The sequence below is a fragment of the Jaculus jaculus genome, chromosome X, assembly GCF_020740685.1.
Source record: "Jaculus jaculus isolate mJacJac1 chromosome X, mJacJac1.mat.Y.cur, whole genome shotgun sequence".
Taxonomy (NCBI): domain Eukaryota; kingdom Metazoa; phylum Chordata; class Mammalia; order Rodentia; family Dipodidae; genus Jaculus; species Jaculus jaculus.
The window spans coordinates 127,519,355-127,807,712 of record NC_059125.1 but is presented as its reverse complement, the minus strand read 5'-3'; the positions used below and the strand labels follow the sequence as shown (position 1 = coordinate 127,807,712).

Sequence of the window (288,358 nt, the reverse complement as noted above, 5' to 3'; positions counted from 1 at the left end):
CTCTCTCTCTTTCTCTCTCTCTCTCTCTCTCTCTCTCTCCCTCTCCCTCTTTCTCTGTCACTCTCAAATAAATAAATAAACAAAAATAAATAAATAAGATAAAATAAAAAATTACAAAATGCTACTCATGCTGATGCATGCTTTAGTGCCAGCACTTGGGAAGTTGAGGTACGAGGATTGCTGTGGGTTCTAGGCCAGTGTGAGAATAATTCCACGTCAGCCTGGGCTAAAGCAAGACCCTACCTGGAAAACAAAAGAAAATGCAAGTTACTTGCTGAGTTAAAGATTCAGAGTCAACAAGCTGCAGTAACAGGACATCAGAATACCATGCTGGAACAAAAAGGAGAACTAGCTCCCTCCCAGCTAGCCCTCATAGTGCTGAAATGCCCTATGGGAGCCAATTGAGGACTATGGTCACCAACAATATGAATAAGCATGGGGCCCTGCAAGCTACAAAATCAGCAAGCTGGACAAAATTTACACACTTATACAATAGTGGCACACAACCTCTGCAGGTAACCAACCATTCTCCCACTAGTGGAAGAGAACTCAGCTCTGTACTAGAAACCAAGTCATAATACCATGGTCAGAAAACTCATGAAGACCTCACTACTCTCTGGATAACAAAAATGGGCTTGCACACCAAAAAAAAAGTCTCTCAAGGTACACTGAATACGCACTTTAACCCAAAGCTGCTCTCACTCTTGGTTAAAGAATCTGGTTTTTTGTTGTTGTTGTTGTTGTTGTTGTTGTTTGTTTATTTGTTTTTTTACAGATGGCAGAGAAAATGAGGAACCAAGATCCACTGATAAGACAAGAAAGTAGCCAGCTGTCCAACTTGAGACATGCCACTTCTACCTCATCTGCCAGGGCCTGGGAGAAATTCCAGAGGAAGTGACAATATGAATAATGCTCTTACTGCTGGCCTGACAACCAGCCCCAGGGTGATGGTGACAGAAACAGTGATTAATCAAAACAAATTAAAGCAGAAATCCAGATGCTACAGAGAACTCAACACTAAATCAGACTGACAACAGGCCTCCCTAGCTATGTTTATTTTGCCATTGCAGTCAGTGTGGCAAGAAGGAGTTTGCTATATTTTTCCTAACTAAATTATACCACTTGAGATGCTACTCAGTACTCCAGTCACTTCTCCTTTTTTCTTTTTTTTTTTATCAATTAGTTTTGTCCTCAGCGAATACATTCAATTTGTTACCATTATTAGGCTCATCCATTACCTACCCTCTCCCCTTGGCCCCTCCTTGTTGAGGTATGTGGGTCATGCATTCTGGAGTTAGCCCACAGTTATGGGTAGGATAAATGTCTGCATATCATGACCCAACATGTGGCTCTGACATTCTTTATGGCCCCTCTTCCACAAAATTTCCCTGAGCCATGTTGGGTTCATTTGTGGTCTGCATCAATGATGAGGTGTTGGGGGCCTCTGGGTCTTTGCATCTCTAATTTGGTAGGAGTTGATTTTTCTCTATGTTGATCTCCTTCACCCTGGTGCTGGTACCCAGTTCACCAAGAAAACAACACCTTTGCTTGTTTCACCAATTGTTCTTAGTTTCAGCCTGGGCACTTTTGAGGTAGGATGGGGTGGCTCTCTCCTTAGGATCTACATCTATCAGAAAAAGAGAAGCAGATTCTCCAACGGAGAGGGAATTAGCACCAGACAAATGAGACAACCCTTGCTTTTTATAGAGAATTTAATAGTTGTAGGTCCTCTTGTAGCCCGTGATTGGTGGTTGCTTGATAGTTGAGAGCGTGCTTATGTTTGGATATGGTTCTGACGTGTTTCCCAGCTCCACCTATGGGTCCCATACCACTGAGGGGATCAGTTAGCCAAATCAAGAGCAGTTGGTTCCCCACCATGGCTGTGTGTCACTATTGCACTTGTGTGGGCATCACAATGGGTTGTTTGCTGCTAAGTAGATGAGACCATGAATTGCTTGGACAGATATTGGTCATTTTCTCCAGTTGGCCATTTAGCATCTTCTGGCACTAGACACACTGACTGTCTGGGGACTGACTCTCTTCCAGCTTCCAGCCATGCCATTCCATTTTATGTGTCAACCACATAAGGTGTCTTCAGCAGTAAGGTCTTACCACTAACCTTTGGTGGGTCATCAAGTACTCGGAAAGAAATATGTCATTCTTTTAGGAAACCTTATAGGTCTCTCTGATCAAAAGCTCATTGTGGATGATAGCCACATTCTGGTATTGGGAGTTACAGGTCAGTGCCAAGAAAAGGAAGAAAAAGATAACTAATATAAAAAAGAGAGAGAGAGAGAGGAAGAGTGAGAAAGAGAGGCTATAGAAGATTAAGGTCAGTCTTCATCATACCTTCTCCAGTATCTTGTGGGTCAGGTGTTCCCTCTAAGGGCCTGGTGAAGGTTTAGCTATTTGGTCTGCCTTTTAGGAAGTAGAATTTTATAGTACCATTGCCGTTTGTGTCCAGATTTGTGTTTCCCACCCCCACCCTTTCCCTCCCCTCCTTCCCCACTCATTCTATTGTCTAGTCCATAAAAAGCTTGCTGCTTATTTAATGCATCCTGGGTAGGTTCAGGTTAGTTGCTATAGAAGAGTGAGACTATGTGGCAATTTTTTTTTTCTGTGATTGGGTAACTTCACTGAGAATGATCTGTTCCAGGTTCAACCACTTATCTTCAAATTTCATTGTGTCATTTTTTCTTACTGCTGTATAGAATTCCATTGTGTAGATATACCACATCTTAGTTATCCATTCTAGTCATGGACATCTGGGGTGATTCCAGCTCTTAGCTATTACGAACTGAGCCACTACAAACATGGGCTGCTGAGAAGAATGTGTAGTCTGTGGATTTGGGATGGAAAATTCTGTAGATGTCTCTTACTTCTCTGTTGAGTTTCTGTTTGGATAATCTGTCTATTACTGATAATGGTGTATTAAAACCCCCAATTATGATGATGTTGGGGCTTATTTCTGTTTTATTGTCAAGTAGGTATTGTTTTATGAACTGTGGTGCCCTGTGTTTGGTGCATACAAATTTATGATTGTAATATCCTCTTGATGGATCATTCCCTTGATAAGAAGGAAGTGGCCTTCTTTGTCTTTTTTGATTGTTTTTTGGTTTGAAGTCTATTTTATCTGATATTAATATAGCTACACCTGCTTGTTTCTTATTCACGTTTGCTTGGAATATTGTTTTCCACCCTTTCACCCTGAGGAAGTGTCTGTCTTTAGTGGTGAGGTGGGTTTCTTGAAGCAACAGATTGAGTGGTCTAATTTTTTGATCCATCCTGTTAGTTTGTGTCTCTTGATGGGAGAATTAAGGCCATTGATATTTAGGGTAATGAGTGTGAGATTTTATTTGATCCCTGCCATATTGTGATGGTATATGTGGTTTGATGGACTTTGAAGTTTTTTGTGCCTATTCTGAGTTTGGTTATTGTGATCTACTTCTTGTAGGCATTTGAGGTTGATTATTTGTTTCTTCTCTGTGGAGAATTTTATGAAATACTCTCTGTAGGTTTGGTTTTGTGTTCATGCAATTGTAAAGCTGAGTTTTGTCATGGAAAGTTTTTCTTTCACCATCTATTATGAGGGATACTTTTGCTGGATAGAGTAGTTTGGATTGGAAGCCATAGGTTCTTAGACTTTGTAGTGTTTCATTCCAGGCCCTTCTGGCTTTCAGAGTTTCCATTGAGAAGTCTGGAGTAATTCTGATGAGGTTATCTTTAAAAGTGGTGTGCTGTTTTTCCCTAGCTGCTTTTAGGATTTTCTCTTTGGTGTCAATGTTTATAGTCTTAATGACAATATGTCTTGGAGAGTTTCTCCTTTGGTCCAGTCTGTTTGGAGTTCTGTTGGCTTCTTGTATCTTGATGGGCCTTTCTTTTAAGAGACTGGGGAATTTTTCTTCGATTGTTTTGTTAAATAAGTTCTCCATGCCTTTGGTCTGAATTTCTTCTCCTTCTGGTATTCCAATGATCCTAATATTAGATGTTTAACTGTATCCCACAATTCCCTCATGTTCTGTTCACAGGAACTTTTGAACTTACTAAAATTTTTGAACTCTCAAACTGTTTCTTCCTTCTTGTCTTTCAGATCAGAGTTTCTATCCTCCACATGACTGACTCTATTCTTGAGAGATTCTAGAGAGTTTTGGACTTATTCAATTAAGTTTGCACTTTCTACTACATTAATATGTATGATTTCCATCCCTCTGTCAAGCTCCCTTTTCATATCATTTTCTGATTTTCTTGATGCTTCTTGGAATTCATCCTTGAATTTCTTTATGCCTTCACTTAGTATCTCCAGCTGAATTTTGAGGTCCTCTTTTTTTGCACTCTCCCTCATATCTCTTAATTGTCTTTGAATGCCTTCCATTTTCTTATCCATTAGGTCTACTCTAATGATGGCAGCATCCACACGATTATTGGTCCTTTGTTGCTTTTCTGCAAGTTCTACCAGTAGCTTGGTCAGGGTTGCATTGCTCATAGCTTCATTTTGGTGTTCTGATTCTAATAACTCTTCTATGTTTTGATTAGAGATGTTCATTGTAGGACTGGGTGATCTTACTGGATTTTCTTGCATTTGATTTCTCATGTTATTTCTTTTGTGCTGCGGTCTGCCCATCACAGTGTATGGGCACATAGGTGGGTGAACCAGCTTGGGCTCAAGCACAATGGGAATCTGAAGCAGCCTGAGGCTGTTGGCAAGCAGCCTGGGCTTTGGCTGTCACTTGCCAAAGATGCATGAGTTCCTGCCTGGCCGGGGCACCAAAGTTGCCTGAGCTCTCACAGGGTAATGTGCCAAAGCTGCCTGCACTCGCGCTAAGAGGGACACAGAGGCAGCAAGCACTGAAGCAGCCCAAACTCTGGTGTGGCGGAACACTGGGACCCAAAGCAGTCTGCACTCCCCCACAACAGGACAGTGGCAGTCAGCTGGCGTGGGAGACAGGGAGGGGATGGCACCTGAGCTAGCATAAGTGACAGACACAGTCTGTGCTCGTGTGTGGAATTGTAAATTGGCCTGGGCTCGCACATGTGAATGTGCAGCAGCTGGAACAGTAAGTGGGAAAGTGAGTGAGGCAGACTAAACTTCCACAAGCAGATCAGAGCAGCATTGGGCACCATTTAAATTGATCAAGGGAGCCTGAGCTCCAATGGGCCAGCAGGTGTCACCTGGCCAAGGTCACTCTTGGGCAGTGGTAGCAGGGTGATTGCCCCTGTGCAGTGAGGTAAGTGGAAGTATGTTCTCCTGGGACCCTTTTCCTACAGTAATTGTGGGAGTTTCCTGTAGCTGGGACCATGGTACAGTGGCTGCTTGGGGGTAGGGGTGGGCTACCTGCCCATCCTTTAGGGAATCAGCGATTCCCTGTTTTTTTTCCCCTCTGTGCCCTCCCACTGGCAATCTATTGGAGATTTCTCTCCCCTAAAAGACCCAGTGAACCCTTAATGTCTTGCCTTTCTTTCCCTGGAATGTGTGGCAGTTAGGCAGTTGCCATCTTGGCAGGAAGTCCCTCAGTCACTTCTTTCCAGCACTATGATACCTTCTGAGTTGTCCCAAGGTCACTGCCATCTGAAACGAGAAGGTTTTCTACCCAAGGTGAGAGTAGCATTAATATAAGGATATGAATATTAAGAGAAGTGCTTACTGGGCAGTTTGATAAGCATAGTATATACATTTATCCAAACATCAGCAGATGTTACACCCCTAGGGGTCTAATGCAGAAGAGGTGGTGGAAAGAATGTAAGAGCCAAAGGAAGGGTAGGATTCCTTACAACGTGCTCCATCCAGACTTAAAATGGCCTGGACACCCATGACCTCACAGTGCCTGACATTACCTACACAAAACCATCATAAGAAGAGAGGGGATATGATGGAGAATGGAATTTCAAAGGGGAAGGTGAAGGGAGGGAGGGTATTACCATGGGATATTTTTTATAATCATGGAAGATGTTAATAAAAATTGAGAAAAAATTATACTGCTATGACATTGGGTACCTCCTATATATCTACATAGGTCCAGTGACACAAAATGAACAGTATAATAAAATACTAAATGGTCCACATTTAAAGTTCACTTATAAATTGGAAGCAATTATAAATTACAATCAAGCTATAGGGGGTCCATAAGTAAGAACTTAACATTGGATATAATTATTAAGGAGTAAATAGAAGTTGGGGTTGGTTGGGAGAAAGGATTTGGGAATTTGTAGAGAAGAAAAGAACCTTCTGTATGTGAGGTCTAGCATATACAGAGTCAAAGGTAGCTTTGAGTAGTCCATGTTTGGGAGCAATTAAAAGACTGGCTCCCTTTCAACATAATATAATGTTTATAGAGGTATTTGAAATACTGTTAGTGAAATAACTGATTATCTCTGACACAGGAGTGTATTTATATTTACATGCCATTTTCCATACATTTACATTGGTTAATCATGGAAAAGCTGAGTGGAAGAAAAGCTTTCCTAAGATTCCTCAGATTTGATTTTCTAATAAGAAAAGGCCTTAAGGTACAAGTAGTGAAGAAGAAAATCTCACTTCCATGGTACATGCTAAGATCAATCATCTCCACCAAGATATAAAACCAAGACTTGTCTGCTCCCAAAAGGAATATGGCTAACTTTTGTTATACCCAACATCCAAGAAAAATGCATTGCTGTTCAGGTAAAGAATATAGGCAAAATACTCTATGTTTGAAGGAGTGAAGGAAAGATTTTTGGGCCCAGGATCCTACACATATACGAAAAATAAATTTGTCACTATTGAGGGTAGGACTTGAAACTCCTGCCCAAGATCAAACACAAACGGAAAGCAGAGATTTGTTGTCACTGTGAAGACATCTAGGAATACAAGAATGCTCCATTGCTGAAGCCAGATGCACAGGGGCTGCCTCATATTGAAACTGGAACATGAAAGCAAAGAACATGCCATGTCCCTGTGAACAGCCTAGTATCAAGTAACAAGCAATATTTTAGGGCTAGAAGAGAAGCAAGAGCACAGAGACAGATACTCCTCTGTGGTCCAGGAATGGAAGGGCAGGCAAAAGCTGAGGAGTACAGAAAAACCCTCCAAAATTATAATTCTCACTTGAAGCATATGGTAGCAGCATCCCTGAAACTAGAAGAACTCAATACCTGTGGTGTACTGATTGTAATGATAGCACAAATCATGAAGCCTGTCCACATCCCAAGTGGACTGACTCAATTTTAAATTAAATGGCTTTATAGAAAACGAGGCAGAACCATTTCCAGGCACAGACACTATTTATCTTACTCTGTGCTATTCTTCTAAACACATTGTTTGGCATCAAATGAAAGAATTAAAAACCAAACGAAAAGTAAGGAAAAATAACCCCAAAATAATGCAATTAAGCAAACCTGATTCAGAGGGATGATGTAGCTGCAGGGATGAAGTAATAGAGACTTTATATAAGTAAAATTAGCATTATAAATGACATAGTGGGAAAGAGATGGAATTATATACATAAATATATATTGAGAATTTCAGTATAGCAATCAAAACATATGAAAGAGTGAAATGGATATAAACACATAGTAATGCACACAATCACAAAGTAAGGTAATGAAATTACACAGATGAAGATTTCCCTTGATAATCTCATTAGTAGATGGATACAGGCAAACAAGAGTCAAACTTGAGAATAGGTCATTGCAAATTATTCAACCTATTATGCAAAAATAGAGAAAAGTAAAAAATGAAGTATTAAAAATATATGAGGCATTTTGTAAATGACTACAATATAAACAATTCAATTCCCAGAAATAGAAAGCAGAAAATGGGTAGTAAATATTATTTGAAAACATAATGACTCAGAATTTTCCAAAAATATTATAGACTATAAACCACAAATGCAAAAAGCTCAGAGAAACATAATGTGGCTACATATACACACACTCAAAGATAAAATAGTATAAAACAAAAAAAATTGGTGATATGTAGTCAAAAGACATATAGATGAACAAAATTATAATGAGTATTATAATTGTTGATTTATCATAAGAAATTATGTGTGCTGGGAAAGCAGCTTAGTGATTAATGCACTTGCCTGTGAAGCCTAACAACCCCAATTTGATTCCCCAGGAAACATGTAAACCAGATGCACAAGGGAGGGTGCATGCATCTGGAGTTCATTTGCAGTGGCTAGAGGCCCTGACATGCCCATTCTCTTTCCCTCTATCTGCCTCTTCCAATCTCTGTCAAATAAAGAAATAAAATTTTTTAAAAATAATTATGCAGCCCAAAGATAATCTGTAACATCTTTAAAGTATTTGAAGAAAAACATATCAACCTAGAAATCTATGCCTTTTAGATATTTTTCAAAATTAGGGATAAGTTGAGGTTTTTCAAACAAAGGTTGAATGAATTTACACATAATTAACTTTAGTGAAACTATACTATAAGACATAACAAATAAGTTTTCCAGACAGAAAGAATTATATGATACAAAATGGAAAATTGAAAGAAATGAAGTATTAGAAATAGCAAAAATAAGGGTAAATGTGAAAGGCATTCTTGAATAGTTTTATCTTCATAAATGATACAAGAATTTTTTTAAACAAAAAGTGTATAGTATATGGTGAGTTACATAACATTTATAAATAAATGTAGTATAAAAATTGTGAAGAAAAATGAGAATATATTATAACCATTTTTACAGTAACCGTATATTTATTCTCTTGTTCAATATTTATAGACTAGGTGTCAATCTTAGTAGCTGATGATTGGAACACAGTGATCATGCAGACAAATATGGCCCCTCTCTCATGGAGCTTAGAATGTAGTGGGAAGTTAAATAGCAGATAAATAGCAATAGAAAAACCATTCTGAACATTAAAGAACAAAAGTTCCATGTCGGTCATATGAAATTGTATATTATTTGAAACCGACATGATTAAATATTTATACTGTAAATAAAACTGAGAGCAATGAGCAAAGTTTTGAAGAGGCATAAATGTCAATAAATGCAAAAAGAATTCCTCAATGTATTCCAAAGAAAATACAAAGAAAAAACTGGACACCATCTACCATTGTGATATGGACAGGTCTGGGACCAGCACAATTTTTTCTTTTCTACTCCTCTACCCAGCAAGTACTCATACCACCTTCTACTGTGATCATGACCTGTATGGGATGAGCATTTAAGTTCGACCTCTTGGAGTCCCTGTAGGAGCCTTGTCACCTCCATCCAGTATGTGCCCACTCCACCCCCTGCCATTGTGATATGTGCTGGATTGGGACTGGCATGAGTAACTTTCAAAACCCTTTAGGAAACCTCTTCCTTTCATTCCTCATGGGCACAACCAATGTGACATTCAGAGTAGGTCCAGTGTTCAAATTTCAGCATCCATAATCTCCTCAAGAATCCTCTTAACTCCACCACATGGCTCAGATGATCAGCCATTGGGGCTAGGACTTGCGCTGAGTTTCAGAACCCTGATCTCCTTTAACAATCTTTACAATCAGCATGTGGGGATGAACTGAAGATCTCCCATTTGGGTAGAGACCCAAGTGGAAGTTTGAGCACAACTTCATCTTAATTGAATCTACCTCACCTATCTAACCTATGAAGCAGTACCAAGAATAATTCCAAGCACCACAAATCAGAGTAAAGACATGTGAAAACAAACAATCATCAATCACCATTGTGAGTAGCTACATAACACAAGTGTCCCAGAAAGACCTGGCCAATACATTGTCTGCAGAAGATAAGACTAAACATCACATGAGAAACCAAGCCAATATGTCTTCCTCAAGAAATACCAGTCCCTTAGCAGAGGATTTTTAAAAGATATACCTAGAGGAAACTCCAGATAAAAAGGTCAAAAAAGATTACAAATATGTATTAAGAAGACACAGAGAAATGCACAAATGAAATTACAAGTAAATTGAAAGATGACACAAACAGCTAGCTGAAATACAGTCAACTGACAATAATTTTAAAATGTAACTCAATAAAAGGATAGAAATCCTGAATAAAAATATCAAATTAATTAATTTGTAAGTGAACAATAAAAGAAGTCAAAGAAAAAGTTCCATGGAATACCTCACCAATAGAATGAATTGATTTGAAAACAAAGAAGAATTTGATCAATTAGTCAAAACCAATGAGAAGTTGCCAAACCTTTGATGGAACAAGAGAGAAATGTGTGGTGCTTTGAAAAGATCAAACTTATGAATTATGGACATACAGGGAGAAGAACTTCAGACCAATGGCATAGAAAATATTTTAACAAAATTATAGAAGAAAATTTTCACAAATCTAGGGAAAGAGTGGTCCATACAGATAAAAGAAGCATACAGAACACCAAAAAGGGGGGACCAGAAAAGAATTCCCCATGCAATATTATATTCAAAGTACTAAATATGCAGAAAAAAAAGAAAGGGTACTAAAAGTTATAAGAGAGAAGAATCTCAACACACACAAAGTTATGAGATAACAGCCAACTATTCAATGGAAACACTAAGGGTCAAAAAGGATTGGAATGATATCATTCAAGTACTAAAAAGCCATGATTGCCAACCCAAACTACTGTTGGCAGCAAAATTCTTTCATAATAGATAGAAAAAAATTCATGATAAAAGCAAGATAAAAGTATTTATGAGTACTAACCCAGCCCTACAGAGGCTACTGAATGAAATATTAAACATTGAAAAGAAGAATAAACATATTCAAGAAGTGTGATAGCTTGAACCAGATGTCTCTCATAAACTCACTAGTTTTGAATGTTTGGTCCCAAGCTGGTGACAATTTAAGACCTGAAGCCTTGCTGGACATGTGTACTGGAAGCAGGTGAAGAGGTATTAAAGCCAGCTTCTCCTTGCAAGAGCTTGCCTCATTTTCTTGCTGCTGTTTCTAACCTATTGTGGCAAAAGTAATGCCCAGTCTCTGTGACATGTTTTCCCCTGCCATAATGAAGCTTCCCCTTGAGACTATAAGCCAAAATAAACCATTTCCTCTCATTAGCTACTTTTGGTTAGGTGTTGGGTTTGAGCAATGTGAAGGTAAATAGAACAAGAAGAAACAGAAGGAAAAGTAACCCAAGCTAGAATACTTTTTAAGACCAAAAACAAAAACAAAACAAAATAAAAACAAAAACCAAAAAACCCACCAAACTCTACAAAGTCGCCAACATTATAGCAATTAACACACAATCTTCAATAATAATTGAATATTAATGGTACCAACTCCTAAAATCAAAAGCTATAGATAAGGGTTCTTCCCATTTCCCTGGTCCCAATACCCTTTGCCAAAGGGTGTTTACATGTGGTGTGGAATGAGTAGGACAGATCCTTATTCCCCAGGTCCTCTCAGTTCCCTGCTCCTGGTAGGTCCCCCTGCAGCTGGCTTGGATCATCTTGGACCTGCAAGCTTGTTGGAGAAGCAGGTCCCTTGGTCCACCTTCATGATTGAAGTTCCCATGGATCTGCAATTCCCAGATACCAGGGGCCAGCGGGTGTACATGTCACTGAACAAGTAGGCCAGATCCCTGTTCCCTGGCTCCTGACAGTTCCCTGGTCCTGGTAGGTCTGGATGTTCCTGGCTTGGAGAGGCCTGGTCTGTGTGGGGGCTGTGGAAGCAGGCTTTTTGCTCTGGTATCCTGACCACTGGTTACTGACATCCCTATTCACCTGAGTCAGAGAATGCACAGGCCACTGTAAGAACTGGTCTCTTGCCTCTGGCTTTCTAACTTCCTGGATCCTGGTTTCCCAACCTGTAATTGCTGTGTGCTTAAGAGTATGTGCAAGTGGAGTGAATAGGCCAGAGCTCCCAGTGCCCCAAGTACTATTGAGGTACCTGCAATTTCCACAATCAGCACATCTGTGATTATAACCCCATTGTACACCAGTACACTAATCTGGTTCACATTTAAAACAAAACACCCTCTGAAGATCCTACAAGGACAAACACTTGCTTCTTCCTCAATAGAATAAAGTGTGTCTACAAGATGGGTAGACCACAATGCAAAAATGCCGACAAACTTCAGAAAACTGAGAGATTTCCACCAAAGATGCCTAATCCCACAATGGAAGCCTCCAATGAAATCAGAGAAATCAACAGAAATTCAATCCCAAAACAAAAACACAACAACTAATAAGACCTTGATCAAAAGAATCGGTGAGGGCCAGGCATGGTGGCACATGCCTTTAATCCCAGCCCTCGGGAGGCAGAGGTAGGAGGATCACTGGGAGTTCAAGGCCACCCTGAGAATACATAGTGAATTCCAGGTCAGCCTTGGCTAGAGTGAGACCCTACCTTGAAAAACAAAAACAAACAGCCCCCACAAAAAAAGAAGAATTGCTGAACTGGAAGCCAACCATCAAATAACAAGCAATGAGATCAATTAAAATGAACAGAATTATCTCTTGGAGTGTTCAGCTTTTAACAGTAGGCTTAACTTGGTTGAAGGAAATGTGAGAACCCTCAAAAGATGCGCCAGCCAGTGGGGAGTTGAACAAGGACTCGAGGAAAAGCTAACCTGGATGAAAGAAGGCAAACAGACACAAGAAGGAGACCATGCTAGATGTTTGTCAAGGCCTCGAGAGTTTATTCTTACATGTAGGTTTATATAGAGTTGTAGGGGGAAGGGGACGTGGTCAGGGCAAGGAGTTATGGGGGAAGGGGACATAGTTAGGGCAAAGATCACAGAGTTATTGGTTAAACCGCAATGCCTTTGTTTCTTCATCAGCTACCAGCAGGATGGGGGAGTGTTTATCCAGGTGTACAATCCCATTGTTTCTGGTAGTTGAATATCAGGTGAGGAAGTAGAAAGTTAACTTGCTATATGGCAGTCTTTGTTTCTGGTAGTTGAGTATTAGGTGAGTAAGTAAAAACTTAACTTGCTATATGGAAGTCTCTGTTAACATGGCTGAGGTTTGATTCATAGCTCCCAACATCTGCTTCCTTCTTTTATACAAAAAGAGGGGAAGGCCCGCTATGCAGTGGTGGGCATTAACCAGCTGGGGGAGTAGAGACCCGACTCCTCCCATGGGATGTCTTTTTCCCACAATCTTTGGCCCTTGGTACCTTTTGGGGAGGGGAGGCAGGGCCTATATGGCCAGAGAGCGAGGCTCGGCCTTAGTGATAACAGTTATGGTACCAACCTCCATGCAAGCCAGGTATACCTCTCAGAAGCGGTCAGATAAGGACCTTCCCCTGCAGTGCTTTGCCTCACACCCACGTTGATGCCCATACACTCACTTCATTGTGAGCAGACATGCATAGGTCTGGTTCCTCATGCAGCTCCCGTAGGAGGGGTAGCTATTTGGCCATGACAGGTAGACCGCAGTGATAGCAGAGGTGTAGAAGACAGTAGTATAGTAAATGACTACAGAAATTGTGCAGTATAGTAAATGAGTACAGAATGTAAGATCAAGGGAGAGTGACAACTGCAGGTGGTAGGTCTTCAGTGGCAACACCTTGATCCGCCAGCTCCAGTCTGTGATAATGGACCTGTAAAGGCCGCATCTTAATGGCTTCAGTCTGTTGACGTACAAAAGATATGATTTTATTTATAATAACAGGTCCGATTGTGAGTAAGAGGATTAAAATAAGTACAGGTCCTATTACCAATGGCACCCAGGAAAGGAAGGGGAAATTGGCCCAAAATTGAGAGGAGGAGGGATTATATCAGAAATGTAGCTCTCTACTGAGTTTTGGTAGGTTGTTTATGTTTTCCTCAATGATTCCAGATTCATTGACATAGAAACAGCACTCCTCTTGGAGAGCCATACATGTTCCTCCTTTTTCTGCTGTAAGGAGGTCGAGACCACGTCGACTTTGTAGGGCCACCTTGGCCAGGGCGGTGATCTGCCTCTGGAGGGATTCAAGACTATTAGTGGTGGAGTCAATCATCTGTTGTAGCTTTTCTGAAAACTCGCTGGCAGAATACAAGGAGTGCCCCAATGCTCCTCCTGCCACCCCTGCAGAGACAACTGATGTGGCCAGGCTTGCACCTACCACTAATGGAAGGAAGGCTGCTCTTTTAAGAGTGGTGTGGAATAGCCATGAAAATTCGATAGGGCTATACATGGTAAGCTGGGGGACCACAGCTACCAGAATACAGGGTCCTGGGGTGGTGCTATTAATGTGAATAAACAGGGTTTCATTGCACCAGTAATAAATCAGTGGGGGGGGATATAAGTTCTGTAGTTACAGAGGTGTTTTGTGTGCAAGTAAAGTCAGTAGGTAGTGATTTGTTAGAAAGGAAGCAGCACAACATGAAAATGTTTTTTTAGATAATGAGAGAGTAGTGGGACTGGGGAAACAGGAGGAGTGGCCTTATAGTGAGACTTGTTAAATGAAAGGTTGAAGGTACAAGAGGCACTTAGGGGAGTTGCAGCAAGGATTGAACGTGACAGGGAGGCACAAAGAAAGCAAGAAGAGGCATTTACCTGGGAGGTATTAAGTAGATTGACAGCATGTTGGAGATATATTGGCCAAGAGTCCCATTTTACCTTGTAATTATTTTGGAGGGTATAGTGGAGTTTTTGTTCATTTTCTAAAATTATTTGATTTGCTTGATCCTTGGGGTCTGCAGGGACTAATTGCCTGGAGATATATATATATATTTCCCGTAAGGTAGGAGGACCAGCCATCATTATAAAGTTTGCCTGTGATTCCCTTTTCCCAGCGCTCATGCCAAGGGTCAGAGATAACAAGGATGAACTCATTTCCTTGGAGGCAGAGAATACCATTTTTAGCAAAGACATTATGAGTTCTGCAGCTCCAATATCTACAACCTCCATAGGTGGATTCATAATCTAAACAACTGCCCTTATTGTCATAAGAAAAGCAGGCAAAAGGGCTATATGTAGTAGTAATTGTTTTGGGAGTGATTTTAAAGGTGAGGGTAGTCTGGCACCCTTTAAGAGGGCAGTGCCCTGAACCAATAAGGGTGGTAGAGTCCTGGTTGATGGGACCTTCCTTTACTTGAAATTCCCATTGAAAGACGGTAGCAGTAGTTAGGGGGACAATGGGCAAAGGAGCAGAGGAGCAGTAGATGTCGAGGGTCAGCTATTTTCATCTTGAATCTTGGGTATTGGAAACCTGGAAAAGAAAAGAGGGAGTTGCCTCAGGAACAGCGTGTTCTTGGGCATATATTACTGAGAACTTATAGGTTCGTTGACTTGTTGGACTAAACGTTCTGGTAGCCATCTTGCGGCATCATTTTGAGTATCGAACATACGGACTGACCCGCGGCCCCAAATGAGGACTGGGTCGGGGCCATTGCATGTTAGAGTCAAAGGGTCTTTCCACATAGCTTTGGCGAAAGTATTTTTTGTGTTTGTGTGCCAAAAGTGATCAGCTGCTGACTTTCCTTGAGCGTCAAGGCTTAAAAAGTTTAGGACAAACAGTGCATGATGGAGAATAGTTTTGGGGGAGCCTTTTGTGGGGTATAAATCCCCCATTGTTAACTTTTGGAGGGTATGTTTAATAGTTTGATGGGCTTGCTCAATAATTCCTTGACCCTGGGGATTGCATGGTATGCCTGTAATATGTTTAATTTGTAATTGATGACAGAAAGTTTGGAGTTTTTTTCCAGTATATCCAGGAGCATTATCAGTTTTAATAATTTGGGGCTTTCCCATGACACCAAGGCAATTGAGTACATGAGCAATGACATTTTTTGAAGCTTCTCCAGCATGGAGGCTGGCAAAAATGAACCCACTAAAGGTATCCACAGTAACATGGAGGTATTTAAGATTACCAAATGAGGGAACATGTGTTACATCCATTTGCCAGATCTCATTGGGAATTAAACCTCTAGGATTCACGCCTAAGTGGGGAATGGGTAGGAGGGTGACACAGTTTGTGCATTGTTTGACTATCTGGCAAGCTTTTTCCCTAGTGATTTTAAAAAGAAGATGTAAGGTTTGAGCGTTAAGGTGATGTACAGAGTGAGCTGATTTGGCCTGGGCCACAGGATCGAAAACAACAAGGAAGGCAAGCTGGATGGCTTTATCAGTCATGCCATTGCCTGTGGCTGGAGGGCCAAGGAGTCCAGAATGAGCATGGATATGGTCTATATAAAAGGGGTGTTGTCTAGAATGTATGCACTGCTGAATGGAGAAAAACAGAGGGGTAGCATTTGTAGTGGGTTTTATATATGGCACAGTTTCTAAAAGGGGGATGGATTGAGCAATATAAACACTATCAGTACACAGATTAAAGGAGGTATTTGGAAGTTGTTGAAAAACCTGTAAAACAGCAAAAAGCTCCACCAATTGAGCAGAGTAGAATGGGGATTGTATGGAAGTGGTTTGATTGTTTACAGTGAAGGCTGCCACTCCATTAGAAGAGCCATCAGTGAAAACTAGGGGTGCATGGGGAAGAGGTGGGGGGGGAGGTTAATGTAGGAAAAACAAATGACTGAATTCTTAGAAAGTGGAGAAGATTGTTAGCAGGATAGTGGTTATCAAGGAATCCCTGAAAAGAGGTGCAAGACATTGCCCAGTCGTCATCATTCTCTATTAACCATTGTATTTGGGTAGTGGAATAGGGTAGAACAATTTTATCAGGGTCCTTACCAAATATTTTTCTGCTTTGGTCACGCCCAATTTTTATTAACTCTGCCACCCATGAGGTGTAAGGGGTAAGGACTCTGGGTGGTGAAGCGAGTAAATGGACCCAGAAGAGGGGCCCCTCCTGCCAGAACACCCCAGTGGATGTAAAGTCAGTGGCACAAATGACCAGGAGAGGAGGCTTTTCATAAGAGATAAAAGTGACCCTTTGGCTCAGAATTTCAGCCTCCACTATCTTTAGGGATTCTAGGGCAAGGGCTGTTAATGAGCGGCCTGAAGCAGGATCTGGGTCTCCTTTTAGGACGTCAAACAAGGGCTTAAGCTCTTCAGTAGTTAGCTTAAGATAAGGCCTGAGCCAATTGATATCTCCTATGAGTTTTTGAAAATCATTTAAAGTTTTTAGATGATTAGTTCTAAGTTGAATCTTTTGTGAAAGAATTTTGTTATGAAAAAGTTCAAAGCCTAAGAATAAGTAAGGAAGTTTTAATTGAATTTTATCAGGAGCTATCTGAAGACCAGCTCCGGTAAGGGCCCCAGAAAGCTCTTGAGAGCAAATAAGGAGTTCAGTGGGATCAGGATCGGCCAAGAGGACGTCATCCATATAATGAATGATATACAAAGAAGGCCATTTATGTCTAAATGGATCTATAATTTGGGCCACAAATTTTTTGACACAGCGTAGGGCTGTTAGCCATCCCTTGGAGCAACACTTTCCATTGGAATCTCTGCATAGGGCCTCTAAAATTTACCACAGGTAAACTAAATGCAAAATGCTGACAATCTTCAGGGTGCAGGGGAATTGTAAAACAGCAATCCTTTAGGTCAATAATGATTTTACAATATCCTGCAGGAATTGCTACTGGAGTGGGGAGGCCAGGTTGTAGGGCCCCCATAGATACCATGGCCTTATTAATTTCTCTAAGTTCCTGGAGCAATCTCCATTTTCCTTGATAACAAAGATAGGAATATTCCAAGGAGAGGTGGTAGGTTCAATATGGCCTGCAGCAAGTTGTTCCTGCACTAACATCGTGGCTGCAGTTAATTTTCAGAGGCCAGAGGCCATTGACCAACCCAAACAGGTTCTGTTGTTTTTTATCTGCATGGGGTACAGGCATGTCAACAGCCATTAGGATAAATTTTCATAGCCTATTCCAGCACAATCAGGCTTTATAGTAACTGGTATTGGTTCTTTTGTTCCCTGTGAATGTTTGCTCAGTCAACTCCTGGAGAAATGGCGAGGCCCTGAATAGTTGAACTGGCACGTCCCAAGATAAAGCCAAAAGTGTTTTTTGGCAAGGGGCCAAAAACTCCTGTAGCCATAACCTGAGTCCCCAGCTCTGGTGTTAGTATTATTCTGGAGGCAGAACAGAGGTCCAGTCCTGCACTGCCAGCGGTTGCCCAGGAAAGGGCAGAGATGTTACATTTTGGGTAGACTGGGGGATGAACCTGACAGCCCCAGGGTTCCATACAGGAATCATCTTGGGGCCCTGGGGTAGTTTCCCTGTTTTGTGGTAAGGGGTTTCCCTGGATATCCGTTTTAGAATGGCACTCAGAGGCCCAATGTTTGCCACACTTACAACGTGGACAGAGGGAGGAAGGAAGTGGGTGTGTAGCCTTAAGGGCAGTACATTCTCTAGAAAATGACCTGGCGTTTTACAATTAAAGCAAGTTTTATTATTATCTCCCTGTGTGAAGCCCTTCAGGGTGGCCCCTATCGTTAACCCAATGCTGCGGGAGGCAGGGTCCACATCTGCACATATTTGGATAAAGTCAGAGATACTTTTACTATGGCGGGAGGGGCGGATAGCTGCCTGGCAGGCCGAATTGGCAATCTCAAATGCGAGAGATGTCTTATGAATTCATTATCTGTTTCTTCCCTTCCCATTAGCCATTCTGCAGCCTCAGTGAGGCACCGGATGAATTTGCTATATGGCTCATTAGGTCCTTGCCTTACTTTGGTTAAGGAACTCACAGCCGATCCTTTAGATGGAAGATTTTGCCAAGCCTTAAGGGTAGTATGTTGGATTTGTGAGAGCAAGCCAGGGGAGAATTTTGCCTGGTCCTGATTAGTATCATAAGGGGCATTGCCTAAAAGTTTATCTAGCATCCAAGACTTAGAAGAGGATCCAGTGGATGCATTGCAGCAGGCAGCATCCCTACACCTCTCAGTATAATCAGCCTGCCACAGGAGAAAGTCCCCTCAAGTCAGTACGGCCTTTGCAAGCGTTTTCCAATCATTTACTGAAAGCCAACCATCACTAAGGGCCTCTAGTAGGGTCACGGTAAAGGGAGCAGTAGGTCCATAAGAGGAAACAGCACTTTTTATTTTTTATTTTATTTTATTTTATTTTATTTTATTTTATTAATTTGATTTATTAGTTTTCTTTTCATCAAATACAGGTAGTTTGGTACCATTGTTTAGGCTCATCTATCATCTACCCCCTCCCATTAGACCCTCCTTGTTGATGTAAATGGGTCGTGCATTGTGGAGTTAGTCCCCAGTTATTGGTATGCTAAATGTCTCTGCAAATCATGACCCAACATGTGACTCCGACATTCTTTCCGCCCCCTCTCCCGCAAAATTTCCCTGAGCCATGTTAGGTTCATTTTTGGTCTGCTTCAGTGCTGAGGTGTTGGGGGCCTCTGAGGCTCTGGCTCTCTGATTTGGTAGGAGTTGATTTTTCTGTGTTGGTCTCCTTCCCCTTTGTGCTGGTATCCGGTTCACAGGAAAACATCACCCTTGCTTGTTTCACCAATTGTCCTTAGTTTCAGTTGGGCCCCTTTTGAGGTATGTTGGGGCAGCTCTCTCCATAGGATCTGCATCTATCTGAAAAAGAGAAGCAGATTCTCCAATGGAGAGTAAGTTAGCACCCAGAAAATTGAAATAACACTTACTTTTTTGATAGAAAGATTGATAGGTGTAGGCCCTCTTGTACCCCATGATTGATGATAGCTTGATATTGTAGAGTGGGCTTGTGTTTGGGTATGGTTCTGACTTGTTTCCCAGCTCCAGCTATGGGTCTAGTACCACTGAGTGGATCAGTTAGCCAAACCAAGAGTAGTTGGTTCCTCACCATGGCTGTGTGCCACTATTGCACTTGTGTGGGCATCACGTCAGGTTATTTGTTGCTAATTAGATTAGACAATGAGTTGCTTGGACAGATATTGGTCGTTTCCCCCAGTCGCCCATGTAGCGCCTTCTGGCACTAGACACGCTGACTGTCTGGGGACTAACTCTCTCCTGGCTTCCAGCCATGTCGTTCGATTTTGCGTATCAGCTGCATATGGAGTCTTCAGCAATAGGGTCTTACCACTGGCCTTTGGTGGGTCATCAAGTACTCTGACAGAAGTCTGTCATTGAAACAGCACTTTTTAATTCCTTGATATGTTTAAATTTTAAATGGTGATACTGTTGGGGCTTAATAACAATATTTTTGCCACTAGGCGGCTCACTGTCCTCTTCTGAACAGGAAGATTGTTCAGAGGGTTCCTCTTTTTCAGATTCTTTTTCCTCTGATCCATATTTAGCCCTGCTTGATTCAAGTGGTAGGTTGGCTAAGGAATCGGTTTTAGTTTTAGTTTTAGCTTGAGCACAAGTTATAGGAAATGCATGAAAGGCCTTAGAAGGTTTGATCTTATCAAATGGGGGTGGAAGCAGAGGAACAGATCTCTAGGTCTAAGTCATGGAGTTGTTTAAGTAAGGCAGCCTTTTCTTTTTGAGCTGCAAGGAGAGTTTTAAGTGATTGGGCTTCCTGGGAAAGTTGGTGAGTCACCTGTTGTGTGACTGTTTCTAAATCATAATCAAGGGTTACAGGGGCACAAAAGTGACGTGGCTTAGACTTGTAAAGATAAGGTGGGAGGGTCTGCTATGGGTGCTATAGGAGACGGCCAGTCAGGTTTATGATACCTGGCAGCTTCACCCTCTAGCCCTGATTCCTCTTCTGGGGAAAGAGGGGCATTAGGGGGAGGGGTAACTATAGATTTGGAGAGAATAGGATAAATAGATTTAGGGGTAGGTGGGTCAAGTGTGTCATCTTTGGCCATAGGAACAATGACAGAAGGGCACGGTGAAAGGGGACTATTTGTCCCGCCCAGTGCCTTTGCCTTGGGGCCGCCACCAGCACCTCGATGTCCACTTGGAGGGCGGGGCCATTCAGGGGAGGGAGCTGCAGCCCCTGAGGCTGCCACCGCACAGGGATCCTGATGGCTTGGATTTAGTTCATGAATGGGAGGGGTCTGGCTAGGTTTAAGGTTGTTTTTAAGAAAGAATTCTCCATCCCTAACAACTTTTAAAATGTCCGGTTGGCACCAGTGAATCTGTAGGACATCATTTATTAAATTCCAATAGGAGAAGATCTGAACCGGGACTTTCTCAGGGCCAAAAGTCTTATAGTAGTCTTTTATACAATCTTCCACTCTTCACCATCTTTTTTCATCAATGGTACCTTGCTGGGGAAACCATGGACATAAATCTTCTAAGAAGAGAAAAAAATTAACGAGATTTTTTTCTTAACTCTTGTCCCACGAGTCTTGAGAGAGTCCTTAAGTCCCCAGATAAAAAGTTCCTGCTTACTTAGGGTCTGTCCCATGATAGAAAAGGAAAGAGGAGAAATGGAAAGACCAAAGGTCAACATTCCCCGTCGGAGAACCGGCACTGGGGATTCCCCAGTGAGCTTGACATGAGCCTATCTGCAATTTTAAGAACTGGCAGCTGCTCTAAGAGCATTTACTGGCTGTTGCATACCCAGTTTTGTTGATAGGAAGAGAGGCTAGATAGGAGGTCTTTGCCAATGCCTGAACTGGCTGTTGGGATTTTCACAGGGAGCGAGGGGCCTTCAGCCAATGCCAGAGGGTAGCCCTGGCCAAGAGGCTTCAGTTGCCCTGTCGCTATGTTGCAATTCCACGTGATGGCGCCAACTGAAAATAAAAGGAGGAAAAGAAGTGCAAAAAGAAAACCCACAGTTCTTGTGCCGTGCAAATCTGACTAAATAGTCTAAAATGGTTTGCCTAGAAGTCTGCGTCACTTGTCTTACCTTAATGGGTCTGTATCACAGGTGGGTCTCTTCTGTGGTGACCATGGAGCAGATCTGTTTTACAGGTGTATTGCCTGTAGTGATCTTATGTGGATCTTCACTCACCCTGGTGGGGTGGCGATCCAATGGCGAGGACGCCATCCACTTGAGCAACGCCCAGGTCACACTTCGTACCTCGGGCCCCATGTTCATTGGGTGCCACTTGCCCTGGCCAGTGGGGAGTTGAACAAGGACTCGAGGAAAAGCTAACCTGGGTGAAAGAAGGCAAACAGACACAAGACGGAGACCATGCTAGGTGTTTGTCATGGCCTCTAGAGTTTATTCTTACATGTAGGTTTATATAGAGTTGTAGGGGGATGGGACATGGTCAGGACAAGGAGTTGTAGGGGGAAGGGGACATAGTTAGGGCAAAGATCACAGAGTTATTGGTTAAATCACAATGTTTCTTCATCAGCTACCGGCAGGATGGGGGAGTGTTTAGCCAGGTGTACGATTCCATTGTTTCTGGTAGTTGAATATTAGATGAGGAAGTAGAAAGTTAACTTGCTATATGGCAGTCTTTGTTTCTGGTAGTTGAGTATTAGGTGAGTAAGTAAAAACTTAACTTGCTATATGGCAGTCTCTGTTAACATGGCCGAGGTTTGGTTCATAGCTCCCAACAAAAAGAGATAGATGAATTGAAAGTGAGTCAAGAAATGGAAGATCTCAAAAATCTGCTGATTAAGTTTAGTGAAAACTTGATCAAATGTAAGAATGAATTCAAGGAAGCATCAAGAAAATCAGAACCTGAATTGAAATCATACCTCAAAAAGAGATAGACACAATGCAAAATAACACAACAGAAAACAAAAATCAAATGCAACTTATAAAAAATTACTTAGAAGCCCTCATTAACAGATTTACTCATGTGGAAGACAGAAACTCTGATCTGGATGACAAGACAGAACAAACTGATCAGGAGACCAAAAATTTCTCTAAGTTCAAAAAATCAAGTAAACATAATATGAGCAAACTATGAGGTACCTTAAAATGACCACACATCTGGATCATGGCTATACCAGAAGGAGAGAAAATCCAGCCCAGAGGCATAGAGAATGTATCCAACAAAATTATTGTAGAAAATTTTGTCAATCTCTCAAAAGAGAGGCTCATCCAGCTACAACAAGCCCACAGAATACCAAACAGACAGGACCAAAGAATACACTCTCCAAGACACACCATAGTTAAAACTCTTAACAATGAAAACAAAGACCCAATCATCTCTCCATACTCAAAAATAAATTCCAAATGGACTAAAAACCTCAATATAAGACCTGAAACTCTTCTCCTACGAGAAGAAAAAATAGGAGGCACTCTCAAGTATATAGCAGTGGGGAAAGACTTCCTGAAGAAAACCCCAGCAGCCTAGGAAATTAAACAAGCCCTCAATCAGTGGGATCTCATGAAGCTAAAAAGCTTTTGCACAGACAAAGACAACATAAGCAGAGTCAATAGATTTCCCACTGAATGGGAGAAAATCTTACCAGCTATACCACTGAAAGAAGCCTAATATCTAGAATCTACAAAGAATTCCAAAAAACTAAACAATAAATAAAAATCACTCCAAAAGTGGGGCAGAGAACTGAATAGGGAGTTCTCAGAGGAAGAATTAGAATTGGCTAACACACACTTAAGAAATTATCAACATCCCTAACCATTAGGGACTTGCAAATTAAAACAACTATGATATTTCATTTTACCCCAATAAGGATAGCAAACATTAAAAAATCAAATGAACAGAAATGTGGGCAAGGATGTGGAGAAATAGAAACCCTCATTCACTGTTGGTGGTAATGTAAGCTGATACATCCATTGTGGAAATCAATATAGAGACTCCTAAAAAGGATAAATATAGAGTTACCAATAGATCCAGTTGTTCCCTTACTGGGCTTTTACCCTAAGTTTAGATATATTTGCTTAACCATGTTTATAGCTGCTCAATTCATAATATCTAAGAACTTGAATTAACCCCAATGCCCATCATTGGGTGAATGGATAACCATGATGTGCTATATCTACACAATGGAATTCTACTTAGCAGTGAGAAAAAACTGACACAATGAAATTTGTAGAAAAATGGTTAAACTTAAAACAGATCATACTGAGTAAACTCATACAATCACAGAAAGACCATCATCATATGGTCTCACTAATCTGTGGTTCATAAACTGGATCATCCCAAGCTGCTGATATACTTGATAGGCCTCTCCAGGCATGAACAATAGGGAGGGTGGGCTTTGAGGGGAAGAAAGGGTGGGAGGACACAAAACTGAACCCAAATTGAACTGGTGCCATAGAAACCTATATCCTGAAAGATATACTGAAAGGTTGATTCCTCAATAGGACTTTAGGGGGAGCACCTGAACCAAAGGGTCCTGGAGAGTGTGAGATGAAGCGTAAATTTAAAGTTCCTTCATTTCTCTTCTTTTCATTCATTCTTTCTTTTATTTTTTTTTCCTTTACCTTGGCGTTGGTCTGTAAGTTCCTATACCAGGAAGTAGTTAACACCCACAGTTAGCTGTTGATCACAGAGACCTACAAGGTCTCCCAAAACAAGACAAAGTTCTATCAGAGCACTTAATTACCCAACAGAGGTTAATGGAGAACCCTACTGGTGAAGACACCATATGCTGTCAGCACAGAGCATGGAGAGACCTGGCTGGAATCTGGAAGAGAGCCAGTCTTCAGAGAGTTAGCCCATCTAGTGCTGGAAGGTGCTACATGAGCTGTTGGGGGAAAGTAGCCAACATCTTCCCCAGCAACTCGAGGTCTAAGCTATTCACAAGCAAGCAACCTGATGTGATGCTCACACAAGTGCAATAGTTGCACACTGCCATTGTGGGGAACCAACCACTCTTGGACTGGCTAACTGATCCACTCAGTGGAAAGGAAACCATATCTGAAACTAGGAAACAAGTCAGAATCATATCCAGATAATGATTTTGGTTTCCAATGTCAAGCTCCCACTAATCTTGGGTTATAACAGGGTCTATACCCATTAAATTCTCTCTAAATTAATAACCTGTGCTGACTTCAGTCTCCATTTGAGAATCTGCTTCTCTTTTTCAGATAGGAGCAGGACCTGAAGAGATAGATAAATCACCACCACACTTCACCCCAGCCCCACCTGAAACCTCAGAGGAATTGGGGAAATGAGCAAGAGTGCTGCTTTCTCAGTGAATCTGGTATCAGCATAAGGGTGAAGGAGATAGACACTGAGGACACTCAACACCTACCAAAGCAGAGATCCAGAGGCTTCTAAGAGCCCATCACTGAAGTAGACTTAAAATGCACCCAACATGGCTCAGGGAATTTTGTGGAAGAGGTAGCAGAAAGACTGTTAGAGCCACAAGTTGGGACATTATGCACGGAGACATTGCATTCACCCTTACAACTGACTGCTGCCCCCCACAATGCATCACCCACAATCCTCATGGGGATTACCTGTATCCCTAAAGAGGAGGACCCCATCATAAAAGAGGTAGGGGGTGAGGGAAAGGATAATACCAATATGTGTTGTTTATATACTAAATATGTCCATACCTAATACAAATAAAATTTTAAAAGATATAAAATAATAGCTGGAATGAGAAAACAGAATCTATTCTTGTCTTGTATTCATGAGAATCACCTCAATGTCAAGGACAAGCACTACCTTTGGGTAAAAGAATTGTTAAATATCAGGCAAATAGAACTAGGAAACAAGATGGTGTGGCTATTTTAACACCTGACAAAACAGATGTCAAAACAAATTGTTCCAAGTGTTCTGTCACAGTAAAGAGAACGGATACTTCAATCTGATCAAGGGAATAGTCTATCAAGAGGATAATAAAAGTCTAAGCATAGGTGCACTTAATTTTATGGAACAAAAATCTACTTAATATAAACTCAGAGATAATACAATAATAGAAGGAATCTTCAGTACCCCACTATCATAAATAGACAGATCATCTAGACAAAAAGGAAACAAAGAAATAAAGAAATTAAATGATACCATAGACTAAACTGACCTAACAAACAAGCAGATGATTCCACCCAAAGAGTAGAGAGTACACATTCCTCTCAGCAGCCTATGGAACTTTATCTAAAATTGCCAAAACATTAGGACACAAAACAAGTCTAAACAAATTTAGGAAAATTGAAATAACTTATTGCACTTTATTCAACTACAGTGCAATAACACTATAAATTAGCAGAAAGAGAAACTACATAAAATGCACAAATTCCTGGAGACTGAACAAAATGTTATTGAATAACCAAAGAGCCACTGAAGAAATCAAGAAGAAAACAATAACTTCTTACAACTGGCTGCAAATCTAATACAATCTATCAAAACTTAAGGAACATCATGAAGGTAGATCTAAGAGGGAAGTTTATGGCTGTAAATGCCTATATTACAAAAATAGAGAGATATCAAATAAATAACTTGATAATCCATCTACAGGAATTTAGAAATTGGTAAAACAGACACAAACCAAACTCAAAAGTACCAGAAGAAAATAATCAAGCTCAGGGAAGAAATCACTGAAAGAGAAAGAAAAAATAATAATCTATGCAACAAAAGTTTGTTCTTTTGAAAGATAAACAAAATTGACATTTCACCAAATTATCTAAAACAAAGAAAGAAAACCCTAATCAATAAGATTACAAATGATAACGGAACATTACAACAAATACAAATGAAACTGGAGAATAATATGGACATACTACAAAAACCTACATCAAGTTGGAAAACCAAAAAGAAATGGATGAATTTCTCAATGCACATGACCTACCAAAATTAATCTGAAATGGGGTGAATAATTTAAAAAATCTGTAACACATGATGAGATTAAAGTGGTAACTAAATAACTATGAATCAAAAAAGCAAGGTCCAGAAACATTTACTATAGAATTAGACCTTTATTGAAAAAGTGAAGTCACTGCTTCTCAAATTATTCCATTAAAGAGGGAATGATGCTGAACTCCTTCTACAAAGCCAGCACTATATTGATAGCAAAACCAGACACAACAAACAATGAATATTAGAGACCAACATCCATGATGAATATTGTATTGGTCAGGGTTCCCTAGAGCAACAGAACTGATAGGATATATTGTATTTAAAAGGGAGTTTATTGGATTAGTTTATGGCAGTCTAACAATAGCAGTTTGCAGGCCTGAGAGTCAAAAAACCCGGTAGCTTCTCAGTTAATGTGGATGTGTCAGCAGTCCCAATCCAGCATTGAGGGGATGAAGGCTTCCTGGAGAGCCACTGGTCTTCAGTACATGCTGGTTTTCAGTCTATACTGGTCTTGAGCCCACACTGGAAGGCAGCAAGCAGCTCAGGCAGCCAGGTGGGAGGAAGGGATTCTTTTCTCTCAGAAGCTACCTTTGATAAAGCCTCCCCTCTGAGAGGGGCTGCCCACTCTGGCAGAAGGGTTCACTCTGGGGGAAGGACTTCCTCCTTCAGTTAATCCTTCCTGGAAGCAACTTCAGAGACCCAGTAAAGAGGAACGCCTGTGGATTCCTAAACAGATCAAGTTGAAAAAACAAAATAACCATCAGAAATATAGATGTAAAATTCTCCAAAGAATACTTACAAATCAAAATTTAAAATATATTAAAAAGATTATCTATCTTGATCAAGAAGGCTTTATTTTTACAGATTAGGGATGGTACAATAAACATATATCAATAAATGCACTACACTATAGTAGGTATCTTCTCGATGTTAGGATAAAGAACCGAGCCCAAAGCAGCTGATATTAGAAAAGGATTTCTTTTAGCTTACAGTCTTGAAGGGAAGCTTCATGATAGCAGAAAAAAAAAGGCAAAGCAGAAGCTGGACGTCACCTCCTTGACAACATCGGATGGACAATAGCAGTGGGAGAGAAAGCCAACTAACACTGGCAAGCTAGGGGATAATAAACCTGAAGGTCCACCCCCAGCAATATTCTTCCTCCAGCAATGTACCACCTCCCATATTGCCACCAGCTAGGAACCAAGCATTCAGAACACATACCTTTGTGAGGAACACCTGATTCAAACCACCACTTTCCACCCCTGGCTCTCAAACTGATTACCATCCATGATGTAAAATACAATGCATTCAGTTAAACTCTAAAAGTCCCCACCATCTTCATAAATTCCAAAATTCCAAGGTTTCTTAACTATGAATATCCCCATGCCCCAAGGTTTCTTATCTATGAGCAATAAAAACAAAAACACAGAGTAAATATTCACACTGCAAAAGATGACGTTGGACATAGCAAAGAAAGATGGAAATGAGTGAAAGAACTAAAACAACCAAGGCAAACATCGCATCCTGTAAACATCAAGCCCAACATCTATAACCAGGGACAAACTTCCTGGGTTTCCCATTCCATCCCTCCAGCTGAGTTGTTCACAGTCCAGGGAAAGTTATATTCTGAACTGGAAGCTCCTATTAGCAGGTATCTCATAGTACTATATTTTTGAAAATGTTATCAGGTCTACACTGAAAACCATGGCTCATCATGCCATGTCTCCATCAGTCCTCCATGTACGGTATCCAAAAACCCTGCCTAGCTAATGTGTGAGGTGTGGTTCTTCTCCTGTCAGTAAGCTATCTTTTATCTTATTTATAGATTTTTTGGTTGTCCTTGGGTCTCAGTGCCTTCTGAAAAAAAAATTAAAACATGAGCCATAGAATTAAAAAGAGTTCTCAAAAGAAGAAACAAAAATGGCCAATAATTTTTTAAATATTCAACATATTTTGTCATCAGGGAAATGAAAATTCAAACTATTTTGAGATTCCATCTTACTACAGTTAGAATGGCTAGCATCAAAATATCAAAGGATGTTTCTCCACTTTCTAGTGTCTTCTGCAATTTCCCGCTTGAGTGTTTTAAAGTTCTCATTGTAGAGATTCTTTACTTCCTTGGTTAGGTTTATTCCAAGGTACTTTATTTTTTTTTATGCAATTGTGAACGGGAGTGATTCTCTGATTTAATCCTCTGTGTTTTTGTTGTTAGCATATATGAAGGCTACTGATTTCTGTGTATTTATTTTGTATCCTGCTACATTGCTGTAGGTTTTGATCAGCTCTAACAGTTTGCTAGTAGAGTCTTTAGGGTCCTTTATGTATAGAATCATGTCATCTGCAAATAATGATAACTTGATCTCTTCCTTTCCAATTTGTATCCCTTTTATGTGTGTCTCTTGCCTTATTGCTATGGCTAAGACTTCCAAAACTATATTAAATAAAAGTGGGGACAGTGGACACCCTTGTCTTGTTCCTGATTTTAGTGGAAAAGCTTCCAGTTTTTCCCCATTTAGTAATATGTTGGCTGTAGGCTTGTCATAAATAGCCTATATATCTGATAGAGGATTAATATCTAGGATATACAAAGAACTCAAAAAGTTAAATAATTAGGAATCAAACAAGCCAATCAAAAAATGGGCTATGGAGCTAAATAGAGAGTTCTCAAAGGAAGAAATACGAATGGCATATAAGCATCTAAAAAATGTTCTACGTCACTAGTCATCAGGGAAATGCAGATTAAAACTACATTGAAATTCCATCTCACTCCTGTCAGATTGGCCACCATCATGAAAACAAATGATCATAAATGTTGGCGGGGATGTGGAAAAAAAGAAACCCTTCTATACTGCTGGTGGGAATGCAATCTGGTCCAGCCACTGTGGAAAACAGTGTGGAGGTTCCTAAAACAGCTAGAGATTGATCTACCATATGACCCAGCTATAGCACTCCTAGGCATATATCCAAAGGACTCATCTCATTTCCTTAGAAGTACATGCTCAACCATGTTTATTGCTGCTCAATTTACAATAGCTGGGAAATGGAACCAGACTAGATGTCCCTCAACAGATGAGTGGATAATGAAGATGTGGCACATTTATACAATGGAGTTCTACTCAGCAGTCAAGAAAAATGAAGTAGTTATGAAATTTGCAGAAAAATGGATGGACCTGGAAAGTGTTATACTAAGTGAGGTAACCCAGACCCAGAAAGCCAAGCGCCACATGTTCTCTCTCATATGTGGATCCTAGCTACAGATGATTGGGCTTCTGCGTGAGAATGAAAATACTTAGTAGCAGAGGCCAGTAAGGTAAAAAGGAGACATAAAGGGTAGAAAAGGAAGGGAGGAAGATACTTAATAGGTTGATATTATATATATATGTAATTACAATGATTGTAATGGGGAGGTAATATGATGGAGAATGGAATTTCAAATGGGAAAGTATGGGGGTGGGTAGGGAGGGAATTACCATGGGATATATTTTATAATCATGGAAAATGTTAATAAAACTTTAAAAAATATATCAAAGGACAAGAAATGCTGGTGAGAGTGTGGGGAAAGAGGAGCCCTTATTCACTGTTGGTGGGATTGCAAACTGGTTACATCCACTATGGATGTAGTTTTCTCAAAAGGTACTAATAATCAATCTAACATATGACCCAACTATACCATTCATGGACATATACCATAAGGACTCCACACTTGACTTAAAATTTTCATTCATTATCTATTGCTGATATATTCACAATAGCTATGAAATGGAATCAGTCTAGATGTCTAGCAACTGCTGAATGGATAATGAGGGTGTGATACATATATGGAATTGAAATTTATTCACCTGTAAGGAAAAATTAAATTTTCAGGAAGAATAGTTGAATTTGGAAAATATTATACTAAGTCAGGGAGCCAAGGTACAGAAAGACAAGTGCCATGTGTTCTCTCGTATGTGCAAATTATAGCATTAAATTTTTATATTAAGATGGAGTAAAAGTTGGTACTAGAGACCAAGTAGACAGAAAGGGGCCATGATAGGGGAAGAAGGCTTCCAAGGAAGGAGTAGAAGATGTGTACTTGGAGGGATAGAATAATAGGCAAAAAGATCTAAGGGGCTATGTGTGTGTGGAGGGGGGATGAAGGAAAGCAGGGGCTTGGGAAGATTTAGCCAAAACTAACAACAACGTGAATAAGCTATATGGAAACTAACTTTATGTTACATAATTAAAAATAAGGTTTAAGACCTCACAGTGCCTAGCAATACCTAAACAAGACCCTCATAATAGGACAAAAAGATGATGACATCAAATTAAAAGGGAGACTAATGGAGAGATGGAGGACATATGACAGAGAGCAGAGTTATGAAGGGAATGGTGGGGGAGGGGAGGGAAATACCATAGTTTGTTGTAAGTATAGAAGTTGCCAATAATTTATATGTGTGTGTGTATGTATAAATTAAAAGAAAAATCATAATTTAAATATCCTAAAAATTCACCCTCAGTCAACAAACTGGAATTTTGATGAATATTTTTTTTGAATGCTGGCAAATTGTTTATACCATGTGATATGTAAGTACTGGTGGTCATTTTCTTTTTCATGTTATTTCTCAGTCTTGATTCTATTTGGTCATACAAAATAAATAAAGTTAATTTGTTCTTGTGTTCTTGTTCATTATGAAAAAAATGAACATATATCTGAAGTAAGGAGAAAGTTACGGTGAACCAAGACATATGATTAAGAATATTTAACTCCTGGGCACTTCTAGTTCATATAAAGACCTAATCAGGTATATGTAAGATAAGTGGAAGAAAGATCCAAAAAGGGTAATCCCATCCACCTTGATTTAGGAAGCAAAAGGGTCACCTAACCCCATGCATATGCCATCCAGATATCTTCTAACTATTCATAAAGTTTTCTTTAAAATGCACCAGACATAATCTACCAAAAAATTAATAAATAAAATTTAAGCTATTAGTTGGTACAGAAAATTTCCAGTGCCCAGGGTGGGAATTCTCTCAGTGAATTGTTGGTCATGGTGGTCCATGTGGCCCCCAAATCAATATAGGATATTGTCAATGCTCTTAGATCCTCACTAGAACTAGATTGTAAAGACCCTACATGTGTCACTTGATAGACACTGAGAAGTCATGTTTGTACTAAACTTGAAGTCTCATTCCCTTCTGACTAACTGCCATACACTGGAAATTGCTATACAGGTTACTATGGGAGAAAAATCATCAACAGTCTTAACCAACAGTGGATGCTGCAAATAATAAACTGGTCAACCAGGCAATATGAAGCCACAGGTGCAATAGTGGCATGACTATTACAGTGATAACAAAATACTCTACATTTGGATTTGATTCCCAATACACAGGAGGTAATTCATGCCTGGGTGTAAACCTATTCAAAAGCCCATAGCTTGGAAGGTACTAGACTCTAGAGGGTAAACAACTGCTGCTGTTGTTTGGCTAATGAGATATGTTATGCTCTTCAAATTGCCCTATAAATACTTATGTTTATGCTCTTTTTTATAGGACGAGTTTCTCTTTTTTTTTTAATTTTTATTTATTTATTTATTTGAGAGCGACAGACTCAGAGAGAAAGACAGATAGAGGGAGAGAGAGAGAATGGGCGCACCAGGGCTTCCAGCCACTGCAAACGAACTCCAGACGTGTGCGCCCCCTTGTGCATCTGGCTAACGTGGGACCTGGGGAACCGAGCCTCGAACCGGGGTCCTTAGGCTTCACAGGCCAGCGCTTAACCGCTAAGCCATCTCTTACTTTTGATCAAAGAAGCTTCATTTCACAGATGGCAGTGACTACTGAAGGGACTCAAAACTCATCAAAGTGCATAGAAGAAATAATTCAGTGCTCAGTATTAAGTGAGACATCACTATCACACCTGCCAAGGCTCAGGGATCATTGTGGAAGAGGTGACAGAATGTTAGCACCAGAGGATACTTTGCACTCTGGAACATTGTACTCTGGAAAAGTAATTGCCATTGCATTCATGACATCACTGTGGCTGTATTATGTATACAATATCATGTACATGTCATTATGGACAATGAAGAAAGACAAAAAAAGGAATAGAAGAGGTTGGAAGGAGGAAGGGGTTCAGTGGCAGAATTATGTTGGTAAGGAAAAAGAGAGTGATAAGAGAGTTACATCGTGTGTGTGTGTGTGTGTGTGTGTGTGTGTGTGTGTGTGTGTGTATTCTATAGTCAATAAAAGTTACAAAGACAAAGAACAGAAAAGATGAACAGAAAGCACCTAACAAGATACAAATGCAAATTGAGCCATGTCATTAATACCATTAAAAATTAACAATGCTCATCCCATTTTACCTATACTGACCTCATTCTCCATTGGAGAATCTCTATTTCTTTTTCCCAAAGGCAGTGAGAACTGAGGAGATAAACTACCCCTCACACATCAGCCAGGACCCAGGTGAAAGTAAATAGAATTTGGCAAGGTTATCAAGAGTGCTGCTTCCAATGCGAATCTGACAACATGTACCAGGGTGGTGGAGTCAGACACTGAGTATATTAAACACTCACCAAAGCAGAAATCAAGAATCTGCCGAGAGCTCAACACGAAGGTAGACTTAAGGCACACTCACCACGTCCCAGGGAATTTGCAGAAGAGGGGGCAGAAAGATTGTAAAAGCCTGTTGCAGTCAGGTTCGGGTCGCTGGTAGAAATCACCCAACCAAGAGCAGCTGCTGGGAAAAAGAGGTTTATTTTGGCTTACAGGTTCAAGGGGAAGCTCCACGATGGCAGGGGAAAACGATGGCATGAGCAGAGGGTGGACATCACCCTCTGGCCAACATAAGGTGGACAATAGCAACAGGAGAGTGTCCCAAACACTGGCAAGGGGAAACTGGCTATAACACCCATAAGCCCGCCCCCATCAATACACTGACTCCAAGAGGTGATAATTCCTAAATCTCCATCAGTTGGGAACCTAGTATTCAGAATGCCTAAGTTTATAGGGTACAGCTGAACCAATCCACCACAGAGCCATAGAGTGGAAGAGAATGTCAGGAGGTTTGCCCCCCACACACACACACACGCACACAATGACTGCTGCTCTTATAGCTCATAACCCATAACCCCACAGTGAATACCAGTAACCCCACTGAGGAGGGTGCTCAGCAGATAGGGACAGAGGGAAGGGAAATGATGGTACCAATACATGATGTATCCATACAAAGTCTCTACTTAATAAAAAAAAAAAAAAGCTGTAGCTGGAGGGGTTAGGGAGATGGCTCAGTGGTTAAAGGTGCTTGCTTGCAAAGGCAGAAGGTACAGGTTGAGTGCCCTAGCCACACACACAAAGGCCAATGGGCATTCATTTGCAGTGGCAAGAGATACACCCACATTTATTTATGTAATAACATAAAAAGGGTAGCAAGAAAATGAGCATCAGTACTGGTGATCATGTGAATTGATACTTGAGATAAAATTATGTAGAACTATACACTTATTCACACATACAGGTTCATGAAAAAATACTGAAATATGAATGAGATCTATGAATTACACCAATGTCAACTTCTTGGTTTTGATGTGAGCAATAAGTATGCTGCAAAATGCTAATATTTGGGATACATGGTGAAGCTCATGTAGGATCTTTCATTATCGTGGTTTTTGTTGTAACCTTTGATTTTGGCATTTTCTTTTTTGTTGCTGTAACTTACTGTGAGTCTGTACTGTTTGATGCCATCTATGTGACATTCTCACAAAAATAACACTACAGTGATGCAGAATTAATCCGTGGTTGTCAGGTGTGGGGGAAGGAAGAGGATGTGACTGTGAAAGGAGGACATAAGGGGACTTGGGGAGTGTGGTGGTTTGATTCAGGTGTCCCCCATAAACTTAGGTGTTCTGAATGCTAGGTTCCCAGCTGATGGAGATTTAGGAATTAACATCTCCTGGAAGGAGTGTATTGTTGGGGTAGGCTTATGGGTGTTATAGCCAGTTTCCCAATGCCAGTGTTTGGCACACTCTCCTGCTGTTATTGTCCACCTTATGTGGGCCAGGGGGTGATGTCCGCCCTCTGCTCATGCCATCATTTCCCCCTGCCATCGTGGAGCTTCCCCTTGAGCCTGTAAGCCAAAATAAATCTTTTAACCAGCAGCTGCTCTTGGTTGGGTGATTTCTACCAGCAATGCAAACCTGAATAAAACAGGAAGATAGGGAACTCTTCTGTCTCATGAAGATATACCTGTGTATAAATTCACAGAGTTTACTGTAGATTAATTTGCAAGTTAAAGTAGTAAGACTAGAGGCGTAATTCAATAGTAGAACATTTTTTCTGACATGCATAAGGCCAAGATTTGTCCCCCAACATCAAAAATAAAGAATAAGATTTAAAAATAAATGAATAGTCAAGGATGGAGAAATGACTCATCCATTGAAGGTAATTCTTTCAAAACCTGATGGCCTGGGTTTAAGTCCCCACATAAAGCCAGATGCACAAAGTGGGTCATACAACTCAAGTTTGTTTGCAGTGGCAAAACGCCCTGGCATATCTATGATCACTCTCTCTGCATATTTCATTGTCTTTCCCTTAAATAAATTAATAAAAATATATTTTTAACATAAACAAATAAATGGTCAGACTGAACATGAGGAAATTCATGCCTGGTATCAAAAATCCAGCCAAAATCCTATAGCTGGGGACATAGGCACTATGGGGTAAACATATGGGGTAAACTGTTATGTGCTAAACAGACATCATATCAAACTGTTTTCTGAAAATCTTTATTGATTTCTATAGATTAGTATAGATTAAAGCCTCCTTCACAGAAGTTTCTTATCACAATGGGCAGAGGTAAATGAGAAGAATCATAGCTGGGAAAACTGCAAAGAATAAGTGATTAGTATGTGCTCAGCCTCAAACAGGACATTTTTAATTTTTTTTTTATTTATTTGAAAGCAGAGAGAGAGAGGGAGGGAGAAGGGAGACAGAGAGCATGGGCATGCCAGGGCCTCTAGCCACTGCAAATGAACTCCAGACACATGTGCCCCTTGTGCATCTGGTTTACGTGAGTCCTGGGGAATTGAACCTGCGTCCTTTGGCTTCACAGGCAAACACATTATCCACTAAGCCATCTTTCCAGCCCAAGCAGGGCATTTTAACCAATCTTTCCAAGACTCAGGGAACAAGGTGAAAGAGCGAGTGGAAAAACATAAGATCAGGACAATGGGGAGAATATCTGTGAAATGCTATTGATACAACATGGCCATCATCTTCATGAATGCACAGCAGCTGTGGTTTTCCACAAAATACTGAGCTTGTCAGTACTTCACCATTGACTGGGGAAGGGTACATGAGACCCCAGACCTTCCTGAGTAGCTAATGGTTGCTAGGAGAGGGAGAATCAGGTTCATCAGTGGTGTAGCCACTGATAAGTTGCCCATGCTACAGCAAATAACTTTCCATTCATGATCATGCAAACAACCCTCATTTAACTCAGTGGATAAAATAGGCATGGAAGTAAAGTGGAGATGAATTGGGTATTAATGGAAGAGGGAGATATATAAGGGAGAATAATTAGGGTAAGTAAGATCAAAATACATCATATATATATGAAACATGACAAAATAAATACAAATTTGGAAATATTAACAACTTGAATTCAGTACTAAGAAATTATAATGGAGTGGTGGAACGTGTCTGTAGTAAGAGCTACTCAGGAGTTGAAACAGACTGCTTGAGTTCTGAAGTTTGAGTGCAGTCTGAACAGAAAGAAAAAAGGAAGAAATATTCCACCCATTTTAAAATAGTTAATCATACAAATATCCACAGAAAGGGTAGATTATATCAGATTAAATGTAAAAGGAAGGCCAACCTCTATTTTGGTTATAAAACACGCATTTATAAATATATATGTATATATATAAGTATATATACATATAAAGTAAACTGAAGAATAAGATAAAGTTTTTACACAAGAAAGGAGAAAAATACACTATCACAGTTGAGTGCCACAAATTTTCTCTCATTTAACAATTGAACAAGTAGACAATGAATACAAAAGAATATGGAAAACCTGTTTAGCATCATCACCAAACTTTACCCGACAGATTTTTGTAGAACACTACACCCTACACAAAATATGCATTGGTTTCCAGCATACTTGGTGCATTCAATGAATATAGCCTATTTCGCAAGGACTTTCTGAAAAGACGTCCAGTGACACAGGAAATATTTCCAAGAATTGGAAAATAGCATTACATGAAACTTAAGAAACTTCTGCATACCTAAGACAAAAATTACTAAAGTGAAGAGATAGGTAACTTACAAAATGGTAGAAAATCTTGGCCATCTGACAGAAACTTACTATCTAGAATCTACAAAGAATTCAAACTTTTAAGCCAGGTGTGGTGGCACACACCTGTAATTCCAGCATTCAGGAGGCAGAGGTAGGAGGATAGCCATGAGTTTGAGGCCATCCTGAGACTACAGAGTGAATTCCAGGTCAGCCTGGTTTAGAGAGAAACTTTACCTCGAAAAAAAAAAAATCAAAATTTTATACACCAACTCTCCAAATCATCCTATCAATAAATGATCAGATTAATTGAATGGTTCTTAAATGAAGTACAAATATTAAATATGTATTTGAAAAAAAAAGTTCAACATCTTTAGCTACTATGCATGGTAAAGCTGCTTTGAGATCTCTTCTTACCCAGTCAGAATGGTTACCTCAGAAAACAGCAATCATTATTAATTTAGACAAAATTTGATGTATGTGGCCCCTTTTTTAGCCAAAGACTAGTGGGAGCATGACATCAGAAAGCATAGTCTCCATAGGATTCTGACCTGGTTTCCACTTCCAGATATGGGTTCCTTTCCACTGAGCAGATTGCTTATCCAATCAGAAAGCTATTGGTTACCCACAAAGGCTGTGTGCCACTATTGTACTGGAATGTACATCCTGTCAGGGTGTTCACTTCTGAGTAGTTTGGACTCCTGGTTGCTGAGTCAGTTGTTGACCACTTTCTCCCAGTAGCTCATGTAGTGCTTTCCAGCACTAGATGGGTTGTCCGTGATCTCTCTGTCTTCCAGATTCTAGCCAGGTCTCTCCTTGTTCTGTGCCAGCAGCATATGGTGTCTTCAGCAATAGGGTCTTATCTATCACCTCAGGTGGGTAATCAAGTGCTTTGACAGAAGCATGTTTTGTTTTGGGGCCTCCCAGGTCTCTCTGATCAACAGGTCATTGTGGGTAGCAACCACTTTCTAGTACTGAGAGTTATAGACCAAAGCCAAAATAACTTTTAAGGTTAGGCTTCATCCCACCCTCTCCAGAGCCCTTCGTTTCAGGTTCTCCCCTAATACTACTGTTGAGGGTTCAATATTTTGGTCTGCCTTCCAGGAGAATTTGTTTTCTATTTTCAAAAGGTAGTGAGACCCAAGAAGATAAACCACCCCTTGCACTTCACCAAAGCCCCAGCTGAAACCACAGAGGCATTGAGGAGATGAACAAAAATGCAGCTTCCATGGGGAGCCTGAAAAACAGCACCAGGGCGGAGACAGACCCTGAGGATATTCAACACTGACCAAAGCAGAAAATCCAGGGGATCCTAAGAGCTCATTACTGAAGTAGACTTAAAACACACCCACAAAAGCTCAGGGAATTTTGCAGAAGAGGGGACAGAAAAATTGTAAGAGCCACAGGTTGCGACAACATTCCCAGAGGCATTGCCTCTCCCCAGTAACTGACTGCTGCTCACACAACATGCAACCCACCACCCCATGAGGAATACCTGCAACTCCACGGAGGAGAGACCCCATTGGAATGGTGGCAGGGAGGAGGAAAAGAATGATACCAACACATGATGTATCCATACTGAGTATGTCTGTAATAAATTTTTTAATGATAAATATTAGTAAAGATGTGGGCATTCACACATACTTGAACATGCACACATACAAAAAAAAGGCAGTACATGGCTTATGTCTGAGGTTGTCCTCTGATCCCTAGATGCCATACCGAGGCACATGTGCAAGTGAATACCCCCCCACACACACACAGACAGAGGAAGAGAGAGAGGGACAGGGAGAGAGAGAGAGATTTTAAAAAAATCTCAAATGGATCACAGTTCTAAATGTAAAATTCAAATTTATAAAATTTCTGGAGAAATTCATTGTGATCAGGGTTCAGCAAAGATTTCTTAGAAAGATGACAAAAAGCACAAACAACAGAAAATATGGTAAATTTAACTGTCATAATTCACATAATTCAAAATTTCTGCTATCCAAATGACAGTGTCTTGGCTAGGCAAACAAGCCATAGGCTGAGGGAAAAAATTACCAGAAAACATATCTAATAGAGGACTTCTATCCCAAATATGTAATAATATTTTCAACTCAATAATGATTGGGCAAAAACATTTTTAAAACTAAAATATTTTATACAGACACTTCAAGAAAAAAATGTCTCATATAATTTCAGTCTGGAGAAATTTGAGCTGAAACCACAAAAAAATAGCAATACATATATCCTGTAAAATAGCATCAAAACAAAACAAAAAACACCCTGGTAATACCTAACAAGGCTACAATATAGCAGGAACTTACACACATTGCTCTTAGGAAAGATTGTTGAACATCTTGGGGAAAAATTCAGTAGTTCCTTATACATTTATGCATTTAACTTAAGTTATTGACCCAGATGCTTCACTTCTAAGTATTTACTTAAATGAAACAAAAACCTGTATCTACAAACATCTATATGGAAATGCTTGCTGTATATTTACTTTAAAAGGGTGACAAAGCAGTTTAAACTGAAATTTTCATCAACTATTGAATGAAAGATTACATCGTGGCACCTTTATACAACCAATCAGTGAAAAACATTGAAAGAAGGAAATTCTTTTTTTAAAAAAAATTTATTGACAACTTCTATACTTACAGAAAATAAAGCATGATTATTTCCTCCTCCTTTTCCCCTTCACAACTCCACTCTCCATCATATCCCCTCCCTCTCTCTGTTAGTCTTGAAAGGAGCAAATCCTTGACACATGCCACAATACAGGTAAATTACAGGAGCATTATACTCTGTGAAAGAAGGCAGAGGCAAAAGCTTATGTGTTCTATATCCCAATTACTTAACTTTCCTGAAAAATGAGAGAAATTAGCTTGGTAGTTGTGTGTTAGTGGAGTGTATGGATGATGAATGGAAGGCACTGGATCATGTGAAAATTTTGGGCTGATGAAACTGTTCCATATAATCATGAATTGATAGTTAAATGACTTCATTTTTGTTGAAACTAGAGAAAAGACATGGAAGTAGAAAGGCAGACTATAATGACAGAGGGAGGGGAACAAGGGAAGAGAAAAGAGACGAAAAGGAGAGAAACGGAGTGACTATGTGCAAAGTGAATTATGTGCATGCATGAAAATACCATGAAACCTCTTATTTTGTTTAATAATATATGGTAAAAAAAAAAGACTAAAAAATCAAAACTTTATACCTTAAAAAGGAATAATTGTGGGCTGGAGAGATGGCTTAGTGGTTAAGCGCTTGCCTGTGAAGCCTAAGGACCCCGGTTCGAGGCTCGGTTCCCCAGGTCCCACGTTAGCCAGATGCACAAGGGGGCGCACGCGTCTGGAGTTCGTTTGCAGAGGCTCGAAGCCCTGGCCCGCCCATTCTCTCTCTCTCCCTCTATCTGTCTTTCTCTCTGTGTCTGTCGCTCTCAAATAAATAAATTTTAAAAAAATTAAAAAAGGATAAATTGCATTGAATATAATATCTCAATAGACTTTTGAAAAGAACAACAAAAAGGAAAAGTAAGAATGCATTTTTTACTCTTGTCAAAGAAAATGGTGGGCTAAAATGGGTATTATAGAAAGATGACAATTTTGTGGAATATAGGAAAAAGAAGAGCAGAAATTTGGTAGATCAGCTGAGAGATATTAAGTAATCCCAGTGATGGAAGTCATTGCAAGCCACTTAGAATATTTGAAAAGAGGAGTTCAATGATACAAACACAAAGAAATAACTATGAGATGAAAGTGCTAATTTTGTTGATCCTCATACATTATAGATATGGATCAAATCACCACACTTTATGTAATAAATGTATGCGATTATTATATATTAATTAAAAGCAAGATTCCAAAGTCTTTTCAAATAAAGTTTGAACTTTTTGTGCATGAATCCTAAGGGTAAATATAAATGAATAGAACTTTACTACCATGTGCCATATATGTATATAAATGGACTCTACATTAGTAAAAGAAATACAGTTTCCATAAGCTTGAGTGTTTACAGGCTGAAAGAGGTTGAAGAACAGAACAGAAACACACAAGAGATTTTAATCTTTATTTGGCTCCTCTCAGAGACTCCCCAAATTTTCTTCTGACATTTCCATTATGTTCAAACTTCTCTTTTGGAAGCTGACCGCTGTGCAACCAACACTCAAGTATTACAGAGAATTTGAAGAGGTTACTTTCTGACCAACATTTGCTCTTAAGAACCTGAGACATGTAGGCAGAAGCATGTGCTTCCAACAAAGACATAAGAGCTTGAAAGCCAACACTCAAATGAACTCTCCACAGTTGGTTCAATATGCTTCAAGGAATAGAGGATGTGCTAGCCAAGGGATAGGCTACTAGAAAATAACTTACATGAAGGTTTTAGTTTTCCTGTGTGAAAGCTGCTCTTCTATTCTGCACTTTGCTTTCAGATCAAACTGTAATTCCTCAAGTCTAGGCTAGATTGGTGTGAAGTTTGTAGCAGCAAACATGGGGGAAACTGTTTCTTCTATCAAATACTAAGTTTCAATAAGACAGTAAATTTTTCTTTCCTTAATGGCTAAGGAGAGTTTCTCACTTTCTTCCCACACTATTGTTTTTAGGCTATCTACAAGAAATTGATTCCATTACTGTTCACAAGGGAGGAAGCTCTATTCTTGACTTATTAACATTTTCCTAAATGACCAGCATGTATGTCATCCCTCAAACAAGCTCTGCTATAGAATTTTAGGTGACATTTTAGTAATAATTATGAGATGACACAGACACTAAATATCCATGAGCACAAACATCCTTTATCCCTCTGGAAGTATTACAAGCTATCCAAAGAACATTGAAACCCAAGATTTTGAGGGAAATAAACATATTTGCATTGCTTTTCTTCTCCAGGTCTTCTCACAACCTGTCCTAGGATTTTGCTATATACTTTGGGTCTTTGGGAAATGGACTCCAGGCCTGGAATAATAAGGGAATGTAGGGCTGGAGAGATGGCTTAGGAATTAAGGTATTTGACTATTAAGCCAAAGGACCCAGGTTTGATTCCCTAGGACCCACGTAAACCAAATACACAAGGTGGCACATGTATCTGGAGTTCATTTTACAGTGATTGAAGGCCCTGGCGTACCTATTCTGTGTGTGTGTGTGTGTGTGTGTGTGTGTGTGTGTGTGTGTATTTCTCTCTCTTCCTCCCTCTTTCTATCTTTCTCTCCCAAATAAATAAAATAAATTTTTTTAAAAGACAATGTAGTTCACTGGCAATGGTCCCTAGATAATGCTCTTACGTCACATAACAGGCATGCCCTCCTCTTGAAATGTGTAACAGATATTATTATAAATCAAATTCTTCAAAAATACCCCCATATGAGAGAATGAATCTTGATGATAGAATGCTGAACTTAAGAAGAGTACAATTTGATTGCAATTATTTCAGCCATACTTCTCAAGTACAAGCTGAAAGTCAAGGTTTTCAGTTCTGTCTGTACCTAGCTACTACAACTGACTTGACTGAATTTGTTTCATTGAGCAACTAGGTATAAACAGCTTTAAGTATGATTTAGTGGCAAGCCTTGGTTTTTGATTCATTGAACAAGTTTGAAACACTAACAATGAAAAGCTGAAAAAGTAAAATGTTCTGTGTCTATGACCCTATGAGTCTAATTAATCAAATATAATGTATACTCATTTGACTCAACTATTTAATGGAATTAGTCAAATTGTTTGATTTGGTCAGTTGGTCTTTCTGTTGTGTGTATTTCATTTTTTCACAATCTCTATGACCTCTTTAGAAGGTTTAAATGTCCTAAATAGAAGGTCTAAACTGCCAATCAGACACAACAAAAATATAAACACTTAGATTGGTGTGCTTTGAAAGGAAGATTGAGGTTGCATACAAATGGACTATATTAAAAAATTCTATCTGACTATGGACAAGGCCTAATAAGTTCAAACTCCCCTGTAGCCATTTATCCATGCAACTTGTCACTCACTCCTTCTTATAGATTTTAATAGGCTCAGAGAAAGAAGCTGTGGTGGAGAATATGCCCATTTTAGGTACCTGCAATAGCATCCACGTTGATATGGGGGGATAGCAAGATTAGAGAAGTTTATTTTTAATTTTTATGCCCCATTTCTCACTCAATTAATATTTTAACATAGGTTATAGTATGAACCCTCTCCCAATCCCCATTTCCCTGAGTGCCCTCATGAGTAGGATTACTGGTGTTCACTGTGGGATAACTAGGGTCTCTGCTTTTGGGGGAAACTGTGACTCAGGTTGTTTCTCCTGCCATGTGGCTCTTATAATCTTCTTGCTCCTTCTTTTGTAACAGTCTATGAGCTTTGGCAGGTGTATTATCTGTTAGTGTTGACTTTCCTATAGCATCAATATTTCAGTTATGATATGTTTTGGTTCACCACAGTGTTTGTTGCTATTTTCCTGTATGTGGATGTTGGGCTACTATTGCGAACAATGTTTGTGTAGCCACTTTCTCTGCAATTTTTTTCAGGACCCTCCTAAAGGCGGTAGAGGTGGCACATCTCATTGTGAGAATTTGGCTGTCTTCCCTTGTATTGATGGATCTTGGATCTTTTCAGTATTCTCTTCTATTTATAAAATAAAAAAGATTCTCTGACCAAGGGTGAGAACATGTTTGATTAAAGAGAATATTTCTAGAAGCTCAAGAGACATTTTGATGTGCCTACCCACTCAACTTGTACAGGGAATACTGGGCTTCTCTCTGGGCAATGTGACTTTTCCTGACAATGGGGTACTAACTTGGTTCCCAGTATCAGTTATAAGTTCTCTCCCACTGAGTTGACCTCATGGCCAATCAAAGTGTAGTTGGTTACCCACAAATGCTGTGTGGCACTATTGCACAAGGGTGTATTTCTTGTCTAGCTGGTAGATTGCATGGTTTGCAGGATCTACTGCTTATTCATGCACTTGGTGGCCATCATCTCACAGTAGCTCCCATAGTACTTTCTAGCATCATGAGAGTTTCCCAAGGAAGGACTGACTTCTCTCAGTTCCCACATTACCTCTTGGTGTTCTGAAATATCAGCCTGTGGGGTCTTCAGCTATAGGACCTTACCTTTAAGCTCTATCTGTTAATTAGGTGCTTGGCAAAGGCTTACATTTGGGGGGTGTGGTAGTTTGATTCAGGTGTCCCCCTTAAATGTAGGTGTTCTGAATGCTAGGTTCCCATGTGATGGAGATTTGGGAATTAGCACCTCTTGGAGTCAGTGTATATTGTTGGGGGCGGGCTTATGGGTGTTATAGCCAGTTTCCCCATACCAGTGTTTGGCACACTCTCCTGTTGCTGTTGTCCAGCTTATGTTGGCCATGGGGTGATGTCCAACCTCTGCTCATGCCATCATTTCCCCTGCCATCGTGGAGCTTCCCCTCGAGCCTGTAAGCCAAAATAAACACCCTTTCCCCACAAGCTGCTCTTGGGTGTGGGATTTCTACCAGCAATATGAACCTGACTGCAACAGTAAAGTGGTACTGAGGAGGGGGATTACTGCTAGACACCTGACTGTGTGGCTTTGGCCTTTTGGAGCTTATTTTCAAGAGGAATGTGGAAGGGTTTGAAACTTTGGCCTACAAGACACCTTGCAGCGTTGTAAGTACAGCTTGATTGACTATTCTGGCCAGAGCTACAAGACCTGAATGCACTAGGAACTATGGACTGTGAGGTTTGGCTTATGAGGGTGAGAAAGAGCTTTGCTTGGACTGGGTTGGCAGTTTGTGTGAGAAGCTTGCTCTTATGCCCATGTCCTGAGAAATGTGCAGGTTTGCTTTGCGTAGAAATACACTGGTGTGAGCGGAGGGATATGGCACAGAAAGAAAAATCTTTGAGTAAACTGTTGCCCATTCAGCTGCAATTGAGAGATTGAAATCTTTGAGATTGGACCAGCTGACCTGCACTAGGATAACAAGAAGAAGGTAGACTTTTTTGAAGGGGCCTGAGTGTTCAACGAGTGTCCTGTTCTTCAAAGTCTGATTTATTGCCCCCTGGATTAATAAATTGGCATCTACCTGGTATTATGAAGTATAAGAAATGCAGAAAAAGAGAGTCATTGGGTTTGCAACATGGTCTTGTGTTTTGGAAATGGCCATGAGCAGTATGAAGCAGGTTTGCTGGATGCCTACATGGAGATCCCATGGGGCCATGAGGATGAACCATGGGTTATAGTGGAGACCCAGTGAAGATAGTGGAACCATGAGATGGCTACTAAGGAGAGCTGCTGGCCTGAATGAAGTTTTTCAGGACTGTGAGTACCCTAGCTGAAGGGGCAGAAGGGCAGAATTGGAATACCAGACACTTGTTGCTGGCTAGAATTATGGAACTTGGAGATTTGTCACTGGCTAGAGTTGTTGGACTTGAAGCTACACAGTTTGATGTTTTCCCTGGTTGTTTTAAATCCTGTACTGGTTGAATATTTCTTTGCTATGCCCCATGCCATATTTTCCAGTGTGAATGTTTATTCTGTACCATTATGGATTTTTGAGGGCTTTTTTTGGTATGATTAATCAGTTAAAAGACCTTGGATTATGGGTATGTATGAACATCATTGGAATTGATAAAAACTATGGGGACTTTTAAAGATGGACGAATGCATTGCATTTTACATCATGGATGGCTATCAGTTTATGGGGGTCAGGAGCAGAATGTGGTGGTTTGATTCTGGTGTCCCCCATAAACTTAGGTGTTCTCAATGCTAGGCTCCCAGCTGATGGAGATCTGAGAATTAGTCCCTCCTGGAGGGAGTGTATTGTTGGGGGCAGGCTTATAGGTGTTATAGCCAGTTTCCCCTTGCCAGTGTTTGGCACATTCTCCTGCTGCTATTGCCCACCTTATGTTGGCTATGGGGTGATATCCACACTCTGCTCCTGCCATCGTTTTCCCTTGCCATCGTGGAGCTTCCCCTTGAGCCTGTAAGCCAAAATAAATCTCTTTTTCCCAGAAGTTGCTCTTGGTTGGGTGATTTCTACCAGCAATGTGAACCTGGCTGCAACAGGGAGTAGAGATCACACAGATCACCCAAGCCAACTGCTTGCTGTGAGGGTTAACCCATATCTGGCCCTGGGATCCACAAGGCAGAGCACATGACATAAGGCTTAAGTGTTCTCCAGAGGCATTGCAATATGGTCCATCCACCTCCCTAAATAGGAAGTTATATCTCATTTCTAGGAGGAAGATTAATAATAGTGCTGACTGCTTTAGCTTTGGCATTGTGTAGTTTCCCTCACCACCCTTCCTTTCCCTGAATCCCCTGCCCACCTTAATATTTTTACCGTGTACTGGTTTTCCTGGTAAACTCTTTTCTCCTCCCTTCCTGGTTGTTCTTTTTCCTGGTCTCATTGCACACACAGTCCTAATGCTTACTCCCTTCTAGACTCCTCTTCTGCTGGTCAGAATTAAGAGTCACATATGAGAGAAAATATGCAACATTTGCCAAAAGTTGCAACATTTGATTATATTTTCCAAGACCATTCATTTTCCTGTGAATTTCATTATTTCATTTTTCCTTACTGCTGAGTAGAATTCCATTATGTAAATGTGCCACCTCTTCATTATCAATTCATTAGCCAAGGGAATCCGGGTTGATTTCAATTCCTAGCTATTGTGATTAGAGTGATGATAAACATGGTTGAGCAATTATTTTTGAAGTAGAAGTGAACTCTAAGATAGAGACCGAGGAGTGGAATAGTTGAGTCAGATGGTAAGTCAATTTTAATCTTTTTCAGGAGTCGCTATCTGTGTTCCATCGTGGCTGTACAAGTTTGCATTCCTATAAGCAGTGAATGAGGTTTCCTCTTTACACACAGACTCATGAACATTTGTTGTCATGTGATTTTGTTGTTGGGTTTTTTGTTGTTGTTGTTGTTGTTTTGTTTTTTTGTTTTTTTTTTTTCAAGGTAGGGTCTCACTCTGGCCCAGGCTGACCTGGATTCACTATGTAGTCTCAGGGTGGCCTCGAACTCATGATGATCCTCCTACTGCCTCCCAAGTGCTGGGATTAAAGGTGTGCGCTACCACACCCGGCTGTCATTTGATTTTTTTAATGATTGCCATCTTGACTAGAATAAGCTGGAATCTTATTTTCTTATATTTGCATTTCCCTGATGGCTAGGGATGTTGAGAATATTTTAAAATGAGTATTGGCCATTTGAATTTTCTTCTTTGAGAATTCTCTGTTCAGTTCTCTGCCTCACTTTTTTAGTAGATTGTTTGATTTTTTTTATTGCTTAGTTTTTGTTTTGTTTTGTTTTTGTCTTTTTTTTTAGATTCTAGATATTAGGCCTCTGTCAAAGATATAGCTGGCAAAACTTTTCTCCCATTCTGTGGGTTGTCTATTGGCTCTGTTGTCTACACAACAGCTTTTTAGCTTCATGAAATCCTACTCATTGGGTGTTTACTTTACTGAGCTACTGAAATACTATTCAGGAAGTCTTTCCCCACTCTTATATCTTGGAGAGCTCTTCTGTTTTTCCCTATAGTTTTTAGAGTTTCAGGTCTTATATCAAGGTCCTTGATCTATTTGGAATTGATTTTTGTACATGGTGAAAGTAGTATGCCTAGTTTCATTTTTTTTACATGGGGATATTCAATTTATCCAGCACCATTTGTGGAAAATGGTGTCTTTTCTCCAGTGTGCATTGTGGGCTCCTCTGCCAAAAAACAGGTCGCTGATTTGAGGACTTCCCAGTAAGTGGCATAGAAGCCACGCAAAACCAGCCTAGGGAGGGAATTAAGAAAGAACACAGCAAAATACACTCTTCTTCTGAAAAGTGAAGGAGTGCAGGTTATTCTTATATACAGCAGAGAAGCAGGAGAGACCAAGATCCACCAGAAAGGAAGCAAATGGCCAGAATCCCACTGAGGTGCTTGCAGTCCACTGATTCCCATGATCCAGGCACCCACCTGGCACTGTCCCATCAGGCACGCCAAGCAGCAGCAGCAGCAAGACCAAACAAGATGATTTTCCAACCTCATCAGCCACCTTTCAAAATCAAGAAATCTGAAGGAAAGACTGCTGAGATCAACTAAGAAGCTACTGAAAGGGATACAAGGTGGCACTATGTAAGCCAGTCCAGGCTTTCTGCACTATCCCATCCCCCAGCCATCAGAACCATGAATGTCTAGCATTCAGTGCCCTGTGGCAGCACATTCAGCACAGCTGATCAGAACTCCAGCTCCACAGCATAACACGGAGGGATTGAGGTGGGCACTGAGCGTTGGTGAGATTGGAAACCTCCCCAAAAGGTAAGGATGCAGACTGACAAAAAAAAAAAAAAAAAAACAGGTACATAGGTCTACATTGGGAGTGCTAATTGTTCTTTCCATGTCAGGGAAGGTTATGGGTTATATATTCATGGTTGGCTTAACCATTTTCAAATATTGTTGCCTTTGGTGCTTTCAGATTCATAGGGTGTTTGTCTTTGCTTCTGCCATTATTGGAGGCAGGATATAATTCAAATCCAGGCTGACGTGGAACCCAATTCAGAACAGAAATCACTACCTCCCATCTGACTGACAAGATTAAGGGTGTAGAGCAACACACTTAGGGTTTTTGGTTTCATCTGTTGGACTATCTGTTTGTTTTAATCCCCACAATTGCATACTCTGTGCTGGATTTTATTGAATGTGTATATTGCTCAGTTGAAGTTTAGAATTTGCCAATAAATTGTTCCACCTAGTCCACTAGCATACTTGCTTAGCAAGCAAATTCAACAACTAGGATTACTGATGTGGTTGATTGGGGTACAAGAGCTACACCTGACACCTTAAACTCATATCCTGAAAGTATAAAAGGTGGATGGCCACACCTAAAAAAAACTGAAAATAAACAGAAAACCCAAGCATCAAATCCATCCAGAATGTAAAAGTCACAACATTATAAAACCAGAAACATGAAGAATCAAGACAATATGATCCCACCGAAAATTATGAATCCTTTAGAAATGACCACCAATGAGACTGTTTTAGATTAAATGCCTGACAAAGATTTGAAAAAGAAAAAAAGATAGTATCTATACTCAAAGAAATCAAAGAAGAAATGAAAGGAATCAAAGAAGAAAATAAAGGAATTAAGGACAAAAGCAAACTCCTGAAAGAGAAAACAGGAAACCAGGTCAATGAAATAAGGATGTCATTATAAGACATGAGTAAGGAAACAGAAATACTGAAAAAAAAAAAGATGAAATTGTAGCTCTGAAGAACAGTCAGTCAAATTAAAAAACTTTTTGGAAAGTCTCATTAGTAGAATGAAGAAGAGAACAGCATATCTAAACTACAAAGCAGGTGTCAGACCTAGTAGTCCAACGAAGAGAAAGACAAGCTTATAGGAAGGTAGGAATGGGAATTTCAAGATATCTGAGACACTATGAAAAGATCAAACATAAGATTCAGGGTATAGTAGAAGGAGAAGAATTTCAATCCAGAGGCTTAGTAGGCATTTTCAACAAAATCATAGAAGAAAAATTTCTCCAAATTGGGAAAGAAATGCCAATGCAGATATAAGAAGCTTTTAGAACACTAGATAAAACCTGGAAAGAACCTCTCCTCACCATGTTATAATTAAACTACTAAATACACAAACCAAAGAAAATATATTGAAAGCAGTTACAAAGATAAAGGAAGTCACCTACAAAGGCAAGCTCATCAGAATAACAGCAGATTACTCAACAAAAACTTGAAAGCCAGAAGGGCTTGGAATGATGGACTCCATGTTATGAAAGATAACAACTGTCAACTAAGACTGCTTTATCCTTAAAAGCTATCTATCCAAATTGATGGAGAAATAAGGACATTGCACAACAAAAACAGACTAAAGGCATTTATGGCAACTAATTAAGCTCTGCAGAAAATACTTGAGGAAATCCTTCATGCTGAAGAGAAAGAAAACACACACACAGGAGTAAATAGGATAAAATAAACCATATTCAAATAACACTTAAAAGAAGTGTGTAAAGGGAAAACAAGATGCATTATAAAATAAGAAGAATAGTGAGAATAACTACACACTTTTCAATAATCACTCTTTTTTTAATAAAGAATTCCTAAGCTTTTTTGATTTCTTTATTTATTTATTTGAGAGTGACAGAGAAAGAGGCAGAGAGAGAGAGAGAGAATGAGTGTGCCAGGGTTTCCAGCCACTGCAGATGAATTCCAGATGTGTGCACCCCCTTGTGCATCTGGCTAATGTGGGTCCTGGGGAAAATGGTATTTCAAACAAACAGGAATAGGAAAATCACAGGGGTTGCTATCCTAATTTCTGACAGGATAGACTTCAAGCCAACATCAGTGAGGAAAGATAAAGAAGGTAACTTTACACTGATTAAAAGGAGACTACAACAGGAGGACATTACAATCCTAAATCGAGCCTTGAACTGGGGTCCTTAGGCTTCACAGGCAAGCACTTAACCGCTAAGCCATCTCTCCAGCCCAATAATCACTCTTAATATCAATGGCCTCAATGCCCAAAGGAAAATACACCAGCTTGCAGATTGGATAAAAATGCAGGATCCTGCCATTGTTGCCCCCAGCAAACTCATCTCTCAATAAAAGATAGACACTGTCTTAGGGTGAAAGGATGGAAAATGGTATTTCAAACAAACAGGAATAGGAAAATCACAGGGGTTGCTATCCTAATTTCTGACAGGATAGACTTCAAACCAACATCAGTGAGGAAAGATAAAGAAGGTAACTTTACACTGATTAAAAGGAGACTACAACAGGAGGACATTACAATCCTAAATGTATATGCACCTAACATGTGGGCTCCCGAATTCATCAAACAAACACTATTAAACTTAAGTTCACAGATAACACCAAACACAACTGTGGTGGGTAACATCAGTACCCCACTCTAATCAATTGAAAAGTAATCCTGGCAAAAATAGACAGAGAGACATATGGATTAAGTGATGACATGGAAAAATGGACCTAACAGATATTTACAGAACATTCCATCCAAATGCTGCAGAATATACATTTCTCTCAGCAGCACAAAGAACATTCTCTAAAATAGACCAAATATTAAGACACAAAGCAAATCTTTAAAAAAAAAACTGGAAAATTGAAAAATTCTCTGTACTCAATCAATCTTTCCACAATGGGATTAAACTTCAAATCAGCAACAAGAAACATGAGTGCATACAGAAATTCATGGAGACTAAACAGTACATTATTGAATGATGAAGAAATCAAAAAGGAAATAAATAAATTCATAGAATCAAATGATGATGAGAATACAACATACCAATGCCTTTGGGACACAATGAAGGTACTCTTAAGAGGGAAATTTATAGCTCTAAGTGCCTATATTAAGAAATTAGAGAATTCACAAGTAACAAACTTAATGCTTCACCTTAAGGCCTTGGAAAAAGAAGAACAAGGCAAACCAAAAATCAGTACATGGGAAGAAACAACTAAGATTAGGGCAGGAATTAATGAAATAGAAACCAAATTATAAAAAAACAATCTAAAGAATCAATGAAACAAAGAGTTGGTTCTTTCAAAGTATAAACAAGACTGATAAACCCTTAGCAAATTTGACCAGAAGAAATAAAAAAGAGAAAAAAATTAATAAAATTAGTGAGGAAAAATGTACCATTACAACAGATACCAAACATCTTCAGGAAACCATAAGGGCATACTTTAAATATATATATTCGATTTTAGAGGCATATATATATATATATATATATATATATATATATATATAAAATTGAAAATCTGAAAGAAATGGATGAAATTCTTGATTCATATTACCTACAAAAATTAAATCAAGATGAAATAAACCATTTAAATAGACCTATAACAAATACGGAGATCCAAGCAGTTATAAAAAGTCACCCAACTAAAAAAAGTTCAGGCCCAGACCTTCATGGAAGAACTAACACCACAGCTTCTCAAACTTTTCCATAGAATAGAAAAGGAAGGACTTCTACAAAACTCCTTCTATGGAGCCAGCATCATCCTGATACCAAAACCAGACAAAGACAAAAAAAAAAAAAAATTACAGACCAATCTCTCTCATGAACATAGGTGCAAAAATTCTGAACAAAATATTGGCAAACAGAATACAACCATGTATCAGAAAGATTATTCACCCATATCAAGTTGACTTTATCCCAGGGATGCAGGGATGGTTCAATATATGCAAATTGATAAATGTAATACATCATATCAAAGATCTGAAGGACAAATATGACACAAATATCTCAATAGATGCAGAAAGGGCATCCGACAAAATCTAACATCCCTTCATGGTATAACAGTATTATAGAAACTGGGAATAGAAGGAACATATCTCAACATAATAAGAGCTATTTATGATAAACCTACAGCCAACATTATACTAAATGAGGAAAAACTTGAAGCTTTTCCACTAAATTCAGGAACAAGACAAGGGTGTCCACTGTCCCAAATTTTATTTAATATTTTACTGGAAGCCTTAGCTATAGCAATAAGGTAAGAGACTCTCATAAAAAGGGATGCAAATTGGAAAGGAAGAGGTGAAATTATCATGACTTGCAGATGATATAATTCTATAAAAAGAGGACCCAAAAGACTCTACCAGTGTTGCAGTCAGGTTCACATTGCTGGTAGAAATCAACCAACCAAGAGCAGATTGGGGGGGGGGGAAGAGGTTTATTTTGGTTTACAGGCTTGAGGGGAAGCTCCATGATGGCAGGGAAAAACAATGGCATTGGCAGAGGGTGAACATCACCCCCTGGCTCACATAAGGTGAACAACAAGAACAGGAGACTGTGCCAAACACTAGCAAGGGGGAGCTGGCTATAACACCCATAAGCCCACCCCCAACAATACACTGCCTCCAGGAGGTGTTAATTCCCAAATCTCTATCAGCTAGGAACCTAGCATTCAGAACAACTAAGTTTATGGGGGACACCTGAATCAAACTATCACATTCTGCCTCTAGCCCCCATAAACTGATAACTAACTATCCATGACAGTGCATTTAGTCCATCTTTAAAACTCCTCATAATTTTTATCAATCCCAATTATGTCCAAACATTCCCATAGACCAGATCTTTTAGCTGAGAAATAATACCAAAAAAAATCCCTCCCCAAATTCATAATAGCCCAGAATAAACATTCACACTGCAAAAGATGGCATTAGGCATAGTAAAGAATATTTAACCAATACAAGACTTAAAACAACCAGGGCAAACATCAAACTCTGTGGCTTCAAGTCCAGCAACTCTAGCCAGTGACAAATCTCCAAATCCAGTAATTCTAACCAGCAACAAGTTTCTGTAGTTCCAATTTCACCCCTTCAGCCTTGCTACTCATAGTCCTCAAAAACTTCATCAGGGCTGGCAGCCTTCCTTAGCAGCCATCTCGTGGTTATAGCATATCCACTGGGTCTCCACTGCAATCCATGGTTCATCTTCATGGCAACATGGGATCTCCATACAGGCATTCAGCAAACCTGCTTCACACTGCCCATGGCCATTTCCAAAACACAAGGCTGTGTTGCAAACTCAATAACCCTCTTTTTCCTGCATTTCTTATACTCCACAACATCAGGTAGGGTGCCAATTTGGTAATCTGGGGATGAATAAATCAGACTTTGAAGAACAGGACACTACTTGAGAACTGAGGCCCGTTAAAAGAGTCTACATTCTTCCTGTTGCCCCAGTGCACATCAGTTGGCCCAATCTCAAAGGTTGTAATCTCTTAATTGCAGCTGAACAAGCAGCACTTTACTCAAAGATTTCCTTTTTTCTGTGCCATATCCCTCTGCTCACACCAGTGTATTTCTATTCAAAGCAACCCTGCACAACTTCTCAGGATACAGGCATAACAACAAGCTGCTCATACAAACTGCTAGCCCAAACCAAGCAAATTTCTTTCTCACCCTCATAAGCCAAACCTCACAGTCCATAGTTCTTACTGCATTCAGGTCTTTCAACTCTGACCAGAATAGTCCATCAAGCTGTACTTACAGCACTGCAAGGTGTGTCTTAGGCCAAGGTTTCAAACCCTTCCACATTCCTGTTGAAAACCAGCTCCAAAAGGCCAAAGCTACACGGTCAGGTGTCTAGTAGCAATTCCATTCCTCAGTACCACTTAACTGTTGCAGTCAGGTTCATATTGCTGGTAAAAATCACCCAACCAAGAGTAGATTGTGGGGAAAGAGGTTTATTTTGGCTTACTGGCTTGAGGGTATTCTCCATGATGGCAGGGGAAAACAATGGCATGAGCAGAGGGTGGACGTCACCCCCTGGCCCACATAAGATGGACAACAGGAACAGAAAAGTGTGCCAAACACTACCAAGGGGGAGCTGGATATACCACCCATGAACTCGCCCCAACAATACACTGCCCCCCTGGAGGCATTAATTCCCAAATCTCCATCAACTGGGAACCTAGCATTCAGAACAACTAACTTTATCGGGGACACCTGAATCAAGCCACCACAACCAGCAAACTGTTAGCACTCATAAACACTTTTAGCAATGTTGCAGGATACAAAATAAACACACAAAACCCAGTAGCTTTCCTATATACTAATAACAAATATGCAGAGAATAAAATCAGGGAAACACTCCCATAAAAATTGCCTCAAAAGTAAAGTATCATGGAATAAACTTAACCAAGGAAATGAAGGACCTCTACAATGAGAACTTTAAAACACTCAAACGAGAAACTACAGAAGACACAAAGAAATGGAAAGACATTCAATGTTCTTGGATTTGAAGAATCAACATTGTGAAAATGTCAATCTTACAAAAAGCAATTTACACATTTAATGCAATCCCTATTAAAATTCCAATGGCATTTTTCAAGAAATATAAAAAAATCCTAACATTCATTTGGAAGTACAACAAAACTTGAATAGCCAAAAAAAAATTTGAGCAACAAATATAAGGCTGGTGGTATCACCTGATGACTTCTGTTTCCCACAAGCCTGCATTCAGTGCAGCTTTTTCCAGTTTTCAGTTGGCTAGTCTACAGGAATAAGGTTTTTCAGCTCAGCACCGGCTTGATTTCTTAGTGACCTTGCTGCCCAGGTATTTGAAGTCTTTAGCAATAGGGTCTTACTATCTGTTACTCATGGGAAAACCAGGGCCTTGGCAGTATCCTGTAATATTTTGGAGGTAACAGGGACCTCCCTGGCCAACTGACTGGCACTGAAAATTTTACAGTAGCTATCTATGGCTTCTGGATGTGCCATTATCCAAAAAAGTAGGCTTTTATATGTCTTATTAAGAATATCTTGAATTTTGATTGACCTTCCCCCACCCTTCTATTATTCAATCTCTTCCCCTGGCCTCACTTAGGCCATTCCACTCCCTGTAATCTGTTCTTCTATATACATATATGCAATATCATCCCCCAAAGTCCTTCCCTTTCCTCTCTCCCTTATAGCCTTTATCTAGCATACAGGTCTCTACTACCAATTTTTGGTTCCAACTCACACACAAGTCTAAATATTTGTTGCTAAGATCCACATAGAAGAGAGAACATGCAACGTGTGACTTTCTGGGCCTAGGTTACCACACTCAGTATAATAGTTTCCAGATCCATCCATTTCCCTGCAAATTTTCTCTTTCTTAACCACTGTACAGAACTACATTGTTTAAATGTACCATATCTTTATTATCCATTTACCTGTTGAAGGACATTTAGGCTAGTTCCATTTCCTAGCTATTGTATATAAACTTTGCAATAAGCATGGTTGTGCAAGTATCTCTAAGGTAGTGAGAAGAGTCATTAGGATATATGCGTAGGAGTGCTTTAGCTGAATCATATGGTAAATCTATTTTTAGCTGTCTCAAGAACCTCAACACTGATTTCTACAGTGGCTGTAGCGGACTACATTCCCATCAACAGTGTAGAAGGGTTCTACTTTTCTACATCCTTACCAACATTTATTGTCATTTGTTTTCATGGTGTTGGCCATTCTGACAAGAGTGAGATGGAATCTCAAATATTTTTAATTTGCATTTCTCTGATGGCTAATGATGTAGAACACTTTTTTAGATGTTTATATGTAATCTGTATTTCTTCTTTTGAGAACTTTCTATTTAATTACATAGTCCATTTTTTAATTGGGTTGTTTGATTTCACATTGTTTTGTTTTTGAGAGTTCTTCATATATTCTGAATATCAATCTTCTGTCAGATGTATAGCTGGCAAAGATTTTCTCCCATTCCATAGGTTGTCACTTTTCTCTATTCACAGTGTTTTGCTCTACAAAAGCTTTGTATTATCATGAGATCCCAATGGTTGATTAGTGTTTTTATTTCCTGAGCAACTGGGGTTATATTCAGAAAGTCATTACCTATGCCAATATGTTGAAGTGTTTTCCTCTACCAGTTTCATAGTTTCAGGTGTGACATTAAGGTCGCTGATCCATTTGGACTTGATTCTTGTGCATAGAGAAAGACAAGGATCTATTTTCATCCTTCTATCTATAGATATCCAATTTTCCCAGCACCACTTGTTAAAGAGGCTATCTTTTCTCCAAAAAATCAGATAGCTGCAGCTGCCTGGATTAACATCTGGGTTCTCCATTCTGTTCCATTAATCTACATGTCTGTCTTTGTGCCAGTACCATGCTGTTTTTGTTACTGTGGCTTTCTGATATAGTTTAAAATAGGATATAGTGATACCAATATCCTTATTTTTGTTTCTCAAAATTGTTTTGGCTATTTAAGGTTTTTTGTGCTTCCAAATGAATTTTAGGAATATTTGTTCTATTTTAGTGAAGAATGTCATTGGAATTTTAATGGCGATTGCATTAAATGTTTAGATTGCTTTTGGTAAGATTGACATTTTCACAATATTGATTCTTCCTATCCAAGAACATTTTCTACAGTCTTCTGCAATTCCTGTCTTGAGTGCTTTAACATTCTCATTGTATAGATCCTTCACTTCCTTGGTTAGGTTTATTCAAAGGTACTTTATTTATTTATTTATTTTTATTCAGTTGTGAATAGGAGAGATTCCTTGATTTCATCCTCTACATGTTTCTTGTTTCTATATAGGAAAGCTACTGATTTCTGTGTGTTTATTTTGTATCATGGTACATTGCTATATGTGTTTATCAGCTCTAACAGCTTGCTGGTAGAGTCTTTAGGTTTCTTCATATATAGAATCATATCACCTGCAAATAATGATAATTTGTTCTCTTTCTTTCCAATTTATATCCCTATTTTGAGTGTCTCTTGCCTTATTGCTATAGCTAGGACTTCCAGTACTATGTTAAATAAAATTGAGGACAGAAGACACCTGTCTTGCTCCTGAATTTAGTGGAAAAGCTTCAAGTTTTTCTCCATTTAGTATTATATTGGCTGTAGGCTTATCATAAATAGCTTTTACTATGTTGAGTTATGTTCCTTCTAGTCCCAGTTTCTGTAATACTTTTACCATGAAGGGATGTTGGATTTTGTTGAATATCTTTTCTGCATCTAGTGAGATGATCACTTGATTTTTGTCCTTCAGACCTTTTATATGTTGTATTACATTTACCAATTTGCATATGTTGAACCATCCCTGCATCCCTGGGATAAAGCCAACTTGATCTGGGTGAATAATCTTTCTGATATATTGTTGTATTCTGTTTGCCAATAATTTGTTCAGAATTTTTGTATCTATGTTCACTAGGGAGATTGGTCTGTAATTATCTTTTTTGTTCTATCTGTGTCTTTTTTGGCATCAGAGTAAAGCTGGCTTTGTAGAAGTTTGGTAGGATTAATTCCTTTTCTATTTTATGGAAAACTTTGAGAAGCATTGGTATTTATTCTGCTATGAAGGCCTGTAAAACTCACCAGTGAATCCATCTGGGCCTGGACTTTCTAATTGGGAGATTTTTTTTTATAACTGCTTGGATCTCTGTGCTTCTTATAGGTCTATTTAAATGGTTTAATCTCAACTTGATTTAATTTTGTAGCTCATATGAATCGAGGAAATCAACCATTTCTTTCAGACTTTCAAACATAAAAGCACATATATTCTTAAAGTATATCCTTATGATTTTCTGAATTTCTTTGGTGTCTGCTGTAATGGTGCCTTTTCATCTTTAATTTTTATCTCTTCTCTGTTTCTTTTAGTCAAATTTGCTAAGGGTTTATCAATCTTGTTTATCCTTTCAAAGGACCAACTCTTTGTTTCATTGATTCGTTGGATTGTTTTTTGTTTCTATTTTATTAATTTCTGTCCTAATCTTTAGTATTTCTTCCCATCTACTGATTTTTGGTTTGCCTTGTTCTTCTTTTTCCAAGGCTTTAAGGTGAAGCATTAAATTGTTTACTTGCAACCTCTTGAATTTCTTTTTTTGTTGTTGTTGTTGTTATTTTATTTATTTATTTGAGAGCAACAGAGAGAGAAAGAGGCAGATAGAGAGAGGAAGAGACAATGGGCACGCCAGGTCCTCCAGCCACTGCAAATGAATTCCAGACACGTGCACCCCCTTTGCATCTGGCTAACGTGGGTCCTGGGGAGTCAGGCCTCGAACTGGGGTCCTTAGGCTTCACAGGCAAGTGCTTACCTGCAAAGCCATCTCTCCAGCCCTCGAATTTCTTAATATAGTAACATAGAGGTATAAATTTCCCTCTTAGGACTGCTTTCATTGTGTCCCAAATGTTTTGGTATGTTGTATTCTCATCATCATTTGATTCTATGAAGTTATTGATTTCCTTCTTGATTTCTTCAATGACCCATTCACCATTCAATAGTGTACTGTTTAGTCTCCATGAATTTCTGTATTCTCTGTAGTTTTTCTTGTTGCTGATTTGCAGTTTAATCCCATTGTGGTCAGAAAGTGTACAATGGATTACTTTAATTTTCCTGTATTGGTTAACATTTGCTTTGTGTCCTAATATATGGTCTATTTTAGAGAATGTTCCATGTGCTGCTGAGAAACATGTATATTCTACATCGTTTGGATTGAATTCTCTGTAGATATCTTTTACGTCCATTTGTTCCATGATATCATTTAATCCAGATGTCTCTGGTATTTTTTTGTTTGTTTGTTTGTTTGTTTGTTTTCTGGGATTACCTCTCACTTGTTGAGAGTGAGGTATTGGTGTCACCCACTACAATTGTGTTTGGTGTTCTGTGAACTTTAGTTTAATAGTGTTTGTTTGATGAAATTAGGAGCCCCCATGTTAGGTGCATATAAATTTAGGATTATAATGTCCTCCTGTTGGAGTCTTCCTTTAATCAGTGTAATGTGACCTTCTTTATCTTTCCTCACTAACACTGGTTTGAAGTCTATCCTGTCAAATATTAGAATAGCAAATCCTGCTTGTTTCCTAGAGCCATTTGTTTGAAATACCGTTTTTCATTATTTCACCCTAAGACACTGTCTAACTTTTATTGAGAGATGAGTTTTCTGCGGGCAACAAATGGAAGGATCCTGCCTTTCCATCCAGTCTGCAAGCCCGTATCTTTTGATTTGGGCATTGAGACCATTAATATTAAGAGTTATTATTGAAAGGTGTGTGTTTATTCTCACCATTCTTCTTGTTTTGTAGTGCTTCCTTTTTCCCTTGTTTTAACAGTTATTTGAGTATGATTTATTTTTTTCCTGTTTTCTCATGTTTGTGCTTTGCTTGCTCCTCAGTGTGCAAGATTCCTTCACATATATTCTGTAGAGCTGATTTAGTTGTCATAAATTCCTTTAGCCTGTTTTTATTGTGGAATGTCATTATTTTGCCTTCAATTTAGATAGATAGCTTTGCAGCCTAAAGTATTCTTGGTTGACAGTTGTTATCTTTCAGAACTTGGAATACATCATTCCAAGCCCTTATGGCTTTTAAAGTTTGTGTTGAGTAATGTGCTGTGATCCTGATGGTCTTGTCTTTATAGGTGACTTGCTTTTTCTCTTTAACTGCTTTCAATATATTTTCTGTGGTTTGCATGTCTACTAGTTTAATTATAACATGACAATGAGAGGTTCTTTCCAGGTTTTGTCTGTTTGGTGTTCTAAAAGCTTTTTGTATATGCATTGGCATGTGTTTTTATTTTTGGAGAAATTTTTCTTTTATAATTTTGTTGAAAATGCCTACTAGTCCTCTGGATTGAAATTCTTTTCCATGAATTCTTATGTTTCTTCTTTTCATAGTGTCCCAGATATCTTGAAATTCCCACTCATGCCTTCCTAATATCTTGTCTTTCTCTTTGATGGGCTTTATTAGATCTGCCATATGATCTCCTTGTTTATATCTTCTTTTCTCTCCTTCATCCATTCTACTGGTAAGACTTTCTACAGAAATTTTTATTTGACTAACTGTATTTTTCAGTACTAGAATTGCTGCCTTTTTTCCAGTATTTTTATTTCTTTACTTATGTCTTGTAGTGACCTCCTCATTTCATTAAGCTGGTTTCCTGTATTCTCTTGGAATTACTTTACGAACTTGTTTTCTTCTTTAATTCATTTGTTTTCATCTTTGATTTATTTGATTATAGACACATTTTTATATTCTATTTATTATTTATGAGAAAGAGAAGGAAAGATAGAATGGGTACACCATGGCCTCCAGCCACTGCAAACAAATTCCAGATGCATGAACCACCTAGTGTGTCTGGCTTTATGTGGATACTGGGGAATCAAACCTCTGTCAGGTCTTTAGGCTTCACAGGCTAGTACCATAACCCCTAAGCCATCTCTCAGTGTCCCCCCTTTTTTGAGGTAGGGTCTCGCTCTAGCCCAGGCTGACCTGGAATGCATTATGTAGTTTCAGGGTGGCCTTGAACTCATGGTGATCCTCCTACCTCTGCCTCCCAAGTGTTAGGATTGATTAAAGGTGTGTGCCACTGCATCCAGCTTCTACAATCACTTTTTTGCAATCTTTGTCAAGAATTTCATCTAAAACAGTGTTATTGGGGGCCATTTCTGATGGATTTATAATTCTTGGTGGGATTGTATTGTTCTGTTTCTTTGTGTTTTGTATTACAATGTTGTGATTTTTGCATCCTGAGTTGATTTGATGCTTAGGTTTTCTAATAATTTGTGGTGCTTTTAGCTTTGAAATCCAACTTCATGTACCTTCAGAGTAGGAGTTTAAGGTGCTAAGGGTAGCTCTTGTACTCCAATCCAACTGCAGAAGTAATCCTATGTGTTGAGTTTTCCTGCTATTCAAGCATTCTTACGATCTGGGTTGAACAATTTACTGGCAAATTCTAAAATTCAACTCATCAATAGTCACATTCAGTAAAAACCAGCACATATATGCATGAGTGGGGATTGAAATAAACAGATAACCTTATAAAGCCAAATTCCCTAAGAGGGTATGTTGCTCTCACCCTTAATCCTTTCAACTGGGAGGTTGAGATTTCTGTTCCGAAATGGGTTCTAAGTCAGCCTGGGTCTAAACCAGACCCTGTCCCCAATCATGACAGAATCAAAAGACAAAAGCCCTATGACTCTGAAAGCATCAAAGGCAACAATAGTCAACCCCCAAATACAGTTTAATTGACAATGGTGAAGCCAACAATAATATGTAACCCATAACCTTCCCTGTCAGCCAGCCACCTTACCTTTTGTGATGGCTTCAAATATCACCAGTTCTGCGTGTCCACCTCAATCCCTCCCTGTTGTGCTATGAATATGGTGTTCTGATCAGTTGTGCTGGATGCCCTGTCTGGGAGCTGAATGCGTTCTCCAAAGGGTTTTGGTGCTGTCAGTTGGGGGGATGGGAGAGTGCAGGAAGTCTGGAATTGTACTGGAACTTCTCAACTGGTCCTGACTGTGTTCCATTCAGCAGCTCCTCTGCTGTCTCCTCTTTAGGTTTCTTGACTTTGTAATAAGTAGGATGAGGTTGGAAAATACCCTTGTTTAGTCTCTGCTCCTGCAGCTGGGTACAGAATGGGCACATGGATCCACATGGGTCCCCAAAGAGCAGGTCTGAGTCTGAAAGCTCCTCCTTGGGATTCTAGCCAATTTTCTCCTTTCTGATAGATCTTAGCTCTCCTGCTTAAATGCTGTGGCCGATAAAAACCTATACACCTTCACTTTTCCAATGAAGAATGTACTTTGCTGTGGGTTTGCTAAAATCCCTCTCTAGGCTGGATTGGTGTAACTCTTATGCAACCATCTTACCCAAAAGTCTCCTTCCTTTTTGATTTCTTCCATAACCTAGTCATTGTTTAATAGTGAGCTATTCATTCTCCAGGAGCTAGTGTGTTTTCTGTTGTTTATCTTGTTGTTGATTTCTAGTGTTTCAATGCATTTGTTCATTGTGTTTGTTTTATAAAATTGAGTTTCCTCTGGTGCAACATGTGACTCTGTTCAAAATATGCTGTCATCAGATATCTGTATTTGTGATTGTTCAGAATTACAAAAGTGGCTGGGTAGAAAAATTCAGGCATCATAGGTACAGCAGAGGGTGAAAGAACAAAGCACCAACTGGCAAAGAAGAGAATCAAGTTCGAATCTTGGTTGTACTAACATGAGACTACAAGCAAACTATTCTACTTGTCAGGCCTGGGTTTGCCCAGTTGAAGTTGAGAATGATGATGCCTAGGTTTAAGGGTTCTGGTTACAATCCAAAAAGATACAATAGATGTTGGTGTTTGTCATTATAAGTAAATTTTATTTCCAGTTTTGCATGGTAATAGTTTGTATTTAAATGTTCTTAGTGATTTCCTAGCATTTGACAAACAGTAGGAATATGACCATTGATGCATACTAGAAGCAGGCAGAATAAGGACTTACTGAAGGACACTCTCATACAGCCACAACTGAGAACATTAACTACTTTCTACTACTTCTACACAGTTGTCAACCAGTTTGTGACTACAGCTTTCCATGATGCAGATCTGTGCTCCACCCTCTAATTTTCTCAGTACCTAGCAAGCAATATGGGATCAATAATGTTTGTAGAATTGATTTCAGTTACAGGTCCTCTCTTTCACCATTCATATTGCTCTGTGTCTCTTTTTCCTCCCAGCCTGTTCCCTGTACCATTCATACTTTTACTCTACAAATCCTCTCTACTTACATACTGAGTGCCAATGCCTCTTCTAGGCTCTGAAAAGCACTTCTGTAGAGGAAATTATCTACCGATTCTATGTCAGTTCTCTCTCTCTCTCTCATAACACAATTTTTAAATATTATGTTATGATTATGTATTTGCCTTTATGCTCTCTTTTCTACATATCCATTTGCCCCATCCCAGTCACTAATTAAACCACTTTAAGGACTACTTAGCATATAGCCCTATGTTCCTCGCCTTTTATTTTCCCTTTTAGCCCTATATATTTCCCAGAGGAATTGAAACAGACATCCTAACAATAGACCATTACAGGGAGGGAGTTCATAGCTGGTCTTATGTGGGTGAGAGAGAACCACCATACAGGACTTCCTGAAGATCACCTGTCAAATTTCTAGTCTCTAAAAAACCACCTAGTCACTGCTACTTCTACCCACACTCATACCACAGGTATGCATTTCTTGGCTTGCACCTTTCTTTGTGGAGATTAATGGGGCTCATGAGTACTGCTCAAATTAATTATTTATTAGTAGTCTCATTCAAACCCAAGTTTTATAATTTTTGATTAATTACAGACGTACTTAGTATAGATACCTCACATGTTTGTACCATCCTCTCCCTCATCCCTGTCCACTTTCTGAAGTTCTGAAAGTACTAACTTCTCATAAATGTCTTCCATGCAATATTTACTCCTAAAATAAACCTTTCTAAAGTAAATCAGTATGATCTTTATTTACCAATGAATAAACCTAAACTTAGAGATGTGACATGGCTATCTTAGGGTCTCACAGTCAATAAGTGGTAAAATAATACAGAAACTTGGATTACCACCATACTAAAAGTCTTTCCCCTTCAATCCTCACCTATCAATGGACAATGCATTGTGACATAGCCTGGTAAATACATATCAGCTAGCAACTCAAGAAACAATACCCTTTTCAAAATTGTTCTAGAGGTCTTGCATTTGAAACTGCAAATCTGACATCTCTTCTAGCATGTCTAACAAGATCTCAAATTCAACCATCCCAAACTGAACTTAACAGATCCCTGATTCCTCTACCTCCCTTTGCTCAAGCCAGTTATCCCTATCCTGCTCATGTTCCCTTCATTATTAGTTAATGATAGCATCAGACACCCACTTGTCTCTCTGCTCCCTTACTTTTTCCTGTGAAATCTCACCCTCATGACTAATGGTATTATTTTCATTGTGCCTTCCTTAACTCTGAGTCAATTTCTGTGTCCCTAATGCCATACTATAACTCAGAATCTCACTATGATTTGCCTTCACTTTGGAAAAACTCCTCTGTCATTTTTTTTTTCTTTTCAATAATCCAAAAATTTGACATTGGAGCACCTCAGAGATTATCCTTAAACATACTTTGCTAGTTGCATTTGCACCCTTGTGAACTCATTCGGTTCAATGTTGTTAAGTATCACCATGCCAGTTTTTAGCTGTAGATAAAATATTTCCTCTCAACTACAGTCACATATGTCTAATTGTCTATTGATTACTGTATTGGTTACTTTTCTTGTTGCTGTGACAAAATACCTAGCTAAAGCAACTTAAAGAAGACAGGCTTTAATTTGACTCACAGCTTGAGGGCACATTCCATCATTTCAGGGAAGATATGTTGGCAAGAGGAGCTCCATATGTTGTTATACTAACATGAGAAGGCTCATTGCATTGTGTGCCTAGTCAGGAAGCAGAGAATGATGAATTCTGGTGCTCCACTTGCTTTCTCCTTTCTATTCAGTCAGAGACCCTAGCCCATAGCCCACATTCAGTGTGAGTCTGCCCAACTCAGTTAAACATTCTGGAAATGTCATCATACATACAGCCAAATATGTGTCCCCTAGGTTATTCCATATCCAATCAGTGCATATTAATCATCACAGGCTCCTATAGTTGGATGGCTGATAAACAAGTTAAATTTATACCAATAACCAAATTATATGTGTTGTGTAAATTCCAAGCTTGCTTCTATCTCAGCCAACCCCATACTGCTAAGTGATATCTCCATTCTTCTTGTTGTCCATGACTTGGTGATATTAGGACCCAATAAGTATAGTATTGACACAGGGTGTTCTCACTTTCTTTCTTCTACATCTGAAATGTTCTACTGTATATATATTTGATACACTCTTTTATTTCATTCTATTTTCTCTCCTTTAACACCTTGGCAGAAAGAAATAGCATGGTCACCCCAATATCAAGAAAAAATAATGCATCCTCCATCACCCTTCACCCCCTAACTTTTTCCAAGCCATCTTTTGTTACCTAACAAATTATACTCTTATTTGGTTATTTATGTTCTATCATTGTCAATGTAAGCCTCATGAGGACAAGAAATTTCTATTCTTTCACTGCTATGTTCAAAGCACCTAAGAGAGTACATGGAATAACAGTGTTCAGAGAATACTTGCTAAATGAATAGAAAGTGATGTATGCAAATGAATAATATGTCTATATAGATATGTAATTATACAGTCTACATTTTAGGTCCCCAGGCACTTGCTCATGTCCCTTCTCCCTCAAATGTCTTTCTGCTCTTTATGGAAATTTTACCTATTTTCCTAAATTCTAGTTGAAATATTGCTTCTATACAGTTCCATCCACTTCCTTGCATCAAGATGGAATTCTTCTTTCCCTCTTGTGTTGCTGGACCTTTGGCGTATAATTCTTTCCAGCACTCATTATGTTCTATCTTATTGAAGTTATCTATGTACCAGGCTGATCCTTTCACTAAGCATGAGCCCCTTAATGTATGAAATTCCCTGAAGTATCTAGTATGGTGCCTGGAACATTGTTAAATTGAATGAAAAGAACTAAATGCTTATTATCAAAGTAGACAGCTCCAATTAAGGATAATTAGCCTTGAGAATGGCAGTGTTACCAGCAACTCAATTAGTGAACTTTAATTGCTCTGGCCATACATGGCTGGTATTCAGCTGTGGGTTATAACATGTATGAATCTCTTTGTTGTTAACTTTAGGACTGTGAATTGGTATTGCCTGAGTTATGCTCATGCTTTTAATGCCTCCTTTTCAGGGTAGTAGTCATAAGCTCCACGGCAGCTTTAGTAGGACACATGCCTTTCTCATAAGCCTGGGAGAGGCTCCAGGAAGTATAATATCTTCCAATTTGTGCTGGAGGCTGCTTAAAGCAGATGGACATGACTTTCTAGACACATTGATGTGTAACTAAGGATATTATTCATTCTGCATCATGCCTATATCACATCAGTATCAAAAATTACTTCTATCACAAGTTTCCCCAGAGTAAACCCCATACCTTCCAAAATTTTGAGACATTACTAAAGTAACGGAACCATGTTCACTCTATCAGAATCATGGCTCCAAAATACAAGATATTCAACAATCTGCATCAACTGGAAGAATAATCTCTTGTAATATCAACAAACACTGTGACTTTAAATATCATTTCTATATGTAAAACATTGAAATTAGTATCTTTTTTTCCCAAGCCTGTCTATGAGACTCAAGGCTTCCACACCTACCTATCTAATCAACATATGCACTTTCATATCTAATACAAATTCAAACATACATTGTCCTCAAATAAGCAAACAAATACTTCCTCAACTTTCTCTTCAGATGTGCACCTTCTTCAATTCATGGCAATTTCATTCTTCTACTTGGTCATGTCAAAGACTTTGAGGTCATCCTTCAATTTACTCCTTTTTTGACACCCACATCCAATCTGTTGAAGAAAAGTGTTGTATAAATATTCAGCATAATTCCAGTATGCCCTCACCCCTTACCACCTCCTCTGCTACCATTCTAGACCAAGCCATTATCTTTCAATTGTGTTGTTGAAATAGCTTCCAAATGACCTCAATGATTTTATTCTTGCCACCCTCCTGTCAGTTCCTGTCAACATAAGGCAGAATAAATATATATGTATAGATGTACTACACACACATAGTGTGTGTATTTTAGGTCATGAAAATCCTCTATTCAAAATATTCTTTAGATACAAACATCTTTATTATTTTCTGAAATTTTTAATTTTATGTGTCACTTTGACACCTTGAAAATTGATCAAAGCAGAGATAACCAGAAAGTTGCTAAATATTATTTGTGGGTATATTTATGAGAATTGATGGGCTGCGTAAAGAAAATCATCCTTTCCAGGGGAAATGAAAATTATTTAATTCATTAAGAGCCAGAACAGAAAAATGGCAAAGAAAGTACAAATTTTGTCCTTCTTTGAACTGGAAAAAAACTGTTGGCTTGTCCTCATAAATCAACAATTCTGGTTCTTAGGCCTTCAAATGCAGACTGAGTTAAAGCACTGACAGGTTGAGGGATATCTCAACTTTCATGATAGTCTGAGCCAATTACACGCACACACACACACACACACACACACACTAGTATAATTGCTAGGTTATATAATAATTTTACCTTTGACTTGTTGAGGAGCCAAAAACCTATTTTCTCCTATAGTAAATAGGAGAGTCATTGACAGTAAAGTTATATACAATATACTACCAGGCTCTGCATTATCTTGTCCATCATATACTCACTCTCTGGCATCACTGCCTCCTAATTTTTCTCTTAATCACACTGTTGTCATACTGTCCTTTTGTTGTTCCTCAAACATAGGATACATACTCCTTCCTGCCTTCGGTCCTTTGTACAGGTCATCTTTTGCCTAGAGCACTGTCCCCATATACTTCTGTGTTATACACTGTCCTTTCCTCAGGATTCTTTTTTTTTTTTCTCAACTGTTACCTTATCTCTCTAGGTACATTTACAACCCTATTCCCATATCAAAGTCCCTTTATCCTCCCATCCTGTGCTATTTTGCTACAGCCACTATAACAAAATACAATAAACTGGGGAGCTAAGACAAGACAAGGGAAATTTCTTACTTCACAGCAATTGAGTCTAAAGTCTGATAGCAAGCATGATTATCCTCTCTCTGAGGCATGGAGGCATCTCTCCTTCAATTGTAGATGGCTCTCTTTCTGTATTTTCCCACTGTTTTCCTTTTGTACGTGTTCCAATTTCCTCTGATAAGACCACTGTCAATATTGAGTTGTGGGTCACTCTACTGAATCCATGTTAAATTAATTTTTAAATACTTATTTCCAAATGTAACCTCATGCTGAAAGTTAATACTTCACAATATAAATTGTTAAAGGGCATAGTTCATCCCACAATATCTGCTTTCTTTTTTTACCTTATAATTTTTCTATATCAAATACAGTACACATTTTACTCATATATTGTGTTTACTGTCCTTTTCATGAGCTATATTGATTATTTAACTTGAAAGGACCTGGAATTACCCGTGATGGATTATGTGGAGTACATGGATTATGTTAGCCTCTGTGCATGTCTGTTGGTGATTACTTTGATGAGGTTCCTTAGACTTTCTCTGACTCTGGTTAGTACCATTCCATGGGCTGGGATTCTGGACTGTATAAAAACGAGTGAAGTAGCAGAATACAAGCATTCATTGATATCTGCTTCTTCACTGTGTACTGAATGTGACCATCTGCCTCAAATATGTGCTGCTATGCCTTTCCCACCATGATGGACTATAGCCTGGAAATGTAAGTGGAAATAAACCTTCCTTCTTTAAGCATATTTTGTTAGGTATTTGTTACAGCAGCAAGAAGATAACTAATATAACCACCAATTTTTTCTTCTCCACTAAAATATAAAATCACATATTTATTTTTGCTCAATAACATATTCTCAGTGCCTCAGACAAATTGGGAACTCAGTACAAGCATGGTGGATGAATGTTTCCTTCTCCATACTGAGAATTGCTGAAGAGTGGGACTTTTCAGAGGAAGCAAACCCTTAGTCTGCTCAGCCAGACCTTTCATCATGATTTGGAACTGCATCTCCTCCTGACTAGGCTGTGATTCTTCCCTCATTAAATACCAACAGTAGTGTTTACTTTATAAGAAATCACTCATTGTAAGCCCAATGCTGAAAGAAAAAAATCAATGCCTAGCGAATAAATTCACTTTAATGTGAGTCGTGTTAACAAAATGGTAGATTTATGACCCAAGTGTCTACCCTCTCTGCTTTGATATTGGGCTTCTGATGTTAATTTGATTCATTTATCTCTTACCAATGTACAAAGACTGCTGAGCTGAGGAACTTTTTAATGCAGTGAAAAAAGCACTGGAGAAAAACTGAAAAGAAAATGCATTCTGGTCCTTCATTTGCCCTTAATTTTTAGGGACCCAGTTTTCTCATGTGCAAAATGAGAAGATAGGAAATTTTTTTCAGAGTTCCCAATCATAATTAATGCTACCCTCATTTACCCACTCACATAGACCAAAATCCTTACAGAAATCTAGGTTTCTCTCTTTTTCTCACTTCCTGTATCAAATCCATCAGTCAATCCTACCCTGCCTGCTGTGTCCACTCTATCTCCTAAAGATCATCAGAGATATATTTTCCACTTACAGTACTATTACTCTGGTGTGAGACCACATCATCTCTAGCATGGACAACAGCAATATTCTCCTAAATATGTGCCTAAGTTTTTTTTTTTTTTTTTGCTTATCATTATATCTATTATTCCTTTATAAACCAATCAGATTTGCCATTATTTTTAGCAATCTAAGTATTGTTATGACCTGGCCCCTGTCTACCTCTAAAGCTTTAAATGTTGTCACGTCCCTCATGCTCCACTCCAAAGCTATTCTCCACAGTAGGATCTTACTTGTTCAAGTACCTTGCCTGTATTTGGACTCCTATCCAAAGCTCTCACCAGCCACACACATATTCATACCTGTTCTCTTTACAAAGCCAATCCAGCTCATCTACTTAGATCTGCCTGGGTGTGGTGGCTCACTCATTTATTCTCAGCATTTGGAAGGTTGAAGTAGGAGGATCGCTGCAAGTTTTAGGCCAGGCAGGGCTACAGAGTAAGTTATGGGTCAGTTTGGACTAGAGTAAGACCCTGCTTCACAAAAGGACTCTCCTCACATGATAGCTCATGTAGGAATTCTCCAATTTTAGATCACTTCCATAGATTTCTGTATCCATGTTAAGCAGCACTTCCCCCTTCCATTGTAATGATATATCTGGTCATAATTCTAACCTTGAGACTGTGAACTCCTCAATGGTAAAAACAGTGTATTTCTTGGCTTGTTATCACAAGTGTTAAGCCTCAGCATATGTGGCAAAAAGAAACCCCAACTCTCTTCTAGAACAAGTGGGAAATTCATAAATTAATGTGATCAAGTCATAAAATTATGTTGGTCTAAGCTGTAAGTCAGTCTTTATTAGTTGTATGAATGAAGTATGTCCGTGTGAAATGTATACCAATTGTGAACATTTAATGCACTTTCCTTATGTGCCAGGCACTCTATTGAATACTTTTCCAAAAATATCTCATGAAATCCATACAAGAACCCTCTGAAACAGATATTACTGATATCATTACTGTTTCAGAGATGAAGATATAGAGGTGGGATAGGCTCCTTTTTTGATGTACATCTATATGATAGTGGATGATGGAGCATCAGCTTCTAGCACTGCTTCCTTTTCTAGTTTTCCATGGAAATGTGTGTGTGTGTGTGTGTGTGTGTGTGTGTGTGTGTGTGTGTGTGTACTCTGGGTGGAAGAGAAAATAAATATTTCTAGTTGAGTCTATTCAAATATTAAATGTATTTATGAGCCATTATAAGCCAGAGGTAAAACTTTTTCTTTGTATCAGCTAAGAGTTTCTTTCTTCTCCTCCTCCTCCTTGGCTACTCCTCCTCAACTTCTTAGATACTATTCTCAGAACCACCAGAGAATTCCTAAAACGGATACTGTTAGTAAAAGCAAAGAGCTTGAATCCTTGGTTCTGGCAAAAAAAAATAACAAAAGAAATCTTCCAGTAGTATTTAATTTGGGATTAACAATACTTTGAGGGGAAATTTTTCATGATCCACTGGAATTATGCACCAATGAGAAGGGGAATAATGGATATATGGAAGCATATAATAGTAATGACTTATATAATAAGACACTTTCTTTAGCAAGCCACAGTTTCTTGCTAGAATATCTGACTTGTGTGGCATTCCATGCCAATACATCCACAATAGTATTTTATGCCTTTGTTCCCTCTGCCTAGAATGAACTCCTCTCCTCTTATCCTAACAAACTTCTATTTATTAATCAAACCTTCAGTCAGGCATCCCTTTTTGTGAAACCTTCCTGATTCTAAGCCACTGAATATGTCACTTCCTTCAAGCACCCTGGGACTGAATGTAGATATCTGCTTTATCACTTTTCACACAACTGGGATCAATAACTCTTCTGTCCTACTGGATACCAAGTTCTTCAAGGGAAATCAAGGTGGCTCACTCCTTGTGTCATGCCCCAATCCCCAGTCATACCAGTACTTGAGTCGTCAAAAAGGAAAAAAGAAAGTCAGAATAAGTATGAGATTATGTAAAGGATACAATAGTAGATGTCAATTGACAGGGCACAGAAACAAGCCTACAGCAAAAGATAAACCCAGTTTCCCAATCAATCCTTGAATAGGCCCTGTAATGCAGCAAGTCCATCCCTCCTCTGACTAAGAGTCAAATCTCCATAAGCTCAGAAAGTGGCCTTTGAACTAACAGAGAACTATTCTTTCAATTTAGCTTTTGGATAAGTGATCATGTTCTAGCTATGTCATTATTTCCTGACATTTATATGCCTACTGTCACATTCTCTTTTGGCTCTCAGGTGATGACACCTTTCTTTGCCTGAAAGTATACCTAATCAGCAAGATTTGTCATACTTGGGAAGGCTACATGCTGGTTGTTTCTAAGGAGGTGCCCAGGCCCAGGTCACTTTAGGGATGTCTCCCTTCTTGCAATATTCTAAGGTCACTGTTGTGAAGGTAGAATCAGTTCTGAGGAGCTCAAGATCTTTGGAAGGCTGGGCATGGCAGAAAGATAATTGGTCCCTCTGTTCTGCAGCCCCTTCCTCCCAAGATCATTTTCTACTCAGTTAAAAATGTGCATGGAAAAAACAATTCTACCTACTCATGATGATAAAAGACAATTAGACTTGCCTGCTGGTTTTTTTTTTAAAGTTTTTCATTATCTGATGCTCCAGTGGTACAAGAAAACTAAAATTATCTAAAGACAGCGATAGCTTTAAGTTTAGTAGGAATCTTACAGTGTCCCCTAGTGGAAGCATCTACCCTCCAGCAACTGGGACATCAGGAAACACAGAGCTGAACGTTTTGACGTGCTTAATTGGAATGATGATGATGAGGCTGCTCCCATTTCCACTAATTTTCTTCTACTTCTCTATATGCTACCTATTAAAGTACCTTATAATGAATTTTGGTTCTTCAACAGCAAAACCCTTAATCACATACATCATTGCCAGGTTGTTACTTTATTGGTTCATCTGTTCTTTTAAAAGACCAGGTACTCAACAAGGCTGGTAGTGTCTGGAAAATGAGGTATATTATAGAACCAGTAGGTCCCATGACTATGCACCCATTGTCATGACTCATTTTCAATAAAGTGAGCCCATAAATGCATGGGAACATTATATAGAACCTCATGTGGGTAAGTCCGAATTCATTTGAAAACTTTTATAATAGAGTTCTAGACTATGAAAGAGATGGTGTGACAAATACAGAAGCTGACTTACATCTATTGAACAAGTCAATCTAATCTATTGAGCTGTTCTTTACTTTTTTCTTACCCAGTGGATGCTTTTTCATGAGTATTATTGTGCGTGGTAAAGATTCTTACACTTCATACCTAGTCATATAGGTCCTTCCATGTGTCTCTTCTCTGGTTTTAATCTTCCATCTTACATCTCCCAACACATGAACTAACAATTCAAAGCTCTGGTCTCTTACTAAAAGCCCATATATATGAATACTCCAAGCCACTTAGGTTGCTACCCAAAATGAATATCTGGCCAGTTTTGGGCACATGAAAGATCTTTTTTTCCTTTCTACAGCTTTAGGTTACTTTTTTTTTTAAATTAGTTGTGGACATACTCAGTATGTAAACAGCACATGTTGGTACCCTCCTTTCTTTCACCTCTGCCCCCCACCAAAGGGAAACTTCTCATTGGGAATGCCAGTAATCCCCATGGGGCTTGTGGGTCATGCATACTTTTGAATATGACTGTGGTAAAGTACATTCATTTCTGGCTCACATCAACACATAAACCAGACTTATTTTATTTTCATTTTCTGTCAATTGATCTTATGGAATGTTTTATGAGGGAATAGGTTTCAGTTGAAAGAGAGAGACCTTATTTTAATCAAGGAAACTGGACCACTGAGATTTAGTTTCAAACTTACTACTTGAAGCATATTATGAATTGCTTTTGTGACTGACCAGTTTTATGACCTGATAGGTCAGAGAGACCTAAATGCATGAGGAAAAATCTGCTTGCATAAGTGATTGATTTTTTTAGACAGACATGTCTAAGATCTAGCAGCACATCTGAGGCTTACTTTAATGTTTTGTGCTTCTCTGTCTTTTGTTTTACTGTATTTGTACTTTTGATATTTTTATTTTATTTTTAAAACATTTATGGAACTTCATTTATTTGAGAGGGAGAGAGAGAGACAGATGAAGGGAGAGAGAAGGGGTATGCCAGGGTCTTCAGCCAGTGTTAAAAAAAAAAAAAAAAAAAAAAACCTCCAGACACATGTGCCACCTTGTGTATCTGGTTTAGGTGGGTCCTGGGGAATCTAACCTGGGTCCTTTGGCTTTGCAGGCAAGCACCTTAGTCACTAAGCCATCTCTCCCGCCTGATATTTTTATTTTTGTGTCTAATTTTTAACTCTATTTGTTCTTTTGATAATTGCTGCTTCAGTTTATATTGATAGAATGACTACTTTTATATACTTGTGGATAATATGTACACCACAAGTGACAGATACATTTATCCCTTATATGTTATATAGTTAAGAACATCGTCTTTGCCTTGTGTAGTGGTCCATACTGGTAATTCCAACATTTGAGAGGTGGAGGCAGGGGGGTTGAGTTTAAGAGCAGACTAGGCTATCAAAAGAGATCTTGTCTCAAGAAAAAAAAAAAAACAGAATATTGTGTCACTATGGTGTTGTGTTCCATGAAAATTTATAATCTCTTAACATCATCAGAATAAGTTATTCTTCAGTGTTTGACATTTTAGCTCAATTTATAAACACATTCACAGTATCATTATATATTTTACATTCAGAGGAAAGAAAAGTTTTCACAGGAAGTTTATAAAGTAGATTACAATAAAAAGCATTAAATACTGTAAATTCATTGTAGTTAATCTATCTCAGTTCTACCATTTTGTTTTGTATTTTATCTAATATACAAAAGGTGAAATGAAAGAGAATATAATTAACACAGAATCCAATTATTTTATATTTTATCTACATTAAAATCTTATGCTTTCTGCATGTGTAAATGGGTTACATTATCAACTCAGGTATAGTATTATTTAATGACTAATTTTTTGAAATAAATGCTAATTCTTTTCCATATTCATGTTGTCAGGTTTTCACATGGTCACTGATTACTCTGAACACCATATTAGATAGGAAAAATACAAGGCATAAATGTGTAAGTTTAACATATAATATTATTCATATTTTACATATAAATGGTAAACTATCATTCAACTTTTCATTAAATGTACAATCTACATTTTTTGTAGGCCATTACCTTGACAATTCTCCAAATCAAGCACTTTCCAAGTAGGCCAAACTCTCAAAATTTACAAACAAGCTCCAAATGAGTACATGTCAGAAGACTGCAACATACTTTACAATATTAGTTGATGCTTTAAAAGAATTTTGCCACATGGGTAGAAAATTAGTTTTACATTTTACTTTGAATAATCTAGTTAATTGGTGGGAGAGATGGCTTGGTTAATATTTTATTCCTTTAAATATTAAAGTCCTTCTCACCCAATAAAATATACTATTTCTATTTAAATTAAACATATCTTGACTGGTATATAAAGCATAAATATTTACATATTAATGGGTAGAATGTAATGCCTCAATATACATATATGTTATACAATGTTTAAATGGAGTAAAAAAATCTTTGTCTTCAGAAGTTCATCATTTCTTTATGGTGAAAACATTAAAATCTTTTCTCCCAGATTTTTCAAAAGCATAGTACATTATTGTTATTGAGAGTACAATAGCACACCAAAGTGTTTCCCTCCATGCTGTAGCTGACTACCCACTGATCAGTCTTTTCCCACCCTCCTTATTTCCTAAAGCTTCCTTATGAATGATGTATATGCTTCTGTTACCTATAGTATGTGATTGCTCCCAAGCTTTGGAAGTTTGTGGTTTAACTCTCCTAGTGGGGTTCATGAGAGACTCTATAACATTTATATATGTCACAACTACCTGTAAATGCATGGAATCTGCCAAATCATTGACCCTTGCCAATTGTACCACAGACATTCTTCAGTGCCATTTCTTACTTATAGACTTGCTTAAGAGAAGAACATACAAAGAGCTTGAGTAACTTAATACAGAAAAAGAAAACATTTCATTTCATTATTATGTAATGTTAAAAGTAACACATAACTTCAACAATCTTTTTTATAAAGAAGGCATGCAAATGGATAAGAACTATTCAATAAAAGACTCAATATAACTATCAAGAAAATAGAAGTCACTGTTACATCAACCTAGTTAGAAAACCTATTCTACAAGACATTACCAAGAAACAACAAGCTCTGATGAGAATGAAAGTACTTACATACTGCTACTTGGAATATAAATTAGTATAATCACTATATGTGTTAGGGAAAAGATTCAAAATAGAACAACCATATAATCCAGCAATCCTACTGTGGAGTATATATCCACAGAAAATTAAATTGGAATGCTGAAGATAAATCTGCATTCCCATATTTATTTCATTGCAGCACTATTCGTAATAGTTAAGATATGGAATAAACATATGTCCATCAACACATTAATGGATTAAAATTGCAGTGCATATATACAAGGGAATATTATTCAACCATAAAAAGAATGACATCCTGTCATTTGAGACAACATGAAAAATTTTGTAGGGCATTATGTTAAATAAAATAAGTCAGTCACAGGAAAACAAATACCACATAATCTCATTCATATGTAGAATCTAGGAAAGGTGATCTCACAGAAGTAGAGGGTAGAATAGTGGTTACCAGAGGCTGGGGAATTATGTAGCAGCCCAGAACTTGGGAGACATTTTTCAACTGTAGAAAAGTCACAGGTAATAGAAGAATAAATTCTGACTTAATATGGCACACTAGAGTGATTTTAGTTAGCAGCAATGTATTATTTCTTTCAAACTACCTAGAACAGATGTTCCATGTTGTCATAACAAGGGAGTGATAAATTTTGGAATTGGAGGATAAACCAATTGTTGCAATTTTATTATGATGATGTATACATGTATTGAAACACCTTGTTTTACCCAACAAACATGTAGCTATTTCTCAGTTAAAAATAAAACAAGGGGGGGGCTGGAGAGATGGCTTAGCGGTTAAGCGCTTGCCTGTGAAGCCTAAGGACCCCGGTTCGAGGCTCGGTTCCCCAGGTCCCACGTTAGCCAGATGCACAAGGGGGCGCACGCTTTTGGAGTTCGTTTGCAGAGGCTGGAAGCCCTGGCGCGCCCATTCTCTCTCTCTCCCTCTATCTGTCTTTCTCTGTGTCTGTTGCTCTCAAATAAATAAATTTAAAAAAAAATTAAAAAAAAATAATAAAACAAGGGGGCTGGAGTGATAGCTTAGTGGTTAAGCGCTTGCCTATGAAGCCTAACAACTCCAGTTCTAGGCTAGATTCCCTAGGACCCACGTTAGCCAGATGCACAAGGGGGCACACATGTCTGGAGTTCATTTGCAGTGGCTGGAGGCCCTGGCACGCCCATTCACTCTCTCTCTCTCTCTCTCTATTTCTGCCTCTTTCTCTCTCTGTCTGTTGCTCTCAAATAAAGAAATAAAAATAAACAAAAAAGTTTTTAAAAATAAAACAAGGCCCATTTAAAAATACTTATAACCACAAACGCTGGAAGATTTAAAGGTTATCTCATAAATGGACCAAGCTAGTATTCCTAATGATCATATATTTGCTCTCCAAAAGACCCAGCAAGAACTTTACTAATTACTCAGTAGTAGGATAATTAAGGTATAAATAATACCCTTTCTCAGAGGATGCATCCTTGCATACTTAAAATATTCAGTAATATGTGTAAGTTATATTTTACATACCTGGGGATAATAAATCTAGAATACTTGCCATTTCTTTTTAGAGTAATTAAATTGACTAATTTGATACAGCTGTCCAGTATAAGATCCTGAAGAATTTCTAGGCTACTGTGCTCTCTTTGGACTCCATTGTATTAAAGAGTAGGGGAGTTAAAATAGACCTATATCAGGACTATAAACATAGGCCAAACAATCCAACCAATAAATGGGAAATGGAATTAAACAGATACTTTTCAAATGAAGAAACAGAAATTGCTAATAAATACAAGAAGGGAGGTTCAGTATCTTCATCCATCAGGAAAATGTAAACCAAAGCTCCTCTCAACTGTACAGAATGGCTATCATCAAGCTGAAACTAAGAATAATTGGGGAAACAAGCTGTTTTCTTGGTGAACCGGATACCAGCACAACTGTGAAAGAGACAGACACAGAGAACAATTAACTCCTACCAAACCAGATATCCAGAGACACAGAGGCTCCCAAGACCTCATCACTGAAGCAGACCTAAAATGAACCCAACATGGCTCAGGGAAATTTGTAGAAGAGGGGGTGGAAAGAATGTCAGAGCCACATGTTGGGTCATGATACACAGAGACATTGCCTCCTATCCATAACCGAGGGCTAACTCCACAATGTGCGACCCATATTCCACAACAAGGAGGGTCCCTGCAGAGGGGGGAGGACAGGGAGGAGGCTAACAATGGTACCAACTTGACTGTATGCACTGAGTACAAAATTAATTTTAAAAGGGAAAGCAAGAAAACAAATAACAAGAAATACTGACAGGTTATGGAGGTAGGAACCATATTCACTGCCGGTCAGAATGTAATCCAATCATACAAATCAGTGCCAAGGTTCCTCAAAAAATTAAAATTAAGGGCTGGAGAGATGGCTTAGCGGTTAAGAGCTTGCCTGTGAAGCCTATGGACCCCGGTTCGAGGCTCAACTCCCCAGGACCCACGTTAGCCAGATGCATAAGGGGGCGCACGCATCTGGAGTTCGTCTGCAGTGTCTGGAGGCCCTGGCGCGTCCATTCTCTCTCTGTCTCTCTCTCTCTACCTGCCTCTTTCTCTCTCTGTCACTCTCAAATAAATAAATAAAAATAATAAACAAAAAAATTTTTTTTAATTTTTTAAAAAATTAAAATTAAACTTGTAGATGGTCCAAGTATATCACTCTGCTGGGTATATTCTCAAAAGAATCCAAGTCAGTGTCCAATAGTCATTCTATTTACTCTATTTGTAATAGCCAAGTTATGTAATTAGCCAGAGTGTATATCAACAAATGAAAGGATAAAGAAAATGAGATGTATATGTGTATGCATATACATGCAATGGAGATTTACTCAGCTCTAAACAAGAATGAAATTATGCTATTTATAGGTAGATGGATGTAAATGAATGACCACATGTGGAATAAGTCACTCCCACAAAGACAAGTATCATCACATGTTTTCTGTCATGTATGGAATATAAAGAAAATGAGAAGAATGTGACAGTAAATGGGGAATTTACTACAGATGGGGAAGACAAAGGGAAAGATGAAGAGGGGAATGAATAAGAGTAATAGAGGGTGTGAATATGATCAAAATCCATCATATGCATTTGTAGAAATAGAATGAAATCCTTTACTGTATAGAATTAGTATATTCCTTTAAAAGACCATAAATTTATACAGCTACCTAGCCAAGAAAATATGAGTGTAGTTCAATGATGGAGCGAGTGCCTAGTATGCTATGCACAAGACTCAGCATTACTAAGAAGTTAGGACTTTCATACTCCTTTACTCATTTGTGATTGCTTAAGGCCCAAGGAAGACAAGTATTTCCAGCTATTCCTGCCTTTTCACACTTAGGAGAAAAGGGATTCTACTAATTGAAGAAGTAACCCATAAAAATATCCAAGCATTCACTGCTAGAACAAAAAGCATACTAAAGTCAGAAGAGGAACAAAAATATCAGGATAGATCTAGTTGTGGAACCCACATTCTCTGTTACAAATGGTGATCTTAGGAAAACCCTATTCCGTTGTCATGGAAATCTAGGATGCTGATTGGCATCTAGGGAAGAGGTGGGTAGTAAGGCAATGGAAGTTGAATATAAATTATGTAATCCAAAAGTTTGGTTGATTTTAAAAACAAGACAGGTTATTTACTGATAGGTTATTCTGAGCCAGATACTGTTATGGCCTGAGAAAGGGAGAGAAACACAGAGCAACACTTCTGTTTACAAACTGTATTTATAACAGCTAAAAGAGTTACCATGTGTCATGACCTCTTCCAGAGAATCAATAATGAACATAGTTTGCCAAGACTGATAAATACAGTGATGAAAAATAATAGCTAGTCTAGAAATAGACCCATACTTCTAGAGACATCTTATTATGAAAATGGTGATCCTGTGGTATAGTACAGAAGATAATGTTTTCATTGCTGTTGACATTGTCTATCCATCTATTAAGCATATTGACCCATTTCTCATATCATAAAGGTTAACAATATTTCTAATTCTTTATTCAGATATATGCTTAGTTTTGGTTAACCCTTCCTCTCTCTCTCTCCTCTGCCCATATCCATGCCCCCTACACTATTTTCATGCTCTCCCACTCCTAACATTTCCCCTTTGATGTTCATATCACATAAAATCAGCTCTCCCTTGCTCTCTCTCTCTCTCTCTCTCACACACACACACACACACACACACACACACACAATAGTACACACATATAAATGTTGTAAGATTTTAGAAGAGCCAGGTGTGGTGGCACACACCTTTAATCCCAGCACTTGGGAGTCAGAGGTAGGAGGATCACCATGAGTTAGAGGCAACCCTGATATTACATATTGAATTCTAGGTCAGCCTTGGCTAGGGCAAGACCCTTCCTTGAAAAAAAAACAAAAAAAAGAGATTTTTTTTAAGAAGAAAATATTATACAGTTCAATATGACCTTGCAGTTGGCAATGACATTTTTACATAGAACACAAAATGTTTTAACTAACCATCAAAGAAAATTTTAATAAATTTGATTTTATTAAAATTAAGAATTTCCATGCATAAGAAGATGTGCATGCTAATATTCAGAAGACAAATACTGCTTTCCAGTCAGGAGCTAACAGAAACCTTTATTTGAAGTCAGAGATAAATTCTCATAGTTCTCTCAATAACTGCCTTGACTTTGTATACATGTAAATGAGTTGTTCATTACTTTTATTTACAGTTTCACCTAGTTTTCTTTTTCTTTTTTTGTGTTTGTTTTCAGTTTACCATTTAAGACCATTAATTTTGATTTTGTTTTACCAAAAATATGGTTTCTTTTCATATTATTAAGGAAGTGCTCAGGCATACTATAGATAAGGAAAAACAAGATTACAAAAAAAGAATTAAATCAGGTGAAAGTAAAAAATTCTAATGTACAGTAATAAGAAAGAGACAATCAAGTTAAAAAATCAAAAGACTGAAATAGTCACCTCATAGTAGAGTATATCTAAGTATTCAATAAACACAGAAAACATGTACAACCATGTGAGTCATCATAAAGATGAAAATTAAACCTATAATGAGTAAACATTCAACAAATTGATTAAAATTGGAGTGTTTGACAACATAGGTCTTATCAAAAGTGTGGAGAAACTAGAACTTTTACACTAGAGAAGTTGGTACAAGCACTTTAAAAATCTGCTCAACAATATCCATTAATTCTAGATATGTGGGCATGTAGTAGTGTACCTATATCCTAAATATACACACATGAAAAATAAATATGCATATATGGTCACCCAATCACAAGTGTAAGGATATCCATGAGAGTATTCTTAACCACAAAGCCATCTCTCCAGCCCGAGAGTATTCTTTATAAAAGATTCAAACCCACCACACATTTATTAACAACAGAACTGATCAAAAGTCCAAACGAATGAATATCATATAACAATTAGAATGAGAAACTAAAAGTAAATATTACAATTAATAGGTCTTAAAACAAAATGTTGATGATATTTTCACTTATGTATAGAAACCAATAATTTAACCTTGTAGAAGAATGAAATGGAATATTGGCCAATAGGTATAGGGAAGATTGAGGGCCTTGGACAGAAAGAAATTGGAGGAGTTCTAGTGACTGGGAAGAGTGATGAAGGAGAAAGAGGAGGGTAGAAAGAGAGTTGATTGATGTTATCAATGCATGGTGTAGGCATGTATAGGACTATTACATTGAATCTCATTTATTTATGCAGTTAATATATGTTAACAATAATAATGTTAAATTTCAAAAGAACATAATGTTGACTAAAAGAAATAGAGAAGAGCATATTCTATGTGATCACCATTATAACAAAATTAAAAAGCAGAGAAAGCTAAACTATTATGTGAGCTGTCAAAGGACAATGAATGTGAGGACTCACAAAAGGAGTTGGGTGTCACTGATGTTCTTGTTCTTTATTTGAATGCCTGTTCCATGTTTACTGCACAAAAGGTCATTGAGTTGCCATTTGTGATTTTTGTATGTGTGTGCAATCTTTAATTAGAACATTTTTAAAAATCTGGAAGGGACAGTTCTGCAAAAATGCTGAACACAAATGTCACCAACAAAGATACAGAGATGTCAAATAAGCATATTACATTCCTAATGTCATTTTTCATGATGAAATTACACATTTAAACAACAATGAGAAACCACTACACAGGCATTGGACAGGAAAGAACCAAAAAGCCTGATAAATAACAACTTGAAAGTAAGTAGTAAAAGAACTGTCATTTATTCCATTTGACATGAAAATTGGCACAGCTTCTTTGTAAGATTATTTGGCAGTATCTTATAAACCTAAACAAAAGTTCGCCATATGATTTGCAACCATGCTCCTATGTATTTATTCAATTTATCTGAGAAGCTAAATCTACATAGAAATATTTATAGCTGCTGTATTCATAATCACGCAAACCTTGATGTCACCAAGATGTTTTCTCATAGATGAATGAATAAACAGTATTGTACATCCACAAAAAAATATGATTCACTATTTCCCCAGGAGGTGTAGCATGGTTAGGCAGATACCATCTTGACTGTAACTCTTCCCTTTTATTATTATTATTGTTATTAATCCTTATTATTATTAACAACATGTTTTGTATAGATACATCATTTAGTGGTACTCTCTTTTCCCTCATCTCTGTCCCTATTCCTGTGGGGAACCTCCTCAGTGGGTTTGCAGTTGTGGATTATGCATTGTGAATTGAGACACAATACTAGTACTGTAGGAATTGGTGATGCCTTTACTTAAAGCTTTCTTTGTACTGTGGTTTTCTTTGGGTATATTTTGCTAAGTGAAACTTGTTAAATTTTTGGTCAATTAATTTTTTTCTTAAAATAAAGACTTTATCACAAAAAGAAGTCATTCTGAAAATGCTACTTACCATGTAATTCCACTTATACTATTTTCTGGTAGAGGCAAAACTATAGAGGCAATGAATGGTTAAGACATTGCAAAACTTTCAGGAAAGAAGGGTAGTAAAAGTAAAACCCAGGGAAATCTTAGGGCACCAAAAATACTAAAGATAATACAATAATTAGTGCAAGACAGCAAACATCATGCAATCATACAGACTATTACAACTTGAAGAGTAAATCTTAATTATAAAAAATGAAAAATATTCAGAAAGCCATAGAATTAATTTTAAAAGTGCCTACATACATTAAAATTTATTAAATAACATCATTAAAGCAGGTTGGGGAAAGGTTGCTTACCTGAATAACTTCAGAAGCAATTATAAACTATCAAAGAAACTAGGCAAAAGCATTCTGTTTTAGTAATAAAATTGTCACCATGGATATGAGAGTTAATACTACTAATACATGTACACTAAAACTACCTGGGGTAAGAGAGGGTGAGAGGAGGAAATACACAAAACTAATGATGGCATGGATCAGTACCATAGAAACCTTTCTCTTGTTTAGCTAATTAAAAGATATAACTCAATAAGAGAGAAGTGGAAATAGTCCACACAGAAGTACCCAGTAGGGAGGTGGAAAAGCTTAATCCTAAAACCACAGGCTCTTGCTGATAAATTCCACTGGCAGCACTGGGCTACCCCCTAAAATGAAAGCCCCCCCCAAATAATGCAGGCCATTGTCAAAGCACTTGGTTGCCCATCAGACCTAACTGGTAAGACCTTTTGGTGAAGACACCACAGGCTGTGATCACAGGACATCCATGCTGGAACTGAGAAGGAAGCCAGCTCCCTGCTGGATAGCCCTCATACTGCTGAAAAGTGCTATGCAAGCTTCTGAGCGATAATGGTCACTAACAGCATGAACAAGTAGGGGATCCTGCAAACTACAAAATAAACCTGCCAGGCAAGATATACACACCTGTGCAATAGTAAAACACAGCCAATGGAGGTAATCAGCTGCTCTCTGACTGGATATGAGGCCTGCTCAGTGGGAGGGAATTCATATCTGGTACTCAGAACCAAGTCAGAAGCCTATGGCTCAGGATGGCGGGCATAGACTCTAGAGGGAAGCTCTCACTGTTTTATGGCTATAATGAGAGGGTATGCCTATCAAAATGTTTCCTAATTGCATACACTTATTCCCTTTGCTCCATACTGCTCTCACTCTTGGATAAGTGATCTAATTTTTACAGATGGCAGTGAATGTGGTTACTGGGGAGACCTAAGATTCAACAGTATGATAAGAAAATAAAGCCAACTTCCTTGCCCTTCTCTGCCAGGTACCAGGAGACCTTACCTGGATTTATAAGAATATTGGAAGCAACTGAAATCGCTGTGAGGGAATAAAGCTTAAACGATTTATGCAAGAAAATAAAGAAAAATGTGCTTGCAAATTAAAATTTAAAATAAACATCCATAAGTCCTTGCTTATATAATTTATTGAATAAATAGATGATGAAAATAGATAAATCTTAAATTTAGAATTTCAAATAATTTATGCAACTGTTACACCTTTAAGAAAAGGTATAAGTGACTGAGAAAATGGCTCAACTGACAAAGTGCTTGCTGTACAAGCACGAGGATCTGAGTTCTAATTTCCAGCACTAACAGAACAAAAACAAGCTTATCAGTATCTGCCTGTAATCCCAGTGTTGGTGAGGCAAAAACAGGAAATCCTTCAAACCTGTTGCCTACTGTTGCAGTTAGGTTCGCATTGCTGGCAGAAATCACCTTACCAAGAGCAGCTTTGGGGGAATCAAAGGAGTTTATTTTGGTTTACAGACTCGAGGGGAAGCTCCATGATGGCAGGGGAAAGTGATGGCATGAGCAGAGGGTGGACATCAACCTCCTGGCCAACATCAGGTGGACAACAGGAACAGGACCTTGCCTCTACATGCAAGCATACACACATATACACTACACTTGCACACACAAGTGAACATGCCTGTATACATGTATACATTACATACACATACACACAAAATGGCAATAATTAAGCCTATAAAACTGTCACAACTTAAAGAAGCCTAAAGAAACATGTCTGAATGATTGCAGCATCTTAGTAGCATAAAACAGACTATAACATTAAGAGCAAGCTGAGGAAATTTGAATAAAATGTGGTCATTAATTACCAACTATGTATCAATATTGGCTCATTAATGTGGGAAATATGCCATAATAATGTTGCATGTTAATGACAGAATAAACCGGCATGAGGTTTAATGGGAACTATTATTTTAAAATAAATTTAACCTGACTTTGTTGTAGCACATTTATTTTAAAAACTAAACCATAATTAAGTAGAGATAATTCCAATAAACATCATTCAATGTGATAAAGTTATAACTGAGTTATTATGTGGAGCCTTTCATGTGAAAAAAGGGGTCCAGGACTCAGGGATTGGTAGGTTTGGAGGGATCATGTTGTCTTGATAGTGGGTTATTTTGTGCTTGGAAATTTGCATCAGAAGCTAGATTGTTGGTATGGGTAGTCTCCTGGTTATTCCTGCCTGGGGAGTTCTCTTGCTTTAGTTTGAGCCATTTCCAAGTCTGGGGACCTATAGATACTAGGAGCCTGCCCCATGTTCATTTTTTAAGGCTAAGAGGAAGGAGACAGGGGAATAGAAGACATTGAATATGTGAACTAGATGAGTTGCATGAGGGCAAGGCTAATTTCTATTTTATTCTCAGTGGTAAACTCCAGTACACTGGTCAGTACCTATGCCATAGGTGTTTAATAACTGAGCATGAATATGTCACTACATGGAAAATATAAAGTATGATCTCTAAGAATCCAGAAAACAGGATATTTTGAGGATATGACCTTGCCTTATACATCTCTTTCTTGGGATAGAAGCTAACAAAGGGTGACAGAGCAGCTAGGTGAGTTCTGTTGTGACTAGAATTGAATGATCTGTGATCATCTAAGGGCATGTAGAAAAGGGAAGGCTGCAAGACAGTAACACAAGCTATGCATGATCTTGAGTCAGCAGTAAAATAGTTTGAAAGAATGGACAAAGAGGCACATGACTTCCAAGGATTTTCCATGAACCTGAGAAAGTCATGACTTGTTGAAATGTTATAATTATCAGATACTACAGGAGCTACATTCACCAATAATTATCTTTCCTCCCTCTTGACATTCATAAGGGAACCAAAACTTCCTTGCAATATTAAGGAATGCCCTTCCTCAAAGAATGACAAGTTTCCTTATAAGAAGGGCAATTTGGTAATGCAACTCAAAAGGCTTTCATTCTATTCAAGGAAAAATAAAAGAGCTAATATACAATATCTAGACTGACAATGTTTTAAAAAGACTTCATTTTGTGAAGGAAAAAAAGGAATAAAATAGATTATGGGGAGTTCCCAAGGTAACTATATTGTAAAAAGTTACCCAGAGTACTAGAATGATCTGAGATAAAACAGTACTGGAGAGACCAGAGGCAGATCATGCAATTAGACCTTTGAGGGTATAGCCATACCATGCTATCAAAGGGTGGTTGAAATGACTTAGAAGACATTTTTAACTTTCTAATATGTTATTTGGACTCTCCCATACCCTTCATGTCTGTTATAGCATTACCACATTGAAAAATTGGTGCCTAAAGTTGATTTATGAGTTATTGCTACCTAGTGAACTATGTTCAAAATAAACAAATCAGCAGTATCTCGATGATGTCATGAACAGTAAGTTCTCTGGACAAATAAGTGGAAATGTTGCTAACATATATAGTTTGTTGTGATATGTTTTTAAACCTTTAATATGCACATACACACTGGGGACTGGTCCCACCTTGGGAGCTTTCTGCTGTGGTCTCTTAAAATAAATATTTATGTGTTAAAAAGTTTAATATGGGTCTGGAGAGATGGCCTAGTGTTTAAGGCATTTGACTACAAAGCCAAAGGATCCCAGTTCAATTTTCCAGAACCCTCATAAGCCAGATGCACAAGGGGGTACATGCATCTGGAATTAGTTTGCAGTGGCCCTGGCAAGCCCATTCTCATTCTCTCTCTCTCTCTCATCCTCTCTCTCTCCCTCTCCTTATTTCTCTCTCTCAAATACATACATAAAAAATATTTTTTTTAAAAAAAATAGCCAGGTGTGCCAGGCGTGGTGGCATATGCCTTTAATCCCAGCACTTGGGAGGCAGAGGTAGGAGAACTACAGTAAATTTGAGGCCAACCTGAGGCTACATGGTGAATCCCAGGTCAGCCTGGGCTAGAGTGAAACTACCTCAAAAAACAAAAAAAAAGTTTAATATAATAAATAAGTGTTCTAATTATCCAAGAAGGTAAAGTTTGTAGCTTTTCTGATTCTTTGATCTTTACTATGTGGCAAGTGTTCTGCAGACCACTAATTAAGAAACACAGTCCTAAAATATTACATCCAGTGGGGCTGGAGAGATGGCTCAGCAGTTAAGTTGCTTGTCTGAGAAGTCTAAGGACCCAGGTTCAATTTCCCAGTACCCACGTAAAGCCATACACAATGTGGCACATCCATATGGAGATCATTTGCAGGAGATGCAGACCCTGGCATACCCATTCTCTCTCTTTCTCCTCCTCCTCCTCTTCCTCCTCATCCTTCTTCTTCTTCCCTCCTTGAAAATAAAATAAATTTAAACAAAAATTTATCTCTAGAGAGCCCCAATCAAAATGTAAATATAATGATGCTTGGGGAAATTAATGCATTGATGATTAGTTGTCACTTTCATTTGATTATTATAACATGCTACAGGATGAGCAGAGCATGAAAAATATGAATTGTCTTTAGTAACCTTATGGTGTGTTAGTAAGATATAGGAATAAAATTTAAAATGCATGGTAAAGAATTACATAATGTTATAAGATTATGGTGTCTTAAGCAAGTATAGTAGAGGAGGAAATGAAAGGCAATAGGTAGACTTAGAACATTGTGAAGGAAGATCAATATGCCTTTGTGATAGATTAAGGGATGGCTCTGAGGCATTTTATTTTGCACAAGAATAAATAGTGATACAACACCTATGATAGATAATGAGAGAAAAGAAGAGGTTGTGGGAAGATGATGATCTTAGTTTATGGGATTTCTAAAGACAGTTATTATAAGGATCACACTGTATAGTTGTTATTTAGCTTTTGTGCTCTGGTGCATTGCAAAATGAAGGAGCAGTTGATGTAAGGATATGAAGTTAAAGATCCTGTCTAAATCAGTTATCCTATCACTTATTCCTATGGTAGCTTAATTGATTAACTGAAATACCAGACATAGCCTGCAGCAGTAGAGACTTCACAGACAGAAACAACAAATCACAAAATAAGGTTGTTCCTGATCAAATATAGGAGTTGATTATATTGATAGATGTAAATTGTTAATATTAATATGATTTTTAACATAAAGGAGCAAAGCTATGACAAATTGTATGTCCTTTTTATTCCTATTCATTCAATCAATATTTATGTGTGTCTTATATTTACCATGTTTGGTAATGAATTCTAAAAAGATAAACCAATCAGAGTACATGGTGTTGAATTATTCAGAATCTGGGTATGGATTGATATCACAGAAATGTGAAATTTAAGAAAATATGTTGCTAGAGCTTTTATGATTGAAGGACATTAGGTATGTAGGAAGAAAACAATAGTGAAAACCTTCCATTATAGTTGAGGGCAGGCAAAGAATATGACATTTGAACTTATTCTTCCAAAGTAGAAAATATATTTTCTAACTGGACAAAGGGGTGATGTCAATGAAAGAATATTTTCCTGGAAAAAATAACATTAGTGCAAAGTTTAGATGTTTGAAATGTAGTTTGTGAGTATTAAAAAGTATTAAGGATATTAAGCAGAGGAGGAATAACTCAGGTTTGGTATTTATATAAAATAACCCTGACAGTTAAGTAGAGGGAAAATTAAAGAGTGAAACTGAAAACCAATTAAAAGCCCTTGGAAGTGTTCAAACGGGAAATGATGGAGCAGTACCAGTAGAAATATGGGAAAAAATGGCACAGAAATATATCAAAAATATCTAAGGACTTTAGTGACTTTCTAGATACAAGATATCAAATATGGAGTCATAATAATGGTATCATGTTCTCTTTATTGACAATTTAGTCTATGTCATTTTTTCAGGATGATGAGAATATTGTTGGGGAAAGAGTTTCTCATAAAAGACAATGATTTTTGTTGTTAACCTAAATGTAAACTTTATGAGAGATGTATGGATATTTAGTGAACTGGCTCAAATGAAAGTTACTGTTTGGAGATATAGTTCATGTTGATATATATATATATATTCAACTAGTGAAAATTTCCCATAAGAAAAATATTCAGATTCAGTATTTGTGAAAAAAGTGGCAACCATTCATGCACAGAATTAAATAAGCATTGAAACATCTCAGTTATTTTTAAGAACTCACCATAACATTGATTCTAAAATCTGACAAGGACATTTAAATAAACAAAATTATAGATAAATCTCTCTTGTGAACATAAACAAAAAGAGAAGTAAGTGTCATTTCAAGTGTAGCAATAAAATATAGTATATCACAGCTAGATGGTATACATTCCAAGTACTCATTGTTAGCTTATCATTCAAAAATTATTCAGTGTAACTTACCATGTGAACAACGTTAAAATGAGAAGAATCACATGAGCATTACAATAGAACCAGAATGTTATTTGAAAAATCTTAAGACCCTTTCATGTTAATGACTTAACAAACTTACTCATTCTAAGAAAACAAAATACAAAAAAAGTAAACTACATTATATACAGTCATGAAAATAACGATGACTTTTCACTTTGACTTGTTTAAAAGATCCTTTAATTACTTTTTTTGATCCAAATTATATTGCAGGTTCAAATAATGTTAAAATTTAAAACAAGGAAGGAATGTAAAGGCATTAGGAAGGTTAAACAAATTCTTATTATCTGCAGAGAATAGCATAAGTAAAGATTCAAAGAAATTTATGCCAAAGTATTTTAAGAAGTTGACTTAACAATTTAAGATACAAAATAAGTTTTATTTCATGTACATGATAAAAATTTTAATTGAAAATAATTGCATGTTATAGTGGTGCTCATTTCTATGTATCTACTTACATAGGCTATATTCCTCAATTATTCAAACACTAATACAAGTGTGTTAGTAAATACAATTTTTAAAAGTGATTTATATATATAATATAATACATTGTGTATTATATATTATAATGACATAATATATAATATATAAATCAAATAACCTTAAGAAAAGAAGGGCATCCTAGATATGTAGGTCTGAACTTGATTCAGTCACTTAAGAACAAAATTATTTCCATAAAGAAATGATTTTAAGCCGGGCGTGGTGGCGCATGCCTTTAATCCCAGCACTCGGGAGGCAGAGGTAGGAGGATCGCCATGAGTTCAAGGCCACCCTGAGACTACAGAGTTAATTCCAGGTCAGCCTGGACCAGAGTGAGACCCTACCTCGAAAAACAAAAAAAAAAAAAAAAAAAAAAGAAATGATTTTGACTATAGTCTTCATCTAAGTTAGTGTTCAAGAGTTTCAGCAGGCCTATCAGCCTGCCTTGTGGATTTTTAAACTTGGATTTAAAAGTGCCAAACTCTCTAGATTGATGGTTGAATGAGTAGACAGAGAGACACATAGACAGATGTATAATCAGTATACATACATATATATATCTACATGTAAGTAATCTGATGAAAATTATTGAATGACTTTATGCAGAAAAGTATCACATTTTGAGAAAAGTTACAAATATAAACAAATAGGAGTAGAGATTGTATAATGGGATAAGAAGATTAAGCGTTGCTAAGATATAAGGTCTCAAAAAGATGCATAATCTCAATAAAAATTCTAGTAGAGAATTAAGGAATTTAGTGGATATCTCTAAAATTCATAAAGTAACATAAAAGTTTCAAAAGAGTAATTTGTGTAAGAGGGGCAATCAGGAAGAAGTTATTTCTGGATGGGAACTAATGTTATAAAGATAGCAATCAAGGGCATGTAGAATTGGCCAAAGAATAAGCAAAATGATTAGTGGAACCAAGTCTAAGGTCAAGACTCAAACTTGCAAATATACTGTCATCTTATTTATAACAAGATCCTCCAGTATTTGGAAGACAGATGGATTATTCAATAAATAATTCTGGGTCAAGTGAATACGCTTATGGGGGAAAAGTCTTGGGGGAAATTTCAGAATGAAAATTGTGAACACAGCAGGTATTCTTTTAGCAAGGAACCATTTAGTTAAATTTACTTGGAAGTTGTTTTTAAAGCACATTAAGTTTCTGGAAATTGACCCAAGAACACAAAGCAAATACAAAAGCAACTAATTAAGAGAATAAGTCTTGGAAAGAACTAAAAGATTTGTGGAATTGGAGGCTTAACATGTGATCTCCCTACCACTACCAGCTCACTGAGGTGGGAAATCTATTGCAGTAATCTGAAGTCAAGAAGATAGGCCCCTTAACCACCTAGCTTCCAGTGTATGGTCACATATTTACCTTGGAAAAAACCATCAATATTACTCATCATTAAATTTCCACATTGCAGAAGTTCTATTCTGGGCTAGACTTCTTTCCCCATACCTAATAAGTAGAATCTCTACTTTGGACACAGTAGCCATGGTATGTGCCATCCTGTACTCACCTGAGATTTCTAGAAGGGAAAAAGTTGGACACTAGGAGGGTCAATTAAAAATATCCAGGAGCTGCCTTCAGTAAACAGAGCCTTGGTCCTAGGTTTGAAGTGCTGCTCTAGGACAGGCATGCCATTGTCCTTATTCACTGCTCCCTTGCAAGAGCACAAGAATTCTACAGAGTAAAAGATAAGATGCAAGAACACAGAACTCCACAACTCAGATGAAGGAGATTAGTTTTATTTTTAAATGTATGATTCAGAGCAATGCATGTTTAAGGTATTGTAAATAACTCAATATACAGTAGAGATAAATCAGGAAAATCTGGTAGCTTATACCACTTATAAAATAGTATGGAAGTTAGACTACTTGCTTAAAGTTTACCAAATTTAATTCTAATACAGTGTTCTAATTTAATTACACCTTGTAATATATTTTGTATAGAGTCCATTATTATAAATTTACAAGCTGGACCTTGTGGCATAGACTTATGGTCACAGATACATAGGAGGTTGAAGGAAAAGAATCACAAGTTCATAGGCCATCATATGATCAATCCCAGAGTGTGATTTTTGTGCACAAAAGGAAGCCAGGCATCTGCTCTTGGGTACAAAATTATACAAATATATCTTAGATCAAATAGTGGGGCATTGACGTCTCCCACCTATTGAATTGTTTGTCTCTCCAATTCTTTTTACAATACTTTATCTATTTGAGGATGTTTAGATACATATATGTTTACTATTGCTGCATGTTCCCAATAATATAACACTTCTGTCATTATAAAATGTTCCTCCTCATTTCTGGTAATGAAATATGGTTTAAAACACATTTAAATTCTGATATTACCATCACCACTTCAGCTCTTTGATTACTACTGTTTAAATATATGATTGTCTCACCTACTATTTCAGCCTATTTCTATCTTTGAATCTAAAATATGTCTCCTATGGATAGCATGCAATTGGGTTTCTATTCTTCTAGAGTCATGGAACACAATATACAAATCATAAATAGATATCCTGCACACACACTCACAAACTCAATCTAAAATTCACATTAATGTAAAAGTATAAGATATTTGGAAGAAAGGCATTATGTGTAAATTTAACAAAGAAGGCTAAGGAATGAATTTTTAGGCAATACCAAAAGTATGGCCCATAAAATGATAAATTAATATGTTGTGCATCATCTGAATTAAAACTGCTCTTCTGTAAAAGCCTAGGTGATGAAGAATTATAAGGTACATATTTGGAGAAATTATTTTCAAAGCATCTATCTGACAAAGTACTAATATGTAGAATATAAAAAGAAGTTTCAAAACTATTAAAACATTTTTTAAATTTATTAAGATAATTGTCAGAAGACATAAACAGATATTTCACTGAGTAGAATATACAAATGGCAAATATGCACATTAAACCCATTCAGCTTCATTAGACTTCAGTAAAACAAAAGCTAAAACTACAATGATATGGTACTGCATATCTATAAAATATTATTATCCAAGTTTGACAAGGACATAAAATGACTGGATCACTCAAACTGGTGGTGAAAACATAAAATGTTATACACTGTATAGGTTTGCTAGCTGGTACAATAGAGTACCCTAAATCAGGATTTAAACAACACAGTTATTGCCTCATAATTCTTTAGACTGTGGATTTAAAACCAAGATGTCAGTTTTCTGAGAATTGTGAAGCAAAACTTCTGATCCTTGGCTCTCCTTCCTTTGTGTCTTCACTTTATATTATCTCTGTGTATTTCTGGCCAAATTTTTTATAAGGACTCCAGACATGTTTCAATAGAGCCTTCTCTAAAAACATGATTTAACTTTATTTCCACTGTAAAGATCTTATCTCCAAGCTAAATCTCATTCTAAGACAGGGCATCAGGGAAGCCAGATTTCAACATCTGATTTAGAGATTGACACAAGTCAATCATAACAGCTACTCTGGGTGACAGTTTGGCTGCTTCTTCTCACAGTAAATTTGCAACTACTATATAACCCAACAGTTACTCTTCTGGTCATTTAATTCAGAGAAATGAAAGCATATGTCTGCTTAAAAAACAGTACATAATGTTTATAGCCAGTTCATTCATAATAGCCCCAAACTGGAAACAGCTCAGATGTTCTTCAACAGGCAGATGTCTAAACAAGCTGTGGTACAATATATTTAGTTAATAAAACGGGTACAGAATACCAATACTTACAAATTTCTAGTCTCATGAGGTTACATAACTATGATCCCAGTTATAAAACATTTCAGGAATGAAGAGCAAATTAGTGATTGGTTGCTGAGCAATAGTGACAAAAGTAATAGCAGGAGGGAAGCAGCTGTGGCAATGATAGGAAGTACTCTTATAGTGATGAAAGACATTTGTTTCTTGACACTAATAGTAGACAAGTGATAAAATTGTGTAGAACTACAGTATAAACCTTCCAATTCGTTCAGGTAAATGTGATTACTATTGGGGAAATCTGAGTGAGATGAGATGAGTGAATTCAATCAGTGTCAGTATCAATTCACCAAATTAACAGAGAAATAAGAGAAAAATTTGTAAGCATATAAAACAAAGCATTTACTGAATTTCTAATTTTATTCATCATAAAATGTCTCAGAAAACTAGTAAATATAGGGGAACTTCCTCAATGTGATAAAGTGAATCTATTAGACACACAATTTATATCATGTTGATGATATTTCCATTGCTTTGGAAGGAGGTGCTAAGAGTAGAAACCAGGACCTTCTGTATACTAGGAAATCATCCTACCACTCAGCAACATTCATAACTTTCTTAAATAGATTTGAGAAAAACACAAATGAAATCAATTTCACGACTTATATTAGTATTCTGTTTTACTGTACATTTTTATTGTGAACTTTAAAACATGGACATACTGTGATTCAATCATATTACCATAACATTATTTATACTGGTATTCTTAAAGAGTCCTACAGAAACAAAAATTTATTTTAAGTCCTAAAGATAGGGGAGGATAAAAAGAAGTTGTAATTCACGGATGAGATAATTATACATGTAGAAAACTTCAAGGAATCTATACAAAAAGCTAGAAAATAAAAACATACCAGAAGAAGTATAGAGTGAATTTAAAAGGTAGTATTATACATTGGAAATTTTGTGGAAGAGGGGGCGGAAAGAATGTCAGCGCCACATATTGGATCATGATATACAAAGACATTTATCATACCAATAACTGTGGGCAAACTCCACAATGCACAACCCATATACCTCAACAAGGAGGGGCCAAAGGGGAAGCGGTAGGTCACGGATGAGCCCAGTAATGATACCAAACTGCCTGTACTTGCAGAATAGAAAACTAATTTAAAAAAAAATAAAATAAAAACTCATTTTGTAATGCAAAAAAATGTGAAAACTAATTGCATTTCTATGTATGATCCATAAAATAATATTTTTCAAAAGTTAAAACAGGAAATTTAAAAATGTCATGTGCATTGAGATAAAAATCATCTCATATTTATGAATAAGTTTAATTAAAAGCACACCCGATTTTTACACTGAAAATTATAACACATTTGTGAGTGTGATGGTTTGATTCATGTGCTTTGCATAGAAATGAACTGGTGTGAACAAAGGGATTTGGCACAGAAAAAATGAAATCTTTGGGCCTAAACTGCTGCTGGTTCACTTGCAAATTGTTTGAGAGATAAGAACTATTGAGATTGGGCCAGCTGACCTGCACTGGGGCAACAGGAAGAATGTAGACTCTTTTGAAGGGGCCTGAGTTCTCAAGAAGTGCCCTTTTCTTTCTAAATCTGCTTTATTCCCCCCTGGATTAACAAATTGGCACACTGCCTGGTATTGTGGAGTATAAGAAATACAGGAAAAGGAGGGTCATTGAGTTTGCAACACAGACCTGTGTTTTGGAAGTGGCCATGGGCAGTGTGAAGCAGGTTTGCTGGTTGCCTGCATGGAGACCCCATGGAGCCATGAGGATGAACCATGGATTGCGGTGGAGACCCAATGGAGATGCACCGACCACGAGATGGCTGCTAAGGAAAGCTGCTGGCCCTGATGAAGTTTTCCAGGACTGTGAGTAGCCTAGCTGGAGGGGCAGAATTGGAATGCCAGAGACTTATTGGTGGTTAGAATTATTGGACTTGGAGATTTGTCACTGGGTAGAGTTGTTGGACTTGAGCTACACAGTTTGGTGTTTGCTCAAGTTGTTTTAAATCTTATATTGGTTGAATATTTGTTTGATATGCCCAATGTCATCTTTTGCAATGTGAATGTTTATTCTGTGCCATTATGAGTTTTGGGGGCTTTTTTGGAATTATGGCTCAGCTAAAAGATCTGGGACTATGGGAATGTTTGATCATTGGGATTGATAAAAAAAAAAACTATGGGGACTTTTAAATATGTACTAAGAGATTGCATTTTACATCGTGGATAGTTATCAGTTTATGAGGGCCAGGAATGGAATGTGCTGATTTGATTTGGGTGCCCCCATAAACTTGGGTACTGAATGCTAGGTTCCCAGCTGATAGAGATTTGGGAATTGACTCTTGGAGGGAGTGTATTGTGGGGGTGGGCTAATTTGTGTTATAGCCAGTTTCCCCTTCCCAGTGTTTTGCACACTCTCCAGTTCTATGGCCCACCTTATGCTGGCCAGGGGGTGATGTCCACCATCTGCTCATGCCATAGTTTTTCTCCTGCCATCGTGGAGCTTTCCCTCAAGCCTGTAAGCCAAAATCAACTTCTTTTTCCCACAAGCTGATCTTCATTGAGTGATTTCTACCAGTAATGTGAACCTGACTGCCACAGTTATAAATATAAAAGAAACAATAAAATGAAAGATGTTTATCATAAATAGTATACCTCAGAATTAAGATCATGATTCTTGGACTGGAGGGATTGCTTAGTGGTTAACATGCTTGCCTGCAAAGCCAAAAGATACCGGTTTGATTCGCCAGGTTCCACATAATCAGATCCACAATATGGCACATGCATCTGGAGTTTTGTTTGCAGCGTCTGGCAACTCTGGTGTGCCCATTCTCTCTCTCTCTCTCTCTCTCTCTCTCTCTCTCTCTCTCTCTCTCTCTCTGTCTCTCTGCCTCTTTTTCTCTCTGTCAAATAAATTTAAAAAATCTTGATTCTTTTTTAATCCTATAGATAAAATAAGATAAAATATAACTATAGTCAAAATGCCAACAGATTTGTTTCACATAGATTGCTAAAAAACTAACAATGATATAGAAAATTCAAAGGAATGGAATATCTGAAAAGAGCTTTATAACAAGCATAGTTGGTTGACTCATCTACTGCATTCCAAGTCTTAGTATAAAATTATAGAAAACAAGATTGTACAGTATAGCTAAGAGTAAACAATGATATCAACAATAGAAAATAGATATTACATAATGAACACACATGTATGCATACATATAGATATATGTAATTGCTTTTCTAAAATGACACAAAAGTAATTCAATAAATAAAAGAAACTTTTAAACAAATGATACTAGATATCTTCACTAAAAAAATATGACCCATTATACCCATCTCACACCAAATTAAAAAAAAAAAATCAAAGTGAAGCACAGACCTAAATGTATATAAATTTAAAAGTTGAATTTATGGAAGAAAATATGTGCAAATAACTCAATGCATATTTAGTAGGAAAAGCCAGATGCCAAAAAGGGAACAGGAGTATAACTTTTAGGCTGGCATATCAGAATGGATCAAAGTGAAATATCTCTGTTCATTAAAATACAGCAGCTCCTAAAATTTAATGTTGCTTCTAGATGTGACTAGTAGTAAGTGAACTGAAGAACTTAATTAAATATGTACAACAACTCTTCAGGCACACATAGTGCAACAAAGAGTGATAAATTGTGATTTCAAAGGAAATAAAATCCTAGTGACATGGTTCTTAAAGAAAGGTTAAGGAATGGAGAGACTTCTTAGAGGTTAACATGCTTGCCTGTGAAGCCTAAGATCACAGGTTTGATTCCCCAGTACCTACATAAGCCAGATCCATAAGGTGGTACCTGCATCTGGAGTTTGTTTTCAGAGGCTGAAGGCCCTGACGCATGCTCTCTTGCTCTCTCTCTCATTCTTTCTCTCACAAATAAATTAAAAAATTAGCCGGGTTTGGTGACTCATGCCTTTAATCCCAGCACTCTGGAGGCAGAGGTAGGAGGATTGCAGTGAGTTCAAGGCCACCCTGAGATGACATAGTGAATTCCAGGTCAGCCTGGACTAAAGTGAAACCCTACCTTGAAAAAAAAAAAGAAAGGTTAAGAACAAAGCCACTAAGACTTATGGAAACACATCAACTTATACAGCTTATGTAGGAGCCCCTAAACAGAGTGGAGCAAAAAAAAATATGAATAATTAATGGCTCTAACAGTTCCAAATCTAATGAAAATGCATGCCCATAAAATCTTAGTGAACCCAAATAAAAGTAAACTAAATGAAGTTCATCAAATTGCTGATAAGCAATATTAAGAAAATATAAATCCAGTTATGGAAAATATCATATATCCATGAGGAAAAAAGAGAAAAATGGCCTTGAAGTATAATTAAGTGTAAGCCAGAAATGGAATAAAGTACTGAGAGAAAATAGCACTCTCAAAGCAGAATTCAATATCCAGTGAAAATATCATTAAACGATGAAGACAAAATAAAGACATTTTCACACACACAAAAATATGAGAGAATTTATCACCAGCACACCTGCACTACAGGAAACAACAAATGACATTCTCTGGATGAAAAGAAAATATAGCTACTGTGAAATCAAACCCTACACACAGAAATGAACAGCTCTGGAAAATTCTCACCATTAAAATATGCCTAAGAGATATTCTTTTGCTTGTTTTTTTTTAATATAATTACTTAGTTAACTCAAAATTGTTAATAGCATCTTGTGAAGTATTAGATAGTAATAGTGCAAAGAGCAGAAAGAATAATAGTGCATTATTATAACATCACTACATTATATATAGAATAGAAAAACATTATTTTCAGAAAAGAGCTAAATTAAGGATGCCAAGTGTAGAACTTTATTCCATCAAAATATTTTTCAAAAGTTAGAACATGCCCGATGTGGTGGACCACACTTTTAATCCTAGCATTTCAGAGGTTGAGGCAGATGGATTACTATGCATTTGAATTCATCTTGGGCTATATAGTGACTTCCAGGACAGCCTGGGCCATGGGAACCTGCCTCAAAGAATGTTACAACAGTTTCAATGCTAGGAGATTTCATTTTGAAAAACAGCTTAAAAGCAAGGAAAAGGGAAACAAATATTTAAAAAAAGAAAGAAAGAAGGGTATGGTATCTAAATTTAACATTAAAGTTGAATTAAAGTAAATGGGATAAGCACATTAATGAAATCCAAACATTACCAGGCTAAATAAAAATGACAATATAAATTTAAATTGTTTACAAAAGTTACTCTTCAAATGGAAGGCATAAGATAAAAATAAAAAGATGAAATATGACATTATTACAAATAAGCAAAGAAATGTAATTGGGTTCAGTGAAATAAAACATAGATGCCATTAATACAGTCATACAAAGGACAAAGTTTTATTAAAGGTATATGTACATAGTAACAGAGCTTCAAAGTATAAGAAGCAATAATTAATGACCTAAGGAGAAATTAAAGAAATCCAAATCGTATTTGGAAATTTCAGCATTGCTTTCAGTAACTGATGGGACAAGTACACAGAAAATCAGTAATATTACTAAACATTTGATCAACACTATTAAACAACTTACTCTAATTGAGATTCAAAGAACATTGAATTTAAAAGTATGCATTAAACATTTGCAAATAGAGACCACAGGTAGAGCAATATTTAAATAATTCCCATACATTTATAAGTACAATATTATATACAGTATGCTATTTAATCATGTAGCATCCCCCCAAAAAAATAACTGACTGCTGCTCCCACAACACATAAACCACAGCCCTACGAGGAATACCTGCAACCCCACTGAGGAGAGTTCCCAATTGAATGGGGGCAGGGACTACAAAAAAGAGGGTACCAACACACGATGTATCCATATGAAATATTTTGTTAATAATAACAATAAAAATTAAAAATAAATAAATTAGATATTAATTGTAGACTTTTATCTCAAAAGTTTCTGATGACTTGGAAAATAAAATATTTTAAGTAGCTCATAAGTCAAAATTAGAAACCATAAGCAAAATCAGAAAATTCTTTGCAATAGCAACAAAAATATATATCATTATTTGTGGGCTGTAATTTAAGCAGATCTTAGAGATAAATCATAGAGATAAGCTTTAAATGCTTAAATGGGAAAGAAATGTTTATAATCAATTACTTTGGCATCTAACCTAAAGGACTAAAATGAAAAAGACCAATTTAAGCTCAAAGGAAGTAAAAACGAAAGAAAAATGAAAATTGGAAATCAATGAAATACAAAATTAACAACAAATAAAAATCAACAATGTCAAAGTGAATTACAAAAATTCTTTCTTTGAAATTATTAATGAAATTGTTAAGACATAAAACTAATTGTGTAGAAAGAAATACCAAACAAAAATTGTAACTCTCAGCACTGATTAAGAAAATATAGCTCACCTCCGCACCCATTGCCTATGTAACCATCCATGCTTAACGCAACCTCTTTAGGTGCCAGAGTGTCCCCCAAGGGTCTTTTTACAGCCAGGCATGATGGCTCCTGGCTACATTCGCAGGGCTTGGGAAGCAGAGGTAGGGGATCACTGTAAGCTGGAGGCCAGCCCGCGACTACAGAGTGAGTTCCAGGTCAGCCTGGGCTCAAGAGAGACCCTACCTTGAAATAAACAAACGAAAGAACAGTGATGATGTGGTTGGGAATCATGCGGAAGAGATGGTGGAGAAAGTAGCTGGCTGTTCGTATCTCTTTGGCTCTTCTGGGTTTTAGGGCACATGAGAACCCCATATAGGTGTAGCAGAAATGTAGAATAAGTGACTGGCATTTGGCATGGTAGCAGAAGCCTAGAATCTCAGCACTCAAGAAGCTGAGGCAGGAGGATTGTGACCTTCAGGGCAGTATGGGCTGGAGAGTAAGAGTAGGTCTCAAAAAACTAAAAGAGGCGGGGCGTGGTGGTGCACGCCTTTAATCCCAGCACTCGGGAGGCAGAGGTAGGAGGATCGCCGTGAGTTCAAGGCCACCCTGAGACTACAGAGTTAATTCCAGGTCAGCCTGGACCAGAGTGAGACCCTACCTCGAAAAACAAAACAAACAAAAAAAAAAAAACTAAAAGAGCCAGGCATGGTGGTATATGCCTTTAATCCCAGCACTCGGGAGGCAGAGGTAGGAGGAAGACTGAGTTCAAGGCCAGCCTGAGACTACATAGTGAATTCCAGGTCAGCCTGGACTAGAGTGAGACCCTGCTTCCACAAAAAAAAGCAAGATAAAAAAAAAAGGCATTTGTGTTGGGGAGATGGCTTAGTAGTTAAGGCACTTGCCTGCAAAGCCTAAGGACCCAGGTTCAAATTCCCCAGTACCCACATAAACCAGATGCACAAGGTGGTGCCTGCATCTGGAGTTCATTTGCAGTGGCTACAAGCCTGGGCATGCCCATTCTCTATAAATAAATAAATAAATAAATAAATAAATAAATAAATAAATAAATAAATAAATAAATAAATATAGCTACAGCCAACTCAGACACTAAAAGGGCTCATAAAAGAATTTTAGGAATATCTCTGTCAGAGTAACTTGGACAAGTGAGACAAATAGGACAAGTTATTTAAAGATACAAGTTTTTGCAATGATGTCATAATTTGTGTCTTACTCTGTTTGCAGCGACTGTTGCCTGCTGTCAGTAAGGTGGTTCAGAAGATTGACGAAAATTGTTACTGAACAAGGCAAAAAAAAAAAAAAGGGTTGGAGAGATACCTTAGCGGTTAAGCACTTGCCTGTGAAACCTAAGGACTCAGGTTCGAGGCTCAATTCCCCAGGACCCACGTAAGCCACATGCACAAGGGGGCGCATGCATCTGGAGTTCCTTTGCAGTGAAGGCCCTGGCAAGCCCATTCTCTCACTCTCTCTCTCTCTCTCTCTCTCTCTCTCTGCCTCTTTCTCTCTCTGCCTGTCTGTCACTCTCAAATAAATAAAAATAAATGAGAAAAAAAGACACGTTTTAAAATAATAAAAAATATCAATAAGACTGTATCACCATAATACATTGAATTTGTAACTAAAGTCTTCTCCCAGTCTCTCAATGAAAACATGAAGCCTTCTTTTCTTTGTTTATGCTGCCAATAATTAACAGGAGTAATATGAAGCTCGCCTAAGCTTTTTTCAGAAAATGAAAAAGGAGAAATTCTACCCAATTCTATTCTGAAGGCATCTTATACTGAAACAAATTCCAGATAATATCATAAAAGGAAAACATGAGTCAGGTGTAGTGGCACATGCCTTAATCCCAGGATTTGGGAGGTTGACGAAGGAGGGTCCCTGTGCTGTTGAGACCAGCTTGGAGCTACAGAGTGAGTTCCATGTTGGCCTCGGTAGAGTGAAACCTACCTTAAAAAAAGAAAGAGAGAAAAAGAGAGAAGGATGGAAGGAAAGAAGGAAGGAAGGAAGGAAGGAAGGGAGGGAGGGAGGGAGGGAGGGAGGGAGGAGGGAGAAAATAAAGGAAGACATGTGTAAATATTTTCCTATAAATAACCAAAAGAAATTTTAATATAATATCAGCAAATTCAGCACAAAAATAGGTAAAAGAATGACATAGTATAAAAAATGGGGTTGATTTGCATATATAAAGTTGATTTAAAATATGCAACACTAATAACTGCAATTTATTATATATATACATATACTAATATAGCTGTTTTCATCTGAATATAAACAATGTCATTGGGAAATTACAATATCTACTGTTTGGTAAATTTTAGAAAGCTAGAAACAGTATGTTTCTCAACTCATGAGGAATCTACAAGAAAAGGATAGCTAGCAATATATCTAATGATAAATACTAAAGTCTTCCTTTTAACAACTGGAAACATGGTAGTAATGTCTTCTTTCATTGTTTATATAAATAATTTTCTTGGAATTCTTATCCAATGCAGTGAGATAAGAAGACAATACTTAATGAAAATTAATGCATAGTGTAAATGAATTAAACCACTCAATAGAGAAAGCATTCATTTGTTTACAAATAATCATATGAAATCTCTGAAATGTTGAAAGAAGAAAATACTTTAGAAGCCACTGGATACAAAGTCAGTATTCAAAGGTGAACTGAGTTTGTACATATCAACGAAGTTTAATTGGAATTTAAATTTAAAAATTTTTCAAGAGTATCAGAAAACGTTCAGTATTTAAGATTAAATTCAACCAATTACATGGAAAACCTAAATGCTGAAAATGGAAAATCATGAAGATTTGAATTTTAGGACAGATATATTTTAGTCCATATAGATGCATATAGTTCATATGTACTGAAATAATCACTATTATTAAGATTTCAATTCATGTCAGCAAAATAGTTGATGTATTTAATGTAATGCCATTAAGTGCTACCATATTTTATGTGCAAATTATTTATTACCAAATTTATGTAGAAAGCAAAGAATTTACAATAGTCAAAAGGATCTTTTTGAAATTTTTATTTTTTATATTTAATCTGAGAGACAGATAGAAAGGGGGGGAGAAAAAGAGAATAGGTACACCAGGGCCTCCAGCCCCCGCAAACAAACTCCAAATGCATGTGCCACCTTGTACATCTGGCTTACATGGGAATGGGGCATCGAACCTTGGTCCTTAAGCTTCACAAGCAAGCTCCTTAACCACTAAGCCATCTTTCCAGCCCAAAATAATCTTTCTTTTTTTAAAACAACAAGTTGGAGAATATATACACCATAATCTAAAAGCTACAGCCAACAAGTTTATCACGTAAACACAGATGATGGAACAATGTGAATAGAGGAAAAAGATTGATACATCTATGACCAACAGACATCTAACAAAATTACAAGGAAATTAAATGAAGAAAAGTAACTTTTTCATCAAATGTTCCTGGAACATCTTGATACCCACAAGGATATCAATGAACTTCATCAATCTGAAACACAAAGTTAACTAGAAATGCTTCATATCTCAAAAGAGTGATATTAAAACTATTTTTAAAATATTTTGGAATTGATCACAAAGCACAGCAATATATGTAAACCTGTATACATATGTGTGTGTGCATCCAACTGCAGGATAGGAAAAGCATTCTTAGGTTAAAAAAAATACTAGTCATAAGATAAAATTATTAGAATAGAAGACTTGGTTTTCTGGAAAATATTAATAGAATTTAAGACACACATAGAAAGAAAATACTTGTAATTCACATGACTTAAAAATATTAAAATACAGAATTCTTAAAAATCAATAATTGGAAGAAATCAACTTGTTAAATAGCTTTAAAAAGTTTTAATTTCAATAAAATGAAAATTGAAACTGTAATGACACTTCACTACAAATATCAGAAACTTCAATTTATAAACAAAACAAGCAAGCAATGCTTTATGCTTTACAGGATATGGAATACAACTTTAATGCATTCCTCATGTAATAAAGTTATGAAATTGTGCCACTGTTTGAGAGAGAGAGAGAGAAGCACAAAGAGGAAGAAATTGAGGAGGAGAGAGAGAGTGAGAATAGGTGCACCAGGGCATCCAGCCACTGCAAATGAACTCCAGACACATGCGCCACCTTGTGCATCTGGCTTATGTAGGTCCTGGGGAATCAAACCTGGGTCCTTTGGCTGTGCAGGTAAGCACCTTAACCACTAAGCCATCTGTACAGCCCTGATGCCACTGTTTTTTTTTTTGGGGGGGGACTTTATTACTGCTTCAATACCACTCTTTGTTATAAGTTAATATATAATAGATTATAAATTGTTTAAATTAGTGATCACCTCTTAACTTAATTTTGATAGGTCATATGCATCTAGACTTTTATCTGTATTATTAAGATTATCCAATTTGGTGGGATATACGTTTCTAAAGTATATCCTTATTATTTTCAGAATTCTGTTGGCATGTTTTTTAATGTCTCCTTTCTCATTTATAAATTTATTATTTTGTGACTTTGCCCTCTTTTGGTTAATTTGGTTAAGGATTTGCCAGTCTCCTTTTTCTTTTCAAAGAACCAACTCTTAATTTCATTGATTCTTTGTATAGTTGGAATTTTCTTTATATTTCACTAGTTTGTAAAGTCAAAATTCCCTTATCAGTATAACCTAATGTCACAATTTTCTTAGGTAGAACTGAGGGTTTTCCTGAACATGGGACTTTTAGTGCTAAATGTGGGACAAACCTAGGCAAACCAAAATGGTTAATCACACTGATTACCATATGAGCCATCAATCCTATCCCTAAGAATTATTTTAAAATGAATGACCACATTTAGACATGGACATGAATATTTATAGTAGTTGTTCATGAAAACCAAACACTGAAGACAGTTCAAATGTTAACCAGCTGATAAGCATTTATAGAACTTGCAGGTATGTTTACATAATGATATAGTATTAAGCAATGAGGAGGAAACAAAATATTTATCCTTGACCAAAAGTGATTAATGTCAAATCAGTGTTCTGAACAAAAATTACATCCACAAAAAAGAAATAGACACTATCTGATTCCATTTGTGTGAAATTCCAGAACAGGAGACATGAGTGAAAGGAAGAAAATTAGTGACTGCCCATCACTGGTTGTAGGAGACAATTCACTATACAAGACATGAGGGAATTGTAGATGACAAGAAAAATTCTCTGTGATAGTAGTTAAATGAATAAAATGAATTTTTAGTATCCAACTGGACAATTAAGTTCATTTTATTCTGTATAGTTTGTAATTCAATAAAGATATATATGTTTTTCAAGGTAGGGTCTCACTCTAGCACAGACAGAGCTGGAATTCACTATGTAGTCTCAAGGTGGCCTGGAACTCTTGGTGATCCTCCTACCTCTGCCTCCCAAGTGCTGGGATTAAAGGCGTGTGCCATCACACCCAGCTAATAAAGATAATTTTTGAAGCATATGGGTATGTTTTTAAATTCCAAGGACAGGACAAAATTGAAAATCTCATACATTGCTCATAGGGATGTAAAGTAATATCGTGACGTTTTTGATGAATTTTATAGGTGTATTTTATTCTGTTAATTGTAGTGGTAGTCTGGAGTGGTATCATTCAGGTCAGAAAATCTGAAATAAAGGAGAAAATTAACTTGTACTTACTGAATCATAGTGAAAAAAATCAACATAAACCATAAGCTGATAAAAGAAGCAATTTATCAAATTGAGCAACTCCACTCCTGAATATATACTTCAAATGAATAAAAACATTGCCACAAAAAGTCATGCGTGGATGCTCATTAAGATCAATAAGTATAATATAAACAATTCAAAGTGTTCCAACTAGTAATGACTGGATAAACACATATAGAAAATTTTCTAAGACAGCACAGCAGAAAACAGGCCAGAAATGGGATGACATACAGTAATTAAGATTCAACATTTAAGAATTCCCTCACTTTCGGGCTGGAGAGATGGCTTAGCGGTTAAGCACTTGCCTGTGAAGCCTAAGGACCCCGGTTCGAGGCTCTGTTCCCCAGGTCTCACGTTAGCCAGATGCACAAGGGGGCGCACGCGTCTGGAGTTCATTTGCAGAGGCTGGAAGCCCTGGTGCGCCCATTCTCTCTCTCTCCCTCTATCTGTCTTTCTCTCTGTGTCTGTCGCTCTCAAATAAATAAATAAATAAAATTAAAAAAAAAAAAGAAGAATTCCCTCACTTTCAAGGACTTGAAAAACTCAGAAAGTAAGTTTGTACCCTAGACTCCTTTGTACCTCACTGTAGTATAGACACTTAGACAGGCCTTGTCATAATTAGTTATGCAAAGATCCTTTAGCAATTATACCACAAGTTAGTTTGTACTGTATAGAATAATTACAAAGAAATTTAAAATGATAAATTACTCTTCACTGAAATTTTAAAAATTCTACTCTTCCAAAGATGCAATTAAAAAAGAATGAATGTTGAGTCACAAACTTAAAAAAAGTTCCGATTGTGCAAAAAGCCTATCAACACTCTATTAAAAAATTTAAGTTAAAATGTGCAAAAGATTTGGACAGATTATCAAAGAATTGAGGAAAATGTGAGAAATGCACAGCATCATTATTTTCTACTTAAATTCAAATTATATATGGGATAGTCATAAAATTTAATATTATTGAGTATTAAAGGAATGTTCTGACTCAACATGGAGGAATCTAGAAAACATTTTTTTTAATTTTTTAATTTTTAATTTATTTATTTGAGAGTGACAGGGAGAGAAAGAGGCAGATAGAGAGAGAGAATGGGAGCGCCAGGGCCTCCAGCCACTGCAAACGAACTCCAGATGGATGTGCCCCCTTGTGCATCTGGTTAACGTGGGTCCTGGGGAATCAAGCCTCGAACCGGAGTCCTTAGGCTTCACAGTCAACCGCTTAACTGCTAAGCCATGTCTCCAGCCCCAGAAAACATTTTAAATGATAAAAGCCACTCAAAAATGGACTAATAATTCCAATATGTAAAGCATCCCTGATTAAGCAAATGTACAGAAAGTTTGGTGGATGCCTAGACTTGGGGACTGTGAAAGGTGTGGATATATTTGTTTCTAAAGTAATAATAATATTTTTAATTTAAATTATAGTAATGGTTGCTCAACTCTGCAAGTGCACTAAATATTGAATTGTGCACCTGAAATGACAAATTGTATTACATAGAATTTATATCAATTTTTTTAAATAGTCCTGAGGCTTCTGCTCAGGTCAAGTTCATGAGGAACTTTTGTTCCCAGCTTCTCCATACAAAGTACAATTATTAATTTTGTAAACAATGGCAAAGAAAAGAGCTCTGAAAAATGGCAAAAGGTATACCAGTTTGGGACCCAAAAACTAGAGAAACAAAACAGTAAAAGAGCACCTATGACCTCTTATACAACAGAAATCCATGACTCAAGCCTGACATTTCTTAACTACCAGCTTTGAAAAATAAAGTGGCACTCATAGCATTATTATTTTTCTGGAACAATACATACAACAGGTAAAACAGATGATATTACAAATGAGTACCAGAAAAATCTAGAAACACTTGCAAACTAAACCAATCTTCTAAACAAACTCTGGACCAAGAAAAATATCTCAAGGGAAATGCATCAAACTGAGAGAAAATGAAAATATGACATATTGAGACTTATGTCACCCTATTTATGCAGTGCTGGAATAAAAATAAATAGCACAAAAATGCTTGCATTAGAAAAGAAGAGTCAATCATCAAGTTGCTTCTTAAAAAATTACAAAACAAAGAGGTACATAAACTGGATATAAGCAGTAAAAAAGAAACAAAAAAGATACCAGTAGAATACATGAAGTCAAGGCCAGGAATATAGTAGAAAGCAAAATCAATGAAATAAAAAGCTGTTTATTATCAAGAGCAATAACACTGAAAAATCCTCAGCAAGGAGGAAAAGAGAAAACACACATATTACTGACATTATTAATAAAGCAGACTCTGTTATAATAGAACTATAAACATTCATGGACTAAGATAATAGTAAGAACAAAGGTACATCCCTTATTACTTCAGCCTAGAGGAAATAAATCCATTCCTTTAAAAGCTACTTGAACTCAACCAAATGAAATAACATGAATAGTTTTATCATCAATAAAGAATGCAGATTTGTAATTTTAGATGTTCCCAAAAAAGAAATCAATAGTCTCAAATGGTTTCACTGAGGAATTTTACCTAACATAGCAAAAATGTTACCTAATATATCGAGAAAGCAAAGGAGGAGTCAACAGTTGTTGATTTATTTTATGAGGACAATCTCATCTTGATAAAATAAAATACAAAATATATCAATTTAGGAACAAACCAATCAAAATTAGCATAGTATAACAAGGGAATTGGTTCAAGTAGCAAAACCACTCCTTACTCATTCTGGAGTATCAAAGTGTGACTCCTCCCAAAACTGAAAATCCATAGTAGTCATCTGTAATCTCATCACACTGTAATCTCATCACACTGACTGATGGCAAGAAAGGGGTTGGGGACAAGAGAATTTCCTGGAAGCAACAAAGAACAGCAGAGAGAGAATCCAGAGCAAGAAACGCAGCCTCACGTGAAATGGAAAGGTAAGTCAACCTAAAAGTTGCAGTGTGACCTCTGCATGCTCTCCATAGCATGCACATACCCACAATCATATGAATATATGTATTTTTAAAAAATTAAAAATTAGCATGGTAAATCAAGCAGAGTAAGAAAATATTTAAATGCCATGACCAAGTAGACTTCATTCCAGAAATTTTAATTGGCTCAATTATACATAAGCATTGCAAGACATCATACTAAGAAAACCCTATGATCATATTAACAGATGTGGCTAATACATTTGACAAAATTAACATTCTTTCAGCTTATATATATATAATTACTCTGTATTTTAGAAGTAGAAAACACAAACTAAATGTAATAAAGTACATTTACAAAAGAGCTAGACTTTGAATCACAATTAATAACAAAAAGTTGGGCATTTTTTCCTCAAGGACTGAGAAAAAATGCATGTGTGCAATTGTTCAACACGCTTAGTCAACATAATGTTGGAAAATCTAGCAACTGCCAGTTAGATAAGAATAATGAATGAAATGCATACAGAATAATAATAGTAATAATAAGGATAATCTAAAATCATCACTATTTGCAGTCAGCATAACTATGTGTAAAGTGCCAAGTAATGTACAAAAATTACCCTTGTAGAAACAATCTCAGCAAAGTCCTAGAATACAAGATTAATACAGAATACAAAATAATGATAAATATAATATAAAATACTAATGACAAATATAAAGAAACTGACTTTAAACATGCAAAACTGGACACTTGCTTTGGGCTCCAACATATAAGCAGCTTGGAAATTGCCACTTTCATCAAAAATGAAAAAGCAGAACAAATTTAAAAAGCAACAACTTTTCCTGGACTTATCAGAAAACCAAGGCAAATTATCATCACCAAAGGCAGAGTGACACACATTTAAGAGTATACAGCAATTAAATTCTGCTTTATTAGAGTAGAAGCCACTGGAGCTGTGAGGTGGTAGGAACATTTAAATGATAATTGTGGAAATTTCTGAAGGCTGAAAATATGAGAATGAGAAACTGAGGGAACATTCAACCTTAAGACACCCTCAATTCTTATATGCTATCCACCTAGGAACTCTACCAAGTTCTTAGAAAGAGGACTCAGTATCTGAACAAAATCCTCATGGGTCTGGAAAACAAAGAAAAGTTAAAAAGTAACAATTCTGAAATACATCTGGAACCTTCTCTACAATAAATCTACCTTTATAGGTATGTTTTGTCCATAGCAACAATTCTGAAACTTTATCCTAGCTAAGAAAAGTCCCCTAAACATTAGGATCCTACAAATTTCCTGTCTCACATAGAGTTCTGCAGCAGGAACAGGCTTTTGGTGGTGTAGTTGCATGGGAAATTTGTTTTTTTTTTTTTTTAGAAAGGGATTAACTTTGTGGCCCAGGCTATACTCAAGCTCATTATATAGCCCAGACTAAACACAAACTCATAAAAATTTCCTGCCTCAGCCTCCAGAGTGGTAAGGTTATAGGCATGAGCTGCCACAATTGCCTACAATGTCATAATTTAAAAAAATATTTTTATTTATTTTTACACCGAAAGAGGAGAAATAAAGGGCCCCCCAGCCTTTTCTCTCCACTTGCATTCTTTATCTCCTCCAGCTCCCCACATGGCAGGGGCTCCTTGAACTTTCTTTTCTCTTTTCTTCCCACTCATTTTTCCTCAGAACTCTATCTGGTCTCATGGACTCCTGAGCTACACGTGACCCACCTGGGCTTTTGGGCTCCATGTAGTGTACTTCTCTTCTCCCCAGTTTATTTCCCCTTACCTACTGGCCTTTCACTTTCCACACTCCTTTGTAAAATCTGAATAAAATGTGGTATTTTAAAAAAATCATTTCCTTGAATCTGGAATTGCCAATTCTTTGGTTAGTTTGCAGATATGAACTCAGGGTTTGGGGTTTAAGGAAGCACCCAAGAGCCCCAATTTCCCTGTAACAAAATGGAGGTCCCACTGAGATATCTTGAGAATGACTTTTATACAAATGCCCACCTTTTTATTTGGTTTTGCCACTTTACTTGTATGAGGCACTGGTAAGCTCCAGCTGCTACGCCCATTGGCTGTATGGATACTCTAGATCCTTTATACTTTAGCAGTTCTGGGGAGTAAACAAACTCCCTGAAAATTGTCCTCATTTCTTGCAGCCTCTCATTGAGGAAGACAGAAACTGAACAGAAATCAGGTTTATGGTTTGTATTTTGCTTTCTCTCTCTCAACCAATATTTCCATGACTTCTTGGCCTGGCCTGCTCCACCCTGCTGGGATCAGAGCCCTATTAAAATGCACTATTGCCTGAGGCTAAACTGGTATAAAGCCAGGAGAGCCTTTTTTGTAAAGGTGACAATTTTTGTGGGGAGATGCACTAGGCTGAGCTTAGACCCCAAGGCTGAACTCCCCCAGAGCTTAGGAGCAGGGCCTGCTGAGCTGATTGGGAGGGACCTCATGGTCACATGGAGGCTTCAGAACCAAAGATCCCTGACCTGAATGTCTTCTGGGTTTTTTTTTCCTTTTTCCATTACAAGCCACTGTGCCTCAAGATACATGGCTGCCTGTGGGGGGTAGGGGGGAGAATGGAACTCCAATTCCTGCTCTGGGCCCCACTCATCCTGCAGCACAGACCTTAACCTCGCTGCCAGCCAGAGACTGTGGGGGGAGGAAAGAGTAAAATGAGCTAGGCCTATTATCCTAGCTACTTGGGAAGCTGAGCCAGGAGTATCTCCAATTCAAGGTTCCAATGTGATAGACTGACTCCACATTTTAAACTATGTGACTTTTAAATTGCTTGCTAAAAATATGTACATAACTTTAATTTGAATTGTGCCTGATATTTTCTCTTTTGTTCGGGCTTTAAGATGTTGTTTATAGACACCTTTTGGTTTCTTTCTTAACCCAAAGATTCCAACAGATCTCTCCTAAAAGCTTTTTTTGGCATTTTATTTATTTCAAAGTTTTGTTTTGGTTTGGTTTGGGGATTTTTTTATCTTTAAAAATCAGATTTAACTACAGCTATGGTGAACTTAAATTTTATGTAAAAAAACATATTTTGTTACATGGTATCATAAATATAATTACTGAGTTTATGTTTGAGGTCAACTTCAAATTACATAGAGTATTATTGAAAACAACAAAATTATCTCTGAGATGGTGAGTTATAATTTGCCAGGTATTTTAAAAGACTGTAGTATCCTATTACTTAAAAGGAGGAGGCAACTGGCCTAAGTTAGAGGCCAGCCTGCCTCAAGACAGAAATAAAATTTTGCCTTAGTTACTCCTAAAGAAAACATTTGCAAGTGTGTTAGAGGTATTGATAAAGATTGTCCCCCTGGAAAATGGAACCAGCCTAGATGTCCCTCAACAGATGAGTGGATAATGAAGATGTGGCACATTTATACAATGGAGTTCTACTCAGCGGTAAAGAAAAATGAAGTTATGAAATTTGCAGAAAAATGGATGGACCTGGAAAGGATTATACTAAGTCAGGTAACCCAGGCCCAGAAAGCCAAGCACCACATGTTCTCTCTCATATGTGGATCCTAGCTACAGATGATTGGGCTTCTGTGTGAGAATGAAAATACTTAGTAGCAGAGGCCAGTAAGTTAAAAGGGAAACATAAAGGGAAGAGAAAGGAAGGGAGGAGGATACTTAATAGGTTGATATTGTATATATGTAATTACAATGATTGTAATGGGGAGGTAATATGATGGAGAATGGAATTTCAAATGGGAAAGTGTGGGGGTGGGGAGGGAGGGAATTACCATGGGATATATTTTATAATCATGGAAAATGTTAATAAAAATTTAAAAAAAAAGAATTAATAAAGACAGACTCAAGAAGGATTAAAAAAAAAAAAGATTGTCCCCAATTGGTTGTCATGTTTTACCTGTAATCATAGACTTACAACTTAAGAGTGTATTTCATGGAGTTTATTAATATAGACTGGTATTATAAAACAAGGCTGGTTGTCAGATAGAGATTTTTGAGGACATAAATACTAAGAAAACTTAAGTTTGTCTGCTAAGGCTTTTTCTCTACAAATTTCCAATAGTAAGATGGTTAACTCTTTAAAGCTAGAATACTTGCTTCTTTGTCAGTGGGTATAAGATTAATTAATTTGATGTAGTTTCTCTTAATAATCTTATTAGAAAGATTGTTAGTTATGAGTTGAGATGAAATGATTGAAGGAACTGGGAAGGAATTTTTCAATGTTGGACATAGAATGCTTGTTAAAAATGCTTTTTGAATGGAACTTAGATCAGAATGCTAAAGTATGTGGATGAAGGTTTGAGTATGAAGAAAAGATGTAAGAGATATAAAATGACCAAATTTTGCCTAAAATTAATTTCTTTTTATAAGAAACAGAAAGCTAATTTTCAGGCTAAACCAAAACACCATGCCTAAAATTAAACATTTGCAACTGTTTACAGACTCTAAACATTTTATATAGGAACATAGACTTATTGTAAATTCAGTTTGCATTAGACACGAGTGATGTTCTATGCTAGGTGGGTCACAAAGTCACAAGCATAGATGTAATTCATATTCTTTGGATGTCTAACCAGGTTAGACATAGACAAGACCCTATCACATTGTGTATTACAAATTGTAAAATGAATTTCCTAGGTAAAAACAAAAAATCTTCAGAGTAAGACAAGGAATGTCAGGATGCTTAGCTCTCTACTCTGTCGTTTTCTTTTGCTCTTGCTTACTGTTATATGCTATTTAAAGTCATGGCAAGCTGGAGTCTGGAGAAAGGGATGGTGCCCCTTTATCTCAGACTGCATGCAAGTTTAAGCCATGTGTCCCCCAGAACCTGTCCAGAGACAAAATGACCAATTGTTTCTGACAAGGAAAAGGAAATGACAAACAGCATATAACTTTGTTGCTCTTTATAGATCTTTTCTTCTGAACACCTAAAGTCATATATACTAGATGAGATTTCTCATTAGACAAAAAGGTCAAATAGGTAAACTGACTCAAGGTACTTGATCAGGTTACAAACGCCTTACATAAGGCAAACATCAGACTTACCTAAAATGTATATTAGGGTATAAATAGATATGATTTTAAAAAGGCATCAAGTAAATAATTGCTCAGTGGCTAAGCTGCTTGCCTGGGAAGCCTAAGGACCTAGAACTGATTCCCCAGTACCCACATAAACCACATGCACAGGTAGCACATGTTTAAAATTTGTTTGCAGCATCTACAAATCCTGGAACGCTATCTTATTTCTCTCTGCCCCCTCTCTTTCTCTCTATCTCTCTCTCCAATATCAACAAAGGGTAGGAACCTTATATTTAAGGTAATAAAACCAAAGATTACCTTGAAGATGATCTTTAGTCTCTAGACGACTCTGAAACATTAGCAAATGGGGGGACCCATATCCCAGGCTCCCACAGTGCAGAGAAGAGAAAGCAATCCCAGGAAAACCCTTCCTCCAGATGGGCATGTAGGCTATTAAGACATGAGTAGATGCAGAAGTCTCCACACTTGGGCCTATCTTGCCATGATGTAAGACACTGCAGGGCTGGGAGAATGCTGGAGGTACTCCGGTTTGGAACCTGGGCAGGCAAGATAAGTATGGATAGCCTGTACTAGAACTTCCTTGCTCCTGGAGGCACATAGTCTGCATTATGTGTTCCTGTTTGGTTGGGGAGAAAACAGGGTCATGTGGGTAATGACTCCTGTAGAGCCCTCCTTTCTTTTCCAAATCTGATTCAGAAGGATGCCCTCTTCTTTGAGAAGATGAAAGCCAGGATTGGGCATAACCTGGCTCTAGACACTTCTTTTCACTTTCCTCCACTTTGTTTCAGATGGGACAATTGACTTGCAAGATAGCCCCAAAAGTCTCTGCTAGCCTGTCTTCTTAAAAACTGGGCTCATTTAGATAATACAGGGGAGAACAGGAATTGTCCATTACTTCTCTCCAGAGACTTAAAGAGATAATTAGAAAACATACTAATGTAACTCCAGATACCATGGAGGAGGACTTTCTTCTTATAAATTCTTAACTCAGCCAACATCTGACATTTGTAAGAAATTTCAAAAATTGGTAACCAAACCAGAAAAGAACTTTAAAACAGTTGCACCAGGTGGCAACGTCAGTTTTATTATAGTCAGGAAGCCAAGAAAAAAAAGGGGTGCAGAGCGGAAAAGAAAAAAGGGTAGATGCCACCAGGACATCATGATGGTAATGAAAGTTGCTCAGGGAAAAGCTCTTAATTGGATAAAATCTAAAATATGTTTACTTGATGTCAAGGTTTTAACCAGTAGAAAAACTGAGTCTTATGGTTAAGGCCTCATTCATTAACAGCTCACTTATGTGAATTTGTTATGGTTTAAGGGGTATAAAAAATTGGCTTTAAGAATCTCAATAAAGTCACTTAGATTCCCCTATTCGAGAAACTGAATCTTGAGATAAAGGTTCACATATAAATATTTAATTTCTGAAGATGAGGTACTCATAACTAAATACATTGTGATTTTAAGGATAGCTTCTCTTTTATTTATGCTAATTCTATTGAATGGTCATCACTAGGTTTAATCACTTAGGTTTAAGTGATTTAACTTCAATAATGCTAACTTTCATCTTCCTGTTAAGTAAAATATGTTGGGATAGTTGCCTAAGCTTTATCAATTTTAAGTCATGGGTAAAACATAAAATTGTTTTATGTTAATAAAAATTTCTATTGTACATAACTTGCTATCAATATTAAACTAAACACATTTGGTTGCCAAATGGTATTTTGTTTTTCAAAACAGATTTGTCAAGGGTTGTATTAGAAGTTAGCTTTATTGGCTCAACAAAGACCAGATTCTGCTCCATTGTATGAAAAGTAACTGTCTCATTTCTGGCATCTCAAGTCCAGTGCTTATAAAAAAATAACTCTTAAGACATATTCCCTACTTTAGGGTACAGCCTCATGCTCAAACTATGGTCCTCATTTGAGAGAAATAATTTCAAGCTCTGTGGTTCTGCTTCCAATGTTCCCTGGGAAATTGGTACCCACACAGGTATTTGGACTAAACAAAGATGTTTTCAAACATAGATGGTAACACTTTGTAAGTCTTATGTGTGCTTTCCTGACAATCTCTAGGCTAAATTAACTGGTTTAGATTTGTATTGTTTTCAAGACTGGTAACAGGTTCTGCCTGTATTTATAACTTAGATATTTTAAGGCTATATGCCTACTTTCTGTTCCTCAGATATGGCTTATATTGTCACAGGACAACAAAACTTTAAAATGTTGGACAAAATGACTTAAAGCCCTTATGCCATTCTTTAACTAAACCTATTACAGTAATCAAATGTGCTCTATATGTACACACAACCAGGTTGGTATGACTTCCTTTCTAAGTGTATTAATAACCTATGCAGAAGCCAATGCCAGTTGGAATGATTGTAGCTAAAAAGGCCAATATTTTGGCCTGTCCTCCCAGGTCATGAGGCCTCTGGAGATGAAGGGACATGTCTATACTGGTCCCCTGGTAAGTCATCTGTCTTCCTGATATGGGAGGATACTGAGACCCAAACAAAAATTAGTGTATAATCTGAAACAGAAGAGTCACAATTGAGGAGCTATTAGTCCTCCTGGCTTCCAAAAGAAGGGAAAACTACTTGGCCAGCACAGTCCTGACTCATCCTAACAGACAAAAAACATTAGTAAACTATAGGTCTACTACTCCTAGGTCCCTAAAGTCTCCTTTGCAGAGCCATTAGTGACCTCCAAAATTAATCCTTGGTTAATTTTAGGCTATCTGCTCCATCTTAAACACTCAGAGATAAATGTATAACCAAATATAAAGGGATACCTCATAAATATGAATGGCTTATTAAGTAATACAACAAGAGCTTTCCAAGAGGGGAAACAAGCAAGGTCTTAAGACATGATGTCCCCAGCTCTAATAGTTCTAATTATATAATAAGACAACCATAGATGTCAAAAGGGTTATTTTCAAATCTGAAATGTGTATATACATATGTGTGTGTGTGTGTGTGTGTATGACTCTGACCAAAGATTGCTTAATTTAAAAGATTTCCTTATACTGAGAATAACAATGAATCCCTACTAATGTGTGCCAGGACAACCTTAAGCAAGCCCCAAGAACAAAAATGTATTTATGCAGCCTTTAATGGTATCCAATGGCTCTATGGCACCAACCTTTGGCCCTGGCTACCCCCAGGACAAATTGAAAAAGGTGCATTCTGAAATGCTATTATACAAAATACGATATCAAAGTTAAATGTTGTGTATGTTTCTGATAACTCTGCTAATATTTTGACTGTTAGACAAGTCATATGGAAACAGATTCGTATTATGGCAGACACTACTGTGCCATTTGATGAACAGTTCTGGAAGAAAATCTCAGCTAGCTTATGCTGAGCTGGTCCTGAGACAATCCAATTCCATCTACCTGGGTTCCCTCAAATGCCCCCAAGGCCTAGAAGTACACAAGAATGATAACCCTGAAGGCAACCAAATTGATGTGTGCTCACTTCTCATTAACTCCTTACTTGTATTATTTCTCCCCAACATTCTTTTCCACTACTATCTTCCTGCACTGCATCAATACACTTCCAGGGTCCTTTAGAGTAGTTCCCCTCCATTAATCAGGAAATAGTTAGTGATCTGATATCATCACCCCCTTTCCCTCTAACAACAGAGTGTCTTCTCATGAGAGGGGGGAATGTAGAGGGTAGAGTTAGGTGACTGGACCCGTGAAGGTAGAAAGGGCAGGAAAATTTTTCCAAAACTCTGTTTATCCACAAGCAGTCAGGACACCTCTTATGAGGGAGGTCTTCCATAGGAGTGGTTGGTCAAGTTCAACTCCCTGAGCTAATCTCTTCCTGAGACAGCCTCTATCCCTAACTAAAAGACAGCCCATGACCCTAGGGTTATAAATAACTTTGCAAGGGGAGGGCAGGCTCTCTGGATCATAGTTGGGAACTTAAATACTCCATTGTCATCGATAAACATATCACCAAAGCAAAAAGTCAACAGGGAAATAATAAAGCTCAAGAAAACCACAGATCAGCTAGACGTAATGGACATCTACCGAACTTTCCACCCCAATTCTACAGAATGCACATTCTTCTCACAGCCTATGGAACCTTCTCCAAAATGATCAATATTGCGCCAAATAAGAGAATCTGATGAAATGAAGAGCTAGTTTTTTTTTGAAAAAATAAATAGCTTTAATAAATACTTGGCCAATTTGATCAAACAAAAAAGAGAAGTCTCAAATTAAAATCAGAAATGAAAAGGTAGAGTTCACAATAGACATCAATGAAATTGGAAAAAAAATCATCAGAACATACTTCCAAAACCTCTACTCCATAAAATTTGATGATCTGGAAGAAATTAATGAATTCCTAGACACATACGCCCTCAAAATCTAGATTCAGAGAAGATTAATGTCCTAAAAACACTTATCACATTCATTGATACTGAAAAGGTAATCAGAAACCTCCCCCAAAAGAAAAGACCAAGACCAGATGGCTTCTTGGCTGAATTCATTCAAATCTTCATTGAAGAACTGAAACCAATTTTATTCTAATTCATTCATATAATCTAGTAAAAGGGAATCCTCCCTAACTACTTTTATGAAACAAATCATCACCCTAATACCAAAAATAGGCAGGGATCTAACTAGAAATGAAAGCTATAGTCCTACATCCCTGATGAACTTAGATGCAAAGACCCTGAAAAAATCCTCAGAAACTGAATTCAGCAACACATCAAAAGCATTATCTGCCAGGCATGGTGACACACACCTTTAATCCCTGCACTCATGGGCAGAGGTAGGAGAATTCCTTTGAATTCAAGGCCACTCTGAGACTACATAGTGAATTCCAGGTCAGCCTGGGCAAGAACAATACTATACCTTGAAACAAACAAACAAACAAACAAACAAAAAACATTATCCACCTTGATCAAGCAAGATTCATCTCAGGGATGCAGGAATAATTCAACATAATATAATGAATATAATATGTGAATGTGAATATAATATATGACATAAATAAACTTAATCACAAAAACCACATGATCATTTGAATAGATGCAGAGAATGCCCTTGACAAAATACATCACTTCATGGTCAAAACACTGAAGAGAATGGGCATGAGTGGTTTATATCTCAACACAATAAAAGGTATATAAAGCACCAAAAGCCCAAATAATACTTAATGGAGAAAGAATCCAGGAGTTCCCATTTAGTGGCAGGATAAAAAATCCACACACAGGCTGGAGAGAAGTCTTAGTGGTTAAGGTGACTACAAAGCCTAAGGACCCATGTTCAACTCTCCAGATCCCATGTAAGCCAGATGCACAAAAGTGAGGCAAGTGCAAGGTCTCACCTTCCCACTAGGTGGCAGAGGCATCTCGAGTTCAGTTGCAGCAGCTGAGCCTCTGGAAAGCCAATTCTCTCTCTCTCTCTGCCTCACTAACTCTAAAAAAATAATAATAATAAAAACTAAAATAAAAATCCACACAGAGGTCAGTAGCCTTTCTATATGCAAGGGACAAATATACAGAGAAAGAAATCAGCAAGACTATCCTATTTTCAATAGCAAGAAAAAAATTAAATACCTTGGGATAACACTAACCAAGGATGTGAAAGACCTATATAATGAAAACATAAAAACACTCAAGAAATAAATTGAGGAGGACTTAAGAAGATAACAATACCTCCCATGCTCCTATAATATAGTGAAAATGGCAATTCCACCAAAACAATATACAGATTTAGTGTAATGCCAATAAAAATTCCAGCATTATTTTTCACAGAGATTGAAAAAAATGACCTCAAAATTCATATGGAATGGCAGCAGGTCTCAGATATCTGAACACATCTTCAGCAAAAGAAACCCCATTGGTGGTATCAATATACCTGATCTAAAGCTGTATTACAAAGTCATAGTGCAAAACCAGCATGATACTGGCATAAAAACAGAAATATAGATCAATGGAATAGAATTGAAGATCCTGACTTTAGTTCAAGTTACTACAGCTACTGTATTTTTGACAAAGGTACCAATAATTTTCCCAGTAGACTGGGGAAAAGACAGCATATTCAACAAATGGTGCTGGACAAATTGGATGACCATATGTAGAAAAATGAAACTAGTCCCATTCATCTCATCATACACAAACATCAAGTCAAAATTGATTAAAGACCTCAATATAAGACCTGAAACTCTTCTTATACTGGAAGAAAAAATAGGAGAAACTCTGCATAATAATAGGAGTGGGGAAAGACTTCCTCTACAATACCCCAGTAGTCCAAGAAAATAAACAATCAGTCAACCAATGGGAGCTCATGAAGCTAAAAAGCTTTTGCAGAAACAAACATACCATAATCAGAGCCAATAGATTACTCACAGAATGGGAGAAAAATTTTGGCAGCTATACCACTGACAGAGGCCTAATATCTAGAATCTACAAAGAACTCAAAAAACTAAACAATAAAAAAAATCAAACAACCCACTGAAAAAATGAGGCAGAGAGCTGAATAGGGATTTCTCAGAAGAAGAAATACAAATGGATAACACACGGTTAAGAAAATGTTCAGCATCCCTAACCATCAGGGACATGCAAACTGAAACAACTATGAGATTCCTCTTTACACCAGTAAGGATAGCAAACATTAAAAAATCAAATAAGCACAAATGTTGGTGAGGATGTGGAGAAAGAGGAACCTTCATTCACTGTTGGTGGGAATGTAAGCATGTACAACCACTATGGAAATCAATATGGAGATTCATGAACAGGATGAATATTGAGTGCCAATAGACACAGTTATTCCTTTTCATTGCATTTACCCTAAATGATCCAAGCTCCATGACAGAGATATTAGCTCAACCATGTTTATACCTGCTCAATTCATAATAGCTAAGAACTGGAATCAACCCAGGTGCCCATCATTGGATGAATGGATAACAAAGTTGTACATTTTTACAAAATGGAATTCTACTTAGTGGTAAGAAAAAAATGAAACAATGAAATTTGTAGCAGAATGGATGGACAGATCATACTCAGCAAATTCAAACAATCACAGAAAGAAAATCATCACATTGTCTCACTCACCTACAGTTCCTAAGTGGGATTAGCTTGAGATACTGACATACTTGATAGGCAACTCAAGGCCCAGACAATGGGGATGGGAGGGGCAGGGTAAAGGGGAAGAGGAGAGTGAGGGGGAACCACAAAACTAAACCCAAAATGAACTGGTACCATAGAAACCTTTATCCCTGAAGATACACTAAAAGACTGAAACCTCAACAGGAGTATGAGGGGAGTACCCAAGAAGAAGGGCCCTGGAGAGGGTGGGATGAAATCTAACCTTAAAAAAAAATGGTTCTGGCCTATATCTTCCAGTACCAGAAAGCAGTTGTGACTCACAATAACCTGTCCATCGGTGAGACATATGAAGTCCTCAAAACATGGCAGGCATCTGTCAAAGCACTTTCTTACCCACCTGATGTAAAAAGTAAGACCCTATTGCTGAAAACACCATATGCTGCTGGCAGAGAAAACAGAGACCTGGCTGGAATCCAGAAGAGAGCCAGTTTCCAGGCAGTTAGCCTATCTAGTGCTGGAAAGCACTACATGAAGTACTTGGGGAAAGTAGCCAACAAGAGTGTGAACAAGCAGATGACTAAGGTACTCAGAAACAACTAGCTTGACAAGAAGTACACACCAGTGCAATGGTGGCACACAGCCTTGGTATGTAACCAATGGCTTCCTGATTGGCTAACAGATCTGTTCAGTGGAAAGGAACCCAAATCTGGAACTGGGAACTGGGTATGAATCCTATGGAGACAAAGATTATGCTCTCCAATGTCAAGCTCCCACTAGTCTTTGGCTAAAACAGGGGCTACATCCATCAAACTCTCCCAAACTTCGTAACACTTATCCAATTTAACCTATGCTGACTTTACTCACTACTGGAGAACCTTTTTTTCTTTTTCAGAAGGTAGTGAGACCAGAGGAGATAAACTAACCCTCACATCTCAGTCAAGGCTTAGGTGAAACCACAGAGGAAGTGGGGAGATGAACAAGAGTGCTGCTTCCATGGTGAGCCTGACAAGCAGTGCCAGGGTGAAGGAGACAGGCACTGAGGATACTCAACACATACCAAAGCAGAAATCCAGAGAGTCCTACAAGCTCATCACAGAATAGACTTAAAACACACACGTCCAGGCTCTGAGAATTTTGCAGCTGAGTGGCCAGAAAGACTATATAAGTCACAGGTTGGGATTTCATTCCCAGAGGCCCTGCCTCCCCCAGATAATGACTTCTGCTCCCATAACCCCATGGGGAATACCAGCAACCCCACTAAAGAGGGACCCCCATGGAATGGGGGAAAGAACAAAGGGAAAGATGGTAACGACATACAATATATTCATATAAAATATGTTCTTATTAAAAAGATTTAATCAGACTATTACAAGGCACCACCTGCAGAGACCATAGGGTGTAATATTGGATAAATATGAACAAGATATGTTATATACATGCACAAAGTATCATAATTAAACCTGGTATTTTATACAATTAATATAGACAAATTGAAAAAGTAATCTGTCCGCAATACTCCCTGTGGTAGTCTGAATTTATGTCCCCTATAGACTCAGAAGTTTTTTTAAGCTTGTAACTCAGATTTCCAGCTGCCTTGCTAGAGGAAGTATCACTATGGGAAGATCTTAAGGTCCAGACCTAAGGTGTTACAGAGGGCAGATCTGAATTTCAGTCTAAGCTATACAGAGTGTTTAAACTCTACCTGGGGTTCTCAGATTGTACTTGCTTGTGATATGCTGGTAGTGGTTTTTAATTCTTGTGGAATCCATAAAGATGGCTAGCTTCTTCTACAATTATGAGAATTCCCCTAGATCTTTAGGCCTGAAATAAATTACATTTCTCCCATAAACCATGTCTGGTTTGGAGGTTCAGCCTAGCAGCATGGATCTGACTACAACAAAATTTGTTACCAGAGATTTGGGGTAATGTTGCAGTGATTAATCTGACCTTGTAAATTTTGGACTTTTGGAATTTTGTTTTGTAGGAAGGGGTATGGACTTGGTACTTGCAGCTGAAGATGCCTTCCAGAGCAGTAAGCCAAGTTTGATGGGCTATTCTGGTGAGAGTTTGAAAATTCTAAGTTCAGCGAGAACTGTATTTGGGGGATTTGCTTATGAACTTTACAAGGGGAAGGAAAGACTGCAGAGAACTTAGTTGGAATTGGTCTACTGGAAAAAAATCTGGATGTATTTATGACCATGTCCAGAAAGTTTGATCAAAGTTAAATTTGTAATGGACTAACATGCTTGAAAAATCTATGGAATTGAAATATATATTTAAAATTGGAAAAATTCACACAACTTTAAAATTTTCTGGCACAGTGACAGGTTTTAGGTTACTGAAGCTGCTATTGTCAAATATATTAGCAATCTTGTGGAAGATGGCCCAAGTCCTTTACATTGAAACAATGGGCAGGATTCCTGAGGAAAGACTAAATGGTAGAAATGCAAATTCTTTTGAAAGGAGATTACTGAAAGGAAGGAACCTGCTCTTCAAAATCAGGATTTATTTTGTTGGTTATTTAACAACATGGCTGTGTCCTGCAGACCTGTTAATGGTTTTTTGGAAGCATGAAAAAATGCATGAAGTGGGTCATGAAGTGAACACAATTCCAGCAGCCACTGCTGAGATATTGCATGTGGGCAGGCCATGATGACTGTCATAAAGGGTCCATTGAAGCCACTGAAAGCTGGACTATGGTCTGCATGGAGACCTGAAGATAGATACATCAGGACTGTGCAAGAACTGTCATGGAACACTCTGGCTTGGAATGGAAGTTTTCCCTGGCTACTCAGCCCAGCAGAAGGACTGGAACTAGAATTTTAGGGAATTGTCACTGGCCACTGGATATGGATCTCAGCCTTGAACTGCAGATGTTTGCCTAATGGTTGCTGAGTTTGCATTGGTCCAATCTCTCCTTGTTATGCCACAAATCAATGGAAATGTTTACTCTGTGTAAGTTGAATATGTTGAAAGAATGTAACTTGTTTTATTTTACAGGACTCATAGTTGTTAGGTCAAACCAGGTCCCAAGATGGAGTCGCTACAGGTGACAAAATTACAATGAGAATCAGCCTTATAGAATAATACAAAAACAAAGCTGACTACATTCCTAAGAAACCACCTGAACCATTGTCTCCCCCTGCCCCTAAGAGACAGTTGCCTGTTCACCTTATATCAAGAGCCACCTGAACTCTGTTTTGGTGACACACCCTAACTCCCTGACCACAACTTTATGATTAACAGAAAAATTCCCCAGAAGAAACTCCCATACTTAACTTCACAAACAAGTTCCCCATTTCCATATCCCCTACCCAACAAAAAGGCCTTATAAAATCTAACCTTTGCAAATCCAGGGGTGCTGTGCTCTTCTCTCATGAGACAGCCTGGCAGCTCAGGTCTTTCCCAAATAAAACTTTACTTTGCCTCAGAGTGGTCTTGTTATTCATGAACTTTACAATAGTTAAGAGTCAGTCTTAGATCTCAAGATCAGACTAGGAACTTTGGAACAATCTTAAGTTGGTAATACTATGGGACCTTTGAAGTTTGACTGAATACATTTTACAATATGAGATGACTGTGAGTCTTTTGCAGGTGAGTGAGGAATATGTTAGTTTGGATTTACATCCCCCAATAGACTCATGAGTTTACTAAAGATTGTAAATTGCAGACTAGAGAGATGGGTTAGCAGTTAAGGCACTTGCCTATGAAGCCTAAGGACCCAGGTTCAATACCCAAGTTCCCAGGTAAACCACATGCACTGGTCTCTCTCTCTCTCTCTCTCTTTCTCTCTCAGTCTCTCTCATAAAACCTTAAAAGGAAATTATTTTTAAAAAAAATTTTAAGAAAAGCTTGTAAATTGGATTTCCAGCCAACTGGCTAGAGGAGGTATCACTATAGGTGTATCCTGAGGTCCAGCTCTAAGAGCTGAATTACAACCTATGGTATGCAAGGCGTTTTAAGTTCTGCTTGGGGTACCCAGAATGTTCTTCCTTATGGTGATGGTGGTAGTTTTTCTCTGTGTGGGGATTTGGTAAAGGGGATCAGCTTCTTCTGCCTTTATGGAACTTCCCCTGGATCTGTAAGCCTGAAATGAATGCTATACCTCACATAAACTGTGTCTGGTTTTGAGGTTCATCCCAGCAGCATGGAACTGACTACAACACTCCCCTTAACACCACACTAGACATCAGCATAGTATAAGTGGTTATAGGTGAAAGAGCTACATACAGGACACAGAATATCCTTCAGAATATCCTTCAGCACATACATCAACTGGGGAGACAAAAACAAGAAGGCTAGAAAAATTGGATTACAGAAAAGATTAAATATAACACAATTCCTGGTGAGATTAATATAAATCTTCAAACCAGAGGCTTAGTTGCTTTAATTCTTACTAACAAAGATGCCTTAAGTTTTCAATAATTACCAAGCACACAAAAAGGCAAGAAAAATGATAATCTAAAGAGACATCATAAACATCAGAACAAGACCCAAAAGTATGACAGATTTGGGGCTTATCATAGAGAAAATTTTAAATAAGTACATTATACCCTTTAATTAAAAAGTATGCACCATGCAAGAATGGATGAACAAAATAATCAGAGAGATAAAAATTTTAAGTAAGCATATTTTAGATCTTTTTAGAAATGAAAAACACTAAAGCACAAATGAAGAAAGCTTTTAATGGGCTGATTGGTAGTCATCAGAACTCATGAAAGAATAAATGATCTTAGAGATTTGTCACCAGAAATTTCAAAATAAAGTGCAAAGAGAAAAAAATGGAATAACAACCCTGAATTTTTATATTATGTAATATATGTAAGTGATTACCAAAGGGTAAGAAATAATGAAGAAAAAAATAATTAAAATAATAGTAGCACAAACTTTCAAAATCAGTGATAGACACTATTCCACAGATACAGGAACCTCAGAGGACAGTAATTAATTCAAATAATATTACATGCAAGCTGCATAAAGCCAAAGTTAATGAGAAAACCATAAAAAATACCCAGAAAAATCTACTTTCGTTTAAAGGAACAAGAATAAGAATTACAACAGGCTTCTCTACAGAAATCATGCAACATGCATTGAAAAATGGAAACACCCCTTGGTGCCAGCCTATAATTCCCTATACCAGGACATGGTTAACATTCATAACAAGCTGTTGATTGGAGAGACCTACAAGATCTCCCAAAATAAACAAGCAGACTTCTATCAGAGCACTTGATTACTCACCAAAGGTTAATGGTAAGACCCTGAGGACACCATACACTGTCGGCACAGACCATGGACACACCTGGTTGAAATCCAGAAGAGAACCAGTCCACAGACAGTTAGTTATCTAGTGTTAGAAGGCACTACAGGAACTACCAGGAGAAAGTGGCCAACATCTGTCTGAGCAACTCAAAGTCTAAGCTACTCAGAAGCAAACAACCTGATTATGATGCTCACACAAGTGCAATCGTGGCACACAGTCATGGTGGGAAACAAACTGCTCTTGGATTGGCTAACAGATCTGATCAGTGGAAAGGAAAGCACATCTGGAACTGGAAAACAAGTCAGAATTATATCCATATAACTATTTTGCCTTCCAATGTCAAGCTCTCACTAATCTTGGGCTATAAGAGGGTCTATACCCTTTAAACTCTCTCTACATTAATAATAGTTATCCCATTTAACCGGTGCTGATTTCACTCTCCATGGGAGATTCTGCTTCTATTTTTCAGATGGGAGTGGGACCTGAGGAGGTAAATGGCCCAGCACACACCCCGGCCCCAGCTGAAACCACAGAAGAATTGGGAAGATGAGCAAGAGCGCTGCTTTCTTGATGAACCTGATATCAGCACAAGGGTGAAGCAGAGAGGCACTGAGGACACTTGACACCTACCAAAGCAGAGATCCAGAAGCTCCTAAGAGCCCATCACTGAATTAGACTTAAAATGCACCCAACATGGCTCAGAAAAGTTTGTGGAAGAGGGGAAAGAAAAATTGTTAGAGCCACAAGTTGGGACAGTATGCAGAGACATTGTCTCTCCCCCATAGCCGACTGCTGCCCCCACAATGCATGACCCAAAATCCCCATGGGGCTTACTTGCATCCCCAAAGAGGAGGGCATCTTCAGAAAAGGGGTAGGGATGAGAGAAAGAATGGTACTAACATGTGTTGTTTGCACACTAAGTATGTCCATATCTAATAAAAATAAATTTTAAAAAAGAGAAACACCAATCTTGAACTCAATATTCAATAAAATTATCCATTCAAATGTAAGAAGAAAAAAGACTTATTAAGATAAACAGAAGGAGAAGGATTTCAGTATGTCTCTGCAAGAAATATTAAAAGATTTTTCTTGGTAGAATTAAAATGGTATAGGTCAAATATCCAAACTTACAATGAATAGCAACAGAGTATGTGTTAATTTTAGGACATAGATAATTAAAATTAATGATAGCATTGTCCTAAATGCCAAGGGAAAGATAGAAATACGCCATTATTGTTCGAATACACCAAATGGGAGCCAATATTGTGTTATTTTAAAGAGGACATAAATTAACAAAAACATACACCATAAGGTTTAGGAAAATCTCTGAAAAAAATTTAAAACAGCATAATTAGAACTCTAAGAGTGTTATATTAATGTTATAGTAAAACCCATTACCTTATATGCTCACTAAAAACTAATTTAGGGATGGAGAAATGGCTTAGCATTTAAGGTGCTTGCCTGCAAAGTGAAAGGACCCAGGTTCAGTTTCCCAGGTCCATGTAAGCCAGATGAACAAGGTGGTACATGCCTCTGGAGTGCATTTGCAGTGGCTAGAAGCCCTGGCATACACATTCTCTCCCTACACCCTCTCTTTCCCTCTCTGTCTCTCTCTCTCTCTCTCTCTCAAATAAATAAATATAATAAAAATATAAAAAATTAATTTAAAAATCAATCTAAAAGTTATATTGAGAACAAAAAGCAATAGAGAAAAGTCAGCGAAAATGAAGCTAATTATTTAAAAAAATAAAATTTACAAACCTGTATCCAAGCTCACCAATAATAAAAACTATATATACAAATTTTCAAGATCATGAATGAAATACAAGTTATCATCATCACTAATCCCATATTAATTAAAAGTATAATATGCAAATAACTAAACTCAACTCTGTGCTTACACATTTTATAAATGAGATGAAAACTTTAGCCAACATTGTATTTAATAGTGCTGTTAGTCACATGATTTCCCTTCTAAAGTCAGGAATACTCTAAGTGTCCACTTTTATTCAACATTGAAGTTAAAATCTGTCTAGTACTATAAGATAAGAAAATGAAATACAGAATTTTAAAAGGGAAATGAAATTATCTTTATTTGATAAAACATCATTGTCTAAGGAATCTAAAAGGAGAAAGAAGGAGGGAGGGGAGAAGAAAAAGGAAGAGAGGAATAAAGAAAGATGTTTATAAACATTTTTGTATAGATTTTGAGTAGATATCTGGTTTCATTTCTCTATAATAAATACCTAGCAGTACAAATAAACTAGCATATCAAATATATAGAATACAATGTCAATATATAGAAGTCAGTTGCTTTCCTGTGTAGTGGTAATGAACAATTAGAATTTAAAATAAACTACAACACCATTCATAAAAGCCCTAAAATTGAAGGACAGGTACAAAACTCACAAAAAGCAAGTGGGATCTATATAGAATCTATAAAATTCTGATGAAAGAAATCAAAGTATATAGGAAAGTATAGGTAAATATGTTTATGAATTGGAAAATTCAATATTATACTGATATTGGTTTTTCTCAAGTTTGTATATATACTCAATGCAATCCCAAGTTTGGTAGTTTGAATGGATGGCTGCCAATATATTCAAGATTTTATTGAAGTTTTTAATTTAGGTCTGCAGCCACCTGACTGGAGGAGCTACCACTGTAGGTGGGGGTAGATTTGGAATTCCAATCGTCCCTGTGACCTGAGGCTGTCTGTTACACCAAGTAAGATTTCAGCAAGCTTTTTTGCATGTGACAGCAGATTAGTTCTAAACTGTACATGAACAAGTAAGGGACCAAGAACAACCAAGGCAATATATTTTTTCTTTTCAACTTTTTTTTAATAACTTCCATGTTTATAAACAATATCCCATGGTAATGCCCACCCTTCCCCCACTTTCCCCTTTGAAACTCCATTCTCCAGCATGTCCCCTTCCCCTCTCAATCAGTCTCTCTTTTATTTTGATGTCATGATCTTTCCCTCCTATTATGATGGTCTTGTGTAGTTAGTGTCAGGCACTGTGAGGTCATGGATATCCAGGCCATTTTGTGTCTGGAGGAGCACATTGTAAGGAGTCCTACCGTTCCTTTGGCTCTTACATTCTTTCTGCCACCTCTTCCTCAATACACCCTGAGCCTTGGAAGGTGTGATAGAGATATTGCAGTGCTAAGCACTCCTGTCACTTCTTCCCAGCACCATGATGCCTTCTGAGTCATCCCAACATCACTGCCATCTGAAAAGAGAAGACTCTCTACCAAAGGTGAGAATAGCATTAATATAAGGGTATGAACTTTAAGAGAAGTACTTACTGGGCAGTTTGATAAGCATAGTATATACACTTAGCCAGACAGCAGCAAACATTATAATCCTAGGGCTCATGATGTTACATGTTTTAAGTTTTCCCTGTCATGTCATGGAGTGGGCCTCCAGTCCAGTTGGTTTCCACCATGACAGACATGTGCCAAATACAAGGCTTGCAGTGTCTACTGTTGAGTATCTTCACTGGTGATTTCTCTTCCAGCGAACTGCATGCAGAATGGCTTCTTCCAGGTTTCTATCAGCTGGTCTACATGGAGGAGGTTATCACAGTTCCAGCAGGATTTCTCAGTAGCAACCAAGGCAATATTAAACAACAAATTGAAAGGACTCATACTTCTCAGTATCAAAACTTACTACAAAACTGGAGCAAAAGTATAATACATAATTGACAAATCAGTAAATACATAGATAGGTGAAATAAAGACACTTCTCTCAGAAGTGCCATCTGATTTTTGACAAAGGCACAAAATTAGGTTTATCCCATATCATCTCCTCTTTATTCTACGTCTACCCTCCCCCATACCATGTCATCTCCTCTTTATTCCACATCACCCCTCCCCTTATCCCAGGTCACCTCCTTTTTACAACACATCACCCCACGCCTTACCCCATGTCATATCCTCTCTATTCCATTTCACCCATCCCCTTATCCCTTGTCACCTCCTCTTTATTCCACATCTCCCCTCCCTTTATCCCAATCATCACTCCTCTTTATTCGACTTCGCCGCTCCCCTTATCCCATGTCACCTCCTCTTTATTCCACATCTCCCCTCCCCTTATCCCAAATCATCGCAACACTTTATTCTACTTCACTCCTCCCATTATCCCATGTCACCTCCTCTGTATTCCACATCACCCATCAATTTATCAAATGTCATCTCCTCCTCTTTATTCCACATCACCCCTCAACTTATCCCACGTCATCTCCTCTTTATTCCACAACACCCCTCCCTTTAACCCATGTCACCTCCTCTTTATTCCACATCCCTCTCCCCTTATCCCATGTCACCTCCTCTTTATACTTCATCACCCCTCCCCTTATCCCATGTCACCTCCTCTTTATTCCCCATCAGCCTTCCCCTTATCCCATGTCACCTCCTCTTTATTCCACATCACCCCTCCCCTTATCCCATGTCATCATTCCTCTTTATTCCCCATCACCCCTCCCCTTATCCCATGTCATCTCCTCTTTATTCCACATTACTCCTACACTTATCCCAAGTCATCCACTCTTTATTCCACAACACCCCTCTCCTGATCCCATGTCACCTGCTCTTTACTCCATATCACCCCTTCTCTTATCCCATGTCACCTCCTCTTTGTTCCACATCAACCCTCCGCTTATACCATGACACCTCCTCTATATTCCACAACACCCCTTACCTTATCCCATGTCACCTCCTCTTTATTCCACATCACCCCTTGCCTTATTGCATGTAATCATTCCTCTTTATTCCACATCACTCCTCCCCTTATCCCATGTTATCCTCTCTTTATTCCACAACACCCCTCCACTTATCCCACGTAACCTCCTCTTTATTTCACATCACCCCTCCCCTGAACCCATGTCACCCCCTCTTTACTCCATATCACCCCTTCTCTTATCCCATGTCACCTCCTCTATATTCCACATTACCCTCCCCTTATCCCATGTCACCTCTTCTTTGTTTCACATCACCCCTCCCCTTACACCACATCACCTCTTTGTTCCACATCACCCCTCCCCTTATACCATGTCACCTCCACTTTATTTCACATCACCCCTCCCCTTGTCCCATGTCATTGCTCCTCTTTATTCCCCATCACGAGACCCCTAATCCCATGTCATTTCCTCTTTATTCCACATCAATCCTCCCCTTATCCCATGTCATCTCCTCTTTATTCCACATCACCCCTCCCATAATCCCCTGGCATCCCTCCTATTTATTCCACATCACCACTCACCTTATCCCATGTCACCTCCTCTTTATTTCACATCACCCCTCCCCTTATCCCATATCACCTCCTCTTTACTCCATCTTACCCCTTCACTTATGCCATGTCACCGCCTCTATATTCCACATCACCCCTCCCCTTATCCCATGTCACCTCTTCTTTGTTCCCCATCACCCCTCCCCTTATACCATGTCACCTCCTCTTTATTTCACATGACCCCTACCCTTATCCCAGGTCACCTCCCCTTTACTCCACATCACCACCCCTTATCACTTGTCATCTCCTCTTTATTCCACATCACCCCTCCCATTCTCCCATGGCATCCCTCCTCTTTATTCCACATCACCCCTCTTATCCCATATTACCTCCTCTATATGTCACATCACCCCTCCCCTTATCCCATGTCACCTCCTCTATATTCCACATCACCCCTCCCCTTATCCCATGTCATCTCCTCTTTATTCCACATTTCTCCTACCCTTATCCCATGTCACCTCCTCTTTATTCCCCATCACCCCTCCCCTTATCCCATGTCACCTCCTCTATATTCCACATCACCCCTCCCCTTATCCCATGTCATCTCCTCTTTATTTCACATCACCCCTCCCCTTATCCCATATCACCTCCTCTTTATTCCACATCACCCCTTGCCTTATTCCATGTCATCATTCCTCTTTATTTCCCATCACCCCTCCCCTTATCCCATGTCATCTCCTCTTTATTCCACATCACTCCTCCCCTTATCCCATGTCATCCTCTCTTTATTCCACAACACCCCTCCCCTTATCCCATGTCACCTCCTCTTTATTTCACATCACCCCTCCTCTTATCACATGTCACCTCCTCTTTACTCCACATCACCACCCCTTATCACTTGTCATCTCCTCTTTATTCCACATCACCCCTCCCATTCTCCCATGGCATCCCTCCTCTTTATTCCACATCACCCCTCACCTTATCCCATATTACCTCCTCTATATGCCACATCACCCCTCCTCTTATCCCATGTCACCTCCTCTATATTCCACATCACCCCTCCCCTTATCCCATGTCATCTCCTCTTTATTCCACATTTCTCCTACCCTTATCCCATGTCACCTCCTCTTTATTCCCCATCACCCCTCCCCTTATCCCATGTCACCTCCTCTATATTCCACATCACCCCTCCTCTTATCCCATGTCACCTCCTCTTTTTTCCCCATCACCCCTCCCTATATCCCATGTTATCTACTCTTCATTACACATCACCCCTCCCCTTATCCCATGTCATCGCTCTTCCTTATTCCCCATTACCCCTCCCCTTATCCCATGTCATCTCCTCTTTATTCCACATCACCCCTCCCTTATCCCATGCCACCTTCTCTTTATTCCACATCACCCCTCCTCTTATCCTGTGCCACCTCCTCTTTATTCCCCATCAAACCTCCCCTTATCCCATGTCACCTCCTCTATATTCCACATCACCCCTCCCTTATCCCATGCCACCTTCTCTTTATTCCACATCACCCCTCCTCTTATCCTGTGCCACCTCCTCTTTATTCCCCATCAAACCTCCCCTTATCCCATGTCACCTCCTCTATATTCCACATCACCCCTCCCCTTATCCCATGTCACCTCCTCTATATTCCACATCACCCCTCCCCTTATCCCATGTCACCTCCTCTTTATTCCCCATCACCCCTCCCCTTATCACTTGTCATCTCCTCTTTATTTCACATCACCCCTCCTCTTATCACATGTCACCTCCTCTTTACTCCACATCACCACCCCTTATCACTTGTCATCTCCTCTTTATTCCACATCACCCCTCCCATTCTCCCATGGCATCCCTCCTCTTTATTCCACATCACCCCTCACCTTATCCCATATTACCTCCTCTATATGCCACATCACCCCTCCTCTTATCCCATGTCACCTCCTCTATATTCCACATCACCCCTCCCCTTATCCCATGTCATCTCCTCTTTATTCCACATTTCTCCTACCCTTATCCCATGTCACCTCCTCTTTATTCCCCATCACCCCTCCCCTTATCCCATGTCACCTCCTCTATATTCCACATCACCCCTCCTCTTATCCCATGTCACCTCCTCTTTTTTCCCCATCACCCCTCCCTATATCCCATGTTATCTACTCTTCATTACACATCACCCCTCCCCTTATCCCATGTCATCGCTCTTCCTTATTCCCCATTACCCCTCCCCTTATCCCATGTCATCTCCTCTTTATTCCACATCACCCCTCCCTTATCCCATGCCACCTTCTCTTTATTCCACATCACCCCTCCTCTTATCCTGTGCCACCTCCTCTTTATTCCCCATCAAACCTCCCCTTATCCCATGTCACCTCCTCTATATTCCACATCACCCCTCCCCTTATCCCATGTCACCTCCTCTATATTCCACATCACCCCTCCCCTTATCCCATGTCACCTCCTCTTTATTCCCCATCACCCCTCCCCTTATCACTTGTCATCTCCTCTTTATTCCACATTTCTCCTACCCTTATCCCATGTCACCTCCTCTATATTCCACATCACCCATCCTCTTATCCTGTGCCACCTACTCTTTATTCCCCATCACCCTCCCCTTATCCCATGTCACCTCCTCTATATTCCACATAACCCCTCCTCTTATCCCATGTCACGTCCTCTATATTCCACATCACCCCTCCTCTTATCCCATGTCACCTCCTCTTTATTCCACATCACCCCTCCCCTTTTCACATGTCATCTCCTCTTTATTCCACATCACCCCTCCCTTATCCCATGCCACCTTCTCTATATTCCACATCACCCCTCCTCTTATCCCATGTCACCTCCTCTTTATTCCCCATCAACCTCCCCTTATCTCATGTCACCTCCTCTATATTCCACATCACCCCTCCCCTTATCCCATGTCACCTACTCTTTATTCCACATCACCCCTCCTCTTATCCCATGTCACCTCCTCTTTATTCCCCATCACCCCTCCTCTTATCCCGTGTCACCTCCTCTTTATTCCCAATCACCCCTCCTCTTATCCTGTGTCACCTCCTCTTTATTTCACATCACCCCTCCCCTTATCCCATATCACCTCCTCTTTATACCACATCACCCTCCCCTTATCCCATGTCACCTCCTCTTTATTCCACATCACCCCTCCTCTTATCCCATGTCACCTCCTCTTTATTCCCCATCACCCTCCCCTTATCCCATGTCACCTCCTCTATATTCCACATCACCCCTCCCCTTATCCCATGTCACCTCCTCTTTATTCCCCATCACCCCTCCCCTTATCACTTGTCATCTCCTCTTTATTCCACATTTCTCCTACCCTTATCCCATGTCACCTCCTCTATATTCCACATCACCCCTCCTCTTATCCCATGTCATCTCCTCTGTATTCCACATCACCCCTCCCTTTATCCCATGTCACCTCCTCTATATTCCACATCACCCCTCCTCTTATCCCATGTCATCATTCCTCTTTATTTCACATCACCCCTTCCCTTATCCCATGTCACCTCCTCTATATTCCACATCACCCCTCCTCTTATCCCGTGTCACCTCCTCTTTATTTCACATCACCCCTCCCCTTATCCCATATCACCTCCTCTTTATTCCACATCACCCCTTCCCTTATCCCATTTCATTTCCTCTTTATTCCTCATCACCCCTCCCCTTTTCCCATGTTATCTCCTCCTCTTTATTCCACATCACCCCTCCCATTATCCCATGTTATCCCTCTTCTTTATTCCACTTCACCCCTCTCTTATCCCACGTCACCCCTCTATTTTTTCCCTATAAACCCTCCTCTTATATCATTTCATTCACTCCTGTTTATTCTATGTTGGGCCCTGAATGGCCCAGGCGTGAGGCCTAGTATAAGTTCCTGAGCCTAGCTAAAGTTTGGCAACCTGTCTCTGGCCAGCTAGGTCTCAGCAAGAAGCCTAATGGCTTCTGGCCTGCTACTTCCGTGTGTCAATTGTAATTACCATTTCAATAGTTAAAGTTTACTTTTGGCCCTTACCTCTGCCCCCATCCTAAAATCCCCTCATTCGTCCCCAACATGATATAGGTACCTGCCCAGAGTAATAAAGCGAGTTGTTTCTGCGAGTTCCTGCATTGAAAATACTCTGGACTCAGTGTGGTTTTTCTCAGGTGGCCAGGAGAGGTTTTTGAGTAGTCTGATGCTCATCTTCCTCCTCAACCCCTAGGGAGGAACCAGCATGCCTGGTCCTTCCCTCAGCACTACCTGCCCACCTGAGCAGCCCAGCAATTCCACATTACCCTGCTCTTATACCATGCCATCCCCTCCTCTTTATACCATACCTGCCCTCCCCTTCTCCCATGTCATCCCCTCCTTTTTATTCCACAGCACCCCTCTTCTCATCCAATGTCATCCCCTCCTCTTTATTGCACACTACCCTTCCCCTATCCCACGTCATCCCCTTCTCTTTATTCCACACCACCCCTCCCCTTATCCCATGTCATCCCCTCCTTTTTATTCAACAGCACCCCTCTTCTCATCCCATGTCAGCCCCTCCTCTTTATTCAGCAGCACCCTTCTTCTCAACCCATGTCAGTCCCTCCTCTTTATTCCACACTACCCTTCCCCTTATCCCATGTCATCCCCTTCTCTTTATTTCACACTACCCCTCCCCTTATCCCAAGACATCCTCTCCTGTTTATTCCACAGCAACCCTCTTCTTATTCCTTGTCATCGCCTCCTCTTTATTCCATACCACCTCCCCCTCATCTCATGTTATCTCCTTCTCTTTATTCCACATCACCTGCACCCTTTATTTTTCTTCCCTTAAGCTCTTTAGTCAGAACTTCTCAATATACCTCCCAAATTAAAAGGAAAGTCACACAATAAGCCATGAATATGCTGCTGTCACAATACAGATGTTTATTAATGATTAAATGCCAGAGAAGTTTTGACAATCACAAATCTTAGAGCTCTGTGGTTGTTACCCATTGTATGATCAGTGTCTTTCCCTCAATACAATACATTCTTCATTCTATGGACCTTAACAGTTGTTACCCATCAGTATCAGCTATAATTTGTATGTCATACATAACCCATATCTGTGTGTTACCAGAGCATGTCCCGCAAATTTTTACCGTCCTGCATAGAGGAGCTACAGAGACGATAGAGAAGAACATTTGTAATCAGGTGACTTGAACTACTTGTAACTATATGTTTGTACTTAACTAGCTGTCTTGCTGACAACAGGGTGTGAATGCCAGCTGTCTTTAAAACACATCCAGGTACTAAAATCTAATTTTCCCTCTAAATTTTGACCCCAGAAAAGCTAGTTAGGCTTACACTTGAGGTTTCCCTGTTGGTGTGACCTGAGCAAAACTGCACAGAATTTTGGGAGTGGCTGTTTGAGTAGCCATAGGTCTAAATAATTTTGGGAAAAAAAAATCCTGAGGTGGCGGAGTTGCTGCGGGGACATGGCTATGAGTTGGTGTGACATGGTTTAGCATTGTTTGTCAGCTATCCAATGGCTGACCTAACGTTCTAGCATGCATCTTGAGGGCCTTTCCAATTGAGCTCTCAGGAGGAGGGGAGGAAAGTTAGGAAAAACATGCAATCCCCTTTGGGGGAGGGAAAGCACCTCGAGATTTGTGATCTTCTCTGGGACAGGTGTTTATCACAAATGTAACATCAATTAAAGGGAGGGCTGCAGTGAGAGAAAGCCAGGATCAGGGGTACAAGAGAAGGCAAGGTAGCACCAGGGAGCCTGGGCATGACACAGAAACATCTCCGCTTTTACCAGCTGAAGAGACCATGCATCCCCAGTAAAGGGGCTGGCAGTGTATTTGGAATCCCCATCCTGACCCGAGCATCAGGTGGAAATCCTTCTTGCCCTCAGATCTTTGTCAATAAGACTCCCCTTAATGTTTCCTGTGACATCCCAGGTCTTCCCCCACACTTTTCCCCTGTCCGGCACCTTATAGAAGAAAAACATCTAAGGAAAGAAGTTGCCGATGCCAGATTTGGCCTCCTTCTCCCGGGGCACACGGAGCAATGGGCGGTCTTGCCCCCGAATGGGAGGGTTACCCGCTCCTTCCTCATCGTCATGGGAACGGACAGTGCCGGGAGGCACAGCTGGCTCCTCAGAGGAACCTGGAAAATAGTAACAATGTTAACTCTTTATGTTTCTAGACTTAATACTTTGCACAGCACCCCAGGCACTGAGGCCTGGTTTTGAATTTCAAATACAGTCAGAGGCAAGGAGGTAGGGTAAAAAGGACTATCCACATTTGACAGGTAAAGAAATGGCAACCTAACAGCAGAACACAGATCTCTAAGTCTAGGCCCACTGTGGAAGCTGAAGGACAAGCTGAGTTAAGGGATGGAGTGAGGCAGACACCCAATGCTCATAGAAAATGCACAATACCACCAGAGCTAAGGGGAAGAGGGCAAACTCCTAAAAATCACCACCACCACCACCACCCTGCAAGTAACCTAACTTAACGAAGACAATGAGTTAACAAAGCTGAAGCTGGAAGCTTACAACACTGCATGGAGGGGAGAAAGCAGGTGTTATGCTTCAATGGCTCTTGGAAAGACTTGAAATTCATTGCTTGGCCAAGCTGAGCCTTGTTTTTAAGCAGATTGGTACCTATAAGAAATATAACATCTGCATCTTCTTTGCAGAACCTAACTGACTTTGAATTGTGAGTTTCTTTAAGGTTGGGCTCTTCCAGCACGGGAACTTCATCTACATTCATGACTTCTTCAAGATTGACAGCTATGTCTGGTGGAGGATCTGGAATTGTACTGGCAATGGAGCTATCTTCAGTCTCCGGATTCACAGTGCTAACTTCATCTTCTTCAAAGGCATCCACTTGTTCCATCTTGGAATCTGGAACTTCATTGTGCATTTGAACATTCTCAAGCTCAAGTACCTCACTGATAACTGAGTGTCCTTCAAGTTCATGATTTTCATCAGAGTCCTGGTTTTCACTAACATCAGGGGCTTCTTCGTGCTCTTGGATTTCTCCAGTATCTGTGGCTTCTTCATTGTTTGGGGCTTCACCTGAAGAATCTTCATGTTCTTCAATTTCACCAAATTCAGGGATATCTTCTGAGCCTGTAAGTACATGGAGAGCTGGAACCTCTTCAGGACTGGGGACTTCTTCAGAGCCCCCAATCCCATCTGGAGCTTCTTCATGATCTGGGCTTTCTTCAGCATCTGAGGTCTCTTCGCTATTTGGGATGCCATCAATATCTTCATTTTCTTCAAGATTGGGGTCTTCTTCAGAGTCTGAGAGTCCATTAATCTCTGGGGGTTCTTCATGATTTGGGATTTCATGCCCTGCAAGAGCTTCTTCAGGACTTTGAACCACATGAAGAGCTGGGACTTCTTCAAAATCAAGGTCGTCTTCAGAGTCTGAAATGCCATTAATCTCTGGAGCTTCTTCATGATCTGGAATCTCTTCGGCATTTGAGGCTTCATAATTCGGGACTTCATCAACAGCTGGGATCTCCTCGAGGCTGGGGTCTTCTTCTGAGTCTTGTGTTTCATCATTATCTGAGGCACCTACATTGTCTGGGATTTCATCAACATCTGGGGCTTCTTGATTACCTGGAATATGATCAGCATCTGATTCTCCTTCATTGTTTGGGATCACATCTAGGTAGGGAACTTCTGCCAGTTCAAGGTCTTCCTGGTCGTCAAAATCTGGCCCATCTCCGAAGTCCTGGTTCAGGTTTTCTTCAGCATTCAAAATTCCTGGCACGTCTGGAACTTCATCAGGGTCTGGAATCATATCAAAATAAAGCATTTTTTTCAAACTCTGGAATCTCAATCAGGTCTGGAATTGCATTACTGGGATCTAGAATATCCTCAAGGGGAGAAAGATCATCAAAATTTAGGGTACCATGATCATCTTCATCATTTTATTCAAAATGTGGTATTCCCTCAAGATATGGGCCATGAATATCATGGTCATTTGGGATTTCATGACCCTGAGTTTCAGCAAGGACTACTTCTTGGTTGAGATATTCAAATACTAGCTCTTCATTGACAGATATATCTTCCTCATGAAATTCATCTTCCTCAAGGGACTCATCTTCAGCAAGGACATGGACCTCAGGAAGGGCCTGACCTTCAGGAAGGGCCTAACCTCCAGTGGGGAACTGACCTTCATCAAAGGGTGTGCTTTGGGCAAGGATAGCAGCACGAGCTTCAGCAGAAGTTTCCACAGGATCAGAAAGTAGAGCATCTTCTTCCATCTTAATGCGTGCACTCCTGAATAGGAAGGAATTTGAAAGAGTCAGTTTGCACCTGGGTTAAACAGCTTTGGTCTTAAGTGATTATTTCTCATAGGCTAAATCTAACAAACCAGAAAAAAAATAATAAACCAGGGGAAGGGCCCACTTACTGAATCTTCCTCAAATTCCGGCGTCGGATAAAATCCAAGGCTTCAGGGCTGGACTTCCACACACGCTTAGCAACCTGACGCTGAATATGAGGAGGCACCTGAGGATAAAATTAGCAACTTTTATTGCACAACACCTCTTCATTTATGTTCATCTCTATTAGACACTCAGGACTGATGATATCATGACCAACCAATGTGAAAGGAATTTCTAGAAGGGGAGACTTTGTGGTTATCTGCTTTAGTTATCTACTTATCTCTGCCTTGTGAACAAAAGGGGGATGTGTGGGATAAGTGTATCTAAAACTTTACCTACCTGGAAGAGGATATCCCAGTTATCAATCATGGCTCGAACCACATTGACAGAAGCAACATAGTGGTCAATCCCCAGTTTTGTTTTCCTGGATTCCCTCTTGCCAGATTTTCCCCTCTTCAGGAGAGAAGATCCAAACACCAAGGCCAAGTTGGTGGAAGTCATGCGATTACCTGGGACCTAAGTAAAAGAGAGCAGGCTGTGATAAGCTTTTCCCTTTTTACCACTCCACTTGCTCAGCTACCACCACACACATTCCCTTCAGAAGTTATCACTACCCTTTCCCACATCTTCTTACCAATTGTCCATCAATGCCAATGGAGTCCTCACAATACTCAGTGATTTTATGCAAGGCCTGCAGCAGACGCTCTAGAGTATCACTGTGGCAAGGCGGCATCAGGTATACCAGCAATTGAAGAGCAGAAACCTGATCCTGGGGCTTTAGAGCTAAGGGAAGAAAAACAGGCTGTTGAGAGGGGTAGCCTCAAGAGCATCCCACCACCAAGAGAGATATGTTTCTGCTTCATAACTGTTAGTGGCTATTGAAAAAATACCCAGGGCACATGCAAATTCCAAAAGCTTGAGAAAAATTCCCAAGCAACAGATTCATAAGCTAACATGGAGAAACCAAAAGTAACCTGGAGAGTGTTTTTTTAATTTTTTTATTTTTATTCACAAATAATAACTATGCATTCTCTAGAGAAGGCAATGTTCTTCTTTTAAAAATATCTTTATTAATTTATTTGCAGAGAGAGAGAGAATGGGTGTGTGAGGTTAACTTGTCACTGTAAACAAACTCCAGATGCATATGTCACTTAGGTCATCTGGTTTTATGTGGGTACTTGGGAATTGAACCCAGGCCATCAGGCTTTGCAAGCAAGATCCTCTAACCACTGAACCATCTCCCCAAACCCTGAAGAGGTATTTTTCATCTTATATTTATTGTGCCTTAGATCCATGGGTCTCATAGCCTGAGCTCTGCCATTAGTTCTCCCCCACCCCGCCCCCTTCCCCCCACCCAGACCTGTGCAATACTTCCTTCCTTTCCCAGGAAGAACTTACTTGCTGTCAGAAGGAAGGACATGTAGAGGTCGTCTGGCAGCAGCGGGTCTTTCATGTCCCGGAAAAACTCCCTCAACAACGCGGCTACGTCGTGTACGTTCTGATTGTCATCCAGGACTATATCGACACCATGATCAAATTCTTCACGGAGCTAGAAGGAAGAGAAAGTATGGTCATTCTCCTCTGCCACAAAAGACTCCCTATTGATCATTTCCTCAATAAGTCACAGCTTCAGTGGAGGTAGTTGGCAATATGGGAGGCTAGAAAAAGACTTTAACCCTCACCACCCAGCCTAATCATGACACCTCCCTCAAGCCTATGGGAGCACCCCCACTTTTGTTTTTTCCTATGTAAGGAACAAACATGGAAACATAGCTTACCTCACGGACTCTCTGCACAGAGTATTCACTGGTGAAAAGCCCCACTGTGCTCAGTCCTGAAAGAAAAAGTAAGAAATCCTAAGTATGTCTTCCCCTGGTATTTTCTTTGTCCTCCTTTAGCAGCTGTTAGCCAAACCCGTCACCCCACAGTCTTTCTAGAACATTCTTCCTCTTAATTGCCTCCTTCCTTGATTTAACAATCTTTGGTGTCCTTACCATGTTTCTCAATGAATTTGCAGCAAGCCTCAACAACTTCAGGGATCTGTTTAGCAATGGGGTTGAGGCTCATCTTCTTTTTGGATCCAAGAAGTCGTTGACCAATGGGAAATGAAATTCTGGAAAGTTGCAGGGTCTGCAGCAGCAGGGACCCATCCTCCAGGTCAGCCAGGCTATCCACAGAAACTGCACCCTGTAGAGAAACCCAGACTGTCTTAAAATGCGGGACTTTCCTGAGCAGTGTGTGATATTCAGAAAGGGACAGGGTCTTTATGTGGCAACCCAAGCCCACCCCTCCAATCTGGATTCAGTCCCTATCTCAATCCCATCCCACCCCAGGGGGGGAGGAGGGGCGAAGATACAGGTCTTGACCTACCCACCCAAAATAAATTGCACAGCCCAGGAAGGGCACTGCCTAAAACCTGGAAGATTTAACTCACTCGACGGCCACGGCGAGTGAAGTCCCTGGGCAGGGTGGGCTCATCACGTCTGCGACTGAAAAAGCGTCGGATGCGTCCAAACACCCTTTGCACCACGTTTCCCCGACGACAGCGGCGGCCACCACCGACGGGAACAGTAGCTTCTTCAACCCGCATCGCGGCTGTGGCTGTCAATTCCAGATGCTTGCGACGGGTTATTTCATTCACCAGCACCTCTTCTAGGCGAATGCCAAATGTCTTCAGTGACAAAGCTGCAGAGCCAGGAAGGGAAAGAATGGGAAACGTCAAAGCCCGGCAGCACTTACGTTGGAACCGCAATCAACCCCACCTCTCCAGACCTGCAGCGCCCCTCCCTGGGGAAGGTGCCTCTAAGACCCTGCAGTGGCTAGGCAACAGGACTGTTCTCTACTCAACTACCCCGAAGGGGCTCAAGGTTTCCTGCCTTAAGTTCTGCCAGGGGCCAACTACATTGACGCAATGAGCAAGATCTCTTCGGGTTGATGTGTGTGTGTGTGTGTGTGTGTGTGTGTGTGTGTGTGTGTGTGTGTGTGTGGCGGGGGGGGGGGTCGTCCACAGGCTTACGAAAGACTATAAGGCCCGCCCCAAGTTATTGTTCCATTTCCTGTTATCACCCCCTGAGGCAGCCTGGGAGGCAAAGGGTGTGTCTTCAGGGGCAATTGGCACCATCCAGTCTCCAGGGGCCAGGGGCATAAGACAGAGGGGTTTCTGCAATCTATCTCTTTACTAAAAAAAAAAAAAAAAGACAGGAAGAAGCCCCTCACCCCTCTCTTGTCCTCTGAGAATCAGAAACCACTTCTTCAAGGTGTTTGGACGGTCAGCAGTCAGGGCTATGGGAAGAGAAAAAGAAAAGACACGTATATTCTCACACAAACCGAACTTAATAAGTGACAGGAACATTGCAATGCTTTGATTGGCAGCAGGGAGAAGGGTGGTGGGAGAGGGGAACCCCGTCGAGCCCGCAAAAAGTGTATTTGCGTTCTCCCAGCCTCAGTTTCCCCTCTTGACAACAGGATCAGTCCCACCTATAAGTGCTCCACACAAATGATGACAAGAATTGAACCCAACGAGTCTAATGCACCGGAGCGCGTCTTGCTACGCACCAGTGGTCGCTCAACACAGCACTTCAAATACAAATTCAAGGGCTCAGAAGCCCCCGGATCATGCAACAGGCTATGGGAAGGGCTCTGCCTGCAGCGCCTCGGCGAGCGAGGGTCGCCAAGTAGCTGCGGAGCGCTCCCACCCGGTGGCCGTCGGCTCCCAGCGCTGCGGTGGGAGGATCCGCGACACCAGACTGTCTTAGCGCTCAACATCCCGCCCTGGCTGCCGCCCGCGGGGTCTCCTGGCCCTTTGCAGCACTCAGTTCAGGCTGTGCCAGAGGTGCGCCTTGGCAAACCTGCGGACCCTCTGCACTTTCCAGTCCTGACGGGGGCGCCCCTTGACCCGTGCCAACCTCTCCTACTTCCCCCTCGACGAGGTAGTCAAATCTGCACACAGACCCCTAAGATAGCCAGGAGCACTGGAACCCGGTCCGGGACAGCGTCCCCCTCCGCCAGGGTACCCCTCCACCTGCAGAGCTGGGTAGCGCTCCCAGAGCAGCTCCCGCTGCCAAACCCCGCTCCCGCACCGCGCTCCCCCCTCTCCGCCAGGTTTGGCGACTGTCTCTCTGTCTCTTTCTCACTGTCAGTATCTCTGTCAACTGCGTAGTCTCTGTCCGTCCGTCCCGGTCCTCTCTTTGAGCGTCCCTCTGCTCCTTGGTCTCCCACTGCGCGATTCTCACAACTCACCAGGTGCGTGATCTCTCCACCTGTCCTCGGTCCACTTGTCTGTCCCTGACATCTGTCGTACTACCGCCCCACACCCCCAAAACCTCAGGTTTCGATCCAACTCAACTAATCTTTACCTCTTCTGCAATTCAACAGACAACACTTAACTCCTGCTTCCTTGGTCCCCTCTTCCAATTGCCAGGAGAGACTGGACCAGGTCCTAGACCAGGAATATCCCCTCCCACCGTCCCGGACCCCTTATCTCTGTCCCATCCCGCCCCGGGGGTCCACTCGCCCGAAGGCAAGGATGCCGCACTCCGGGGTATAGCTTACCTCGGTCTGGCTTGAATTCAGAGAGGAAATGTCTGGCCACGAGTTCGCGGTAAGCAGTCTCCTGTAGCTTCAGACGCTCCAACTCGGAGAGGCTGTGTATTGATACCATATTCATCCTGCGGTCCGGGTTGTGTCCTGGGGCTCCTCCCAGGACGCTTACTAAAAAAATAAAGGCAGACAACAAGAGCAAAGGGGGCATGATTCTGGGACACCATGTCCTTGCTGCCTTCCGAAAAGGCATGCAGCCACCCATCCTGGAATCGCATGACTATCAAGGCTGCATCATCCAACTGTCACTGGACCTGGTGGAGGGAACTATGGGGTGGTAGAGGGGGAGGGAAAACTGGGAGGTGGCTTCACCCTCAAGCAGAGCTGCCTCTGGCTGCTTATTCAAAAAAAAAAAACAACTTTAAAAAAACACAGCTCTGAACAGCTAGTCCAGAAAAGAAAAATATCTAATTAGCAAAACAAAAAAGAAAAATATTAAAAATAAGTAATCTTACATTAACAAAACACTTTTACACACGAATAAAAGAGTATTTTCTCTTAGTTAATTAAAATACTGATAGTTTTTTTTTTTTTTTCATGAGGATAACACAAAGCTGTCTGGGTCTCTGTAAAAAGGAGATTGGAGTCTAGGTTAGGAGTGCTGTAAATGTATATAACTCTTCCAGAAGATAATCTGGACACAGGGGTCTAGGGCAAAAACTTGTCTCCAGGTAATTCCCCTTCTAGGAATCTATCCTAATGAAATTTTCCTATAGATAAGAAAAAAAAATCCTATTTACATGAGACATGCCAAAAAAAACTAGCCTAGAAAAAGATTAGTTATACAAACTGTGTCATAACCATAGTATGGGAAATTTTGCAGTTATATACTGATGTTTATGAAGAGCATTTTAAAGATACAAAATGAAGGAGTATGAGCACGTCTATGTGAAGAGAAAACATGCTTCAAATAAGGGACTTAAAGGAGTAGTTATAATTACTAACAGCCTCTGAATGAAGAAGTAGGATTTGTCTTTTGCTTTTTCTTATTTATTACCACTAGTGCAACCTTTGTTATATTGCATTTCATTAAAAAGAATTTGCATCAAATCAAAGAAGCTTCATCTCCCCACCATTCATAGTGAATCTCCTTGTGCAAAATTAGTGATCACAGTGAACTTTGTCTTAATGTAATGGCAAAAGTGTTTTATATGACCTTCCTCCACGGACCCATCTCATATTGCTCACAGGTTGCCCAGTATCCCCCAGTGCCCCATAGCACATCCTTTATTACACATCCTCTCTTACTTATTTTTTTTTCATTGATTCATTAAAAGAAACCTTTATTAATTGTTCGCTTTATGCCAGACACTAAAGATTCGAAGGCTGAGCAAAATAATACTACTCCTTTCATAAAAGGTTTAATAATGCAGTGAAGAAGATACTAGCAACAATTTACAAAACCTTGTGATAAATTAGCACTGAGATCGTTTAGGAGAAAATATCTAAGTCTGCCCAGAGACAGGGAGGGGAGGAGAGGGGAGGGGAGGGACAGGGAAGGAAGGGAACAGAAGGGGGGAGAAAAGAAGGAGGTTGTGCAAAGGCAAAAAGAAAAAAGAGAGTTTGTCATCTTCTTGAAGGAGTATAAAAGGTCTGGAAGGAGATAAATCTGGATGGGCAGGGATCCTAAAAGCCACGTTAAGGAGTTAGACTTTCTCTTCCAGGCAATAGAGTTTCAGGCAGAGAGTAACAGAGTTAAAGCTGTACCTTGGAAAAAAATTACAGAAAAGCCACGAAAATCCTGACCTGGGTAGAAAGCCTGAAGCAGGAAAATCAGCTAAGAGGCAAAGGGATGCTGATATGTGTCGTCCCTGCATAGAAATGACAGGACTTTGTACAAAATTAATTTTGATGGAAAGGAAAGTTTTTAGGATAGCTTTCAAGTTTACAGTTTAGACGAATTACATATACTAGGTCCTGACAGAGAAGATAATTTGGGACATGGGGAATAATCCTCCAAAAGGGAATTAAGTCCATACCACTTTTCTAAGCTTTCTTTTCACATGGACTTTAACAATAACATATGTATTATTTAAAGAAGGTCTTAAAATTAAAATTTCAAAGATCAAACAATATGTTTTTCATAGAATAGAACTAGGTAAAGGTCTATTGTGCAATAACCTAAATAAATGAAGTATAACCAAAATAAATAGTCCACCTGTAATACATTCACCAAAATTCTCTTTTGCTCACTTACCTCAATGGCCAGTCACATATATGAGAAATGCTTGTTGGATAACTGAAGTACATCAGTATGAGAAAGTATGGGGACTATTTGATGATTTTTGGACTAAGCTCAGAAGAAAGCCCCTAGCATGGGGTTTAAAGCCCTTTCAACTGCAAAGCACATCCCATGGACCCAAGGTGAACACCTAAGTCCAAACACCAAACCACAGCTACAAAGGGACCAATGGGCCAAAGGCATATGCATCTAAGCATAATCACACAGTAAATATCTAGTAAAACTCATTCCTAATAGCAGGTCCAGATCCTTGTATTATCTGAGGGTCTTGTGTGTGCGCGCGTGCACACACACACACACACACACACACACAGAGCCTAGCTCTATATTGTTGTTTCAGCTATTTCATCTTGTGAGGGGTTACCAGAGTTGGTTGCCAAAAAAACAGAGCTGGTTTCCCCCCCCCCCCCGACAAAACTAGGATGAAAATCAATCCCTCCCCTTTTCAAAAATAAAGTGAGAACAAATAGCAAAACCTCAAATCAACATCAGCCCCAAAAGGAGAGAGAGATCATGCAAGAGTGAAGCCTCTGAGGGATGAGTCAGCCTAGATGCTTACAATTCCGAAGGAAATCAAAGGCCTTACAATAAGCTATTCATCACTGCCTCTCTGCTTGCACATACAGGGCTAAACTTAAGAACACTCATATGCTATAGTTCTGCCAGCAGAACTGACATTATCCTGTTCTCCTTTAACCCTCTCAAGGCCCAAGAGAGGAGGACCCAAGACATTATCAGAGTTAGGAAAACCAGTGTGCCCAAGGAAGCAGATAGGAGGCATAGAGAGAGGTAACAAGTGGGCTCCAGCGCTAAAAGACAGGCACAAAACCAATTCTTTAGATTTAACTTTACTTGTCCTTAGGCCTGCCTTCCCAAATTGAGCACAAAAGAAGGTTCACCACAGGGAACAAGGTGCCCCTTCAGTGTTCCATGGCACCAGCATGAAGTGACAATGAGGTCAAACAGGTACTCAAGAAGAACTGTGGAAACATACCAGCTGAGTTGCAATTTAAAATTCAAGACATTTGCAAAAATAATTTCTTTGCACGAACATCTGCACTGGGCACTGGAGTTAGAGCCAGGGAGAATTCCCAGACAAGCTTATAATTTCTTGGATATATAACTTGAAAAAAGCCTGTTAAATTCTGAGCATTAGTGGCCTACTCTATAAGATGGGAAAATGACAGAGTAGCCACTTCCCCAGCTATGTGAGAGGTGCATGAATAGTGTATGTGTAATAAATGGCACTGGCTTTTAATAAACATGCAGTATTGAAGTTTCCTTACAGAGGCTTGAGTATATCAGAAAAAAGTCAGACTTCTAAAGTGAATACATGGAGTTGGAATTACTATCAATGCACTGAACAACCTACTCAGGTCAATTTCTACTAAGTTTGAAATAAATTAGCACAGATAGAGATATAGGTGTCTATTTAGAATAAATCTTTCTTCATCATGTTCCAGTTTCTATGGAATGGAATGTTTTTAAATTAAATTCTAAATTAACACTTAGAAAAACTCGTTATATAGTTCAATATTTTAAATGCTGTTGATCCAGATTAGTAAAATGTTGCTATGTCCCTAGATGGATTATTTTTCTTTCAAATCATCCAGTTTTACATTGTCACTAGCAGAAGACCATATAATTCATTTAGGTCAGTAAAGAAGATAGGAAGTTAGCAAATACCAAGCAGGAGAATTTGAACAAAGGGATAACAAAGTGAAGTCTCTAGCAAGCCAAAGGGGGAACCCCTTGGGTAGCATCATACCTATTACTCATGTCCTCCTGAAATGGGTGGTATAGATGGAGAAACAAATTAATTTTTTGAAAGGACTCAACACTGACAGGACATAAATGCTCTCAGACAGCCATATATACACAGCCTTCACAACTCAGAGGACTAAGTTTCTTCATTGCCCTCATCAAGTAAATCAGATTGGTATAGTTGTCATTAGTAAACACCTATGAGGAAAGGACAGAGGCTATGCAAATTCTGTGATTGGAATCCCTATAAATTAGGCAGTCTATGGCATCATCAGAATTTGGCTTCAAACCACTAGCAGCTCTTCAGAGATGGAGAAATTGATAGTGCAAGGGCTGGGGTAGCCAGAAGGTGTTGCACTCACAGTATTCAAATGTCTACAGGCAGTGACCATGGATAACGACATCCTCATCAATACATCACAACATGGGAAAGAGATACAGGTCTCTAGCTGCAAACATTTGGACACCAATTTGGTCTGCTGACACATTACCTCATTCATCCTGAGCATTAATGAGTTAGCCTTTAAGTTGTTATCTGGTAACCTCCATTTCAGGAGAGGCTGCAGACGCAGTGAACAAAATGACTCATGTTAACCTATGCTGTGGTGGTGTCCCAAGATAATTAAATTTGGGGACAGCGATCTTCAGTAGGTGCAGCCAGCCCATCATGCCACAGCAAAAGCTCATAAACTGGAGGTAATACTGTTCAAATATTCTGAGAAAACCCCTGGCTTTAATAATCTGTCTCAAGAACTAATAAGAATATGAAAATAGTATTTAGCTGTCACCTAGTGCAAAAATATCTATTCTGCCGTTTAGAAAACAGGTTCAGAGAAAGGAAGGGGTTTTCCCAAGGCCACACAGCAATTTGCAAACCAAGCCTACACATGAACTGAGTCTCATAGCATTTTAGCATTTCCTACAGCCCTATCCACCTCTCCTCGTCATACCTATGAGATTCTGCATTGCTATATAATGAAATCACAAAAGGTATACATAATCAAAGCCAAATTCCATAAAGCCAGAGGAAGTCATATCCCAAGGCAGACAGACACCACAAATTACATCATTGTAAAATAAGTACAATTGTCATTCCATAGAAGGTGGGATGCCTCTTTTAAATTTCACTGACTAAAGAAACAACTCGAGTTCTGGGTGGTGAAAGGCAATTTGTATGCTATAAACATCCAGAAGGACAGCGTAAACAAGGCAATGGGACATCAAAAGCAACAAGAAGATTTCATCTCTATTATCTGCCATATGTGTCAGGGTGCATCATAGTGCTGGCAGGCCATGTATATGTTTTCACCCCTTTTGCTTGTTGTGCCTATTAAATGGGTGGAAGTGGAAAAAATAAATAAGATGTTCTGTCAATAGGGGATAAAAAATATTAATGTATAATTTGCCTTGTTATTTTCATTGCCTCAAAAGCTTTATGTCCTAGATCCTAGCGCACAGTAGGTGTTCAATAAATGTTCATTGGGTGAATCATAGGATTATAAACTCTGAGGGTTTGAGAGAACATAAAGGTCTTATAATTAAGACAGTGTTCATGATTCACGAAGAAATGAATCATGCCACTTTATCCTCACAACCACTCCTGGAAAGGAGGTAGGCTGGGATTATCCAAACCCCCTCCCCCCCAGACACACACTTACAGATAACAACAAACAAGAGCTCTGGAGATTTTGTGACTTTGCAAAAGTTGTACGAAAATGCCATGGAGGCACGTGAGCACACCAGGACTAGGTCTCCCCTTTCTCTCTAACCTATGGCATCTGCTGTCTGGAACTGGGAAGGTTCAACTCTAGACTACCTTCTTTTCTAAGAAAGTGGCTAAATTGTTGAGAGTTTATTATATGTTATATGGCAATTTGGGGAAATACACACGCACACATGTAAGAACCTGGATTCAAATCCTTCCTTTGCTACATGTAAGTTCAAGTTGAAATTGTAATGATATAACTTAGAGCAAATGATGTCACAACTGAGCGCCTCTGCAACATGCCCTTATTAAAAAAAAAATCAAGGTACCTGTTAACTGTGATTAGCATGAATATTAAACCTACTATGGAATGAAAGAATCCACCAAAAGTTACACTGCTGCACCGAAATGAGGAATTGTTACTTCCCCCCAAAAAAATTCCTGGAAGTTTGAGAGGAGGACTTAGAAGAGGAGCCCCCACCTGGGGTGAGGCAGGAAGAATGCCCCTGCCCCAGCTTTGGAAAGTGAAAATGGGCAGTCACATACTGCCAGTAGGAAGCACACTTTCACATGGGGATAAGCTGAATTATTTCCTCACTGGGTCTTCCTTGATCTGAGATACAAGACAGCTGAGAGGCATCAGTGCTACTAATGTAGTCTGAAATGTAGCAAAAACTAATTGGTCCACACAATGAATCTAGTCCCACTCCTGGCTTTTCAGCACCATTTATAAGCCAGGGCAGGTGGAGGGAAAGGAAGAGCTATCTGGAGTGGAAATCCCCTGTCCCTGCCCTTAGGATCTTATATCCTAGTGAAAGGTCACGTAAATGCCATATGTGTGAAGACCTATGGCCCCCAACGTCAACCTTCTGTGTTTTCCTGTAGTAATATAACCACGTGCTTTCTCCTTTTCTTCTTGGATGAATGTTAAGAATTGATTATTTCCCCAGACCTACCCTTACTCAACTGTAGGTTTTCAGTATATGTTCAACAAACTCTAATGCATTCTTCCAGTTTCTCAACTGCTGTCCCTCCCCCCGCAAAGCTTCACTCCCTTTCAAATGTATATGCGCACTCCCGCTAGTACAACAGGGGGTGGGGGAGGAAAATAAGAGTCAATTAAAGTGACAGCCATCAATTACTTGTATGTCCATCTCATACTTGTGACTTCTACACAGCAGCCATGAGAAAGAATAAAATCAACGGGAACAATCCCCCAGCCACATGGACAGAGCTACATCAAGTAACCCTAAAGAATAAAGAAATTCTCAGAATATTTGACCAGAGATTATCTTTCATCTTTGCCACCCCCCACCCCTATTTACTTCCCCTTTTCTTTGATTATATCTTCCTCAACAAGGATTCAAATTTTTTTTGCCAGTTTTCCTTTTCACAGTCCTGTCTGAGTGGCTGTCATAGGAAATTGGCGCTGTGAGAAATGTTTTCTGAATAGGAATGGTATTTTAAGACTGTATTCAAATAACCATATTTCTAAAATACCAATATCTGTCCATCTACCCATTTCCTTCCAAATTAGCCCCCTTTCAAGTATGAGGTGGTGGAAAAAGCCCTAGACCCGGAGTTAGAAGGCCTGATTCGTAGCCAGGCAGCTGGGTGGCCTTGGGTAAGTCAGGGAGCATCTCCAAGCCCAAAACTCAACTAGCCGCAGTCATTTATTACCATGGTTGTCTTTCAGCAGTGTAGAGACACCGCCCTCACACCTACAGAGACCTTGATTATTCTAAGGGACTTAAGGAACTCCAAGACACAGGGTTATTCTGCAGCTATCTGCTATTCAAAAGAGTACCCACCTCCCACTCCCAACCCCCATCCCACTCCTGCCTTTCACAGACCCCTGAGAGAGAGGGAGGGAGTCTAAGTAGACCTCCCTCTACTGTCTTATGCAGGCCAAGGACCAGCTGCAGGGCCTTGACCCTGTGGTGGGGTGGGGGGTGAGAACTCTGTGCCCTTGGAGTCAGGGGTTAGCCTGGGCCTGTGGCTACCTCTGCGCTGGAGAGCGTAGCCTTCAGGCTGAGTTGGCTGCTGGGCACATGTCCCGCCCCTGTGTAGCTGGAGGGAATATGCAAAGTTAAACAAAGCCCCATGGAGCGCACAAACTACACTCGGCTGTAGTTCCCTGGGCGAGAATTCAAAAAAATTAAATGAAATCTTTCCTGCAAACTCTCCTCACCGCGAAAGCCTAGGCAACAGGTCCAACACTCCCCAGCCTTCTTTCCCTGCAGCACTTTTGGCCCTCAGCTGGGAGGACCCTCCCCTCCCTCTCTTGTCCCGCAGTGGTCCCCTCTCAGATCCCCAGTGTCTGACCCTCTACACTACCTCTTGACGACTCTCCTGGTCTAGCCAGGGAATGAGAGGCTGCGTGACCAGCTTGTCAGTCTGGAGATGCTGCGGCAGCTCGCTGCGCCACTGCGATTCCCACGCCCTGTGTACAGCTTTCCGCGGGGGGGGGGGGGTAGGGGCTGATTCATAGCAATTTTCTACACAGCAGTCAGCACAGTGCCTTTATGCATAGCATACCTGTTTGCTGAATTCCCTGGGCTACTCCCACCGTTGCTCACTATATCCCACAATCTTCTCTCCCTTTATTCCAAACTATGTTTACAAGCTTCAGCCCAAGGGTCTCTTCTGTCTGAGTGTTCTGAATTTCCCCTCCTCTGGTCGGTCATGCAACACAATTTCACATTACAGGTGATGGAAAGGAAGAAGTAGACTTCAGGGGGTAAAGAAACATACCCCCCAAACAGAAAACTAATTAGTGCTAGAGCCGAGGCCCATGCCTCCAGGATCCCACGTCGGTGCACTATTCAGTAGCAGATTGCTCCCTTCTGTCCTGTCTTCTATGGCATCCGAGGTCAGGGAACACCCAAGGACCTTTGCATGCAAGGATTGTTAAGGAACAACCTCCTCCCGTCCTTGCCTCACTTTTCTGTTTCTTGTTTCCAACTCTTATCCAGGGCCTGTGCTCTTACAAACTCAGAAACAAAAAGGCCATTTGTTTCAAACTTCAATAAGTAGCAAGAGCAAACAGTAGCTGACTTCACAAAGTTCTCCACCTATCTGGATGGCAGTGATTTCAGTACAACTCCTTCTCCCCCACACACTGCTGTCTTCATTCTTCTTTGTCTTCTACGCATGTGCAGACACCAGTGGAAGGTACCAGGCCATCCCTCTAAAACCTTTAAAAAAAGCCCCTTCTAGTCTGCAGCCCACCAATACTACATACAATAGACATGCCATCAAGCAAAAATATATTATTAACAGCAATGTCCCCAATACTTGCATGTGATGCAACAAGGGCAATATGGGACTCTAACACAAGATTTCAAGTGGGGGAAACACCAAATGCACAAAGGTTTCCTTCCCCTTGCAACTGAGTTTCTTGCTCTCCAACTCAATGGACGAAAAGGGAGAGCATTTTTCTTTTAACAGGACAAGAATTAAAAGGAGAGAGGAGAGTCAAGAATGGTGCAGACTATAGGTAAATCCAGCAAGAGGGAAAGAGGAGGAAGCATAATCCAGGCATGGAGAAGATACTCAAAAGCCTAGTGGCAACAAGTTTTGAGAGAGAGAGAGAGAGAGAGAGAGAGAGAGAGAGAGATCCACTCCCAGGGAAGTTCTGGCTTGGCAGCAGCATTGGGGGTGCTGTTTTGGATTCAAATACCACCATCACTACCACCAGGATACTTTTAACCTCTGCCCCTCCTGTCTCCCCCCACCTCAGAATGAAATCAATCTTACTCCACACAGAAGGGTAATTGGAATGCTCAGGATGAGTTCGTTTTCCATTGAAGGAGAGGCTGTCTCCCTCTCCTGTTGGAAATGGTCTGGGTGACTCATCTTTATACATTCTAGACCACCAGATGGGGGGGGGGAGGGAGAGAGGGAGGGAGGGAGGGAGGGAGAGGGAAAGAAATAGAGAAAACCACAGTTTGAGTCTGGTCCAATTTGTCCCTGGCTCGCTCGCTCTCTCTCTCTCTCTCTCTCTCTCTCTCTCTCTCTCTGTCATTGGATTTTTCTGCAGCCCCCTCCTTCAGGCCTTGGCAGCTCTACTTCCCTTCCTCACTGCAGCATCGTGCAGCCATTTTCCCCTACCTTGTGATAAGGGGCTGATATTAGGATATCCTGGTGCTTACCTTTTCTGTGCTACTGGGGATTGAACTCCATGTCTTAGGCATGCTAGGCAAACACACCACTGTGCTACATCCGCAGCTACAGTACTTGTCTTTTAAGGTGAAAGTTTAGACTGATAGGCCAGAGAAAGAGTTGAATTATGGAGGGGTTGTGTCACAGGCCAGGAAAGAAAAATCTACTCAGGCAGCCAGCAACATAGTCTTGTTGGGGCCAGCTGGGCGACATGATTTGAACATGAGGACATAGAGAACCAAGTATGCAGAGCTTACAGGCTTGGGTTACAGTGATTGCCTTAGTAACATAAATACACAAAGACAGCATGACATATTTAGAGAGCAGGTCATGCACTAAATATTATCGGGTCTCAGTTTTCTCAACTGTAAAATAGGAGAACAAATGCTTATTCTCACAGCAGTGTGAAGAATAATGTGTGAAATAGCATTGTAAAGTAGTGATTAGTTACCTTGCTACTGAGGGCCAGAAAGGGAAAATAGTAGGGTTACAATACAAATAGCAGGGTTAGGATTAGAACCCAGGCCTGCAACACACCCTTACCCCAAGGAGTGGTGCTTTCCACCTACTTTCTTTACTAAGAAGGCTGCCAAGGTCATTCTCAGGGACTTGGTGGTGGTAGAAGCAGGGAGGTGAGTTAGAAACTGACAGTGCATCAAAATATAGACACTCAGGCTCCTGATAGCCCTTCTCATCATCACTCCGGTTATCTCCCCATGCCATCTTGGACTGATTCATTGCCACTTTAGCACCACCTCTGCTGCCCAGATCCTAGGTGGTGACTCACTCTCTAGCTGGCTAAGGCTCCTGTCCTCCAGGAAAGAGGCTTTCTTCTTAATTGACCACAGAAACCCCAGGCATATTGAAACAACGCCCTTTCATGCACACTTAAAGATAGAGGGAAGACTCTGAGAAGGAATGGGGTATGATAATGATAAAGCTATGGGAATTTGGAGAGACAGTCAGGACTATTCCTGGGATCTGCCCATCAGTGAATGCCCCCAAGCCAGGCAAGAAAGGCAGAGGATGGGCAGAGGTTCCCTTAACTTCAGCAATGCATTGTGTTTAAGGGAAATTCCTACATATCCCTTGTCCAAAGCTGCTTCCTTCCACCCCCCACAGGACCTGCACTCCATCATTGGAGTTCCCACCTCTAGGCTCCTTCTAGTCAGCTATGTACCCCCAAGTCTCAGTTTACATAGGGACTTAACCCAGGACATCTCTGCATTAAAGCTGTGTGTCTGGCTCTGTGCAAGACACTGGCCAAATATAAAATAAAGGGAGGTATTTCTGGCACCCAATGAGTGTTCACTACAAACTTACAAATATTAGCATGTCATTCCCGTAAGGGGGCAAATTATGCAAGAGAGGGGATAGGAAATCTCAGTGAGAAGTTGAGGTGATAAGTGGAGACTCCATCACAGCCCTAAGAACTGGATTTGTGACATGGAATACTTTGTGGCTAGCAAGTGACATCACTAAACCATCTGTGCAAGAATTTCCCTTAAACACAATGCATTGCTTAAATTAAGGGAACCTCTGTCCATCCTTTGCATTTCTGGCCTGGCTTGGGGTCATTCACTGGTGGTCAGATCCCAGGAAAAGTCCTGACTCTCTCCCCAAACTCCCATATCTTTGCCATTTTGTTTGAGGAGGAAATGGACATGATTTGTATCAACTGGAATGAGATTAAGTGCTTAGACTATGTTACTTCCCTTAAACTTCCCAACTACCCTTGGACTTAAGCCTGGGAATTAAGTCTGTGACTTGCCAAAGTAGTAATCTACAAAGTGGCCGGGCAAAGATCCGAACCACCAGTCATTTAGGAACCAGCTCGCTTCATACTGCAATTTAGACATACATCGTGGCTTTGCTCAGAATAGTGCGTGGGGGAAGAGCTCCTCGTCCTCCATTTCCCTTCTCCCACTGTCCATCTCTACAGGAAAATAATAATAATAATGTAAGCATGGGTCAGAAGCCAAAATAAGTCATTCCGGAATGACTTTTTTTTGTTTTCCCCAATGGCCAGCTTAAGGCAGGACAAGATCTCCGAGTTTCCTGTGGCGGGCTGCAAGAGATAGAAAACACCTTCAGCCACTCTGCCGCCCCCTGCGGCTGGTGGCTCCTGGTGAGAGGCTGCTGTGTGCGTGCCAGGCTTTGTGCGCTTCGAGAAGAAGGGGGAAAAAAAAAAAACTCACTGAGTACCCAAGAACTGTCACCCGGCGGGTGTCAGGCTGTAAATAGCCATGCAAGATTTGATGACGTAAAAAAGAGGGAGGGAGGGAAGGAGAGAGAGGGGAACATTTACAGCGCCCTACTGTGTGTCCAGGGTGCAGACCGTGATTGCTAATAGGCATCGTCGTTTACGTAGAAAATTTGTTGCCATGCAAAAGAATGAGCTCTCCATTAAGAGAAGTCTTCGCGCTACACTAAGCAGAGGCTTCTCAAGGCGCTGCCATGCAGATCGCAACTCGTTACTTCTTGAAACAAATAAAGCCCTACACCCTTTCTTAGCCTCCACCTCTGGGGTATAGCAAAAGAAGCATCCCGCCCCTGGGCGGGGGGAGGGGCAGAGGTCAAACAGATGGGGCCGGGGGAGGGAGGCTGCGGGGAGGTGGAGCTTCCAGTGGGGTCGACCGTAATCTGAGTCAGGGTCCTCGCGGAGTGCTACTGCAGCCGGTGGAATCCCCGAACCTTCGAGTTTTCTTGGGTTCTGGACTGGACCCTACCTGGACCCAACTCACTCCCTTTGCCTGGTTATGAGGAACCGAAGGGCAGCACCCCAGGTCAAAGGGAAAGAGCATCTGTGCCAGCCTCGCCTTGCCCGCCCATCCTCCTCCTTTCTTCCCCGCCTCCACTCCTCGCCCCCTTCTCTTCCGCCCAGAGAGAAGGCGGGGGCGGGCTGTGTGTGTATGTATGTATGCATGTGCGCGTGTGTGCGCGCGCGGGTGCGGTATGCCTGTGTGTGTGTGCCCCTGTGTGGACGGGTGTGTGTGTGGGAGGGGGGGTGAGGTGCATGCTTTACCCCAAGTGATTGGTGTGGTGTGCATTTGTTTTGGACTCTGACACGACGAAGCATGTGTTTGTGCAAGGATATATGATTCTGCCCGATGATAGTGTGATTCTGAGGGTGCGGTCTGCATGTGAGTGTGTTCCATGTGTGTTTCTGCTGGGTTTTTGATTCTTCTGGGGTGAGTGTATATATGTTTGCTCTGTGTGTGTGTGTGTGTGTGTGTGTGTGTGTCTGCCTGCTAAAGCTCGTGTGCATATGCATATTTGGTGGTGTGTTCTTAGCCTTAGATGTGGTGTGTCAATGTGGTGGTGTTTGCTGTGATGTGTAGTGTGCATTTGTGTGAAATGCACTCTGTAAGTGTACTTAAAATGCTTGTGTTCGAAGGCTCGTGTAAATGAGTGTTCAATGCGTCTTTTAATTAATAAATCCAGGTGTGAGGTGTGGACGCATGTGGCCAGCTTATGTGCTGGCATAGAGGACTGGCTAAGGTGTGTGTCTGGGACAGAGATCACAGATGTGTGTGGGTGCAGTGTGTGAAAGCACCGGGTGACCTAAAGGAACCCAGGCTACCCTTGCCCTGGTGGGGGGAAGGGTGGGCCGAACTTTGAACCAGGATTGGGACCAGGAAGGAGGTAGGGGCCGGGGCGAACCCCTGCAGGGGCGCCAGAGGGCCTGATCTCCTGCCAACGCTGAGCCTGCCAGGTCCGCTGGGGCAGGGTATGAACTTACCAGACTGCTTAGAGGAACGAAGAGGAGGGCATCGCACACGAGATGTGGCCAGGTAGGGCGCCTAATGCGCGGTGCAGGGGCTGGTGGGAGTAATCTGGAAAGATTGTTGGTCACTGACCCATACCACCACTACCTCACCAGGAGGTCCCAGTTTATCCTCAGCTGAGCAAAACTATTTGTTCAAGGCCTGGCTGTTTCACACCTCCTTGACTTTGTGTGGGCAGATCCAGTTGCCTAGAAGCCCTTTCCCTTAGGCCTAATGACAAACTCCTACTCATTTTATTTTTTTTTTAAGATTTGAATCTCAAGACTCACAAAACTTTTTCTGTTTCTCTCTACACCTCCTTCCCAGTTGAGGGATCCCGCCTCTGAACCATCACAATTACATTCCATGCTTCTTGTGACATGATCATACATAACTGCAATTTTGGGGCACTCCTTTTAAACAGTGCTGCTATCCAGTAGGAAGAATTATATACAGTAAGAAAAATGATCTTATCTTCATAGCAGTGTTAGCATTTATTAAGCACTTCCTGTGTACTGGGTGCTGTGCTAAGTGCTGTTATCTGCATTATCACCTTTGAGTCCTCACAATGAGGCTATGACGTAGATATGACTATAACTATAGCTATTTTTCACTTCACAAAGCAGACACAGGATAGTTAAGCTATTTTCTCCAAGATCACGCAGATCATAGGAGGCAGAAATGGCTTTTGAACTTAGGTCTGCCATGCTCTCTAAATCATACCAGGCAGTTTCACTAATAGTCCCTTGATTCTTACTAGACACTGAAGTCTCTATCAAACAGTATAATTTCCCAGCACTTCTTTCCTTTGCATTTAATGACAGCACCAAGAGTACTCAGCATAATTACTGTCCCTGTCTCCCAGACCACTGTTGCCTTCTCCACCTAATTACCTGCTCTGTGGACATCTCAAAATCTTTCATTACTCTGGGCTCCAGTTCTGGGAGCTCTCCTTAGGCTGGTGCTGAAAGAAAGCTGAGAATGATCATTTTCTGCCCATAGGTTCACAGAATTGAAAATGAGGAGGAGGAGGGAATGGAGGTGAGACAGGGGTACAGAATGAAGCAAGGGAATGGTTTCCACAGCCCCCGACCAGTTATTACAGCACCCGTCAGTAGTTGCTAAGAAGTGAATTCGACAGGGACCAGCCATCTTCATATTAAACTGCACAAAAGAAAATAAACAGAACCCCCCCCCCAGAAATAATTACTGAATGGACCCCATTTTATGTTATTCGTGCTTGGAGAGGCATGGTGCTTGCCTAACGAGGCTCATGCTATTCCAGTGCCTTCCAAGTGGCTTCATTTGAGAAATTGTAATTAAAACAATACATTGCATAGGGGGGCACACTTATGGGGGCTGTGATGTCAGCCTAGTCACAGCTAAAGAACCTCTGGAAGCACGGGCTCCCAGCTGAGCCCCCAGGGAGCCATCCTGGACTGCTGCAAAGAGGTCAGGGGATTGAGAGGGACAATTCAATGGTGGTGAGTCACTCTGCCACTTTTCAGAGGGGAAAGCAAGAAGCACGATTTAAATTGCCACTGTTATTATTGTGCCCTTTCAACTGGCACAAATGAGCCCAGCGTATGGATGAAAAGCAGCAGGAACATCCATAATGCTGCCCCCAGCTGGGCCTGGGTCAGCACCTCATCTTGAGGAGGAGCAGGAAAGGCATTGTCTAAAGTATCAGGTAGTCAGAAAAGCTCCTTCTAGAAGAGTTAAAGGGCTAGCTAGAGAGACTAGACTAAGCTGTGCAGGACACAAACCACCTGGACCCGTTGGTTGCACTTAGATATGTACAAGAAGTTCATACAAGCTGTAGTGTCTCCCAGCATCTGGTCGCAGGTGCTCCTTTCTGCCCAGGCCACCCAGACAGCTATCTCTTCACTGAGAACACCAGCTTCACTTGCAAATTCCTCACCTGCCTCTCAGGTACATTCAACTCCTTCATTGAAGGTTCTCTTCCTGCTTCTTATCTACAACACATATATGTGTGCTCACACCACACAGACACGACACACACACACACACACACACACACACACACACACACACACTCCTGCACAACACTGGACTACCTGTTTAAATCTTGGTAAGTTCCACTTGCATTCACAAAGATTATTTTTGGCTCAGTTCTCTACCTGTGAAATGGGAACAAACTTTGAAGAAGCTAAAAGCTCCAGGCTGTGGCTCCTAAAATGCAACCATAAGCCAAAGGGTATTAGCATAATTTGAGACAATCTTTGCTCTATTCACACACATACATACACAAACACACAATTTTTTAGAGCCTAAAATAGCCACCATAAGTCCTTCTTTCTTTGGAGTGGAAAGTGCTTTAAGAACATTCCATTACTGCTCAAAATAAGCAGATATTTGCTTACTTGCATGTGAAAAACAAGGACTTAGGGGACCAAAACAGCACAACGTGAATTTTACTGGGGAGAGAAATCATACTTTACCCTGTGAAAATAATGTCCTTGTGGTGTGGGGCTTTGAAGTTGTATCCCAGCTCAGTCACACTTGCAATGTGATCTCTAGAAGGGTTACTTAGCCTCTCTGAGCCTCAGTTTACTCTACTGTAAAATGGAGGTTTTAACACCTACCTTAGAATGCTGAGATGACTAAAGCAGGTAAACAACAGGAAGTGACAGCCAAAAGCCTGATGCTCATAATAAATGTTGAAGAAAAGGTTAGTTAATTCTCCATTTTACCCATGTCATATAACCCAGAATGTTATGACCAAGATGTTCAGAGAGTGGAGCCCACTAACTAAGCTGACAATTTTCCTCATTACTGGTTTGACCGACACTATTGAAATAGACCCTCTTCTTTTAGAATGTTTTGATCAGCCTACTGCAGCCCCAGAAGAATTGGACCTTGAGTCTAATTCTCATTCTGCAGTTTCTCTCTGGCAGTGTTAATGAGAGTGGAATTTTGGCTCTAAAACTCTCCATAGGAAAATGTGAAACTTTTTTTCCCAGTGTCTAGCCTTCCCCAACTCCAAGTCAGCCCCAATACTGCCCTCAAAATATATGCTTTCTGCTTGTGTGTGCTCAAGAAAATAAAAGAGTGACTGTTGTCAGGATTGCTCTGTGAGCTTGGGAGAGGAGGTTTCTACTCACCTCTACCCTTGAACTTAAGAAGAGTTTATAATTTCCAGTAATCCCCAAGGGGAGGAAGAAGATTGCATAGTGGGGAGAGACATGCATGCTTATTTGTTCTGGGGTATACTTATTTGTTCCTAGTTAAAGGAAAACGAAATTTGCTTTGTCAAAACTGGTGACATGGGGGAATATGCTGCTCTGTGCCCCTTCCTCCCTCATGCTACTGCCTCCCTCTAGAGACCAAAGCAAGTCATTACAAGATAAAGGTGCATTTGGGCAGGGGGTGGCAAGGGAAGGATGCAATGATGACAGAAGAAAAAAATGCTGAGATGTATGAGAGAGAAAGAGCTCCTATCGAGGCCGGTCTTTGCTGTTTCCAGTCTCTGGAAGATACCTTTAACGCCACCCTCTCCTTCACCCTTTCAAGTTATCTTGCATGCTACCCTCCCCTACTGAGTCTTGGCTCCTCTCTGCGGTATAGTATATTAGTGCATTCTTCTGTGTGCTTCCAAGAAGATCCCGGAGACTCTGCTCTGAGAAGAAAAGTGGGAGGGGTAGCAATTAAGAGTGGGCCACATCACACAGAGAGCAGTTGGAGCAGCCCTTCAGGATAAGCCCATAGTGCTGAATAGATTTCCTTAACAAGCAGTGACCTACCAACTGCTGGGCACTGTGTGCCTATCCTGAGGAAGCCATGCGGTTTCTCAAGAGGAGAATCTGAGACGTGACAGGAGCTGTCAAGGCTCATCAAACATGCCATCTACCTACTTCTGTGGATGCATGTGAGAACAAATGATACTACCAGAGGGAGACAGAAATCGTTTCCTAGTGACTCAGCCCCAGTATGAGGACACAGGTGGTGCTTGCATTGCTTCCTCCTGTTGCAATGTGCAGTTTTCTTTCACGGAAAAGAATCTATAGGCAGTCAAACGGGTTGAAGACCAGAATTTGGGCCCTAGGCAAAGTATCCCTGATAAAACCATATTGACCATGTCAGAAATGTCTGCCGTGTGTCAGCTGCTGAGTTTTAGAGCTTTGCAAATGTGACCTCTTTTAATCTCACTGGATCTAGCAGTGAGAACAGAAGGGATTGTAATGGTTGCTCAGCCACTGTGTAAAAGCGAGAAAGTTACAGAACATATCTGAGCTTTTGTCTTTATAATAGAGATACTGCCTTATAGAGCTGTTATGAAGATAAAATATGGTAGTTCATATAAACTGTCTAGTGTTTAGGAGTAGTAAATATTTGGAGAAGAAATGAAATATGTGTCTTTTAATACTTCAACCATAAAGAACATTTAACCTAATTGTAAGTACAATAATAATAACTGCTATTGTTACTTATAACCCAGCAATGTAGGTATTTTATATTATTTTAAGAGAGGTTAAGTAACAGGCTCATAGCAACATTGTAACAGCAGGCTTGGGACTCCAACCACTTGTGTATTTTCCTACCTAGTGGTAAAGAACATTTCACCATCATTGGGAAGATAATGGTTGGCTGAATTGTTCCAGTCATTATATGTAAACTAAAATACAAAGGAACCATCTATGTACAGTGGGATCAATGTATGCACAGGTCTTTGATTAGCCTTTTAAGAATCTCTTAAAATGTTAAGTATAATTAAAGGACAGCTTTTACATAAATTTGAGAAAACAGAACAAAACATAAAGTATTATTTTACCACTTCTATCAAATCTCTAAGTTTACCTGTGGCATGTTTTCTTCACTCTTTCCAAAATGTATGTGTGACACAGTTATCATCATACCATTTTCTGTGTTGCTTTGTATTCATCACAGGCATCATTTTTATGGTTGTATACTAACCAGCAAATATGTCATAGAGTTGATTTAGCCATTGCGCTATTATTGGACATTTAGGTTGTCTTAGTAGGTAAGTGTGAAAACAAAGGAATGATGTTGATTTCATGACCGCCATAATCACCATCAGGGACCAGGTGTCCTGCTCCATCAATGCTCAATGTGCTTCCCGTCATTTGATATTTAAGCTTGATGAATGTCAGCTCTACTGCTAGAGCCTGAGGCACATTTTCAAAAGGACTTTTTTTCTGCCAGTTTTCATCACACAAATTCTGCATTTCATCCTCAGGGTTGAACTTGGTAAGCTAAGCTCTAGAACACCATACTTTTCTTCCTGCGGAGAGATGTCTTGCAGTATAAGCGAATAATTTAGAGAGAGGAACATTGGCACATGCTGCTGTTAGTGAACATGGGTGTTTACCTGACCCCCAGTCCAGGGAAGTGAGGTGTCCCATTGGCAGTCTTAAACTAGCTCTGGAAAATGATTCCACTGCAGTCCCACCCAGGCCTGGCCTCAGCAGATTGATTGGGTACTATCTCCAAGAAAACATAAAATTTGTATGTAAAGTGGACCCCAGGGTCCCTCCAGCTTTAGAATTTTGGCTGCTTTACAGAAGTCCAATTATTTGAGGCCAAATGTGATGCCAATAGTGCGCAAGGCAGAGAATTTCAAGTGGGTCAATTGTGCTGTCCCTGTCCTTGAGAAAGAAGTCCTTTCTGGACTCCTATCCCTTCCAGGCTTAGTGATATCTTTCCCAAATTGACAGTATCATATTCCAAAGCTTGCTCTGACATCCCAGTTATCTCCTGGGCAAGGGATCCCATAGGGGTTAAAAGACATTCTGCCTAATCAAAGGCCAGGTAGTCATGCCCACCTTTGACGCCTGAAGATTTCCAAAAGGCAGTTGAAGAGAGACACCACCGAGGGCAATTATAAACTCACAAAGCAACAATAATTACTCCCAAAGTTACCCTTCATGCTGCACAGCATTTCTTACTAGAAGTGAAATAAAATGTGCTCTTACCAGGTCAAACTACCCAAAGCTTTGCTTTATATTTCAAGATGGTGTTGTCTGACTTAAGTGATATCCTCTGTGTAAGGACTGAGCTCAATGGTCTGGCTTTTGGATAATACCTTATATATATATTAGCTGTTATTGTATGGACAATAGAGTTGGTGTAGGCAATGCTGTACTATGGAAGTATGTAGGGGACAGCCTGGAAATACAAAAGCAAACAGGTCTTTCTTGTGCTTGTTTGAAAACCAACTATGGAATGGAGATTGTGAAAAGAATTTCAGTTTCTCTTCATTATTTTAGAAAGCACTCTTATACAACAGTGATTCTAATATGAACAATCTTCTATGAACTTGTGAGGGGCACATGCATATATGATGTGAGTATATTTGTGGTATATGGAAATTATATGATGCATGTGTAATAGATTTGTGCTTTTTCATGATTTTGCAAGTGGGCATTCTTGTGCATGGGATATGCATGTATAGGTGTATTTATGGTTATGAATGTGTGTATTCTTTGCGTGTAGTATGAGCTTCCAAATTAGGGTAAGTCAGCCATCCAGGGCTATATTTATAAGGGCATGGCTGGAAATCCTCTTTTGGCCAGGTCATTGGGCATTTATAACTTGGAACTTGTTCAAAGGAGAGCAACTAGATGTGGGTAGGTAACATGCAGCCATATTCAACCAATTAAGGAGCTGACAAGATTTGGAGTGGACAATAAGAGGCGTTGGAGAAGCGTGGTAGAATGACGAGGGCTGGCACTGTTCCTTGGCAAGGAAGGTCATGAAGGTCAGTGGTAGGGCCCCAAGTGGAAACTCTTTTAAACTCATGATGGTAATATGCACTGATGTTTTATATGATGGGAGCAAGTTTCCTTGTGTGCTGCTAACTTCTTCCCATAAGTTTTTTTTTTTTTTTTTAAACTGGAGACTTCATAGCCTTGGTCTCATTGGTGTTACAACCTTGTAAGCATGGTACAGTGGGATGTGACCCTCCCTATCTGCTTTCAAGAGTAGAATGTTCAAGCCTCAGACTTTTAAAACCATAAACCAAACTTTCCTTCCTCCCCTTTTTTTCTTTCCTCTCTCAATCCTTCCCTCCCGTCCAACAACTTTGTATATCCCTGGTTGGCCTCAAACTCACTATGTAGCACAGAGAGACCTTGAACTCTCAATCCTCCTACTTCAGCACTCCTAGTTCTGGAATAGCAGGGATTTTGGTCCTCCCCCCCCTCTTTCTCTCTCTGTCTTTCTCTCTAGTCCCCTCCTTCTCTTCCTCCCTTCCTCTTTCCCTCATGCTTTCTCCCTCTTCACCAGGATCACATAAACCTAAAAAAAATATAGAAAAGAAAATGTTTAAACACCCTATATATGGGATGCAGATCTCTTTACTTGCCAGAGAGCTTGTGGCCTGCCAGAGTGTATTTGAACTGGCTAGGCATGCTTCAGTCTCTTAGCAGGAAATCAGACTAGTGGGATGATTATCAACAGGGTGCTGGGGCTGGCACGAACTAAAATCAGATCTCTGCTGAATTAAGTTGCTAAGGCTCCTCCTCTTCTGCCTCCCCTCCCCTGCCTGTGAGGGGGCAGAGGAAAGAAGAGACAACCCCAGGTTTGGTCTATGGCTGGTGACCAATGACGCACTCTCACCAATATAGATTTTGGAGGTGGAGACTATGGGAAAACAGGTGGCTGTGGGGGCAGGTGGCAGGCTGCAGGGGGGGGCTATCAAGGGGGAGTGAAGGTCGGGGTGGGATGGGGTCCTGGGCAATCTCCAAAAGAATGTAGCAACCTCCTAAAACTTTAAAAAGAAAAAAACAAGTTTCAAAACTCCACTTTATAGAAGGTTTTGCTGGACAGGGATGAAATGGGCCCCCCATACTTACACTGGTGCTGTGATCTTTTCACCCTTGCACCCTTAATTCCACAGAGGTAGGGGAACCAAACACTGATTTCAAATCCCCAAGGAAAGCCCGACAGTAAAGACCCCAGACCTCCACCATGGGCAAGTGAGCAGCTAGCAGAGCCTAAGCTATCCCAGAGTAGCTGCCAACTCTCTGTGGGTGACCTTGGACAGGCCCTTCTCATGCCTGGGCTTCGTGTCATCATCTCTTACCCGAAGGGGCTTAATTCGACGACTCAAAAGGGCCTGTGCTTGTACTCTTTGGTACAGATCGGGACAAGTGGACAAGCATCCAGAGAAAAGGAATCCCCACATGTTATTCAGATCCCCTGGGTCCTGGCTACTTTGTCTGGGACGTTTCTCTTTGGGCCTTTAGGGCCTTTGGGTTATGGGGACGGCACTCCTGGCCCCAAGGCTCTGGGCTGTCCCAGGGAGCGGCTGAGCCAGCGACTCCGCCCCCGCGCTCGCCCCTAGTCCCGCCAAGCCATTAGCGCGATTGCTCTGGGTTCTGAGCAAAGCTAGTGATTTACGCGGGTCCTCGACGGGGCAGTCCCTTGGGCCCAGAACAATTAGCTAAAAGCCAGCGGGAAAGGAGGCAAAGGGGGAGGGGGCGGGGAGGCAAGCTCCAGCCTGGGCTGCAGCCGCAGGTCGCCCCTAGCAGAGCACCCCAGCCCTACAACTCGGTGGGCCCCACTCACCACGGCGGGGGCGGGGCTCAAAGGCAGACGCGAAAAGGCAGTCCAGTATCCACGCCATGACCCGCGCTGAGTGCCCGGCAGCCTCGCAGCTAACCTCCGCGCCGTCGCCCCGCAAGGGCTGCTCTAAGTAGACCCCGGTGACCACGCCCTGGGCCGCACCCTGCACCCAGCTCTGAGTGTCTTGGTCACCGGACACCTCAAGCATGTCACAAAAGGGGCAGGGCCTCAAGGGAGCCCCCCTCCCGCCGGAGGGGAGGGCCACTGATACCACATCCCCTTCCCCCACGCAGAGGGAGGCCAAGACTCAGCTCCTGTCCCGAGAAGCTCTGACTCTGAGGGTGGGACCCTGCCCCTACCTCAGGGAGCCCACATTCTCGGGGGAGACGACATTCCAGCCCTGGTGAGCCCCAAATCTAGGAGGGAGGGAAGATCCTTCCTGGTAGTCCCCAACCTAGGTGCCCTGATAATGGAGCGTTTTAAGTAAGACATAGTTCCGAAGCTACAATTTGAGAGCAATATGGTGCACCTGTCCTAGGGAACCTCAGATCTGAGGCGGAGACTATAACCCAGTACTAGGAAAATGTTTTAGCGGAGGTCACCCCAGCTGTCAGGAAGTCCAGTCTAAGCGGGAAGCAGTTCTTAGCCCCAGAAACCCTTAATCAAAAAACGGAGCACTGCTACAGGCATTGGGGACAGTTCTGCCTCTGTTCCCTCCACCCACCAAGTTAGAAGAGGCCTCAACCTCAGCAGGTTCAGCTCCAAGTCTGATTCTGAAACACTGCTTCTTTATGTGAATGGGAGAAATGATTTTTGGCCAGAAAGGATCTGAGAATTCTTTTATTGCTTTTACCGTGGGACTCCCTCAGACAAGAGGGGTTGATTCATTCTTGAGAAATTTTGGTTTGAGGGGTTTATTCCCCAGTTACTATATATCATAGTGTCCAGTACTCATAAATGTGGGGTGCTCCCTTGTTAGGACCAACTTACTGTCATGGCTAATGTTCTTCTTTTTTTTTTTTTTTTTTGTCAGAGCATTGATATAGGAGGGGCACCAGCACTTACATTGAGAAAGAATTTGATATTTGATATTTTAAAGAGGGGTGATATTATGTTAGAATTCTTTACACTTCTTTTATGGCTTTGTATTTAAAAATTTAAATACATAGGGGGGTACATGCTACAATAAGTTTAATGTTTGGGGCCTCTGATGGTGGTAAATCAGTCATGTCCCCAAATCCTTGGATAGACATAGCCACCAGAGATGAATGACATTAGGCAAGAAGGATTTCAAAAGAAATTTCATTTTTTCCTTCAAGCCCAAGAACTCAAATTAATGTCTCCCCCAATTCTCCATAGGTATCGATACAAACATGACTTTGCCATGATTTTCTCCACTTGGAAAATGAGGTTCTGTCAATCAATGCTACTGAGGAGGTGGAGAGAAATACAGGAAATTCACTTCCAACAGCTGGATTACAGGCCTGATTAGTGGAAGCTGCAATGACAAGTCCTTTGCAGAAAATAGTTATTCTATTTGCTTGGTTAACCTCTGATGTTAGCATTAACATGGCGAAAGGGGTGTGTGAAATGGATAAATCACCCATACTTAGCCCTGCGTCTTAGCAAAGTAGAAGTAAAGCTGAAGTTTAAAGGACTCTGATTCATTTTCCTTCCCTTCTGGGAAAGGAAAATGGTCATAGAACCAACCCCTCTGCCTTTGCACCAATTTCTAAATCATTTTCAATTTCCCCTAATTTTTTTTTAGCAATCAAAGATAACAAACATTCACCAGACCTGCTCTTTTACCAATTTCTGCTGTACAAATACTCAGTCATCAAAGCCAAACAAGTCTGACATCTAGAAATATCCAGCCTCAGGTTCTGGACATTGACCTTCTTCTTGACCTCACCTTTTCTCTCAAGCTTATCCAGCCCTAGCCTTTTCCTTCTCAACTAAATAAGTATTTTCTTGGCTCACTCATTAAAGAAAGTCTATCTGCTCACCTAGTCCAATCTTATAGGTCTTAGGCAAAGGAACATTTCCTGCTTTCACTGTAGCTCTGCCTGAGGTACAAACTCATGAAAGCTATCTTGCTTAGTCGTCTTTTGCTCAAGACATGTGAAATGGTAAAGTGGTGGCAGGATTAGGAATGCTTCTGAGTTATGAGCCCGAGTTAACAGTCCAATTGTGCTGTGTACTAGCCATGTAATTTTGGGAGTGTTGTTTAACCTCTCCAAGGCTTAGTTTTCTCACCTTTAAAATGGTAGTTGAGCTGGGCATGGTGGCACATGCCTTTAATCCCAGCACTTGGGAGGCAGAGGAAGGAGGATCTCCATATGTTCAAGGCCACCCTGAGACTACATAGTGAATTCCAGGTCAGCCTGAGCTAGAGTGAGACCTTACCTCGAAAAACCAAAAACAAGCAAGCAAGCAAACAACAACAACAACAACAAAAAAAGGTAGTTGTGAACATGCTTTAGGCAAACCAGAACATCTACTGTTTCTGGACTTCAAAAAAATGAAACAGGCTGGGCGTGGTGGTGCACGCCTTTAATCCCAGTCCTTGGAAGACAGAGGTAGGAGGATTGCCATGAGTTCAAGGCCACCCTAAGACTCCATAGTGAATTACAGGTCAGCCTGAGCTAGAGCGAAACCCTACCTCAAAACAACAACAACAAAAAATAAACAGAAATATAAAGATCAAAATTCTAAAAATTAAGCTTCTTTATCTTTAAATGTCATGTAATAGGGAAATGTATTCATATTTCAATCCATTAATTCATTTCACAAATAAATATTTATCAAATATCCTCTAGGTGCTAGCTACTGAGCTTGGCAAATAATGTTGATTCCCTGCATGAATTATTATGCAATTATTTTTAAATATATAATTTGGAAGTTTATATGATAATCTGAAAATACACTTACGACATTTTTAAATGAAAATAAGTCAGGATTCAAAATCTACGAACACTATATTCCAGACAATGCAAATAAATAATACATCCATACATAGAAAAAAAAAAGCTAAAAGGAAGCGCACAAGAATCTTAATCATGATTATATTTAGCCAATGCAATTATGGGCAATTATAACTGTTGCATTATTTTCATACTGTAGCATTTTCCAATTTTTCTTTAATAAACACATTATTTTCAGTAGTTAGAAAATTCTCCTTATAGAAAACAATCTATAACTTTGTCTCTGCTGAACAAAGGACCAGACTAGATAGGATAACAATTTGGGACTGTAGGTTAAGGTTGTTTTTTGTGACTGAGAAAATGCCAAGGAAGTTGGTCTGTAAATGGAATGTAGAAATCGCTTCCTATGCAGGTGCACATAATCAAATTAGGACAGCCCCTTTCTAAGGATACAGGTGGTGCTTAGCACATTATCAAGTAGCTAGGAACCTACCATCCTGTCACTGTAATCCCTTATCTCAAGGTATGTGCTAATAAGGGATACATTGGGCATCTTTGTCCTTACTCTGACAATCTGCAATTTAAAGATCCATTGCTAGTTGGCTCTTAAGGACCTCCTATTATAATTCCAATTAAGAGCCAAGCACCTCACTCCTAAATTTGGTCACAATCAACTGTGAGGTCTTTAGCCACAATGATGAAGTCATTCTAGGAATTTGTTGACCTGGAGAAGGAAAGCGTCAATCCTTTCTTTCCCTTGAAGTACTTAGAACCCAGGAAAACAAGAATTTGTAATTAAATGAAACTCTAAAACTCAAAACCCCTTAGGCTTGTCCCTTCTAAGTGTTTTGCAAGGCATATCCATCAGACTAGATGCATCAGCATCACTTGGGGTGTGTGCCATCACAATGCAGGCTTCTTCCTGTCAGGTCTATCCTAAATAAAGATTTCTGGCTGGGAATGATGACACAAACCTATAATCCCAGCAACTCAGAGGGTTGAGGCACGAGTATCATCAACTCAATGCCAGCCAGGGCAACAAAGGAGACCCTATTTCAAAGTAAGTATTTTTGAAAGCTCTGGATACAGCTTAGTGGTAGAGTGTTTGCCGAGAATGTGTAACACTTTAGATTCCATACCCAACTTAAAAAAAAAAAAAAAAAGAATTTCTGTTCATGAGAATTACAAAAAAAAATTTTAATAGGTTCTTCGTCAAGGCTTTTATGCCTACTTTTTATGACCACTAGTTAGAAAAACTCTACTATAGAAGAAAGGAATCTATCCCTGCATATCCCCAACACTGTCATTTTCCATAGCACCACAACTACAGGAAACACTGAGGCAGACATCTGGAGAAATCAATCACCTTGAATCTACTCTGCTTTCTTTGTGTTGGTGGACAAATACGTGAACTAGAAATGGACTAAAACATGAAACAACTCTGGATAGGGTCTAGGAGTGTTTAAAGTGAGTGTACTTTACACAAATTATCCACTTGAAGGTTTTGAGCATCCTTTCACCTATTTTGACATAGCACTCCCCAGTCAGGTTATTTTTTTTTTATTTTAACCCCTTGAGCACCCTGCATGTTGGGTCTCCTGCATCAGACAAGAGGCAACTGAAACAAAGTAGTAAAAGGCAGAATATGCAGGTTAAAATGTCCCAAGTGAAGCTGGACATGCTGGCTGATTGGTTGAGTGAATTAACATTTCTGCTTCACTGAGCCTCTATGGAATGGGGGCTTCTTTCCTCCAGGCTGCCTCCCTTTACAGGTTGCATTGAAAGTCTCCACATTTTCAGGAAGTGCAACAAAATCCTCAACCTTTGGATCGGTGGAGGGAATTGGCAGAATAACAACCTTGCCTCAAAACACCTCCTTTTGAGAAATCCTTTCAGAAGGTCCACGTTTTGAACACAAGGGACGTGTACTCAATGAAGAGAACATCCGTTCCCTATCCCTCAACCTTATGACTCTACCTCCTTGCTTTTCTACCTGGGCTCATGTTGAACCTATCAATGAAATCATGGGGAAATTTTGTGGGATCTCTTTTAACTTCAAGAAGGTCTTATGTTCCTCATTTCTCAAATAGAGTTATCCAAGAAAAACTGAGAACATCTTCTCAGGTATTTAACAGCATTCCAGAATACACTGTTTCCATAACATGCCCCCCATATGGCTATATTACTTTCAAATATTTTTGTATCTACAATGCTTGTCAAAGTCCTTGTCCAACCTTTGTGAGATAGAAATGGAGATAATTATTCCTGTGCCTTTACATTACCAAAGTGAGGCAAAGTGACTTGTTGAAAGTCACCCAGAGGAGGAGAACTGAGCCAAGACCAAGCTACAGATCTCTCACCCCCTACCTGTTCTTTGTCAGTACTTCTAGATAGATCCCAGGAGCTGTCTGTCAGTGTGCTGACACCACTCAGGAAAATGCAAGTTTCATCCTGACATCAGAAAGACAGAGCTACGATTACGCTTCAGTCCCCAAGGAGGCAGAGAAATTGCTTTTAGTTGACAAGTGCATCTCCCACACACATACCCCTCTGGTTGAATGAAAAGATAAAATCAAGTTAAAAATCCCAAATGCTCACTTAATTTTTGTAAAGCATTTTGTTCTTTCAGCTAGGGGATAGGCAGGATGCGAGAATTTTCCAACTCTGTAAGTCTCAACAGAGAATAGTATGAACTAAGGGGACACAGAAAAAAAAAATGTCAGAGAGAAGAAAAAGTGGAGAAATGATCTTTTCTTTTTGTGCCATAATCAATACTAGAATATGGATTTATCTGAGAAACCAAAGAATTAGAACTGCAAAGTGCACTTGTGCCTTTGAAAGACTACAAAAAAAAAAAAAAATACAAGTCACAAAGATTGCCATTTTAGATGAAAAATCTGTGGCTTCCAGTCACAAGTGTTGGAGGGTGAGTTGGAGAAGCACTGACTTCAATATGTTACCAGAGTCCTCTAGGCTTGTGGCCAGAGAATTGCTACTGAACTTAGCTAGCTCTGAAGGTCATCTCTGCAAATTAGTTGCCTTATATGTTTAAGTGTGGCAGCTGGCAAAGTGTTCTCATATCTATTTTCACATCTGAACCTCATACAGCTTTGGGAAGTTGACAGAACAGAGTTAGCTTAACCCCTGTTTTGTAAAGTAACTGAAGATCAAGGAAAGAAAGTGACTTACCCAAGGTCACTGCCTTTTATTTTAAACCTGTACTTGAACCATTATTTGTGCTTCCTTCTCTTTTTCCTAGCTCCTTCTCATGCTATATGCATCCAGGTTGAAATCAGGTCTTTAGACATGTATGCTTCCTGACCCCCTTTAGATCTTATTAAATCTCTCCATCCTCAGAGATTGGAGACTTTCCTCTTGGTGATAATGAAAACCTTTCAGAAAACCTGCAAAGATCTTCCCAGTTACAAACGTCCTCATTCTCTTTTTCTTAGGGGATGTATTTTGAAATATTTAGGAATGTAGAGTCCACATGCAACACACATTGAAAAGAAAAGAGAGAGAATTATTAATGAGAGCTTATACAAGTATTTTTCAATTTCAATTTATTTTTAACTGATACATAGAACATAAAGTTGTATATATTTGTGGGGTGCCATATAATATCTTGATATGTATGTATATTGCAATATTTAAATTAAATTGAATACACACACACACACACACGGCGAAAACTTTCAGAATCCTTTTGTCTGATTTTTTTTGAAATGCACCATACCTTGTTGTTTTATATAGTCACACTACTGTGTGTAATAGAACTCCAGCTCTTTCTACTCCTAGCTATCAGTTAGTATCTATCACTCAATCTTTCCACATCCCTCCCTCCTCTACTTTCCTCAGCCTCTGGTAGCTACTGTTCTACCTTCAACTTCCTTGGAATCAATTTTTTTTAATTACTCTGCTCATCTACTTATTGTGTCATTTTTCAAGTAAAGCACTTGAAAATTTAAAGTTGATGTAACTCTTACCCTAGAAAGTCATCTTACTAACTAGGTTAAAATCTGAATAACAATGGTTCATCCCCATTCACCAGGCTCTGTTTAAGAACTCCATCCTGGTGGGCTATCCTCAAGTACAGTACTGGCTCAGAAAGAGGGGGAAACCATACCTATTAAGTCTCAGTAACTTAGATGGAACTTGAGTGCTGGCAAATGGTTATATGTACTGTGAGCCTTTGGAGTTAAGGATTTGGTGGCAAAGCATCTAAATTGAAGCTCTAGAGAAGAAGTCCCCAAAGAAATTCCAACTGGAACTGGATTTTTTCAAATGTATAGTTTTTAAATCTCAAAATTTCTTCACCAAGGCTGAAAGTGCCATTAGAAGTAACCTAGTCCAACCTCCTGAAATCAGTGTGCGACACAGAGAAATTTCCCAGAAAGGGAAATTGACTTACCCAGCATCGCCAGCAAGTTAGTGGCTGAAATGGGACTAGAAGCCAAGTGTCTAGCCTCATAGTCCAGGTCTCATTCCATGACATCACACTGCCATCCCACCTTGAGTTCCTGAGCTCTTCAAAGGTCATCTGCCCACCCCAGGGCTTGTTCTTCTCAGACCAGCATAGCACTTGAGGGATTTGCAGACAGTGACAGTCCCTTCTGCTGGGAGCAGAGCCAGGAGCCTGAAGATGGCACCTGTCACATCCCATTGGAATGAATGACCTCCCTCTGAAACTGAGACGGGACAGGAGGAATCTGGGAGCGGCACCTTGAGAGTAGTCAGTGCTGGCCTATGTGGCTGCAGTGCCATGGACATTCAAGGCAGAGAAGGTCATGGAAAATGTCCTCAGCACTGTTTGCTAGAGAGTTTTCCACCTCTCTTGGACCCCAAGTGATTTATTGATTACCACTCTGATTCATTGGTTTAGCTGCCATTACCCCTGAGCGGGTGGGGTGGGGGGCTGTCTGCCTGCTGCTTCCCCTGGTCTGACTGCTTACAGGATTGGTTCATGGGACAATTTAGCTGGACCCTGGTGAGCCTGTAGGGATTAATGGCATTTGACTGTAGATCACGAAAAATCACATCAGTAGCTGTGAGTGGGGTGGACGGGACAAGCAGGAGGAGAGCAAAGGAGAGGAAAGGAGAGGCTCAACAGGGGAGGAAGAAAAAGGAGGAGGGAGACGGGGAGAAGAAAATGTGATGAAATTCTCTTGCACATGAACCACTGACATTTTGGAACCTGTAGCATCTCTTACTTTTAATCATCCTCTCCGTTAATTGCCATTTGTCAATGCAAATAAGCCCTTTTCCACTATAACTCAATCCTAGGATAACCAAAGCTTTAAATAGGGCTAGTTTCAGAGTGCTAGTATCTCCTAGCCAGTGAGATATTTACCCTTCTCTCCCTATGTTTTCACACTACCAGCACCATAGCAGTTAGTATGTACATACCAAACCTGGCCCAATGGCAAAAGCTATTGAGGACTATTGTGTGATGTTCTTTGGATTTGGCACCTACCCTATCCAACTCTCACCTCTCTCCCACCTGCTAGAGCCCAGCACTTTCTCCTACTTTCAAGTACCGATGGTTTATAATTGCTCTTCTGTTCCATCTTCCAGATCCCAGTGGACTTGTGAGACTAGAAACTAAGGGTCATGGTAGGGACATGATATTGAAAATGAATCTTCCTAGGGTCAGTATGCAATCATGCTAGAGAAGAGACATAACTTGGGCCAGATCAAGTGGCAGGAGGGCCATATGATATGACACAACAAATGTGCATGTCAAAGTGCTGAAGACAAGGCTATATTCAGTATATCATTTCTTTTTCTTCCAGTGGAGGGTGTATTTGGTTTGATTATAGGACTTTGGGCCCTCAGTACCTTAACAAATGAGAGAAACCATCAAGCTGTCTCTAAGTGACTGTGGAGCCTGTTTTCAAGTAGGGCTCTGGGGTGACAATTTTAGTGATAGAGAAAGAAGCTGTGTGCAATGAGTTCAGGATCTGGACTCTAACCTCCACCCCCCCCCCAACACACACGCACACACACTGAACCATATGTTGTTGACTAGTGCTCTGGGAAAGGAGCTACAGCTCTATCACCCCTTTCAGAAAACAGAGGGAGTTACTGGATTATCCTTCAACTCACACTTTGCTGTACTCAGAAACTATCTCCAATCTACTCACTTATGGAGATACCTTGCAAAGCATGGACTCAGGAATGAAGATATTAGCAGATCCAGTCTCAAGGACCAAATGCATAATGTTACCCACACTGATTTTTGTCCTTCCTTCTCATCCTATATGAAGAAGAGAACCTTCTTCAGGCCAGCTCTTATCATGTATGCTCTGAAGCTCATCTCCTCCTTCTGTTGCCACCTCAGCCACCAAGGAAACTCTCATCCTCTTTTAGTTTCAGTCTCCCTTCTCACTGACTCCTTCCTACTGCCTATGTACATTTTCAACCTTCTCTATATAGTACAATTCTTTCTGGTCCCATTCTAACTAGGCCTAGGTCTGGGGACCTTCTCACGTGTCTGGTGTGCTATCTATTCACTCTTTTACCTCACCCCACTCTGCACTTTCTATTGCAATTCCTTATAGCTCTCTAATTCTCTAATTCTAGATCCAGTGATTCCTTGTCAGTTATCATTTCTCTTAGATACTTGACAGCATTTGCTGCCCCCTCCATCTTTTTGTCCATATGGAATGAATGTCCCTTTTCTCTTAGTGGAACCTCCCAGATATCTCTCAGAATTCTTCTTCTGCCTCCTCTTTTGTTTTGGTTTTGGCTTTGAAAGGTAGGGTCTTGCTGTAGCCCAGGCTGACCTGGAATTCACTATGTAGTCTCAGGCTGGTCTTGAACTCACAGTGCCCCTCCTACCTCAGCCTTCCAAGTGCTAAGTGTGTGCCACTACACCCAGCTTCTTCTGTCTTTATTTATTTATTCATTTATTTATTTAAGAGAGAGATAGGAAGAATGGCAGGAAAAGCTGGCCTGCCTTCACAGGCCTAAAGAGAGAGAGAGAGAGAGAGAGAGAGAGAGAGAGAGAGAGAGAGAGAGAGAGAAAGAAGGAGAAGCCTTTAGAAACATAAAAGCCACAGATGCAGCTTCCTAGGCCCCATTCAGAAATACAAAAGACGCTGGCGAACCGAAGGTGAAGGGAAAGAGAAAGGAAAGAGATGTCGACAACTTGTGGAGAAATATGGGAATGTTTTTAGCCTAGACATCGGTGTCATAACTTCAGTATTTATAACTGGACTGCCTCTAATCAAAGAAGTCTTTACTCATATGGAACAAAACTTTGTGAACCGTCCCATCACCCCTATCAGAGAACGTATCTTCAGTAAAAATGGATTGATCATGTCCAATGGCCAAACATGGAAGGAGCAAAGAAGGTTTATCATCATGACACTGAAGAACTTTGGGTTGGGAAAGAAGAGCTTAGAGCAGCGTCTTCAGGAGGAGGCCCACCACCTTGTGGAAGAGATAGGAGAGGAGAAAGGACAGCCTTTTGACCCTCACTTCAAGATCAACAATGCAGTTTCCAACATCATTTGCTCCATCACCTTTGGGGAGCGCTTTGAGTACCAAGATAGCCGGTTCCAGGAGCTACTACAGATGCTGGATGAGGCCACGTATTTGGAGGCTTCAAAACTGTGCCAGTCTTTATTTAATTGCAAGGAGAGAGGGGGCCAAGAAGAAGGAGCAGGAAGAGGAGAAGGAAAAGGAGGAGAAGGCCTATCAGGGTTTCTGCTACTGTAAACAAACTACAGATACATGCATCACTTTGTGGAGCTGGATTTACATAGGTAATGGGGAATCAAACCCAGGCCAGAAGGCTTTGCAAGCAAGAGTCTTTAACTGCTGAGTCATCTCACAGCCCCTGTTCCATACATTTGTACAACTGCATAGAGAAATAGTACAATTTAAAATTGTCATGTATTTTAGTCTGCTCCTTTTCAATAGGAAGATACATAATTGTTTTATTTAGTCAGTGTGTGCATGTTCACAGTCGTATTTGCCAGTTTCTATTTTTATCATCCCAATACAATTAGAGCTTCTTCCTGAATTTCACTGAGGGGGATCAGTTGGTGCTAAATTGATTAAAGTTTTTTTTTAAAAAAAAAAAAAGAGAGAGAGAGATAGGAAGAGGCAGAGAGGAAGAGAGAATGGGCACACCAGGGCCTCCAGGAACTGCAAACGAACTCCAGATGCATGTGTCCCTTTGTGCATCTGGCTTACATGAGCCCTGGAGAATCAAACTGGGGTCCTTAGGCTTTACAGGCAAATATCTTAACTGCTGAGCCATTTCCCCAGCCCCTTCTGTCTTTTAATTATCAGTCTTACACCAGTTTATTCCTCTTCTCTTTCTTTGTAGGTTGCTTCTTTCTCATATTTCACTAAGACATGTTCCTATAGAAATCAACTCCCTTCTTTACCCTTAGTCCTGTTCCAGGTCTCATCCATCCTTATTTCTCTTAGCTTCTGTCCAGAATGCACTAAAAGTTCTCTCCTCACATTTTCCCATACAGTCCTTCTCCTGTTCACAGTAGTATGGTGTTTGCCCCTCCACACATATACGTTCACATTTGGCTGCTCTCAGTGCAATTACCAATGTCTTATAGGAGACCTAATCCATAGGGACACATCTCTGTCCTAATTTTCCTTGCCTACTATGAAGAATTCCTCATCATGAATCTATATTTATTGAAATTCCCAGTTTCCATAGTTCTGAAGAGACCTTTAGTGTTCTTACTTCTGTTTTCCCTTTCCAGCTCTGTGTCCTTCTCTGGTACTCTGAATAGTAGTATCTCTCAAGGTCCTGTCCCTAATGCTCTTTGGAGAGGCTCATCCAGTCGGGTGGCCCTTATCTCTCCAGATTATTCATACATAGTACCCGAAATAATGTTCTACATAGAGCAGACAATTAATGTTTACCTAATTGACTAATATTTGTTAAATGAACAGTGACTGATACAAACAAATGTTCCATGAAAAATATTATTGGAGTTTTGCAGTTTATAAGCATTTTCTGTGTATTTACCTGACTTCATTCTTATCCCTTAAAAGCTGATTTTTATTCCCATTTTTATGGATGAAAGCAGTGAAAGGGAACAGGCATTTGTTTTCTGCCTATTCTGTGCCAAGTACTTTATACTCAATCTAATTTAATTTTCACAAAAGCACTGTAAAGTAGGTGTTCTTAGCCACATTCTACAGACGGGAAAACTAAAGCTTAGGAAAAAGTCCCAAATCACAGGGAGCATGTAATTTACCTCCTCTGCTATTTCATTGTTTAGTATATTGGATCATACCAAATCTAGTGAGCAATAGTGAGGAGGCATACAAAAGGCATTATGAAGTGATATTATAATTATTATTTGCATATAAGTATTTTTTTGGTTTGAATTCCTGTGAAATTTAATGTAAGACATATAAAGAGCTAAAAAGAGAATAAACCCTTTCTATTTCCAAATATTACCCTTGCATTTTACAATAATGGGAATTGATGACTGAGGGCTTACCATGTGCCAAGCATTATGCTTAGAGCTTTGCATGTGAACATTCATATATCAATATAATCCTATGAGGCAGCGGCCATTATTATGCTCAAAACCATATATAAGGTAATTGCACCACATAGGAGTTAAGTAACTTGTTCAAGAACCCTTAGTTAGTTTTTAGAGTATTTGAAGTTTTAAATCAGGCTGATCTGATTCCAAAGTCAATGTTCTTTCAATGATACTTGGCTGACTTCCTTAGAGAATAAGGAAACCAAAGTTGAGAATGACTGCCTGGGAAATCAAGTATCCTGACTATTTTTTCCCACCTTGCTCCAAGCGCTTGTGTCATTTTGTTGAAGGGGCTGCTTTGTATTGCTAATAATCTTCGTATGTCTGTGGTCGGTCTCCTCAATCACATTGTCAGCTCTGCCAAACCTCTTTTTACCCCTCAGAGGATGCTTACTAAATACTTGTCAAATGATAAGCATGGGGCTCTCTCTACTTAACAGAATTATTAATAAGCCATCAGGCTTTGACAAAACCCTTTTCAACTCCAAAGGAGTTGAGCCTTTTTGGTGCTTAGGAGTTGTATCAATTCTTCACCTTCCTGCAACTTGAAGTCAGGTGCCCCCCCTCCCTGCCTCCACACAGCATCCATTCTCCAGGGAGTCTCATAGCATCGGAATCATTTCACTGAAGGCTGAATTATGTGTATGGCTCTAGGAGAGCGAAGTCCCAGGCAAGGAGAAGGCTGGATTCTGCATACAGATGGGCCCTGGGGATATTTCTCACCATCTGAGATATTGTGTCAACCTCTAGCAACTACATACTACACAGTGAGCACTAAAGGTTGATTGCTGTTATTATTATTATAAATTAGGAATATTAATAATCTTATCTTTGTACAGTGAACTTCCATTAACACAAAGGCTCTTGCACAGGATTTGGTTATTTATAGTTTGTGCTATCCTTCAAGTCATTTTTGGCTTCAGTATTCCCCAAAGAAATAGCCCTCTGTCCAGCTTTTGGCGATGGAAACCACCCCAAGGAAAAGAAAGACAGCTGAGACCAGAGATGATTTCAAGATCAGTAATTGATCCTGTTGAGCAATAAAACATGTTTGATGTACGAACATAGATCCCCAGGCTCTTTTCTCCCCTTTGCCTATTTCCAGAACCTGCAGCAACGGCCCCCTCACCCTCCCACCACCAGCTCAAACAGAATCCTTAGCTCCTCCTGACATCAGAATTTACCCTTGCATATCCCTCCCCCCATAGATGGCTTCAGGGACACTGTGGAAGCTGGCTCATCAATTATCTCTTTCCCTGCTCTAGACCAATTTTCTCATGCATTTGTATGAGTTTGCATAACATCCTGCAAAGAGATGGGCAGTAGTAATGATCATAGCTAACACTCAGGGTGCTTTTACTATAAGCTAGGCACTATAATAAGCATTTTTTTCATGTATAATCTCTTTATCTTTATACTAGTCCTATGAAGAAGGGGTATTAAGATCCCCATTTTATCCAGAAGGATGTTGAGGTTCTGAGTGACTAAGCAACCTGCCCAAGGCCACACAGAGCCAGAATTGAAACATAGGTGTGTCTGTGACCCTAACTCATATGCTGTCTCCTAATATTGGCTTCCATTTCTCAGATATAAACATTAAGAGCCAAATATTGGAAGGACCTGCAGTAGTCAGAGTCTCAGGAAGTCAGATCATTTTCATTTCATTTCTGCCAGTAATGGGCTAGATGACGCTAGGGAGTCATGTAAAGACCCCTGCTTCAGAATCTTCAAGCAGGGACCAGTGTGTGAGATTCAAGAGAGATGAGCCAAGGAAGGTTAATCTCCTTCAAATTTATAGAGCTTAAAAGCACCACACAAATGCAAAGTGTTCCTTATCATAATCCTTAACATTATTATTCCAGCCTATTCATCTACCAATGAACCTGGAATAGAGTCCTGGCTCTGTTGCTGGATTCGGGTGCCATTTAAGTGCTAAGACAAATGGTCTCAGGGAGTCGGGGGTGATCCATTATCCGGATATGGATTATTTCTCAGGAGTAAATCGTTAGCCCTGTCAGATGCTGATGAATTCTCCCACTGCACCTGGGGGCTCATCGCTCTGCAAGAGACGTGCAAGGAATTCAAGTGGAGGCTAGAGTCACAGTGTGACTGTGCAGATGGGATCCTGGGGGCAAGGATCCAGTGTGTGTAGATTAGATTCCAGGGAGGAGTAACCACCCCACCCACCTGTGAGTGAGACAGCACATAATGTACCCACCCACCCACAACTCAGTTCAGAATGGGAAAGGGTAACTCCTGTCATCTTCTAAACTGTGAAGCATGTAGGGAGAGAAAGAAAAGCACAAAATAGACTGACAGATTCAGGCAATGAAGGTCCAGTTAGAGAGATGAGAAAAATGGACAAGACAAAAGGAAACAGAGGGATATGAATGGAGGAAGACAGGGATTTGTCGGGAAGAAAAGTATCAGAAAATAGAAGTGAATAAAATAAAGCAATGTAGAAAAGAGCCACAAAGAGTAAGAAGATTAGAGTATAAAGAGAAATGCAGAAATACGGATCTAGAGGAACAAGACGGGAAAAATAACAGCAGACTGAGAATGAAATTTCTTTCAGGAAAAAAAGAGAGGGAAATAAACAAAAAGAATTCATGAGGAGAAATACAAATCTAGAGGGAAAAATACACACAACAGAGGAAGAAAAGGAGAGAAATGAATAAACTAGAAAATTAAGAAAAGATAAATAGAAAAACAGACCACTAGATTAAAGTGTCAGGGAAAGAAAAAGGAAAGAGGATGATGAAAACAATAAAATGAAGACATTTGAGAAATATGGAAGAAGATATTTAGAAAGTGTGAGAAATGCTTTCCACCATTTGTGTCTTTTTCCTTTGGCTGTCAGACACACATGATTTCAGCATGATGCCTTGGGGCAGCCCTTAAAAGTAAAATGGTCAGTCACCAGGTTTTTATCCCCCTTTAGAAGGCCCCTTCCCTTTCACTATTAGCTTTCTTGTAAGGAAAAATACTGAAGACAGAAACAAAGATTGGAACAACTACTTGCTAAAATAAAGTCATGGATACAGAGATCTAAGCACATAAAACACATGTGCACAGACACATACATACATAGAGAGAGAGAGAGAGAGAGAGAGAGAGAACCAGACACAGAGACAGATTCCAAGGCATATGAGCACATTAAGCTTAGGATAGCCAGATATACAGGTACTGAAAGACATGATACATTGGTGGGGGCGGGGGGTAGGACCTACAACAGAGTAAAACCAATCACAAGGATGGGCAAAAACTGAGAAGAAATGGGATTTACTACATCCGAAGCTAACATAGGCTCTAGTAAAGATGGCCATATGAGAAGTATGAGAGCCAGAGTAGAAGGAGGCTCACTCAGCCTTAGCTCAACTCCTACTCTCTACCGTCATGAAATATCCTACTAATAGACATTGACCTCTCTGTGTCCGCTGCCCTCAGGATTTGCCTCTGAGCTTCTTAACAGTTGGTAAGATACGATTTTTTTTAAAATAAATTCATTCCTGTTAACAGTCTGCTAGCTACTGTGTCACCCTTCCAGGGTAACAGATGCCTCTTGTTACTTTAAATGACTATATCCAAGACACCTTTTCAGATATGTTTGTAAATGGTGGGATATTAGACCCTATGACTAAGACAGAACTGAAACCTATTCTAAGATAGGGCTTTTTCAAAATCTCCATGTGCCATGGTCTTTTTAAAATTGCATTGGACTTTCTTTTTGTCCTCTCCAGTTTGAGGGAAATGAAAAGAGGAGACCAAAGCATGGGACCCACACCCTTGTTTAGATAATGTAAGTACCTTGTAGATAATATAAGTGCCTCAGATTTTCCTTCTAGCTACAAAGTGTCTTGCTAAAGAAAAGTTGGAAAACCTCAGGGTTAAATAGGGCCAGATGAATTCTAAGGGTCCTTTGAGCTCTGACATTCTGGGATTCTATGACTAAGAACTAATTCGTTCAAATCTAAACCTGCAGTAATTGGACAGAAGTTTATTGAATTTTCTGGGCAAACATGGCGTCACTGTCTGCCCCAATAAATATTTATCTGTGCCCCCAGTTTATTGATTTTGTGCAACATCAATATTTCTTGGCACAGTTTCCCACACTGACTGGTAGACCTATGATGATATGAAACACACAGGCCCAAAGGGCCCTCCCAGGAAAGTCACAGGTGGTCATTGGTATGTTCATCTGGTTTGGGCTGACACAGAATGTGCCACCCCTTCTGGCTAATGCTGGGCACAGGGAAGAGTGAGACAACTTCCTTTTAAAGATGGATCGGAGTAGCCTAGAAGCACAGTAGCCAGCTGATCACATAGAAAATTTCAATGAGCAGGGCTTGCTTTGTACAGCTCTACCTTAACAATATATAACCTGGTTGAAAGATTCTGCCTCCCTTTAAATTCATTCATTCAATCTACAAAGGTGCTTTCTTTATAAAAATCTCTATGACACAACTAGAGATACAGATATAAACAAGATATAGTCAAGTATCTCATCTGTGAATCAAATTGAGTTGCACTTAGAGGCAGTATTTGAGGTAAAAGCAAGTAATATTGATACCATTCAAGAACAAGAAACAGGCTGTGGATATTTATGAGAAGAAATTTGATAAGAATTCCACTGTATTTATACACTTGTAATTATTTCCATGGGCAAAGCTATTGAATCATAGAACTTTTTGTATGCAAAATTCAAGATTCATAGTAGTCTCATAATTAGTTCAGGTAAAATAATCTATTTACTAAGAACAACTCAAAAAGGCATGCATTCATACCGTTTGTTTATCTTTTGTTAACTCATTTTTGGTGACAAGTTTTCATTTGTTGGTTGTTGTTGAAGACTTAAGAACATAGTTGTGAAAGAAAATGAAAACATTTACAGGAAGAGAAGGGAAGATGAACTCTTCCTGGTACTTCTGTGACACTGGCCTTGACCCTCCCAAGCAGAGAGACATAGGTAAATTGGGGAGGTTTTTTTTTTTTTTTTTCCTTTGGAGCTTTTGTTCTTTACATGCATCTGCCAGCCACATAACAAGTACGTTTTCTGACTTATGCACTTGGCCAAGTGTGAGGATACTGGAAAGATTTAGATACGTATCTGTTCTTGAAGGGCTTATGAATCAATAGGCAACTTGAGTACTTTATAATGAGTGCTATAAGAGTAGTGTGGACAAAGAGAATGGAGAAGAACTGAGATTGAAAGATGAGGGTAGTAGGAGAAACTATCACAGAGAAGGTGGCCCATGATGGAGCATGGTGAGGGAAGTCTGAAGGTCAGCCCTATTGACCATTTCAAGGCCACAATGAGCCATCCTCATTCCCCCATTCAGTAGTAAATTCAGTAGAATGTATCTGTAAGAGCCACAGAGTTGTATAAGACACAGATCAATATAAGGCTGGGTTCGCCCAGTAGCCTGCTTCTGTTGTACTGCTTCAATTTAATATACCATATATGTACTATTTTAGGAAAACACGATAGGGTGAGGAGGATAGTCAGAGTCTGGCTCCAATCCCCTAATTCTCCTGTCTTGAAATCAGATTTTCCTTACCCACCCAGCACCCCTATCTTTCACCGGGGCAAAGGGATTCAAGTATTATGGTGTACTGTGATGACTTTCAAATTATTCACATTCCAAAGGAGCCTTAATGATTTCCAAGATAATTGGTTGTAGAAATAAGTCCTTCTAAAAACCCAGCAGTAGAATGTTCGTGATGCCACAGGATGATTCAGAGCATTTGGCCTTAATTACTTTGATTGTCCGCCAGGATTTAATATATGAATATTACATTGCGATCTTCAATTTAATTTCTTGTGTAAATGGATTGTGGCAGAATCCTGTAGTCCTGGAACTGGCACATAATTCAGCGTGGGAGACACTATCTTAACTCATCTCATTACTCAAGCCATTTGTTGTCCTTCAGGCTTTGACAGCCAGAAGATGGGAAAGTAGCAGAGGTGATGTGATCTCTCAACCTGGGTCCAGACAGACATGAGCCATCGTCTCTACCTATTACACTGTTACACAGACAGAGCCAGCACATATTTTCAGAAGGGGGAAAAGCACTCCAGCCACTGTGCAGCTGTGTGCCTGGGTCTTTCTTAGTATAGTGGAGTGGACAAGGCTGGGCCATGCATGCAAGGTACCTCAAACCTAGTGCTAGATTGGACACCAACTTGGGTTGTGATCTTAGGCAGGTTCCTTAATTTTTCTGAGCTTCAAATTCATCATCATTCAGGAGAGAACTGCATTATTTCTAGAGTGAAATTTCTCTATCCTATTAGTAGTAGCACCTGACAAATCTAATGTCTTGGTACCATGGCTTGGTGAAGGCTGTTTTTATCAACCCTGTGAGTAAAAAGCTCCCCCCATAATAAAAAGCAATCCTTGAATGAAAGACAGACAGGCAAGATCTGTAGGAAGAAGAGAGGAAACAATGAAAGGAAGGGGAAAGTGGAGGGAATAACTCTGCAGTCCTAGTAAGGTAACCCCATCTGTAGGGTCTAAGCGAGCTTCTGATGGGCTTAACAAAATGGACATTATTTGGGTCTGAGAAACGTTATGAAAATCAGGGAAAGAAAATGACACTCTGAGTACTAACTGGAATGCCACAATATGTGTGAATTTATCTGTAGAGACAAATAACAAAGAAGTTGCATCCAGAATCTGTAAAGTACCCCTCAAATGAAATTTTAAAAACACACTATAAAGTAGGAGAAAGATGGACAAAAGGATTCAATAGTAATTTGTGAGAGTATATACAAATGGCCAATAAATATATAAAAATATGTTCAGCCTTACTATTAACCAGAGAATTGCACATTAAGCACAATGAGATATCACTGCACACCCACCAGAATGATTAAAATTTCAAAATCTGAAAACAGTGTTGATAAGGATTTGGCACAATGAAAAAGTGTAAATTGGTACACACTTTGGAAAACTAACAACATCTACCAAAATGGAACATATTCAGACCCTATGACTCACTACTAACAAATACAGGCACATGTACATGAAAAGAGAAACAAAAACAGAGAGAATAATGGTAGTCCTAATAGCCCCAAACTGGAAACAGTGTAGATACTCATCTATACTAGAATGGGCAAATTGTGGAATAGTCCCAAAGGAATACTATACAGCACTGAGAAGGAACAATATAAGGTTTTTTGAGGCAAGCCAAACAGACTGGCCTTTTGTTATGAGAGGGAGGAAGAGGAGAGAAAGTTGGCATACCAGGGCATCCAGCCACTGCAATATAAGTTTCATGGAGCAACATAGATAAATATTACAAATATAATGTTGGATGAAATAAGCCAGATATCAAGGTGTACATACTGAATGATTACATTGTCAGTAATTGACAAAACTTATAATGTCCAATAATATCCTTCATAGAATTACCATTGTTTATGATGTTATATGATGAGATATGAGATGAGATGATAGCAGAAAAGAGACTATTTTGAAGAAGGCATGGGGCTGGTAAGCAGGGGTTGGAAGGATGGGGGATGCAACTATAAGCCAAGTAAAAAACATATAGATAAATACAGATATGTAAATATGAAAAATGTCATAATAAAACTCATTATTTTGTAGTTAACTTAAAAATAAATTTTAAAGAACAAAGTTCCTATCCTTGACCTATTATTCTTTTAATCTGGAATTTCCTCCTTGCCTTTTCTCCTACCCAAATCCTACTGATTTTTTGAGGCACAAATTTCATACTGGATTTCTCAGATATGAAGTTCATTTACCCTCTTTTACCCCCTTTGTTAATTTTGCCTTTTAATATAGTATGTTTGACATCACTTTACCTTTCAAAGTTAATCTTTCAGAGCAGAATCCATATCTGAGACATCTTTGTGTCTGTATTAGTATCCAGTTTGTTTCCAATAACATTTGCTAAATAAAGTAGATTTTCAAAGAGAATAAAAAGAATGCATGTTAAGGTACATAAGTATAAAAAGCAAGAAGGTAATTTATGTGAAAGTCAGAACAGTTGTTACCTTTTAGAAGGGAAGAAAAAAATATGGGTAAGAAATGGGGCAGAATTTGGGAATCAGGAATGCTAATAATAGCCTATTTTGTTGTTGCTGAAACAGGGGCTTACTATGCTCTAAGGTTGGCCTGAACCCACTATGGAGCCCAGTCAGAACTTAAATTCATGGTGATCTTTCTGTCTCAGTCTACCAAGATGTGTGATTTCAAGGCATATGCAACAGTGCCCAACAAGAATATTCTGTTTTTGAACTGAATATGCTGTGCGTTTATGATGATATGTCTTTCTTCATGTGTGGTATCTTTTGCATTTTATAAAAAGCTTTAAAACTACAGAAGTAGGAAAATGTCAAAAGACATCTTTATCAACAACTACCCATCCTCTCACAACCCTATTCTGGCTAATGAAACTCTTGTTTCTTCTTTGTAGCTGTCATCTATGACATTTCATCTTTAAAGCCAGTCTGATTCAAACTTGTACCTAACGGCTGTCAGCCAACTGACTGGTGTCATTGACACCATGTATCCATAGTAATCTACACCTTTATCACTTCCCCTATTACCAAATTATTCTCACTCCATTTCAGTTCCATTTAGGCCAGTAGATGAGTGACCTAACTAGGTTTCTTGGAATGGATCCTCAGAGAGTTCTCTCTAAACACTTGAATACCTACTTCTTTCACTCTAAGGCCACTTCTGGTCAACTCCAGCAGAGTGTCTACCACCCTACCCCAAGATCTTATGTATCAACATTTCTTGCCAAAAATCCTTGGGACCAAATATGTCTTAAAACTCTGACATTGAGGGATCTTATCAAGTTAACTATTGAGACAGCATATTTGCCTTTATCATATAATATATTTAGCAGATTGTCACATAGCTCTGTATAATCCACAGCATTCAAACTTCTGTTGTGAAGTATATGAATATTCATACTAAGTAGGATAAAGATTATCAATATTTTGTTATGTTAAAATGAGTTTTACTATCAAACTTATAAGAAAGGTTTTGGTTTTCAGGACATTGTGTTTAAATAAGTGAAAAGGAATTAGATATGGTAATTTACACCTGTAATCCTAGCACTCAGAAGGCTGAGGCAGGAAGGTTGCTGGAGATTGAGGTCAGCCTGGTCTACCCACCCCTGTTGAGCCTAAGCTACAGAATATGACCATGTCTCAACCCTACCTCCCCCAAAAAAGAAAATTGCAGGAAGGAACTTAATGCTAGTTTAGTGGGTGGACATACGGATGGAGGTTCAATGCATTCCAAGTGTTTATTCTCCTCACACAAGTGACAAATGTGCATTCTACAAGAGACTTCATAGCTCTAACCAACATGACCAATGGTGTGTAATTCGATTTTATTGGTGTCAAGAGGAACACTCTTAGGAAAACCCACTACATAAGTTGTCTACTAGATCATGAATGGTTTGTCATGGGTCAGTAGCTTATGACTTTTTCCTGGCTATGGGTGATACAAGCTTAACTAGAAGGGGAATGTGAGTGTAGCAAGCCTGAGACTCTGTTGGGTCCAGTGTGAAAGAAATGGGTGTGATGCATGTGATATTTTCAGGTGGTCTTCCTGCAATAATATTGATCTTACCCAGGTTTAGAGGAGGTATTGAGTCAGTCAGTCAGTTTAAGACCCCTTCTCAGCAATCCTCAGATTGTGGTGAGTTTCTATTGTTTATTGTTCTTGCATGTTCTACAAGCAAAGTAGAGATTTTCAGAGCAAGTTGATAAGGGATACAGCAGGAATCAAAGCTAAATCTAAATTGTCACACTTTCCCACCGAGGAGGAGATCCCAAAGACTCATGGGAAATCTCTGCAGGAGGGAACAAAAAGCACACAACCACCTTCATATCAATGCCTTGGGGGAAACCCAGTGGGCCAGATAGATTTCTGGACAGGCAGGAAGGTTCAGCTTCAGAGCTTTAGGACATTAGGCTATTTGCTTGTAGAACAGAGACTGTAAGTTCCTACCTAGATACTCCCTCAATATCATTCCATGATCTCAACCTCAAAATAAAAGAACATGATTTACATGAGCCCTACAATTTCTTCCTGGAATAATGCTTTTTAAAATAATGCTTACTGTTTCTTAAAAGTGTAATACATTCTCCTTGATGAAAATTTCATCAATCACATAAATGCATGAAAGCTTAAACTCGCCTATCATTCCATCTCTTACACACTTAAGGGCATTTCCTACCTGTATGCTTGGTTTTGGTTCCATTCTTTAATAAAATTGTATTCATAGAGTTTTGAACCGAGTTATATACTCTTAAGCATACTTGGAGTATTTCTCATGTCAGTACCAAAGATATAAGTTCATTTAAATATCCTCAGATGTTCTGAGACACATGTAGGTATAGAATGTGAATCCTACCCTTATGGAACTTAGTCTGGGAAAGAAGATGAGCCTGACAAATGTAAAACCAAGAGTGAGAAATATTTTTAAAAAAATGGAGCATCATTAAATCCCACTTGGGAAAATAGGCTAGAAGGACAGTGAGAATCCAAAGGAGGGAGAGAATGATATGGGTAGCCCTAGTAAGTAACAGACAAAGTAGGACCTGAAATGGCCTTTAAAGATAATGGAAGGGAAGCTAGGAAAGTAGAAGCATCAACAAAGCTGCAGCAATGAGGGGAAGCCGTATTGAGCAATCAAAATCCCCTTAGCCTTTTTGTTGTTGATGGTGATAGAACATTACCCATGAACAGAATTTCAAGATTTCAAGATTCATCTTCCAAATGAACAAATAAACCCAGGTCTCCAACTTAAAGGGGATGTGGAGGTAGATTCATGAAAAATGAAACACAGATATTAATGTGGCAGTAGTTCAGGCTCAGACCTTTTGTCATTTAGAAATTGTCTCTTTTACTTTATCTTGAGCAGTGATGTCTCCAACATCAAAATATTAGTGGCCAGAGTCCCCAGTTGGACAACTTCCTAAGCAGATAGCTGGCTATGTGACTCCAGAGCCTTGGCCACAGTTAATTCACTACTGTGGGTTGGTAATAAGAAGAGAGCAAACAATGAGAGAAAGCCCAGGGCACAAGCTAAAGCACACATAAAACTTGCTAGGAAAGTTAATTAAGCCACACTTCTGCTCTGAAGACCTCCTCAGTGGGACAAGTATTTTTCCAGAAGCAGAAAATTAATGGCAGGAAGAAAAGCAAAAAGGTACAAGAAATACCATAGCTTGATTATATGTGATGCAGCAGAAATGCTCCTATATCAGGAGATCTGCCAATAACAAGGTATGTGCCTTTGAGCAAATTCCATTATCGCTGAATTCACCTCAGTTATTTACCTCATCTGTAAAATGGGAACTATACCAAAGTTCCCCGTGGCACTAAAATTTTATGAACCTATGGTTTCTTTGGCTCATCATATGCTTTCAGATTTCAGGAATCCCCTACAACAATGGAAATAACTCTGAGAAAAGGCTACATCTTACCCTGCGTTGCAAGTCACCACCATACCTTGGGATCGAAGTCCTTTAGGGAATGGGACCAGGAGAGCGGACAAGCCCAGCCCAAGGGGAGAGGCACAGAAAAGAGAAGTGGGTAGGTCTTCAAGATGTCACCAGTTAAGCAGAGGAAGGATCTTGATACCTTGGTACTCCTCCTCTATCTGCCTCTCCCCTAAGTATCCCAGCAGTGGGCTGTGCCCAGTTACATCCCTAAGTAGGTGCCTGCTCAGCACAGGGTGGCCTGGCTGCCAGCATGATATTCCAAGCCAATGAGAGAACCATGAGGTGAAGAGTCCTGGGGCCAATCATAGGTGGAAATGTCTCTTTCTTTAATGAATTAAAAGACTGTATCTTTGGCTCCTTTTCATTGGTCCAGGCCATCTGAAGGCTCACTGGACTATTAGACAACGCTAACCCATTAGCCAATAGGAGTGGGCTTGGCTTCTGGATCTTGTTTTCATTTGGGGCAAAAGGATAGTCCTGCCCCAACAGCTACCCTATCTCCGTATTGTCGTCCCTGACTGAAAGCTTTTGTCATGAAAACAGGAAACATAAGCAGTGTAACCTCAATAAGACAGTCCAAAGAGAGGTTGGCATATTGTAGGTCAAGGACCATGCCTGTGACCAGCCCCAGCAGGTGAGCAATGGGAGAGACTAAGCACTAATGTACATGGGCACTGTGATGCTAAGAGCAGGTCTTTAAAGGTGGCATTTATATTACTTTCTTCTGAAAAGGCATAAGTACTCACTTAGCCTGTCCTAAACCCCATCGTGTCTTCTGTAATTTTACTCTGTGTGCCTACAGCTAGAGATGGATTCCTCTCAAGAGAGTGAGAAGTATGTTGGGAAAAGTGTGCTGGCTCACAATTAGAACTCGCATTTCCTATCTTAGCCTGCTCATAGAGATAGATGTGATGGAATTGGATTCCAAGGACACAGTGATCCCATGACCTTCAATTTTCATACCCCATTCTGAGTAGATCCTCATATTCTTCAAGGAATGCTAGGATTATTGGTTACACAGTGAGCAAACTCTATAGACTTCATTTGGGTCTCTGTCTACTGATTCAAGTATTAGTCCTGCACTAGGGTAAAACCTAAGCAATGTGTACACAGGAAGCAGGATGAGAGCACAGAGGAGCCAGCGGAAATCCTTTCATATGTCTGCAGAGATTCAGTCATTTCATAAAATACTTACGTTTTTTATGAGGCAGGCATTTTGCTAGACGCTGAGTAGACAGAGGAAAAATCAAGACATATGAACTGTTGATGAATACCATTAAACCAGTAAAGGGGTGTGTATATTTGGGCTTAGATTATAGATCACTTTAATTCCTCTTATGATTGACCTGCTGTCACAGTGGACTTTGTAATACCTCAGAACTAGTCCTTGGAAAACTGGTCAGAAATATATGCATGTCTTCCATGCTCTTAAGGTGCTCCTACATTAAGTCTTTAGTTCTGGGCTAGAGAGATGGCTTAGTGGTTAAGGCATTTTCATGCAAAGCCAAAGGACCCAGGTTCAATTCCCCAGGACCCATACAAGCCAGATGCGCAAAGAGCACATGTGTCTGGAATTCATTTGCAGTGGCTACATGCCTTGGCATGCCTATTCTCTCTCTGTCCCTCTTCTCTGTATCTCTCTCTGATTGCAAATAAATAAATAAATACATTTTTAAAAACCAGAAGCTGCCTGGCATGGTATGATGACCCTACCTCAAAAAAAATAATTAATTAAAAATACTTTAGTTCAGAAAAGAATTTGTAACACAATTGTTGAAAGATCTCTGATGTGACATTTCTCAGTTTCCTCCTGCTTAAAATAAGGAGTTGGAAATGAAGACTATGAAGTTCTTTCCTAATTTAATAAGTTATCTAGGGGTGTACAACCTGTAACATATGGGCTGCATGCAGCCCAGGATAGCTATGAATAGAGCCAAAAACAAAATCATAAACTTTCTGAAAGCATTAGGAAATGTTTTCTGTGATTTTTTGGTAACTGGATTGTGTAGTTCTCAAGTGTGAACTTTGGAAGATGACAACTTTGGCAAAGCCAAAAGGTCGAACACACCTATTAGTAGACTTTAGTAGCAGTCATTTTGTCCTCAATATGAATTTAAATTTCCATGTTATTCCCTCTGGAGCTTAGCTATATTTGAAGCCTTGTCTCTAATTATGAAATAAAATGCTTTGTCACTGAGAAGAGAAATTGTAGGGAAAGAGACTGGGGAAATGGCTCAGTAGATAAAGCACTTGCCTTGCAAGTGAGAGGACCTGAGTTTGGACCCCTAGCACTCATGTAAATGATAAGTGGGCATGGTGACCCACCTGTAATCCCAACACTCAGGAAATGGAAACAGAATCTTAGGGTCAAGTTGGCTAGTTAGATTAGCTGAATATGTGAGCTCTGTGTTCAACTAAGAGACCCTGGCTCAGTAGACGAAGTGGAAAACAACAGAGGAACATACCCGATGTTAACCTCTGGCCTCTTATGCATATGCGGGAGAGAGAGAGAGAGTGCTTACACAAATTCATGTATACATATATTTATGCACATCACACATAGCACATGTAAACTATGCACACACATGAAAATAAACACACACATACACAAAGAAAATTGGAAGGACCTGTGTGGTGGTTTGAATAGAATAGATGGCCCCCAATATATTCAGTTGTTTATTTGTTTGTAGTTTGCATCTTTAGCCACCTGACTGGAGGCAGTGTCACTAGGAGGATCCTAAGGTATGGTGGTGGGCTTCAGATTTCAATCTAAAGATGTGCAAAATGTGCTGTGCTGTGCTGTGTGGCTTTTGGCTTTTGGCTTTTTGGCTTGTGCTTCTCTCTCTCTGCTTGGTCCTATGAAAGCAGGCCAGCTTCTTCTGCCATTTATGGAACTTCCCCTGTATCTGTAAGCTTCAATAAATCTCTTCCTCCATAACTGTGTCTGGTCTGAAAGTTCATCTCAGCGAACCTGAAGCTGTCTGCTACAACCTGCCTACAAGGGGGAAAAATACTTGTGGAAGAATAATGAGGACGAGACAATATAATGTACTTCTAACAATAATCTAAATATGCTCTTGTCATAGGCTGTAGGACCCTGTAATCAGCTGTGGCTAATCCAAACAGGTTACTTAGGCACTAATGAAAAATACAGTTACAAATCTGACTTGGGTCTAATTATGTTTGAACACCAAGGAACCATTGCAACAGCAGCATGAAGGTCCTACTGATGAGCTCTGAGCTCCTATTTCAAAACAGGATAGGGACACATGCTTGTTTCAGGTTCCTTTGGAGGCCATATCTCAATCCTACTGGCCTCAGATATTTTGAATGATTCAAAGTCAGGAAAAGCGAGAGTAGTTCAGAAATGCACATCATTCCTTAAGTACACTGAATTGTAAAAGACATCTAATCAATGTGAGCCCCTGTCTGAACATGTTAGCTAGAATAGGTAAAGCAAAGCTTTTGCATTTCATGCCAAACCAAAATAAGAAGCCAAAAGGGGGAGGAGAGGGCATGGGATCAATGAATCCAATCAATGGTCTATATTAGTGTTTCTTATATGAGAGAGCTGATTTGCAGCTCTTCAGGTGCCAAATGGCATCTGGGAAACATTATTCCATCCCCCAATTGACGTAATAATTAGATTGCATAAATGGCTCCTCTGTGCTCACTGCCAACCCAAGAGACAAATGTTATTGGTGAGCCAATCAGTCTTTCCCCTTCCCACCACCCCGCCCCGTTAATGTTTCAACCTGCATCAGCAATTATGCCTTGGAGGTTGAAAGCCACCCAAATAAGTGAAAACTGGCAAAGATGAATTTCAGAAGCGAATTATACTATGCTCCTTCCCAGCAGACTGTGGATGGTCTGGATCTGGGAATGCACATGAATACATCCACAAGTGGACATACCACATGGGGCCAGAAGGGTAAAGGAAGGCTACAAGCATCTTCTGCAAGACTCTGCCCTTCTCTGTTCCAGCTTTCCCTTAGGCAAACCAAGAAGCCCAGGATTGCTTGGAAGTGGAATGCATTAGTCATTTAGTATTGGTCCTTGTGATGGGCTGAATACCGTACCTTCACCCCCAAATCTATGTTTGAATCCCCAGAATCTGTGATTATTACCTTCCATGAGATTTTGCCTGTGCAATTTAGTTAAGGTTCTTGAGATGGAGAAGTTATCTTGGATTTGCAGGTGGGTCTAAAATGCAGTCACAGGTGTCCTTACAAGAGTGAGTCAGACAGAGATTACAGATAGAGGAGGAGAAAGCAACATACTTATGGAAGCAGAGATTGGAATCATGCAGCCGCAAGCCAAAGTATGTCAGCCACCACTAAAGGCTAGAAGATGCAAATAGCATATTCTCCCCTAGGGTCTCCAGAGGGAGGGAGGTTAGCCTTGCTAATACCCAGTGAAACTGTTATGGGATTTCTGCCCTCCAGACTGTAACATGATGTATGGTCATTGTGTCAAGCCCCACAGTTCATGGTACTTTGTTACAACAGCCTTAAGATTATATTATTATAATTATAGCTTAAAATATACATTATATCATACTACATATATATACTATTATATTTCTTCATTACCATGTTATGGCACAAGTAGAATGATAACCTTCCTATTGTAGTGCAAAGAGCATCAAATCCTCCAATAGCCTAACTATACCCCCATCTACCATGATGCAATATCAAATACTAGGAATTCAGAGTTCACACATACATGTCAACATTGCTACATTTCTTTCTAGCTGCTACATTACAAACTATATATATATATCTTGTTTTCCATTAGTCCTTTTGCATGAATTTATATATCTAATTACCTTCAGCCACCAGGCAGGCCTTGGGGGGACAGGAAAGGACACTAAGCAGGTAGAGAAATACAGTAAATATGTCTAAATTGAAACCACAATTGGGCTCAAATCAAATCTCTTTTAGTAATAACACTAAGTAGGGCCTTTAGGAAAACAAGTCATGGCAGAACTAACTTAATTTACTTTTCTTATAAGGTTACAAGGCTTGTAGATCAGGAGAATGCTGTAGACAGGATACGTCTGGATTTTAACAGGGCTTTTGTCTTGGACTCTCATGAGCACTTTGTAGATTAAGTGAAGAAATACAGACTGCAGGTGAGACTCCAGAGCTAGCAGGTGGCTGCTGATAACAAGGCTCAGAGTCCTTGGTGACAGGTCATAGGTCTCTACATCAGTTCCAATCAAGTTACCATTCCTTTTTTTTTTTTTAAATAAAAACATTTGTATGTTTATTTATTTGAGAGAGAGACAGAGAGGGAAAGAGGCAGCTATATAGAGACAATGGGCACTCCAGCCACTGCAAACAAACTCCAGGTACGTGTGCCAACTTGTGCATCTTGACTTATTTGGGTCCTGGGGAATCAAATCTTGATCCTTAGGTTTGGCAAGCAAGCACCTTAATCCCTGAGCCATCCCTCCAGCCCCAAGTTATCATTCTTATCCATCAACTCAGGTGATAACCAACACAGATGGCATGCTCTCTAAGAGGGAGAATACTGGGAAGCTAAAGAATCCAGCTAACAAATTGGAAGAGACTTAGGAGCTAAACAATCTCAGTAGACTGGAGCATAGGTTGACCCCTGTGAAATGCAATAATAAACACTAGGAATCTGAAATTCACATGTACCAACACAGGTTTCTATACAGAGCAGCTGTCAGGGTACAGAAGGCAGAGGGGTCTGCAAGCAGATAGCTTGATGAGTTAGAAGAATAGTGTGACCAGCATGAGAAAAAAATAAAAATGAGCTAAATTCTGCCAGAATGTGCCTCCCCAGAAACAAGAAAGGGTGAACTGTGTTCCCGCTTGATTACTCTCTTTTTTTTGTTGTTGTTTTGTTTTGTTTCTAGAAGGTAGGGTCTTGCTCTAGCCCAGAATGACCTGGAATTCACTGTGTAGTCTCAAGGTAGCCTTGAACTCACTACCTGTGCCTCCCAAGTGCTGGGATTAAAGGTGTGCACCACCACACCTGGCTCCACTTGGTTACTCTTCAATGTTCATGCCATGCTGGGATTTAATTCAAGACGAGATTCTTTTTTTTGTTTTTCTTTAATCTCTCAGGTGTGTATTTTCTTTTTAAAAAAGGAAGGAAGATGGGCAAGTTTTGGTCAAAAGGTGCAAATATTCAGTTAGACAAGGCACTTAAGTTCTTGTGACCTATTGCATGGCATAGTGACTATTGTTGATTAATAATGATAACTTAAAATTGCTGAGAGATTTTAAACATTCTCAACACATAAAAATAAACATTGAGGTGATGCTATGTTAATTAGCTTGATTTAATTATTTCAAAAATGTTTAAATATCTCAGAAGATCACATAATAGCTTATGAATATGTAATTGGGGGTGGAGGTTGAGTCTTGCTCTAACCCAGGCTGACCTGGAATTTACTATGTAGTCTCAATGTGGCCTTGAACTCACCGCAATCCTACTTCCTCCACTAGGATTAACACCTAGAAAATATATAATTGTTATTTCTCAAATACACCTTAATAAAGGTAAAAAAATAAAAAAAAAAAACTCTCCAAAGTACATAAAGTAAAAATTGGCAATCTTACTTCCTCCCACACCTGCCCTAAAGGTAATCACTACTGGAATAGTTAATACCTTTCCACCCTTGTTTTTCTATGTGATTATTTATTATGTATGTTACCTTAACATAACTGAAAGCATGACCTTGCTTTTTCTCTAGTGATATATCATTAGCATTTTCCCATGTCAGGGATCACAAAAGCCTTTTCCATGTGCTAAGCACAAGTCTAAAAGTATTTCCTGTTTTCATTTATTTGCAACTCACTATAAATTCAATGAAATGAATACTATTATTATCCCCATTGTGAGGAAACAGATTCAGAAAACTTGCACAAGGTTACACAGCTACTAAATGATACAGATTGAACTTGAACTCAGTGCTCTCTGGTTCCATAAGGCATGCACTTAACATCTACACCAACCCACTTCTGGGTACTCAGAGGGCTACTTCATTTTATAAACAAAGCATAGGACTTTATTGTATCTGTATCATGACATTTACAATTAATCCTGCATTAGTGGTTGTAAAATTGCTTCCTCATCAAAGGATTTGTGAGATTTAATAGTTAATTTGGATTATGAATCTCCCAAGAATGAGATATCGTGGGCAGAATGTCTGAAACTTCCTCAATCTAGGCATTTTTTTCTGTCTTGTGTCACATCTGAGCAGCTTAAGCACTGGGGAACAAATTTTGTGAATATGCATCGTCTGGGATGCATATTATCAGGGCTCAACCAAAGTGCTTCTAGTGTAAGTAGTTCAAATATCACAAAATAAGAATTGCTATTGTGTGCTATGAAATTAAACTTTGATGCAAAATAGAGGAATGAGAGTCACAACATAACTAACCCCAGTCATTGACAAGAGTTGTCCTTTACCCTTCCTTCCAGTGACTGCCTAATCATAACTTTTTTTCCTTATTTTAAATTAGTTTTCTATTCAGCAAATACAGGCAGTTTGGTACCATTATTAGGCTCATCCATGACCTACCCCTTCCCCATTGTCCCCTCCTTGTTGAGGTATATGGGTCGTGCATTGTGGAGTTAGCCCACAGTTGTTGGTACGATAAATGTCTCTGCATATCCTGACCCAACATGTGGCTCTGACATTCTTTCCACCCCCTCTTCTGCAAAATTTCCCTGAGCCACTAATCATCATAACTTTATTCACACCAATTCTCAATGAAACACTTATCCTGGGCTTCCCAGTGACCTAAGTCCCCAGGCAACTAAGCCACCAGAGACCACTGGATGATTCCATCCATCTTCCTCCAAAAGTGTAAGCTTATAATAGATGAAAATTTCTACAGGTGCTGTACATATAGATTTGAACCTTTAGTACTGGGGGCTCTCCCTTAAGAATGATTAGTCTCAAAAATAAAAAAAGAATGATTAGTCTCTAATTCAAACAACATAAGATAATTAACCCAATATGCATAAAAGAGTAAGAAGGGAAAAGTGTTATTATTGTTTTAAACTGAGCTTGAAAGTCCAAGATGACCTGTTCATTCTCTCAAGTCATGTTTAATATAATAAAATCCTAGAACCTTGGGAGTTATTGTTTCAGGGTCCACTGGTTATTTGAAACAAGAGAGAGAGGATCAAGAGGAAAGGAATGGGAGGGAGAAGAATAGCCAGATTGCCCAAAGGAGTGCTCAGCAAGGATTCTGCTAGTAATGTCGGTCTCAAGTGAGTAGATAGCACATCTCCTGGAAAAGAAGCCAGAGCTCCACCTTACCTACTAAGCCCCAAGCCCTGCACTGGAGACCCTGTCCACCACTGTCACTTCCAAAGTCTCTTTCCCATGTGAATATCAAAATATTTTCACTTCAGCTGTAAAAGGACAATGGAATATTGCTATGATCACTGACAAATTTGAAGGCTTCCAGGATTTGAGAGAGGCTCTGTGTACTGGCAGAGAAGGTAGATCAGAATGCAGATGAGATTTTATATCTGGCAGAGTCTCAAGCAGGTTAAACTGCACAAGGAAAAAAAAAAGCTAGAAGGAAATGTGGATCCAAGATTGATTTATCTTTGGTGGGCTGGATATGGATGAATTACATTTTGTTTTTACTTATTTAGATTTTCTTCCCTGAAATGTACAATGGACATCACTTCTTGTATACATAGTTAAAAATGAAAATTAAGGTAAAATAGGTATCAACCTAAAGTTCAAGTCCAAACTATTTCTCTTTTTCTGTATTTTTAAAAAATACTTATTTATTTACTTATTTATTTGAGAGAGCAAGAGAGGGAAAGAGGCAGACAGAGAGAGAGAGAGGGAGAGAGAGAGAGAGAGAGAGAGAGAGAGAGAGAAAGAGAGAGAAAGGCCCCGGGTGTTCTAGGGCCTCCAGCCACTGCAAATGAACTCTAGACACATGCATCACCTTGTGGAACTGAGGTCCTTTGGCTTTGCAGGCAAATGCCTTTACTGCTAAGCCATCACTCCAGCCTCAAACTATTTCTTGTACAGGTTGCTTTACTTTTTGAGACAGCTTCCACAACTATCCTCAGGGTGCTAAGAATAAGTGAAGATGTTGGTGGATATGAGAGATTGAAAAGGCAAGCAAAGCTTAAGACCTAGGTGCTACTAGAGTTGAGGTGATCTTGCAAAGTAGAGATACTATTTTTGGACCTCAGGGATGCAAGTTGTCAAGGATTAATATGGAAATGACAAGAATTGTTGTAAAGATCCTGCCCCCTCCTTCAGACATCTATGTATACATGGACATGCATGCACACAGCTGCATAAATACACATGAACTTTTTTCAAGCTGCTCAAATACGTGCACTTTGGTCCATTTTTCTCTTCAGTTTTCCTGCAGTATCACCCTGGTGATCTCATTGCTAACTCCAGCCACAGCCTTCTCTATTTCTTTCTTTTTGTTTGTTTGTTTGTTTGCTTTTCAAAATAGGGTCTTGCTCTGACCTGGAATTCACTATGAAGTCTCAGGGTGGCCTCGAACTCATAGTGCTCCTCCTACCTCTACCTCCCGAGTGCTGGTATTAAAGGACTGCACCACCACAACCAGCTTCTTCTCCATTTCTTGCTAGCCAATCTAGAGACTTTGAATTGCTGTCCTTATCTGAACTCTTCCTCCTGTAGATTGTTTTGTCATTAACAAGTGTCATCTACATAACTCAAAGGCATGTTCCATAGCTCTGCAGCAGTGACTAAAATCAACCGGATCCAACAAGTATAAGATCTGGTGCTTCTAATTCCAAGCCAAATTAATTGCCATATTAAATACAATCCCTCACCTGTGTCCACTCTGTTGCTATAGGACTCTGTATGTTCTAAGTTTTTCTCATATCCCTCAGGAGTTCTGGGAAAGAGGTAGGGGAGGAACTGATACTCATATTTATAGAAAATGAAAAAGCAAATGACCTGTCCTAGACTCACCAGAATAAAAATCAAGTGAAGCCGGGTGTAGTGGTATACGACTTTAATCCCAACACTCTGGAGGCAGAGGTAGGAGGATCACCGTGAGTTCAAGGCCACCATGAGACTACATAGTAAGTTCCAGGTCTAGAGTAAGACCCTACCTCAAAAAACCAAAAAAAAAAAAAAAAAAATACAATAAGAAAATCAAGTGAATCAAAACCAGTCTCTTTCCCTTATATTAGGGCATTAATTCATAACTGAATGTAGAAATGAAGACACATGAAATGAGAAACGATGAACCAGACATGGTGGCTAATGCTAATGATTCCAGCCCTTAGGAAGCTGAAGTAGCAGGATTTCCATGAATTAGAGGCCAACCAGGGCTAGAGTGAGACCCTACCTTAAAAAGAAGAGTAACTATGCACTTAGCCATCAGTAAATTTGGCATGACATATAGCAAACCATTTTGTTATTGGAATAAGGCAAAAAGAAAACCTTGCTATAAGATTCACTTTGGGCCCTAAGGGCTATAGATAAGAAAGGTATCTTCTCCTCTTCCTCCTCCTCCTCTTCCTCTTCCTTCTTTTCTTCCTTCTTCTCCTTCTTTTTCTTCTTCCCTTTCTGCCTCTCTGAGATTAGCACTGGACTTTTCTACAAATCATTGGTTCCTTTCTTTAGACACTTACTCAGTTATTCTATAAGCATTTATTGAACTTTTGTATGTTAGATACTGCTTAGTTCTGGTAGGCAAAATCCAAGGCAGGGTAAGACATGGTTCAAACTTTCAAGGAACTCATCATAGTCTAGAGCAGGAAATTGAAAACAAATGTGATTTATTCTAAATATATGACAAAATAGCATTCATCCCATGAGGGAGTAAAATGTTTTGGTAGGCTACAGGGAAGATTCAGAACTTTTGGAGATAACTTCATGGTATATGAGATCAATCTACAAAGACTCCGTATATATATATATTTTTTAAGCAGCATGTGGGGGTGGGCATATTCCAGGGAACGAGACCAGCATGACATAAGAGCAGAGGTAAAACACCAGACACATTAGATGAAAACTGGGTAATTCTATTTCAATAGAGCTAGAACTGGATACAGGAAAGTAAAAATAAAATGAGGAGATATGTTTTGGACTAGACTGTAGTAAGCTTCAAATGCTATGAACCCAGCCTCAGCATCTATCCATCTCAGAGGCTGCTTAAGGAAGGATTTGGAAGCAGCACCAAGTATGGCTGTTTCTCCCTAGAATCCTGAAGCCAAGAAGAAGGTGATATCTCCATGAGCTCCAGGCAGGGGTAAGCCACACTTACTCTCCTTGGCAAGGTGGGTAGTAATAGCAAACTGCTTTCAGGGAAAAAAAAAAAGCACATTTTGGTCACTGAACTCTTTTCCTTCCCAAGTACATCTATACTTGAACCAAATGTTAAATTGGTAGAGTCTTCTTCAGCCTGTCTCCCATTACATAATGTTAATGGAGAGGGCTGGTATACATTTTTGAGGTGTTTCCTTTGTCTTTTGCTTCAGTGGTGCTCAGTTCCCTATTATTAAAGCTACTGATACCTGTGTCTGCTCATTCTCTTTTCTGGAGTTTCTGTAGCTCATTTACTTAGTGTTTCACACAGTTAAGTCCTTAGTCCTCTCTCATAGTCCAATTTAAACACGTCATTCCTAAGCAACATTGTGCACATTTATACTTGCAATCTGCAAGTCTTTATCTCCTTTCTTTTGAGTCTGAAACCCACCCAATCAGTTGCCTATTTGGCATCTTGACTTTGATGTTCCACAGATAAGTACACCTTAAAACTCTCCCACCATGCTAAAAGAAATAATTGAACCACACAAAGCATGGTTTCAATTTAATCTACCATTACATACTTCGTGAGTCACAGTAGGCACCTGGAACATCATTCCCCTGCTTTTCCCCACTCACTAAATTGTCAATCAAACAGCAAGTCCTGAAGCTTCTATTTCTTTAATAACGGAATATGTCTGTTTCTTTCTATTTCCATCACTGATCTCTTGTTTGGATTCCTAATGTAACCCAATCATCTTGCCACCCAAATCATATGCCACAATTCTCATGCAAACCCTACCTCAGTAACTCTTCTCAAATAGCACCTCCGCCAGGAAGCATTTCCTCAGCCCTCCTGACCAGTCCTCATTATAGATTTTGCACAGGAAATGCGCTAAATAGCAACCCATAGATAAATAACCTCAGAAATGTTTTTATTCCCAACTTCTGTAAGTGGATGTGAGGAGATTGGTGCTTTAATAAATTCCTTCCAGATGGCAATGCCATAGAGACTCCCAAAGTACATGTGTGTCCAAGGTAACACGGACTTTAAGTACTTGGGGCTTGGGGGCTTGGGAACTTGGGGACTTGGAGCTTGAGAGTGGGCTCCAAGAAAGCAGCAGAGATTTTTTTTTACACGAATCCACTTCCAAACACCTAAATTTTCTAATTCCATACTTTTCTTTGGCTTTGTCACCAAAGATTTGACCTGCTGCTATAGGGATTTTGGAGAAAAAAAAAAAACACATCATTAGTCAAAAATTACTCTTTCCTAAAATAAAATATTAGCTCGTTGGGTAGTTAATTGCATTATCAGAATGGACAACTCATCCTCTTTTACAAGGGCTTTAAACCCTGATTGTCTAATAAGTACAGGAATTATAGTTAATCTAGCTCAAATTTAATTATGATGTGTCATACATCACAAAGCAAAGCACACAGTGGCAAAACTCTGGTGAAGTCATGTCCATCTGACCTTGACCCCAGGCCTGTTGGCTCTTATTAAGTGGGCAATGGAAATTCTTCCTGTTTGTGAGATAGCAAGGCTGTCAAAAGACCCACCAGAGTCTACATCAGAGGCTTTATGGGAAAGTCTGCCCAGAAGCAATTCTCCCTCTGGAGGGTGTCTTTCCAGATCCTGTCAAGCATTATTCAGCTAGGTTTAAAGAACACCACTAAAGGGGATCCTGGCTGGCAAAGAATACTGAGGAATTGTGTGAGACCTTCAGAATTTAAAGAATGTATCTAAATATATAATTTTAGATACTCTCCAGGTTGACAGGGGTCTCAAATGTAATGTTATGTGGCTTCTTCGCCTCAAATTTTCTCCACTATTCACAGAATTGAGTATCTTATAGGTGTTTGTGATTTTAATAAGAAAAGAGGATCAGCCTCTTTCATTTGGAATTTTCCACTTCTAATAATGCAGTTTAGAAAGTTATTATCTCTCTGAGCAGTTACTGGCACCTAAATTATCTTCTCACTGGTCATTCTAATTATTTTTTATATATGCAGTTTGGGCTCAATTGCATCCCTTTTCATTAATGGCTGCTAAATTTTATCTTTTATACTTAATCCATTTTCCTACTTCTCATGGCTTTTGGGAGCACTCTTCCTGCCCTCCAAAATAGTAACAGCCTTCCTTTGTGCTTTGTCAAATGTACTACTGAGAAGCCACCCTTTTCCCCCTGTCCATTTGGAAGTCATTTATACTTTGTCTTCATCATTTCAAAGGCTATCAAGCTATAGATATTTATTTTCCAATAGAAGAATGAACAGAGCCTTTTTATTTTCCTTACCTTTCTTTCCAGTCCCTTCATTGACTTCTTTCTCAGTATTTTGGTGTTTAGGGTAAAATATATTGTGATAAGTCTTCCATAATGATAGAGATGTCAGTCATGTTCCTCTCTGTCCCGATTTGGTTACCTATTGCTGAATAACAAAACATTCAAAAGTTAGTACCTAAAACAACAGTGTTATTTTGTTCACAATTTTATGGACCAGGAGCTAGGAAAAACCTTGACTGGTGATTTTCTAGATTCATATGGAGTTAGTTGGAGATCTGGGGCTTCACATTTCATTTTCAAAGTGGTAAGTTTGTCACCTCAATATCTAACACCTTGTTCTTCCTCTCTCTTCCCCTGCAGTGATGGTTAATCTCTGGTTGTCATCTTAACAGGGTTAAGAGTCAGCATGGAAATAAATCTTTGGGAATGTCTTTTCTAGATTAGGTTAACTGAGATGGAAGGACCTACCCAAACTGTGGGTGACACCATGGGCTGGGGAACCCTACTGAATAATAAAAGAAAGCAGAAAAACAGCATTCATCACTCTCAGCTTCCTCACTGTGCACTGGATGTGACTAGCTGCCTCAAGTTCCTGCTGCCCTGCACCCCCTGCCATAATTGACTATAAACTCTAAACCAAAATGAGCCCTATCTTGTTGTATTTTGCCACAGAAACTAGAAAGTAACTAAACCACAACCTTTCTCCTTTTCTTCCTTCCACCTTCCTTCTTTCTCTCTCAATATGACATGCTATCTTTTTCAAAAAAATATTTTACGTGTGTGTGTGTGTGTGTGTGTGTGTGTGTGTGTGAGAGAGAGAGAGAGAGAGAGAGAGAGAGAGAGAGAGAGAGGGAGAGAGAGAGAGAGAGGGAGAGGGAGAGAGAGAGAGAATGGGCGTACCAAATTGTGCATCTGGCCTATGTGGGTACTGGGGACTTGAACCCAGGTACTTACGCTTTGCAGGCAAGTACCTTAACCACTAAATCATCTCTCCAGCCTGACATCCTATCTTTTAAGGTGTTTCCATATTAGTAAAGCTTCCCAAGCATTAGTAGTCTCAGGTTAGTCATATGTTGGCTAGCTTTTGATAAATAAGAAATAAAAATTGCCAGAACAGTTAGGAGCTAGTCCATAAACAGTTAAAGAACCAGTTAGATTATATTTCATGGGCCAAAGCAATCACAGGTACCATCTAGACTCAAAGAAGTAGAAAACTTGGCTACTTCTTGCTTGGGGAGTGGCATTGCAGAACAACTTATGGAATATGGTTGTTACTATCTCTGGAAAATATAAACTTCCATATTTTCCATAGATACAGACTTAAAGACTTAGACCATAAACAGCTGTGGGAAAAAATCAACAAAATACAGAATCTTCAAAGAATGATTTGATAAAAGGATGTATTTAGTTTCAGATAGTACTGTACTACTGATGAAACAAGGTTTTGAATTCATAAAAATCTGGGTTGGAGTACTCGGGAGGCAGAGGTAGGAGGATCGCCGTGAGTTCAAGGCCACCCTGAGACTACAGAGTTAATTCCAGGTCAGCCTGGACCAGAGTGAGACCCTACCTCGAAAAACCAAAAAAAAAAAAAAAAAAAAATCTGGGTTGGAATCCCTGATACCAATATTATATCAAAAGGATGATAATGCTATACATTAATAATATTTATTAAGTACTTTTCATACCTTAAGTATTGTGCTGGAAAGTAGGAGATAGAGACCTGTATATAACAATAACTAAAATTTCAGGAAACTCAAAGCATCATAAGAAAAACTGGCATGAACAAATATTTATACAAGGGTAATAAATTATATAATAAAGGTACCATGTATGCTGCTGGCTCATAGAAAGGAGTTGTCACTCTTTGTGTCTACAGGAACTGCTCAAAAAAATAATAAACTGAAAGTATAAAAGTGGAAGTTAGTCATACAAAATGGCATGAATACAGAATAGCATGAGAAACTGCTGAGAATGACAAAATGAAAAATGAGAAATATTAAGATAGTGTTAGTAAGCTGTGATGCAATTTTAATCAACCTAATTGACATAGATTTAGAGTTCTCAAAGGAAGAGGGAGGACAGAAAAATATTGGAAGAAATACTGGCTTAATATTTTCCAAATTAGATAACATATGAAACCACTTATCTAAGAATTGCAACCAATCCCAGGCATAAAAAGCAAGAAAAAAATGACACTAAAGCACATCATAATCCAATTGTTTAAAAAAAGTGATAAAGATAAAATCTTAAAACAAGCCAATGCAAAGAAATAAATATAAAGAATGGGTATAGATTCTTCCTAAAAACAAAATTAATCAGAAAACATTAGAAAAATATCTTAAAATTCTGAAATAAAAACTATTAACCATGTAACAATAGACCAGAAAAGATAATCTGGACATAACAATATATATGAAGTAAACTTCAAGTCAATAAGGCTTATTTCATAGTGTTAAGAAAGTATAATTCTTCAACAATATGTCACAGTGTCATATATTGTACATCTAGTAGCAAAGTTTCAAAAATCCATAATAGGCACACTGATAGAGCTTAGACAATCTGACAGTTAGAGATTTCAGTACTCTTCTATTGGTAGTTGAAAGATCAAGTAGAAAGAAAATCAGTGAGGTTAGAGAAGACTAGAAAAATACTATACATGAAATTGATCTAAATAACATGTGAAGAACACTCTACACAAAAGAATCAGAAAAAATATTTCAAGTTTTAGAACACTTATAATACATTATATTTGGTTCATAAAAGAGCTTGAATAATTAAAAAAAATCAAAGCCACATGCTATCTGATATGCTATCTGATCAAAATATCATTGAGTTACAAATCAATAACAGAAAGATATATAAACATACCAAGATGATATTGAATTCATTTAAATAACTGAGAGGCCAAGTAGGCAATGAAAAGTTGAAGATATTTTGAATAGAATTAAATTTAAAATACAGGTAACTCATATAAGTTTCAAGTACTATCGTACTTACAGACCAAGTTGCATGATGAAATGCTCTGTTAAAAAGGAGAAATGTCTCATATTGATGATTAAATGTGTAATCTAAGACACAGTAAAATAAAATAAAATTAAGCCCAAAGAAATAATAAGGAAGGAAATAATAAAGATAAAGGGATGAATCAATGAAATATAAACCAGGAAAACAATAGAAAAAATCAATTAAGCACAAAGCTTCTTAATTTCAGTAAATCAATAAAATTGACTGATCTGTAGGAATGAGAGAGATGACAGCTACGGATTCTACAGATAATGGTTAATAGAATACTTAAGCAATTTGCACCAATAATTTCAACAACTTAGATGAAATAGACAAATTCTTTAGAAGGCACAAAGTACCAGAGAGCACACTCAAGAAGAAAAAGATAACTTAAAATTCTTAAAATCTGTTAAAAATATTGAATTTTTAGTTAAAATCCTTCCCACAAAGAAAATTCTGGGCTTGAATATCTGTTCTTATAAATGTTGCCAAACACTGAAAACACAAATACTAGTTCTGCACAAATATTTTCCAAAAACATAAAGGTGAAGCAATACTTTACAATTCAACCAACTAGACAGTATTACCCTGAGACCAAAAGTAGTTAAATCATCACAACTTAAAAAAAAAAAAAAACCAGCAGGGAATGGGCCCTCATCACTAATTCCAGCATTTAGGTGGTTGAGGTAGGAGTATCACAGTGAGTTCAAGGTCATCCTGTGATTACACAGTGAATTCCAGGTCAGCCTGGACTAGAACGAGACCCTACTTCAGGAAAAAAAAAAAAAAAACACAAAACAACAACTGTAAATCAAAATCACTCACAAACATATGCACAAGTAAATGCTTGAAAATTTTTAGCAAATTAAATACAGTGCTATACTTTCAAAATATTATATCATAACTAAATGGAATTTACTCAAGGATCACAAATTTGCATTAGTATTAAAAATAAATTCAAGACTGGAGAGCTGACTTAGCAGTTAATGTGCTTGCCTCCAAAGCCAAAGGACCCTGGTTCTATTCTCCAGGACCCAGATAAGCCAAGTGCACAAGGTGGCACATGTCTGGAGTTTGTTTTCAGTGACTAAAGGCCTTGGTGTGTCCATTCTCTCTCTCTTTCTCTGTCTCTCTCTCTCTCTCTTTAACTTTGTTTATTTTTTCTTATTTGAGAGCGACAGACAGAGAAGGAGAGGCAGATAGAGATAGAATTGGGCTCACCAGGGCCTCCAGCCACTGAAAACAAATTCCAGGTACATGTGCTCCCTTGTACATCTGGCTTACATGGGTCCTGAGGAACCGAGCCTTGAACTGGGGTCCTTAGGCTTCACAGGCAAGTGCTTAACCACTAAGCCAACTCTACAACCCCCCTCAAATAAATAAATAAAATAAATTTAAAAATAAGTAAATTCAAGTAATTCAGCATTCTCAAAGAAAGCTCATGTGATTGTCTTAGCAAATGCAGAAAAAAATGCATACCACAAAATTCAATACCCTTTCTTCATTCTAAATAGACAACTCTAGGCATAGCTGCAATGGAAGAGAACATCCTACAACTGCAAAAAGGCATGCATGAAAAAGTGACAACTGATATTCCACTGAATATTGAAAAACTGGATGCTATCACTTAAGATCAGGAGGAAAGCAGGAATAACTACCTTTATCCCTTCATTTAAACATTTTTTAAAGATTTTATTTTTTTATTTATTTATCAGAGACAGAGGGAGAAAGAGAGAGAGAGAGAGACTGGGTGCACCAGGGCCTTCAGCCGCTGCAAACTAACTCCAGATGCATGTGCCACCATGTGCATCTGGCTTACGTGGGACCTGGAGAATTGAACTGTGATCCTTTGGCTTTGCAGGCAAATGCCTTAACTACTAAGCCATCTCCTCAATCCCCCTTTAAGCATTTTACTGGAGAACATAATCAGTGTGATAAAGGATGAAAAATAAGGACATGCAGATTATAAATAAAGATATATTTTATTCCTAGATTGCAGCATTGCCATTGTTGAAAATCATAAGAGATATGGGAAAAATGGTAGAAATAATAAGTGAGTTTAGTAAGCTTTCAGGATACGAGATTAATATTCCAAAGTCAGCCAATGGATCCTGGCAATACACAAAAAGAAACTCAAATTTTTAATGTAGTATTTTCAATAGCATCAAATAATACAAAATGCTTAAAATAAATTTGAGAAATTATGTAGAAAACATGTACACAATATTTCTGGGTCCTAAAGAAATAGAACAAGGTATCATATTTTTGGACAAGAAGGTTCAGTATTGTCAAGATAGCAGTTTTCCACAAATTGATTTATAGATTCATAACAATCCAGCTTATTAATGACCAAGGTGTCAAAGCAATTCAATGGGGGAAACCTCTCAAGAAATAGTACAGAAAGAATAGAAAACCACATACAAAAAGAAATGGATGTTGGTCCTTATCTCACACTGTATGCAAAAATTATCCCAACTTGAACCAAAGACTTAAAGGCTTACATTATAAAATTTCTAGAAATGTACACAGTAGGAACCCTAAGTGGCTTATATTTGGTAAAGATTTTCTAAGTAGGATATCATAAGCAATGCATAGAAAAGCAAAATGTATATAAAATTAAAAATGTATAAAATATATGAAAATATCACCAACAAAAATATATAAAAGCAAAATGTATATAAAAATAAAATATAAATTATGAAAACAAAATCTGACTTCAGCAAAATTACAAGCCTTTGTTCTGCATAAAACACTATTACTAAAATAAAAGCTACAAATTGGAAAAAATTATTTGCAAATCATGCATCTAGAATATGTGAAGAATTCTTGGAGCTCAATAATAAGTCACAATAAAGTAAAAATAGTCAAAAGGTGAGAACAAACATTTCATAAAAAAGATAAATATGCACATGGAAAGATGCTCAGAATAATTAGTTTTCGAAGAAATGCAAAAAAAAAAAAAACCACCATAGGATGTCACTGCACACACTGATTATCTAAAATGGAAAAGAATGGTCATACTGATATTGGTAAGGATAGGGAACAACTGGAATTTCCAGTGCTGGTAAAAGAGAAAGGGATGCATTCACATTGGGGAAAAGCTTTACATGTTCTTTTTATAACTTCAGTCTACTCATTTCTCCCCTGAGTATTTACCCTAGAAATAAAGCATTTGTTCATAGAATGACTCATAAATTGCTCATTGCAACTTTGATTAAAAAATCCCCAACTTTAAATAATCCAAATAGTCATCTAAAGGTGAATGGATAAATAAATTGTGGCATATTTGAATAATGGAATGCAGCTAAGCAATTTAAAAGAGCTAACTGTTGATATATACAAAATATGGATGATTTTCAAAATAAATGAGCTGAGTGAAAAACAACTAGGCAAAAAAGAGTACATAAAATGCTGCAGAATTTTAAACAAATGGTGGAAGTGTGATAAAATGAACTCCATTTCAGTGTTCCTGAGAGGAACATAGGGAAAAAAAGACCCTGGGAGCCAAAGAAGAAATACAGTCATAGCATAAAACTTGGCTAGTCAGTACATAACATTTAAATAATCATAACAATTCAAATGCTGTACTCTCATCTTTTAAGGGAATACTTCATTATGTTTCAAAGTAGAATGTCAATGTTATCAGCCTTGAGGTAAAATTACAGTTGACATGAGAGAATATTGAAGGAAGGAGGGAAAGGTAAGTAGCATTGTTATATTGTCTTTATGCAGTAAGAGGTTGAAAGAAACAATCTGTTATGAAAGGGAGAAACATTTTATTATATATGGGATAGCCATAAAGTTTCTTAAATAGAAAATATAACTATGTTAAAGACATAAGTTGGCAGGGGACAGCAATATGAAGTCAACAGAAAATGTCTGAAGATGAGTTCAGGAGGGATATCTGAAAAAGAACGTATACTAGAGATTTTTCATTTAAAAAAATCCTGGGGATGAATTAGAATTTCAAAATTGGACAAACAAAACTGAGGAAATTGTAAACTACAAGAAAAATTAAAAGTTCAAAACTAGAAAAAAATGGACATGCTCTCTGAATCTATTTACATAAAATTCTATAAAATTCAAATTAATATATTAATAAAATTCAGATGAATGTTTAAAGACAGTGTAGGGAGTGTTTGTATAACAAGGTATCATCAAAGTTTTGTTAGTGATAAATATACATTATCTTGGTTAAGGTGATAATTTCATTAAAATGTATATGTTAGGGCTGGAGTGATGGCTTACCGGTTAAGGTGCTTGCCTGCAAAGCCTAAGCACCCATGTTCTACTCTCCAGGTCCCATGTAAGCCAGATGCACAAGGTGAAGCCAGCATGTAAGGTTTTACATGAGCACAAGGGTGTGCACACAACTGTAGTTTGATTGCAGTGGCTGAAGGTCCTGGCATTCTAGTTCCCCCTCTCTCTCATAAAACATTGCATATATGTATATAATATTAAATATGTTCACTTTATTATATATTTCAGTAAAAAAATAATAAGAAGTAAGATCAAGACTAAAAACCACTCCTGACGAGTGCACCAAAGGGCCAGCTGAAGCTGGAGTTCTAATTGATAGAGGCACCAATAATGAAATATTGTATATGTCTCCCATAGTGTTGATGATGGGACTAGAGGAATCACATCTTTGGAGGTACCAAAAACTTAGCCTAAATAGTCCACATATGGAGTTTAGGGGACCACTAGATGATGATGCAGCAATGCTACACATTCATTATTGGATACGAAAGAAGTGAAAAGAGTTTGGAGCAATGGACCCCTCAGTGTGGCCCAAGAGCAATTGTCATGGGACTCAGCCACTGCTGGGGATTTAGGTCTCAGGGGCATATTGGAGCTGAGTCTTTCAGAGGTGAAGCAATGGAAGAAGATGCCAAGTGATTGGCGATGCTTGAAGTCCTGAAAAGCTAAAAGTTTGGGAGGTATGAGGTCAGGGTGTATGGGAGCTGTCTGCTATGCCACCATGCAGAGGACAAGGTTTGGAGTATTAAAGCCTGCGACCTGGTCCTTAGAGCAAGAGGAAGAGAGAACATGAGTTCAGGAAATGATTATCTCAAGAATGCTAGTTGTTTAGCAGAGTGCCTTAATGCCTTGAATGTATTTATGCCCTTATCTAATGGAAAAACAAATAATGCTGCTACTCAAAAGATTTGTCTTGGGCTGGAGAGATGGCTTAGTGGTTAAGCGCTTGCCTGTGAAGCCTAAGGACCCTGGTTCAAGGCTCGGTTCCCCAGGTCCCACGTTAGCCAGATGCACAAGGGGGTGCACACGTCTGGAGTTCGTTTGCAGAGGCTGGAATCCCTGGCGCGCCCATTCTCTCTCTCTCCCTCTCTCTGTCTTTCTCTCTGTGTCTGTCGCTCTCAAATAAATAAATTGAAAAAAAAAAGATTTGTCTTAATTTGATTAAAATGTAGTGGCAACATTTTTAAATGCAGCCAATTTTGTTTTCCTCTCATGGCAGTTTTTAGAAGAGTTGGGTTTGAACACTTAGCTCATCACATCTCTGTGAGAACAAATTAAGATAATGGATTTAAAATGCTCAATATGGAGTCTGGCACCTAGTAAGCGATCAGTAAATTGAAGCAGCAACTATTAATATTATTGTACTTTTGATTTGTTTCACTAATTAAGTAATGTTATCCTTTTGAAAAATTCCTTTGATGAGCTAAGTGGGCTCTTTCTCTGATGCTACGGGGCACTGTTCTGTTTCTGCAAATAACAAATCCTCAGACATGAAGAGACAATTGAGACATCACTTGATTCCATGAGGAAATATCCCCAATTGCTCCCCTATTATTCCAAGAAAAACTTTCCAGAACCCCAGTGAAAACAATATAACAAGCTCAGCCATTGGACCTGATGCATAGAAAGTTCCCAACCAATCCTTCTCCATGGAAATTTGCAATCATTCATAGTCCTAATTCCTTAAAAGTTAGCACAGAATGATGGACTTTAAAACATCAATATTAAGCTCCGTTTTGATAACCTGCAAAATGTATTGACCATACATTATTTTAGAATTGACATCTTGTTTGTTTTTGAAAAAAAATCTTTTTAAAATTTATTTATTTATTTTTATTTATTTGAGAGTGGCAGACAGAGAGAGAAAGAGGCATATATAGAGAGAGGATGGGGGCTCCAGGGCCTCCAACCACTGCAAACGAACTCCCCCTTGTGCATCTGGCTAACGTGGGTCCTGGGGAATCGATCCTCCAACAGGGGTCCTTAGGCTTCACAGGCAAGCGTTTAACTGCTACGCCATCTCTCCAGCACATGTTTTCGAAAAAATCTTTTATAACCATTATTAGGTATACAGAGAATAGATACTCAGTAATTCTCCTTAAGATAAAATAGATCTTGGCTCCCTGTATTGTGCATCTGACTTTATGTGAGTACTGGGTAAATGAACCCAGGTTGTTAAGCATTGTAGGCCAGGACTTTAATCACCGAAGCTTGTCTCCAGCCCTTTACTCTCACTCTTATCCATAATGCTTTTTATGCATTCCAATTCACTCTTTTGAAAGAGTTCTCTCGTTTCCAAATAACTCGTCTTTTTCAAGGGTGCCTCCTTCCATCCTCCTCAGTCCCTAAGCAGAAAGCCTCACAGTTGCATCCATGAGGAGCAACATTTGTTTGCCTTTGGGGGTTAGATGTTCTTGAAATGAATATTGAATTTTTCCTCTCCAAAAATCACCTTCCTGCCTACATACACTTTCTACCACTAGGGTGTCTTTGGAAAAATTTATAGTCCCATTGTAGACATCATTCTTATTCTGAAAATAAGATATTGCTTGATTTTTATAATCCAACCCCTCTTGCCATTGAATTCATCTTAACTCTTTTGCACATGATTCATATAATTCTAGGGTATACATAGAACCTTCCTTTGTAGAGTAAAAATCATTAAATGCTGAGTGTTTTTTGGCATATAGAAGCTAGTATTAAAGCATAATTGGCTATTTAAATTCCTAAATATTTATCTGGTTATTTTGGCCTCAAGATTCATAGATTTAACTTAGTTTTTTTTGTTTTCATTCTTAGCACATAGTTGTCATTGCAAGGAATCTTGTTTCATTAAGTCTTTTTTCTTCATTCCCTATATCCATTTCCCTTGTGCCCCAGAGATATTTATCCTAAAATACTTGACAAACATTTTCTAGAATCTTCACCCATGTTTAGTTACACGTATGTGTAATCATAAATATTTTGCATGTGTATGAGCATTTGGTGTGTGTGCATGAGTGTGTGAGTGCATGATCATATTGCATGTGGGTGCACAAGTGTGCATGTGCATGTGAAGGACAAGGGTTGATGTCAGGTGTCTTCCTAAACTGTTCTTCAACTTATTCTTTGAGATAGTGTCTCTCATCGAACCTAGAGCTCACCAATTAGGCTAGATAAGCTAATCTACAAGCCCTAGGGACCCTCCTCTCTCTGATACCTCTGGGATTATAGGTGCATGTACCACACTCAAAATTTTATATCTGTGCTAGAAACCCAAACTTGAATTCTCTTGCTTGCATGGCATACTTTATCCACTGAGCAATTTCCCCAGTCTGATGATCTTAAATTTTTAGTTTGTGCATACCTAGTATATTATGAAACTTCCTTTATTACTTTTCACTTAGCTTCTTGTATTTTTTTTTTGAGGCAAGCATTACAGACTAACCTTTTTATTCAAGAGAGTAAGAGAGAGATATAGAGAGAGAATTGACATACCAGGGCCTCCAGCCATTGTAATCAAATTCCAAATGCATGCACCACCTTGTGTGCATGTGTGACCTTGTGTGCTTGTGACACCTTGAACATCTGGCTTATGTGGGACCTGGAGAGTCGAACATGAGTCCTCTCTCCAGTCCTCTTGTGTTTTAAATATCGATTCATAATGGCATATGTGTATTATTGGGTATTACGTGTATATGTCCTTAAATTTAGATGTGGAAGCCATCTTGGTTTCCTTTGTGGAAGATCTAATCTGACTAAGATTTGGGGCTTTTGTTTTGCTTTGAGATAGATAGGGTGTCTCTCTGGCCAAGGTGACATTTAGCTTACTCTGTACCCCCAGGCTAGCCTTGAACTCATAGAAATCTTACTATCTTGGTCTTCTGAGTGCTGGGATTAAAGGTGTGCACCATAATTCCTGGCTACTCTAAGATTTTTGATGCTGAGGTGTGAGATGTTTCTGTGATAAATACTGAAAAACACAGAAGACACTTTGGGGTTAGATAATTGTAACAGATTTGAGGAATATACTAGAAATGTGGATATGAATAGTAATTATGGTGCAGTCTCAGATGGAAATTAAGAACAAGAGTTGAAAATTGGAAAATAGACAATCTTTTTATAAAGTGGCAAAGAACTTAGCTGTATTGTGTACTTTGCAAAAGGTATAACTTTCAAGTGTGACATTTGTTGCTTGGCTGAGGATACCCCTAAAGAAAGTATTGAAACAGCGATTTGGTTTGTCTTGACTGCTTATAGTAAAATATTATAGGAGAGAGATGAGTTGAAGAAATAATTGAGCAAAAGGGAACTAGAACTTAGATATTTAAAGATTTTTTTAAGCTATTCATAATGCTAAAATTAAGAAAACTTTTTCTAAGGGGAACACTAAGGGTGTATATGAACAATAATTTGATTAAAAGACCATGAATATGACACATGGGCTTAATCAGCCATGTCAACAGAAGTCAATAATAAAGATGAGATTGTATCAGCACAAACCCTGCAAGTTTTAACTAAAGGTTACTGAAAATACAGAATGGAATGAAGGAAGGTTGTCCGACTTAACAAATTTTACAGGATGAGACAATAAGGGATAAGGGTCTTATAGTAAACATGCGTAATTCTTGAAGAAAGGGGAAAAAGAAACCCAAAGGTAATTTATAGATCTTCAGGGCTGCCTCATCTGTTTCAAAAACTATAGCCACTGCCTTGATTTCATCAGCACAAATGTCTTGTGCCCCAAAACTTGGGAGGATAACTACTTCAGGAAACCTTAGGGACAGAATACCTGTAACATAGAGTACAGGACCCATACCCTAACAGAACTATGAGAGCATGGTCCTTACCAGTATAAACACTGGAGATAAATGACCATCCCTGTGGATCCAGAGGCTAGAGCTTCTATCATATCTTTCTTCAGAGGATGGAATTGTCTAAATGATATTTGGTCACCAGTGTATTGAGAAGCCACAACTTGTCTTATTTTAGCAGGCTCTTAGAGGAAAGAAATCAGTGTCAGGATAAATTATGCCCTAAATCTTATTCATATGTGATTTAGATAACATTTACATGAAACTGTGAGCTTGAAAATTTAGAGTTGAATGCTAGAATTGGTGGTAATAGAAAGAAATAAGTACACTTTGTTTTTAAAAAGGATATGAATTTATGGGTCATTCAAGCAAAATATGTATTAAAAGTTTGTGTCCTTCCAAAATTCATAAGTTGAAGCCTAAACTACCAATAATGATAGTTGGAAAGGATTTGAAGAGGTATCATTGTGAATTAATTAGGGTTGGATGAGGTCAAAAGGACAGGGCCTTCATAATGGAATTACTATCCTTATTATAAAAGAATACCAGAGCTCACTAGTACACTATACAACTACATACACATCCAAAAATCCAATAATTCTGTCACCTTGATAGTGGATTTCTTATCTCCAAAAATATGAACAAATGCATTTCTGCTTCTTAAGCCAATTCTATGGTATTTTATTATGGAAGTCAGGGCAAAGCAAGGTATGACTCTAGACTAGAATTCTGACCTTAAATAGCATTCTTAGTAAGTGAATATATCACACTTTACACAATTCCCTAGTGATGGACATCTAGGTTGTTTTCATTGCTATCGGAAGCAATGATTCCTTAAATATTGTCTCACATGTACCTTAATGGATCTGTACTAGACTATAAACTCAGTGATAGATTATGGATAACTATATATTAGATTGCTCACCATATTGGCTCTATCAATTCACACTCCGTGGTATAAAATAATATGATTCCCCACATCATCACCATCTCATAGTATTATCTATCTTTCAGATTTTGTTCTTGGAATGTGTGATGGACACTATTTCATGATTTTTCAAATTTGTATGAAAACTATTGTAATTACACTTCATTCCACAGATAAGTATTTCTTATTGTGCAAATGCTGGTTTAAATATTTTTCTCATATTCTTTTGGGGTTGATTTTTCCTTGTCTGAAGACATTTGAAATATTCATGCTTCATATGTTACTAGTAACTCCATCTATATCCAAAATGGTTTGGAAAAAGATTACCGTAATAGGGCTGGAGAGATGGCTTAGCAGTTAAGCACTTGCCTGTGAAGCCTAAGGACCCCGGTTCGAGGCTTGGTTCCGCAGGTCCCACGTTAGCCAGATGCACAAGGGGGCGCACGCGTCTGGAGTTCGTTTGCAGAGGCTGGAAGCCCTGGTGCGCCCACTCTCTCTCTCCCTCTATCTGTCTTTCTCTCTGTGTCTGTCGCTCTCAAATAAATAAATAAAAAGTTTAAAAAAAAAGGAAAAAAAGATTACCATAATAATTTAGAGCAAAAGAGCAGATAAATAACACTAACAGTGTGACAGAAAAATCATGTAGAGAAAGAGAGAACCAACAATGAAAATGTTACCTCTACCTACTATAGCTCTGAGTATACTGGCAGGCAAGACCCAGCATAAAGATGAAGGAGATAGACACAAAGAACACTCAATTCCTACCAAACCAGATATTGAGAGACACAGAAGCTCTCAAGACCTCATCACTGAAGTAGACCTAAAATGAACCCAACATGGCTCAGGGAAATTCACAGAAGATGGGGCAGAAAGATTGTTAGACACACATATTGGGATATTATGCACAGAGACATTGCCTCCTCCCCATAACTAATGGCTACCCCTACAATGCACAACCCACAGTCCCCAACAAGGAGGGTTCCTTCGGAGGGGGGAGGACAGGGAGAAGGCTAACAATGGTAGCAAAATGGCTGTATACACTCTGTGTATATAGCTAATTTTTAAAAATCATCAAAATTTTAAAAATGAAAAGATGATTCATTAATTCAACAACTGTTTTATGTTGAAGCTTGAAGGCTTCAAAATTTCTTGGGCTCTTGGCTGAATCTGAATAGAAAACAAATATGGTTTTGAGAAAATAATTCATCTAAATAAAGTCCTGAAAATACAATCATCAGAACGACACTTGAGAAAATACGCTTTGGAGCTGAATCATCTCACTAATCATCATATCTGCAAAACTCTTTTCAGACATTTGGTTTGGGTTGAAAAATAGTTTCAAGACACGATGATTTTTAAGTATTTTTTAAGGAAACTTCTGTTTTTAACAGTGGGAAATAGAATGCATAAAACAGTCTAAAATGTTTTCTCAAAACATTGTGCTTTTGCATAGTGTTTAAAGAATTTGAATTTCCAAATATTGGCTCCAAAATGGCTATGAGAAATGGGACTCCACAGGCAAAGCTATGAATATAGTCAAATGATCAGTGTGTGCCACAGATCGAGGAGAATTCAGAATGTATAGGTGAAGCACAAGGGACAAAGAGCTAAAACACTTGGTATGCTATTATAATAGATACAGGTCATGACCCATGTGTCCATATCCATAGATGTATTATTTCCAGACTGAGCCTTAATGGAAATGTGGACTGTGAGTGGTAATTATTTGCAATGTACCAACAGATTTTAACAAATGTACCAATCTGGTAAAGGGTGTTGATTATGGGTGATTTCTGTGTACCTGTACTGGGGAAAGTACATATGGGAAATTCAAACTTCTCTAAAATGATGTTTATTTTATTTTATTTTATTTTTGGTTTTTCCAGGTAGGGTCTCACTCTGGTCCAGGCTGACCTGGAATTAACTCTGTCATCTCAGGGTGGCCTTGAACTCATGGCAATCCTCCTACATCTGTCTCCCAAGTGCTGGGATTAAAGGCGTACGCCACCACGCCCGGCTCAATGATGTTTATTTTTTAAACTTCATTTTTTTAAATATTTTTTTTGTTCATTATTTTTTTATTTGAGAGCTACAGACACAGAGAGAAAGATGCATAGAGGGAGAGAGAGAGAGAATGGGCACGCCAGGGCCTCCAGCCACTGCAAACGAACTCCAGACACGTGCGCCCCCTTGTGCATCTGGCTAACGTGGGACCTGGGGAACCGAGCCTTGAACCGGGGTCCTTAGGCTTCACAGGCAAGCGCTTAACCGCTAAGCCATCTCTCCAGCCCTTAAACTTCATTTTTTAATTATTAATTTCTATTGAGAGCTTCCATAATTATAGACAATAAATCATGGTAATTCCCTCTGCCCTCCACTTTCCCCTTTGAAACTCCATTCTCCATCATATCCCCTCCCCATCTCAATCAGTCTCTCTGTCATTTTCATGTCATGATCTTTTCCTCCTATTATGATGGTCTTGTGTAGGTAGTGTCAGGCACAGTGAGGTCATGGTTATCCAGGCCATTTTATGTCTGGAAGAGTGCATTGTAAGAAGTCCTACCCTTCCTTTGGCACTTACATTCTTTCTGCCACCTCTTCCACAGTGAACCCTGAGCCTTCAAAGGTGTAATGGAGATATTTCAGTGTTGAGTACTCCTCAACACTATGGTGTCTTCTGAGGCATCCCAAGGTCAACACCATCTGAAAAGAGAAGTTTCTCTAATCAAAAGTGAGAATAGGGCTGGAGAGATGGCTTAGCAGTTAAGCGCTGGCCTGTGAAGCCTAAGGACCCGGGTTCGAGGCTCGGTTCCCCAGGTCCCACGTTAGCCAGATGCACAAGGGGGCGCACGTGTCTGGAGTTCGTTTGCAGAGGCTGGAAGCCTTGGCGCGCCCATTCCCTCTCTCTCCCTCTATCTGTCTTTCTCTCTGTGTCTGTCGCTCTCAAATAAATAAATAATTTTTTTTAAAAAAAAGTGAGAATAGTATTAATACATGGGTATGAATGTTAAGAGAAGTCCTCCCTGGGAAGTTTGGTGATATAGTATATACATTTTTCCAGACACAAGCCCATGTTACACCCCTAGGAGTCATGAGTCCTCCCATCACAGGTTTTCAGTATCAGGCGCATATTCTCTTCTGTGGAGTAGGCCTCCAGTCCAATTAGAGAGCGGTCGGTTTCCCCTTAACAGACATGCCACTATTGCACCCAGTGGCCTGGGTGGCTAAAGTTAAGGCTTGCAGAATCCACTGTTGTTTATCTCCACTGGTGATTTCTCTGTCTCCCAAGGAATTTCATGTAGCATAGCTTTTTCCAGCTCAGCTCCAGCAGGATTTCTCAGTGACCTTGCAACACTAGTATGTGGAGTTTTCAGCAACAGGATCTTACCATCTATTCCCAGTGGGAAACCAAGAGCTTCAAAAAAGACTTGTAATATTTTGGGGGACATCAGGGTCCTTCCTGGCCAACAACTCACTGGAAGATATCCCATCCCTGGCACTGAACTTTTTCTAGTAACAATCTATGTTTGAGCTTTTTTTCTGGGCTTTATTTTAGAGCTGAGAGATAGCTAAATTCATCAAGTGTTTGCCTTGCAAGCATGAGGATCTGAGTTTGAGTCACAGAAGCCATGAGAAAGAAAGAAAGAAAGAAGAAAGAAAGAAAGAAAGAAAGAAAGAAAGAAAGAAAGAAAGAAAGAAAGAAAGAAAGAGAGAAAGAGAGAAAGAAAGAAAGAGGGATGGAGGAAGACAGAAAGGGAGGGAGGGAGGAAAGGAGGAAGGAAGGAAGAAGGAAGGAAAGAAGGAAATTAGGTAATCTCAGAGCTGAAGAAGCAGGGAAAAGTGGATCCCCAGGGTTACTTGATCAGCCAGTCTAGCTACCCTATCAAGCTTCAGGCCACCTCACCATATCAACAATAAAAGGATGGATGGTGATTGCAGAATAACACTAAAGTTGTCCTCTGCCCTCCACATACATATGTACACATGTGCACCTGCACTTGAATAGATATGAAGCAAAATATGCTTATTTATAAAAAGTTTTTGTGAATACATGTGACCTGTAAACAGAAGGAGGAAAGATACAGCAGGAAGGGAATTGGGTGAAGAAGGGGGGGAATGGAGGGATATGGGATTCAACCAAGAAAATTGTATTTGAAAATGTCAGGATGAATGATACCTAAACCTCTGTATCCCAAATAAAAAATAAATTACCATAAAGATGATAAAATAACTGTACTCCTTCATGACAAATGTAGCCAACCTAACATGGTTTCTTCCCAAAGTATGTACAGGGTCCAAGCTAGGCACCTGAGTCACTAAATTTTAAGCCTCATAGACAAGCACAAAACAAGTTTGGAGGACTGTAGAATCAGAGTCATTAGCTCAAAGGTTCCGGGGTTTGGTGCGAGTGTCTACTAGCAAAAGGTACAGGGTGAGGGAAGAAGTGATAAATAGTCACCTCAAAAGCTCTACCATCTACTCAGATGGAGTAAGTGGATATTTGCAAGTCTTACTTGATTCTGGTTGACTAGTACCACTAGGTCTTTATGAATCTTGATATCCCCAAACAGAACAAAAATCCTCGGCTAATACCGTTGTTCCACTGTATACAGTGTTCCTGATCCCCTAGCACATGTCATTGCATTCATTTTACTCAGTGATCTCATGAGATAAATAATAGCATTATGCCAATTTTAAACCTAAAGAAACTAATGCTTAGAGACATTATATGGCATCCTCAAGGTTGCATAGCTGTTAAGTGGGGAAATGAATGAGAACCAAAGTTGAAATGCTGCAAAACCCATGCTTTTAATAACCACTTTCTATATTGCCTTTCACCTCTCCTCTCGATAGTGGAATTAATAATCGAGCATTAACACTTATAGAGATATAAAGATGTGCTGGGCATGGTGGCATATGTCTTTAATCCCAGCACTCGGGAGGCAAAGGTAGGAGGATCACTGGGAGTTTGAGGCCACCATGAGACTGCATAGTGAAGTCCATGTCAGTTTCAGTTTGAGCAAGACCTTACCTTGAAAAACAAAACAAAATAAAAACAAAAAACAAAGATCAAAGACCTAAGAAGATAAAGCAAGAAAATGTTTAGGTTAATGACTGAGACATGAAGTATACTGGACAAATATTGTTGTCTTCTTTCTTTCCTTTCTTAATTCCCTCTAAGTTCCTACAGCTGGGTTAGGCACTATTAGGGTAAAAAGAAGTATAAAAGGCATTCAGTTACTTTAAGGAGATAATATCTAATTAGAGGCAGAAAGATGTAAGGACCACATTAATATAAGGTACTAGGGCTGGGGTGTAGCTCAGAAGTAGAGTGCTTACCTAGCATACATAAACCTCTGGGTCTCATACCCAGTACCCCACACACTAAAAGGTGAATATAAAATACTATTAGTATGATATATGTGATAATAAGTGCTGATGGTATTCCTGTTACAAAGAAGAAGAAAGTGAGACTTAAGGACTTTAAATTATTTTTGCTCTGAAAGAATCAAGGCATGAATTGATTCTATGTAATCCATTTGCATGCAGATTAAAAACAGAAAAAGTGGCTCCATGGTATTGACTGGACAGGGGCATTAGGGAGTCTGTTGAGATATTGGTATTTTTCTCCAGCAGATAGGTACTTGAGTATAAGCATCTTGAAAACTTCATCTAGTTGAATATGCCATATATATATATGTGTGTGTGTGTGTGTGTGTGTAGATATATATATATATATATATATATATATATATGTGATATATGATATATATATATGTATGTATATGTATGTTTGTATATACTTTTTGTATGTAGAGTATATTGCAATTAATAACCCTATGGTGAATACCAGTAACTCCACGGAGGAAAGCCCTCAGTGGAACGGGGATGGGAGATAACATGAGGGAAATGGAACCAGCATGCAATTTGTTCATATGGTAAAGTTTATAATTAACAATAAATAAATAAATAACAAATGACACCACTACAACAAATGACTTGTTCAGAGTTCCATAAATAGTAAATAGTGGAACCTAAATTTGAACACATGTCCATATGCTCCAGCTCTCTTGCTTCTGAAAATCCCAGCTTCTTTACACTTTTGACATTTTATAAGTAAGAGTGTAGTCTTTCTTTAGACCATTTCTGCTTATCGGCTTCCCTAGCTGAACCTGACCTGAGAGACAAGGATTCATTCAATATCCCACTCTCCATGCCCCTCACTTAACACATGAGATATCTTTTAATCAAGGCACTGCAGTTTAATCCTCATGATGTCAATAATTTAAGCAGAGGCATCCATCAAATGGACTGTAGTAATTAAAATATGGTGATATTGAAACAATTCTTCTGCTTACCTTAGAATGATTGGAGAGTTTTGTCATCATACATTGGAACCAATAATAAACAGCTTCAATTTAGTTAATCTTTCAAGCTCATTAGTATTTATTGGTTAACTGTTCTGCACAAGTCATTGTACTTGGTCTGATGACAACTGCACATATTCCCTGTCAGAGTCCCCAAGAGCTCTAAGTAGGTGAGTTAGGATAAGAGTAGATGTGCACAGGTGGTTTTTATCTAGCAACAGGTGGGAATGCTATCATTATTTCAGAACTCCAAACTGATACTGACTTACAAAAGAGAATACTGAGTTCCATGATGGGAAGGTACTAAACATCAGGGAAGGCTTCCCTGAGGAGGGGACTTTGAATCAAGCCATGAAGAATGAGACATGAACTGCATAAAACCTTGAGTCAGCCTAGATTTCTCTACTCTATCCTCCTTCCATTCATTCAAACTATTGACAGGTTAGTTGTATGTGTGTTATACATATAACATGATACAACCACTCACTCTCACTCCCACTATAAAAACTGAGGATCAAGGTGTCATTTACTCCCTGGTATATTTCACTAACATTTCTAACCCTTACCTATAGGACTTTCTTCAACAGTGTGCACAAATCTATTAAAGCATGGATAAATTTTCACTGGCCTGCATGCATAGCAGTCTTGTGTTGGCTTTCCATTTCACTTAGAATAGTATCTCAATTTTTCATCATGGCTTCCAGAACCCTGTGTGTTCTACCCGTGCCTTGTCTCCTTTCAATCTCATTATTCTCTACTCTTTAGACATATTGGCCTCTTTCCCATTCCAGAATTTTTTCAAGCACATGACTCATTACTTACCATGTCCAAGACTTCTTCATATGTCACTTCCTGGGACACTCTCCCTGAAACTTCCAAATAAAATAGAAATCCCTTCCACCATTATCTACTCCTTTGCCTTGCTTCATTTTTCTTCTTAGTACTTAATGCTACTTGATATTTGATTATCCTCCCCACTTGAACATAAAAATTCAACACAGTGCAGGGTGCTTGGTGGAAGGTATGTCATGGAAAGTAAACCTGAAAGGTCCCTGTCCTCATGTTGTTTCCAGCCCAATAAATAAGCAATTATAATGTATAGGAGATGGTCACTGGCAGAGGCTAACACCATGGACTATGAGAGAGCAGACAAGGACTACCTTACAGTGATTAGCTCCATGACTGGCCCATAGCATTGGTTCACTCATGGATTTATCAAATATTTATTGAGCCTCATCTTTATGAACAACATGGTACTTGGCAAAAAGAATTAGATAATTAACAAGATGGCTTATTTCCTTCTCTCACATAACTTGCAGTCAAATATACAAGCTACATAATCAATGTTGGGATATAGAAAGATAAAGATGAAGGATGTTGAATCTAACAGAGGAAGGACACAGATGTAAAGAATCCTGAGAAGATACTGTTGGAACAGTCGCATTGCAGAGGCAAAACATTGGTCTGGGGCAGAAAGACTGGGGATACATCAGGAGATATTAACCTTGTCCATAACTAATCAAATAATATATGAGCTCTTTTCTTCAAGGCACACTTAACTAGCCTGGAGAACCCCCTTGCAGGTCTTATACTCTATCTCCCCTCCCATCACCATGTATGTTGGTCTCTCCATAAAGAGCCTCCATTAACCCTTCCTGATATTTCATGAGGTCTGTGACACTGGAATATTTCATTCCACAACTGGGATTCCCCACTAGAATGAAAATGGAGTGTGGAGGTATTTCCTCTACTGCAAAGTGTGCTGTGTTAACCCTATTAAACCATGAAGTAGAAGAATGAGAGAAGGTAGGTAAGAGGCCAAAGGAACTAATGAGGAGTGAGATGTGGAAGGCCCCTCCCCTGAGCCAGCCAAGTGGACCAAGAGAGGCAGATGAACTGAGTTTCCAGGGGCCCACTCCATTTCAGCTGACTTATTTAAGCATTAACTTATTTATACCCCTGCCTCATTCCACACTGCCTTCTGATCTGATCTGTTGATCCCCTCTCCTCCCCTCACCCTTTCAAATGAAAGGTCATCAAGATAGAGTTCCTTGAGGGCCCAGCCTACACCTGTTTCTTGCACGTGCTCCAGTGGGAAAGTGGCCAAGGACTAAATACAACCACTTCGTCTTTGGGAAGAAAACTGAGCCTCAGAGAAGCTGAGGAAACAGCTCAAGGTCACAGAGCTAATAAGTGGCTAAATTCCATTTTAGCCCAGAAGCAAGCTTAGATCTTCTGATATTCCTAGTTTGCAGACAACATTTTCTTATGGTTGAAATGACAGGAGGTCATTTCCCAGTAGAAAAATTTCCTAACTGGAGAATGCCATTTAGTGGCCAAAATCCATATGCAAGTTGCATTGCTTCATTCAGTTTTTCAAGAAGCTCAGCTTATAAGCACAAGAGTGTGGGGAATGGATATACACATGCCTATGTAAAAATTCATGCTCACAAATATACATGCACATACCTTACACACTTTGGTTGCCCATAAGATGACCAGTATATCAGGGCAAAATGCTATTACCTTAGGTTGCAGCAGCCATCTGAAGCCGAATGTCAGTGATTAACCATCCCATCATACCACAAAACGGCCCCAGCTGAAACTAAGAATAATTGGGGAAACAAGCAAAAGTGCTGTTTTCTTGGAGAATTGGTAACCAGTACAAGGGTGAAGGAGATAGACACAGAGAACAATCAACTCCTACAAAGCCAAATATCCAGAAATACAGAGGCTCCCAAGACCTTATCACTGAAGCAGACATAAAATGAACCCAACATGGCTCAGGGAAATTTGTGGAAGAGGAAGTGGAATATCAGAGCCACACATTGGGTCATGATACATAGAGACATTGCCTCTTACCCAAAAATGATGGCTAACCTCACAATGCACGACCCATATTCCCCAACTAGGAGGGTCCCTGCAGAAGGGGAAGGACAGGGAGGAGGCTAACAACAACACCAATTTAACTGTATCCACTGAGTACAAAATTAATTAAAAAAAAATCTTAAAGTGAGTGAGGGCCTTGTCTTGTTCAACTGCCACAGTCACAGCCTTTCCTTTTTTTCCACTACTCTCTTCTCTGTCGTTCACTCTCTCTGTTGCTCTGTTCTCTGACGTTGTCTCTGTTTTCTCTCTCTCTGCCCCCAGAAGTCCTCAAAGAGTCTCTGGCTTCTGAGCTGACCCATAAGAACTTCTCTGTTAAGCTCTTAATCAGTTATATTGCTTCATCTTTTCACAAAAAGTTTCATTTCCAACCAAGATTAAAGTCTGCGTGGAGATGAATTGGTCCTTTGACTCCTCCTAGAACTTGACACAGAGTTGAGCATATATCAGGAGCGCAAGGAATGCTCCTTCTCCTGCCTCGGGCCACCACCTATTGGCTGATCAAGAAACATAAGACTATTGTTTCCTTCTTATTTTTACTTTTGAATGTGTGTGTATATGTGTATTTAATTGTGGGTGGACACGTGTGTGTGTGTGTGTGTGTGTGTGTGTGTGTGTGTGTGTATGTGGACATGTGTTGTGGATGTGTTTTGAAGCTAGAGTACAGTCTGGGGTGTTTGTTATATCTCAGAAATGCCATCCAGCTTCTTTGAGACAGGGTCTCTCATTAACCTGGAGCTCACTAATTAGTCTAGACTGACTGGCTATTGAGCCCTAGGGATGCTCCTGACTCCACCTCCCCAGTGCTGGGACTACAAGTATGCACCGCCATATCCAACATTTTACATGAGTACCAGGGATCAAACTCAGGTCCCCCTTCAAGGGAAGCACTTTACCAGTGAGCTATCTCCTCAGCCTCACAAAGCTATTCTTACCCCCAACAGCTCCTCTTGGGAGCTGGGATAATTCATGACAGTAGAAAATGGAATGTACCACTCAGAGTCCAATCAGCACATGTGCCTATATAGGTCTCCTTTGCCTTTTCCTCTAAAATATCATGCATCATCTGCCCATGAGCCTGGCCTCACATAGGGACAGACTAGGCTGATTATAGGCATGCTGGTCTGATCCCCCCAACATTTGTCACCTCAGCCTTCTCACCATCCTTCCTACAGCTTTTTCCTCCACCAGATCCCATTCCTAGACTTGCTGCTCACTAGTTGTGTGAGTTTGTGTTTAATGTTCCTTTTCCCTTTTAGATAATGGGCTCCAGGAGAACAAAGTATCTGTCTTGTTACCCTTAGATCCTCACTTGCCTAGCAGAGTGCTTGGCACAGAGTGGGCATGCATACAATTCACACATATTGAGCAAATCATCAAGTAAACCAATTATGCTTTTTAAGCCTCACTTTTCTATCTGATAAAGAAAATGCCAACAATTTCCTAGGAATTCTGGAAGAATTGAAATGTGAATATGTGTATGTGTGTGTGTGTGTGTGTGTGTGAGTATTGGGGTGTGGGTGTGTGTTCAATAAATGTAAAAACCTTGTGATGTTATGTTGGCCAGGGAAAATAATAAGATGATACATGTAGAAATGACAAGAACAATATTTGCCACGGACAGACCCTTGGTAACTATCCATGACCTTTTACATCTTTATCACAGCCAGAAGTACAGGGGACCAGTTAGAAGGGGGCCCCCACCTAACTGCCTCCCAGAATGGAAGACTGTGCCCTCTGGTAGCCTCTCTCAGCAGTCCTAAGTGGGTGGACACTTAGTCTGTAATCCCCAAGCCCCCCCCCCCACCGCCATCTTCAGCCCCTGCTCATCCTTTCCTGCTAATTAGATAAGTAACAGTGTTTACTGTCTCTGGCTGAGCAGCTGACGAATGGTTGAGGCTTCAGATCATTAACCTTCCCCTGGTCTCCAAATGTTCTCATTAAGGAGCCCTGTCCTATGTCTCTTTCCAGCCCTGAGTTGAGGACTATGGGACTGGCTGTCACAGGAAGCAAGTGCTGAGTGGGACATGACCACAACAGTTTTGGCTGGAGTTTTTTTTTGCTATAGCCTCAGGATTCTTTCTGTTCTTCTCCTAATCAATTCTTTTAGAAAGTTCTTCCTTCTGGAGATCTATGCTCTTGGGAACCCCTTCCTCAAGGAGACCGCAGGGCCTTTCTTGTCTCCTCTACACTGTGTTAGCATGTAAGGGTAGATGTAGGAATTGAAAGGCTACTGTACATACTCAGAACTCCAGGTTGGCAGTAATAGAGCCTCAGCAAACTGAGGTTTATCCTGATTCTGCTTCTAATTTTCTATGATTATGGACAAACTACTTGGCCTCCCTCTACCCTGTTGCCCTGCCTCTAGAATAAGTTCCTTTGTTTTCAATAGCTCATTCACCTAATCAGATCTGTTTCAGAGACACAAGTAGTAGCAAATTACAAGCAAGACAGGACTCAAGAGATGGAGCTCACAAGTGGAGACCTTATGTTCTATTCTACCTACTATTAACCTAGGCTCTATCTAAATACCTGGATGCTCTTCAGTGTCTCCTGGACTGCAGAGACATACAATCTAGTGAATGTCAAGGATAAAGAAATGGATTAATTTTGCTAAACCCTCATGGCAAGCAAGGACAGCCCGGCATTACATCTGATCACTTGTATGAATCTGAATGAGGTGCCTAACCATGATGTACTTCAGTTTAATTCTAGAAAAGGAATAATAACAACCATAGTGGTTTGGAAATATTTCAGAAGTCAATGGAGAGAAAATGTCTACCTCAGGGCCCGCATTTTCACAAAGGGAGTTAGAATTTGCCCCATTTGATCTTGAAGGATAGATATTTTCCTCTCCCTGAAATTGAATGGTAAAATTCTAGCACAGCTTCCCTCAACCTTTCCCCAACAGTCATCCAGCCATAGAGGCTTGAACTTCCCACCCAAAGAGCTAACCTTTGAGATAACATATGGTGTATATATTTTATCAAGGTAAACGAGGAAGTTTGGAATGAAATAAGTGAAAACATTTGCAGAGAGAAACTTATCTGAGTAGTCTGTTAGCCTTCAGAGAACGGTAATGGAATCCCAACCAGACAAGTGGACATGATAAAGATTAGAAACACGGAAAGGCTGAAATATGAGACATGAGAAGAGGAAATCCCCCATAGATTTCCATACACCATAGCCAGTGCATTGCAGAATTTTGTCTGCCTCCTTGAATAGCTCTTTTATCTTGAACTCAATATATCCATAGCTGAACTTAAAGTGGCACCCCTAACCTCACAGTGCTCCTCATTTCAGTGAATGGTACCATCACCCATTATAAGTCCCAAGACACTGGGCCACATTTTTTCCTGTCTATGCCCTCCATATGGCTCATAGAAATTTTCCAAAGCAAGTATATTCTGCATTCTGGAATCTTGTCCAGCTATCACTGCCTTCATTCTTAATGCCAAAACTATATTGAAAGCCAACCTCTTCACAGTCTAAGGAAGTGAGACTTAGCAAAATCTGTATTTTTATGCAGACAAGGAATAGAACCACTGCTCTATACATTAAACAAAGTGCTTTCAAAACATAAATCATAGTTTAATTCTCTCATCATATATCCTTTATTCTATTGCATTTGTGCTTAGGATAAACTCCAAGTTCTTTCCTGTGCCAGGGCTTCTTAAATGTTTTTTCTTTCACAACCCATTTTTATCTGAGAAATTTTTACATGACCTTGGGTAGGTAGATACATAAAGTATGTCTTCAAATCAAGTATTTGCTGGTGATAAATCTCAAAAATTTATTTTATAATTTATTTATGATGTGTGTGCACACTCCTGTGCATAAGTGCCACAGCACACATGTTGAAGTCAGAGGAAAACTTTCAGTTCAACTTCATCTTCCACCTTGTTTTGAGGCAAGTCTCTCCTTTTAATTTATCACCATTCACAAGCTTCCAGGAAATTCACATTGTACACGCACTGAAATTACAGAATGCCACCACAGGTTTCATCTTTATAAAATGCATTTATTTATTTGTAAGCAGAGAGAGAGATAAGAAGAGAGACAGCCAGACCGACAGAAACAATGGGTGTGCCAGGGCTTCCATCTGCTGCAAATGAAAAATGGCACATGCATATTAATCCCAGCACTCAGGAGGCAGAGTTAGGAGGATCACCACAAGTTCAAGGCCACCCTGAGACTCCATAGTGAATTCCAGGTCGCCCTGAGCTAGAGTGAAACCCTACCTCAAAAAAAAAATCTGACTTTACATGAGTACTACAGAATTGAACCTGAGTTGTTGGGCTTTACAGGCAAGTGCCTGAACCTCTGAGTCATCTCTCCAGCTCAAGGTTTCTGCTTTTATATTGAGTCTGATGATATGAACTCAGGTACTCAAGAGTTGTATAGCAAACATTCTATCTGCTAAGCCTCTCCCCAGCCGAGAAATTTACTTTAAAACAACTATTTGGAGGCTGGAGAGATGGCTTAGCTGATAAAGTACTTGCCTACGAAGCCTAAAGACCCATGTTCGAGTCTCCAGATACCACATAAGCCAGATGCATAAAGGTGAGGCAAGCACAAGGTAGTGCATGCCCACTAGGTGGCACAAGTTTCTGGAGGTCAAATGCAGTGGCTGAGGCCCTGGTGCTTCAATTCTTTCTCTCCCTTACTCTCTCTAAAATAAAAAAAAGAAAAACTAAAAAACAACTATTTGGAATATATATGTGTGTATGTATAAATTGATTAAAGACTAAAGCAGATTTTTATATTAACAAGATTGATTTGCTTATTTACTTTTACATAATGAGTTAAATATTGACTTAATAGTTGATACCAGCAACTGCAGAGAATCTTCAATATTCTTTGAGTTGAGTAATATTGTGATATTATAGTCATAACTACTGAGGATGCCACATCACATGAATATGCAGTACAAAATGCCAAAATTACGTTTAGCACCATCTTAGAAATTGTTGGAAATTTTGTTTTAATCCCAAGCCAAAATTCATTTAGCTATTTTTTTATGAAACCCAATTCAGCAACTCAAACAGCATTTAAAAAAAATCAAACATTCTAACACATCATAATCCAAAGATATGCTACTTTGATACTTACATGCTGGGGAATGTTGGCAGGAAATACTAAAAATCTTTGTTTTCTGTAATTAAGCCACTATCTTTACATAAGAGGACTTTGCATGTGCAGTAAAAATATTATCATTCTTAACATGCAAGAGTTTTAAATCTAAGCCGAGGTGGTTTAGGTAGTTTTATTGGTGGGGTGTGCATGATGCCATGTGCAGTGTGAAGTGTACATGTTGTGTGTTAAGAAACAAGGTTGCTGTGAAGTCACTTAGTGCTACATGGGCAAGTATTTCCAAAACATCATGGACTCTTTAAATGTTTGGAATAATTTTTGGTCATTGCACATTCAGAAACTTTTTTATTATTGCTGAATTTTTCATAGCCTACATTGAGTTATACAGCTCAATATGGGGTCACAATCTCCAATTTAAGAAGCTGGGGCCTATAAAAGATTCTTAAAATGATGTCCCCTATTGATTTTTCTGATATCAAGTATATCTTCCACTTTTTTATACTTCAACCATATTAAGGTTATGTACTTATGTACTTCCAGTATACCGAGTTTGAACATTTCTCAAGCACTGACACTGCCTCAGTATCAGCCAATAAACTCAAAGATCACCTTTGTCATCTCTGCTCCATTATGAGAGGAAATTATGAAACAAGAAAAACAAACAAAAAAATGACTTCCCCTGAGCTTTTGCTCACTGCTGTTTCTTCCAGTGTTCCACCATGTTTGAGCTGATATGTACATTATACATACCACCTGTCAATCATTTAATATGCTGCTGCTGGGCATTAAGACCTATAATAACAAATTGACACTGTGAAATCTAGTTAAACTGAAACACAAATTAAACTACAGCAATAAATCCCAACATACATGTTGCACACATGTGTACAGACATACATACACACTAACATTCTTATTTTATAATGGACATCAACAAAAGCATCAACAAGGATAAGTAGCAAAAGAGTATCACATATGTGTATATATATATTTATCCAATATATTTATCAATTATATGCATAGCTATCAAGAACAATGACTGAATCTGTTCACCAAATACATGTAAGAAAATTTTCATAACAGCAACATTATTCATACTCATCAAATAACTTAAATATCCATCAACAGTAGAATGAATAAATAAAACATATTCATATAATGAAATGCTAGAATGGTAGCAAAAACAGAAAATTAAAATGAACTACTTAAACATTCAACAACATGGATATATTTTACAAACAAAAGGATGAGTAAAAGAAGGCAGATTTTTTAAAGTCTATCAATGAAGTAGTTGGGAAGAAGAAGGGGTTCAGTTGAAGGGCGATATGGTAGGGGACAAAGAAGGTAATTGGAAGGGATTATGATCAAGTTACATTATGTTCATGTATAAAAATTGTCAATGAAAGTTAAAAAAAATTAAGTTAAAAAATTAATGTATACAAAAGGGCAAGTGAACCTGATCAGTGCTGAGATAAATCAAAGTAGTGTGCTTATTCTAAAAGCACCAGGAGCAAGCAACTTGTTAGAAATGCAAATTTGTGGGCCTTACTTAGATCTATTGAGTTTAAACCCATGAAAGTGGAGCCCAGTCATCAGAGCTTTAACAAGCTCTCCAGAATGAACATGGACTAGTGGTTACATCCTAGGAGGCTACTGACTGGGAAGGGGCAAGCAGGAGCCTTATACAACTTGAGATGTTCTACAACGTCTAAGACAATAGATTCTGTGATATAAACAAGGATTACAAGTTCATAAAGTAGTGGGGAGCTGACTGAAGTGTGCAAGCAACACATGGGACAGCTGAGGGAATTTGAAGTGGCAGGGGTGAGGCATGAAAGTGGATAGCCTCAACTAGTGCTAATGGCATTTGCCTAATTGATGCTTTCCATTGTAGCCGAGCTGCTTCTTTGGTCTGCAAGCCACCTCCAAGCATGGAGAATCCCCTCCATCTGTCTTCCTCACACAGTAGCATTTAGCTATGGACCTAGATTGATGACCTCTCTGCCTTTGAAACTTTCTGCCCAATTAATAGAACTCTCATCTCCTTAATGGATTGAGCCAATCCCATTCCAAAAGCTATTTCATTTGGCTGCGGATCTGGACGATGGTGGGGAGGTGGTGGAGTAAATGCTCCTGTTAAGTTTGCCAGCATCATCATTTTCCTGTGCACTCCATCAGTCCACTTACTTTGCGAGCATGTCAGGAAGATGAAGCACCCAAGTCGGCTGCTTGGGTACATGGCTCTGCTGACACTGACCTGGGAGCTGGCCCAGGAAATTCACAGCACTCAACAGGTTAGCAGCCAATCAATGTTGGCTTCATGAGGACGAAGAACTTTAGAAGGTTCAAACTAGAGGAATCTTAGTGGGTTTATACTCTATTCTCTCACTAGCTCCACAGAGAAACTGAAGCCAGGGAACCACACAGCAACTTAACGGCTTCCTAGAACGATGATACTAGTTTGCTATATCATTTGTGCTTCTCCCAAAAGAAGACCATGTGGGAAAGTAAATGGCCTCTGCTCATTTTCTCACAAAAGTTGTTTCTCAAAACAGTGAGCTTGTGATGGGTTTATGCTTCCTTACTAAGAGCCCACCTCATTGCCAGAGAAGTAGCTTCCATCCATATTAGTCTTGTTTTAAAGATGCTGACCTCAGGGGCATGAAAAACCAAGGCAATTCATGTTGCAAAATGACCTGTATTTCCCCAACATTGTGCTCAACCAGTTTGAACTGGAACATTTGGCTTCTATTTTCTGGTTTGTCTATGCCTTGTGTCAAGCACCATAGTATCTCCCTTACCATGGGAGGCTCAGCCTTTCTATTTGAAGAGCTGATGAGTGAAAGAGACCATATAGAATGGAAGAACAGGGCTGGAGAGATGGCTTAGAGGTTAAGTACTTGCCTATGAAGCCTAACGACCCTGGTTCGAGGCTCGATCCCCCAGGACCCACGTTACCCAGATGCACAAGGGGGCGCATGCATCTGGAGTTTGTCTACAGTGGCTGGAGGCCCTGGTGCACCCATTTTCTCTCTCTCTCTCTCTCTCTCTCTCTCTCTCTCTCTCTCTCTCTCTCTGTTTCTCCATCTGCCTCTTTCTCTTTCTGTCTGTCACTCTCAAATAAATAAATAAAAATAATAAACAAACAGAAAAAAAAGATAGAATGGCAGAACAGTTACTAGGTGTAAAGACAGACAGACATGGACTCACAGTCCCAGCTCTATCACTTGCTAAATCCGAGTATATTGATCCTATCATTTCTTTGAGTCCTGTGGGCTCCAACCATAAGATGGTGAGAGTATATATCCTTTTCAGGGTTGTACAGCTAACATAACATCTACAGAGTATTGTGCACATTTCTAGACACATAATAAGTACTCACAAAATAATATCCATTATTTTATTAGCTGAATAATCTAAAGCAAATCCCTTTCCTTCTAGAACCATCAGGTTCCTTATCATATTTCAAATCCAGATGAAAATCTTTCCTTCATGGGGCTGTTGTGATGATTAAATGAGGTCAGGGTTCTAAAGTGCCATAGAAAATATCTAGCACATTGTAAGCACCCAACACTTGATCACTGAATTTGAACATACACCTAGGTAGAGGATGGAAAGAGTCTGAGACTCTGGTTTCCCAAAAGCAGGGGTCTCAACATTCAATTACAAAGGCTAGTAATTGTAGAGCCATCAGCACTGGGTCATTTCTCTTAAAGACAGGAAGCTGACCAGGGCTTGTTAGCAGATTTTTATCCTGTAGCACCAGCTTGTTCAACATCAGTTCCTATCACCTGGATTTTCAATGTTTCTCAGGTTCCCTGGGGGACCATGATAGGGTTTGTTTGGAACTCACTAGGGAAGCAGGAAGAGCAGAGTCTGTGTCACAGTTTGACCACAGCTGGATACCTTGATTCTATTTTTCAGTCTGAGGTAGCTTTTCTGAGTAATGCAGGAGGTTGAGGAGCACTCAGGCAAGAGGGATAAACAAAAAAAATCCTTAAACAATGTTCAAATAATGAGTGAAGTTTTTTTTTTATAAACTCTAGTCCTTGATAAGTGCTATGGACACATAGGGAAGGCATCAAAATGTCCTCTTGGGAGGGACAGGAAAGACTCCCCAAAGGAGAAGTACATTTGAGCCTAGATCTGAGTAAGGAGTTCAATAGATGAGAGCAGAAGAAACAGAGAAACAAAGTAGCATGGCATGATTGGAACAGAATTCAATGAAGCTATGCCCACCATGGGAGAAGTGAACATGGGGGGATAAGAAAAGCATAGTGAGTTTCTTTGTTGGACAATCTAAAAAGTGGCCTTAGCATTTAAGAAACTGGAAATGGGGCTGGAGAGATGTCTTAGTGGTTAAGGCACTTGCCTGCTAAGCTTGAGGACCCAGATTTGATTCTCCAGGTTCCACATAAGCCAGATGCACAAGGTGGTACATGCATATGGAGTTCATTTGCAGTGGCTAGAGGCTCTGGCATGCCTATTCTTTCTCTCTCTTTCTCTTTCCTTCTCTCTCTCTCTCTGTCACAAATAAAAGTAAATTAAAAAGTTTAAAAAGGGCTGGAGAGATGGCTTAGTTGTTAAGCGCTTGCCTGTGAAGTCTAAGGACCCTGGTTTGAGGCTCAGTTCCCCAGGACCCACGTTAGCCAGATGCACAAGAGGGCGCAGGCATCTGGAGTTTGTTTGCAGTGGCTGGAGGCCCTGGCTTACCCATTCTCTCTCTCTCTCTCTCTCTCTCTCTCTCTCTCTCTCTCTCTCTCTCTCTCTCTCTGTCTCTTTCTCTCTCTGTCACTCTCAAATAAATAAATAAAAATAATAAACAAATTTTTTAAAGTTTTAAAAAAACTGGAAAGGGCTGGTGAGGTAGCTTGGTAGTAGACCATTTGTCTAGTTTATTCAAGGTCCTGGGCTCAACCCCAATACCAGCAAAGATTAGATAGTTTATCATTGGGCTTGAAATGTAGCTCAGCTCACTTACCTAACATGCATGATGCCCTAGGTTCAATCCTCTACATATAAAAAAAGAAAAAAAAAACAGGTAAGAGTCATGCAAAAGTTTTAAGCTGAGGCTCAGTACCCAGATCAGATTTATATTTTAGAAACCTTATCTCGGCATACTGTGGGGAAAGAGACAGAAACAGTCATGGAGACTGTTGAAATAGCCAGGATGAAAAAGATGGTTCTGTAGTAGGGCAGAGAGAATATGAGAATATGAGGCAGCAAGAATGGAGAACAGGTGCTAGATTCTGATGCTAGGTTGAATTTAGGGGTTGAAGGAAAGTGGAGTGACTGAGAAAGACTCTGAAGTTTAGAGTTTAAGAAATTGGGTTTTGGGTGATGACATTAACTAAGGTAAGGAAGATGGGAAGGAATCAGTTATGGAAAGGCATGGGTTTGTTTTGCTTTTCTTACTGTTTGTTCTGGTAGGGACTGGGCCACTGAGTTCTACAACTTTGAGGTATACAAAGAAAATCTAGGTTGAAATAACAAAGGCTTCTATTTATTTTCTATATGCCAGCTGTGGCTTGTTATGCACATTTTCTAATTCAATCTTTACAACAATCCTCAGAGGTAGGCATTATAGTTACCCCCATTTTATGGATGAGGAAACTAATGTTGGCTAATATGCCATGTGTAATCTCACTCCATATTTCTAGTGGATGTTCTTTATAACTAAAAAGACAAAACGTTAAAAAATGTACATTGCAGAGTCCTGCATCCAACTTGGGGAATACCTATCATTACTCCATAACTGGCCACCCAGAACCTAAATTAGCAATTTCCAAAGTCATTTCTATGACTCTACCACAGACATATTCTGGTGATTAATCTGAGGAATGGCACCTCCAGCCTGTGAAACTCTAGGCCACTTGGCTATTGCCAACAGAGAAGACCTTCACATGTTTTCCACGAGACCAATATCTCAAGGTTTTCATGAGCTGTCATAGCTCATAGAATTTGTTCTCGACCTAGGCCCATACCCATTCCCAAACAAGCAGTTGTGATCATGTATCACACCATTAATTAATAAAGATGCATGCAAGTGTAGGAAGTTTTTGAGAACCCAGGAAAGGTGATTCAGAGGAGACTTTTGAACTGCAGCCTTGTGGTCTTTTGTCCTTTCTTCTCCAGTATAGGCTACTTCTTCATGCAAGAGATAGGCCCTCAACAATCACCCCCTGAATGGTCTTTCTTGGTTTCATTACTGATTTGCCTCCTATTGACCACGTCCATCCTCAGGGACTTTTCAGAGTCACTCTAAGACCTCTGTGGTTTTAATTAACCAAGTGGTGTGGTGCCATCAGCCTCTCTCCATCAATTTATTAGTCATTTCCTTCTTGGCCTCATTAATGAACATACTTAATAACAGTTTTCAGCCCCAAGTCTCCAGAGCCCTCCCCACAATGCCTTTCTCCTTGCCAGGAACTGCTGGACATTCATCACCTGACCCCTTGCTTCTGTACCAGCTTGAAAGTCATAAATATGAGCTTACTCTCCAGGGTGAGTGAGGAGTCTCTGGGCATGTGTGTGGGTGTGGGAATGCATATGGATGTGGAGAGGTGCAGAAGGGGGAGCATAACAGAAACACTAAGAGAACAACAGGAAGAGATAATGGAAACATTTTCCAGCATAGAATTTTTTATCCAGGGGTGTTCAAACAAATCAGTATACATAATGTACATCAGCTACCTTCCCTCCATACTATCACTGGGTACCCTCTTCGCCCAAACCATGAACCACAGATTCATAAAATGGCACAATAGGAAGGACTTTAAAGTCTCACTATAGCTCAAGTTCCCAATTGAGACAAGAGAGCCGGGCTATGTTTCAGCTGGGGTCACCACAGGCATTACTCTTCCAACTTCCCAAGTAGAAGGACCTTTTCTATCTAGACATGAGAGATGGAGGAATTGCATGGACAGATTTAATATTGTCATGCTTAAGTTCTCAATCTTAGCTCTGTAAGCCATGTTAGTTTCTTAGGGCTGGTGTAACAAATCACCACACACTGGCTGGCTAAGAACAAGGGGAATTTATTCTGTTACAGATCAGGAGGCCAGTGGCAGAAGTCAGAGCATGTGTCGGACTGGCTCATTCTGTAAGATCTGAGGAAGAAAGCTTCTTCCGTCTCTGTCTGAGCTACTGCCGGTTGTCTGTAAGCCTCTGTGCCTCCATCTTCCCATCACCCTCTGCTCAAATTCTGCCCATCTATAGTCTTCTCTTCTGAGAAGATGGTCTTTAGGACCCACCTTAAGGATCTCAAAATTATTAACTGATTATATTTGCAAGTACGTTTCCTAACAAGTTCATTTCTGAGGGTCTTGGTAGATTTTTGAGGAACACTATTCAACTTACTGTAGCCATGAAATATCACTGAACCTTAATTTCCCCCTTTAACAGCTAGAATAATATTCCTTATGTTACTCATGATGAAAATTTGGAAGATTAAATAAATTAATAGATGGTAAAACATTCTGTGACGGGCCTGGCATGTAGTAAACATAACATGCATTTAACCCCATCCAATCCTAAGATGAATACAGAAATCTGTCTTTACTTTTTCCTTTTCTTTTCTTTCTTTTTAAACTGTATTTCTTAGAGTGAGAACAGCGCTTGAAACATACTAGGGACTAGCTAAATATTTGTGAAATGAACACATGAGCATTTTGGAATCCCACCAAGAAAAGTCCTTTTCCACACATTCTTTCGCCTGATGAAGCTAGAATTCTTCCAATCTCCTGGGGAAAACAAGATAAATAGTGTGGAGGTTAGTGGAGTGTGCAGGACCAAGACAGACCAACAGTATTAGTGAAGGACATCGCTATACACCACATAGTGTTCATGGAGAACATAGATGAGATGTATTGAACTGACTTATCTCTGTGGATACACATACACCCATTAGGGTGGAAGGAGAGTGGAAGAAGGCAGGCAGGCAGGCAAGCTGGCACCAGCTGCTGGTTGACCCGGACAGTGAGTACCAGCAACTCTCTAAATACATCCTCCTAAGGGGTTCTGGTGACATTGCTAGCAGGGCTAAAAGGAATAGTCATGAAGTTCCCTATGGCCTGTGTCTTCAATTGGATATTGCTGCCCAAAGGATGTCCTTACTAGGAAAAGTGCCTGGCAGGGGCTGAGCCAGCTGCTCAGCTGTCTTATAAGGCTCAGTTACTTTCCCCTCCCTCCCCACTGGCAAGGGATTTGCTCCTGGAGTTTAAGTTGAAAAGGTGTGTGTGTGTGTGTGTGTGTGTGTGTGTGTGTGTGTGTGTGTGTAAGATAGAGGGAGAGCAGAAATATATCAGTGTGTGGTGTGCATGCTCCTCTTTGGGGAAGGATTGCTCTCCAGGGTAGGAACACGTAATCTAACCCTGCTTCCAAAGCCAAGTCCATCAGGAGAGCTCACATCCAAAATTAGCACATTGACCTGAAGCCCTAGCCTGAATACATAAGCATGTACATGGCAGTCACATGGCTGAGGTAGGTATCAGGGAGAGGTACCAGGGAACTTCCAACTGGGTCACTGTTAGTAGAAATTCAGGCTCATGTAGCCATACTCCAGTGTCCTTCCCAAGACCATGTAGTGTGAGACAGCCTGTTGAAGAAACAGTACCTGGAGTGTGGAGCACATTGCATGACCTGATTCCATTATTGGCCAGGATCAGGATCAAAAATAGCAAACATTTGCTGAGTTTACCTAGTGCCAGGCACTGTCTTAAACTCTTTACAAACATTGACACTTTGATTTGTTTTTCAGAGCGTTGCTAATAGTACCCTCCCCTTCCCAGTGAAATAAACAGAGGCTCAGTGGACCTACAGCTTGGAAGTTATTAAGAGCTGGAGTAAATAAGATCCACTAGCCATTAAACAACACTGTCCCCAGAATCAGGCTCATCTTGAGGTCAGGGTGAAAGGCGCAGGCTGTGGTCAAAACTAAAGGTTTGGTTTTCCTACAAATTGGGGGTCTGCTTATCATCATTCGTTTTTTTTTCATCCTCAGTCTCTGTTTTGATGAATCACTGCAGCAAAAACATAAGGATAAAATGTAACGCCACTCCCCCTTGTGGGTAGAGCAGTGGTAGCAAGTAAATAAGGGATTTCTTTTTAACTTTTTTAAAATATTTGTATTTTTTTAAATTTGTTTGTCAGAGAAAGAGAAAATGGGCACACCAGGACCTCCAGCCACTACAAAGGTACTCCAGACACATGTGCCTCCTTGTGCATCTGGCTAACATGGGTCCTCGGGAATCGAACCTGGGTCCTTTGGCTTTGCAGGCAAATGCCTTAACGGCTAAGCCATCCCTCCAGCCATATTTTTTTAACTTTTTAATTGACAACTTCCATAATTATAGACAATAAACTATAATAATTCCCTCCCCCACTTTCCCCTTCAAAAATCCACCCTCCATCATATCTCCTATCCGTCTCAATCAGTCTTTCTTTGATTTTGATATCATCATTTTTTCCTCCTATTATGGGGGTCTTGTGTAGGTAGTGCCAGACACTGTAATGTCATGGATTTCCAGGCCATTTTGTGTCTGAAAGATTGCATTGCAAGCAATCCTACCCTTCCTTTAGCTCTTACATTCTTCCCACCACCTTTTCCTCAATGGACCCTGAGCCTTGGAAGGTGTGCTAGAAATGTTTCACCGCTGAACACTCCTCTGTCACTTCTCCTCAGCACTTGGGTCATCCCAGTGGTCATCACCAGCTAGGAAGCAAAGCTTCTCTGACTACAGGCACAATCCTTATTCTTATTTACTGACAATGTTTATACATGTATGAAATCATTTTGATCCGAATCCATTCCCATTACCTTCCTTCTCTTTATCCTCTCTCCATCCCCCTTCTGCTGAACATCTTCTTCCCAACTAGTCCCTCTTATACTTCGATGTCTCTTTTTCTTTCTTGTGTAGGAGTGTGACACTAAGTTTAATTGCACTTGCTTGCATGGACACTGGTGGCATATTATTCACCAGAGCATGTGGATCCTACCAGTGGTCATACCACTGCAGGAAATGTCTCCTACTCCCCCATTCACCATTAACTGCCTGTAAGTTATCCTCAGGGGGGAATGGGAATGACAAAATGTTGATGTGCCCAATATTATGCAGATCTTGAGAAGATTGCAACAGTCCCTACAAGGTCATGTGTGCAACAGCTACTTCTTGCCTGGACAGCAGTGTTCCACAACACTCCACTCCATTCTTCTGACTCTTTCTTACATCCGTTCTACCCCCTCTTCTGCATTGCTTTTCCAGTGCTTGAAGGTGGTGATATAAATGTCTCAATTAGTATTGAGCACCTCAGAGTCGCTTATTCTCAGACGTGTGATGAATTTGGGTCTTCTCAATAGTACCACCATCTGCAAAGAGAAGCTTCTCTAAGTAAGGGATTCTTAAAGATTTTATTTCACTTTTAAAATTCTTAGTGCGTGGTTGGGCCCTGCTTGTTGCATCCTAAGGTACTTGCAGTGCCAGGAGGGATGACTGATGGAAAGGACAGAGTTATCATGGCAATTCTGAGAGAAAGGATTTAAAATGTGCCAAACTGAAGACAAAGATCTGGGGCATCTAATGTACTTAAAAAACTAATGATGCTGAAAGAGAGTTGAGGGGGAAAACCAGTAGACGGAGATCAATTTCTTATGGAAACAGACATTAGAAATGGAAAGTTTGTCCAGGAAGCCCTTAGATCCCATATGTTACTATATAACTATATGTGCTTGTAAATCAATTAGTAAGTAAATAATATTAGATGATATTAATGTGGAGTCCCTAATCAGTGCCAGGGATTGGCTCTACATAATATTCACAATAATCCTGTATGGTATAAATTATTATTCCCATTTTATAATTGTGGAAGCTTAACGCTAGGAGATTCAAGCTAGCTATGAGTGCATCCTGCCTCTGTGGCTTACTAGCTGTGTGTTACTAAGTATGTCCTTTAACCCCTCTGTGTTTGTTTCCTCATCCTCAAGAAATGGATAGTAAAACACCAACTCCATAGAGTCACATTAGAATTAAATTATAATACTTAATCCATGTAAGTCTCTTAGGACAGTATTAGTATGTAATAAGTGCTTAATAAATATTAACCATCTTCATCTCTGTGATGAAGAATTCCAAACCTCTCCTCAGAATTCCAGATCATCTATCCAACTGTCTTCTTAGCATCATCAGCTGGATATCTCAAAGGCACCTCAAACTTGATGTATCCAAAAGCCAAACTCAAAAACCCCCATTGTCCTTGTGGTCAGCTCCGTCCTAAAGCTGTTCTTGCTCCTGACTATGGGGACTGATCCAGAGGCCTTGAAACTTGCCTCAGGCTCAGTCCCCATAGTCCGTCCACCAAAAAGTCCTACAGTCATGATGGAGGTAGTTTAACACTAGGGCCAAGAACAGAGTGTGGACTTTAAAATGCTAGTTCTCGGGCTGGAGAGATGGCTTAGCGGTTAAGCGCTTGCCTGTGAAGCCTAAGAACCCCAGTTCGAGGCTCGATTCCCTAGGACCCATGTAAGCCAGATGCACAAGGGGGCACGCTCATCTGGAGTTCATTTGCAGTGGCTGGAGGCCCTGGTGCACCCATTCTCTCTCTCTCTCTCTATCTGCCTCTTTCTCTCTGTGTCTGTCGCTCTCAAATAAATAAATAAGAATGAACAAAAAATATTTAAATAAAAATAAAAAATAAAATGCTAGTTCTATCATGTGTTAGCTGTAGAGCCAATTCTTTCTTTGTTTCAGTTTCCTAATTTATAATATAGAGAAAATAATAGCATGTATATCCTGAAATTGATATGAGGATTAGATGCATTTGTATGTCTATGTATATGTATGTATATATATATATATATATATATATATATATATATATATATATATATATATATACACATGTGTGTGTGTGCATGCACATCTGTCATAAAACAGTGCCTAGTATCTCACAAACACTTAGTACCTGCTAGACACTATTTTCATTTATGTGAGTCTATTTTCTGAGCTTTTATTTTGATAGCTGCAGCCTTGGCTTCCTCATTACTATGCCCATCCCTCCATGTGTTTACTTCTGTAGAAAGCAGAGCGACAGGAAATGAATGTATGAAATGCTAGTGGTGAAATCTGGATGGTGAAGCCACTGATGACCTGAAATCAAACAGAACAGCACAGATGGTTCAGACCCTCATCTATATTCCATACTTGTTAGGGGGAGGTTGGGGCCAACCTGGAACACACTGAAACCTGGAATTTACAGGAGACCAAATCAAAATGATCATTAGAAAGGGCTGTTTATTCCCTGAAACATATTAGTTAAACCACTACTATGTCTAGTCACTGGGATAAGTAGTTCAGACCCAGGCTTACCTTCAAAACCCTCACAGTCCCTGCAGACTGGGGCAGAATAGTGGACGTTTTCAGTCTTAGCTCATCTTCCTCAGTTATGACTGAACCTACCACTGGACCCCACTCAGCTTCAGTTTCCTCACTTTTCAAGGGGACCAGTTGTGAGATTCCATTTCACCTTGGTCACAATGGCAGCCATTAAGAAAACAATTAACAACAAAATGATAAGCTGGGTCCATGGGTCAGTTGGTAAAGTACTTGCCTCATGCATAAGGATCTGAGTTCCACACTAGAGCTCACATAAGTCCAGGCTTGGTAGCCTATACCTATAATTAAAGTTCTGGGGAATCAGAGCCTAGAGGCAGCTGAGCTTACTGGCTAACCAGTCTAGCCTAATTGGTAAGCTGCAGGCCAATGGGAGACCCATCTCAAGAAAGGTGAGTGGTGACTGAGGAACAGCATTTAAGGTTGTCCTTGCCCTTCACATGCACACACATATGTATGTGCATCTGCACACATGAACACACACACACATGCATACCCAAAACATTTTAAAAATGCTAAAAAGTTCACAAGAAAACCAATAAGACCAAATGCTAGCAAGAATGTGAACAAAAGGGACCCTGACATACTGCTGGTGGGATTGTAAATGAGTCCAGACACTCTGGAAATCAGTATGATGGTTTCTCAAAACATTAACAATAAATTTTTCATATGATTCAGCTATACTACTACTTGAAATGTCCTCAGGGGAATCCATATCACAGTGATTCTTTTTTATATTTTTATATTTTATTTATTTATTTGCAAGTGAAGAGGGAAAGATAGAGAGAAGAGATAGAGATAGAGTGTGTGAAAGAGAAAATGGGAGCACTAGGGCCCCTTGTTATTTCAAACAAACTTCAGAAGCACGAGCCACTTTGTGAATCTGGCTTTATGTGGATACTGGGGAATCAAATCCAGGCCATCAGGCTTTACAAGCAAGTGCCTTAACTACTAAGCTATCTCTCCAGTCCCACAGTGATTCTTGATAACTCATGCTCTTTGCAGCCCTATTCACAATAACTAAGTTAAGGAACAAACCTAGGTGTCCAACAACAGAGGAATTGATAAGGAAAATGTACTATACATACACAAGAGAATTTTTAGCTATAAAGATAAACAAAGTTATATCATTTGCAGGAAAATGATATAGCCAATTGCAGGACAAAGTCATGTAGTATCTCTCATTTGTGTTCCTGGATTTTATAAAGATACATAAATCAAATGTATATAAAACATAAAGCGTCTATAGAAACAAAGAGGACTAATGAAAGGGGAAGGAGTGAGACAAGGGAGGGTAGGGGATATGGAGGGCAACACCTACAATATACAATATATACTTACTTGAATTTCTTAAAGAAAACATTAATGACAACAACCAAAAATAAGACAGAAGTGGGCTGGAGAGATGGCTCAGCAGTTAAGGCACTTGCCTGTGAAGCCCAAGGACCCAGGTTTGAATCTCCAGGTCCCCCATAAGCCAAATGCACAGGGTGGTGCATGTGTCTGGAATTCATTTGCAGTGGCTAGAGACCCTGGCAAGCTCATTCTCCCTCTTTCTATCGCGCTCTCTCTCTCTCTCAAAAAAAAAAAAAAAAAACCAGTAGTGACTGTGAAGATAGCAATGTCAGATCTGCAGTCACATAGGCCAAGAGGAAAATCCCAGCCTTGCTATTCAGAAGGTTGTGTGACTTTTCCTCAAGTTCCCTGAGCCTCTGTCGTTTCACCTATAAATAGAGTTAATAATAGGTCCTACCTCATAGATGTGGAGGAGTAAAAGACCATCCACATAAAGCAGTGAACATAATGCAAAGCCCAAAGGAAGAGCTCCATTCCCATTGGCCACTATTCTTAACCTACAAGTAACAGAAATAGCCCAAGACGGAATGGAAAAGACCATGAGAGCACTGATATTTTCAGAGTATGGAAGGATGTTCACAAAAGAAAATAATGTGTAATGTGGAGAAACTAAGACCACAGCCCAGGTTTATCACACAATGCACACCTGTGTGATGTCAGAGCCACAGGATGAAAAAGTGAGCCAAGCCGGGCATGGTGGCACACACCTTTAATCCCAGTAGTCAAGAGAAAGAGGTAGGAGTATCGCCATGAATTCAAGGCCACCCTGAAACTACATAGTGAATTCCAGGTCAGCCTGGGCCAGAGCATGACCTTACCTTGAAAAAAAAAAGTGAACTAGCCTAGGGATTTGGAAAAAATGAGATTAGAAAACAGAAAGAACGGTGTCTGAATATCACTTTGGTCTAATAAATCAGCCGTTTAGAATGACTTTTTGATAGTGAGAAGATTGCTCAATCACTAGAGTATTTTCCTTGCAAGCATGAGGGCCTAGGTTCAATTCCCAGTGATAAAAATAAAGACATCACATATAGAAGAAGGAATAGTAGGAAAGAGGAGGTTCTATGAAGGGAGACAGTGAAGGAAGGGAAAAGGAAGAGGGTGGGAGTGGATTATGTACATATTTAAGACAGTTTACATATTAATAAAAACATAAAGCCAGGGCTGGGTGTATTAGTGCATGCCTTTAATCTCAGCACTTAGGAGGCAGAGTAGGATTGCCGTGAGATCAAGGCCACCCTGAGGCTACATAGTGAATTCCAGGTCAGCCTAGACTAGAGTGAGACAACTACCCAGAAAAAAAAAATGGCAGGCATGGTGGCACACATACCTGTCACCCCATCTCTGGGGAGGCAGACAGGGAATCCCTAAGTCTCATTGGCTAGCTAGTCTAGTTGATTTGGTGAGTTCCAGACCATTGAAAGACTGTCTCAAAGAAGGTAGATAGTGTTCCTGGGTCATGATGTCCAAGGTTGTCCTCTGGCTCCACACATATTTGTACACATGAGCACATGCACCTATATGCACACAAACATGCACACATATAAACACATATACAAAGGCCACATATACACTATAAAAACATAGAAGTGGGGCTGGAGAGATGGCTTAGCAGTTAAAGTGTTTATCTAGGTTCAATTCCCCAGGACCCACGTTAGCCAGATGCACAAGGGGTGCACGCATCTGGAGTTCATTTGCAGTGGCTAGAAGCTCTAGCGTGCCCATTCTCTCTCTCTCAGATAAATACATAAAATATATATATATATTTTAAATTTTTATTTATTTATTTGAGAGTGACAGACACAGAGAGAAAGACAGATAGAGGGAGAGAGAGAGAGAATGGGCGCGCCAGGGCTTGCAGCCTCTGCAAACGAACTCCAGACGCGTGCACCCCCTTGTGCATCTGGCTAACGTGGGACCTGGGGAACCGAGCCTCGAACCGGGGTCCTTAGGCTTCACAGGCAAGCGCTTTAACCGCTAAGCCATCTCTCCAGCCCCATAAAATATATTTTTTAAAAATAGTTAAAAAATATAGAAGTGACACATTTGCTCCACTGTAATTGCAGCTCACGTGTCATCATTAGGGACTACATGTCATTAGGTTGTGTCCCATAGGCCAGATATCCAGAATTTTAATCCCCCTTTGGTGGTGTGACTAAAATGGTTTGCCTTTTTTAAAATTTTTTTTATTTATTTATTTGAGAGCGACAGACACAGAGAGAAAGACAGATAGAGGGAGAGAGAGAATGGGCGCGCCAGGGCTTCCAGCCTCTGCAAACGAACTCCAGACGCATGCGCCCCCTTGTGCATCTGGCTAACGTGGGACCTGGGGAACCGAGCCTCGAACCGGGGTCCTTAGGCTTCACAGGCAAGCGCTTAACTGCTAAGCCATCTCTCCAGCCCAAATGGTTTGCTTTTTAATGTTATTTTGGCATTGCTGCATGGCTTTGCTTGTCTGCGAGTTAACAGTGGTAAATGTGGTCCCTGGAGCCAGATTTCTGTGGTTCAAATTCCAGCTGTGATACTTACTTGGTCTGTGACATGAGGCAAGTCATTTTGCTTCTTCAAGCCTCTGTCTCATCATTTGTCAAATAGTAATAATACGCTTCACAAGATAGCACTGAGGATGCAATGAGATAACATACAAAATCCTATGTATAAAATCACCTAGTCCAATGCCTGGCACTCAGACAGCTGACAGCTCTGCCATGCAGATGAGAGAATGATGCAAAAAGACTGGCCAGTCTTCTTGACCCCTAAAGCCTCTCATTAACAGTTTTCCAGTGTCTGGGAGGTCAGCTTCAACCGGTCCTTGGGTTCTTTGCTTCTTACTGATAATAAACACTTTGAGGGGCTACATCTCGAGTGGGATCAAGCTGAGTGGAGATGGAGCCTCTAGCAGCTGCCTGCTGGGCACAGAGCTGGGATGGTTCCCAAGTAGAGAGGAGTCCCAAAGAGAAGGACCTGAAACAGTCCGTGTAGATATCCGGAGCCCTGGTCAGAGGGACTCTGTGCTGGATGAAGTTTCAGGTAGCTGCCTGCCATGCTTTTCACCGATATTATTAGGAAAGGCAGCCACACTGTCCAGTTGGTACTGTAGATTGTGAACTGTGTTAACATTACTCACTTTCCAATTGTACTCTCCCCATCCCCAATGGCTATGCCAATGACCACTGTAGCCTGATATTTTCTTTTTTAAAAAATATATATTTTATTAGAGAGAGAAAGAGGCAGAGAGAGATAAAGAGAGAGAGAGGAGAGAGAGAATAGGTGTGCCAGGGCCTCTAGCCATTGCAGTTGAACTCCAGATGCATGCACTCCCTTGTGCATCTGCCTTATGAGGGTTCTGGAGAGTCGAACCAGGATCCTTTGGCTTTGCAGGCAAATTCCTTAACTGCTAAGCCATGTCTCCAGCCCCTAGTATGGTATTTTCAATCTTGTTCCCTCAAAACATTTTTTTTCCTCCAAACTGTGCTATGCACTCCCCTCAGCCTGGCTCCAGTGGGATTTAAATAGGCAGAATGTCTTTCAGCAGGCATTTATTTTACATACCTGAGATGCTGCCTGTAAAAATGGGTTGAGCAGTGAGGGAGTCCTATGTTTGAACATAAGCTTTGCTGTGTGATCTTGGCTAGGTTATTTAAAGTTTTGGAATTAGTTTTTTCACCTTTTCATTACCATCATGACCTGGGTGACTCCGAGTTCTGCTGTGAGATGGAAATGATACGGCATACGTTAGTATTCTGTTCTCAGAAACTACTGAGTCTGAGACATTTAAGTCTGGAGTGCTTATCATGTGGGAGTAGAGGGCTGAGAAGGGGAGGGTAGAGTAGAGCCTGAAACCAAAAGGAGAATTAAGTCAAGATAATTGGCATATCACCACCTCACATACTTCTTTATATGTTGGAGAGCTATGAAATGCATGATCTTGGCAATTTTTAAATATGCAATCGACTATTACCTATAGTGACTATGCTGTTCAATAGAATCACCCACAGATCTCTCTTTGTAAGCCTTTTACATATTTTTTAATTCCACTATAAATAAAAGCATGGGATATTTGGCTTTCTGAGCCTGGATTATTTCACTTAGCAAAATACCCTCTACTCCCTTCTATGTAGTTGCAAGTGATAGTTTTCCTTCTTTTTTGTAAGGTCAAATAATATGCCATTGTAGATATGTAGCACATTTCCTAAATCCACTCATGCATCAGTGAACACTTAGGTCATTTCCATATTGTGTGTATTAAGCCTTGTTTAATTGCCCTGAAATGTGTATACATGTATCATAGTATCACACTGTGCCTCACGGATATATGCAGTTATTACTTGTGAATTACAAAAAGCAAAACTGGAGATATAGTCTCGGTGGGCATGGTGGCACATGCCTTTAATCCCAGCACTTAGGAGACAGAGGTATGAGGCTACCCTGAGACTACATAGTGAATTCCATGTCAGCCTGGGCTAGAGCAAAAACCTACCTCGAAAAACTATGGGGAAAAAAAAGGAGGTGTATGTATGGAGAAAGGGGTGATAAAGATGATTTAGCACCTGCTAACAAGAGGCTGGAGTAATCTAGCTTCCAACAGGGCTCATTCTTCCATAGGAAGTTTTTGGTGGTTCCTTTGGCCTCCATTCCCTCCATGGTATGAATTTCCTTTTGTTCCAGAAAACCCTCTTGAATAAGGCACAGAGTGGACTCAGTCAGACTGTGTATTGCTGCTCGCTGCCTTGTCTGAGAAGTTGGTGTGGCTGCTCCAGAGCTCTTCCACATACATTTTGTGTAGTGGCTTGTTGTGCAACTCTCTCCCACTTTCCTGGAGCCTATAAATGCCCTGAGCCATGAGCAGGTCTGTTAGCACTAGAAGCTCTCTGAAGAGGGTGTCAGGCTGGAGTAATTGTCTCCATTAAGAAGGCACAGCACAGATGCCTGAGTGGACAATTTTGCTGCCTCCCATTCCTTCTTGTACTACTTGAGGTGAGACAAAAGCCCAAGTACCCCCTCCTTGCCTCATACTTCATGTTTCTAGAAATTTCAATATACCTTTTCAAGTTTTCTTCTCACTCTTTTGTTCCCTGTTCTCTTTTCTCCCCTTGCACCCACTTCTCTTTGTTTTGGAGATCATTTCTTTCACCCACCTGCTCTTCTGTCTCCTCCTTTTTCTCCTCTATTCTTCTTTTGCACTGATAGAGGAGACTTTCTTGGGGATTTCTGGAGCCCTGTGACATTCCATTCCACAGGTGGAAAATCCAAGAGTGTGCTCGAAGGAGGTGGCCATGGCCAGGCCTGAGAAAAGATTCCCTGCAGCCACAGAAGGAGAGTGAAGGTGCTTTTCTTCCCTCCATCTACAAAAGGCCTGAAACAGTGGAACCACTCACCACCCTAACACTCGAGCTTCAAAAGAGGCCCTACCATCTGTCACAGGCCCTCTGCCCTCCAGGTTGCTATAGAGTGAAAGGAGCCTGAGTGGGCATATGTCAGCTCAGACCAAGGGGGCTGCAGCAGATGGTGGAGGGTGGGTGGATGATACCAAGGCTGAAGGAGGGGAAGTATTTCCATACATTTGGCCACAGGATACTTTCCGCTTGTTCTATATTCACAGAAGCATATTGGGGAAATATTCTAAAGACTCTTGGTTGTCAGGGACACAATGTTTGCATCACGCTTCCCTGCAGATGCTTCATTTTGTCACTCTAAACTGCCAAGCTCATCCTTACCCCTGACCCAGGCCCATGGCTTTAGAAAGGTTCAGGCTTCAGTCAGGAGACAGACCATGTGACCTTTCTGAGAGCTTCCAGCGTTAGCCTGCTCCCATCACATGCTATGTTTAGGTTCCACACCTGTTCTGCAGCAAAGGCCTTCCTCCTCCTCACCCGTCCTGGGGTGGCGATGTGAAAAGAACCCTGAATTGGAAGCTAGGTGCCTTACTTTGGGATTTCAACTCTCACAGACCTAGTGTTTGTTACAATTGTCTCCATGGGTTTCAGAAAGCATTTTCAAGTTGAGTGACCCCTTAAAAAAAAGAAATTATATGTATACGTACATAGGTCACAATTATTGGCTCATTATCATTGCAGTGTTATACTATGTACAAAGAGAAAATAAACTGCAAACTCCTTACACTTGTGGTTGAGATACAATTATAAAGCTGAAACAAACTTCCAAATGAAATATCAACAAATCTACAAAACCAATAAAACTCAAAGGAACAGCAGTTATTTTAACAAGGTGGATGATGTTGTTTTTCTAAAATTAAATTGCTGTTCAGATCGTGACTGTGGGGCCGGCTGGGATCCGAGTTCTTCTGAGTTCGTCATGCTGTATTACTGTGAGCCAGGAGATGACTCAGCCTTCGCACCACTTTTTCCTATTAGATCTACTGTTAACCTGTCATTCTTGCAGCCCTCAGGGACGTCATTTGGCCTTCACTGGGACTAAGCCATCATTTATGTATTAAGTCCTCCTCTGTTCTCTTCTCATTAGTCCTTGACAATGTGGCCAGGACATTGGGAAGCTAATGAGTTCTTTTATATAAAACATGGCAGAGCCTGCTAGTTAGCGTTCCCACTATGTGTCCCCTTCCCTCCTTACTATCCCCCAACTACAAACCTATACCCCACAGCCTTCCTGGTAGCCTATTGTAAGGTCCAGGCCAAGGAGAGATACATGAAGGTGTTATTTAGGATCTCTTGAAAAATCCTCTATAAAGGAAAGTGGGTGCCCTATCATTGCCCTTTCTCCACCTTGAACGAGAATCAAATGAACAAGAATCAGCTGGAGCTAGCAGGCATATTGGATGCGGGGGAGACGGAAGCAAGACCTAAAGAATGGCATAGCAGAGAGCCAGGAGGAATGAGGGTACCAACCAAATTCATGAAACTATCACACCAAATCTGCACACCTCAATTCCAAACTTCCTTGATGTTCTGCAGCATTAGTCTTCTGTAAACTATTACCATTGTTTTTTTTGTTTTTTTTTTTGTTTTTTTGTTTTTTATAAATTGTCTCCATTTCTGGCAGCTCCGTATGAGCCTAATACATGAAGACAGATGCCTGTGAGGGTCCAGAAATCCTATAGCTGTCCTTAGTTTTTGGAAGGCCATCCACATAGCTGATACAGAATAGGCCTATGTCATTCCAGTTAGGTTTTAATTGTGATTTTAAGAAAAGTACAGCCACTATAGAAAATGGTATGGGACTGCAGAGATAGCTTAGTGGTTAATGCATTTTCCTGCAAAGCCACAGGATCCCGGTTTGATTCCCGGGATCCACATAAGCCAGATGCATAAGGGGGCACATGCATCTGGAGTTCGTTTGCAGTGGCTAATAAAAGAAATTGGTAAGAAAACTCCACATTAAAAAAAACATTAAAAATAAATACACTAATTCCTCTTCTTGGGTAGATACCCAGTGGAAATAAAATCAACGCCACATCGGGTTATCTGCCCTCCCATGTTTATTCCGGAGCTACTAGCAATAGCCAAGATAGGAAGTCAACCTAAGCATTCATCAATTGATGAGTAAAGGAAACGTAATACACAGATGGGAATTTTAGTCAACCTTAAAAAAAAGGAGATTCTGTCTGCCATTTGCAACAACATGGATGAAATTAGAGGGCATGCCATTAAGTGAAACTATCCAAACACAGACAAATGTTACATTGCTCTCAGTACTATGTCTTACAAATTGGCCTGTACCACAGGGAATAGATACTAGTTGTCTGGGGCTGGAGGAAGAGGGTGTTGGAGTTGAGGATACCTATGTCAAAGGGTGGAAAATTGCAATTTTGTGGGGTAAATAACTCGAGACAGAAAGTAGAACAGAGTGTGGTGGGAAGAGTGGGTGGGAACGGCCTGGTTTGAGGAAGGAAGGAGACAGTAAAGCCAGCAGGGTTGGGGGCAGCTACATCTACCCGAGCATACTCCCCAGCTATTCCTTAGCCCCACAGTGCTGCTCAGAGCACTGTTCTGATGGCATGAAACACCAGAAGCCAAGAGGGTGACTGTCATTGCTTCCTAGAACGCCAGAGGCATGAAGCAGGTGACAGGAAGGTTAGGGCCAAAGTGCTAGCCAGGAAGGGTCAGCTTTCTATCCCTGTGTGGGGCCCCAGCTGCTGGACATAACCTCAGCCCTAGTAACTTGACCCTTCTAACTAAAATCCCCGGGCTAACTTCAAATTTAGCCCTGGGCTTTGGGCCACTTCATAAACTGTCTCCTTGTTTCTTTCCCTCCCCAACCACCACCTCAGGGTGCTGGGCCAATATCTGCTAGAAGGGGAAGGTTATGAAATGTGAGCTTCAGTTTGGCCTGTTCAACCTGTCTCTAAATAATAAATCTTAATCAAGTCACTGGAGAGATTCCCTTTCGCCTTTGCCACAAATTCTTTCTCTCTGCTCCTTGGTTCCCTCTTCTACTCCCACCTCGCTTCTTGCCTTCTTGGACTCCTTGCCCTTGCCCAGCCAGTCATTCCTTCCTCTGCAGGCTTTTCTGGGCTCCACAAGGTGAAGCAGGGGAAGAAGGACATGTTTGAGCTGCCAAATGAAAGTTAATCCAGGATCTGCTACTAACTAGCTGTAAGATCCAGAGCAAGTCACTGCAATCCTCTCGGTCTGTATTCATTCCTGGAAAAGAACTAGAATCATTCTCCTAAATGCTCTACTGTCATGATTTAAGTGAATTAGACAAAATATGTAAATGTCATCGACATCTAGTAGGGACTTTAAGTTGATACTTGTGTGTTGTGTATCCTCCACCAGCCAAAACTAGTTCCCAAACCCGACTCTTCTAATGCTGCTGGCCTTGATGAATGATACCTACTGTCACCCAGAAAGCAAATAATGGTCGTGACTCACTCTCCTGCCTTAACTTCTAGGTGCAATTCATCACCAAGTAAGTTCTGTCAATATTACTTCCATGTCTAAGCCAGATATTTTCTCGTAAGACCACATCCCTTTGTAGCTGCTTTGAAAAGTGGAAATTTTCCCTTTGTGCTGTGATGAATCATGCTAATATCTCCTCTTGTCATTGTATTCCCAGGCCTACCACAGTAGCTGTCATACATTTAGGGGCTTAATAAACATTTTTGAATAAACAAGTGAGATGGAGGTTAGAATTACTTCCATTTACTGGTAAGCCACATGAGACTCAGGGAGGCCAAATAACTTTCACAGAGCCACACAGAGAGTGAGCAGCCAAGATGCAATTTGAACAAAGACCTGTCTGGTCCCAGAGTCAGTACTCTTCTGCCTCAGCTTATTACAGTTAAATTCATGAATAAAATTGCATAAGTTCAAGATGTATAATGTCATGATCTGATGCACACATATACATATATATAGAAATGATTACTACCATCAAGTTGGTTAACACATCTACCACCTCACATAGTTATAATAGTTTGTGTGTGGTGAAAATATCAAAGATTTGCTCTTGAGCTGAGCCTAATGGCACTTACCTAGAATACCAGCCCTTATGGATACTAAGGGCAGGAGGATCATGAGTTCCAGGACACGTTGGGCTGTATAGTAAGAGTGTCACACAAAATATCAGCTCTCTTGGGCTGGAAAGATAATTTAGCAGTTAAGAGCATTTGCCTTCAAAGCAAAAGGGCCCAAGTTCAATTTCCCAGGACCCACATAAACCAGATGTACCAGGTGGTGCATGCATCTGAAGTTCATTTGCAGTGACTGGAGGCCCTGGTGCACCCATTCGTTCTCTCTCTCTCTCCCTCCCTCTCTCTCTCTTCCTCTTTCTCTCTTTCAAATAAGCAAATTAATTAAATTAAATATTTTTTAAAAGCTTTTTAAAAATCTGCTTTCCTAACAAATTTCAAGTATACAAGGCAACATTATTAATTAATGTCACTATGTTGTATGTTAGATTACCAGAACCCCTTCATTGTATAAATGAAATGCTACAACCTTTGGCAATGACAAAAATGCAACACCAATAGAATCAGAATTGTATCTGTAATCCCCATCCTTGGAATCAAAGACCTGAGGCTTGAAAATGTATTTTTAATTGTATCTGTGCTGAATACATAGCACCTTTTTGTTTCTTGTTATTGATCCCTAAGCAATGTAAAGTAACAATTATCTACACAGATTTTGCATTGTAAATAAATAAGAAATGATAAAGGTATATATGTGGCCATTATATGCACATACTATGCAATGTAACAAGAGATGAATAGCCACAGGTTTTGGCAACTCAGGCGATCCTGAAACCAATCTCTATGGTTGTCAAGAGATGAGTGAATGTTGTCTATGGGAGAGACCAGGGGAAAGGAGTAGGCAGGCCCACATTTACTAAAATGGAGCTACCCTGAAGTTTGAAGGCAGTGGAGGTAGGGACTTGCACCACTTGGTGGACCCATAGTAATTCCTCAAATGGCCAGGCTCATTCTAAGTGGAAAATGAGTCATGAAAAACTGCTGGAATATCTAGGACAGAAAGTTTGGGGCAAAGCAGGAATAAAAATTTGAAGCTAAGTGTGAACAAGACACAGAATTAGATGTTAGTATAATTTTTCTATTAACCAAGTTAGGAGCCGAAGATCAGAAAGATGAAGAGATTTCCTTGAGTTCACATAGCTGCAGGGGACAGCAGAGCTAGGACTAGACCTAGGGATGCTTCCTTCTCTAGAGTTTCTTTTCTTTCTACTCTACCATAATATTTCATGTAGAAGCCAGGAGGAGCCTTGCAGAGAAGTCTAAGGAAAGAAATGGAGTTAAAGCCCAAACCAATTTGGCCAGCAAAAGCACCAGACCTAACCAAATGTGATGGCACATGTCTGAAGTCCCAGCACCCGGGAGATAAAGCCTGGAGGATAACCGCAAGTTCAAGCCTGACTGGGCTCCATAGGGTGTTCCAATGCAGACATGGATACCTAGAAAAATTCAGAAAACCAAAAGGAAGAAAGCAGCATCAGATGCCAGGACGCATCAGACCACTCTGATGCTCCTGAGCTGTTATGCACGTTGCTAACAGGCTGCTGTCAGAGATGGTAAGAGGTCCAGGGGTTTACTGCACTGTCTCAGAGCTCCATCCCGGTGCCCACCACTCTGCTCTGTTTTGCAACAAGTTATTGATGTTCTAATTGTCTAGCAATGTTAAGGACTACTCTTTTGGCATGCCCTTTTTCCTGTTATCCTAAAGTTAGAAGAGTAAAATTGGTATTGCAAAGTCACTTACAAATCAGAGAAATTTGGATTAAAAATAATTTAGTGAAGCCAAACATGGTAGTCCATGCTGATAGTCCTAGCTGCTCACCCTGGAGGTTGGGGCAGGAAGATTACTTGAGCACAGGAGTTTGAAGTCAACATGAGGAAGAGACGAAGGTCCAATTTCAGAGAAAACAGATTTATTATCTAAGTTTTTGAGGCAGGGTCTTACTCTAGCCCAAGCTGATCTGGAACTCACTATATAGCCTCAGGCTGGCCTCAAAGTCACAGTGATCCTCCTACCTCAGCTTACCAAGTGCTGGCACTGAAGGTGTGTGCCACCATGCCAAGCTCAAGACTTAATATCTGTTATAGCACAATTCTATCCAGGTTTATATGGTCTTTATGTTTTCAAAGTAGACATACATCTGAAATATTTACCTCCTTGCCTCTGATTCTCTTGTTCCACTTGTATAAATGGAGATCATCATTCTTTCCTTTCATGAACATTGGCTAAATTAAGAGATAATGTGTACAGGACTCTTGTGCGTACCTGGCACGTGGTAGGCACGTACTGTTGTTATTCATAACCAACTATACCCAGAATAACATTCTGTTTCAGCAGATCTTAATAGTTATTAATCAAGTATTAAAGGTTCCATTGGCCTATTCAGACATTTCATTGAAAACACAATTAGCAATCTTATTCTGTTCAGATGCAATCACCAGTGAACCTAATAATCAAATTTCTGAGTGATCAGACTCTTGAGAGAGTAGTTTACCTACTTGTGACAAAAATGGGCTAGGGAAGGCATGAAGCACGTGCAAGGCTGTAAATTGGGGGGGGGTTCACTCGTTAATTTTCAAATAAATCAAGTGTATTTAACATTAAGTATTAAAATCTCATGATTGATTTTTGAATAATCAAAAAGTAAGCAGAAAGTCCTATAGCCTTGTAGCTGTAATCTGTCACCATCAATGTTTGTAAATTGAAACTCTTATTTTTTCCCATCATCATTCAATGTTTGGCATACATACTTGCTGAAGAGATCTGTGAAAGCTTCAGTGCCATAAGTAAGAATAAATCAACAGGCATGGTAGCATAGCTCTGTAATCCTAGCATTCAGAAGGCTGAAACAGGAGGAGCACTGGGAGTTTAAGGTAAGCCTGGGCTACATGTAGTTAAACATGTCTTTTAAAAAGCATCATGGGGCTGAATAGGTGGCTTAGTGGTTAAGGTGCTTGACTACAAAGCCTAAGGACCCAGGTTCCATTCCCCAGTACCCATGTAAGCTAGATGCACAAGGTGGTGCATATATCTGGAGTTCATCCACAGTGGCTGGAGGCCCTGGCATTCCCATTCTCATTCCCCCCCCACACACACACACAAATAAATAAGTAAATAAAATATTAATCTTTTAAAAAAGCATTATGGTCTGGAGAGATGATTCAGTTGGTAAAGTGCTTGCCTCACAAGCTTGAGGACCTGAGTTCAATCTCCACTACCCATGTAAAAAGTTGGATGGGATGGCATACATCTGTAATCCAAACACTAGGGAGGAGATAGAAACAAAGAGAATCTATAGAGCTCAATGGCCAGGCTAATTGGTAAGCTTTTAGCCAATGAGAGGTCCTGTCTCAAAAAAGGTGCAAGACATTCCTGAGGATGACACCTGAGGTTGCCTTCTGGCCTCCACATGCATGTATATCAATGGGCACATGCACCCATGCACACACACTTCATAGGACTATTGTAATAATTACATGACTTGACATTAAAGCACTTAGAATGCACTTTAGCACAGGCTAAATGCCATATAGGTGTTTATTAAATTAGGAGATATCATTTTCTTCACTCATCCCAAAAATATTTGTCAAATTTTTCCACTGACATAAGAGAAGCAAGCGCTATGTGTCAAGGGTCTAGTCACTAGGAATGCAGAAGCGGACAAAAATCAACAAGATTCTCTACTTTCTTTTGAGGCAAGCCCAACAGACTAGCCTTTCTTTCTGAGGGTGAGAGAGACCGAGAGACAAAGTAGAGAGTTGGCATGATAGGGCCTCCAGCCACTGTATTTGAACTCCAGACACATGTTCTACCTTGTGCACATGTGCAACCTTGTACATGAATCACCTTGTGTCTGGGTCACATGGGATCTGTGGAATCAAACATGGGTCCTTAGGCTTTGCAGGCAAGTGCCTTAACCATTAAGCCATTTCTCCGGCCCCAAGATTCTCTCTTCTATAGATCTTAGAGTCTAGTGGGGGAGGATAGACAACAAATAAACAACAATAAAATGAATATTATGGTTTCCAAGGAGATGATGAAAGAATTACTGACAAAGAGTGAGGGGAGAAGGTGTCAATTACAGTTCCGTACCATGATCAGAGATGGCCTCTATTTGCAAGGAGGCAATATTTAAACTGAAATCTGAGTGCAATACAGCCAGATCTTGGGAGACAGCCCTCTAGACAGAAGGAGCAAATACTGCACAGGTTCTGAGCTATGGCTGAAACAGATTAAGGGAAAGGTAAAGCAGTAGCAGATGAGAACAAAGAGGGACACAGAGGCCTGGTCATTTAGGACCTCAGGGTCCATATGAAGGCGCTTATGTGGTATTACAAGTGTAGCGATGAACTATCTTGATAGAACAACCACTTGATTTATAGAGAGAGGAACCAAAGCCCAGTGAGAGGAAACACTTACTCAAAATGGCACAAAGGATTGGTAACAAAACTGGGATTAGAAGCAAGCTTCCCTATACCCCAAAATCTACATTGTTTTTTCTGGGCATGTTCTGTGCTTTCCTAAGTGAATTTTAGATCATTTACTCAATAAGCCTTGCTGTGCACATTCTGGGGCTCAGCCTTGTGTTAAATGGTGGTTGAGTGCCACAGTTTCTGTATAGAGGAGCACTGGAGCTATCAGCCTAGCTGGTGTCCTTCTAGCCTCTTGGGAAGTAGTGGGAATATCTGCACTAGTAAATAGGATGTAAGAACCTATAGGTGGAAACTGGAAGGTGTGCCTGTGCACACGCATCTGTCTTCTGGAGGCCTCTGACTTGAAGAATTCCCTTCTCAAATTAATGGAAAAAGAAACCTTGATTTGTAGAGAAAGCTGTTTCAGGCCCCAGAGCTCAGCAGAGCACAGGGTAGCAGATGAGCAGCTTGGGCTGCTGGTCCTCTCTGGTTACTGCAGCCGTCTCCTGCTGGCTAAAGGACAGCAAGATCTTCTTTTTCAGCTACTCAAATCAAGCCCTCAGATCAGAACATCTCGTCATTCTCTCCCCTGAGTTGAAGTAATCTGGCATTTCCAGGTTTTTTTTTGTTTTTTTTTTTTTTTTGGTAAATACTTATGAAAAAAAAATCAGTTTAGAATGAATTAGGGTGACCAACATCTTGGTTTACAAAATACTGCCATCTGAAAAATAATCGCTATAAACTGTAAAGTTTATCTATGTCCTCTTCCAATGTTTACAAAAATGAGATAATTAAGGTTGTGTGATATATACAAATGTGTAACTTGTTTTCTTCGTCTAAAGTTATGAGTATTTCCTCAATTCACTAACTATTCTCAAAAATATGATTCCACTAACATTTTTTGAGGTAGGGTCTCACTCTAGCTCAGGCTGACCTGAAATTCACTAAGTAGTCTCAGGGTGGCCTCAAACTCACAGCAATCCTCCTACTTCTGCCTCCCAAATGCTGGGATTAAAGGTGTGCACCACCACACCCGGCTGATTCCACTAATTTGTATGTAATATACCAATAGAAATACATGCCATACATAATCTATACATTTCAAAGTCTAGCTTAATAGTCCTCAAAATGGGAAAACACTAATAGCATTTGCTTAAAAACAATAAATTGGCACAAAAATGATCTATAGTGAAGTGAACTTAAAAAATCCAGTTCTTTACAAGTTGGCTTTTAGCACGACTGATCTCAGAGCAGTATTATATCAAAGTATGCTGGATCCTCCAAGGGAATATGGTATGCAGTATTTACCATTTGTGGAGCTGCTCATCGGAGGGATCGCAGTATAGAAACAGTGAAATACTGCCCCCGTGTGGACAGTTAGAATGTTGCAGTATTTCACTCAAAAAAACCCAATCATTCTGTAATTTACTTGCATACATTATTTTTTCATCCAGCATTTTCCTTAGAAGAGATTCATAGGAAAGAAACTATTTACAAAAGCAATACATAGTTCTAGTTCTACATTATGCAGTTTTTCCTCTAGTTTCCATACACTCCATCTCACAAGGGATCTCCCCAGAGTAAGTGCAGTCAAACTGACTTTGTTTTTGCGTAGTGTTCAGGCTCTACTTATAGTCGAGGGGATTTTTTAAAGAAAAAATAAATAAATAAATTCTACAAAAATTTGAATTTTGTAACTATTTTAGTTTGAAAGAATTTAGAAAGCCTTTACAAGGAGTACTTCTCAGACCCAACACCCAATTTTTTCTTATTAACGTCACATGTTTCTGTTACAACTCATGAACTAATATTGTTAAAACACAGCAATTCACTAAAAGGTATGCTTTATATTCCTTTTCTTTTGGTGTCCCTTTTTGACCTAGAATTTCACCCAGGATCCCATATCAGGTTCATCTATATAGTCTTAGGCTTCTCTGAGTTGTGATGGCTTCTCTCAGATGTTCCATGTTTTTGATGACCTTGAACATTTTGTGGGGTTTTGTTTGTTTGTTTGTTTTAATTTTTTGTTTATTTTTATTTATTTATTTGAGAGCGACAGAGAGAAGGAGGCAGAGAGAGAGAATGGGCGCGCCAGTGCCTCCAGCCACTGCAAACAAACTCCAGATGCATGCACCCACTTGTGCATCTGGCTTGCATGGGTGCTGGGGAATTGAGCCTCGAACCAGGGTCCTTAGGCTTCACAGGCAAGCGCTTAACTGCTAAGCCATCTCTCCAGCCACTGTTTTTCTTTTTTCTTGTAGTTTGAGAGCAACAGACTGACAGAGAGAGAGAGGGAGAATGGATTTGCCAAGGCCTCCAGCCACTGCAAACGAACTCCAGATGTATGCACCCCCTTGTGCATCTGACTAACGTGGGTCCTGGGGAGCCTCGAACTGGGGTCGTTAGGCTTCACAAGGAAGCATTTAACTGCTAAGCCATCTCCCCAGCCCATGGTTGGGTTTTTTTGACATAATTTTGCTATATATCCCAGGTAGGCCTAGAATTCATGATCCTTCTGCCTCCATCTCCTGAATCCTGAGAATACAGGTTTGTAATTTACCTACCATGCCCAGTTTACATTGGAAGTTTGGAGGAGGTGTATTATGGATTTTATCGAATGTCTCCCAATTGATTTGTCTGGTGTTTTTCTAATTAATAAATTAGAGTAATGCATTTCTGACCGGAAGACCTCAGAGACCAAGTGCCATTCTCAACATATTATAACAAGAGTATGGATATAGGGCTGGAGAGATGACTTAGTGGTTAAGCGCTTGCCTGTGAAGCTTAAGGACTCCGGTTCGAGGCTCGATTCCCCAGGACCCGCTTTAGCCAGATGCACAAGTGGCTCATGCGTCTAGAGGTTGTTTGCAGTGGCTGGAGGCAATGGCATGCCCATTCTCAATCTCTCTCTCTCTCTCTCTCTCTCTCTCTCTCTCTCTCTCTCTCTCTCTCCCTCTTTGTCTGTGGATCTCAAATAAGTAAATAAAAATAAACACAATTTTTTTTAAAGAATATGGATACAGCCGAGCGTGGTGGCGCACGCCTTTAATCCCAGCACTCGGGAGGCAGAGGTAGGAGGATCGCTGAGAGTTCGAGGCCACCCTGAGACTACATAGTGAATTCCATTCCAGGTCAGCCTGAGCCAGAGTGAGACCCTAACTCGAAAAACCAAAAAAAAAAAAAAAAAAAAAAAAGAATATGGATACAGATGCAGTGATGAAAGTCAGAATCCTCTTCAGGTTATAGAATAAAAGCAAGGATAGAAAAAAACAATAGCCATAGGACTATTCATTTCAGAGTAAAATTAGCATAACTGGTACATGTTATTTCACAAAAAAAAAAAAACAACCATGCGAAGCCTCTCAAAATTGCTCTGAGGCAAGGCTTAAATCTAGGCCAGAACAGTAGAGGGCTGTAACACTTGGGCATTGAGCCATTCCTTCTTTTCCCCTTCAACAGGTGAACCCAGTAGGAAGTTTGGGTAGGTTTGGCTAAGACAGGACTCCTTCTTCTTTAACCAGTAGTCAAAGGACTCAGTGTTATCTATCATTCTCACCTTCACATTCAAAAAGGGATGGTCAAATGTTTTCTGTCACCCAGACCTTATCATAGTGCAGAGGCTCCATTCCCAAGGATGGGTCATGAATACCAGGACCAGTTGCCCTTGCCCCAGCTCACTCACAAGCAGAGCTCCAACACTGAGAGACTCAGGGTAAGAAGATGAGAGGATACTACCCCTACCAACTAGTCTGGACATAAAGCATGTGTGTCATTCCAAAAAGAATAGGCAACTGTCCCCACACTCTTCCATGGAGCTGTGGCTCAGAAAATTAGACCCAGCAACAGAAGTAAGCTATAAAAATAGGGAGCTCTAAAGCCCTCCCAAAGAAACTGAGTTCTATCAGAAACAGACTATAAAACTTCAAGCTTTAAGATAACTCTCAATAACAAGGCATATTTGAGAGTAAACAGCTAAGAGGCTGGGAATCTCTTAATTAAGAATCACAATCTAATCACAAGTAAACTACTTCCCCAAGGAGAAACAAGAAAATAAACATCGATGAGAGTCTCTCCTGAGATCTGATCAAACTTCAAAAACTTGCCTCAAATGCTAGAAGTTGGGAAAGTCCCAAATTTAATTGGATCTAACTATAGAACAATTGGTACCCCAGGACATTTTCAAAAGCAATAAAGCACTCACTGCCCAGCAAGTCGTGAATCCTAACATCTGGGTGTGATTACAGCAAATGTACCTTCCAGCTTAACTGACAGATCAGGAAAGAGAAAGTCACCAAGAGTTCTGATGAAACCACTGCCATCCCACAGTGACAGTGCACATGCCTAAGGCTGTGTCCTCTGAATATCAGTGTGAAGACTCATATTGAGGGAGAGCTCCATCCCTCTGGAGTAAGAACAGTCGAATTAAAACACGAAACAGGAAAGTAACAACAAAAACAAGCATTGGAGAAGGGGGAAGGAAATCAATATCCAGCTGCTTCAATATATCATTGAACAGCTTTCAACAAAACAATTTGGAGACAAGCAAATAAATAGGAGAGTGAGCAATATGTAAAAGCAAAAGCGAGCAACAGAAACTAACTGTGAGTGGGTTTAAGTGTGGGACTAGGGAAAGACTTCAAAGCTGCCATTGGAAATATGTTGGGAGAACTAAAAGAAGCCACGGTTAGAGAAGTAAAGTGGAAATGGTGATGGAGGAATATCCAAGAATGAGAAAACTAGCAAAAATGTCTAGATGTAATTTTCATAACTCTAGGCATAAGCCAAGGTGAACCATCTGAGATGTATCTATTCAAGCAAAAATGCAGCGTTTCAATAACAACAGTAATGTCTGTGGTGTTGCAACTTGCCCTGGTCCAATTGCTTGCACTGTAACTCCACAGTAGTCCTGAAAACTAATAATCTATCTCACCAGTGACAAGCTTTAGCTTGGCAGACATGAAGGATTAGAAGGGGCTGGAGCTCTTGCCAAGATTCATTCCCCGAGAAGTGCTATTATTTGACCTTCCTACTACTGCCCCGGAAAAGTCTCCTTGAAAGGCTGTCTGTATTAACAGGACCCAGAGCTTTCAGTGTGCAAAGCCTTTTGCCTTAGAGCATTTGTCAAAGACAGTTCCAGGCAACTGATGATCGGCTGCTCTGTAAAATGCTAGGTAACACTTGAAACAAACAACAGATTAACATAATGATTTTTTTTTAATCTGGAAAATGTCTATAAATGCTTAGAAAAGTTTTGACAAAGCAGTTGAGACAAGCCCGTGGGCAAGTATAGCTCCTTCAACAAGGTGCTATAGCAACTGGACCACCCAGTCCAAAGGAAAGATTATTACATTTGTATTTTTTCTATATCAGTTTTATATTTTAAGCTATAATAATGATTTGTTTTATTTCTAGTTATTTTTGTGTATAGTGTGTGGTAGATGTCTAGTATATCTTGTGCCATTATAACATAATACTGGGTAATTTATAAAGAGCAAGAATTTATTTCCTTGGAGTTCTGGAGTCTAGAATGTCCTAGATTGAAAGAATGCCATGTGGCAGGGGACTTTCTGTTGTGTCATTCCTTGACAGAAAGTTAAAGGGCAAGAGAGGGTGTGAGTTCAAGATATCAAACTTTGAACCTCAAGCCCTTTGATATTTGTCATTAATCCATCTTAACCATGGTACCTTAAGACCTAAACGCCTCTCATAAGGTCCCACCTCCCAGCTCTGTTGCATTGGGAATTAATTTTTTAAAGCACATACTTTGAAGGGACATATTTAAACAACTGCAAAATCTCATTTTTTAAAGGATTGGAAAGCACAGACAAAATGTCAGAAAAATAGGGATGGGATACTACTTAGAGAGAAGAAAGATATCAAAAAAGAATTTCAACCTTGAACACTGGTCAATGGATAGGCTGATCACCTTGCTGTAAACACACTGAATCCACTCCATGAACCAGTTGATGGCATTGGATAGATCACATCTATTTTCTTCTCAGTGCCTCTTGTTCTTTCATTTAATGTGTATAGGAATATTATATACTGGTTTCATGAATGGACATTGTGGCTAATGCCTCGATTTAATGCCAGGTTTTGCACTTCACTTAAGGGTGTGACCTTGCACATGGTAGTAATCTTACTTAGTCACTGCCTTATCTATAAAGTGAAGTTAGTAATACTGCAGGGTAGTAATGAGGATTAAATGAGAAGGTACATGTAAAAATGCTTCCCATAGTACCCATCACAGAGTAGGCATTGCAATGGCAATTCTGTCCCAGAGATTCATCCACTGGAAGGTCCTGTGAAATTACCCCCATTAACCATGGTAACTCATGTCAAGATGTGGAAAACTGCCAACTCTCAAATATCACTCCTGTATTACAGATTCTGGGGCTTTCTGCAGCAGACAATGTATTTGACCATTTAATCACTGTTTCCTGGTTGGTGTACTTCTTCCCACTGTCAGGCCTTCATGATCTGATCCAAGACAAAATGTCAAGGGAAACTGTGAGTTGCACCATCCATGCTGATAAACCTCCCACACCACTCCCCCTTCCTCCATCAAAATATTATGGTGTATGTATCTGAAGCCCAAAAGAAATCATCTGGGCACTATTTAAAATTGTCTGCCTATATGTTCACCTCTATTAGAGGAAATAATTAAAATCTCACATACTTCCTCATAGCAATATTCTTTTCCACTTGGTTTCCTTGAATGGCCATGATAATAATTCTTTACATTTGTTTAGTTGGATATATTTCAAACTTTTTCATATTAGGCATTTGGAATAATACAACAAACTGTGGTACTACGAAAGCAGGAATCATTCATTCACTTTGAAATAGAATAAACAGACGCCTCACACCACCTGACTTATCCTCTGGAGTACCTGTGCCCCTCTGTCACTCTCTCTTTTATCACAACTCTTTCAAGTGGGAAATATCTCTTCTTGTCCCCAAATCTTCCCATGCCACTACTGAGCAAATTTTTAGCTGCCTTCTGAGTAATCCATTTCTCATCCCCAGTGTGGGCAACCCTGCTGAATTATTGGTGCTCTAATTCCTTTTCCTCATCATCTCTGCATGAAAGCTACACCCCATCCCTCTCTGTCTTTGGTCTCGGCCAATCTGACCTATTTGTCAATTTTCAATCTTTAATTATCACATCCCTACCAAGTGCTTATTATAAACTGCCAATATATTACCAGAATCTGAATTTACCACCGGAAAGGTCATATTTCTCCATTCCAAGTTCTGCTAATGGCTGTAACAACACTTAATGGAAACAAAAAAGGTTTTACCTTTCCAAAGATGTCGATCAACTTTCAACGAGTTCCCCCCACTAATTCTGACTGTGTTTCGAAGGATTAATTGAACAGCACTGTTGATGACTACTATACTGGTGCAACTTTATGACATACAATATACTGCTGTATCCTGTCTGATAAGAGCCACTTGTAAACTGGAATATTGCAGAGTACTTAATGACCCACCAAAGGTTAGTGGTAAGACCCTACTGCTGAAGACATCTTATGTTGTTGACATGTAAAATGGAATGGCATGGCTGGAAGTTGGAAGAGAGTCAGTCCCCAGACAGTCAGTGTGTCTAGTGCCAGAAGGTGCTACATGGGTGACTGGGGGAAAATGACCAATATCTGTCCAAGCAACTCACGGTCTAACCTACTTAGCAGCAAATAACCTGTTGTGATGCCCACATAAGTGCAATAGTGGCACACAGCCATAGTGGGGAACCAACTGCTCTTGATTCGGCTAACTGATCTCCTCAGTGGTATGGGGCCCATAACTGGAGCTGGGAAACAAGTCAGAACCATATCCAAACATAAGTCCACTCTCCATTATCAAGCTACCATCAATCATGGGCTACAAGAGGGCCTACACCTATTAAATTCTCTATAAAAAAGTACAGGTTATCTCATTTTTCCTGGTGCTCACTTACTCTGTGTTGGAGAATCTGCTTCTCTTTTTCAGATAGATGCAGATCCTAAGGAGAGAGCCACCCCATCATACCTCAAAAGGTTCCTGGCTGAAATTAAGAAAAATTGGTGAAACAAGCAAGGGTGTTGTTTTCCTGGTGAACCGGGTACTAGCACAAGGGGGAAGGAGGTCAAAACAGAGAACAATCAACTCCTACCAAATCAGAGAGCCAGAGACCCAGAGGCCCCCCAATACCTCATCACTGAAGCAGACCAAAAATGAACCCAACATGGCTCAGGGAAATTTTGCCGAAGAGGGCGCAGAAAGAATGTCAGAGCCTCATGTTGGGTCATGATATGCAGAGACATTTATCCTACCCATAACTGTGGGCTAACTCCAAAGTGCATGACCCATATAGCTGAACAAGGAGGGGCCAAGGGGAAGGGGTAGGTCACGGATGAGCCTAATAATGGTACCAAATTGACTGTATTTGCTGAATACAAAACTAATTAATAAAAAAATTAAATTTTTTAAAAATGAGAAAATATTTAAAGTCATTAATCTAAATTCTTACCTCAAGAAAGCAAAGAACAAATTACATCCAAAGCAATTTAAGGAAACTAAAAAATAAGCAAAAGGCCATAAATTAATAAAATTGGTAACAAGAAAACAATAGAGAAATCAAATAAACAAAACCTGGTTCTTTTAAAGACCAATTAAATTAAAAGTTAGACTGAAAGGAAAATAATAAAGAGGGAATACATAGTACATGTATCAGAAACAAAAGAATGGACATTACTACAATTCCAGCAAGCATCAAAAGAGAAAGGGGAACTACTACCAAGAACCCCACACCTAAATTTGATAATTTGGATGAAATGGATTACACACACAAACTATAAAAATCCAAATGAGAGCTAACAAGTAATTTGAATACATTTCTAATCATCAAAGAACTTGAAATTGTACTTAAAAACCTCCTAGAAGGACTGGAGATATGGCTTAGCAGTTAAGATGCTTGCCTACAAAGCCAGATGACCCAGGTTTGATTCCCCAGGATCCACATAAGCCACATGCACAAAGTAGTGCCTGTATCTGGAGTTCATTTGCAATGGCTGGAGGACCTGGCATGCCTATTTTCTCTCTCTCTCTCTCTCTCTCTCTCTCTCTCTCTCTCTCTCTCTCTCTGTCTCTCTCTCTCTCTCAAATATATAAATACAAATTTAAAAATATTTGGGCTGGAGAGATGGCTTAGCAGTTAAGGCACTGGCCTGCAAAGCCAAAAGACACAGGTTCAGTTCCCCAGGACCCACGCAAGGCAAATGCACAAAGTAGCACCGCACGCATTTGGAATTCATTTGCAGTGGCTGAAGGCCCTGGCATGCCCATTCTCTCTCTCTAAAAAAATTAAATACTTTTATTAAAAAACCTAGAAGAGGACTGGAGAGATGGCTTAGCGGTTAAGCGCTTGCCTGTGAAGCCTAAGGACCCCGGTTCGAGGCTCGGTTCCCCAGGTCCCACGTTAGCCAGATGCACAAGGGGGCGCATGCATCTGGAGTTCATTTGCAGAGGCTGGAAGCCCTGGCACACCCATTCTCTCTCTCTCCCTCTATGTGTCTTTCTCTCTGTGTCTGTCGCTCTCAAATAAATAAATAAATAAAAATAAAGTGCAAAAAAAAAAACCTAGAAGAGAATTACCTATGATGGTAGCATAGCTCAGTGGTAGAGTGCTTGCTTAGTATTGCAAGGTCTAGATTCCATCCCCAGCAATGTTTGCATGCGAGTGTGTGTGCACACGAACACACACACTCACAATACGCATGTATGCATGCATACACACATACAACAAAATTTTAAAAACAACCTACAAAATAGAAAAATCCTACCAAAACTTAAAGAAAATTTCACATTGATTTTTTGTTGTTGTTTCCGAGGTAGGGTCTCACTCTGGTCCAGGCTGACCTGGAATTAACTATGTAGTCCAGCGTGGCCTCAAACTCATGGCCATCCTCATACCTCTGCCTCCTGAGTGCTGGGATTAAAGGTGTGCGACACCATGCCCGGCTCAGCATTGATGTTTTACAAAATTCCTTTCTAGCAAAAGAGGAAATATTTCTTCTCAGATTTCCTTTATTAGGCTGGCATTATTACTCTGATACCAGAAACACACAAAGAAAGAAAATTATAGAACAATATTTCTGGTATACTTTAGTGCAAAATTCTCAACAAAATATTAGCAAACCTAATTTAGCAATGCCAAAATTATTAGACATCAATAACAGATGGTATTTATCACAGGCATAAAAGACTAGCTCAATATTTGAAAAGCAACATAACCCCATTTGTCCACAAGGTAAACAAAAACTTGTATAAATTAATTAATAAAAAGCATTTATCCAGAATAGGCATGGTAGCACACATCTCTATTCCCAGCACTTGGGAGGCTGTGGTAGGATGATCATTGAGTTTAAGACCATCCTGGGGATACAGACTTGAGTTCCAGGTCAGCCTGGGCTAAAAGAATCATTTAACCAAATCAAACATCAACTTATTTTTTTTTTTAAAAAAAAAAAAGCTATTAGAAACAATGGGGCTAGAAAAGATTTATAGATTGAGGTAAAATTGACATTTTTACTATGTTAAAATTTTTCATGTTGTATTTTATATTCTATAAATATTTTATGCTTCTTGATATGATAGGAGAAGTTTATAAAGAGAATTTATTTGAAAATATCGCCAGGAACTAACATAATGGTAGAAAAATGGACATTTACCTTTAAAATTGAGGACAAATACAATATTTATACACTTATGTCTCTTATTCAACATTGTGCTTAAATTTTGGGCCACTGTATTGAGGCAAGCAAAAGGAATAAAACATGTATGTACAGATTGTAAGGGAATAAATTTTAAAAGTCCAAGTAATTGCAAAGGAATCTATTCTAAAATTCATAAAACTAATAGGATAAAAGATGAACCCATGAAATCAATTCTTCTGTATACTAACAATGAACATGCCAAAACTGAATTATAAATGTACCATTTGCAATTGTTCCAAGGAAAATGAACTACTTTTATATGCACTTAACAAAACTTGCACAGGAACAGTATTCTGAAAAAAGTTAAAACACTACCAAAAGAAATTATTTTAAAAAGACCTAAACATTTGAAAAGATGCACTGTGCTTATGGATTAGAATGTGTATCATAATACAAATGTCACATTCTCTCCCAAAATGATTGGTAGATTGCTGTAATTGCTATAAATCTATCTACATGGATTTTTATAGACAAAGAAGTTCTTTTTGTAAATTTTTATATGGGAAGGTGAAGACCCCGAAACAGTTTAAAAAAATTGACAAAGAAGAGTGAAATGGGTTACTCTTCCCAATATAAAAGTGTACAAATATGAGTGCCATAATCAAGAGTACATGGTTTTGACAGAGGGATAGATACACAGATCAATAGAAGTATATAAAAAATCCAGAAATAGACCCACACAGATATGCCCACCTGTTTGTTTGTTTGTTTGTTTTGACACAATGGCCAAAATATTTTAAAAGAAGAACAAACTGTTAGGTAAGTTGAAAATTTCATAATGGATCATGAATTTAAATGTATAACATAAAACAAGAAAATGTTTTTTTCTTTTTCTTTTTTAAAGTAGAATTAATGCTTCAGGATCTAGGGCTAACAAAAGCTTATTGGACTTGACAGCAAAAGTGCAATCCACGAAAAGAAAAATCTATAATATTTCTTTTTTATTTCTATTTTATTGTATTTTAATTTATGAGATCATATTCTCTAATCCCCCTGCCCCTGCTCCTGTTTCCCTGGGGGCCCCTTCCAAGGGGGGTTATAGTATTCACTATGGAGTCATGGATGCCTCAGTCAGTCACTGTTGGTGGGGGGGGGGGAGGGCAAGCTGCCTCAAATATTCCTACCCACTCTGTGGCTCTTACAGTCTTTCTACTCCCTCTTCTGTAATGTTCTCTAAACCATGGCAGGCCTGTTAACAATATGACAACCTGATGTAGTGTTGAGTTCTCTGTAACCTCTGAATATCTACTTTGATTTTTGTTTTTGTGAGGTAGGGTCTTGCTCTAGTACAAGCTGACCTGGAATGCACTTTGTAGTCTCAGGGTAGCCTTGAGCTCATGGCAATTCTCCTACCTCAGCCTCCCAGGTACTGGGATTAAAGGCATGTGCCACCACTCCTGGGTTACTTTGATTTTTTTTTTCTTTTCAATTTTTTTTTTATTAACAACTTCCATGAATATAAAAATATCCCATGGTAATGCCCTCCCTCCCCCACTTTCCCCTTTGAAACTCCATTCTCCAGCATGTCCCCTCCCCCTCTCAATCAGTCTCTCTTTTATTTTGATGTCATGATCTTTTCCTCCTATTATGATGGTCTTGTGTAGGTAGTGTCAGGCACTGTGAGGTCATGGATATCCTGGCCATTTTGTATCTGGGGGGAGCACATTGTAAGGAGTCCTACCCTTCCTTTAGCTCTTACATTCTTTCTGCCACCTCTTCAGCAATACACCCTGAGCCTTGGAAGGTGTGATAGAGATATTGCAGTATTGAGCACTCCTGTCACTTCTTTCCAGCACCATGATGCCTTCTGAGTCATCCCAAGGACACTGATATCTGAAAAGAGAAGGTTCTCTACCAAAAGTGAGAGTAACATTCATATAAGGGTATGAACATTAAAAGAAGTTCTTACTGGAAAAAAAGTGAAGGTTCTCTACCAAAAGTGACAGTAGTATTAATATAAGGGTATGAGCATTAAGAGAAGTGCTTACTGGGCAGTTTGATGATCATAGTGTATACATTTAGCCAGACAGCAACAGACGTCACACCTCTAGGGCTCATGACTACCCCTGTTTTAAGTTTTCAGTACCAGGGTTGTATTCCCTCCCATGGAGCAGGCCTCCAGTCCAATTAGAGGGCAGTTGGTTTCCACCATGACAGATGTACCACTATTGCACCCGTTGGCTCATTTGGCCTGGCTGGCCAAATATAAGGCTTGCAGTGTCCACTGTTGAGTATCTTCACTGGTGATTTCTCTCTCTCCCATTGAACTGCATGCAGAATGGAGTTTTCTGTCAGCTGGTCTACATGAAGGAGGTTTTCAGCTCAGTTCCAGCAGGATTTCTCAGTGGCCTTGCAGCCCAAGTATGTGGAGTCTTCAGCAATAGGGGCTTATCATCTATTCCTGGTGGGAAACTAAGGGCCTTGGCAATGGCCTATAATGTCTTGGGGACATCAGTGACCTCCCTGGCCAATGACTCACTGGAAGGTATCCCATCCCTGGCACTGAAATTTTTCTAGCAACAATATATGGCTCCTGGGTGTTCCATTGTCCAAAAAAGTAGGTTTCCATATGATTTATTTATATCCTCTTAGATTTTGATTAGCCTTCCCTCCACCTTTCCTTTACTCAATCTCTTCCCCTGACCTCCCTTGGGCCTTTTCCCCCCCATTAATCTATTCTTCTACTTACATATATACAGTACCATCCTATTAAATACCCCCTCCCTTCCTTTCTCTTCCCTTTATAAGTCCTTTCTAGCGTACTGGCCTTTGCTACTGATTTTTCTTCCTACTCACACAGAGATTCTGTTCAGTGGAAGAAATGGTATGCTATAAAATGGTTTAATATAAACTATTACCACTCAAAACACAATAGTTTAGGAAACAAATAATGGGCAAAACGTGTGTTAGTCAGCTTTTTATCTCTGTGACAAATACTTGGGAGAAACTGTTTAAAGGAAAAAAAGACGTCTTTTCATTCTCAGTTTCAGAGGTCTCTGTTGTGGTCACTTGGCTATATTGTTTCTGGACTTGTCATAAATCAGAGTATCATGACAAGTAACATGGGCAGAACAAAGTGGCTTACCTCAAGGTGCTCATGGAGCAACAAGAAAGCCAAAAAGGGACAGATGACATTATCTCTTCTCAGGGCGTGACCTCAATGATCTCTTCCTTCACCTAACTATGTTCCACTCCCAGGTTCCACCAACTCCCAACAATACCATCAAATCATGAAGTTATCAACAGAATGATTGATTGATAAATTCAGAGATCTCATGATCCAATCATGTCCCCAAAGCACACCTCTGAACACCACCACATTGGGAACCAAGCCTTTAACACACAAGCATTTAGTGTAATTCACACACATTACACTAACTCTCTGATGGCAAAAGAGGTATGTGAAAAAAAATGTTGGGGCTGGGAACATGGCTCAGCAGTTAAAGGCACTTGTTTACAAAGGCTTCCAGCTCTGTACATAAGCCACATATCAAACACAGCACAAACAATGGATACTCATTTGCAGAGGCAAGAAAACCTGGCATGCCCTCATGCACACACATGCACATGTGCAAATAAAATACATGAGAAGATACTCAACACCATTAACCTGTAGTAAAATACAAATAAAACCACAACAAAATATTAATACATAGAAGAGATAAGGTAAGAAAGAATGATAACTCCTGGGCTGGAGCAATTGCTTAGTGGTTAAGGCACTTGCCTGCACACCAAACGACCCAGGTTCTATTCCCCAGTACTCACGTAAAGCCAGATACAAAAGGTGACACATGCATCTGGAGTTCATTTGTAGTGGCTAGAGGTCCTAGAGTGCCCATTATCTCTCTTCCCTATCTACCTCTCTCTCTTCTTTCTCCCTCTCTCTCAAATAAATAAAATATCTTAAAAAGAATGATAGCTCCCATCCTCTTCCCTTAAGTTGTTCCCCTCCCCTCATGGCCTCTTTCTGTCTTCTTGGTATCTAATACTGACTCTTAATTCATCTAATATGCAAATCAAAAATGCAATGCTAGGATCCACATATGGGAGAGAACTGGAAGTGCTGGTCTTTCTGAACCTGGGTTATCTCACTTAGCATAATATTATTAAATTCTCAATAAAAAGTTTAAACATGAATGACTATTACCTTAGAGCATCCTACTAATTTACATAATGATCATAAAACTTATTTTACTGAGCAAATATTTAAATCTATTTGCAAAATTGGCATATGAACTTCCACTTGCCTATAACTTCAATTCCCTTGACTGATGGTTAAATAAACAAATGGTAATAATTGTAAAAAAGAAAGAAAGAAAAAGAAATAGTAACAATACCAAATGCTGGAATGAATGTGGAAAAAATGGGCCATGTTTCCATGTCCAGTGGAAATGTAAAACAGGATGGCTACTCTGGAAAAGTTCCTCAGAATGTTAAATGTAGTTTCCATATGACTCACTGTTATATAATTGAATCAAAACAAATCTTTGTATTGAACCTTTGTTGTTTATTTCTTCATACCAAGCCAGAACCAATTATCAAAACATCCCTCAGCCCTAAGCTGAAAAAATTTTCACATATGTCATTTTATTTATTTATATTATTAGATATGGACATATTTTGTATGTAAACATCACATGTTGGTACCGTCCTTTCCCTCATCCTGCCTCTTTTCTGAAGAGGCCTTCTTCATTGGGGATGCAGATCAACCCCATGAGGATTGCGGGTCATGCATTATGGGGGGAGTACCATTATTATTTTTTAAATATTGCATTTTCCTTTATTTACTTGAGAGAGAGTCATAGAAAGAGAGAGGCAGACAGAGAAAGAGAATGAATGGGCACGCCAGAGCCTCTAGCCACTGCAAATGAACTCCAGATGCATGTGCTACCTTGTGCATCTGGCAACATAGGTCCTGAGGAATCAAACTGGGATTCTTAGACTTTACAGGCAAGTGCCTTAACCAGTAAGCCATCTCTCCAGCCTGAGTATCATTATTTTTAATGTAACGCATAAAGCATATTTTTAGCCACTAAAAGTCTTGCTGGTTTTACGTAACCTACAAGACTATACTTAATATCTGTTAGACATAGATAAACAAAATTGAAGGCCACAAGCCACTAAGATCCTTTGAAGTACTTTGACTCAGAGACATCTTTCCATGTACCTGAGCAACACCACTTGGACATTTAAGCTCCTTTTCTAATATCTCCCCCCAGCAATTCCCATGCCCGCCTCCTCTGAATACAATAAAAGGGTAAACTTTCCCACAGAACAAAGACACATGAGCAAAGAAGGTAATGTGACAATGGGTATGTAATGATATTGGCAGAGAATGGAGTGATAACAACTATAAGCCAAGGATGGGCAGCCAACACCAGAAGCCAGACAAATAAAAAGAAAAGGTCTTACCAAATCTTAGAGGGAGATGACACCTTGCTTTTGTCTTGATCTGTCTAGCCAGAAGGATTGTTTTGAAGTTAGGAAGGCCATGGCACTTTTTATGTCAGTCCTATCGAGGTAATGTGCCAGGAACTTTTAGCAATAAAAGGAATGCATTATTGACAGATGGCAACAATTTTAATAAATATGCTATATATTTAAAAGTCTGATTCTATGGTACATGTTATATAGTCTCATTTATACAATATTGTTAAATGACCCTATTTGTGAGGTAGGAGTAGGTTAGGATTTTGGAACAAGACTCAAAGGTATGGCGAGAGGATTATGAATGTGGCTATGAAAGAGCCATACAAAAGATTGATGTGGAAATGTTCTGAATCTTGACTAGTGAGCTGAATATTTGAACCTACATAGTACTAAAATTGTATATAGCTTAAAACACACACAAGTACAAGTAAACTGAGGAAATTGGAATCAAATTGATGAATCAATTATATGTAAGTATCCTGGTGGTGATATTATAGTATACTTTCTCAAAATGTTACCATTAAGGAACTGAACAAAAGTGTGAATGAGTCTCTGAATTATTTCTAACAGTGACATATGAGCCTACAGATTATTACTATTTATTTCTTTATTTGAGAGAGACAGATAGAGAAAAGAGAGAGAGAGAGAGAATGGGCATGCCAGGGCCCCCAGCAGCTGCAAACAAACTCCAGATACATGTGCTACCTTGTGCACCTGGCTTTATGTGGGTACTGGGGATCAAACCTAGGTCCTTTGGTTTTGCCGGCAATTGCCTTAACGGCTAAGCTATCTCTCCAGCCTCTGATAAAATTTTTAAATTGGAGCTGTCACTTGGCCCTTTATTTAAAAAAGGAAAAAAAAAAAACTTTAAGAGCAAGAATGGAAGCTGAAAGAACAATAAGGACTATGGCAATGGAGGAAGGGAGAAATAGCTCGATTCTAGATAGGAATTTTTAGATAGCTAACCAATTTTTCTGGCAGTTGCATGTAGAGTGAGAGAAAAAGAGAAGCATTAAGGAAACAAAGTTTCAAGATGGAGGTGTGCCAGCAGGTGGAGGAGGTTTGGCAGTGTGATGAGAGGTAGAGATTGGTGGTGAGTTCTGTGTGGTGGATGAGATCATCAGGTAAAGAAACGAAGACTGAAAAGTAAGAATGGGCTCTTCAAAAAGGTTCCCAAAGAACAGTGTTTCCATAGTAAATCACAAAAATGTTTGGTATCCAGTGAGAGTATGGAATGTGGGTAGGAGAATTCATGGACCACTTGCCATAAGGAACCTATGGGAGCATGGCTCTCGGGGCTGGAGATCGTGTGCCTCCCAAGAAAAATATTGAGAAAATATCCTGCCTCTCCTTGCAACAAAAAAGCAGGTCCAAAGTAGCTGCTATTTATGTTCTGCAAAAGTGTCCTGAGGGCAGATACTCCCTGTGTAAACATTATATAAAGAATTATTGTGTCACCTGAACTCTTCTTTCCACTGGGAACTCAGTTGTTTCTCCTCGATCCAACCTGTCAGTCTTAACGGTTGATAAAAGACTCCAGGAGATATGGCCCTGGCCGCCACTCTTTCCATCATGCTCCTTGTCCCATCTGTTGGCTGGTTCTTAATTCTCTTCTCTTGCAATCAAATTCCCCTCTGGGAACCCAATTAGGACAAACTCTCCAAGCAAAACTGATGTGCCCTCTGTATGAAATATATATAGCAGTGTTCAACATGCTGGGTTTGAAAGACTCAAAACAGCAGTGCTCCCTCAACGCCTGTCACTCCTGGACAGGACCACGGAGGGATAAGAAAGGAGGGAGGAAGAGAATGAGGACATAGCTGCTGCCTACCCCCGCTCTGCAATGCCTGGAAAAGCAAGAGCTCAGTTTCCTAAGCCCCTGGTGAGGCACTGTTAGCTCTAAAACAATTTGTTCCATAGAGGATGGGAAAGTTGTTCATTCTGGAGCAGTGAAGCATGAAGAGGGCAGAATGGAAACAGGAGCTTTTTCCAACTATGGGTGCATGGCTGTCAACATTGGTGACATGAGAATGAGGGAGAAAACTACTTGCTACAGTGTGGCTTCAAAACTCAAACCTAATTATGCCAGCAAATAATGAGAGACAGAGAAAATGAACTTAGGTAAGGAAAAACCTTTTTTATTTTATTTTATTTTATTTATTTATTTGAGAGCTGCAGATAGAGAGAGAAAGAGGCAGAGAGAGAGAGAATGTGCACGCCATTGTTTCCAGCCACTGCAAATGAACTCCAGATGCGTGCACCCCCTTGTGCATCTGGCTAATGTGGGTCCTGGGGAATTGAGTCTTGAACCGGGGTTCTTAGACTCCACAGGCAAACGCTTAACCACTAAGCCATCTCTCCAGCCCAGGAAAAACCTTTTAATGTCCAGAATTTGCCTGCCTGTCAACCTGCCCCTGGCTCTTTGAGGTATGTGGCTGGGGCCTAATGAGACATTTCATATTGCACCAGTGAACTCTTTTGGCTTTACATTCCCAAGCTAAGTCCAGCCTAACTTATCTCTAGGTAGAAAGCCTTTTGATCATTCTTCACATCCTTCCTCTAGTCTCTGTTTCCCAATCTTAGGGGCCTGATGAAAAAAGAGAGGTTCTGAACCTAAAGGACACCCTAAAGGAAACCAGAGAAGGGTTTCTTAAGCTTCTTGGATTTACAGATGAATTTTGTCAAGTTTGGAAAGCCTTCTTTCTCCTGGGACTCCCACTGTGCATATATTACACTTGAGGGTATCCCGGGAGTCTCTGAGGCTCTGTTCATCTTTTAACCCTTTATTTCTGTTTACCAGGCTATATAATCTTAACCTGTCTTTCATCTTCCTGAATCTTATTTTTTTTTTGAGGAAGGGTCTCATTCTAGCCCAGACTGACCTGGAATTCACTCTGTAGTCTCAGGGTGGCCTTGAACTCACAGCGATCCTCCTACCTCTGCCTCCCGAGTGCTGGGATTAAAGGCATACACCACCACGCCTGGCTCGGGGAACGCCTTTAATCCCAGCACATGGGAGGCAGAGGTAGGAGGATTGCTGTGAGTTCAAGGCCACCCTGAGACTCCATAGTGAATTCCAGGTCAGCCTGGACAAGAGTGAGACCCTACCTCAAAAAAACAAAATAAATAAATAAAGGCGTGCCCCACCACTCCTGGATCTTCCTACACCTTGAGTTTGCTGTTCAGCTCTTCTACCATTTTTTTAAATTTTTTTGGAGGTAGGTTCTTACTCTAGCCCAGGCAGACCTATAACTCACCCCATAGTACCGAGCTGACTTCAAACTTGGAGATCCTCTTACACGTGCCTCCATAGGACTAGGATTAAAGGCATGTGCCACCTCTCCTGGAAAGTTTTTTTTTTGTTTTGTTTTGTTTTGTTTTGTTTTGTTTTGTTTTGTTTTTCGAGGTAGAGTCTTACTCTAGCCCAGGCTGACCTGGAGTTCACTATGGAGTCTCAGGGTGGCCTCGAACTCACGGGGATCCTCCTACCTCTACCTCCCAAGTGCTGGGATTAATGGTGTGCACCACCACACCCGGCTTTCCTGGCAAGTTTTTAATTTCAGGGATTGTACCTTTCAACTCCCAAATTTCTATTGTGTTATTTTTATAGTATCTCTTTGCTTATATTCTTTATTTGATGATAAATTGTCACGATAGCTTCCTTCAATCCTCCAACATGGCTTCTTTAGTTCTTTGAACATATTTATAATAGGTACTTTGAACTCAGCTTCCTGAGTTGAACATTTGGGCACACTCAGCATTTTCATTGACTGCTTTTCTGCTGTATGTGTCATACTTCCCTGTTTCTTGGTATAACGTATTTTTTTCATTGAAAACTAAACAGTGTAGATAAGATATTAAAGTAATTCTAGAAATCTATGGCTCTCTGAAGATTGATGTTGGCATCGTCCATTTATTTAGTAACTTGGATAGACTATTTACGTGACTGGGGGCAGCTACAGATGCTCTGCAGAGATAACTTTCCCTTATTTTTATTTCTAAGATTGACTTGCTAGACATTGCCCCCCAGCTCAGAATATCATAGTAGTTAGACACTGATGACATAAATTGCATTCTAAATCCCAGGTCCAGTAAAGCTTTCACCCTTAAATTTGGATAGGTGGCTTGGAGACTGCTTTTACAAGTCAAAGGAAAACTGTTCACCAGAAAGCTAATATTTTGGAAGTACTTTCTTTAAGGGTTCCTGTAGCAACGACTTTTTCCTGATCTCCTCTTAAGGGCCCTCTTAAATTATCATTTCTGATCTTCTGTTAAAATTATGGCTGGTGTACCACTATGGGTATCACCAAGGTATTATCTTTCCCCTATTGCTATCCACTGTGATTTTGGTAGTTTTCAACAATATCTCAGGGCGTGATTTCTTCTATTCTCTAATGTGCATAGTATTCCTCTATCACTTTTTGTATCACTTGGCTGTCATGGCACTAGAGCTGTAGAGGATTTCAGAGACACCATTCTTCCCTCCCTCCTCAATGTAGGTCTTTGCTATGGAGAGAGTGTTGTGGGTTTGTGAAATATGCACTGCCAGCTGGCTAATGCCACCTACCAGTGAGATTTCAGGAACATGGATATGGGAAAAGGGGAAGGGGAATCTAAAGGTGTTTTTCAGCATCTACTACCTTTCCAATATATAGATCTTCCATACAAGGGAACTAGGAAAAATACAAGCTGCCTACTTACCTGCAGCTGTATGTGCAACCCATCCAGTCTACCTGGACTACTTCCTCTACATGCTGGGAGAGAGATGGGTGCAGCCTCTGGGTCAAATATTATGGAATAAGTGTCTCCCTATCTTTGGTCGATCTTCCAATGACTTTAGTTTTTTTTAATATTTTTTGTTCATTTTTTTATTTATTTATTTGAGAGCAACAGACACAGAGAGAAAGATAGATAGAGGGAAAGAGAGAGAATGGGCACACCAGCCACTGCAAACGAACTCCAGATGTGTGCGCTCCCTTGTGCATCTGGCTAACATGGGACCTGGGGAACCGAGCCTTGAACCGGGGTCCTTAGGCTTCACAGGCAAGCGCTTAACCGCTAAGCCATCTCTCCAGCCCTTCCAATGACTTTAAAAGGTTTCCTTTGATAATTTATGGCTAGTTTAACAGTCCTTTTGGAGGAATAGATTTCTTTGAGTTGTTCATAGCAGAGAAAGGATTGTACAAGCTTCTCGAAGCCTGAGCTCAAGATCAAAGTTGTGGTCTGGTGATTGAGAACTAGATACCTAAACATCTAAACATGGAGACAACCAAGCTGAGTGGGATAGTCACAGCCTGCCTAGGTTTGAATCCTCTCTCTACTTTGTTCAACTCTCTTTGGAAAAATTACTTAACCACCTGTAACTTCAATTTCTGTATCTGTACAATAAGAATAATAATAGGGTCTGCAGTTCATGCAGTAGCATGTTCCAGAGATGTAGGTTCCATGAGTCACCTATACTGGGGTGGGCTTTTTAGTGATGCAGCTGCCATTGAAGTCAACCATTGCTCCTGTAGGTAACCACTCACACTGCTCTGTAAGTAGCCCCAGTAAACTCGTTGGTTCACCAAAACAAAAACAAAAAAGAATGATAATAGTGTCCAACTCAAAATGCTATAAATTAACATCTGTGAGATGTCTGACACAGAGTCAGAGCATAGTAAGATTGCCTCTTGGTGCTTGCTCCTGTGGTACCAAGATCCAAGGTAGCCCTCTAGTGACCCCTGCCTCATGGCATTCACACAAGGTTTGGTCTGTGTGATGAGGCGGAAGTGATGGCAATGACCCTTCTAAGAATAGGTTAAGAAACACTTCATCTTTCATCCTAGGTATGCTCACCTATTTATGTTGTCTTTCTTAGAACATCCACCTGGGGAAAGGAAGTTAACAGCCATGTCAGATAGCTCCATGAAAAAGGTTATAAGATACCCTTTAAAAAAAAAAAAAAAGGAACAGTTTTCTTTTCCCAAAACTCATGATTGGACTTGACAGCAGATTGCATAATCCTAATTGCTTGACACTACAACCTCATATGAGATTATTGACTAGGATTATTCAGTCAAACTGCTCCCAGATTTCTGACACTCAGAAGCCATTTGGCATAATGAATATTTGTTGTTTTAATCCACTATGTTTTAGAGTGATTTGGTATGCAACAACAGATAGCTAATATACTCATTAAATTACCTTTTAGTTGTACCTCATTGTTAACCCTGTCTCCTCTGCTCTATCCACAGGTCCTTTTACTGCTGAGTTGAGTGAATACATATAGTGAGTATAACTCAAAATTTGGCTATAATACTTAAAAGACTTATTTGATTGTTTACTTGTTCCGCTGTGATGTAGAGGGCTGGGCTAGGAATGGCAACTATTTCCGCTAGATGTCTGAGTTATCTTGAGTTATCTTAGCTAAGTTATTTCACACTCCTGAACATTCTCATATCTCAAACACAGAGAATAATCTATTTCATACCTCCCTGCATGGGTAGTTGTGAAGATGAAATGAGATGATAGATGGTAAACATAGCAATAGAATAAGCAATGCTAGGCCGATATTGAATTTCCTCTAACAATTGTGTTTTCTGTTGTTCACAGCTATGTGGACAGACATCTTATGAATTTTTAAAATATATATTCTTATTAATTTCTGCCTCGATACGTGGAATTTAACTGTGATCTAGTTATATGATGACAGTGTTTTTCATCCAATGCCCTCAATTTGTCAGTTCTGTAACTAGTAATCATTATGTCAAAACTGAAAGTTTTCCCCCCTTATGAAACAAAGAATTTTTCTCTTCCAATAGTATGATTTCCCCCATTATATTAATTCCTTTCAATTTTGGTTTGAGCATTCAATTCCTTCTTGGCAGCAAATAATCAGTACTGAAATGAATTCATCATCTGAGCAATTTTACTTTGAGCAAATAACTACCATTATTTGGAATGGATACGTTTCCTTAATTGCCCTCTTACCACATCCTCAGGCCTGCTGAATAAAACTGTTTTTATTAAATTACTCACCTTAGGGATTGAATCACCTACTTGTACACATGCACTTAAAAATTATGCACCTGTATAAAGGAATGAAGAATCTTTTGTGTGCTACTATTAAGTGGTTTCCAGGATGTACTGTTCAATTAAAAATAATACACTATGTTTAGCTTATTTTCATCTGATAAAAATGAAGAATAGAAATGTGGGTTTATTTCTATATTTTAAAATATTCTTGGAAAGATAAACATAAAATAACTTTAAGCAATAAAAATGGCTACCTAGAAGACGGGACCAGGGTGAAATAAATAGAGAGGATCTATTTACTAATGTAAATGCAGGTTATTTTGCATAGTTGTCCCTGAACATAGTAATTGTATTGCAAATTATTAAAAATTAAATTGAGTAAAGTGTCAGTGTAATCACTAAGAAATAAAACACAAACTTAAATGGAAATACTTAACTCTTTATTGAGATGGTAACCTAACCTTAACCATACAGAAAGTATTATGTCAAGTGATTGTAAAACAATTATTTGAGCTGGGCATGGTGGCACACACCTTTAATCCCAGCACTTGGGAGGCAGAGGTAGGAGGATCCCCATGAGTTCAAGGCCACCCTGAGACTACATAGTGAGTTCCAGGTCAGCCTGGGCTAGAGTGAGACCTTTCCTCGAAAAAACAAAAACAAAAACAAAACAAAACAATTATTTGATTCTACAAACCTAGTAGTATACCTTAGGAACAAAAGTGGCTGTAAATAAGCAATAATATGTTTTCAGTAAACACATTGCTAGTAAAAATATTGGAAATGTTATAAAACTCTAGGTCTTAATTCAGATTGTTATAACAAAGCACCATACATTGCGTAGTTTATAAGCACCAAAAATTTGTTTCATACAATTCTGGAGACCCAAGACCAGGGTTACAGTATTATCCATGTTCTGATGAGGCACCATTTATCTGCTGCACATTGGTACCTCCTTTCTGTTTCTTCGAATGGCAAAAAAGGGATCTAGCTGGCTCTCTGGCCTCTTATAATGAAAATAATCCCATTCACAAGGCTCAACTGTTAGGATCTAATTACTTACCAAAGATTTAACCTCTTAATGTCATTTTATTTATTTTTTTAAGATTTTATTTTTATTTATATTAGAGGCAGAGAGCAGGAGGGAGAGAGAGAGAGAGAGAGAGAGAGAGAGAGAGAGAGAGAGAGAGCGAAAATGGGCATGCCAGGGCGTCTAGCCACTGCAGACAAACTCCAGACATATGCACCACCATGTGCATCTGGCTTATGTGGAACTTGGAGAATCCAACAGAGGTCCTTAGGCTTCGCAGGCATGTGCCTTAACTCTTAAGCCATCTTTCCAACCTTTAATGTCTTTTTATTTGAGATTAGGATTTCAACCTCTAATACAATGAATTTGGGGGTCTATAAACTTTCAATTGTAGCAATATAGTGAATATTTTACCATAAGGTAAGTAAATAATTTTACATTTGTCATTAGAAACCAAAGTTTTGAGCCAGGCATTGTCATTGTAGTGCACATCTTTAATCCCAGCACTTGGGAGGAAGAGGTAGGATAATCCCTGAGAGTTTGAGGCCACCCTGAGACTACATAGTGAATTCCAGGTCAGCCTGGGCTAGAGTTAGACCCTACCTTGCAAAACAAATGAACAAACAAACAAAAACAAGGTTTTTAGAAAGTAGAAGCAGGTATGAAATAAGTAAAAAAAAAATGTAATGCTATATTTGAATGCTACTATGAGTTAACTTCATCATATGTTGTTGTCTAAGCATCTATTTATTTCAAAACTCTGATCACACTTAGATAATATGAATATAGTAGAAAACTAGTCAGTAGAGAATTCATATTTTTGTCTCGATTTCTCATTACATCAGAGCTCATTGAGAAACAGCTGACATTAGGTCTGTAGGAGAAAATATACAAGAGATCCCAGAAATATACTGATAAACTCAGCTTTCCTTCCATATTAGAAAGCAGGAAAACAAACAAAGTCTACAGAGATTTATGGAAAAAATGACATAGAAGCCAATCTGAAAGTTTCCTAATGGAAGGTGGGAGAATTTGATCACAATAAATGACTATGGACTCAGGTACAACGCAGTTTAGCATCAACCCCTGTGGCTAACAGATTTGATCTATCATAATGACCCCTATCTGGAGCAGAAAAAGCACTTGAGAGTTATAGGCAGGAGGGATCAGGAGTTCAAGTTAATCTTCAGACATAGTACATTTGAGGCTAGCCTGAGCTACATGTGACTCTGTCTCAAAAAGTAAAAATAAATTAAATTTAAAACATTCAGGAACTGCTTTAGTACCAGGCACTAGGATTTGTAGCTGGTTGCAGTGTTTTGGGACAAGATCCTACCTTAGCAATAGGCAACCCTTAATAGCAGGACCCTTGGTTGTAACCCAGTGTTGAATTCATCTTGGTGGACTCTTAGTTCACAGTATTGCACAGCTTATCAACTTTGGATGGCATATGGACTGTGAAATAAAAACCTGGGACTAGTATATTCATGATGAATTTTCCAGGAGGTGGGCAGAATTCTATAGCATCTGACTATAGGCCAGGAACTATGGATGAGGCATTTTGGCCTAACTTGTTCCCAGGACCTTTGTAAGAACAGAATATTCTCTTTAGGTATTCTCCCACAGTGTATGTGTGATAAACCTGAGCATGAATTGGTTTCTAGTAAAGAAATAGCAACTACACACCAAACAGCATCCACTTAGCAAATACCAGCTAGGGTACCTTCTAGGGCTGAAATAGTGGAAGTCACTATGGACTCAGAGAAAATAAGCAGGTTGCTTAGAAATTCTGTAAAGATAGTTATAAACAAAGCCAGACTATAAAGATCAGAGTAAATGCATGATTTTTCAGCAAGCATCAGGAGCTGGACCAAGTGTATTCCCAGCACTTGAGAGTTATAGGCAGGAGGAGTTCAATTTAGTCCTCAGCTATAGTAAGTTTAAGGCAAACCTGAACTACATGAGTCTCTGTCTCAAAAAGTAAGAATAAATTAAATTTAAAGCAAATGGATGAGCCTAACAATGGTACCAACTTGACTGTATACACTGAGTACAAAACTAATAAGAAAATAAAAATAAATAAATAAAATAAAAACATTCAGGAAACCAAGACCTCCCATGGTTTTGAAAATAAAATGTTGGAAACTGACTAGGAAATAATCAGTATGGGGAATTCTTAAATAATATGGCTATCTTAAGGAAGCTCAATGAGCAATGAAGAATATACAAAGAAATGTTTCAATACTCTAACAAAAATGTTAACAATGAAAACAGATACATATGAGCTGAAATCAGAGGAACTGCTCCCTTCACAGACACTGATTAATGTATTCATTACCCCACAAAGAATACCAATAGCCCTACTGAGAAGGGTCCTCAGTGGAATGGGGGCAGGGAAGAGGGCATATGAGTATAATCCAAGGGAATATGACCAACACATGATTATGTCTATATAATAAAGTTTGGAGTTGATTTTTTTAAAGACACACATAGGAAGAAAGATTTAGTGAGCTCAAAGATCATTACTTGGTGTAGAAAAAGAAATAAAGGGGCTGGAGAGATGGCTTGGCCTTTAAGCGCTTGCCTGTGAAGCCTAAGGACCCTGGTTCGAGGCTCGGTTCCCCAGGTCCCACGTTAGCCAGATGCACAAGGGGGCGCACGCGTGTGGAGTTCGTTTGCAGAGGCTGGAAGCCCTGGCGCTCCCATTCTCTCTCTCTCCCTTTATCTGTCTTTCTCTCTGTGTCTGTCACTCTCAAATAAATAAATAAATTTTAAAAAAGTCTTATACAAAGAAGAAAAAAAACATGCATAGGAATGTCAAATTTTGCCCTACCAAATCTACCCAAAGACAAATCATATATTTGTAGTCAGCTTTTCAGAAGTGAAAGGAAAACAAAACTTTCTCAAAGCTGCAAGAGACAAGAAACAAGCAAGAGTTTCCCATTCACTTGACAGAGTATATCTCAGTAGAAATTTTCCAAGTCAGGAGAGAGTGTCATGAGATTTTTACATATTGAAGTGAAAAAATTAAAAACTTGTCAACTGAGAATACTCTGCTCAGCAAAGCTACCATTTACAAATGAAGGAGGGATAAAGATTTTCCTAGACAACCAGAAGCCGAGAGAATATATCTCTACCACACTTGTTTTGTAAGGAATGCTAAATGAATTGTTCAATCTCAGAGAATGAGATATAAATGAGGAAGAAGAAAATCAAAGGAGGCATAAACTTAATGGAAAAATAATGAGACATACAAATTCAGAATGCTCTAATGTTGTAAGTATAGCATGTAAATGAGTCATACTTTTAGTGTGAAATTTAAAAACAAACAGGAGAGATCCTGTCTCAAAGAAGGTGGAAGGAAAGGACAAGAACACTGAGGTTGCCTTTTGGTCTACCACACACATACATACCCACACACACACAAAACCAATACTAAAATTTATGTTAAGTGACAACGACAAAGATGATGTACAATGTGATATGTAAAATAAGCCACTTAACTTTTCCTATCAATTGTGAGAGAACATTTCTTTTCATAACTTCTCACAAGTATTTTCTCATTATAACAATATCCTAGAATTATTTTTTCAGACAGAATCATTATGCTGTTATTTATTGCTGCTTCTACTATGATAAGGTTTGGCATTAAAGTAAGCACCTAATGAATAAAAATTCTTACTACAATTGTTATTTTCTTGTTTTATTTTTCTGAGGTAGGGTTTTGCTCTAGCCCAGGTTGACCTGGAATTCACTATGTAGTCTCAGGGTGGACTCGAACTCATGGCGATCCTCCTACTTCTGCCTCCCAAGTGCTGGGATTAAAGGCATGTGCCACCACGCCCTGCTTACTATCGTTATTTTCATTATTTCTCTGGATATTTCTGGGTTAACGTCATTGTGTGTTTGTTTAAAAGGCATTTCTGTGGCTGAAGATATGGCTTAGTGGTCAAGTGCTTTCTGGCAAAGCCTAACAACCTAGGTTCTACTCTCTAGTACCCATTTAATCCAGATGCACCAAACAGCACATGCACCTGGAGTTCAGTTGCATTGGCTAGCAGCACTGGTATGTCCATACTCTCTCTCATCTCTGACACACACTCTCTCTCTGCAAATAAATAAAAATTTTAAAAAGACACCTCTGCCTTTGTCCCACATAAAAGCCTCTATTTAAGCAGATATCTGTGTGTGTATTGTTTCATTTTAGATATGTATATGAAAAGGAGAGAAAATAAAACCACTAACTCATACTTTCAGTATATCTAGAAAATAAAATAATACTTAAAATTACCTGTTAATTTGTAAAGAATCAAATCCAATGGAATCCATTTTAGAACCTAAGTTTGGGGGCAGAGTTGGAAATAAACTAGAGAGAGTTCACATAAAAGAGTGAATGAAGATGTGGTACGTTTACACAATTAAATTCTACTCATCAGTAAGGACAAATGATATAATGACATTTCTAGGAACATGGAATAGAAAATACTAAGCAAACTCACACAAGCCCAGAAAGACAAACGCTGCATGTTCTTCACCATCTGAGATTCCTAACCTGGAACATCTTGAGTTGCAGGCATACCTGACAGGCAATTCGAAGAACAGGTAATAGAGATGGAAGGGTTTGGGGTAGGGAAATGGGAAAGTGGGAGGAGATACACACAAAACTAAATTCAAAATGAATTGGTACCATATAAACCTTCCTCCTGAATAGTAGTCTAAAAGATATAATACTCAGTAGGAGTATGAAGGATCATCTGATAAGAAGGGCCCTGGTGAGGGTAGGGATGAAGCCTAATCCTAAAACATTTGGCTCTAGTTTGTAACTCCCAGTACCAGAAATCAGTTACAATCCACATTGAGCTGTTAATCAGAGAGACCTATGAGGCTTCTGTCAAAGCACTTGATCACTTGCCTGAGGTAAAAGATAAGACCCTGTTGCTGAAGAAACCACATGCTGCCAAACAGAACATGGACAGATGGTTAGTCCTTACAGTGCTGGAAAGCTTTACATGAGCTGCTGGGGGAAACTGGCCAACAACATTGGGAGCAAGCAAGGGACACACTACTATATGAAAACAACCAGCCTGACAAGACATACACATCTGTGCAATGGTGACACCTAACCTAGGTGGGTAACCAATGGCTTTCTGATTGGCTACAAGATACACTCAGTGGAAAGAAACCCATAGGTGGATGTGGGAACTGAGTCAGAATCCTATGGAGACCAAGATCATGGACTCCAACAAGAAGCTCCCACTGGTTTTGGCCAAAAGAGAGGCTACACCATAAAATCTCTCTAAATTAACAATTATTATTGCTTTAAACCTATGCTAATCTCATTCTTTCTCCCTCGGTCCTGATCTCCCCGAGAATCAGTCCGCGGCACTTGAGAATCTGTTTTTCTTTTTCAGAAGACAGCAAGAACCAAGGACAACAAAAACCTATCAACAAGATAAGAAAAGATAGCTGACTCCCTGGCAGGAGATGAACCACCCTTTGGACATCAGCTAAGATCCCAGGTGAAACCACAGAGGAACTGGTGAGATGTGCAAGAATGCTGTTTCCATGGCGAGCCTGAAAACCTGCACAAGGAAGATGGAACCAGACACTGAGGATATTCAAAATGTGCGAAAGCAAAAATCCAGAAGCTGCTAATAGTGCAACACTAACTCACTCTCTCTTTCTCTATCTATGTCTGTCTCTCTTATTCTCAAATAAATAGGATAATTTTAATTATTAGCTCAGCGGTTAAATGCTTGCCTGTGAAACCTAAGGACCCCAGTTCAAGGCTTGATTCCCCAGTACCCATGTAAGCC

General features: G+C 39.6%; 1 protein-coding gene, 1 long non-coding RNA gene and 1 other non-coding gene across 6 annotated transcripts; 2 read left to right on the top strand and 1 right to left on the bottom strand.

Annotated features, from left to right (window-relative positions):
- The first annotated feature begins 100,715 nt into the window (after positions 1-100,715).
- LOC123456934 lies at positions 100,716-100,814 on the top strand. The gene has a single exon (XR_006634794.1). It is a non-coding gene; the product is annotated as a small nucleolar RNA SNORD16 (small nucleolar RNA).
- Positions 100,815-136,020: 35,206 nt separating this feature from the next.
- Positions 136,021-165,938, bottom strand: Arhgap36 (Rho GTPase activating protein 36). Of its 4 annotated transcripts, none has more exons than XM_004653968.3 (12): positions 165,881-165,938; positions 143,641-143,799; positions 142,306-142,371; positions 141,524-141,774; positions 141,084-141,276; positions 140,868-140,923; positions 140,488-140,638; positions 139,724-139,872; positions 139,429-139,605; positions 139,116-139,213; positions 138,876-138,982; positions 136,021-136,851 (listed from the first exon to the last, which is right to left on the bottom strand). In XM_004653968.3, the coding sequence occupies exons 1-12, from the start codon at positions 165,936-165,938 to the stop codon at positions 136,694-136,696; spliced, it is 1,623 nt and encodes a 540-aa protein (XP_004654025.1). In that variant the 3' UTR covers positions 136,021-136,693. The 4 variants fall into 4 exon arrangements, with proteins under 4 accessions (XP_004654025.1, XP_044996697.1, XP_044996698.1 ...); XM_045140762.1 differs by lacking the exon at positions 165,881-165,938 and adding an exon at positions 138,317-138,490 and having other exon boundaries at positions 143,641-143,733; XM_045140763.1 differs by lacking the exons at positions 143,641-143,799; positions 165,881-165,938 and adding exons at positions 138,317-138,490; positions 142,645-142,779.
- Positions 156,877-288,008, top strand: LOC123456696. Its single transcript, XR_006634625.1, has 3 exons — positions 156,877-157,357; positions 280,732-280,765; positions 287,954-288,008. It is a non-coding gene; the product is annotated as an uncharacterized LOC123456696 (long non-coding RNA).
- Positions 288,009-288,358: the final 350 nt, after the last annotated feature.

Bases quoted from the DNA above. Each gene is read 5' to 3' on its own strand.
- Arhgap36 (XM_004653967.2), bottom strand. From the start codon at position 143,893: ATGGGTGGCTGCATGCCTTTTCGGAAGGCAGCAAGGACATGGTGTCCC. The intron at 142,372-143,640 runs GTAAGCTATACC...CTCTTCCCATAG, and splicing joins TGAATTCAAGCCAGACCGAG to CCCTGACTGCTGACCGTCCA. The intron at 140,924-141,083 runs GTAAGGACACCA...TTTTTCTTTCAG, and splicing joins CAAATTCATTGAGAAACATG to GACTGAGCACAGTGGGGCTT.